General features: G+C 38.7%; 1 non-coding gene and 1 pseudogene across 1 annotated transcript; one reads left to right on the forward strand and one right to left on the reverse strand.

Annotated features, from left to right (window-relative positions):
• Positions 1-224,449: 224,449 nt before the first annotated feature.
• LOC142433240 (large ribosomal subunit protein uL4 pseudogene) lies at positions 224,450-225,766 on the reverse strand (annotated as a pseudogene).
• A 14,502-nt stretch (positions 225,767-240,268) lies between these two features.
• LOC142435497 (small nucleolar RNA SNORA76) lies at positions 240,269-240,398 on the forward strand. The gene has a single exon (XR_012781543.1). It is a non-coding gene; the product is annotated as a small nucleolar RNA SNORA76 (small nucleolar RNA).
• The last annotated feature ends 47,960 nt before the right edge of the window (positions 240,399-288,358 follow it).

Raw genomic sequence — 288,358 nt, forward strand, 5'->3', positions numbered from 1 at the left:
TCCCTTTGTTTCCAGTTTCCATCTGTACCAGTGTACATCCTCTGGTCCAGCTGGATTTTTAAGGTAGAATTGGGATCATGATAGTTGAGGGGAGGAAGCATTTAAGAACTAGTGGAAAGGTCTATGCTTTGTTGTTGCTACACTGCCCTCTAACCAGCTCATCTCCTCTCTGCAAGCCTTCTATAAGGGGATGTCCAATTGACCACAAATGGCCTTTGGGTCCCGCCTCTGCACTCGCTGTCATTCACAATGATGGGATTTTTGTTCCTTGATGCTTGATACCTCATCCCTTTGACAGCTCGTGATCGCACAGGCTGGTGTGCTTCTTTCACGTGAGCTTGGTTGCTTCTCAGCTAAATGGCCACTTGTTCATCTTCAAGTCTTTCAAGAGGAAAGTAAAAGGAAATAGATGAAAGAACTAGGAGGTAAAGGGCATTTATAGAGGTCTAAATGCAGGCATGTACATATGTAAACACATTTATTTATTATGAGGAGGAAAAATTTATGTGCATATATTTATAGGTTTAGTATTAAGGTAGCAGATGGACATTGGGCCTCCACTGAAGTACTCCCTCAATGCAAGAACACTTTGTTCTATTAAACTGGCATTCCATGATGCTCACCTTCCCGACAAGATAACTGAAAACAAATGGGTGCATAAGACAGTGTGGTGAAGAAAGCTGGTGGTGCCCGGCTATAAAAAGATATAGTATCTGTTGACTATTTTGATGAAGTTTTTGTATGTGCATAAATGTAATGTTTTTATTAGGTCCAGTCCTTTATTTTGTCTTCTATAGTGCAGATATTTTTATTATGTTCAATAGTGTCTTTATGCCTTGTATTTGGACAAAAATATTTTGTCCCTATTTTTTTGTTGATGGTTGTATCAGTCTGGATGGACTAGAGGCACAAATCTAGGAAGATCCATATATGATACATGTATAAGAACAACTTTTATATGAAGAGTAATTTTACATTTAGAAAACATCCCAGCCCAATCCAGATCAAGTCCATAAGTCTGATAATGGCCCATATGTCCAATACCAATCTATAAAGTCCTCTTCAGACTGAAGAGCCACATGCAATGAAGCTGAATGCAGGAAGATCACAGGCCAATGGATGGGGAATCTTGTGGATACAGTGGTGTTTAAGCATCTCAGCGCTGCCACGGGTATCCACATGGCTCTTTTAGCTCACCGGCTCTAGTGTAGCTCCATGTGTCTTTTCCAGAGGAATGTCTCCCAGGGAGTGAGTGTGTCCCACTTACAGGAAATTATTTATCTCCTTAGCACTTCCAAATGAGGTCATCAAGCTGCAACCTGATTGACAGGCTAAACTCCACCCTTTCACTCTTAAATCTCAAACTGACAACAGATTATGCAATTACTACAATGGTCTTTATAATTGTATGGTCTATACGTAGGTCTTGATCCATCTTGAGTTCATTTTGAGTTTATTTTTGTACATTTTGTATATGGTGTGAAGTATGGGCCCTGTTTCATTTTTCAGGTGAAGATTCAATTTTTCAATATGGGTGTTTTTTTGTTTTGTTTTGGTTTTTACTGATTTTTAACAAAACACACAGAAATCTGATGTGTCTGGGGTCTCAATTATATACCATTAGTCTTCATATCTATCATTGCACCAGTGCCAGGATGTTTTGATTATGATAGCTATATAATATATTTCAAATGTTGTATTTCACTTTTATTTTTCAATAGTGTTTTATTTATCCTGGGTTTCTTTACTTTCCATATAAAGTTGGTGAGTGTTATTTTTCATATAATTGAAGAATTGTGGTGGGATGTGGATCAGAATTGCATTAAATTTATAAAATAATTTTGGTAATATTGACATTTTCACAATATTCAATCTGTCTATCCAGGAACATGGTAGCTTATTCCATTTATTTAAGTTTCTTTTGGTTTCTTGAAAGAGTGTTTCATAGTTTTATCAAGGATTTCATTTTGCTTGGATGCACAATCAATGCTCATGGAAGCAACAGTCAAGAAATCAAATGGCTTATTGCACTGGGAAAATTTGCTGTACAAGACACATTTAAAGTGTTGAAAAGCAAGAGTCTTACTTTGAGGATGAAAGTGTGTCTGACTCAGGCCATGGTATTTTCAAGATCCTCATATGCATATGAAAGCTGGACCCTGAAGGAAGACCAAAGAAGAAATGATGCATTTGAATTATGGTTTTGCCAAAGAATGTTGAAATCTCCATGGACTGCCAGAAAAACAAACAAATCTATCTTGGAAGAAGTACAGTTACAATGTTCCTTAGATGAAAGGATCATAAACCTTCATGTCACATATTTTTTACATGTTATCAGTAAAGGCCAGTCCTTGGAGAAGGAAATTATTCTTAGTAAAATAGAAAGGCAGCAAAAAAGAGGAAAACAGTCAAGGAGATGGATGCGTAGTGGCTGTAACAATGAGCTCAAACATAATTTTGAGGAGTTTGCATGTTTCATTGTGTTGTACAAAGAGTCTTCTAGCATAGGAATCAACTTTAAAGCACCTAAAAATAGTTGTAGAAATTATGATTGTCTGAATAGATGATACCAAGGAATCAAACACCAAACAAAATACTGAGTTAATAAGTGAGTTCACCAAGGTCACAGGATATAAGATGAACACTCAAAAATTAATCACAGTTCTGAATACTACAATGAGCATGTAGAAGTTGAAATTTAAAACACGGTGCCATTTATATTATTACCAAAGAAAATTAAATATTCAAGTATATAAACTTAAAAAAACAGAATTTTTTACTGTCAATTTAAAAAATGCTGGTCAAAGAAACCAAAGAAGACCTAAGTAAAACAATGCCTACTGTGTTTATGAGTTGTAAGACTCAACATAGTAATTCTTTGTAAATTGATAACGCAATATTTCTCCAAATCACAGCAGGGTGGTTTGTAGGAAAAATTGTTAGGTGCCACTGATTTGGTAATGACTCATAGTGACCCTACATAGACAAGTCTATTGCAAACTTTGTACAGGAAGTCATAGAATGGGCTATAGCAATCTTTCTAAAAGAAGAGTAATGATTTTATGCTTAAATATATAGCAATAATAATCAAATCAGTGTGATCTTGGAGAGATATAGTTAGAGATCCAGTGAAACGGAATAGAGAACCTATGAATTAGATTCACAGAAATATGCCCAAGTGATTTTTAACAAAGGTGCAAAAACCATTGTCCACAAATGATGCTGGAGCAATGGAGCAATTGGTAGCATAGTGGTAACCCATTGGGCTGTGATCTCTAAGGTCAGCAGTTTGAAACCACCAGCCACTCCATGGGAGAAAATAGGGGTTTTCTACTCCTACAAATAGGTATAGTCTTGAAAACTCACAGGGGGCATCGTATCCTCCCCTATAGAGTCACTACGAGTCGTATCAACAGGATGGTAATAAGTTTTGTTTTTTAGAGGCAAAACAAACAAACAAACACAACTTTGATTTAATATCCCACCTTACTAAAAGTAACTCTAAGTAGATTACAGACTTAAATGCAAAGTACAAAATTATAAAACTTTCAGGAAAAGAAAATATTCATGATCTAGTGTTAGAGAAAGAAATCCTATACTTGGCACAAAAAATATGATCTCTAAAAAATAAACTGATGTGAGCCTCATCAAAATTAAAGTATTTGCTCTGTGAAAGATTATGTGAAGAAGAAGAAGAGGCAGAGTAGAGACTAGAAGAAAATATTTGCAGCCCCCCTTTTTTTCTGCCAAGTGACTAGCATCTAGAATATATAAAGAGCTCTCAAAATTGAACAGTAAAAACAAACAAACAAACAATCCAATTAGAAAATAGGCAGGATATATAAAGAAACAGAAGAGGATGTACAGATGGCAAATAAACACACGCAAAGATGTTCAATCTCATTAGCCAGTAGGAAAATGCAAATTAAAACCACAGTGAGACAGCATGACACATAGATCAGAATAGCTAAAATTTAAAAGCATAGCTGCAATACCAAATGCTTGTGAGGACACAAAGAAACTGATTGCTCATACGTTGCTGGTGGGGTAGAAAATGGTACAGCCAATTTGCAAAGAGTTTAGCAATTTCTTCTGAAACAAAACACGTAGCAAACATATGACCAAGCCTTTGCACTCTTGAAGTTTTGAAACTAAAATGTGTATTCACACAAAACTTATACCTGAATATTCATAGTAGCTTTATTCACGTTAGCCAAAACTAGATATGAACTTCTGTGGGTGAACGTTTAAGAAAATTGTGGTACATCTAAACCATGGAATGCCACTCAACAATAAACAAACAAGCAAAACAACTATTGATAGCAATTTGGATGAATCTCCAGGGAATTTTGAGGAGTGAAAAAGAGCCATTTTCAAAAGGTTCTATTTTTATAATAACATTATTTTTTTCCTTTTTCTTGTTTTACATAAACTTGCTTGTTGCTAAAGACTCCATTTCAATTTCATTCTTTAAATGAAGAGATTATAGAAATGGAGAGCAGATTCGTTGTTGTTAATAGTTAGGGTACAGTGGACATTGGCAGTTGGGAAGGAAACAATGAAATTTCTGAGGCTGTTGATGTGTAAGGAAGAAGTTAGTCTAGTCTTTTTCCTGAGGAGTGAGTGACTAGTTGGGTTGAACAGCTGATCTTGTGGTTAGAAGCTCAAAGGGTAGCCCACTACAGCACCAGAGTAGTGACATATGTCACTCTGCTCATGTATCATTGGTAAATTTAAGTACATGTGATTTTAAGTAACCGGGGAAATAATACCCTATCAAATATTCAGAAACAGAACTAAAATATGTGCACCCATCCTAATAATTACCAGAGATTGGTACAAAATCGGTGGTCTCATAGATATATAATGCAAGCCATATATGTAATTTAGAATTTTCTGGTAGCCGCGCTGAAAAAGTAGAATCAAGAGAATTTACTTTAAATTTTAATAATTATTTAATTTAACTCAACAGCTAAATAGTATCATTCTAAGATTCAATCAATCTAAATATATCAATGGGATCTTTTACTTTTTTTAATACAAACTCTTCAAAATCCAGTGTGTATTTTAAACTGACAATATATCTTCATTTGAACTTGTCGCGTTTCAATGCTCAACAGTCATGTGACTACCAAACTGAAGAGCTTAGCAACAGAGTGGCCAAAACTCAAAACCATAATTGAAGTGGAGAATTGAAAAATTTAATCAAAAATAATTTGAATGCTCCATATTTTGTTTTTTTTTAAACAGAAATTCAGATAATGAACCCTTCCCTTCCTTTGCTGTGTGATAAAATAATAAAATACAGTACCAGTTTCCACGTCTTCCTCAGAGTAAACTTCTATAACTAGGGAATTTGGATTAGAATCTCTGCAGTGAAAATTACTCAAAACAATGCGCCCATTTCTGTGAAAAAATCTAAGAGGAGTTGACACACGTGAACTCTGGTATTGGATGCAGACTAGCATCATGGATTGCCTGGAGTACAAACAAATCTGTCTGAGATGAAGTACAGCCCAAAGCAAGGAAGTCAAGACTATAGTTCATGTACTTTGGATGTTATCAAGAGGGCCCAGTCCTGGAAAGAGATAAAATGTTTGGTATGACAGATTCTGGGAAAGAGAGAAAGTCTTCCAGCAAGACAGACTGACACAGTGGCAGCAAAAACGGGCTCAAACAAAGCAATGGTGGTAAGAATGCCACAGAATTGTATAGTGCTTCTTTCATTCATTCAGGACTAGGTGGGGTTTTGTTCTGTTGTAATGCATCTAAGAAAAAGAACTGTAGGAACTGATATCCTGCATCTACTCCAGTAGAGGAGTTGACTATTCTATCAGAGAATTTAAGCTAAAAGAAAGTAGCAGTTTACATGGTAATTTTCAAAGACATGCTAACTAATATTTTCTTGGATTTTTCAAGGCAGTGACCTTTTTCTGTGGAGTACTCAGTTATATCTGAAATAGCCTGGACTTGAACCAAGAAACCTGGATGATAACCCCTTACTAGCCATATGACCTTAAATAATACAGGTAAATGCTCCTATTTTCATTCTTCACTAAAATTAGGATATAAATTCACTGGGCTTCAATAGGATAATCTGTAACATTTGTGAAGGTGCCAGACATATCTAGTTTTATGTAAATCAAGAAATTTAATATTAGTATTTAATTTTATAAGACATAAATTCAATAATAGATATGAAATTTGCAACGGATCACAAAAATAAATGAAAAAATTCCTACCCTAACACTTGAAACCACCCTAACAATCTGATAAGTTTACCCAGTACTCACTTTAGTGGGTTTCTTGTTTATAAAAAAATTGACTTTTTTCCCATGCAAAATTGATCATAATGAGTCCCTTCTCTCAAAGCATGAGCAGTAGCAAATATCTAATGCGGGTGTTTAAAAGAGGCTACTTTATTTTTTAAAATTTCTTTTCTATGCTTAAAAAACCTCTTTTAAATATTCACATTAGATATTTGCTGCTGCTCATGCTTTGAGAGAAGGGACTCACTATGATCAATTGGAAACACAGGGAATCCAGGACAGATGACCCCTTCAGGACCAGTGATGAGAGTGGCAATACAGGGAGGGTGGAGGGAAGGTGGGGGATAGAAAAGGAGAACCAATCACAAGGATGTATATAACTTCCTCCTTGGGGGACGAACAACAGAAAAGTGGGTGAAGGGAGACGTCGAACAGTGTAAGATAAGACAAAATAATAATAATTTATGGGAAGGGGGGTAGAAAAGGAGAGCCAATCACAAGGATGTATATAACCTCCTCCTTGGGGGACGAACAACAGAAAAGTGGGTGAAGGGAGACGTCGAACAGTGTAAGATATGACAAAATAATAAAAATTTATAAATTATCAAGGATTCATGAGGGAGGGGCAGTGGGGAAGGAGGGGGAAAATGAGGAGCTGATGCCAAGGGTTCAAGTAGAAAGAAAATGTTTTGAGAATGATGATGACAACAAATGTGCAAATGTGCTTGACACAGTGGATGTATGTACGGATTGTGATAAGAATTGCATGAGTCCCTAATAAAATGATTTAAAAAAATAAAAGACCAACAAAAAACATCATCTTCTTTGTGACCATAAACACTTCACTTCATGCTTTGTCAAATGTTAGCATCTAATTGGATGGCTTCTTTGTTCACACTCAGGCAATGATGCCGACCACGAATGTATGTTGAATATGCATATCGATGAGAGATATTACAATGTTGCACAGCTAGTGAGTGGAAAAGATTTGATTCAGAAAGGTAATTCTAGAATCTTCAGTCTTAATCTCTGTGATATAACAGTTGAGGGATGCCTCTTGGTAACTTTTAATTTTCATAAAATAGGACATTAATCAGTTAATATGTTTATAACAAATGAAGTACTGTCGAATCTAGAATTTTCTAGCATTTTCTATTGTGGAAACTTTCAGCCCCTCTATCCCTCCCTGTTCTACTATGTAGTCACCATATCATTGATTCGAAGTGATCCCTTCTTCATCACTGCTCTGAACACCTCTTGGGCTAGCATCCTCAATTGGCTCCTCTCTCTCCTTTGTCCTCAAAACTCACCATTTTATCAATCATAATTTTGAATATTTATATTTTTTCTTTTTGCTCCTGGCCTGGCAAGTGTATCTAGGGGGAAATGCTAATCAGTACCATTAAATTCATGATTTATGTCTGTATGTCTCTCCTGACTCTTTAATACCACTTACCAATAATTTCATTTGACCCAAATCAATTGCCGTATTCTGTTCCAGTGTTGACTGTACCATATCTGGCTACTTTCCTTATGCCTACTTTCCTTTAAGTAGATGGTGTGCCACTTCAGAGAGATAATACAGCAATTATTTACAGGATATCTGACATCTTATCAGCTCCATCAGCAAAGCTATCCATAAGAATCCTTTCTCGTGTTTCCATATGTTCTCAAAGGAAGACATACCGTCTTTCCTCAGCAAAACCATACTCTCTAGAAGCATCTCATGCCTTCTACCATCCTGTTTGTCCCTTTTCTTTGAGGCATATTAAACATCTTTCTTGTCCAATCTGTCCTATGTTACCAAAGGTCCCAATATATCTTACAGGCACACACACAGTTTATGATCTGATGCCACCCTAAAAGTTGGTGGTCTGAACCCACTCAGTAATTTCACAGAAGAAAGGCTTAGCTGTTGTGTTCTCTAAAGCTTACAGCCAAGAAACTCCTGTGGGCCAGTTTTACTTTGTTACACATGGGGTCATCACAAATCAGAATGGATTAGAGAGCAAGGAATTTGTTTTTTTGTTGTTGTTGTTTGACTTGTAAGGACCAAAAGTTCAATGCATACATGACTAACTTGATTATTTTTATTCCTCATAGATTCTTCCATTTATTTTTTCACACCTTGTTTAGAGTTTTCTTTTGAACTTACACTCCCTGCACGGAAACCTTGCTGTAATGGATCAGGAATGTGAATAGCCATTTTTACGTGCAGAACGCATTGGAAAGTGGATTTTCACAGAGGCAGTTAGGTTAAAACTTAACAACCTGATATGTGTTCTTCTTTATGATCCAATTAAATTTGGGCTAGTCTTTTTAATATTTTATGCTTTCTTGTGATAGAGGTTTGATTTGTTGTTATTAGTTTTTTTTAAAATGTTTTATGTATATGAAATCCAAGATAGGTACATTTATAGAAGCAGTCACTGGGTGAATGGTTTCCTGAAGGGTATGGCAGGGGAGGTGGGAGGGAAATAGAGAGCTAATAATGATGAAGACAAGAAGGAAGAAAATGTTCTAAAACTGATTGTGGTGATGATTATACAACTCTTCTTGATGTGACTGGACTTTTGAGTTGTATAATATGTGAATTATACTCCAATAAAACTATTGAAAAACAAACAAATAAATAAATAATTTGTTTTTTGAAAAAAGAAAACTCGGTGTAATCTTGGACTTCTGCCTTCTTCATTTCCCTCAGTACATAATAAGGTTGAGGAAGGGATGTTTTCTGTTTTGCTGCTAGAGAATGAATTATGTCCCCCCCAAAAGGTATGTTGATTCCAAAACCTTGGTCACTGTGAATGTGACCTCATTTGGAAACAGGAACTTTGAAGATCTTTTCAGTTAAAGATAAAGAAGTAGGATGGGTTCTGTTTCAATTGACATGCTTTCCATATTAAAGAGAGAGAGAGAAACAGAGGAAGGATGGTTAGGTGAATAGGCATCTACAAGCCTTAAACTACCAGAAGGCTTGGTGAGACAAAAAACGATCACCCCTAGACATTTCTTGGTAGATTGGAGCAACTGATCTATTGATTTGGACTTCTAGCTCTGGACTTTGGATCCAATTAATTAATTTTCTTCGAAACCACCTAATTTGTGGTATTTTTGCTGCAGAAGTCCCAGGGAAGTCATACATGTTCTTACCATTGTATCCCCATCACCTTATTGAGTGGATCTAAACCTTTCTCCCCATATAGTCACTACATTAAATAAGTCAATCTTATTAACTCTATATTCATAATTTTTCCCTGTTTATCTCTTCACTATAAAACTAGTTCTGACCTTTTGTGAACAGGCCTCACATATTCTCTGGATTAGTCACTACTAACAAATAAGGCATCTATCTCAGGTCCTTTTGTGTTCAGCCTTCTCTCCAGTTAATTTCTGAAAAAATAAAGCCCACGTCCCTTAAATATAAGGATGCCTAATTGCAAAAATATATGAAGACAATCCATTTGTACATGATTTCTGTATCATCCAAAATGTGTCTGATGTGCCAATACAATTCTCATTCAAGGACTTTGGGCTAATTTTATGATTCTGCAATTCCTTTAGTGCTTTTATTTTGGTCTTTTTTTTTAATGTTCTGAATTTCTGTTCATTGTTTTTGTTGTTGAGTGCCATCAGGTTAATGCAGAATCAGAGATCCCATTTGAGCTGTCCTGTAAGGTTTTCTTGGCTGTAATCTTTACAACATTAGAGCTGTTGAGTGGGTTCGAACTGCCAATCTTTTTGTTAGCAATTGAGTGCTTCACATTTGTGCCCTGGGGCTCTTTGCATTCATTTTTATCCTTTAGTAATATGTGTAAGGCTATTACATAGTTTTAATTAATGTCATCAATACACTTTTGCTTTGAGATCCAGCTTGTGGACCTTTTTTAAAAAAACCATTTTATTAGGGACTCATACAACTCTTATCACAATCCATACATACATCAATTGTGTAAAGCGCATCTGTACATTCTTTGCCCTCATCATTTTCAAAGCATTTGCTCTCCACTTAAGCCCTTTGCATCAGGTCCTCTTTTTTCCCCTCCTTCCCCACTGCCCCCTCCCTCATGAGCCCTTGATAATTTATAAATTATCAATTTGTCATATCTTGCCCTGTCCAACGTCTCCCTTCACCCCCTTTTCTGTTGTCCATCTTCCAGGGAGGAGGTCACATGTAGATCCTTGTAATCAGTTCCCTCTTTCCAACCCACTCACCCTCTACCCTCCTAGTATCGCCCCTCACACTCCTGGGTGGACCTTTTGTTTTAATGTTATTTTAGATGCATTTGTGCATTATTAATATAGCTCACTAAGGGCTTAATGTTCTCTCAAAATAATTTTTCCAAAACTCTTTATAGATGGATAAAATCATTAAAGGAAAATAATATATTCATATTTCAAATGTATATTATAGATTAACAAGTAATTTTTTTATCAGTTGAGGAAATGGTATGGCGGCCATGTCTGACCTCCTCCAATACGTAAACCGGGCAGAGAAGCCAACCCCACACCAGCCCAAGGCTGATTTATTTGAGGCAGGGGTCAGACATGCGTCCATCTTCAAACCTCCTTTACCCTGTCTGACGTCAGTCAACCATCTCTCCCATTCACTACACTTTTCTCCTGGGTTTGAACACCCATTGCAATTGCCACACACAACTCACAGACTGTACTCAGGATCATAGGATTTATTAAGGAAGCTCACAGGTTACAAAATGGCAAGGGTATTGTTCATTTGTCAGCAGTGTCCCATCTCAGTCATACCAGCAGACATTTCTCTCTCTCTCTCTCACTCCTCACCCCCCTAAGCCTATCAGCCATATAGCCTCAAATGTGCCAGGCAACACTGTCTCATGGTCTCTGCTGCTGTGGTCACATTTCCACACAGAGGTGTTGCACATGTTCTATGTCTAGCTCTTCTTTCTTGGTGGTCATGGAATTTTCTCTTCTGGCTTCTGAAATGGCTCCCTTTCTACCCAATGGAATGATGAAACTGACCAATGACATATCCCTTATCTGTATGCTTCCACTCTGTGGGAATTATAATGTCTATGGGTAGAAGAGTCATGCCCAGTCATTTCACTTCATTGCACCATTGGAAGAGCTAATCCGGTATATCATCAGGAATGCAGCTATATACTTGAACAATAGAGTAGGTTAAAATAAAATGAATCCATTTTTGGCATTCTATCTGTGGAATTTAAATGTCATTTGGCTTAATTAATAATTTTTCAGCTGCATGTTTCTCTACTGTATAGATGCTACCTAATTCATTTACAGAAAGACTCTCATTTTAAAAAATGAGAAATGGAACAATAATTCTGTTTCTGTTTTCAATTACAACCAATAAATAACCCCTTTACTCTCTTGATGAATATGGTCTAACCTGTAGCAATACATTACATTTTTACTTGAAAAATTTTAAATTTAATAGAAAATATTACATTGTAAACAAGTCCATTAATCCATTAGATTAAAGCATTGTGAAATACATAGCTTTTTAAAAAGTTATTTTCTTAGTGGTTGCCTGGGGGATTACAATTAGTATCTTAATTTAAAATAATCGATTTAAGATTAATACTAATTTAATTTCAATAGTGCATACACAGAAACTTTGTTCCACTATAACTCTGTTACCTCCTTCCTCCCTTGCACTTTTATGGCCATATAAATTACATCCTTATTATCTATTCTATTGTTTATATATTATACTTTATAAGCCCATCAGCACAATTTTATAATCATTGCTTCATGTAGCTGTCATTTAAATCATAAAAGTGTTATAATAAAATATATTTATACTGATTTTCATATTTACTTATGTATGAGTATATCTTACTGGCATTTTTTTATGGGGATTTTAGGTATTTTCTAGTGTCCTTTCATTTCAGCCTTGCAGGACTCTTCTTAGTACTTCTTCTAGGGCAAGTCTAGTATGGACAGATTCCTTTATTTTCATTTTTCTGTTAAATTTTACATTTTTCCTTCACCTTTGGAGGGTTATTGTGCTGAATGTTGGATTCAAGACTGGATTTCATTTTCTGTCAGCACTTTTCATAGGCCAGCCCATTACCTCCGGCCTCTGTTCCAAGGCTTGACACTCACTTCTTCAAAGTGATTGAACTCGTCCAAAATCATTGCCCAAGAATGGAAAGGCAGCTTGAATTCTGGATAATATAGTCCAAGGGCTCTGTAACAATCTTCAAATGTGGCTCATGTAAACTGAAGTCTAATATCATGTAGATGAGTGCTCCTGTAGCTATTCAAAGCAACTGAAACACAGCAGGGCACATTTCCAGAGGATGAACAATTTTGAAAGGGGTTAACATTAACCAAGAAGACAAATCCTGGGTTAAAGACATACAGTGATGGGGAACACAAATGTAAATCAGAGTTCAGAAAGGGTGATATCCAATTAGGAAGTGGAAAGAGTTCAGCTACCACACAAGAGAACTCTAGGAATGAGAGAATATGCTGAGAAGTTGACAGTAACTATGAGGCCATTGAAACAATCCTGAGAAAGCTAGACATAGTCCTGAAGTATATAGTGAAAGATGAAATCATATTTTCTTCCCAGGTATAGGTTAAGTCAAGGGAATTAGGGTACCCATTTGGGTCCATTCATCAGTGTTATGGATTGAATCCCAAATCAGCCTAAGGGAAACCTGAGAGTAGGCCAGAGTAGATAAATCCTTTGGGAACAGAAATGGGAGTAGCGATACCAGGAAGGTAAAGGGAAGGTGGGGGGAGGAGGGGAGGAAGGGGGAACCAAATGCAATGATTGATGCATAACACACTCACACCCCCACCCCGTAGGAAGATGAACCATGGAAACGTGGGTGAAGGGAGACAGAGGTCGGTGTAAGATATAAAAAGAATAATAATTTTATAATTTATCAAGGGGTCATGAGGATGGGAGGTGGGGGAGGGAGGGAAAAAGGAGGAGCTGATACCAAGGGCTCAAGTAGAAAGTATATGTTTAGAAAATGATGATGACAACATATGTACAGATATGCTTGATACAATCGATGTATAGATTTTTATAAGAGCCCCCAATAAAATGATCTTTTAAAAAATAATAATTAGGTAATATATACGAAGAAATATTTATCCAAGAAATGGTAAAGAAATAGATCTCTTTATTGATTAGCATGAAGACTGTGAACCCATACAAAGAGGAAACTTAAAAGACTTTCCATGTGTGGTCTCATCATTAAACCTCTACAAGTTACCTGACCTGTAAAATAGAGCTGCATCAGACATTAGGGTGAGAACTCTGTAGATTATCAGACCAAGTCATGACCAGTTCTGATTCATGGTGACCTCATGTGTGTTAGAGTTGAACTTCTCTCCATAGGGGGTTCCATTGATGTTTTCTCAGCGTCGGATTGCCAGACTGTCCTTCTGAGTTACCCCAGGGACTCCAAATTTGGGGTTAGTAGAAAGGCACTTTAACTCTTTCGTAGTAGGGAAGGGAGAAACAAATTTTGGGGTCAGATTGAACTGTTTTTTTTTTTAAACCTAGCTCACCCACTTTGTTAGCTTCTTCATAAATGTATTCAATACCTTTTTAAACTTGCAAAGATCATTTAGCTTTGTGCTTGCTATTATAGACCTTTGATAAGTGATGATTGTTATTATTATTCAGTTATAGAATAATACCACATTGGATGGAGATATGAAGTAAATGTTGTCCTCAATCATATACATTTTTTCCTCTAGCAATCATTTCTAAAACCTATGAGAGACTTTGTGCTGGATGCTGAACAGAAATCCCTGCAAGCGTACTTGCTAGTGAGTCACTGCACAATTACATTCAGAATAATGATGGGAAAGGAGGTCAAAAGAAGACATAGGACAATGATTCAGTCTTAAAATTGAAGCACTTCTAAAAATTCAAGGGTTAGGAAAATGTTTAAGCCCATTTTGAAAAGTTGAATATATATGCCTTGAGAATCAAAACCACTAACCCTTCAAGATAGCTTCCTGGATTCTTCATCCATTTCTAAGTATATGCTAGTCTGAGCTCATCTTACTCTGAAAAAGAACTGTGTCAAAATAAACAAATCTGACTGTCTTCAGATACCCGCCCCCCAGCTCAATTTACCCATCACACTGGTGCACCCATCTTTCTATCCATCTGTCCATGCAGATATTCATTTGCTCACTAAGAAAAGTGTTCCATATTGGGCACATATAATTACAACCAGAAGTCTCTGCTCATAAGAAATATTCAGTCTGGTGAGGAAGACACATAATCAGAAAATGCAGTGCACTATGAAATGCAGTGCACTTCTAAGAATGGTTTGAATAAATCAGAGTTCACCTGTACATTGAATTACTATGCATCTACATGGATCAATATGTGAAAAAGGACTAAACAAATCAGTACATTTGGGGTTGAGGACATACAATGTTTATATCTAATATCTATAGGTATGAGTGATCTATACAAAAAAATCTTTCAGATAAACATTTTTATGTGTGAATATATGCATGAAAACAGTCTAATGCCAACTGTGATCTGCTGGACTGTCAGAGATAGAATTTTTGCCTATCTTGTCATTCTTTTATGCATTGTTTTACTTTTCACAATAAGCATGCATTATATGTATAATCAGACTTATAATTAAAAAATTGTGCAGCTAGGCAGCATCAGGTTCTGCTTGACTTGAAGTTTAAGTAAATCTCAGCCCTAGTTCTTCTTAGATATGCTACTTGACCTATCGCTGCCTCATCTGGGGGAAAACAAAAAACAAGAAACGAAGCAAATGCAGGGCATTTTTCATAGGGCTGCTGTCAGTGTGAGATAAGATAGTCTAGTTACAAGCATGTTCCGTGAATCCTAGCAAAGATGGAGTGCTCCATAGCTTTCAGTGATGAAGATGGTGATGGTGATGATGATAAACTAATCCATTAAAGGCCTTCCTTTCATGGACTTGTGTCAATAATGAGTCCCACCATCCAATAAGGAATAGAGCAGGAGAAAGCTGTTCAGGATTTACTACAGACTCTGGAGAAAGCGTCGACATTCATGCTAACCCCCTTTTTTTTGTTTGTGGCTATCAGGCCCAAGGTAGCTTTCTTAGGTGACACGGTCCAGATGCTGAATTAAAATTCTCTTTTTCCTTTCTCCTCTGCTCTCCCTAGACTCAGTACATTTGCCTCAACGTAGATCTGTCTCTGCTTTCTTCCTCATCTTGGTTTGATGTTTGTATTCTGTCCTAGGCATCAGTCTGAAAACGCTTCTGTTTCACACAGTGCTGAGTCATAGCGACCCCCTGTGGCTTGTCGAGGAGAGGAGAAAGCCTAGTCTTTCTCCCGCGGAGCTGCTGGTGGTTTCAAATTGCCAAGCGTGTGGCTCACAGCCTAACATGTGACCACTTCATCACCAGGGCTCCTTAAGAGCTCAGCTGCCACTGAAAAGTCAGCAGTTTGAACCCACAGCTTCTCTGTAGGAAAAAAGACCTGGCATTCTGCTATTCTTTCCGACTGGGTCGTTATGAGTTAGAACACAGCAGTGTTAACCTTTCTACTCCACTAGAGGCAGCACTCAAAAACCAAACTAATTTCCATCAAGTCTATTCTGACTCCCCGCGACCCTATCAGACAGGCGAACAGTGCTCCTGTGAGTTACGGCAATAAAAAGCTTACTCTTTCTCCTGTGGAGTGGCTCACGGTTTAAAATGACTGGCTGTGTGGTTAGCAGCCCAATCAGTCACCACTACACCACCAGGGCCCCTCAGAGCCAACACTACTACTGCTGGATGAGCCCAATCTTGTTAAATCCCCAGACATCAAAAGCAAACTAACCCAAATGAGTACATCCAACAGGAAATGCCCAAGGACACTGTCCGAGGAAGAACACGTACGTAGAGGAGACGACATTTCCTCTCATATTTGATGAAGACAAGTTGAGCAAGCAAATGGCCAGTGTAGGATTGGAAGAGTAGGGATGGCCTATTGGAGGAGCTATAATTAGTCTGGTATACGTGCAATTGGGGGGGGTGTACTCAAATTAGAGGGTGATTAATAAGGCTAATCAATATATGGATGGCTTTGCTAAACTATGTGAATTGTTATCTGGAAATAATGGAGAACCATTACAACATTTAGGCAGTGAGTAAGTGATAGGTTCAGACATGTGTTTTACAAAGATCACTTCTGTAAACATATAGAAGACTATTTGAAGAGGACAAACTGAAGTCAGAAATACTTCTTTCTTTAATGCCACTTTTTCTAGGCTTTCCAGGCTACTTTAAGAAGTATATTCACAGTGTAGTCCTTGGGTCATGTTTTAAATAACTACGGGGTACAATACTAGTGCATAGACTATATAATAATCCATTCCAGCTCACAGCGCCCTTACAGGACAGGGTAGAACTGCCCCTGTGGGTTTCTGAGACTGTCACTCGGGAGCAGACAGCCTCTCTACTGCAGGGTGGCTGGTAGTTCCAGACTGCCGACTTTGTCATTAGCAGCCCAGTGCTTGGGCCACGACACGCCCAGGGTTCTTTTTGGGCTTAGCAGGAGCATGTCAATGCTATTCCATGCATGATCTCATTGAATAACCCGGACTCAGAGAGGCTACGTGACGTGCTCAAGATCACAAAGGTCACACGGCAAGCCGACTAAAGGAGCCGGTATTGAAATAGCCGAGTCTTTCCTCCATACCTACACCTGGGCGGGGGTCAGGGGTTCTGCCACTATGCTTCCGGAGCCTCAGCAGACGTTCAGCCTCAGGTTCAGCAGCTGGCAAGTATTCCATTGTTTTTCAACCCTGGCTGCACTTTAAAATCCGCTGGACACCCCTTTGACAGTGCATGCTGTTGTCCTGGGTCAATGCCCTGCAGAGTTGCTGTTGGGCTGGGTGGTCTCCAACGAACTCTTCGTTTCCTTCTGGAAAGGCGAGGGAAAGGTAGGCGGCATGCCGCTCCTTTGAGATAAGTAGCTCTTTCCCACCTCACCTAGTGTCTCGTCTCCCAAGCCTCTGAATGCCCCCTGCATGGACACTGAGCCTGCAAGGCTGGTGGTTCCAGCCCATTCCCGGCTCCACAGTTGTGGGCTCCCACCACGATGTACAGTCTTGGAAACCTTATACAGCCGTTCCACTCTGTCCTCGAGGCTGGCCATGAGTCAGAGTCACCTTGATGGGTTTGGCGGCACAGTGGTTAAGCAGTAGGCATTCGGCTGGTCAGTGGTTCAAACGCAGCAGTAGGAGAGATAGTGGTGGCTCTCCCCCAAGAGGATGATGGTTTTGGAAACGCCATGGGGCTGGTTTTCTCTGTCCTGGAGGCTTCTCTATGAGTCAGAAGGGACTGGATCAACAACAATGAGTCTGGGAATGGTGGTATGTTTCACAACTAGTTCTTCCCACAGAAAGTCCTGGTTTGGAGTGTTTGCTTAGGTCTGTGCTGTAAATACTCCAACCATGGTTAATTTTAAGCTACCTACCTGACATCACTGAACATGGAGTTGGAAAGTGTTAGTTCAGTGGGGTCTGAGGGGCCGATGAAAGCTTGCTTTAGTATACCACTGTTACCAGATTTCAGAAACTGCTGTGAATTCAGTCTTCCAACAGTCTGAAGTTGAGGTATCAATTTAGATATGGGGAAAAGGAACCATCAAAAACAAATCTCTTTCTTGCCTATGAACACCAGGGTCTCTGTTTTCATAGCAAAAGTGCCTACTAAAATGTAAGGAATCACATCCTCTCTTATTCTTCTCCTTCAGTTACTGTCTAGCCCCCTACCCCATCGCAATATGCATATTTCTTCTCCAGAAGAATTAACGCAAAGTTGTCTCTTTGTATCTTGTATCTGAATTGGATATGCCAAAAACAAACCAAACCAACTGCCATTCAGGCCATTCTGAGGCATAGTGACCCTATAGGACAGAGTAGAACAATTGCCTGGCATTCCCAAGGCTGTAAAACCTCATCTTTCTTCCAAGGAGTTGCTGGTGGGTTCAAAATATTGACCTTGCTGTTGGCAGTCCAATGCATAGAACTAGGATATGTATCTTTCTCTAAATTAAGCCCCCTTTCCAGCACATTAGGACATGTTTCATGGAATAAGGTAATCAGAGCTCACACCTGGTGAAGATTCCCAAATAAACTCTGGATATGGTTCACATGAGAGAGAATAATGGATTGATTAAAACAAACTTAACTATTACAAATTTCCTAAATTGGACTTTAAGTGATGACTTTAATTTTGAACGGAACCCTGGTGGTGTGGTTTGTTACTCTCTGAGCTGTTTAACCACAAGGTCTTCAGTTTGACACCACCAGCTGCTTCTCAGGAGCAAGATGAGGAGTACTGCTCCAATTGATATTTATAATGACACCCAGGATTGATAAATTTATAGAGATAACAAGTAGAATAATTTGGTCCCTAGAGGGTACCGTGGTGGAGGGGAGGTAATAAGGAGCTGATATCAAGGAGTTCAAGAAGGAAGAACATCCTCTGAAATGGATCATGGCAGTAATGGTACAATACTGCTTTGCTTGATGTGACTAAACTATGGAATGAAATGATAGCTGTATTAGCTATCAATAATATTGATAGCTACAAAAAATATTATAGCCTCATAAACCCAGAGACACAATTGTGCTCTGTCTTCTAGGGTTGCTGTGGGGGAGAAACGATGTGAGAGCAGTGAGTTTGATGTTGAGGGTTGACAATCTTGAAGGAATTCGAAGACTCAGATTAGAACTATGGAAAGCCTCTCCCTTTTGCATTAGATTAAGATTTGATCAAATTTGCTAACCTGAAGGTTAGACTTACTAATAACTAGCAGGTGATAATTCTGATCACTTCAGGTGAATCAAAGACAAGCTTTGAACTGTGGAAAGACTAGTGTGATGGAATATGGGTATCAGGATTCACAGGTCACCATGGCAAAGATATTTCTTACCTCAGCAGATCCCATGGATCAAAATCTAACTGTATCTATAGAATGGAAATACATGTGCATTGAATACATCTCCCAATAATATATCATGCCCTGGCATCGGGCACCACTTGATGTTCCTTGTGTACTAGTTAATGCTCCCGGGGCCAATTATTAGCTCAAATCAAACTGCCGGTGTCTCGGGAGGCAACAGGACAATGGAGAAATGGAAATAATGGGGTGGGGGTAGTCAAAGCTGTGATAGAAGGGTGCCGTGAAAGTATGTATGCAGAAATATACAATAAGATGAAGGCTGGCACCAAATGATAGAGGCAAAGGGAGGCACTGAGAAGGGTGCAATGCATAAAATGAACAAAAATTAATACTGCCATACACACCATCCTGCAGTAACAGTGATCTATGGATCCATGTTTGGCTAAACCTAGAAGCTGAACAATTGTGAGAAGCAGAGTGTATATATACCCATGAACATGTATAGGTTCAACATAGGATATTTGTACAGATAATATGTGTACTTTTTCATATATCCTTACATGGGCTGGAGCATGCAGAGGGCAAAATTATGGAAGCTTTTGGACATAAACAAACACCTTGAGAGAATGAATTTCTGGGCCTGAGGGCCGTATCAGTATCATAACCTCAGGGGACCTTGAAGGTCAATTAGCCACAAAGACAATATTCTACATCCTACTGTAGTGGATAGTGACTGGGGTCTTAAAAACTCACAAGAAGCCATCTAAGGTGCAATGATTGGTGTCTCCCTATCTGAAATGAAGTCATGATGAAAATTGGAGACATACGGAAACAGTCCAATGGACTAATGGTCCACAGAAATATCAGTCTATACAACCCTGAGCCAAGAACTAGAACCAGTGCCTGACTGCTACTACTAACTATTCTGAAAGAGATCACATTAGCACATTAGAAGGTCTAATATAGAGTGGGACAAAAATATGGAACAAAACTCAAAACCATAAAAGATATCAGGCTTACTGGTCTAGGAGAGACTGGTGGAACCCCAAGGCTATGGTCCTTCGTCACCCTTCAGTTTGAGATCTCAACTCATCCTCATGGATAAATTTTCTGTTAAAAATTTTTTAAAAGATCTATATCCAAAAGTGACTGCTATTGAGTTGATGTCAACACATAGCCACCCTATTGGTCAGGGTAGAATTATCCTTATTTTCTGAGACTATAAATACTATGGGAGTAGAAAGTCCTGTTTTTCTCCCTCGGAGAGACTGATGCTTTAGAACTGTTGACCTTTCGGGTCAGAGCCCAATGCATACCTTCTCTGACAGCAGGGCTCCTAGAAAGGTCTTTAACAAAAAAACACTTGTGAGGTATGTACAGCTTAGAAGAATCAGCCTTTTGACATCAAAGGGGTAGCATTTTTTAAGAACAATATTCAGACAGGTTAGCAAAGAATAAGGAATCGATATAGAAAACACAGGGAGAAAGCGTGGATTTCAACACATGGGATGAAACAAAACGTGTATAAATTGTCAGATGTCCAACTGATGATCTGCTCTCTGTACCTTCACCCAATTCACAATATTAAAAAAATTAACAAGTAGAAGGCAAATGTTTTGAGAATGATGATGGCAACAAATGTACATATGTTCCTGACACAATGGCTGTTTGTATGGATTGTGATAAGAATTGTACGAGCCCCCAATAAAATGGTTAAAAAATTAAACTTATGAGGCGCTCTACTCCTGTGAAGATTTAATGTCTCAGAATCTCAAAGGGGGCAGTTCTACCATACCTAGAGGGTCTCTATGAGTCAGAATCGACATGATGACAGTGAGTTTGGTGTGGTTTGATGTGTGCAGACTCATTATACATTCTGCTATGAAGAGTCAAGGGGAACACTAATGCTATTGAAATCAAAATACCGTAATGCATTTTCTCAATCGAATTGATGTTTTTGTGATATTTGTCAAGAAAGATGAAACCTCTTCTTTAAATTTGAAATACAATCTCAGGAGAACATGTGTACCTGGTTGGCAGGAAAGCTGCAACATGGTTGAGCCTGAGGCAGCTTGTCAGGTAGGGATATGAACATCTCTGAGGGAGACTTTGTAAAGAGAGGAGACTGATTACCTATGCCTATGTAAGCCCCAAGGCTATTAAACATTTCTGTTTGAGAAAGGAGTTTAATAATGACTCAGATTGAATTTCCCCATCAGTAGTGATGAGAAGAAGGCTTAAATAGAAATTAGCATTCTGTTGATGCAACAGATATTAAGAAATGTTCTATGATTCTATATTCTCAAGATTGTGGGTTGAGAGTATTGGATATTACATACGCACATTCCATTCAGGATTGCTATGGAATCTTACATTGTACTTTTATGCACCTATGTCGACTTTTATAAACCTATCTTGACTGCCTAGAATAGGAACTGATTCATTTTGAGACAACAAGCATGATTATGTTTTCTTTTTAAATAGTGCACAGTTATAGCTGTGAGCTTTCAGATATCCTTTTAAATGTTCAGGATAAAATGGATTCTTGTAAGAATAAATTTACAAGAGTATTAAAGATTGCTTTAAAACCACTGATAACATAATATAGTTGTCAGAATGACAAGAGAAAGGGGAAGTCCATCTTTGTTTGAAAGTACTGAAGAGATTCATTTATCCCTGAGCGCCCAGAGGATACCTAGTGGTGGAAGCACATGAGTGATTAAGCTTCAGATTCTCAGTTCAAACTCAAAACAAAACAAAGAAAACAGCAATAACAAAACCCCCAAACCAATCAAATGTCTGTCAGGTTAACATACCATGGTAACTTCTACACACAAGTGTGATGCTAGAAGTTGGGCTATGCCACCATTATTTCAAATACCAGTACGGTACTCATGACCAAAAGGTTTCAGAAGAATTTCCCAACTAAGACTGATTAGAAGGAAGGGTCTGGTGGGCTACTTTACAAGAAGCAGCAAAAAAAAAGGCAGTGAAGCCTTATGGATAGCAGCAGAATATTATCTGATAAAGTGGTGAAAGATGAACCTCTCAAATTGGAAAGCAATCAAAATAAGACTGGAGAAGAGCTGCCTTCTCAAAGCAGAGCAGACCTTAAGGCTATAGATGGAGCAAAGCTTTGGGGATCTTCATCTGCTCATGTGACACTACTCCAAATTGGAAGATACAGCTGTAAACATCCTTTGTAATAGGAATTTGGAATGTAGTGAATATGAATCAAGGACATTTGGAAGTTGTCAAAATGAAATGGAATGCTTGAATGTCAATATCTTAGGCATTAGTAAGATGAAATTGACTAGCATTGACATATTGAAGAGGATCCGTGTCACACTGATTATTAAAAAGAACATTTTGAGATCCATGCTGAAGTAAAATTCTATCCACCCAACTAATAACCATACCCAAGTAGTAATATGATAGAAAAACAATTCTAATAAAACCAAGATATGGACTTAAATGATAAAAGAGAAGTTGATTGTGATGATGATTGCAGTCCTTCTTGATATGACTGAACCATTGAATTGTATGATATGTTGATTATAGCTCATTAAAAATGTATATAAGTAAATCTCCCCAAAAACAAAGTTAAATTTTGTTAGAAACACACTGTATTTGATTATGTCAAATGTCACTTACTTGTGATCTCTAGATATTCATAGGAAATTGACATTAATCATGTTGAAGTACACAATAATATAGGAATTCAACCATTTGTCTGTCACTTTGTTATACCGAGGAGGTTTGTGTGTTGCTGTGATGCTGGAAGCTATGCCACCAGTATTTCAAATAGGGTCATCCACAGTGAATAGGTTTCAGCAGAATTCTCAGGCTACGGATAAGCTGTTCAAGCCTGAGGGATTAATCACTGAAAACCATAAGAATAGTTGCATAACTTTGGCTGATATATTGCCAGAAGATGAGCCCTTCAGGTTACATGACACACAAAATAGAATGGGAAAAGCTTTCTCCCAAAGAAGAGTCAACCTGTTTCATGCTGGGATGTTGCCCTCAAGGCTTGGTGCACCAGGTTGAGGTCTGGTCCCTCTCTCCCTTTCCTGTGGTGAATTAGTTCCCTGTTTCCTGCAATATACCAACATGAAGCAGTAAACTAAAGGAGAGGTCTGCAGAGCCAGCCCCTATCCCAACTATGTTCACCACTCTCTCAAGAAGGATGTACTGCAGGGGATAGCACTGAAGATACAGCTCAGGGAGAGTGGCAGGTCTGCCTAGACCACAAGGGGCAAACTAAGAGGGAGGGAGGGAAGAAGGGAGGGAGGGAGGGCGGGAGGGAAAGACTGAGAGACAGAGATATAGAAACAGCATCCTTGCCACCAAGCTTCCAGGAGGACATTCCTGCTCAGAGCAGCCAATGCACAGAGAGGACCATAGGGTCAGCCTCACCAGGAGACAGCATGTCTCCTTACTGACCCACAGTGCTAAGGGCGGCAGCACCTGAGACACAGTGCAGCAATTGTGCCAGGTCTGACCCCCCACACCAGGGCCTAACATGAAGAGAGCACAACAGAGCAGCAAGGGGAGCAAAGCAATAAAGTCCCTGAGGAATTCTGAAAATATACTTTGCAATCAGGGAGCAAGGTTTGACAGTACATCATACCCAATCGGGAAGCATTCAGAAGGGTCAGCAGACAGACCTAGAACTATTCATTGGTGATTTTTTGTTTTGTTTTCCTCCCCACCCCCTATGTCTACCTATATAAGATAGGCAAGATAAACAATCCCGAGGAGAAAATAATGGGACTGATAGTGCCAGGGGACAGGGGAAAGGAGGGGGTGGGGGGAAAGAAGTAGGGAGTCAACAAACCCAGGGACAAGGGAACAACAAGAGATTTAAAATTGATGTAGAGGAAGGCATAGAATAGGTGGGGTTTGATCAAGTACAATGCAGCTGAGAGAAAGTACAGAGAGCTGAATGAAGGTTGAAGAGGACATAGGATGGTAGGAAAGTAAAAGGAAATAGAGGAAAGAGCTAGGAGGCAAAAGACATTTATAGAGGTATAAATATAGGCATGTACATATGTAAATACATTAATATGTAATGATAGTCATATAGGTTTATGTATATATATTTAAATGTTAAGTATTAAGATAACAGACAGACATTGGGACTCTACTCAAGTGCTCCCTTCGTGTAAGAACACTTTGTTCTAATAACCTGGCATTCTGTGATGCTCACCTTCCCAACACAATTGCTGAAGACATAAGCTAATGTGGTGAAGAAAGCTGATGATATCTGGCTATTACAAGCTATATAGCTTCTGGGGTCTTAAAGCCTTGAAGTTAAACCAGCGATCATCTAGCAAGGAAGCAACAAACCCCACATGGAAGTACACCATCCCATGTGATCAAGAGGTGTTGATGGGATCAGTTATCAGGCACCAAAAGACCCAAAGCAAACAACTGTTTCAATGTGATCAACAGGGGTCAGAATGGAGACCCAAGGCTCATCTGTAGATCATTGTATATCCCCTCAAAGAAGGGTCACAAGGAAGGGACGAGCCATCCAGGATGCAACGGAGCACACAACATTCCTATAGTTCTTTAATGCTCACCCCCACTCCCCACTATTATCAACCCAGTTTTACCTTACAAATCTAGCAAGACCAGAGCATGTATGCTGGTACAGATAAGAGCCCTTGACACACAAAATTCAGTACAGATAAACCCCTCTGGGCCAATAATGAGAGTAGCATTACCACGAAGGTAGGGGGAAAGTGTGGGGAGAAGGGGGAGAAAGGGAGAACCAAATGCAATGATCAATGTACAAGCCTCCCACACCAGGGGGATGAACAACAGAAACATGAGGGAAGGGAGACAGCATACAGTGTAAAATATGAAAAGAAAAATAATTTATAAATTATCAAGGGTTCACAAGGGTGGGATGTGAGGGAGGGAGGGACAAAAAGAGGAGCTGATACAAAGGGCTCAAGTACAAAGAAAATGTTTTGGAAAATATGATGGCAACATTTGTACAAATGTGCTAGATACAATGATTGTTATAAGGGCTGTAAGAGTCCCCAGTAAAATGATTTATTTAAAAAAAGAAGAAATAAAGAAGAGTCGACTTGAATGACTTGGTTGGAGTAAAAATTTCATTATCTTCATTGACTGAAAATGAGAGGAAACAGCTGCAAACATCCATTCATAATCAGAACATGAATGTAAGAAATATGAATCTAGGAAAATTGGAAGTATTCACTGATGATGTGGAACCTATGAAGGTCCCTATCCTTGATACTAGTGAACTGAAAAGAATTGGTATTGGCTTTGGGGGGTTCAGAAAATCATGTTGCTTACTATGCACCTCCCATATTTTGGACGTGTTATCAAGAGAGTGCAGTCCCTAGAGAAGGACACCATGCTTGGTACAATAGAGAGACAGTGAAAAAGAACAAGTTTCTCCAGCAGATGGATTAACATATGTATGGTAACAATGGGCTTAAGGCTAATAATAATAATTGTGAGGCTACAGGAGGACCCGACAGTATCTCATTCTGTTGTGTACAGGGTTGCTATGAGTTGGAGCTGACTCGAGGGCACTTCACAACCACAATAAGAAAGATGGCTCATACATGGGAAACTACCACAAAAAGATCATTGCACCTGACTGGAATCTAATGCGTACTTGAGTGGACGAGGAGAAATCAAAGAACGCCTGTTTATAAATGCATTTGTTCCGCACTCAGCAAACACTCCTCAGCCAAGAATGCTTACCTGGTCTTGGGACAGCTGATTTTGCAGACTAAGATTCAAACCTATTACATTGTAACAGGAGTCTCAGGGGAGTGCAAATGGTGACGCACTGAGTCACTAACTGAAATGTTGGCAGTTCAAGCCCATCCAGGAGCATCTCAGAATTAAGGACTAGTCATCTGCTTCCTAAAAGTCACAGCTTTGAATTCCCTATGGAGTAGTCATGCTCCAAAAACATACAAGATTGCCATGCATTGAAATCTACTGGGTAGCAACTAACAACAATAGTAACCACGACAGTGAAGAGTCTTTGAAGCAAGATTTCTAGGACAAGTACTGTATACTAGCTGTTTGCACTTTAACACACCACTTAAATTTTTCAGAAATCAATTTAAAAGCAGGATGTGATATGCATACCACTCACTTCGTTTTGAAGGCTAATGTGATTTGTGTAAAAATGTTTTATAAATGAGAAATAATGACATCAGCATAATGCAGTTGTATTGTTAACTTTAGTTTTATTCTTGTTGCCACATCCGGTATGTAACATTGAACCTGTGCATATTAAGGTGATTGAATAGTTGTATAAAATGACTTTAAAACGATTTTAATTGAAAATACTTCATTTTGGAGGGACATAGACTAAAAGAAGATACCGTGAAATCTTTAACATAATCATAATAATAATGTGACTTATAATATTTTTGATTTATAGACAGGGCTATGAACCAGTTCTTCCTATTGCAGTCATGGTGGATGAAGCAAACCAGGCTAAACTGGAATTTTGAGACATGTGGATGCCTGGAATGATAACTAGAGGGAGGAAATTTAAGGGTTGATGCTCTACTAGAAACTTAATCTCCCCCTTAGAAAACAATGGGTATAATTTTTCACGTATGAGTACATTGCATGGTAACTAAATTTCAACTGTCCAAGTCTGAAAGAGTGTTGTCATGCACAAAGAGGCCAAGTGTGCTGCTTTGAATATGTGTCTGTGGTGCAGTGAAATTATTTAGAATCTTCTATCTCTAGTCTAGTAATTCCTACCAAATGATTGATGGGACCATGACAATAAGGTGCAAAGGACTCTAACTTGCGGAACTGGTCAGTTTTGCCATTCCACTGAGTTAAAGTCATGTCGGAAACAGGAAGTGGAATCCTGAATGAAGAGCCGCTAGCAGAGGGTCTGACATGGGAGATGCAGTTGAAGTACCAGAGGACTGAACACTAAGATCATGGATGGGGCAGAGGTGTCATGCCGAGACCGTGAGACCAAGCAGAAGAGCTGAACTGAGACCAGGAGGCAGAGGTATGGTTTTTTCCATCCCATAGAATACGTACAACTGAGTGTCTTTGGGTAGGGGCTGAATTTCAGAGTACGTTGTCCTTTGGGCATTTCCCAGTGCTCAAGAAGCTTTGTCACACTTGCTTGGGAGTGGCAGAAGCCAAGGGATGGTAGGGCAGAGAGGCTGAAACCAGAGAGAAAAGTGGCAGCTGGCATGAGTCAGAAGAGGCACTGATATGAACAAAGAACTGTACATATTTTTAATAGTTCCTGATCATGACTTGTGGTAATATGTTAACTTTCCTAATAAACTCCCATAGTTGTGAGCCTTGTCTGTGATTTCTATGTGGCCATGGTAACAGACTGTGGAACCCAGCGGAGACGTAGAGTGCCGTGGGAGGGAAGGATGGTATGAGAAGAGGATAAAGAAGGATCAAGGATGGAGGCATGTCTGATTTCTGCCTCAGAGGAATCATCTGTGGGAAGATAAGGAATTGAATTCTCCTTCCCACCTATGAAGCCAGAGGAGGTCAAACATGACCTTCACAGCATGCCCTTGCTGTCATTCTCCACATTCCCCAAAAGACGCACTTCATTTCTTCCGAAGTCCCATTCCAGGGTTTGGGCCGAACAGCTTCCACTTTAGTTATAATTTGAAAAACTTCCTATCTATCACAGTTTCACTTCCTCAGCCATGACTTTCCGGTTTGAACTGGTTCAATCTGAATCCTACCTTGCAAGTCTGACTAGACCAGAGGATGTACACTGGTACAGATGGAAACTGGAAGCACAGGGAAGCCAGGGCGGATGATCCCCTCAGGACCAGTGGTTTGAGTGGCGATACTGGGAGGGTATAGGGAGGGTGTGTTGGAAACGGGGAACCTATTTCAAGGATCTACATGTGCTTTCCTCCCTGGGGGAACATACAACAGAAAAGTGGGGGAAGGGAGACGTTGGACAGAGCAAGATTTGACAAAACAATGATTTATAAATTATCAGGGGTTCATGAGGGAGGGTGGCGTGGGAAGGAAGGGGGAAGAATGAAGACCTGATGCCAGGGCCTTGGGTGGAGAGCAAAAGTTTGAGTATGATGAGGGCAACGAATGTACAAATGTGCTTTACACAATTAATGTATGTATGGATTTTCTTAGTTGTATGAGCCCCTAATATAATAAAATGATTTTAAAAATGAGGAGCTGATACAAGGGGCTCAAGTAGAAAGCAAATGTTTTGAGAATGATGCTGGCAACAAATGTACAAATGTGCTTGATACATGGATGTATATATAGATTGTGATAAGAGTTGTATGAGCCCCCAATAAAATGATTGGAAAATTAAATAAATACATAAATAAATATAGTAGAAAAATAATAGAGAGCGTTTGTTGAGGTAGGCCAGAGATAACTTGCATGCAACTGGAGAGAAAGCCTAATTCAAAGAGTTGACAAAACTTGATGAAATTTGCCAATCCTAGTGGATGTAAAAGTGAAAATGAAACATAAACTAATATGAGGTGCAACCAAACCCACTGACATTGAATAAGTTTCAACTCATAACATGTACTAGATATTTGGATATTTATATATCCGTATATACACACATATGTATAATTTTATTGTAGTGAAACATATAAGAAAGCTGTCATTTTGAAATTAATTTAAGCATACAATTTCCTGACATTAACTATATTCGCAATCTTTTGCAACCATCACCCATATTTCCAAATCTTCATCACCCTATACAGAAGAGCTTCTCATTCCTCTACATACCCAGCACCTAGAGACTCAATTTGCCTCTTTTAGGTATTTTATGTAAGTGGAATTGTATAATATTTACCCTATTGTGCTTGACTTATTTCACTTGAGATGGTGGTTCAAAGCTCATCCAAATTGTATAATGTATCCTATCTTCCTTATTATGGCTGGGTAATATTCCATTGAGTACTATGTCACTTTTTGTTTATCCATTCATCTTCTGATAGACACTTGAGTTTTTTCTACCTTTTGGATAGTGTGTATAATTGTCCTATGGACATTGGTATACAAGTGCTTGCTTGTGTCCTTGCTTTCAAATATTTTGGTATATAACTAGAAGTGAAATTGCTGGATCATAAAGTAATTTTTGTTTAATTTTTGAAGACCTCACCAAACTGTTCTCCACAGAAGCCGCACCATTTCATACTCCCACCAGCAATATTCCTAGATTCCAGTTTCTTCCCCCTCTTGCCAACAGCTGTCAGCTTGTTTTTCCCCCTGAACATTAAAAAAATGAACAGTTTTATTGTTATGTAGTTCATGTATTGTACAGTTGGTAACAAAAAATTATAAAAACCAGAACAAATTTAAAAAGGTCAAAAGGGAAAACAAATGATAAAGTGCTAACTTTTAGTCTAACTGCATATGCAGTAGTCCATTTTTCAGTACACTTAGTCTGATAGCAAGGTTAATCACATCCTTGTTCAATGGTCAGAGGGGATTCACCGGAGGTTTAATCCATGTGGGAATCCTCAAATGGATTTGCCATTCATAGCCTTCTGCAAACTGTGTGCTCAGATTTTAAGCTCTAATATCATTCCCTGCTCTGGTCTAGGGTTTTATTATTTACTTTTCTATATATTTTTATAATAGCTATCCTAGTGAGTATGAAATGGTCTCTCATGGTGGTTTTTATTTGAATTTCCCAAGTGACTCATTGGGCTGAGCTTTTTTTTTTATCATGTATGGACATATATTCCTTTTTTTGATGTGTGTGGTATATCATGTCTTTCCTTTTTAGCTTCTGATAGCAGTTTACAAAGCTAATTTTTTCATTCAATATTTCATACATATTTTTTTCATATAATTGGTTACAATTCCCATGATATAACTGCACTCTTCTAACTTCTTCCCTATTTCCATTTGTCCTTCTTTCCTGTCCCTTCCTGCATTCTGAGCTCTGTGTTTGAATAAATGCTGCTCTTTGCATCTCATATGGTTTCTTGTTCTGAAGCATATATATTCCTTCCTGGTATTATTGTTCATATTCTCAGCCTGCATAGTTTAATGTACATATTAATGAACTAAAATAACATCACGAAGGAAAACCATTGAATTCTATTTATTTTTCCTAGCACCTAAATTGAGAATATTTGATCATTATTAATCTCTTAATTTTTCATCCCTTTAAATAAAGATATACGAGACAATGTCTAGATCACTGTGTAGTCCAAATGGTTTGATATCAAATACTAACCTAAGGGTTGGAGGCCAAACCCACACAAAGGCACCTCAGAAGCAAAAGCTGCCAATATTCCTTTGTAGAAATTATAGCCAAGAAAATCATATAAAGCAGTCCTAATCTATAACACATGAGGTTATCAGGGGTCAAACGCAACTCAACAGCAGTTAGTTTCGGCAAAGCATATTTAGGCTCAGATATCAACACTAATTTGGCCTACACTGAACTTTAAGTAAAAGTAGATTTTTTGTCCTAAAAGAGCAAGGTATATGAGTATAATCACCAAAATTAGCAACTCAGAATTTGAATTTCAATCCAATTATAGTTGACACTTATAAATGATCACTAGTATTCAGCACCCTTACCATTCTCCATATTACCAAGACAGATTTCTTTCTTTCTTTAAAGAAAAGAAACTGAAGCTCAGAAAAGTTACCTGGTTCTCCCAATGACTGGAATGTGTGTTTTCTGATTCAGAGCCAAGTGCTCATTTCTCCAAAACTGATAAATGGGTATTACCACCCAGTTGAGCAGTAATTACATTCTGCCTTCAGTAGTTTTTATTTGGGTCTGTTTTTCTCCTCTCAGACCCCTCACTTGTCTAGAATAAACACTCCGCATTCGTTACTGGATGCTGCAGTGCTCTTCCCAAGTCCATAACATTTTCCCCTCTAGCACTGAAAAACTCATTTCCTCCGCCCTTGGAACAGTTGAGTCCCTCTCCAAGGAGTTACCTAGCTGAGGAGGGCCACATGTCTAGAGTCACACCCTGCCACAGAAACAACTCTCCTCTAGTGGCTAGTGGACCCATGAGAGGCAGCCCACTTGCATTTGTCCTGGGAGAATTGGCTGAGGCTCTTGTTTAACATTTCAGCTAAATGTCTCCATTGTCCACTTACTCTAGATATTTATTTTAAGAATACTTTCTAAGAAACTTAATGCATGGAAAGCTCTAGCTCAGAGACTGGTTCCCTGGAATTCAACCTTTAACAATTCCTTACAACAGGAATGAGTACAATATGTGTTGTTGTTGACAGGTGCCGTTAACTATCCTCACAATTGTTCTTATATTTGAGCCCGTCTATGGAATCACTGTGTCAACCCATCTTGCCACAAGTCTTTCTCTTCTTCACTGCCCCTCCACTTTCCCAATCTTGTTGTTCTTCCCCCAGCACTGATGTCTCCTGACAACATGCCCAAAGTACATAAGACTACAGCTCATCCATCCTCACCTCTAAGGACCATTCTGGTTATACTTCAAAAACAGATTTGTTTGTTCTTTTGGCAGTCCATGGTACTTTAAATACTTTTGGCCAGTACCATAATTTAAATACAAGTATTCTTCGGAGCCTTGGTGACTGTTGGGCTGATAACAGAAAAGGTTTGAAATTTCCAGCCTCTTGGAGGGAGAAAGATGAGGATTTCTACTCCCATAAAGAGTTACAGTTTTGGAGACCCACGGGAACAGTTCTCTCCTGTCCTATAGGGTCACTATAGAATGAATCAACTTGATGGCAGAGAGTGTTTTTCTCTGGCCTGGGACCAAAGACAGACAAACCAGAGTCCTCCTTAGAGACCTTTTTCAAATTTGAGCATGGTAAAAGTTTGACACTCGCAAGTATTTAATCTTACTTGGATACATAATACATTCCCATGAAAACAGCAATCAAGAAAGCAAAGGATCTTTTGCATTGGGCATATTTGCTACAAAAGACCTCTTTAAAGTGTTAAAGGGCAAAGGTGTACCTGACCGAAGTCATGGTATTTTCAATCACCTCATATGCAGGCAAAAAGATGGACAGTGGATAAGAAAGACTAAAGAAGAATTGATGCATTTGAATTACACTTTTGACCAATAATCTAATAATATTGAATATATCATGGACTTCTTGAAGAAGAAACACAGCTGTCTTGGAAGAAGTATAGCCCGAAGGCTCCTCAGAAGCAAGGGTGTTGAAAATTCATCCAGTATGCTTTGGATGCATTACCAAGCCCAGAGAAGAACGTCATGCCTGGTACAGCGAGGAGCAGTGAAAAAGGAACATGCTCCCTATGATGGGCTGCTGCAATGATAGCCACAGTGGGCTCAAGCATAGCAACGATTGTGAGGCTAATGCAGCACTCTGTTCTGTTGTAGGTTGGGTCTGTTCTGTTTCATGTAGTCTCGATGTGTTAGAAGCAACTCAGTGACTCATAACGCAAAAAACAATATCAACAATACCCAAAGCATTTCCTTATTCCTAGAGCACAGCCTGTCAGAATTTGGGGCTCCAAGAGACGGGCATCATGTCCACCGCTGTGTAGTCTGAGAAAATAAAAGCAGCCTAGGGACAAATCGAATTTTGCATCCTACCTTTTCCCACATATTGGATAACTGAGCCTGTGCATTAGTTTGGGTTTTTATATTTTGCTCAAGTTATTTCCAGTTGAATTTCTATACATAAAACCAATGAGATTATGATCAATGAATACTGCATCTTAAAGGGTTATAAAAATTAACTTAAATAACTCTCATTTATTAATAGGTTTGAAAAACTATCTTTCTTCATAGAGACAAACTACTCAGAGGCAGGAAATGAGCTATTCTTCTCTAGAAACCATTATTAAAAAGAGGCCAGAATTATCTTAATTGATTTCAGAATTCAGAATACTGTCATAATATGAGGAATGAATGTAAGTTGCAAGGAGATGAGATAATTAAGTCCTTTGTCTTCTGTTTAGGGCTTTATCTTTGTACACATTTGAGTAGTATCTGTTGCACAAATGTTTGTTAATGTCTTTGAAAATGTATGCAGATCTTGAAAGCAGAATCCATCAATGACTTTCATTCTATGATCTAATAGGAACATATGCCCTCAATGCATTGGTGGGTTTTGTGTACTGGAGGCAAAAGATATTTTAGGGTTTTAGGCATTGATATATTTTCATTTCTCTTTGTAAATCCCAAAGACATTTGCCCTGGCTAAAATGGAAATCACTGATGTAGCAAAAAGTGTATACCATTAACGAAAATCATATAGGGTTAGGGGACAAGATACAGAGGAGCCAACAAATATGAGGGACCTTTAATGTTCTTTGAAAATTTCCACTATTATTTTTTTATTTAAAAACTTTTATTGGGGGCTCTTACAGCTCTTATCACAATCCATTGTGTCAAGCACATTTGTATATATGTTGCCATTATCATTATCAAAAACTTTTGACACTTGAACCCTTGATATCAGTTCTTCATTTTTAAAAAAAATAAGAACACAATTTATTAATACCAAATCTCAGATCTTTGGAAACAGAAGCTTTGTTAAAATTTCAAGGAGCCCATCTTGAGTCTACTATGTGGTTCATTTTAAAAAAAATTTTGGTTTTCCTATTTATTTTATTCTTTATCTTCCCTTCTTTACTTTTTTTGACATTTTATTAGAGGCTCATACAACTCTTATCACAATCCATACATACACATACATCAATTGTATAAAGCACATCTGTACATTCTTTGCCCTAATCATTTTCATAGCATTTGCTCTCCACTTAAGCCTTTTGCATCAGGTCCTCTTTTTTCCCCTCCCTCCCAGCTGCCCCCTCCCTCATGAGCCCTTGTTAATTTATAAATTGTTATTTTGTCATCTCTCGCCCTATCCGGAGTCTCCCTTCATCCCCTTTTCTGTTGTCTGTCCCCCCGGGAGGAGGTCACATGTAGATCCTTGTAATCGGTTCCCCCTTTCCAACCCACTCACCATCTATCTCCCAGCATCGATCCTCACACCCCTGGTTCTGAAGGTATCATCAACCCTGGGTTCCCTGTGCCTTCAGCTCCTATATGCACCAGTGTACAACCTCTGCTCTATCCAGACTTGCAAGGTAGAATTCGGATCAGGGTAGTGGGAACTGGAGCATTTAGGAACTGGAGGAAAGCTGTATTCTTCATCAGTGCTATGTTGCACCCGCACCCTGACTGACTCACCTCCTCTCCTAGACCCCTCTGTGAGGAGATCTCCAGTGGCCAACAAACAGGCTTTGGGTCTCCACTCTGCACTTCCCCCTTCATTCACTATGGAAAGATTTTTTTTTATGATGCCTTATATCTGTTCCCTTTGACACCCCATGATTGCACAGGCTGGTGTGCTTCTTCCATGTGGGCTTTGTTGCTTCTGAGCTAGATGGCCACTTGTTCACCTTCAAGCCTTTAAGACCCCAGACACTATCTCTTTTGATAGCCGGGCATCATAAGCTTTCTTCACCACATTTGTTTATGCACCCGTTTGTCTTCAGTGATCGTATCATGGAGGTGTGCAGCCAATGATATGATTTTTTGTTTTTTGATGCCTGATAACTAATCCCTTCGGAACCACGTGATCACACAGGCTGGTGTATCCTTCCATGTGGGCTTTGTTGCTTCTGAGCTAGATGGCCGCTTGTTTATCTTCAAGTCTTTAAGACCCCAGACCCTATATCTTTTGATAGCCAGGCACCATCAGCTTTCTTCATCATTTGCTTGTTCACCGTTTTGGCTTCAGCGGTTCTGTCGGTAGGGTGAGCATCATAGAATGCCAATTTAATAGAAGAAAGTATTCATGCATTGAGGGAGTGCTTGAGTAGAGGCCCAATGTCCTTCTGCCACCTTAATGCTAAAGCTATAAATATAGGCACATAGATCCATTTCCCCATCCTCATATATATGTTTGCATGTACATGTCTTTGTCTAGCCCTTTGCCTCCTAGCTCTTTCCTCTATTTCCCTTGACTTTCCTCCTGCCCCACTATCATGCTCCATCCCCACCTGGGTTATAGCTATACCTCTTCTTTTCATTACCTTACCCTTGATAATTCCCTAAAAGGCCTGCCACTCTCCCCTCACCATCAATTTGGATCCCATATTGTTCCCTTGTCCCTGGGTTAGTTAACACCACTTCCTTGGTCCCTACCTCCCCCTTTCCCATGTCCCCCCAGAACTGTCAGTCCCGTTGTTTTTCCTCCAGATAGTGTATCCAGCCTATCTTATTGAGACAGACCTGTGGAGATAATAACATGCACAAAAACAAGACAGAGGAAAACAGGGCAACAGTATACAACAAAACAACAACAACAAACCACTGACAAAGAACAAAACAAAACACAACAAGGAAGAAAAGCTTGCAGTTATTTCAAGGATCATTTTTTGGCCTTTAGGAGTGGTTTCCAGTCCAGTCTGTTGGGGCATCCCGACCTGGCCCCAAAGTCCACTTTCCGCATTCCCTGGGGACATTGCTGCTCCATTCCCTTGCTGTTCCACTGCACTCCTCCAGTGCTCTGCCTCGGTGTGGTGTGATCAGGTCAGGCACAATTCCCAAACTGTGTCTCCGGTGCTGTCCCCTGTAGTGCCATGGGTCAGTGAGGGGCATCATGTCTCATAGTGGTGCAAGCCATGTTGTCCTCTCGGTGGACTGGCTGCTCTAATCAGGAACATCATCCACATGGCCTGGTGGGTCAGGCTGTGCTCCACTCTCTCCTCCTCCCCCTTCATCTGCTCCCGTGTGCTCTGACCCGATATGTCCCTCTCCTGAAACTTCAGAATCAATGTTGTCCTATGACACAAATTCTTCTGGGGGGAGGGTCAGGAATCCACTTAAATTTTGGTACAGGGGCCAGCCTCCCAGACCTCTCTGCTGGTTCCCTACTCCACGCCAGAATGTTGCATTCACACCTTGATGCACTGGGTTGAAGTCTGGTCCCTCTTTGCCTGTGGAGATATAAACAATACCCTCCCCTTGGGTGGGTTAGTGCCCCATGCCCCCGCTCCCCTTTTCTTCCTTATATTCATCCTTTTATTTTCCTTTCCCCACCTCCTCCCCAGTTGTCTACCATGCGCAACCCTGGATTCGATCTGGTCTCTGCCATACTACGCAGTCTTCACCCCAAAAATGTTTTTATACAGTAGCTTTTTCCCTATGCCCCTTTTGCATTTTTTAAGTATTTACCTCAGCAGGCTCATGTAGTACTTGTCCTTTTGTGCCTGACTTATTTCGCTTAACATGATTTCCTCTAGTTCTTCCCATGCCACTATGTGCTTCATACGTTCGTCACTGCTATTTAGTGATGTGTAGTACTGCAATGTATGTATATACCACAGTTTTTTTGAATCGTCAGTTGATGGAAATTTGGGTTGCTTCCAGCTCCTTGCAATTGTGAACTGTGCCGCAATGAACATTGGAGCACAGATGTCTGGCCTTGGTTGTTTCTGGCCTCTTCTGGGTATATGCCTAGTAGGGGGATTGCTGGGTCATATGGTAACTCTATTTCCATCTGTTTTAGGTATCAACAGATTTATTTCCATGGTGGCTTTACATACTTACAGGCCCACCAGCAGTGGATGAGAGTTCCTGTATCCCCATAGCCCCTCCAACACTTGTTGCTTTCTGATTTTTTTTAATTGGGCTACCTTTGAGGGTGTCAGGTGGTACCTCATTGCTGTTTTAATTTGCATTTCTCTTAAGGCTAAAGATCAGGAACATTTTCTCATATGTTTGTTGGTCATTCGGATTTCTGCCCCTGTGAAACTTCTGTTCAAGTCCTTTGCCCACCTCTCAAGTAGGCTATTAGTTTTTTTTTTCCTTTTTGGAAGTTAGTAGAGTATTGTAGATTTTAGTAATAAGGCCTTTGTCTGATGTGTCATTGCTAAAGATGTATTCCCAGTCTGTGGACTCTCTTATTACTCTCTTGGTGAATTCTTTAGATGTACACAGGTGTTTTATCTTCAGTATATCGCATTTGTCAATTTGTGCCTTCCCTGTATTTGTGTCCTTCCCTATTTCTGATAGCCTGTGTATTCCCTGTGCCAAAGTTCTCAAGTTGGCCCAATTCCCTTATTGAGGGCCCTAATAGTTTTGGGTTTAACTTCAAGGTCTGTGATCCACCTTAAGTTTATTCTTGTGCATGGAGTGAGATAAGGTTCTTGCTTCATTTTTCTGCATGTAAATATCCATTTTTTCCAGCACCACTTGTTAAAGAGGGCATCTGCTTCCCATTTCATATTTTTGGGATCCTTATCAAAGATCAACTCTCTGTACGCTAATGACTTTATTTCTGGGTTTTCAGTTCTTTTCCATTGGTCTGAGTATCTGTCATTGTACCATACCGTGCAGTTTTGAGAAATGTGGCTGTATAGTATGTGCCAAAGTCAGGTAAAGCAAGACCTCCCAAGCTATCCTTCTTGAGGAATTCTCTGCTAATTCTGGGCTTCTTCCCTCTCCATATGAAGTTGGTAATCATTTTTTTCCATTTATTTAAATAAAGGATGAGGGTAATTGTATCGGGATGGCATTAAACTTATATAGTGCTTTTGACAGAACTGACATCTTAACTATATTGAGTCTTCCAATCCAAGAGCATGGGATATTTTTTCCATTTGTTGAGATCGTTCTTGGATTCTTGTAATACTGTTCTATCGTTTTCCCTGTATAGATCTTTTGTTTTTTTCAGTCAGATATATCCCTAAATATTTCAATTTGTATTTGGCTATTCTGAAGGGTACCACTTTTTTGATCTCCTCTTCTGTGGTTTTATGTGATGTGTATAACACTCCGATAAACTTCTGTTGTTGATCTTGTATCCTTCCACTCTGCCGAATTGCTTCCAGTACTCCACTTGTGGAACTTTTGGGATTTTCCATATATAAAATCATATCATCTGCAAATAACGATAATTTCACCTCTTCCTTCCCTAGACGAATACCTTTGATGTCTCTTCTTTGCCTTATACTGTTAGCTAAAACCTCAAGCATGATATTAAATAGGAGTGGGGACAAGGGGCATCCTTGTCTGGTCCCCTTTTTCAGTGGGATTGTGCTAGTCTTATCTCCATTGACTACCACGTTTATTGTTGGTTTTTCATATATAGCTTGTATTTTCTTTAGAAACGTCCCTTCCATTCCTATCTTCACAAGTGTCTTAAATAGGAATTGGTGTTGGATTCTGTCGAATGCTTTTTCTACATCTATTGATATTATCATGTGGTTCTTATAGTTTTTCATGTCAACGTGGTGAATAATACCAATAGTCTTTCGTATGTTGAACCATTCCTGCATCCTTGGTATGAATCCCACTTGGTCATGGTGAATTATTTGTTTTATATACTTTGTATTCTGTTATCTAGTATTTTGTTAAAGATTTTTGCATCAATGTTCATTAGGGATATTGGTCTGTAGTTCACGATTCTTTTTTTTAATTTTTTTTTAATTTTTTTTTTTTTTTAGTTCACGATTCTTGTGGTATCCTTGCCCGGTTTGGGTATCAGAGTTATACTAGCTTCATAGAAGGAGTTCGCGAGTTTGCCGTCTTTTTCTATGTTCTGGAAGAGTTTGAATAGGATTGGCGTTAGTTCTTCCCTAAATGCTTGGTAGAATTCTCCAGTGTAGCCATCTGGTCCAGGGGATTTTTTGTTGGTAATCCCTTGAAAAACTTTTCTATTTCTTCTATTGCTATGGGTCTGTTGAGATTCTTGAAGTCCACCGAGGATAGTCTAGGGAGGGATTGTTTTTCCAGGAATTTGTCCATGTCTTCCAAATTGTTGAATTCATTGGAGTACAATCCTTCATAGTACTGTGTAACTATCCTTTTGATTTCATTAGGGTCTGTTGTAATGACCCCTTTCATCCCTTATTCTTGCTATTGAGATTTGTTCTCTCCTTTCTTTGGTTAGGTTTGCCAATGGTCTATCGATCCTGTTTTTCCTTTCAAAAAACCAACTTTTAGCGATATTAATTTTTCCATAGTTTTCTTATTTTCCCTCTCCTGGATCTCAGCCCTGATTTTTATAATTTCTTTTCTTTTGATATTAGTAGGGTTGTCCTGCTGACTCTGCTCTAGTTTTTGTAAATTTTGTGCCAGCATATCTATTATGAGTCTCTCTTCCTTTCTCAGGTGTGCATGTATTGCTATGAAACTTCCTCTGATGACTGCCTTTGCTGTTTCCCATAAGTTTTGGTACGTCATGTGCTCATTTTCATTGGTTTCTATAAATTTCATAATTTCATCTCTGATCTGCTCCCATACACACTGCTTTTGCAGTAGAGAGTTATTCATCCTCCAGTTATTTGCTCTAATATTCTTTGTCTTCCTTTTGCTGATTTCCAGTCTTATGGCACAGTGGTCAGAGACAGAGGTCTGTATTATTTCAATGTGCTTAAATTTACGTAGTTTGTCTTATGCCCCAGCTTGTCATCTATCTTCAAATATGTGCCATGGGGACTTGAAAAGAATGTGAAATTTTTTTTATTTAGATGAAAAGCTCTGCAAATATCTATCAGGTCAAATTGTCTAATTGTGGAGTTTAGCTCTCTAGTCTCCTTGTTGAGTTTCTTTCCCTGTGATGTATCTTTCTCTGTGAGTGGTGTGCTGAAACCACCCACTATAATTGTCAAGTCTGTGATTTCTTTCTTAATCTTTTGGAGTGTTTCGTTGACGTATTTAGCGGGACTCTCATTCGGGATATATATGTTTACAGTGCTTAGTGGTTCTATGATTCCCTTGAGCATTATATAGCGACCCTCCTTATCTCTTTTTATGGTTTGCACTTTGAGGTCAATTTTATCCGAGATTAGGTTTGCAAGCCCTGCTTTTTTTGTATTGCTGTTTGCTTGGTAGGTCCTTCTCCAGCCTTTGATTCTCAGCCTATTTTTGTCTGTAGCCTTGAGATGTGTCCCCTGTAGGCAGCAGATTGATGTGTTGTATTTTCTAAGCCAGTCTGCTAGTCTCAGTCTTTTAATGCCTAAGTTCAGACCATTGATATTTAGGGTTATTATCTCCATCTACGGACTCTGTGATGTCATGTTATAGCTTTTGTGTTGGGAGTTTTCCTACTTTCCTTTCTCAATAGTGTGTGTATCATTCTTGACTTCTTTCCATGCTTACGCCATTGCTATCTTGGGGTCTGTTTTCTCTTTGTTGCCCTCTGGATGAGGTTGTTCTAGACTGTCTCTTATTTATGCTTGGTGAGTGTTGTTCTTCTGCCCATACTGAGTCAGCAAGGAAAATTTGTAAGGCTGGGTTTCTTCTAACGTATTTTTTGAGTTTTTCCGTGTCTGGGAAGACTCTTACTTCTCTATCTATCTTGATCGATAATTTGGCTGGGTAGAGTATTCTTGGATATGCGTTGTTTTCCTTCAATTTTTGGAATATGTTACTCCACTTTCTCTTCTTCTTCATAGTTTCTGCTGATAAGTCTGAGCATATTCTTATTTGGGAACCTTTATGTGTTATTGCTTGTTTTTCCCTAGCTGCTCTCATGATTTTCTCCTTTTCCTCAAAGTTGGACAGTTTAACTATTATGTGCCTTGGTGTCTTCTTCTTGGGGTTCAACCTTGCTGGTGTTCGCTCAACCTGAATGGTTGCCTGGCTTTCATTCATTAGGCTGGGGAAAATTTCCTCCAAGAATTCTCTCGCTATTGTTGCAGATGACTTCTTTGTTGTGTCTTCCTCCAGTAGGCCAATGATTCTAATGTTGTTCCGCTTCATAGCATCAGACATAGCTCTTAGGTTTTCCTCAGCTTCTCTGATGATCGTATTAGATTTTTGTTCATGTTTATTAAACTCTGCTTGGCTGTCTTCCAAGTCACTGATGCGGTTCACTGATTCCTTCAATCGATTCTCAAGGACCGTGATTCTGCTACTGTTTTTTGTTATCTCCTCCCTAAGTTCCTGTATTTCCCTTTGGTGTATAGCTTTTATCTCCTCTATAGTTTCATCCTTTTTCTGTATCGTTTCCCTCATATCCTGTATGGCTCCAAGCAGCATTCTGAGAATTTCTTTGTGTGGCATCTCAATGTCTGCTTCTTCTATGTGTATTGTTATGTTCAGGACATCTTCTGCCTTTGCCTTTTGTTTCTCCTGTTTTTTTTTATTGAGGTTGTTGGGGCTGATGGCTGTTTGTGTTGAGTTGTTTTAGAGGGACCAGGTGGCATTTTCCAGGCTATCTCTGGGAGATGTATAGGAATGCTTCTTCCAACTTCCTACAGCTGATTTTACTATGGGATTAACCTACTACTTTATCCTCCTGTGGCTTCCCTATCAGGGAAGTCCCCAAAAGGCTGGTCGGTTTCCTGCCTCAGTGTTGCAGAGGTTGGGCTGAAGTTCCTGCAACTGCTTGGAATGTTGATAAGTTTTGGCTGAGGTGCCTTATGCCCCCAGGTACACAGGCAGGAATTCCCTGGTGAGAAGTTCTGCCGAGAATCCCCTGGAGAGAAAGCAGACCTTTCCATAGCCTTGGGCTAGCTATGCAGGTTAGAGCTCACCTAGTTGGGTGTGGCTCAGGGGTAAGTGCTCTAGGGAAAAGGGAGTGTTCTGCAGGTCGGCAGTGGAGTATGAGAGAACAGGGCAGAGATAAGGAGGAGGAGAAAAATTAAAAAGTAAGACCGTTTAGACTGTGCAGGCCTATAGGGAAGTGAGGGAAGCAAAAGCAACTATGTAGCTGAGTCCCACTCCCTGCCTGTGGAGCTGCAAGGGTTTATTCCTTGCCCCAAGCCCCAGCGGCAGGCCGCAGCTGAGCCGAAAGAAGAGTCGCAAGAAAGCTGCTGAGCAGCCCTTAGAGAAGTGGTGGGACAGAGAGCAGATATGTTAACAGATGCAGCAATATAGCTGAACCCTGATCCCTACCTGTGGAGCTGTGAGGGTTTGGGTTTAATCCCTGCTCAGATGCGGCGTGGCAAACTGTGGCTGTGCTGTGAAAAAGCCCCTGCACAGCCTTCCAAGGCTCTGTGGGAATAGAGAGCAGAGATGTAAACAGAAGCAACAATGTAGCTGAACCCCAATCCCTGCCGTTGAAGCTGCAAGGGTCCTGTCCCTGCCCAGAGGCAGGCAGGGGGAAACTGTGGCTGTGTTGAGACCAAGTCCCGCTACAGGCTCCAAATTGTCCCGGCTCTGGCAGATACAGTAGCTAGGCTCCAAATTGTCCCGGCTCCAGCAGATACAGTGGCTGGGCTAAGGTCAAGCCCCAGCCGGCTTCAACTGAGGTAAGTCAAAAGCCCCCAGCCCTTCAAAATCCCTTGGGTCTGTGCCTACTTTTCTTTATGATGCACCTCCTGTGATTCAGCAACATTGAATTTCCCTCTAAGCAACTCTCCTGGACTGGATTCTGCGGAGTCCCACTGGTATGTGTCACTCAGTCGCCATCTTCCCGTAAGACTCTCCACTATCTTTTAATTCCATTTTTTCACAGATGATAATTTTAATTTTGTCCCAGTTTATAGTCCCCTATATTCCAGTTCTTCAGGACTCTTTCTCCACCAACAATTACCAACTCTGTTTGGATTAGCTCTCTAAATATTTTCAGAGAGCCTATTTTATGTTGAGTATGATATTGCATTTTGCTTGTGGTGAAAACATACTTAACAAAACATATGTCAATTCAAGAATTTCTACATGTCACTGCAGTGACACCGATTATATTCTTCAAGGTTTGCAATCATTCTTGCTATCATTCTCCAAATTATTCCACCACTAGGGTTGCTATGAATTGGAGTTTTTTGTTTTGTTTTTGTTGTGAGTTTTTTTGTTTTGTTTTGTGGGCTAACATAAACTCAAAAGGTTTTCTAAGCAAAGAACACATTTCCCTTTTTCTCTTCCCTCTGCTAACTGCTAATAATCTTTTGTTTTTATATATTTACCTACTATTTCATATAAGTGAAATCGTACACTATTTGTCCTTTTGTGACTGGCCCATTCACTCAAGTTTCGTTTGTGTTGTGGCCTGCATTAAGACTTCACTTCTACTCAAGGCTCAGTAATATTCCATTGCATGTATGTATCACCTTTTGTTTATCCATTCATCATTTTATGGACATTCCGCTGTTCCCACCTTTTGGCTAGTGTGAAAGGAGCCACGATGAACATTGCTGTACAAGTTTCTCTTTGTGCCCCTACTTCACTTCATGTATACATCTCCAGGATTGGAATTTTTGAATCATGTAGTAGTTCCATGTTCAATTTCTTTAGGAACCACTGTGAGTTCGGATAGACTAGATAAACAAATCCAGAGACAGTCATCTGTGTATAAGAAAGAGCTTTATATAAAAAGTAATTGTACATTAAGAAAACATTCCAGCTCAGTCTATAAGTCCAATATTACCCCATATGTTGACACTAGTCCATAAATTCCTCTTTAGACTCATGCAGCCAGGCAATGATGCTGAATACAGGAAGATCACACTCTGGTGGGTGGAAAGTCTTGTGGATCCAGTGGTTGTCGAAGCATCTCAGTGCTAGCGTGGGCCTCCATGTGGCTCCTCCAGCTCCAGAACTCTGGCTTTATCAGTGTAGTTCCATGTGGCTTGTCAATAGGAATGTCAAGCAGAGCCGGAGCAGAATTTATCTGGCCTCCAGTGAGCTACTTACCTCCTTCGCTGTCTCCAAATGAGGCCATCAAGCTGCAAACTGATTGACAGAGTAGACTCCACCCCTTAACAAGTTGTCAGGAGATTATATAAGTAACAAAACCACTAAATTGTTTTCCATAGGGCTGTACCATTTTGTATTCTCACCAGCAATGGATGAGAGTTCCAATTTCTCCACAACCTTTCCCATACTTGATTTTTTTGTTGTTCTTGTCATTAGCTTAACTTCTCATTGTGAATTTGGTGGTAAAGGTCTACAGAGAAGATCATCAGTTTTACATTCAACAATTTATACACCTTTTGTTTCATCCCATTCATTGCAATCTCCTCAAAGTAACATCACTGATCCCAATTATTTCCTGTTTCCTTTTTCCATTCCTCCTCCATTCCTAGATTGTCTGAATTTGTCCTGAGATAAATACTGCCCCTTTGATCCCATATGGTTGATCATTTTAACGTGTATATACCTCACTAGTGTTCTTGTTCCCATTATACACATGTCTCTGGTTTGACTGAAAGTTGAGCCACAAAGGGTGAGTTCAGTTACAGACCTAAAGGGTGAATAAAGGCCATAATCTCAGGGTTCCCCTAGGCTCAATTCAACCAGTAATCCTGGTGTTTTTTTTATGATTTTGAATGTGGTTGTTTTTGTAATCATTGTGCTCCTAATGAGAGTGAGGTGATATCTCATTGTAGTTTAGATTTGCTTTTCTCTAATGGCTAATGACAGAGCCCTAGTGGTGCTATTAGGTAATCTTTGGAATGCTAATGGCAAAGGTCAAACCCAACAGCCAGTCTATCTACTCTAGGAAAGATTTACAGCATTGAACATTCCACATAGGGTCACTATGAATTGGAATTAACTCAATAACAGTGACCACTACCCAATCCCCCAATGGCTTATAAAGAAGGCTTGGCGGTACATTGGTTAAGCACTCTGCTACTAATTCCAAGGTAGGCAATTTCAACTTACTAGTGGCCCCCAAAAAGAAAAATATGGCAATCTGTTTCCATAATTATTAAGCCATCAAAAGGCTGTCTGGGTTTCTGCACGTAGGAGTCAATAAGAATAGCACCCAAGAACAAGGATTAATGTCATTGAGCAGCTGTTCATGTGCTTGTTGGTCACTTGAATATCCTTTCTGCAGAAATGTCTGTTCAAGTCCTTGGCTCATTTGGGGGTGTTGGTTTTCATTTTTGTTAATTTGTAGTTCTACATTGCTTTTAGCACCTCTCAGAAGTTTTATCTCCTCTAATACGGATTTATTTGTAGCAAACCTATTTACTGCCACCACCCGCTATCATAGCAGTTCCAACTCATTGCATCTCCACAGGACAGATTAGAACTGCTCCCTAGGGGTTCCAAGACTTTGTGACAACATATAGCTTCATCTTTCTCCCACGGAGTGTTGGACATTTTTGAACTCTGAAACTTGTGGTTAGCAATCCAAAGCTTAACCCACGGGGCCAAGAAGGTCCCTTCTCTGCCTGGCAATACACTTAGTAGATTCTCACACATGAATGTTAATTTGACTGGTTAGAAATATCTAGATTATAATATACTTTCCTTCAACACTGAAAATAAAATCCTTTCTCTTCTTCCATCCAAAAGTGCTATGATGTCCATCTGATCTTTGCTTCTTTGAAAATTATCTGCATTCCCTTTCTTGAATTTTAGTGTACTTTCACTCACAGCTAAGTGAGGCTTTTATCTTTCTTTCTTTTTCATTTTATGTTGTATTTTCAATCTAAAGTATTTCACTTTTAATTTGGGCCTTATTCTCCTGTTTTTCTGTCGCTCAAAAATTTCCCTGCATTCTGCCTCTAAAGCACAGTATGGATTGCTACTATTCTTTTTTTGTATTTCTTGACTTTTCAGTAACATATGCTCCTTCTTGATTCCTTCTTGTTCCTTCAGGAAAAGTGATCCTATTTGATTTTTCTACCTCACAAGCACACCACACCTACTCACTCGCACTGCCACTGAGCTATGCCAGCTCACAGCAACCCTATAGGACAGGGAAAATCAGCCCCTAAGTCTGAAACTGTCTATGAGTAGAAAGCCCCGTCTTTATCTTGAAGAGTGGCTGGTGGTTTCAAACTGTGGATCTCGTGGAGTGCAGTCCAGAACATAACCAATAGACTATCAGGGTCCTTACAGTGTTCTTTATTTCAGTTATCATAAATGTTATACCCTGAGTTTTACTGTTTACTTGATTCCTCTTTTTTATGTAATTAATATCGTCAGTAGGTCCCTGTATGGTACAGGTGCTTTGTGTTCTGCTGCTAAGTTACAGATCCATGGTCATAACCCTGAACAAGAAAGTGATAGAGATCTGCTTTCTGAAGATTATATCCATGAAACCCTCTGAAATCTTTCTTTTTGTAACACATGGGTTCCCATGGGTTGGAATTTGCTCCATAGCCATAGGTTTTATTTTTTTTAATGGCTTTACTAATTTACAATTAATTTGCATGTAACCACACTTTCAAATGCTTAGTGTTTACACTTTTCCCTGGCATTCTGAATATTCCCAATGATTTAATCTGGTGAGGGTTCCTTTTATCCCTATCCCAGATTATTGGTGGGCATTTTAATCTGGAAAGTAATCATTCCATTTGGGAACTTTCACTCTTTGATCATTTACTTTCTTTTCTTTATTTCCCCCCTTTTGTTCTCTTTCTGGTAATTCAACAATGAAGATGTTTTCTACCTTCCTCCCACCCATCTCTTAATTTTATTATTAGACTTCTTTTGAAGTCTCCCCCCACCCCAAAACTTTTTTCAGCTCTTCTGATGAATTTGCTATTCTGAGGATTTTATTTTTGCTGTCAACAATTCTTTCACGTTTTCTCACATTTTTCCCATTTTAATAAACCTCTGTTGTGATTTTATGGAAGATACATCTTTTCTGGTTCCTCTCTCTTTTTTTTTTGAACTGAGAGTGAGCATGTATTTTCCAATGGGTATATGTAACGGGTACATATAACGGGTACATGTAACGGGTACATATAATGGGGCTTACAGAGCTTTCATAAGGCATGCATGTCATACAGCTAACATCAGTCACAATCAATAGGTAATATCATAAACAGATAACATAATAAACAGGCAATAAGATGAATCAGCATCTTGACCTAGTGCTAGTTGACCTTGACTCTCCCTGAGACCTCCCCAGGGGGAGTAATCTCTGATCAGTACCAGAAAGAGATGTCAAAACAGAGTTCGCTGCATTTGAAGGTGGGTTAGCTATAGAACCTGATTCCTATTGTCTACAGATAACCTTTAGGCACTGTGAAGTAGCCAGACACAGAACTGATTCATCTTATGTGGTAGCTCTTCTATGACAGTTCCTTTGGCAGAGGGTGGGGGTGGGCGGGATGTTATTGGAGGAAGGGTTCCAGTCATGAGAATGTATATTAAGATTTATGTATATTTCATCACCGTAAGAGTCTTCCCCCACCAGAGTCGGTGTTCCAGACCCATCATGATGGGAATGATTTAGCCTGTATCACACTCCCATCCAGTCCCTCAGTGTACCACTAGGCTATTCAACTTAAATAATCTGTTGTCTCATGGGAGGAACATCGGGAACTTGTTCCATCTTGGCAAGTCAGTGGAAATGGGCTCCATTACATAATAGATAATAATCCTATCTAATACAAAAACTTACTCACACACACCCACTTCCCATCAAGCCAGCTCCTACTCATGGCTTCCCATAGATGCCAGAGCAACACGGGCCCCACTAGGCTTTCAGTGGCTTATTGTTAGCAGCAGGTTACAGAAGGGCAAGGAGGACAGTGAAAGTCCTAAATCCATTTGCAGGGTTCCCACATGGATTCAGCCTCCATTAAATTCCCCCAGGCCACTGACCAGGGATATGAATAGTCTGGTCCACGGACAGAGTGGATTGGAAAGTGGATTACTACAGATACGGTGGTTTAAATCTAATATCTTAACATTAGTTTTCTTTTTTTGATCCGTGTTTAACTTGCACTAGTTTTTATTACTTTGTGCTTTTTTTCAATTTTAGAACATTTTATTTCTTATTTTATAGTTTTTTATTAACATTTTATTAGGGACTCATACAGCTCTTATCACAATCCATACATATACATACATCAATTTTATGAAGCATATCTGTAAATTCTTTGCCCTAATCATCCTCAAAGCATTTGCTCTCCACTTAAGCCCTTGGCATCAAGTCCTCTTTTTCCCCTCCGTCCCCGCTCCTGCCTCCCTCCCTGCTCCCCTCTCCTTCATGAGCAGATTATGGCAGAGGTAGTTGGTCAACGTGCACTCTTATCATTTTACCTCCCTTTTGATGAATTTCATTTACTTACTACATAACAGGTCATGTGGTATATGTTTATTTTTATTCTTCTTTCATTTTTCTATATTTAATAATTTCTGTTCCCAATTTTCATTAATTTTTTTAAAATTCTGAGGCTAGTGTAGCAATGTGTTTGACAATGCTTATTCAGATTTTTTGTGTAAAGCACATTTGGACCTTCATTGCCCTCATCATTCTCAAAACATTTGCTCTCCACCTAATCCCCTGGCATCAGCTCCTCATTTTCCCCTCCCTCTCCACTCCACCTTCCCTCATGAACCCTTGATAATTTAGAAATTATTTTTTGTCATATCCCCACTGTCCGACGCCTGTCTTCACCCACATTTCTGTTGTCCGTTCCCAGGTAGGAGGTTATATGTAGATCCTTGTAATCAGTTCCCCCTTTCCAACCCATCCTCCCTTCACCCTCCCAGTAGCACCACTCACACCACTGGTCCTGAAGGGATCATTCACCCTGAACTCCCTGTGTTTCCAGTTCCTATCTGTACCAGTGTACATCCTGTGGCATAGCCAGATTTATAAGGTAGAATTGGGATTATGATAGTGGGGGGGGGAAGCATTTAGGAACTAGAGGAAAGTTGTATGTTTCATCGTTGCTACATCGCACCCTGCCCTTCTGTAAGGGGTGTCCAGTGGCCCACAAATGGGCTTTGGGTCTCTACTCTGCACTACCTCCCTCATTCACCATGATAAGGTGTTTTGTTCTGTTGATGCCTGATACCTGATACCTTCAACAACCTCATAACTGAACAGGCTGGTGTGCTTCTTCCATGTGGGCTTTGTTGCTTCTGAGCTAGATGGCCGCTTGTTTACTTTCAAGCCTTGAAGACCACAGACACTACATCTTTTGATAGCCAGGAACCATCAGCTTTCTTCACCACATTTGCTTATGCATCCATTTGTCTTCAGTGATCGTATCAGGGAAGTCAGCACACAATGACATGATTTTTTTGGTTCTCTGATGCCTGATAACCGATCCCTTCGGCACCTCGTGATCACATAGGCTGGTGTGCTTCTTCCATGTGGAGTTTGTTGCTTCTGAGCTCATTGAGGACCTTCCTCTTCTTTTGCTGCTCTTTCACTTTACCAAACATAATATCCTTCTCCAGGGACTGGGCTCTCCTGACAGTATGTAAGACAGAGTCTTGCTAGCCTTGCCACTAAGGATCCCTCAGATCTTACTTCTCCCAACACAGATAGGTTTGTACTATCAGTCCATGGTATGTTCAATATTCCTCTCCAGCAGCACAAGCCGTCTACAGTCTTCTTTATTTGATGTCCAACTTTCACATATATATAATGCAATCGAAAATGCCATGGCTTGGGTCAGGTGCTCCTTTGTCTTTGAAGAGACATCCTTGCTTTTCAAAACTCTAAAGAGGTTTTGTATAGCAGATTTACTCAAGGCAATGTCTTTTGATCTCTTGGCTGCTGCTTCTATGAGTATTGATTATGGATCGTCAATCATCATTATGTTGCCTATGGGTCCTGTTGTGAGGATTTGGTCTTCCTTACATTGGGTTGTAATCCATACTGAAGGCTACAATCCTTGATCTTCATCAGCAAGTGCTTTATTTCTTTCTCACTTTCGGCAAACAAGGTTGTGTCACCTGCATATTGCAGGTAATTAATCAACCCTCCTCTGATAAGCTAGCTTCTCTGGTGATTTGATCAGTCTACAGAGTGAACAAGTATGGTCAGTGGGTACAACGTTGTTGCACACCTTTTCTGATTTTAAATCATGCAGTATTCCCTTGTTTTCTTCACACAACTGTCTCTTGATCTACACAAGTTCCTTATGAGCACAATGAAGTGTTCTGTAACTTCCATTCTTCTCAAGGTTATCCACAGTTTATTATGGTCCACACAGTCGAATGCCTTTACATTGTCAATGAAATGCAAATAAACATCTTTCTGGTATACTCTGCTTTGAGCCAAGTTCCATCTGACATCAGCAATGATATACTTTGTTCCACATCCTCTTCTGAATCTGACCTGCACTTCTGGAAGTTCCTTGCCAGTGTACTGCTGCAACCATTGTTGGATGATCTTAAGCAATATTTTACTTGCGTGTTATATGAGGGATATTGTATAGTTTCAGCCCTCTGTTGGGGTACCTTTCCTTGAAATGAGCACAAATATGGATCTCTTCCAGTCAGTTGACCAAGTAGCTGTCTTTCAAATTTCCTGCCATAGACTAGTGAGTGCTTCCAGTGCTTCATCAGCTTTCTAAAACACTTCAATTTGTAGTCCATCAGTTCCTGGAGTCTTGTTTTGCGTGGTTTGAACTTCTTCCTTCAGCACCATTGGTTTTTGCTCATATGTTACCTCCTGAAATGGTGGGATGTCTAGTAGTTCTTTTTGGTACAGTGACTCTCTGTATTCTTTACATCTTATTTTGATGCTTCCTGCAGCATTCAACATTTTCCCCATAGAATCTTTCAAGATTTCAATTCAAGTCTTAATTTTTTTTCTTGAGTTCTTTCCATTTCAGATGTACTGAGCATGTTCTTTCCATCTGGCTTTCTAATACTAGGTCCTTGCACATTTCTTTATAATATTTGGCTCTGTCTTCTCAAGCTTGTCCTTGAAAAGTTCTATTCAGCTCCTTGCCTTCATCATTTCTTCCATTTGTTTAGCTACACTACAGTTAAGAGCAAGTTTCAGAGTCTCTTCTGAAATCAACTTTGTTCATTTCTTTCTTTCCTGTCTTTTTAATGACCTTTTGCTTTCTTCATGAATGATACTCTTGATGTCTCCTTCCATGTCTTCTGTCAATAGTGTTCAATGCATCAAACTTATTCTTGAAATCCAGGTGGGATAGACTCAAAGTTGTATCCGGCCTTTTGTGAATTTGTTTTAATTTTCTTCAGCTTTATCCTGAACATATGTCAACCCCTGATCTGGTTTTCACTGCTGATATTGAGCTTCTCCATGGTGTCTTCCCACAGGTGTAGCCTATTTGAATTTTGTGTATTCCATCTGGATAAGCATTTTGTGTTGTCAAAAAAGGTGTATGTTATGAACAAGTCGTTGGTTTTGCAATATTCTATCACGTGATCTCCAGCTTCATCTCTATCACCCAGTCCATATTTCCCAACTACTGCCACTTCTTTGTTTTCAGTGTTTACATTCCAATTCCCAATAACTATCTATCAAAGCATCTTGATTACATTTTTGATCAATTTTCAACTGAAATAATTGGTAGAATTCTTCAGTTTCTTCATCACTAGCTTTTGTCAGTGGTGCATACATTTGAATACTAGCTGTATTCATTGGTTTTCCTTGAAGGTGGATAGATATAATCCTATCACAGACAACATTGAACGTCATAATGGATTTAGCAAGATTCTTTCTGACAACGAATGCCATGGCATTTCCCTTGGTTTCATTATTCCCAGCATAAAAAAATCATATGTTTTTCTCAATCAAAATGACCAATACCAGGTCATTTCAACTCACTAATGCCAGGACATCGATCTTAATGCATTACATCTATTTTGACCACTTTTCCTAAATTTTCCTAAATTCATATTTCACACATTTCAAGTTCCAAACATTCGAAGACTTTTTTCTTTAGCTGAAAGCCTATACAAAGGGAGCAGAGTATAGTCAAAGATGCTGCCAAAGGAAGGGCCCCTCAGGTCTGAGGGTACTCAAAATATGACCAAAGAGAAGCTGCTTTCTTGGAGAGGAATCAATTATGGTTACATGAGTGGAGTCAAGACTGTGGGAGTGGAGCCTTCAGGATTCCAAGCTCTGCATACGGTTTTCAGTGTCTATTTCCTCCAAAGTGGGGAGCCAAGTCCTTCTTCCTTGTCTGTTCCTAATCTGAAAACTATGCTGAAACCTGTTCACATTGGGGGACCCTGCTGGCATTTGAAATACCAGTGACACAGCTCCCAGCATCACAGCCACACACAGGTCATCACAATACAGTAAACTGACAGACACATGGTGTCAAAGTCCAAAATTGTAATACATAACATAAGGAATTATGGCTGGAAAAGCCATAGTAATGGATAATATCACGACTCTCTGCAGCAATCAGTCCAATAAGCCAAGCAACAGCCCTGGTAGCAGTCAGACCAAAATCACCAGGATGTAATGTGATAGCATCCTTACTTTTTCTTATCCCTCCATTTTGAGATAAAGCCAAATATACTCCTCTAATCAAGCATATGGGTGTCCATGGGTGGCGCGAATAATTACTGTATATACTTGTGTATAAGCCAAGTTTTTCAGCACAAAAAATGTGCTGAAAACTGGGGTTCAGTTTATACACGGGTCAGTGGTACCCCAGTGAGGTGTAACATCTCATAGGTGATTGCTGTTCCTCTGCTGTTCATTCAAAGCCCTGCTGACACTGCAGGGCTTTGAATGTTTGTTTACTCACATCTAACCAGTCAGAGTCATCTCATGAGGTGGACGGCTCCAATTCGCAGAAGCACCCGTAGCGATTCACTTAAGCCGGCAGCTGAACTGACTGAACTGATAAGGATGTGTCTGTGGCTGCGCTCTGTCTCTCCCCACTGGTCTCTGTGTTAATTCACATCCTTCATTTCCCACCCTAGGCTTATACTCGAGTCAATCAGTTTTTCTGGTTTCCCAGGTAATAATTAGGTACCTCGGCTTATACTTAGGTCGGTTTATATTCATGTATATACGGTATATGCATCATAACTAGCTGGAAGGTTAATCTTTGAACTCATTCAGAGATTCTTCCAAAGACAAGCCTGGCAATCAGCTTCTTAAATATTGAAGCCTTTAAAACCATCTCCACTCTGCACACTTAAGTCACTGGGAGTCTGAATCGACTTGATAGAACCCAATAGCAAAAATCAACCACAAATGGTGTCTTGTTTCTTTCTAATCAGCCAGCCTTCAGTTTTCCCAGGTGACCCTCAAGTCGGGGCATATGTGGAGCTTTCCCTTTCCCCCACTATAAAACGTTCTCCTACCTATGCCTGCCCTTGAATCTCTGCCAAGTGCAAGTGATGGTTGCTGGCTCTCTCGCTATAGCAAGCTCTGAATAAATAACCTTTGTTTTTTTCCCACTTGAATGGTCATTGCTTATTTCCACGAAGCTATGTAGTAGTTCCGATTGCTGAGCTACTCTTGGGATTGGCAAATATGGCTTCCTCTTCCCTTTGTAGTCAGGTCTGTTGTCATTTCCTTTGCTCTATTTAAATCAAGGACTGATCCTCCATCTGCTTTCTGCCTTGCAGCATTTAAAAAATGTTGGCTGTGCTGTACAGTTAGTTTACATTGAGTCTGTCGGTTAATAATAGCTTTTTAAGGACAGAGATTTACCGTTGGTTTAGTATCACTTTTAGAGGGAGAGGACAAATACACATGCACTGAGACCAACCAGACTAACTAGAATCTTAACGTTTGTCAGATGGTCTTGTGTTTCATGATTAGTAGCTTCTTGTATATGTTTTTGTTTTCTCTTTCCTCTACTCTTTCACACACACACACACACACCCCAAATATTCCTCTCTATGAAGTTCTGGAAATCATAATTATGTTTCATTCTGCTTGTGGTTATATTTAAATTAAAAATAAACCTTTTTGCAATGCATATTTTCTCCCAAGGTCTTTAATGTAGCCATATTCTAATTCTCTATAGAATGAGGTAGGGCAAAATTTTAATACATACAATCCCTTCATGTGTTTGAAATAATCTTTTAAAAAATAGGCATCATCTCTGTTTGCATTAATTTATTCCTTAAAAACCTAGCCCACTATTGCTTCTTGGCCTTTTGGTTAATATCAAGTGTATTAAAAACTGAGCCCAATGCTTTTCAGTCAATTTCGATGCAGAGTGTCATAGGGTTTCTGAAACTGTCAATCCTCACAGAAGCAGACAGTCTCATCTTTCTCCTGAGGAGATGCTGGTGGGTTTGAACTGCTGACCTTGCAGTTATCAGCCCAACACATAGCCCAGAGTGCCACCAGGAATTCTTGTTCCTTACAGAAGATGTTTTCATTATATTTCTGAACCTTTTAATACACTACATATTTACAGATTCATTTAAAAAAAAATCTTAACAGGAGAATAGTTACTACCATGTATTCTATGTTATCATGCTTGAGATAATTTGCTGTAGCAAATCCTCAACTGGTTGGGTTTCTTCTTTTCAGAAAAGGTGCATGGATGGGTTAATTCTGGAGACTATATCTGGGCTACTCTCAAGTCTGAAATGCCATCTCCTATTCCAGTTTAAATAAATATTTAGAGAACTGATTAGACATATAGTATACTACTTAAAAATTTGACTTGAAAGAACTTGAAAGTCTTTTTCATTTGATTGACAGTGCAAACTTGGATGTAATTTTGGAGGCTACCATAATAAATAAAAGAAATGATCATTTCCTAAAGCTCTCAATAAATATCGCGAACACAGAAGACTATCAATGTATGGGGAACTCTGGAGTTAAAATGATGAAGCCATAGACTTCTAACTGAAAGGTAGGCCATTCAAACTTATGTAGCAGCTCCCGTGGCTGGGGCGGGGAGTAGGGGGTAGGAGACTTAGCTATCTGCTACCACAAATACTGCAGTCTAGTACGCTCGATGGAACAGCTCTACTAGGTCACATGGGATCGCTTTGCATCAAATCAAAGTCCCCTAGCAACAACATAGCAATACATAGAAGTCCCTGAGTATTACAAAAAGTTAAATCCTTGGCTGCTAACAGAAAGGCTTATGCTTTGAATCCACTCAGAGGTGCCTTGAAAAAAAGACCTGACAATTTATTATTATTTTAAATCAGCCATTGAAAACCCTACAGAGCAGTTCAACTCTGATACACATAAGGTCTCCATAATTCAGGATCATCTCTGCCCCAATTGTTTTGACCTTTGTTTATTTTTTTAAGACACAACCCCTAGAAAGTTGATCTGTATTAATGTAAACTGATATAAATGTTAGTATCTGTCTGATTACAGGGATAGCCAAATAAACACCCCAAACCAAAAGTATTTTAGCCAAACTTCCAGAAGGTTAGACAACAACACTCCACTAGCTACAGTTCATTGTATTTACACAACTCAGAAAATTGACACTTTATTTTTTATCACATTTACTTCAAAGCAAACCAGAACAACAAAAATATTTTAAGAGGCTTTATTAAGTCAAGTGCTAATCGAAGCATCATCAATTGATTATTCTTTCCTTCTAGAAAACTTCCATGCTATCTATGTAAGTTCTTCTGCGTTCCTTACTGATAAAACTCTGATGGGATATGGTGCCAAAGTGACACATGGGAAGTCCACTACATCATAATTTATCAAACCTGCAGCACCACTAATTTTAATGATATTAAAAGAAGAAAATAGATATGGCAATGATAAGATGATGTTTATTGTTCTGATATGTTGCAACATGAACAAAATTGATTATTTTTGGGAATTAGTGAATTAGTGGGAAATCAGGGTGTCCTAATTGTCACCAAAGACCCCTCTGGTATGAGAGTGGTCAGAACTTACATTATCCTCAATTCCTTACCATGTGCTCGTTAAAGTGAAACCTCAATTGATATTCCTGTTATCAATCCAAGTTTTAGCCAGCAGTTTGGCTTTTCTAATCACTTGAGTATGACCTATTTTGGGCTAAATTGGAGTTTAATTGTTTGTGGGATACAAAAGATTTTTACCTAGCTTTGTCTCCCCCAGAGATATGCCAAATATTAGAGGCTGTTTGCAAGAACTTGGTGGGAAGTCAGATGCTTAGATATATTCACCCTGAAGACTTTCAGACATCAATATGATCCATGGTGGTGGGGTTCACACCCAACTGATAATGGTTTCAATGGAGACATCTAAAGTTAGTCTGCCTCCTGAATCAAGGTTCCACCCATCTTGTCACATGTGTACCCCCAATCCCTCCCCTTCCTATTGCATGTATACCCCTAAATCATCCCCCTCCCATTACTGTATTAACTATAGCACAACCCCTTCCCGTGACAACAATGACTTTACCTGTACGTAGGGGGCTTGCATGTCCACAAAAGAGGAATATAAGTCTTGGTTTGCAATAAGTCTCTCTCTCTCTCTCTCTCTCTCTCTCTCTCTCTCTCTCTTTTTCTCTCTCTCTCTCTCTCTCTCCTGCTGCCTGCCCTGTACGACCAAGAGGAGCTGCAGTCAGCATGCTACCATGAAATATGTCTGACTCCATTATTTCAATCTCTCTTCTATTTATCCTTATTCTCTATGACTTTATTATAATCTCTCTCTATATATTTAACGGCACAATTGTGCCTATTGAGTCCATGATTAGTTGTGGGGGCTGGCCTTTTCCCCACAAACATTATATCAGATAATATTAAAATTAGATAAACAAGTTAGAATGTCTTTCCAAAAAGAATGTGGGTATGGCTACAACTGCTATTTGAGACAAAAAGAAAAAAAAGTAAAACTTGTTTTATATATATTTTTGCAATTTCTATCAAAAGAAAAGCATCAGTAATCATATTTAAAATGTCTCTGATATTAGAAAAGAACTATTATGACAATTGTGCTAATTAGCACATTCAACAGAGAATGTAAATAAAATCCAAAGTAATAAATTTGGGGAAAGCAAATTATGGTATGAAATAATGTTTGTTGTGCTGTGGTGTCAGAGAGATGCTTTTAAAAAATTACCTTTCATTAACTGGCTTTTGTTTTTGATGTGGTACACTGGCTTTATTTTTGATCTACAAAAGAAACACATGATGTTAACAAATATTTTAATCGAAAATTAATGAATAGAGACAAAGCTAAATTTCATTGTAAAATAATGGCATATAAATTCTTAAAAAGAATAAATTAGAAAAAATGGCAAAATAAAATCTGCTATGCTGTAAATTGTTTTAAGTCAATGGTTAGAAAGATAATAAATTGGTACTAATAGGAATTGAAGAATTCATAGCAAAATCAAAATCACTATGAAATGATTCATTTTAATTTGAGTGACTTCAAATATAATATTCAGGTTTGGAACCTTAGGTGTCATATGGAAATTGTTTCTGCCATTTTAAATAAGCTGCTTCTCAAAACATGTAGGAAAAATGGAGAATTAGTCTTTGCCCTGAAATGTCAGTAAACTTAAGTCTAATTGTATTGTATTGCTCCTGAGAGAAAATTATCTATCCTATCTGTCAAATCATTTTTCGAATTTAACCTCCTGGCCTATCATTTATCTTCACTCCTCACTGAGCAGTCAGTTATTATAACCCTTCACCATAATCTTCAGTTAACTTGATATAATTTGCATTGTGGTCGGGATTTTTACCCTAGCTTTCATTTTACTTTCTTCCTTTTAAATTTTATTTTCCTCTCATGTGAAACGTATATTAAAAGAAAGTCTCTAAATATTACCATATCTTCAAACAAAACAGTGCCACAGACACTTTGTAGAACAGAAATAACCATAGTCTAACAATATAATTTGAGACCTGGTGGCAGATGGGGACAGTGGTTTTTTCCTCTGGGAGAAAGATAACGTTGTTTTCTCTTGTAGAGATTGATTTTGTTGTTAGGCACCATTGAGTCGGATCCGACTCATAGTGATCCTATGCACAACCAAAATGAAACATTGCCTGGTCATCCTCACAATTATCATTGTGTTTGAGCCCATTATTGTAGGCATGGTGCTAATCCATCTCATGAAGGGTCTTATTTTTGCTGACCTCTATTTTACCAATCACGCTGTCCATTTTTGGTCCTTTCTAATAATGACTTCACAAACTCTATGGTGGAGTTCTATTCTGTCCTATAGTGTTACTATGTGTGGGAAACAACTTGATGGCAGTGGATTTGGCTGTTGTTGTTGAAGACTGCCATTTATTACTCTATTCTCCCAGAACAATAAGTATATAATTCTAGGCATCAATTTTTAGCCATTGGCTAACTTTCTGTATAACATTTCCTACATGTAGTGCTAGTATAGTGCTACTATATATGCTTGAAAATTTACTTCTTTATAACAGTAGACTAAAATACAAGTATAAAATAGATTGTAAAATGAGATTAAAATATGATTTATTAATTTCCTCCTGCTGCTGTAGCAAATCATCACAAACCTAGTAGTTTAAAACAACTCAAATTTATTCTATTACAGTCTGAAAGTCAGAAAATCCAAAGTAAGTCTCACTGTGTTAAAAATCAAGGTGTCAACAGGCCTGACTTCCTTGTGGAGACTCTACAGGAAACTCAATTTCATTGCTCTTTTCCAGCAGATGCTGCTCAGATCCCTTGGCTTCTGGCCCTGAATCATTCTAACATTTGCTTCAGTCATGACATCTTCTCTTACTCTGACTTGTGTGTCTTCCTTTATCTTCTGAGGGCTCTTGTGATTATCTCGGGGGTCCTTTACTCTGCCTACCTCAGTGGCCCAATATGTGCCTTCTTGATTTCTGCAAAACCAGATCATACTGATGATATGTGAAAAGTCAGAAGTAATATCACCTAGGTGAAATAAATGTGTCAGAATTAATAAAGGTGTGATCATAATAAAGTGATCACAATCTGATCAAACACAGGAAAATTTGAAGTTGGGATAAAACAAAACAAGACAAAAAAACCCCTGAGTTTGAAGTAGGTCTTTAGCATCATTAAGAGTAGTACACATATTTTCAATCGACTTTTAAGGCTACTCCTTACATAGAATTTTGAAATACCTGTTGATTCCATTTCCCATTCATTGCCCTCAACTTCAGAGCCTCATATATATACTGGAACAACAACAAATTCTTAATTTCTCATATTTGCTTTCTCCCTAAATTAGAATACAGACTGCATGTTACCTTCCTTGGACTTCCTTGTTTATTCAGATTGGTTATGGTTCATTGACTAAATGTCACAGATAATAAAATGTTGGGAAATTAGAAATCATTAGCTTTATTGTTAGGCTAAAACATATTAAATACTTTTTATTTTCTGAGGAATATCAAAATGGCATACCTATTTTTAAATGAATATATATTTTCTTGAACTAATTTTATAATATAAGTTTATGCCCCAATTAAATGACAGGTTCTCTCTGCACTTGATCATTCATAGCAAAAATAAGGTGAATAGGACAATTTAAGTGACTTATCTTTGTATTAGGTGTCCTGGTGGTGTCGTGTTTATGCCTTGGCCTGTGATCTTCAAAAGGTCAGCAGTTTGAAACCACCAGCCAATTTTCAGGAGAAAGTCGAGGCACTTAACAACAACAATTTCTTATGTAATATTTATCTTCTGGCAACATTTCTTAAAGTTTTGACTCTGAGATGATTATTTTGAAATAATTTGAAGAGGAAGTGCAGATAGGTCCCATATACCTTTCACCCAGTTTATACCAATATTAACATCATAAATAATTAAAGTACATATCCAAACCAGGAAGTTGGCTTTGATATAATGTATGTACACACTGTACTTTCACAAAAATATCACACACTTTCTAAGTTTTTCAACTGATTTTTCTCCCAGAGAGGTATTTCTTAGACAACAATGCCAATCTTTTGTCCACAGTACTGTAAAATATTTAGCATAGCACACGCTCAGAGGAGGGAGGAGTGGGCAAACAAACTTAAAAGGTGTGTGCTATTTGCATAAATTCCATAACTCTATGCCATTTTATCACTTTTATAGATTTGTACAATCACCACCACACGTTAGAGAATTATTAAAAAGCCATGAAGACCTTTCTTATGGCTGTATCCTTATACTAACATAAATGCCTCCCCTTCTATCAGTCCTAAGCTCTGGCATGCACAAATCTGTATTTATATACTCTGTCATTTAAAGTATTACAGAAATGAAACCATAGAATATGTGAAATTTTGAGATTGGGACTTTTTTAAACTCAGCATAATGCCATTGAGATTCATCCAGTTCTTTTTGTGTAATAATAGTCTTTTAAATATTTAATGCTGAATAATATGACATGATATAGATTATCACAATTTTTATACTATTCACCCATTTAGGCACATTTTGATTGTTTTTGGGGGGGTATTAGAAATAAGGCTGTGATAAACATACACGAACAGGTTTTTCTTTAGACATAATTTCATTTTTCTGTGATAAATACCCAAAAGTACAATTGTTGAGTTATATAGTGGTTACATGTTTACTTTTTAAAGAAAATGACAAGCAATATTGAAGAAGGTCTGTACCAGATTATACTCTCACAGGCAATCTAATATTCATCCACATTTTCTGTGTACTTGGTGACTTTTATTATAATGTAGCTATTCTAGTAGGTGTGTACGGAAATGACATTTTAGTTTAATTTTCATGTCCCTGTGTGATAATGATGTTGAATATTTTGTCAAGTGCTTTTTTGGCCATTTATATATATATATATTCTGGTAAACATTCTCTTCAAAGATTCTATTTGAAAATTGGATTTTTTTGCTGTTGAGCTTTGAGAATTCTTTCTATATTTTAGACATGAAATTTTAAAAATCATTTTATTGGGGGCTCTGAAAACTCTTATCATAATCTATACATCCGTTCATTGTGTTGAGCACATTTGTACATATGTTGCCATCATCATTTTATCTATCAATCTATCTATCTATCTATCTATCTATCTATCTATTTATTTATTTATTTATTTATTTTCCACTCAGACTGCACTCTCTCCCCCTCACCCCGCCCGGAGGGCCATCATCATTTTTAAAACATTTTCTTTCTACTTGAACCCTTGGTATCAGCTCATTTCCCTCCCTCTCCCACCCTTCCTCCCCCATGATCCCTTGTAACTTATAAATTATTTTTTCATGTCTTACACCGACCACTGTCTCCCTTCACCCACTTTTCTGTTGTCCGTTTTCCTGGGGGGGCAGTTATATGTTAATCATTTTGATGAGTTCCCCCTTTGTCGCCACAACCTTCCCTTTCCCCTCCTGGTATGACTACTCATTATTGGTTCTGAGGGCTTTATCTGTCCTGGATTCCCTGTGTTGTGAGCTCTTATCTGTACCAGTGTATATGCTCTGATCTAGCCTGGTTTGTAAGGTAGAATTGGGGTCATGTCAGTGGGGTGGGTGGAGAAAGCACTAAAGAACTAGAGGAAAGTTGTGTTTCATCGGTGCTATACAGCACCATGACTGGCTCATCTCTTCCCTGTGACCCTTCTATAAGGGGATATCCAATTTTCTACAGATGGGTTTTGGGTCTCCATTCCATGCCCTCTCCCCCATTCACATTGGGTATGATTTTGTTCTGGATCTTAGATGCCTAATACCTGATCTCCTTGACATCTCATGATTACACAGGCTGGTGTGCTTCTTCCATGTGGGCTTTGTTGCTTCTCAGCTAGATGGCCGCTTGTTTATCTTCAAGCCTTTAAGACCCCAGATGCTATATCTTTTGATAGCCAGGCACCATCAGCTTTATTCCTCACATTTACTTATGCACCCATTTTGTCTTCAGTGACCTTGCCAGAATGGTGAGCATCACAGAATTCCAGCTAATTGGAACAATGTGTTCTTGTGTTCAGGGAGTACTTGAGTGAAGGTCCAATGTCCATCTGCTGCCTTAATACTTAACAAATAAATATATGTACATAGATCTATTTCCCTATTGTTTTACATGTAAATATATTTATCTATATCCATGCCTGTATTTAGACCTCTATAAATATCCTTTGTCCCTTAGTTCTTTCCTCTATTTCCTTTTACTTTCCTATGGTCCCACTATCATGTTGGCTTCCATTCAGGTTTCAGTAACTCCTCTTGGCTACATTGCCCTAGTACATGTGAATTTTTTGTGTTGTTGTATAGGTTGTTTATAAGTATTTTCTGGCATCCAGTGTATATAATACTCTTAACAGGCTCTGTTGCAGAGAAAAATTTAAGGAATTTTAGTGATTATTTTATGAATCCTGCTTTTGGTGTTAAGCCTAGGAATTCTCATCAAGACTTAAGTCCTAAAATTTTTCTTCTCAATAAATGTTTGTTTATTAATGAATCAGTTAATGTAACTATTCTATAACAGATGCAAATAAATCTTCACTTTTTCTGTTCCATTGTCCTGAAAACTCTTCTTCCTTTTCTCCATTTATCCAAATTCCCCCTCAGCTTCAAAACGCAGAAAAATGACAATGACAATACTGATGATATTGTCATAGCCCAAAAGAAGTGGATCTTAGCAAAATTCAGCCATTATGATAAACAGAACAACCAGAATGGAAACTATAAGAATGCTGATATATTGTAAATATATATAACCAATGTTACCACAAAATATGTATAGAACCACTCCCCATCAAGTTGATCCAGACTCTTTTTTTTTCTCTTAAGCTTTCTTTTTTTTTTTTACATAATATATATTTTTTTATTTTAACAATTTATTGGGGCTGATACAATTCTTTTCACAGTTCATACATATACAAACATTTATTGAGCAAAAAAATTTTTTTTCTTCTCAAAGGTTTTTAGGTTTGCATTTTATATTTGAATCATAATACATGTTATTCATTATACTATGGATAATGATATGGTCAACAGGAATGCCAGAATATTTAATTATGCTCTTGCTGAACTTGTACACACATCAAGAGGCTGAATGGTTTAAAATCAGGAAAGGTGTATGTTTGAGTTGAATCCTTTCACCAAACTTATTCAATATGCATACTGAGCAAATAATTTGAGATACTGGATTTTATGAAGAAGAATAAAAATCAGGATTGGAGGAGACTCAATAACACCTGTAATATGCAAATGGCACACCTTACATGCCAAAATCAAAGAGGGCTTGACACACTTTCTGATGGCTCTCAAAGAATACAACTTTCTGTATGAATTACAATTCAATGTGAAGAAAAGGAACAGTCTCACAACTGGCCCAAAAAGCAACAAATGGAGAAAATACTTGAAGTTGTCAAAGATTGTTTGGAAGGAGTCAAAAACTGAAAGATGTTTTTTCATATTGCAAAAGACTTCTTTCAGGTGTTAGGCGTAAAGACATCACTTTGAGAACTAAGGTGCACCTGACTCAAACTGTGGTATTTTCAATTGCCACAGAAGCCCGTGAAAGCTGGACAATGAATAAGGAAAACCAAAAAAGAATTGATAAACTTTAATTATAATATTGGCAAAGAATCTTGAGAGTACTGTGGACTTCCAGAACAAACAATGGTGTCTTATGGCTGCAACAATGAGCACAAACAAAACCATTGTAAGACTAGCACAGGACTAGGCAGTGTTCCTTCTGTCACACATTGACAGGGTTACTGCGAGTTGGAACCAACTAACAGTGCAACAACATCAGTTTGTGAGCACTTGTAAATGGAATTGTACTTTTTTCAATTTGGATTCAACATTTTCATTGATCTGATATAGAAACAAAAATTATGTTTACATTATCTGTTATTCTGTGACCGTGTTGAAATTGCTCACTAATTTTTTCCTTATTGCAGACTAATAAAGCCCTTAGAATAAATTATGCACACAATAGAAAATTTTAAAAGAATATATTTATTGAAAGAAGACACTGAAGACAAGCTTCTAAAACAACTATATCTTTGATGGCCACTTGTAAATTATCACTGATAGCACTGATGGGGATCACAAAAAGGATCATGGACAGAGGGGGAGAAGAATGCAAAATAAAATTCAAAATAATGAAAAACGACCATCATTACTGGTCTGATAGAGAATGGTGGAACACCCAAAACACCCTTAAGCACTCTTCAACCTGGAACTAAACCTGCTCCCAGATATCACCTTTCGTCCCTCAAAATAGGTAGACCTATAAAGTGAACAATAATACCATGACATGTTATCAAGAGAGACCAGCCCTGAAAATGACATTATACTTGCCAAAGTAGAATGGTAGTAAAAAAGAGGAAGACTATCAAGGGTGGCACAGTGGCTGCAACAACACTCTCAAATACAATGACAATTGTGAGGATGGCACAGGACCAGCAGTGTTTTATTCTGTTGTGCAGAAGGTCACTATGAACGGCAAATGGACTCAAGAGCATCTAACACCACCACCACAACCCTGAAGAACACACCCCTCAGACCAATCACCATAGGGACCAAAAGTGCAACATTTGCCACCACCCCCCAAAAAAGTTCTGTTGGAAAGAATGGGACAGGATAAAAGCTCATATTGAAATGGGGCACCCCAAGGAGGAAGTGGGAATAGTGCTGTTACATTGAGGAGATTGTAACTAATATCATAAAGCAAAATGTACATAAGTTGTTGAATAGGAAGCTAATTGTTTCTGCAAATTTTCACTCAAACCACAGCATAAGGTTCCAACACACACACACACACACACACACACACACACAATGTCTCTTCTTGGGAATTCTGTGAGGTTGCCTTGTTCCACATGTAGGAACACTGCTTTCTTTGTCTCAAGATCGGCATACTCTTCGAGGCCTTTTCCCTGGGCCCCATATCTCCCCGAATTTGCTATTTTCATTCAGTTGTTTCACCATATTGGTGTTTAATCTAATTCTCACCCCTTTTTTATGCTCAGTGTTCTAGGATTGTCACCTGTAGCTGTTTCCCTTGTTTTTTGAGTCATTGGTGTAGAGTAGGGGTGGGGAATCTTCTCTCTGTCAAGGGCCATTATGGGCTTTACAAAGTTATCAACTCAAAAATGAGCCTCCGAGATTTGGTCAGACATTTAATTAACTCACCCCTAATGGGATAGCTGGAACGGCTTCTCTCAGTTGAGTCCGGTGATATGAACTGGTATTGATGATCTTGTGGGCCTGTTATGACTTACAAGACAGATGTTCCCCACCTCCTGATGTAGCAGGATAGCATGGTGTGTCTAACTAAGCTGCCATCTTGCCCTCTCCAACTTAGATTTTGACTTTTCATTGTGTTAAAATGATTAACTTGTCTTAGAGCTCTTTATAAGGGGCAATAAAATATTATTTTTTATTTTTACCTCTGCAATTAATTTTCAATCTCACTGATTTAATATTCTTTTCTTTGCTTTTTAAAGAAATGCCAAATCATTCCAGGTTCCTCAATTTTTAAAAGGTAAGAATTCCTACGATTGTTATCTACTTACAGAATTACTTTAGAATACTTTTTAATGAATTACTTTGCCAGTTTTACTGACATACAATTCACACATCACACATTTTAATAGTTCAAGCACATTCATGAGAGTTGTGAAACCATCACCACAATCACTTCCATGATATTTCTTCTTCCTTGTGCATGTTGTTAGCTCTTTCACACCCACTTCCCCTGCCCTGTCCCTTTGAAACTATTAATCCAGGTGTCTCTATAGGCTTACCTATCCTGGGTTTCATAAACAGAAAAGCATACAAAATCAAAACAAAGCACAAACAAAAGCCCAACAATGACTGATTGAAACATTGTGACTTTGATGCAACAAGTTACCAAGTATTTTCCTCACAAGGCACCCATTATCACATCAGTTGTCCATCTCTGACAGTTCTATGGATTTTGCCTTCTAAAGCCAGGATCCTACACTATATAAAAAATTAAAATGTCAGGCTTCATATCATATTTGAGGAGATCATTTAGATTCTCCAGTTAGCCTTAGGAAAATGACAGATTTTTTATTTTACTTCATAAAAAAAGACATTCTAGAAACACTTGTTTGATTTCTTAATTAGCTCAATGTCATTACATAAATTGTGTTGGAAGAAGGAAAAAAACATGTCAAATAAGAAAAGTTGCTCTACCTAAGACTAAATATGTGTAGGCTAGTGCTATTCATATAAATATTTCCAACAGTATACCCTCCATGGGACTCCCCTGGCAATTTGTGAATCCCTGCATTACCATAATACAATCTTATGCCATCACTGCCGTTATGCATCAACCCCTTATGAAGTAGTTATCTGCTGTACCCCAACAGAAAATTCGAATAGTATTGGCACTGTAATAAATTAACCATAACTTCTCAGTCTCATTATCAAACAATTTTATTTCTATTTCTCATATTTGCCTCAAGCCTGTGGTATAAGCTAAAGGCTAAAATCAGCGTCCACAACAAAGAAGGTGAGTTTCATAGCTTAATGGAAAGGACGGCAAACAGTCAAAAAATAGGCATTTGACGACATGCTTCCCAACTGACAGCACTTAAATTTCTTTCACTGTGAATGATAAACATCTGCAGAATGTCCAGGGTAGACAAACCTTTGTAAAGGCAGATTGCTGATTCAAAACTAAGTGGAACAATATTAACCACATATGGCTGATGAAAAAAATCTTATCCAATTATCATTTTGGAACATTATTGGAATTATTTTATAAGGGTTGATTTTCAGTGGAAACACTGCTTCTTGTTCCTTAAACTATTCAGAATGCTCCATTGTGTAGACTATGCTTCTGTAAACCAAATGAAATGTTCTAATGGTATCTCATTCTCTATGGCCTTAGACATCAGGAAAAATACTTTCACTCAAATGCCTTTGCCTTTCATGGCACTGTTACTCATTTGCATAGGATCAATAGCAGTCACCTTCCTCTTTACCCAGTGGACATTGGAAAAATTGATGGCACAATCAAGGTCTTACATAGAATATTTGCAAGTGGTTCTCATGGACTCAAGTATGATGAGCCCATTCTTAAAGAATAAATATTAACATTTTATGTGACCTAAATGTCAAAACAGCTCTCCTAACAAAGTTGGCTTGTTATGTTACTTACAGGGTCTCAATGTCACAGTTGGGGACCATGGCATTGTCACAGAAAATCTGTTTTTCTTTAGTCTCCATGAAATGTTCTTAAATATAATTCCAAAAGGATTTGATTATTTACAATTTTTATGCTTTATTTCACCAGGTTTTTTAGAGATTGTGTCTCATAGACAAGTCTAAGTGAGTGAGGCTGGGTTCTCTAGAGAAATAAAAGCAGCAAAAGTCAAATTTTATGTGTGTCAAAAATGGCTCACATAGTTACAGAAATGGGCAAGTTTAGTCTGGTTCAAGTTTGTGGGTCAGATGTTAAGCTGTGTAGCTGCTGGGACTAATGAACCAGGAAGCAGGAAGGCAAAGTAGGAAGAGCACAGGAAAGGCGGATGATTCTGAGATCAGCAGGTAAGATGGCAGGCTCTGATGGCTCCCAGGCTCAGCAGGCAATAGGAAAGCCTCTGGCTTAAATCCAAAGAACCAGAGCTTGATGAGCCAGAGAGAGGATCTGGAGCAGTTAGAAGCCAAGAAATACACTGTCTGCATATATATGAAATAGGCCACAACCCTCAGGGAAAATGACCAGGATTGCGACATGGGTAAGAGATTGCACTCCACCCTAATTTTCCTACAACTGCTTGACTGCTCACAGCAGATCACATTGTGGGGTTGATTACATTATGTTTGATCACATCATGGGGGGGGGGCTCAACCTCCAAACTACTGAGGGTCTCAGCCTAGCCATGCTGATGTAAAACATGCCATGTAAACTTAGACATCAGAAACAAATACTTTGAGGCAAATACCTTTACTTTTCATGGCATTATAGCTTATTTGCATAGGTTCAAGGAGTCTGACTAAAAACTAGCTCACAAATTTTCCATAAGAGTTCATTTTCATATTATAATTCTTTTTCCTTAAATAATAATAATCAGAGATGCATCATTTTATAAAGTGATTTAGTCTTGAAATAATTCTTTCATCAATTTGGTACTTCTATGAAATTAGGATCAGAAGTCTGTTAACTACTTTAATTTCTTTCCTTTCTTGTTTTTGAAACAATGAAAGCTGGGTTTATCATAGTACAATGATATATATATGTGTGTGTGTGTGTGTGTGTGTGTGTGTGTGTGTGTGTGTGTATGTATCCATGGTATAGTGGTTATGCATTTGTCTGCTAACATAATATCAGCAGTGAGAAACCACCAATCACTTCAGGGGGAAAGTCAAGACTTTCTACTCCAGTAAATAAAGTCTCATAAGCCACAGGGACAGTTCTACCTTGTCTTATAGGGTCACTGTGAGCTGGAAACAACTCGATGGCAGTGAGTTGAGCTTATTTCTTTAAATTCTACCATACAAATCTGCCTAGACCAGAGCATGTACCTGGGTACAGATAAGAGCTGGAACACAAGAAATACAGGACAGATAAAATCCAATATTGATCGTAGCCATACCAGGAGGGGAAGGAGAAGGTGCGGGGAGAGAAGGGGAACCGATTACAATGACCTACCTATAACCCCCTCCGAGGTAGATGGACAACAGACAAGGGGGTAAAAGGACACATTGGACAGTGCAAGACATGAAAAATTATAATAATTTATAAATTATCAAGTGTTTCTGAAGGAGGGAGAGGGAGGGGGTAAGGGGAAATATGAGGAGCTTATACCAAGGCCTCAAGTAGAAAGAAAATGATTTGAAACAATGATGGCAACATGTGTACAAATGTGCTTGACACAATGGATGTATGTATGGATTATGATAAGAGTTGTACCAGCTCCCAATAAAATGATTTTTAAGAAAAGCAAAATAAATAAACCCCACCCCTAAAATCTGTTGGTGAATTGCAAGGGAGGGTAAACTGTGTCTAGTTTTACTCATATTCCATGACCTTATATTTCATTTATATTTATTTAATTTACCAATATTTCTTTTTGTGATTAATTATGTGAACAGCATAAGTTTGGTATTAATCAAAATGAACTAATCAATATGACAACTATGCTGTAATAATGTTTTTGGAGACTCTGGGTTATTCACCAAACCTACTGCTAGTAAGAGTTGATTCCAACTCATGGTGAGCAAAACTACTGCATAGAATTGAACTGCCTAGAGTTTATAAGGCTAGAATATTTACAGAAGCACACTGTCATATCTTTCTTCCACAGAGTAGTGAGTGGGTTTGAACTGGTGACCTTTCAGTTAGTAGCCATGGGCCTAACCTTTGTGCCAGAAAGAATCCTTGAAGCCTGGCTTAAGTAAAGTGAAATCTCATTCTTTAGTACAATATTTTTCCAAGTTTTTACTCTGATAACTGAACTCTAAGAAACAGGTACCGTTTGAAGCACTTTCTACACATATGACGATGGAGTCTTGTTTTCTGGAAAGTTTGGTAAGGCTGATTTGAACAATCAATTTTCTAGTCTAGTTTTAGCACAATTTTCCATTTGGCCACATATTTCAGTAACTCAATGCACCTTGATTATCTATACTTGTCTTCTTTTATTTTGCCAGTAGTTTCCATTCTACTGCAATATCTTCTTACCCTGGGGTATTTTTGATTCCTTGACATTGAACTTGCCAAACCCAAGAGAAAATTTTCCAGAATAAACAGACTAGTTTTATTTAACTTTATAGCCCTCACACTTAAATTTCTCTGTCTTGTTTTTTTGTTTCTTTTTGTTTTGTTTTTGTTATGACAGCTACTTTGCTTTGGGTCAGAAGCAGAAAGAAGGCAGGTTTTCCTGGAATGGCATCGGCATTCCATGCCCTTTCAGGAGGTGGCAACTCGAGTCCCATCTCAAGTGACCTTGGGTTTTGTATCTATGGAGTAAGAAGCCTTTATTAAATGCCTTCAGCACCTTCAGCAATTACCCCTCTGCCACTATATTCAAGTGCTAATCATAATGCTACTTAGAATGGCTTGGGAGTAGGGGGTGGGGTGAGGAAAATAGAAACCCAACCTATTAGCGGCCTCTTCTCTTCTTATAGGAATATTCCATTGAACTTGGACTATCACTGATTGTACTTACGCTGTAAGAGAAGGCCCTCAACCAGGGAGCTACTGTCTACAGTGAGAGTCCCAGCAGGTAGCTGATCAACTCACATACCTGGAAGCCTTTATCATCTCATTAGTTTCCAATTGTGTGCTCCACAGTGCTCTCACACATCATTTAGCTGAAGCCTCAGCTGGTCTTTGTCAGCTCTCATCAGGGGATCATGCAGCATCCCAGTGATATCAAATCGATTTTGTTTCACACTGTAAGTCAAATTATAAGTTTGCTTGGCCAGCACCTATGAACTACATAATGATAACTGAAATTCAGCATTTCCAAAACCCGTGTTTTGAAAATGCTGCCCAGCGAAGGCCCATAATGGACTCAGGAAGACCAATTAATTAGGGTGCTGTTTCACCTGTCAGGGTTGTTTAGCAGCAGCCAAGTTAACCACCCTGTGTTGTTTCCAGGTATATTGCTCAACTTCCAAAGTTTCTCATTGGTCTTTTTAGAAGAGTTTAAAGTGTCTTCCTCAACCTTGGATTCAAATTAGAATCATCTGGAGGGGCTTTGCAAATATTGATGGCTAAACCTCCAGAGATACTGCTTTGATTCATATGAGGTGCGTGCTGAGCATTAGCATTTCTTATTTTATTTTAAGCTATCGAGTGATTACAGTGTGAAGCCAGGAGTGGAAACCACTGAATTATAGTAATAGCAGTTACATGAACTTTTCTCTGTGTCATAATAAGCTTGTGTCAGGCCAATTAGAAATATGTTCTATCAAGAAATAAACTAATTAATAGTTAATTGAGCGCTTCAGTCTTTCTATTAATTTTTAACCATTAGGTATCTATGTTGCCTCTAGAAAATTCAAACTGTAAACCCTCCTTTGTACCTGGACTGCCTTTTATGATAGGAGTCCTCATGTCACAGTGCGTTGGTTATGTGTTGGGCTGCTAATCTCAAGGTCAGCAATTCAAAACCACCAGTCTCTCAGTGAGAGAAAGATGAGGCCTTCTATTACTGTGAAGATTTAGAGCCTCAAAACCCCACAGAGATAATTCTACTGTCTTACCGTGTCACTACAAGTCTTTGTTGCCTCAGAAATGACAGACACATTATTTATTGAGCATTATGAAGTAGATGCCCTAGGTGGATGAACAAGTTTTGCTCAACACTAAGCAAAAAGTTGGGTTTTTGAACTTACCTTGTGATGCCTCTTCTGTAAAGATTACAGTCTAGAAACCTCCTTGGGCAGGTCCACTCGGTGACACATGTGGTTGCTGTTGAATGAACTTGAAAAGAATGTGTTTTAGTTTGTTTGATGAGTAATTTACATATTATAAGCAAAATTAAGATACTTAAAAAATAGTCCTTGACCTCAAGACATGGCATTTTTATTTGAAATCATCATTATTTGAAATAATGATTCATAAAACAAGAATTAAGTGATACTTGTATAAGGCTAAACATAAATGGTGGTGGGGTGGGTGGGAAACTGGTCTACAAAGTGAAAGAAATCTCCCACTCCTTTTTTTCCCAAAGAGCATTTATTTAGAAAACTCATAATCATAAATTCTGTCTCTGCCCCCTTTGAGATGCATGTAAATCTTTTCAAAATTGAAATCAGCTTCTTGTCAGTTTTACAAACCCAGGATCATTGTTCTAAAAACCCTAGGAGCCATCTTCCTGAAATGTAATAATCAAGAAATATAGTGTCCTATGTCCGATTTTCCTTAGGAGGATAGGAGCTTTTTTTTAGAGAATCCTTGCTCCAAGTTACATAACTATTTCCCATCATAAAGAGATGAGAAATTTAGTTACCTTTGAATAAAGGTCATTAGCAAACATAAGCGGCTACTCCAACTATCGGATGAATTTACATTGGACTTTGTGTGACAAATAGTGCTGTCAAGCCCATAATTCGGAAATAGTTACCATTTATCTTGAGAATATGTGTGAAATGGGTTCATCTGCCTGGTTACTTAAAAGGGTTACATTTCTTAATGTCACTGCAATCTCTTTAGCAGTCTGTCTGTGATGTGCACCACATACTAGTTCAATGCGTATTCAAAAATAAAACTGAACACCCAAGCCAGTCTTCCTGGAGTTTATTCACACAGAACTGGGGAATACTACCTGGTTTAAAATTAAGAAAGGTGTATATCACAGTTGTATATGTTTGCCATACTGATTTAATCTCTTTGCTGAGCAAAAAATCCCAAAAGCTGGATATTAAAAGAATGAGGCATCAGAAAATGCAGATGACACAACCTTGCTTGCTGAAAGGGAAGAGGACTTCAAGTTATTACCAATGAAGTTAAAAACTCCAGGCTTCAGTATGGATTATATTTCAACATAATAACAAAGTGCTCACAACTGGACCAATAAACCATGTCATGATAGATATTGCAGTTGACAAGGATTTCATTTTATTTGGATGGCTAGTCAATGCTCATGGAAGTGGCAGTTAAGACATCAAGCAACATATTGCACCAGGAAAATATGTAACAGAACCGTGAAAACACTAAAGTGTAAAGATGTCTCTCTGAAAGCTCAGGTGCATCCAACCCAATCCACGGAATTTTCAATGGCCTCATATATGAGTAAAACCTGGACACTGAATAAGGAAGATGGAAGAAAAGTTGATGCATTGGAGCTATAGTATTGGTGAGAATATTGAATATGCCACAGACTGCCAGAAAAAAGCAACAATTCTGTATTGGTAGATGGAGATTCAGTGTGCTTCTTATGATGGCTCACCTTCCTTGGATATGTTATCAAGAGGGACCAGTGTCTGTAGAAGGACACCATGCTTGAAAAAGTAAAATGTCAGTGAAAAGGAGAAAGGCCTTCACTAAGATGGATTGACATATTTCCTGGAACAATTGGCTCAAAGATAGAAAGTATTTTCAAGATGGATCACAAGTCCGAACAACAGGTGCCATCTAACAGCACCAATTAACCAATCTAGCAAGCTAACAAACTACTGGAATTATTCCCCTTACACTTTGATAGGAAAAAACAAAACAAAAGGAGACAAAGTGAGTGAGGCCCCAGTTTAAACCACTATAGATAAAGGTGGAAATGTATAGGAGGTAAGAAAGTTGGACTTACTAACTCTAAGACCAATGATTGATCAGCACACACAATGTAAGTACCATCAACAGATTAATATGTTCCTCCTTTAACACTGGATTTGATCATGTGTCTTACCAGCTTGTTGGCGTGTGAGGTACTTATTGTGCCAACCTGGCCGACAAACACATGTGGGGTTCATTGAAGGGCGGAGGGATAAATGGTTCAGTAGCCTCGCCTTTCTAGTTCTCAAGTCTCTTGCTTTCTGATGGTCCGACCAGGTTGCAGCTGCCTTAGCCAGTTCCCTGCTTCAGCCGGCAAGGCTCACTTCCTGCAAGACATCCCTGAGGAGAAGCCACATGGACCTACCCTGATGCAGCCTTGGGTGCTGGAGCAGCTGTGTGGGGACCCCTGCCAGCGCTGAGAGGCTTACACATTCACTGTCTCAGCTTACCTTCTTAAGTTGGCATCATTGCCTGTGTTTTATGAGATGGAGGAGGACTTTGTGGATTGGTGTTGGACATATGGGTTAATGTTCAACTTGTGGGCTTGGGCAGCACTGGGTTGGGATGTTTTGTTGATGTGCTCTTACCCTTTATATAAAACTCTCTCTTATATGTGATTTTCTGTGGATTTGTTTCTCTAATATAATCAGACTAACACATATGAATCTTCCTTGCTTCTGCCTCTGTTATCACAATGAGGACATATGCTCGCTAGATTACTGAAGGATGAGAAGTGTGTAGATCAAAACAGTCATCAGTGAACAGCCAGCTGACATCAGACATGTAAGTAGAATTATGATCAACAGAGCCACCTAGCCAGCCCCTAGGTGACCCAGACAAAGGAGCAATACACTAAACACACAAATAAAAATGCATAATCTGATAGTCATAGTGGAGGGAATTATTATTTTATCCATCCTTTTGTTTTAAATGTTCGCAATCGCAGACTTGGAAACAGCCTAAGTTTCCATTGATAGACGAGTGGATTAGTAAACTTTGGCACATAAACACAATGGAGTACTATGCAGCACTGAAAAGCAAGGATGAGCACATGAAACACGTTATTTCATGGGAAGAGCTGGAAAGAATTATGTTAAGCGAGGTAAGCCAGACTCAAAGGGACAGGTAGAACATGAGTCCCCTGAGGTAAGTACAATCATCATGACAGAAATAGAAGAATAAACATCCATCTCACAATAAACAGGGGGAAGCAGAGATAGTTGGAGGGAGGGCAGGCCTCACTTAGGGAGGTACACGAGAGTCCAGCATAAAGAAGGAGAAGTGGGGCAGGGGGAGGGAGAATCCGGATGGGGAGAATCCGAGTGGATGGTACGGGGGGAAACAGGGTACTAACCCACCCGGGGGAGAGTATTGGTTGTGTCCCCACAGAACTGGAACATGCATACGGACCCCACCATGACACACCAAACAAGGAGGGCAATGTAAAGTACTGAGGGCTACACAAAGAGGCTGGACCACACACTGGCCCAATCCAGAATTAGTCCGACCCCCACATTCAAAGGGAATACCACAGAAAATGAAAATAGATCAGCTGGTGTGGGAAAGGAACTGACCCACCACACCACATCCAGAAAGAAGCTGAAAGAAAGGAAGGAGAAAGGACATAGTGGAGTACACCTGCGCCCACCAAGCCCACAGAACGATAGCCCAGCTTGAAGGGCCCATCGTACAGAGAGGACCAAAGAGCTGGCCACACTGCGAGATGCGACATCCTGCACCAACTCATGGCCCTACACAGGACAGCACTTGAGACACAGTGGGGGATGTGCGACTGAGCTGACCCCACCACACTGAGGCAAATACTGGGGGCGTGCAATGGAGCAGTGGGGGAAGCAGAACTAAGAGATCCCGAGGGAGTATAAAGGATGGACCTTGGGGCCAGGACGTGGCACCACACAAGTTTCATCTGGAAAACACTCCTAAAGGCCAACAAACAGACCTTGAACTACTAGCAATTTTTCTTTTTTTTTTTTTGCTGTCTTTTTGTTTTGTCTTTTTTTAACCTTGTAAATTTTGTATGTTAGTGGCTTTTCTGCTTATCAGCGTGTCAGTGTTGCTGCTGTTGAAGCCATGTTCATATGTGCCACTTGGGCGCTGTCAAAGTCATCTGCATTTGTATGGACATATTACTATATCAGCAGGTCCACCTAGACAAGATAGGCTGGACAAACAATAAGAGAAGAAAATAACGGGACCAACGATCCTGGAGAGACATGAGAACATGGGAGGTAGGGGAAGGGAGGAGGGACAAGGGAACAACGAGTGGTTCAAAACCAGAGGAGGGAGGGGATGGGAGGACTAGTAGGGAGTGACCAAGGCTAAGGTAACTGAGAGGAATTGATGAAACCAAAATGAAGGTTGAACATGGTAGTGGGATGGGAGGAAAGCGTAAGGAAATAGAGGAAAGGAGTAGGAGGCAAAGTGCATACAGAGAAGCCTAAATACAGACATGTACATATGTAAATATATTTATGATTATGGGGGAAATAGACTTATGTGCATATATTTATAAGTTCAGTAGTAGGGTAGCATATGGACATTGAGCCTCCTCACGCACACTCCTTCAATAAAATAGCACCTCGCCCAGCTAAACGGTCATAGCATGATACCCACCTTCCTGACATGATCACTGAAGACAGACTTGTGTGTAAGCAAACGTGGTGAAGAAAGCTGATGGTGCCTGGCTATCAAAAAGATATAGCGTCTGGAGTCTTAAAGGCTTGAAGACAAACAAGCGGCCATCTAGCTCAGAAACACGAAAGCCCACAGAGAAGAAGCACACAGCCTAAGTGAATACAAGGTGTTGAATGGGCCAGGTAGCAGACACCAAGGAACAAAAACAATCATTGTCTGATCACCTTCCTCACATAAACGCTGAAGACGAAGGTGTGCATAAGAAAGTGTGGTGAAGAAGGCTGATGGTGCCTGGCTACTGAGAGATATAGCGTCTGGGGACTTAAAGGCTTGAAAGCAAACAAGCGGCCATCTAGCCCAGAAGCAACAAAGCCAACACGGAAGCAGCACACCAACATGGGTGACCGTGAAGGACACAGAGGAGACCAGGTCTCAAACAACAAAGGTGGGGGGCGGAATCACATCACCGTGAATGAGGGGGAGTGCGTGATGGGGGCCGAATGCCCATCTGTAGACAGCTGAACATCACTTGCAGAGGGGTAGTGGGGAGGAGATGTGTCACTCAGGGTTCAGTGTAGCAACAATGAAACTCAAAACCTTCCTCTAGTTCTTGAACGCTTCCACCCCTTCCAATTATCATGACCCCAATTCTAGCTAGCGGAGCTGGTTATACCTGAGGATGTACAGCGGTGCAGTAGGGATCTGGAAACACAGGGAATCTAGGATGGATGAACCCCTCAGGACCAGCGGTGAGAGTGATCACACCAGGAGGGAAGGGGGTGTAGAAAGGGAGAACCTATCTTGGAGATCTATGTGTAACCTCCTCTCTGGTGGATGGGCGATGGGAGGTGGCTGAGGGGAGACGCCAGGCAATGTATGATAAGATAAAATAATTATTTATAAACTATTAGGGGAGCAGGGGGAAGGGAAGAGCAGGGAGGGAGGGGGAGGGGAACAAAGGAAACCAAGCTGATTCTAGGAACCCAAGTGGAGGGCGAATTTTGAGAATGACGAGGGAAACGAATGTATAAGGGTGCTTTGCTCAATTGATGTATGTATGGATTGTGATGGGAGTTGTATGATTCCCAATAAAAAGATTTATTAATTAAAAATAAAAATTCTCCCAAATCAAATGACCTTTTTGCTTGTGACTAATGCTGATATTTATTTCACAAACTGTTTCAAGAGAGTCCCTGAGTATTCTGTGGAATATATCTACCTTTATGTTAGCTTCCAGAGAAATACCAAAACCTTCTTAAAAGGGAAAACCTTATGTTCAGGCACACTAAATTTACCTCATCACCCTAGAAAATGGGAGGAAAGGTGAACAATCTGACTCTTTCATAGTCTAGAGATTGTATTTGGAGGAAAAAAAGCAAGAATGAAAGGTAATAATACCTTCTAAACTTTATTTGCTCTTTCTTGCTCCAGGGTTTCCAATCCATGCCCAATTGCTCTTACAAATAGCTCAAAACATCCAGGTTTATTAGAGTGTTGATACTCACAGGAATAGATCCACCCACACAGCCACTAGATTTTTGCAGAGATTTTAAAGTTAAATGTGATATTCAGCGAAATTTATGGAATTAATAAGGAGGAAAGTATTAATAAAGAATTTAAGGAGGTACACAGTAAAACAAAACTGCTTAGTTCTCTCGTGGTGTTAGTACCTTGCCATCCAAGTTATTCTGTATTCTCAGTGCTTATTGCCAATAGCAATTCATATGAGCAAATTGTTAGAATGTCTTTTGATCACAATCTTTATCCTTGGTTCATAATACATTTTTGTCTTGTGTCCAGTCATGACCTTCTTTTATTAGTTACCTAAATATGTATATATTCTCCTGCCTTCTGCTCACCAAATAGCGCTGTTATCTGAATATTGAGCTCAAAATTTCTCAGGTTTAGTTTTTATACAGAGTTTAATTGTTTATATATATATTATCAAAGTTTTATGCAAAGATTCATAGATATCAAATCAAACTCTAGGGTTCCCGAAACTGTACATCTTTATGGGAGCAGAAAGCCTCACATTTCTCCTTAGTAGAAGCTGATGGGTTATGAACTATCAACCTTTGGGTTAGCAGCCTAATGGATAACCCACTGCACCAGCACAGTGATGTCCCTTTTGCCCTCTCTAGTTACATATACAGTTATAGGAATATAGTTATTGGGCTGTAAATTATTGTTGAATTTTTCACTTAGAATAAGCATGCTATTTCATACATATTGGTGTACTTACTATAATTTGTTCCTTTTAATTGCTGTGTAACATCCCATTGTGTAAACTTATCACAATTAATGCATCCATTCTCCTATTGATGGATAATAGAACTTCTCCGTTATTTTTTTCACTTATGAAGAGTGTTTCTTTACACATTTTTATGTACATCTTTGAAGTAAATGTAAAAGAGTTTTGGATGGGGATATACCTAGGAGTAGAAATTTTGACTAATAAGTAATGTGTAAGTATAGTATTAGATGATAATGTCAAAATGATTTCCAAAGTAATTGTACAAATCCAAACTCCTGAATACAACCTGTCAACAATTCTATGTATCTACATGAACTCCAATAATTTTCACTAATCTGTTATTTTTCATGTCACTGTTCAGAAAGGTGGTCGCAAATTTATTGACCAAAATTATTTTTGTCATCTGTCAAATGCTATCCTTTTAATTTCATTTTTCTCTTGAAGTTTGGTTTTGTTCTTAGTGGTTTGTCAAATATTTTAATATTTTCTGAATTTATCTTCTGTCATTTGGGTGATTACATGTGCATTACTGAGATTATAATTTTACATCTCACTTTCTTTAATTCACTGCCATCTACTCAGTGCCAACTCATATTGAGTCGATACAACAACCTCTTTGGGTTATCAACAGAGCAAATAGTGGTGCTGAACTTGAGGTTAGCAAGTGGTGCTAACCTTGCAGTTCGCAGCTCAATGAGTAACCCACTATACCACCAGGTCTCCGTCCCTTTCTTTAAATTATCTCTCAATTAACAAAAGCTATTATTCCCTAAGATTTTATTTTGAGTAATTTTTCAGCTACAAAACAGCATGGCTTCAAACCAAATCAAAATGGTTCAAATTGCCATGGTTGTAAATAAGGGCTCTCTATGTGTTGCATTGCAACCAAGTTTGTTGCCTGTGGTGGTTTTGACCTGTACAGGAAGCAAGCAACTATGCCCAGCTCCACGATGGGGTCCAACTCTGTTGCTTTGAATGTTTCCTGCTCTCCAGAATCATGCCAATCTTCCACATGAACCCTGTGGAACTTTCAGAAACATGGACGGTGGCACGACTTTTGTAAAGCATTATTGGTAGGACTTTGTGGCCACCATCATAGGGTGGACACAGCTCTTTGTTTCCTATTCAATTTAAAATCCCAGGGGTTATCCGTTTGGTTGATATGCAGTGCACAAGTGGCCTTGTTTACAATGATAACTACTGAAGTGTTTTGATCTGGTTCAAAGTCCTGCTAAGAAAAGTTATAAAAACAGTATAATGAACCCCCATGTGTTTCATCTCTATTCCCCAATGAAGGAGTTCTGGTGGTGTACTGCATAGGGATGAAGGTGAGACCATCTGCCCCCACTTTTACAGTCACAGAAAATCCAGTGAACAGTTTTGCTCTATATTTCAGGCTCACTACAATTATGAATCAACTGCATGGCAGTAGATTTAAGTTTTATATTCACCAAGTGTCAACGTTTTGCAATGCTCAATATTTAAGAAATTTAATCTGCTGCACAAGGCTTCCTTAAAATGTTGAAGAGCAAGGATGTCTCTCTGACAATGAAGGTACACCTTACTCAAGTCATGGTATTTTCAACTGCTTCATACGCATATGAAAGTTGGACAATGGATAAAGAAGATTGAAGGAGAATTGATGGATTTGAATTATGATTTTGGCAAAGGCTTTCAAAAGTATTGTGGACTGCCAAAAGAGCAAATAAATTTATCTTTGAAGAAGTCTTGATAACAGCTCCTTAGTAGAAAGGATGGAAAGACTGTCTTATGTAATTTGCACATGTGTTCAGGAGCCATCACACTGCAAACTCACTGCCATCAGGTTGACCTTATAGGACAGGTGAGCACTGCTCTTCTTCTGAGACTGTAACTATTTATTTTCCTCCCTGGAAACGAACATCATGCTTGGTAATGAAAAAGAGATAGATTGGCATAGTTTAAAGAGATAGATTGGCATAGTTTCTGTAACAAAGCGCTCAAAACATAACACGCACTATGTAGATGGCACAGGAAAGGGTAGTGGGTTTTTGTTTTATTGCACACAGAGTTGCAATGAGTTGGAACCAGCACAACAACAGTTACCAAGGAAAATATATGTGCATGTTATTGTTCTGACCTGCTTGAAGGAAAGTCATTATCATCTTTGCCAGATATCTTCTAAGTAGGACATCTTTATTTAAAAAACTAGATTACAAATACTTATACTTTAAAAATCTTTAATTTCATATACTATAATGTAAGTATCACAATTTTCTCAAATATAATCTTGGATTGCTTTTCAAATACAATCAAAATTTACACATTTCTCCTGTGTTTATGTCATTTTAAAGCTAGAAGAATTATCCTGCCTTTTTGCGATAGTTGTTGTTTGCTTTTATACTGGTTTGTTTTAAATGACATTAAATTTTTGAAGAATCTATTGTCCTTTAGAATGTTTATTGTGAATTTTACTACGTTTCCTCCCATAATTAGATTCAGGTTAAGAATCTTTGGCCCATATGGTTGTATGTAAAAGCAAACTCAGTTCCATTGAGTTGATTCAGACTCATAATGATCCTATAGGACAGAACAGAACTGCCCCTATGGTTTCCCAAGACTAAATCTTTACTGAAGCAAGAAGCCTCATCTTTCTCCCACACAGCAGTTTTTAGTTTTGAACTACTATCCTTAAATTTAGCAACACAACATATATTATCTATTGCATCACAGCAGAAGCCCATACTTTGGTAGTCCTTAAAATATTGGAGACACTGAATTTAATTAATTAGCGTAAATAGTGGTGACTAGATATCCCCATTGTAAAGTTATGTTTCTCTCTTCACAAATATTAAGGTGTCTGTGGAGGTAATAAAAAGTACCACAGCACATTAATGATTTTAGCAACAACTATTTAAAACAATTATTATACTAGTCCATTTCTGTTGAGTTTATTACAATGTATGGTGACTTTGTTTGAATTATTGTATTAGTGATCACAAAATGCTGACTTCCAAATTTTTAAATCATTTTATTAGGGGCTCATACAACATTTATCACAATCTATACATACATCAATTGTGTAAAGCACATTTGTGCATTCATTGCCCTGTTCATTCTCAAACATTTGCTCTCCACTTAAGCCCCTGGCATCAGCTCCTCATTTTCCCCTCCCTCCACACTCCCCCATCCCTCATGAACCCTTGATATTTTATAAATTATTATTTTGTCATATCATGCGCTGTCCAATGTCTCCTTTCACCCACTTTTCTGTTGTCCATCCCCCTGGGAGGAGGTCACATGTAGATCCTTGTAATTGGTTCCCTGTTTCCAACCCACCCTCCCTCTACCTTCCCAGTATCACCATTCACACCACTGGTCCCAAAGGGATCATCCACTCTGGATTCCCTGTGTTTCCAGTTCCTATCTGTACCAGTGTACATCCTCTGGTCTAGCCAGACTTGCAAGGAAGAATTGGGATCATGATGGGGGCTGGGGCGGGAGGGGAGGAAGCATTTAGGAACTAGAGGAAATTTGTATTTCTCATCGTTGCTACATCACACCCTGACACATCTCCTCCCGGTTACCCTTCTGTAAGGGGATGTCTAGTGGCCTAAAAATGGGCTTTGGGTCTCCACCATGCACTCCCCACCTCATACTATGATCAGATATTTTGTTCTCATGATGCCTCATACCTGATCCCTTTGACACCCGTGATCGCACAGGCTGGTGTGCTTCTTCCATGTGGACTCTGTTTCTTCTGAGCTAGATAGCCGCCTGTTTATTTTCAAGTCTTTAAAACCCCAGATGCTATATCTTTTGATAGCCGGGCACCATCAGCTTTCTTTGCCATATTTGCTTATGCACCCATTTGTCCTCAGTGATGGTAACATGGAGGTGAGCACACAATGATATGATTTTTTTGTTCTTTGATGCCTGATAACCGATCCATTCGGCATCTCATGATCACACAGGCTGGTGTGCTTCTTCCATGTGGGCTTTGTTACTTCTGAGCAAGGTAGCCGCTTGTTCACTTTCAAGCATTTAATACCCCAGACGCTATATCTTTTGATAGCCGGGCACCATCAGCTTTCCTCACCACATTTGTTTATTCATCTGCTTTATCTTCAGTGGTTGTGTCAGGAAGGTGAGCATCCTAGACTGCCAATTTAATAGAAGAAAGTTTTCTTGCATTGAGGGAGTATTTGAGTGGAGGCCCAATGTCTTTCTGCTACCTTAATACTAAACCTATAAATATGTGCACATAGATCTATTTCCCCATCCTCATATGATCCTGACCTACCAGGCCTCTCACACCGTCCTCACCACCGATTAGGGTCACTTGTTTTTGCCTTCTCCCTGGGTTTGTTAACACCACTACCTCTCCCCACCTCCACCTCTCCCATGTCGCCCCGGAACTGTCGGTCCAGTTGTTTTCTCCTTCAGATTGTTCATCTAGCCTATCTTATTTAGGTAGACCTGCGGAGATAATGCACAAAAACGAGGCAGAACAAAACCAAGCAACAATATACAAGAAAACAACAACAACAAACCAATGGCAAACAAAACAAAAGAAAGAAAAGCTTGTAGTTAGTTCAAGGATTTTTTGTTGGCCTTTAGGATCATTTTCCAGTCCAGTCTGTTGGGGCAGCACACCCTGGCCCCAAAGTCCACCTTCCGCATTCCCTGGGGACCTCACTGCTCTGTTCCCTTGGTGTTCTGTTGGACCCCCCTTAGTGTTTTGCCTCAGTGTGGGGGGATTCGATTGGGTGAAATTCCCACACTGTGTCTCTGGTTTTGTCCCCTGTAGGGCAATGGGTCTCTGAGCAGCGTCATGCCTCATAGTGGGGCAGGCCATATAGTTCTCTCTGTGCACTGGCTGCTCTCATTGGGAACGTCATCCTTACGGTCTGGTGGGCCAAGATGTGCTCCACTCTCTCCTCCACCCCCTTCATCTTCTCCTGTGTGCTCTGATCAGATATATCCCTCTCCTGGAGCTGCAGATTCAGTGCCGTCGTTTGAAATAAATACTTCTGGGGCGGGGGTGGGGGAGCAGGTGTCCACATAGTGCCGTAGTTGGAATTGGGGCCAGCCTCCCAGACCTCTCAACTGGTTCCCTACGCCATGCTGGCTTGTTACATTCACATCTTGGAGCACTGGGTTGAAGTCTGGTCCCTCTTTCACTGTGAAGATATAAACAATACCCTCCCCTTGGGAGGGCTAGTGCCCTGTGTTCCCACTACCTATATCTTTTTTATTATTTTTTTTCCCTTTCGCCACCTCCTTTTTAGTTGTCTACCATGTGTATCACTGTATTTGTTCTGGTCCCTGCCATATTACCTGGTCCTCACCCTAGGAATGTTTGTATACAGTAGAATTTTCTCTATGCCCCTTTTGCTTTTTTTTTTTTAAGCTTACCAAAGCGGACTCATGTTGTACTTGTCCTTTTGTGTTTGATTTACGTCACTTAGCATGATTTCCTTCTGTTCTTCCCATGCAATGATGTGCTTCATATGTTCATCACTGCTTTTTAGCGATGCATATTACTCCATTGTATGTATATACCACAGCTTTTTAATCCAATCGTCAGTTAATGGAAATTTGGGCTGTTTCCCAATCCATGCAATTGTAAACTGTGCTGCAATGAACATTGGGGCACAGATGTCTGGCGTTGGTTTGTTTCTTGCCTCTTCTGGGTATGTGCCCCGTAGGGGGATTGCTTGGTCATATGGTAACTTGATTTGCATCTCTTTTAGGTATCGCCAGATTTACTTCTATAGTGGCTGTACATACTAACAGGTTCACCAGCAGTGGATGAGAGTTCCTGTTTCCCCACAGCCCGTCCAAAACTTTTGTTACTTTCTGATTTATTGAATTGGGCTATCTTTGAGGGTGTTAGGTGGTATCTCATTGTTGTTTTAATTTGAATTTCTCTTATGGCTAAAGATCGGGAACATTTTCTCATATGTTTGTTGGCCATTCGGATTTCTGCCACTGTGAAACTTCTGTTCAAGTCCTTTGCCCACCTCTCAAGGGGGATATTAGGTTGTTTTTTTTTTCTTTTTGGAAGCTAGTAGAGTATTGTAGATTTTAGTAATAAGGCCTTTGTCTGATGTGTCATTGCTAAAGATGTTTTCCCAGTCCGTGGACTCTCTTATTACTCCCTTAGTGTATTCTTTCAATGTACACAGGTGTTTTATCTTCAGTATATCCCATTTGTCAACTTGTGCCTCCTCCGTGTTTGTGTCATTCCCTATTTCTGATAGCATATGTATTCCTTGTGCCGAAATTCTCAAGTTGGTCCCAATTTCCTCATTGATGGCCCTAATAGTGGGGATTAACTTCAAGGTCTGTGATCCACCTTGAGTTTATTCTTGTGCATGGAGTGAGATAAGGTTTTTGCTTCATTTTTTCTGCAGGTAAATATCCAATGTTTCCAGCACCACTTGTTAAAGAGGGCATATGCCTCCCATTGGATATTGGGGGGGCCCTTATCAAAGATCAGTTGTCTGTGTGCTAATGATTTTATTTCTGAGTGTTCAGTTCTTTTCTATTGGTCTGAGTATCTGTTATTGTACAAATACCATGCAGTTTTGAGAACTGTGGCTGTATAGTATGTGCTAAAGTCAGGTAATGCAAGCCCTCCCACTGTGTCTTTCTTCTTGAGGAGTTCTCTGCTAATTTTGGGTTTCTTCCGTCTCCAAATGAAGTTGGTAATCAGTTTTTCCATTTCCTTGGAGAAAGATGAGAGTAATTGTATCAGGATTGCATTAAGTATATATAGTGCCTTTGGCAGCCCTGACATCTTGACTATATTGAGTCTTCCAATCCATGAGCATGGGATCTTCTTCCAATTGTTGAGGTCACTTGTGGTTTCTTGTAATAGTGTTCTGTAGTTTCCCCCATATAAATCTTTTGTTCTTTTAGTCAGGTATATCACTACATATTTCAACTTGTGTTTGGCTATGATGAATGGTACCACCTTTTTGATCTCCTCTTCTGTGGTCTTATCCGATGTGCATAACTTTCCAATGGACTTCTGTTTGTTGATCTTGTATCTTGCCACTGTTCCAAACTCCTCTATTGTTTCCAGTACTCCCCTTGTGGACCTTTTGGGATTTTCCATATATAAAATCGTATCATCTGCAAATGATGATAGTTTCACCTCTTACTTCCCTAGATCAATACCTTTGATGTCTTTTCTTTGCCTTATGCTGTTAGCTAAAACCTCCAGCATGATATGAAATGAGAATGTGGACAAGGGGAATCCTCGTTTGGTTCCCTTTTTCAGTGGGATTGTGTTAGTCTTTTCTCCATTGTCTGTTGGTTTTTCATATATAGCTTGTATTGTCTTGAGAAATTTTCCTTCCATTCCAATCTTTTCCAATGTCTTACAGGAATTGTTCAATGTTGTTGAATGCTTTCTCTGCATCTATCGATATTATAATGTGGTTTTTATAGTTTTTCATGTCAATGTTATGAATAATACTAAAGGTCTTTCGTATGTTAAACCATCTCTCCATCCCTGGTATGAATCCCACTTGGTCATAGTGAATTATTTGTTAGATATATTTTTGTATTCTGTTGGCTAATATTTTGTTAAGGATTTTTGCATCGATGTTCTGTAAGGATAACGGTCTGTAGCTCTCGATTTTTGTGGGATCATTGCCCGGTTTGGGTATCAGAGTTATACTAGCTTCATATAAGGAGTTCAGGAGTTTATTGTTTTTGTCTATGTTTTGGTAGAGTTTGTGCAGGATTGGTGTTAGTTCTTCCCTAAATGCTTGGTAGAATTCTCCAGTGTAGCCATCTTGTCCAGGAGCTTTTTTGTTGGTAATCCCTTGATCACCCTGTCTGTTTCTTCTGTTGCTATGTGTCTGTTGAGATTCTTGACGTCATTCAGGGATAGTCTAGAGAGGGATTGTTTTTCCAAGAAATGTCCCATGTATTCCAAATTGTTCAATTCAGTGGAGTACAATCCTTGGTAATATTGAGTAACTATCCTTCTGATTTCATTAAGGTCTGTTGTGATGTCCCCTCTGTCATTCCTTATTCTTGCAATTGAAATTTGTTCCCTCCTTTCTTTCATTAGGTTTGCCAGGGGTCTGTTGATTCTGTTTATCCTTTCAAAGAACCAACTTTTACCAACATTATTTTTCCATAGTTTTCTTAATTTCCCTCTCCTGAATCTCAGCCCTGATTTTTATAATTTATTTTCTTTTGATATCAGTAGCATTGTCCTGCTGACTCTACTCTAGTTGTTGTAAACTTTGTGCCAGTATATCATTCATGTGCCTCTCTTCCATTCTCAGTTGTGCATGTATGGCTATGAAACTTCCTCTGATAACTGCTTTTGCTTTGTCGCATAAATTTTGGTATGTCATGTGCTCGTTCTTGTTGGTGTCTAGAAAATTACTAATTTCATCTCTCATCTGACCTGGTACGTACTCCTTTTGCAGTAGACAGTTATTCATCCTCTAATTGTTTGTTCTTGTTACTTCATCTTCCTTTTGTTGATTTCCCTCCTTATGGCACAATGGTCAGAGAGAAAGAGGTCTGTATGATATCAATGTGTTAAATTTATGTATTTTCGCCTTATTCCCTAGCATGTGATCTATCTTCGAATATGTTCCATGTGGGCTTGAAAAGAATGTGATTTGTTTGCATTTGGATGAAAAACTCTCTAAATATCTATCAGGTCAAATTGTCTAATCGTGGTGATAAGATCTCTAACCTCCTTGTTGAGTTTCTTTCCCTGTGATCTATCTTTCTCAGAGAGTGGTGTGTTGAAGTCACCCACTATAATTGTTGAAGCTGTGATTTCTTTTTTAATCTTTTGCAGTGTTTGGTTGACGTATTTAGCATGTCTCTCATTTGAGGAATATACGTTTACAATGTTTCTTGGTTCTTTGTCTACCATTCCCATCAGCATTATATAGTGTCTCTCCTTAGCTCTTTTTATGGTTTGCACTTTGAGGTCAATTTTATCTGAGATGAGGATTGCAACCCATGCTTTTAATGAATTGTTCTTTGCTTTGTATGACTTTCTCCATCCTTTGATTCTCAGCCTATTTTTTGTGTTTAGCCTTGAGATGTGTCCCCAGTGGGCAGCAGATTGATGGGTTGTGTTTTCTAAGCCAGTCTGCTAGCCTCAGTCTTTTAATGCCCGAGTTCACCATTAGTGTTCATGGTTTTTATCTCCATCTACGGACTCTGTGATGTCATCTTATACCATTTGTGTTGGGTGTTTTCCTACTATCCTTTCTAATTAGTATGTTGTGCATGTGTGTGTGTATCATTCTTGACTTGTTTCTATCCTCAAGCCAATGCTATCTCTGGGATTTTTTCTCTTTGCTTCCCTCTGGTTGAGGTTGTTCTATGTGGCAGTATCTTATTTATGCTTGGTGAGTGTTGTTCTTCTGCCCATACTGGGTCAGCAATGATCTTTTGTAGGGTTGGGTTTCTTCTAACATAGTCTTTGTGTTTTTCCTTTTTGGGAAGACTCTTACTTCTCCGACTATCTTGATTGATAATTTGGCTGGGTAGAGTATTCTTAGGTTTGTGTTGTTTTCCTTCCATTTTTGGAATATGTTACTCCACTCTCTCCTCTTCTTCATTGTTCCTGCTGATAGGTCTTAGCATATTCTTATTTGGAAACCTTTATATGTGATTGCTTGTTTTCCCCTAGCTGCTCTCATGATTTTCTCCTTTTCCTCATAGTTGTGTAGTTTAACTATTATGTGTCTTGGCGACTTCTTCTTGGGATCCATTCTAGTGGCCTTTTTCAGCCTCCTGAATGGTTGCCTGGTTTTCATTCATTAAGCTGGGGAAGTTGTCCTCCATGAACTCACTCACTATTTTTGCAGATGACTTCTTTGTTGTGTCTTCCTCCGGTAAGCCATTAATTCTAATGTTGTTCCACTTCATAGCATCAGACATAGCTCTTAAGTTTTCTTCAGCTTCTCTGATGATCTTATTAGATTTTTGCTCACGGTTTTTAAAGTCTGCTTGGCTGTCCTCCCAGTCACTGATGCGGTTCTCTGCTTCCCCCAGGTGATTCTCGAGGTCCGTGTTTCTGTTACTGATTTTTGTTATCTCCTCCCTAAGCTTTTGTATTTCCCAGTGGTGTATGGCCTTTATCTCCTCTATCATTTCATCCTTTGTCTTTATTGTTTTCCTCATATCCTGTATGACTCCAAGCAGCATCCTGAAAATTTCTTTCTGTGACACCTCAATGATTGCTTCTTCTATGCATGTTATTATGTTCGGGGCATCTTCTGCCATTGACTTTTGTTTCTCCTGTTTTTTTTGTTGAGGTTTTTGGAGCTGATGGGTGTTTGCGTTGCATTGTTTTAGAGGAGCTAGGCGCCATTTTCCAGAGAGTTGAAGATCACTTGCTCTCTCTGGGAATCTTGTAGGAATGCTTCTTTGAACTGCCTATAGCTAATTTCACTTTGGAATTAACCTACCATTTTATCCTCCTATGGCTTCCCTCTCAGGGGAGTACCCCAGATGCCTGGTGGGTTGCCTGTTTTGTGTTGTGGAGGTTGGGCAGGGGTTCCTGCAGCAGCTTGGAATGTTGATGAGTGTTGGCCGAGTTGCCTTAGGCCCCCCAGGCACACATGCAGGAATTTCCCAGTAAGAAGCTGGGCAGAGCATCCCCTGGTGGAGGTCGGCAGGGATTTCCCCAGGCTCGGACTAGCTGCACTGGGTTGAGCTCACCTAGCTCTGTGTGACACAGGCATAAATGCCCTAGCCTAAGAATAGTGGTCTGGAAGTCAGCAGTGGAGTTTGAGAGAACAGAAAAGAGACAAAGAGGAGAAACAAATTTCAAAGTAAGCCTGCTTAGACTATGTGGGGATACAGAGAAGATAGGGAAACAAAAGCAACACTGTAGCTGAGTCCCGATCCCTGCCTGTGGAGCTGCAAGGGTTTAATCCCTGCCCAAGCAAGCGGCAACAGCAAGCTGTGGCTGTGTTTTGAGAAATCTCCTGTGCATTCCTCTAAGACTGTGGGGGGATAGAGAGAAGAGATTAAAACAAAAGTAGCAATGCAGCTGAAACCCGATCCCTGCCCCTGGAGCTGCAAGGGTCTGCAAGGGTCCAGGCCCTGACCCAAGGCAGGTAGTGGCAAACTGTGGCTGTGCTGAGAACAAGCCCCCCTATGGGCTCCATATGTTCCCAGCTCCAGCAGAGACAGTGACAAGCCCAAGGTCAAGCCCCAGCTGGCCTCCACTGAGGTAAGTTAAAAGCCCCAGCCCCTCAAAACCCCGTGGGTCTGTGCCTACTTATCTTTTTGATGCTCCTCCTGCATTCCAGCAGCGTTGAATTTCCCTCTAAGCAACTCTCCTGGGCTGAATTCTGCGGAGTCCCTCTGGTATGTGTCACTCCGTTGCGTGCTGACTTCCAAATTCAATTATTCCTTCCATAACTATTAACTAGTGATCTTTTGTAAAAAAGAGCTCTACCTCCACTTTAAAATATCATTATTAACTTATTTTTAAACTTAATATGATGTCACTGATTGCCTTTACTCTTATAAATGTAGAATTCTAAAATAATGTTCAATATTTAAATTTTCTAGTTGCTTCACACTAGGCAAGTAGAAACACATTCGACCATTGTCTTTCTTTTGACGTGACCCCATTATGATTTATATATTTACTTGACAATTTTTACTAAAAAGAAGTCCCAGAATTACTGTACACTTTTTCTACCCAAGACAATAAGTGGCTTTATCTAATACTATATTTTAATTGAGCATATGCTTAAATTTCAAAAAATTAATTTGTAATTTGCATATTTTATGGTCATATATGTACTTTATTTCTTTTTTTATAAAAAGCTTTTTATCAGTGGCTCCTACAACTCTTATCACAATACATACACACACCCATTGTGTTAAGCACATTTGTACATTTATTGCCCTCATCATTCTCAAAAGATTTGCTTTCAACTTGAGAAGTGAAAATCAGCTCACATATTGCATAGGCCAAATTTGCTGCACAAGGTATCTTTAAACTGTGGAAGGGCAAGAATTTCACTTCCAGGACTAATGTGTGTCTAGTCTAAGCCATGTCAATTTTAATCACCTCATATGTATAGATGAGCATTAGCGTCTTAGATTATGCACGTAATAGTTCAAACCAACCAGCTGCTCCAGGGCAAAAAGATGAGGCTTATTTTTTTTTGTTTGTTAAGATTTATAGCTTCAGAAACCCAGAGGGGCAATTCTACTTTGTCTTCTGGATTCACAATGAGTCAGAATTGACCTAATGGTAGTGATTTTTTTTTATTTCGTATGTACGTGAAAGTTGGACAATAAATAATGAAGACCTAATATGAATTAATGTATGGGAGTTAGAGTGCTGGCAACAATACTATAACTACCGTGGACTGCCAGAAAACCAAATAAATCTGTCTTGGAAGAAGTGCAAACAGAATGCTGCTTAGAATAGAGGATGATGAGATTTCGTCTCACGTACTTTGGGCATGTTATCAGTAGAGACCAGTCCCTGGAAAAGACGTCATACTTGGTAAAGTAGAAGGGCAGCGAAAAAGAGGAAGAGAGTCAAGAGATAGATTGACACAGTGGCTGCAACAATGGCCTCAAACACACAAGAATGGTGAGGGTGATGCATGACCAGGCACTATTTCCTTCGGTTATACATATGGTTGTTATGAGTGCAAACCAACTTGAAGGGAACTAACAATAGTAGTTAGTAGTTATTGATATAGGTATGTCAGTTTTAGTAGTTGTTAGTTTTTACTTAAAATACCTTTGCTTTTCTAATGCTTTACCTTTCATTCTTGTTAATAGAATGTGTGTGTGTGTGTGTACTTTTAAACGGTCATAAAATCTACTTTATCAAGTTAATTCTATCTAATTCTATAATTTTTTCTATGCAAGCAATACATTTTATTTTTCCATATTTCTTTAAAATAGGTTCTCTTTCCCAGATGTCCATCTCCTAAAATTCACCAGTATTTACCAGTTAAATATGAGGCGGTGGTAATGCTTTAGGGAATATCACATGCCATAATGCACAGTTACTTTCTTGAGAAGTTGATGTTCCAATAGAAATATGCATTTTAGATCAATATTTAAATAAATAATAAAATTATCTTACAAAAACTACAGAATATTTTACCTTTAGGATATATATGGTTTATTAAAAATAAAATGTGCATCGAGTACTTATTAGGGTCTTGAGGCTGAGATGTGCAGCAAAGAAATATTTAATCATGGTATGGGTTATAATTAGCTCTTGCACACAGGATATTCTTTGGAAGTTTGCATATAGTCATTTTTATTTGAATGCCGAAAACCTAAATATTTCTTTTTAAATAATATTATTGGGGGGCTCTTACAAATATTATGACAATTCATTATTCAATTGTATTAAGCACTCTTGGACACATGTGGTCATCATTTCCAAAACATTTTATTTCCACGTGAACCCTTGGTATTAGCACCCCTTTATATACCCTCCCTACCCACCCACATACTTTTTACTGACCATTGTCACCCTTCACCCATATTTCTCTTATCCATCCCCCTGGAGGATGGGTTATATATGCAACCTTGTGATGGGTTCCCCTTTTCTCCCCGTTCCCCACTCCAATCCCCACCAAACCCCTACCCTCATGATATTGCTACTCCCACTACTGTTCTGAGGTTTGCATCTGTCCTGAATTCCATGTGGCAAGAGTTCTTATCTGTATCAATGTGTGTACTCCAGTCTAGCTGGATTTTTAAGGTAGAACTGGGTCATGGTAGTGGAGGCGAAGAAGCATTCAGGAATTGGAGGAATGATGTGTGTTTCGTCAGTGCTATACGGCCCCCTCATTGAATTGTCCCTTCCTTGTAACCCTTCTGTGGGGGGATATCCAATTTTCTACAGATGGGCTTTGGGTCTCCATTCCGCCTCCTCTCCCTCCCTTCATTCACATCGATATAATTGTTTGTTTTGGATAATTTGATACCAGATACCTGATCCTGTCGACACCTCATGATCACACAAGCTAGTGTGCTTCTTCCAAGTGGGCTTATTTGCTTCCCTGCTAGATGGTTGCTTGTTTAACTTCAAGCCTTTAAGGTCCCTGACACTATCTCTTTTGATAACCAGGCACCATCCACTTTCTTCACTACATTTGCGTATGCATCCATAAGGAAGGAGAGTATCAAAGAGTGCCAGGTTATTAGAGCAAAGTGTTTTTCTGTTTAGAAAGGTTTTGAGTAGAGGCCCAAAGTCTGTCTGCTATCTGAACACTTAACATATGTACATTGGCTTCTATCCCTTTCATTACAAATTAATATATTTCCATGTATGCATGCCTATAACTATACCTCTATAAACAGCTTTTGCCTCCTATTTCTGTCCTCCATTTCATTTCACCTTCCTCCTGTACCACTAACATGATCACCCTCTACTTGGCTCTCAATGATTCCTCTTGGATATATTGCATTTGATCAAACCCTAGCAGGCCTCCTCGCCATCATTATTAGATTTTTTGTTGTTTCCTCATTCCTGAGTTTTTGGTTCCCTGCTGTCCCTTTCTGACCCATTCTATACTCTCCTATGTCCCCCACAGGACTTCCAGTCCCACTGTTTTCTCCTCAGGATTATTTGTACTGCCTATCTTATATGGACAGACATAGGGTGAAAGAAAGAAAAGAAAACAAAACTGATTGTTCGAGGTGTCAAACCCTCAATATTTCAATATACATTTGTTTAAATGATTTGAAATTAATATATGATGACCCCACATCTGTTGTTTTTGTTCGGTCTAAATCAATATTATCCTATATGCAATAGAACTAAACATCACTCAATTGTGCATAAGCCTCAAAATAGTTAAATTGAGCCAATTTTTAGACAAATGTGGTAATCTATCTCCTGAGGGCTTAACTCTTTTTCAGTTACCATCTTCTTTAGCAAGCATGATGTTCTTTTCCAGGGTCTGGTCTCTCCTGATAATATGTCCAAAGTACATGAGACAAAGTCTCACTATCCTCACTTCCAGGGGGCATCCTGGCTGCACTTCCTCCAAGGCATATTTGTTGGTTCTTTTGGCAGTCTATACCAATATCCTTTGCCAGCAACATAATGGAAATGCATCCATTCTTCTCTCGTCTTTCTATTTCAATGCCCAACTTTCATAGGTATATGAGGCAAATGAAAGTGCCATGGCTGAGCCAGCGACAACTTACTGCCCAAAGTGACACTCTTCCTCTTCAACACTATAGAGAAGTCTTGTGTAGCAGATTTGCCCAATGCAATCTGTGGTTTGATTTCTTGAATGCTCCCTTCATGACTATTGACTATGGATCAAAAAAAGATATAATCCTTAACAATTTCAACCTCTTCTCCATGTTGTTACCTATGGATTCAGTTGTGAGGATATTGGATTTGCTTATATTGCACGGAAGGTTTTAGCGCTTGATGCTCATCAACAAGTGTCTCGAGTTCTCCTGGCTTTAGCAAACATATTTGTGTCATCTGCGTATTGAAAATTAATCAGCTTTCTCCAACCCTAATTTGCTGTATTCTTCTTTATATATTTCAGCTTCTCAAATAATTTGCTCATCATACAGATTGAATAAATATGGTGAAAGGATGAAAATTTTACTCATACCTTCTTGATGTTAAACCATGCAGCAATCTTACTCCCAACCCCCTTCTCCAAGAACTGTCTCGATCCAGGTACATGACCAAGATTCCACATGCACACAATAAAGTGTTCTAGAATTCCCATTCTTTTCAATATTGTCAATAGTTTGCTATGATACACACAGTATAATGCCTTTGCATAGTCAGTAAATATTTTCTGGTCCTCTTGCTTTCAGCTGAGGTCCATCTACTATCAGCAATGCTATCCTTCGTTCCGTGTCTTCTTTTGCACCTGACTTTAATTTCTGGCAGCTTCTTCTCTATGCAACCATTGTTGAATGATCTCCAGCAATAATTATTTGCATGCTGTATTAATAATATTGTTCAATGTTGTCTGCATTCTGTGGGATCACTTTAATTTGTAATGGATCCAAATTTGAATCTATTCCAGTCAGGTGCCAAGGTAACTGCTTTCCAATATTCTTGGTATATAGAGAGTAAGTGCTTCCACTGTTTCATTAGCAAGTTAAAACATTTCAACTGATATTGTGTCAATTCCTGGACCCTTGTTTTTTTCTAATGTCTTCAGTGCAGTTTGGACTTCTTCATTTCGTTATCATATGCTTCCTGGTGAAATATTTAGATGTAAGAAGTTGTTTTTTTTATTTTTTGTGTATTCTTTCTGCACGTATTATTATAATACTTTGCTTTAGCTAGTCTACCACCCAAAGAAACTTTCAGAGTGTTTTCTGACGTGCACTTTCTTGTCTTTTCATGACCTTATGCTTTTTTTTAATGTATGGTGCTCTTTAGCTCATCAATGCTAAAAATCTGTTCTAAAAATTCAAGGTTGTATTTCAACCTTCACTGACTTGTTTTAATTTTTTCAAACTCAACTTGAGCTTACATATGAGCAATTAGTGGCCTATTCCAATCGCCAATTTCTTCATCACTAGTTTTAGTGGTTGGTGCATACATATGAGTGATAGTTTTATTAACTGATAGCACTGTAGTTCAAGATAGATTTTTTTTACTTCAAGATAGACTTTGAGGGTATTCATCTTGAATTTGTCATTCCTGAAACAGTAAAGTATATGATTTTCTGATTCAACATGATAAATACTAGTTTGTTTCAGTTCATTGATACCAAGGATCTCAATCTTTATGCATCCTATTTAAATTTTGACGACTTCTAATGTTCCTAGATTCATACTTTATACACCCCAAGTTCCAATTATTAATAGATATTTGAAGCTGTTGCTTCTCATGTTGAGTTGAACCCCATCAACAAATGAGGGTCTCAAAGGCTTTGCTCCATCATTACAGTTGACTTTACTTGAGTAGGCAGCTCTTCTTTTGTCATATTTTGAGCAACTTCTGACCTGATGAGCTGTTCTTCAAGTACTATATCCACCTTTGCTGTCTAAAAATAAATTTGATTTTTAGTTCTTTGGCTTCTTCAAAAGCATTTTTAAAAATTTCTTTGCAAAGGTCCTAAAATTATTTTGAGTTCACATTTTAGTTATATCAAATTTAAATATATTTAGAAAAATAATTTTATTTTGAGATAATTTCTTAGGATCAAGTTGTATCTTTAAATAGCAGTGGGGGTAGGGAAATGAGGAGCTGGTATCAAGGGCTCACGTAGAAAGAAAATGTTTTGAAAATGATGATGGCATTAGATGTACAAATGTACTTGACACAGTGGATGGATGTATGGATTGTGATAAGAGTTGTACTAGCCCCAATAAATGATTTTTAAAAGGGAAAGCACAAAAAAATTAAATGACAATGGGTATGATAAAGAGTCTACAAAGCTTTTTGCCATAATATGGTCTTTCCTCTATTCTTTGTATCCTAATATCGTGTCCAAAAGGACTCACATAAACAAATAGAAGCTAAGAAAATTCTGAGCTCAAAGTTTCAGTAGAAATGCAAGAAAAGGAACAAGAGAAATGGAAATAAGATTGAAAAATAAATCAACTATAAACTGAGATGGTCTTTACATTTTAATTTCTAAAAGAAGCACATACAAGTGTTCAATTAACACACATTTGATTATTAATTAATTCATTAACTAATGTAAGTATATAGAAATCACAATGAAAAATAACTCTTAGTGACATGATTAGTCAGTTTGTTAGTATTATTAAATTTATACAAGGTACTTTAAAGGTAGAGGCAAGAAAAACACCAATATGTTAAAAATAGAACAATGAAATATATAGAGCAAGTGATCTAAAAGTCTTTCTTTTTTTTTAGCAAAATAAGTAAGATGAGACAATGAATAGCTGTCATTTCTGCTCAGTTTATTCAATATGTTCACATAATTGTCAGGTTCTAAATTTGGCATATCTATTATTTTGCCGATTTCCTAGATAAAGGACAACACAGCACAAGTAAGTGGAATGTAAGGTACGGTAAAATGAAAATCATTCACAGTAATTATATGTAACCAAGAACTCCTTTGGGGTATTCCTTTTGCAATAGAAGGGTCATTTTATCTTAAGGTCATGCCTATCTAAATTTCTCCATTCCCTGATGTTAACATCAATAACCTATGCTGGGATTAATACAGCGTGCCTTCCTAAAATAACCTTCTATTACAAGGTTGAATAGTTCTCAAAACTGCCTTCAATATCAATCTTATGTAATGATGAATACACAAGGTTAGGAAGTTTAGTTTTAATATGATACTCTGAAATTCTTCTAAATAATATATGATAATGATTTAAGGCAACTGGAGTATCTATAGCTTTCTATTGATTACCTCAAGTTACAGAAAATCTAAAACTCCCCAATTGGACAAACTCAATATGGGTGAGTAGAATACAAGTCAATTTTGTTATGACGCTGGGAGTATAAATGAAAAGCTTGCCTCATGTTGGCTATTGCCTTAAATTTTTATTTGTCAGTAATTTAAAAATGGTTTATTGTGTCTGATCTGGATAAATGTTTCTGTTGTGCCTATTTTAGGAAAAGTGCACTCTTAGCCATTCTTCATGTATGAAGATATAGTTTACATAAACTACTGTATGATAACAATATAATAATACTGCAGAATGAATAACATTTGAGTTAATTCCACCTGAGTCCAAGTTCTGGCAAGACCTATCAAAAGGTAATTATTTAAGCATCTATCACCTCTTTGTAAAGAGTTATAGTGATATGTCTCTCATGCTGTTGAAGTGAGAATTCAGTGAGATTACATACATACATCAACCAGCAGGAAATTGATGTCCAAATATTCTGTTCTACCTCTGGTTCTCTCTATCTATAACTAATTTCACATAGAAAATAAAAAATTAAGGCAAACCCAATTCCATAGAGTTGCTTCTGACTCATAGTGACCCTGTATAGGGTTTCCAAGACTGTAAACCTTGAAGGCAGCAGACAGCATCATCTTTCTCCTGTGGAGTGGATTTGAAGTTCTGACTTTGTGGTTAGCAGCTCAATGCACATGCCAAAGCATCTCATTTTGCATATGGATTTTATATATCATGAATATACATCACATAGAATAGATTATATATTATTTAGCATTATACTTTATATGATTAATTATCCTATATGTATATATTATATGAATAGAAATTAAAAAGATGAAAAATTTACATGATCTTTTAATTACATTTTTCTGTAAGCTTTTTGAAGCCTCTTCATATATTTTGTATTATATAGTATATGAACTCATTTATGACTATAAATCACACACCATAAATTATAATCATAAAATAAAAAAATAATAGTTTTTTAAATTTGATCTTAAGTGGCTTTTATACAAGTTAATAAAATTTAACCATATAAATTATTGACCAAAACTGCCATAATAGTGACTTGTTTTTCAAACCCCAAACTATTTTGCAGCATTATAAAATTATATTTTCAGTTGCAAAGAACAAGCCAACTGCTTCATGGTTTATTAATTTAAAAAAATCACTCCCTAAATTTAATTTTGAGAGATTTCATAGCTACAAATGGGCCCAGGCCAAATCATCAGTTGTTGTTTTTGTTAGGTGCCATTGAGTTTGTTTGACTCATAGTGACCCTATGTGCAACAGAACGAACACTGCCCATTCATGCACCATTCTCACCATTGTTCTTATATTTGAATCCATTGTTGTAGCCACTGTGTCAACCCATCTTATTGAGGGATTATCTCTCTTTTTTTTTGCTGCCCCTCTCCTTTATTAAGCAGAATTTCCTTCTCTAGGAACTAATTCCATGATATGTCCAAAGTACATGAGAGTAAGTCTTGCCACCCTTTACCCAAAGAGAATTCTGGCTGTACTTCTATCAAAACAGATTTGGTTCTTTTGGCAGCCCATGGTACTTTCAGTAGTCTTCTCCAGCACTGTAATTCAAATTCACCAATATTCTTCAGTCTTCCTTATTTAATGCCAACTTTCACATGCATATGAGGTAAGTGAAAATACCATGGCTTGGGTCAAGCACACCTTATTCCTCAAAGGAAAATATTTGCTTTTCAATACTTTAAAGAGGTCTTGTGCAGCTGATTTGCCCATTGCAATGTTGTTTGTTCTCCTGACTTCTGCTTCCATGTCCTTTGATTGTGAATCAAAGTAAGACAAAATTCTTGAAAACTTCAATTTTTTCTCCATCTGTCATGATGTTACCTACTGTTCCAGTTCTGAGGATTTGGATCTTCTTTACATTGAGTTATAATCCATTCTGAAGGCTACAATCCTGAATCTTTACCAGAAAGTGCTTCAAGTCCTCCTCAATTACCAATAGTTGATTTTTAATGCTAACCAATTATTTAGTATGAATATGTATTCACTAAGGAAAAAAATTTGTGAAATCTCCAATAGTTAGGAGCCTCTAACACCACCCTACCTTACCTTCATTCAGAAAACCTCTGTTCCTCCAATTTGAAAATTGATTATTAAATCATTAAATAATCAATTATTGCTTTGAGATAATTCAAAGGTGGTTTTGTTTTTTTATATTGTTACTAGTTTACTTTAATCCACTTACTTAAAAAATAATCTCCCTGTAAGAATACAGGATGACAATAGAAAATATAAAAATCATAGAAATGTACTTTGATGATGAGGAAGTTCTGCAGCATTGGCATTTTGTCAGTTGCAATAGTAACTCCACTTGTGGAAGGTTCTTTATCATCTGAAGTTTCCATGGCCATGAGATTGGCATTTCTAGGCAGATAATTAATGAAAGTTGTCTGTATGGCCCTTTTCTTTTATTCTTCATACATCTGTTGGTAACAATTCATTGCTTCCCAAATCTGTCTAGCCACATTAGCAAAGTGATCAACATTTGAGACCATGTTCTTAAACAACTGTACCCTTGATTTGGTTTAGAAAAGTTCTAGCTAATCCTTTCTCTGAAAAAAATGGTCGACAACTTCTCCTCTTCCTTTTCCTTTCTTTCTTCATTAGTTTTTTTTCCTCTTCAAGATCAAGTAAGCCTCAACAGTTAGTTCCCCCTTTTTAAGTTCCACATTGGTGATATCAAGTTCTTGCCATGTGAACCATTTTCTCACCAATCTCTTTCATTATATTTTCCTGATCATATAATTCAGCAAAATTTTCTAAGCCCCCTGCATGCATTTTCATGTAACTTCTTCTAAGTGTTATAGGGTAACAAGAGACCCAAAATTCAAGTAAATTTTGTGGAAATCCCTGTATTAAGGCTTCCACAAGACAAAGACCAGACAATGACTAAATAATCTGGGTGCAGGAGACCATAATGACATCAAAATACTTCATAAGCAATGGTATCTTCCATAGGCCATGTAAATAAACAAGGAAATTTTTCCCAAATCCTGATTGGCAACAGATTATATCATCACAGTTGCCGTCGAGGCGACAGAAATGGCAAAGGCACCATGCTTGAGCTATATACACTATTGCATGCCTCATAACCATACAATCCTAGTACCTCAATTTTCATCAAGCACTCACCCAGACAAATTCCCGAGGCTGAGGGGATGGCCCTGAACCCCTCTCCAGGGGAAACTAAGCAAACAACTTTGTCTGAGGGCAAAGCTTTTTACATTGCTAATCCAAGTTCAAAAATAACTCACTGCAAACTGATTCTTCCTGGAGACTCAAAATGGGTTTTGGGCTCCCACTGTAGACTCTAGCCTTCCACCACATCTTGGGCTCACTGCCATCGAGTGGACTCTGATGCATAACATCCCTATAGGACAGAGCAGAACTGCCCATGTGGGTATCCAAAACTGTAACTATTTACAGGAATAGACAGCCTCACCTTTCTCCCATGGGGAGCCTGGTGGTTTCAATCTGCTGACTATGCCCAACACACTGGGCCACCATGGCTCCTTTCAAACACAGGTACATTTTATTGTTCATACACCTTCCTCATCTATTAAAGCTTAAATTCTTTTTTTTTAAACAGTTTATTGGGGCTCATACAACTCTTATCACAGTTCATACATATACATACATCAATTATATAAAGCACATCTGTACAGTCTTTTCCCTAATCATTTTTTCTCCTCTTTTCTTTTTTTACATTTTATTAGGGACTCATATAACTCTTATCACAATCCATACATATACATACATCAATTTTATAAAGCACATCCATACATTCCCTGCCCCAATCATTCTCAAAGCATTTGCTCTCCACTTAAGCCCCTTGCATCAGGTGTTTCCACACCGTGAAAAAAAATTAAGTTCTAATGTATCAGGAAGATATACTTAGGATAAAATGTACAACACAGAAGGTATGATCATAAGCCTGCTGCCTGATAACTTGAATATCTCATAAATCAGGAATTACTTAGTTTTTGATAAATTCATGTGGTGCTACATTATGTCTTATATTGTACAGTCTATTTAACATGCATTTATATATATACATACATAGGCACTCTGGTGGCATAGTAAATTATATGTATAGCTGCTAACTCCAAGGTGAGTAGTTGGAAAACCCCAGCTTATCCATGAACGCTGAGGCTTTGGACTCCAGTAAAGTGTTACAGTTTCAGAAACACACAGGGAGAGTTCGACCTTGTCATATAGGATAACATGGGTCAGAATCAACACAATGGGCTTTGGTTTTATATATACATATGTATAATTCATGGTGATAATTCCTGGCCATTGAGTTGATGGCAACACATGAGTGTGGAGTAGAACTGTTTCTAAAAGTTTTCAAGGTGATGACCCTCTGAAAGCATATTTAGTAACCACTAAAGTAACAGCATTGAAGAAAATGACAAGAAAATCCATAAACACAGTGAACTCAGCACAGAAAATTCTGTGGAAGAAAGAAACCATAAATGCCAGAAAAATCTCTCTCTTCTCTCTCTCTCTCTCTCTCTCTCTCTCTCTCTCTCTCTCTCTCTCTCTCTCTCTCTCTCTCTCTCTCTCACACACACACACACACACACACACCAGAATGACAACAGTAAACTTATACCTATTAATAAGAACCTCGAATATAAATGGATCAACTATGCTAGTCAAGAGATAAAAGAGTAGCAGAATAGATAAGAAAATAGGACAAATCAATATGCTGTCTACTAGAGACACACCTTAGACACCAAGACAAAAATAGACTGAAACTCAAAGGGTGGAAAAATATATCAAACTAATGGTGGTCAACAAATAACTTGAGTGGTAAAATGCTACTAAAGATGAAATGGGATTTAAACATTAACAGAATTTTCTTTTTTTGAATCATTTTATTGGGGGTTCATACAATTAATCACAATCCATATATCCATCTATTGTGTCAAGCACATTTGTACATTTGTTCCCATCATCATTCTCAAAACATTTGCTTTCTACTTGAGCCCTTGGTATCCGCTCCGTATTTTCCCTCTTCCTCCCCCTCCTCCCCCCTCACGAACCGTTGATAATTTATAAATTATTATTATTTTGTCATGTCTTACACTGTCCGATGTCTCCCTGTACTCACTTTTCTGTTGTTCATCCCCAGGGAGGGGGTTATATGTAGATCATTGTGATTGGTTCCCCCTTTCTCCCGTTACCTTCCCTTTGCCCTCCTGGTATCGCTACTCCCATTATTGGGCCTGAGGGGTTTATCTGTCCTGGATTCCCTGTTTTTCTAGCTCTTATCTGTACTAGTGTACATCCTCTGGTCTAGCCAGATTTGTAAGGTAGAATTGGAATCATGATAGTTAGGGTGGGAGGGGGAGGAATCATTAAAGAACTAGAGGAAAATTGTGTTTCATCGGTGCTATACTGCACCTTGGCTGGCTAGTCTCCTCCCCGTGACCCTTCCATAAGGGGATGTCCAGTTGCCAACAGATTGGCTTTAGGTCTCCACTCTGTACTCCCCCCGCCCCCAACATTTACAATGATAGGATTTTTTGTTCTTTGATGCCTGATACCTGATTCCATCGACATCTTGTGATCACACAAGCTGATGTGCTGCTTCCATGTGGGCTTTGTTGCTTCTCTGCAAGATGGCTGCTTGCTTAAGACCCCAGACACTATATATTTTGATAGCCGGGAACCATGAGCTTTCTTTACCACATTTGCTTATGTACCCACTTTGTCTTCAGTGATCATGCCAGGAAGTTGAACATCATGGAATGCCAGTTTAATAGAACAAAGTGTTCTTGCATTGAGGGAGCACTTGAATATAGGCCCAATATTCATCTGCTATCTTAATACTAAACCTATAAATATGTGCACATAGATCTCTTTTCCCATCATCATATAAAAATATATTTACATATGTACATGCCTCTATTTAGACCTCTATAAATACCCTTTGTGTCCTAGTTCTGTCCTCTATTACCTTTTACTTTCCTCTTGTCTCACTATCATGTTCATCTTTCATTTGGGTTTCAGTAATTCCTCTTGGTTACATTTCCCTTGATCAAGCCCTACCAGGCCTCCTACACCCTCCTCGCAGTAGATCTTGGATCACTTGTTGTTCCCTTGTCCCTGGGTTTGTTAACACCCAATTCCTTTCTCCAGCCTCCCCATCATCCATGCCCTTCCCGGAACCGTAGGTCCCACTGTTTTCTCCTGTAGATTGTTTATCCTGCCTATCTTATCTAGTAGACCTGCAGAGATAATAAAATGTACAAAAACAAGACAGAGCAAAACAACAAAAGAAAACAAAATAGCAACAGTGACAACAAAACCAACGACAAAATAATTAGAAGAGCCTGTAAATAGTTCCAGGTCTCTTTGTGTTTTATGGTTGAGTCTGATGGGGTGCCAGGCACTGGCCCTAAAGTCTATTTTTGGAATTCGCTGGGGACTTCGTTGCTCCAAAAGAATTTTTCCACAATATTTTTGAAACCCCTTGTATGTGTCCCAATCATGACCCTTTTCCCACTTCTGTAGTCTTACCTAGGACAGTTAGGAATGAACTTAAGACCTATCATAATCTTATGAAGATTTCATTTTATTCATCTATTGTGTATAATAATTATACTGTGTGTCAGCAGACCCATTTGGCCTCTGTGTTTTGAACCTGCTCCTGATTTTGTAATTATCCTCATCTAGGATAATTATATTTGCTCCATCTTTATCTGTGTAAGTCTTAACAAAAGTGTCTCAATGGAACACATTTGTATCTGTGGTTGCTTTCCCCCCAGCACATTTCCATGTACTAATATGTATTCAGGTAAAACGTACATGATTATGGAACACTCCATATTAATTATCGGTATGCTTTTTCTAATAACCTCCTGGCTATCTAGAAATCTGGCACAACCTGGGAGTAACAAGCAATTTTGTCATGATATTCTACAGTGCATTAGTAAATTTTCAAATCATTTTCCTATACAAGTAGCTGTCATATGTTAGGAAAAGCAGTTTGAGTGCTTTATGAATATATTACAATAATTAAGATCAATAAAAGTAAGAAAATAAGTATATATTATAGAAATACAGTAATATAAAAGGTTTTTTGATAACAAGAGTTGTCCTTCATATCTCTTACTTCTTTAATCTTTTGTCTCTAATTCCAAATTATATACTGGCTTTTCAAGAAGAGTGGTAATGTAACCTATTCTGTCCACTGATCACCAAAAATCTACCTGGGTGATCTAAAAATCCTCTCATTTGTACATCAAAAGTGAAAAATCTGTGAGCATCTCATCAATTTGAATCACTTTAACATTACCCAGTACTTTTTATGATTACAGAACTGTGAACTATATTTAATATTATGAACACAGACCTTGTTTTCCTAAACTTCTTTGTAGTGATAAAACACTCTTATTAGTGCCTTAGTCTTACTTTATTGAGTCACTGAAATCACACATTTTTGTTATTATAATGTACAAATTTTATTTTATTGTACTTTTCCATTGCTGCTTCACCAGTGTATTTTCCAAATGGCTCTGACTCTAGAAAGGGCCAAATGTTAGCTTTCTGTATGAAAGAAAGACACGAAATAGTGAATCTAACCAAGAAAAAAAAAATTTTTAAGCGTATCTTCCAAATGACTATAATTGCTAGCTCAAAAGATCTCCACAAACCTACAGTACAGGTGAGGGAGCAGAGTAAGGTGTAAAAGTTCAACTACAGAAGTCATATGGACAGGTGTTCAAATCTAACTTAGGACACTTATGAGTTGGCTGATATTGACCAGATATATCACCTTTCTAAGCATTGATTTATATTTGTTGTTTGTTTCCTTTAAAATATGAGATAATGATGATGACCTGAAACACATCACAGAGTTCTAACAAAGAGGGAAGCCTCTCTGCAATATATACATTACTGTTTACATACAGCTTATTTGGCAATAGTCCCTCAACTGGTCTCTGTGCCAACAGTTTTCCTCAACAATCCAGGATATGGTGGGGGGTTTTCTTGTGCTTTCTTTATTATTATTATTTTTCAATGTATTATAAATTTGGAGTTAATACACACATCATTCCATATCATTCAACCATATGGAGCAGTAGTATACAATTGCTACCACAAACCATTTCCAAACATTCTTTTCTTTCCTGGAATCCTTGACATCGTCTCCCTTTTATGCCCCTTCACCACCACCACTGTACACGTCCCCCCCCCCCAAAAAAAAACAAAACCTTATTTTATTTGCTGTCATTATTAGGTTCATCAATCCTGGGTTTCATTTACCGAAAAGACAGGACAACATATAACACAATGTCAAGAGAGTGGCACCCACCCCCCCAATAACATAACACCTCTGAGATACCCCCTAGTATGAACAACCCGAAAACAAAGCAAAAGAAAATTACAGAAGACATTGAAAATCAGATCAGGCACAGCGTGCATCGATGTGGGGATAATCACCTGACAAATTTTTAATTGTTTAAGTCAGGTTTATCCCTGTGATCCTCTGTACTCATCCCTCCATTGCACTTTGCTTAGTAACCACTTTTCTCCCATCCCTCAATTATGGATAGAGGGAGATTATCGGAGGCTTATTTTGTACGTAGTTTCCACAAATATATATTAGGCTCCGACTGTCATCTATAGCCTTCTGCAAACTGGATTCTCCCAATTTAGACTCTGATACTGATCCCTCCTTCAACTTCAGATTATATGATTTACCATCCTTCAGTGCCTGATGATGGTGTGCTTCTTCCGTGTGGACTTAGTTGACATCTCACTTAGATGGCTGCTTGTTTGGAGACAAGCCTTTTAAATTTAGTTTTCAATACAGATACATCATTCCATAGTTCAATCACATTGAGAAATGTTGTACATTTGGCACCACAATCGGTTTCAAAACATTCTCTTCTTGAACTCCTTGACATTGACTCCCTTTTACCCCCATCCTTACCCGCTGTACTACCAAGGAATCCTTACTCTACTTAGTATCTCTATCAGTTCATCAATCCTGGGTTTCATATACCAAAACACCCAGAAAAAACATATAACCAAAATTCAAGTGGACTGCTCCCAATGACAAAATGCATCAGAGATAAACCCTGATATGAAGAAAAAACAACAACACAGAAAATATTGAAAACCAGACCAGGCCCAAGGTGTATGGTGGGGTGGTGGTGGTGGTGTGTGTGTGTGTGTGTGTGTGTGTGTGTATCAACAGGCAAGATTTTGACTCTTAACGTCAGGTTTATCATTTTGATCTCCTACAGTCATCTCTTCAATGTTCTCAGTTTTGTAACAAGTTTGTTCATATGCTTTCATTATATATGCAGGGAAATCAGCAGAGGGTTACTTACTGACTAGATCTCATAGATATTACTTGGGCTCCCACTGTCATCCATAGTCTTCCACAAGTCTGTTTTTTTTTGTCTGTTTGTTTTCCATATTGTTGTTGTTAGAGGGTCTTGCTTTACTTCTAACACGTGGCATTGGAATTGTGGTTTTCAAAGATGCGAGCTTTCAGATGGACATCACGAAGGCTGTCTTTGAATATGCCTCTAGATGGGTTTGAATCACTAATCTTTCAACTAGTAGTCAGCTTTTATAAACTACTATTAATCAAAAACCATATTTCTAGCTTTGTCCTCAACTTTCTTCTCCCACAACAAACTTATGAACATTAGCCTACACGTTTCTCTTTGGTTCAAGTAGGCAATCAAGGCTCATGTAGTTAAATATAAATAGTATGAAATTCACAAAAAGGAATTAATAAAAATGAGCTCTTTCCACCTAAAACTATGGTAGATATTGTAGAAGATTATAAAGATTCATAAGGAAGCAACCTTATGTTCAGAGACAAGGAACTCTCTAGCTGTGGAAGATAATTTTTTTACACTTAGTTTTTTAAAAACTTAAATTATTTGAGATCAGAAACCAAATGTCGCTCAATTTTTTCAAAGTGTTGGTAATATTGAAATTGTCCAGCTCTCTTATTTTATAAATCTTAATTTTATGAATAGAAGAATATCTGAAGAGTTTAACTTGATATTTCTTTTAGTCTTCAAGCCAAAAAGCACACAGGGTTTAAACATTTATCTCACAGCAACAACCCTTGTAAAGCAGTAGCAGTAAAGAGCTTTCAGTGCACAGCAATGTAAACAATATGTGCGTGAAACTATATGGGTTCATAAAGATGCTGTTAAAAGAGATTAAGCTCTCTCTTTATTAAGCCATTTGCTCCATGTAGATAACAAAACAAAACAAACCCAGGGAAAAACAAAACAATATGAAGAAACTGTCACAAAGTTAAAGCTTCTCAACCCTGAGATCCTCATACAATCTGGAACACTGAAAAGGGAGAGATTGCTTGTAAGCAAGTACTGCTTCAAAACGTGTTTCCAAAAACTCCTATGTGTGTGACAATGCTGGGCTTTCCATGGAAACAATAAATGCCTTCATTAAAAGGCCAGGTTCTTTATTTACAATATAGATAAGCATTACAGGGAGAAGTTGGAAACTAGATTCCAAATCCTCAGCCCAAACATTGTAACATGTGTCCAGATTTCTCCAAATAATCAAGAAGAGATATGATACAGCTATTTAATTATGCTTTTCTTTCTACTCAATCTCTTGTCCTCTGAAGTCAATTAAAGACTCATTGCCTTCTTTCCTAATTATGTCTTCTCTCCTGGATCGTATAAATGCATTCTTATAGTATCTTGGGAATTCCCAAATACAGTTTGGCTTTTACTACCTGTGGCCTCCAAAGCTCTGGTAACTAGGAAGGCTGTGGTTTTTAGGTGCTATCCAGTTGGTTTTGACTCATAGCGACCTTATGTACAAGAGAATGAAACATTGCCTGGCTCTCCACTATTCTCAAAACTTATATTTCAGTCCATTTCTGCAGCCATTGTGTCAGTCCATGTCATTGAGTTAGCTTCCTTAAAATGTACAAAAGAATTGGGCCTCTGTTCCAAGGAATTTTATAATTTACAAGGATTATCAATTCAAATATTTCTGACTTAGAAATTACATGTCAGAAAAATTTTAAGAACTCATTTAGTGTAACCACCCAACAAAACTAACATCTCATTTTACAGATCTCAGGAAGATAATAAAACAACTAGTGATCATATCTTTCCAGAGAAATTCACTTCAGTTCCACTAGACAATATCTCATTTCATTATTGTTTTTGTTGGTTTTACTTGCCTTCAAGTTGATTCCAATGCATGTTGTTGTTAGGTGATATGGTAGTTACATAATTGCATGTCACCTTGAGGATATTAGGAGGGAAGGGTGGAGTTTAGTCTGTTAATCAGGTCACAGCCTGATAATGCCTTCTTGTGGGCATGGCCTTCTCATGAGACTTCTATGAACTTTCTCTCTCTCTCTCTCTCTCTCTCTCTCTCTCTCTCTCTCTCTCTCTCTCTCTCTCTCTCTCTCTCTCTCTCTCTGCTTCACCTTCCTGCTAAGGATACACACCCTGGAGATGGAGGACCCATGTGGAGATGATTGCACTGTCACTGGAATCATAAGACTGTCCACCAACCAGCCTCTGATCTTCCTGTATTTGACATCATTACATGTGCTGTGTGAGTCTGAGAGGAATTTATGAACTAGTATCTGACATATGGGCTAATACTGTTTCAGGGACTTGAACTAGACTGAGCTATAATATTTTCTCAATATTCAATTTCTATTTGATAAAGCTCTCTCTTACACAAGTATGAGTGCCTCTAGATTTGTTTCTTGAGTCAACTTGGACTAACTCAGGTGCCATCGAGTCAGTTCTGACCCACAGCAATCCTATGCTCAACAGGAAGAAACACTACATGGCCCTGAGCCATCCTCACAATTGTTCCTATGCCTGAGCCCATTGATGTAGCCACTGTGTCAATACATCTCATCTCATTGAAGGCCTTCCCCTTTTCCACCCCCTCTCCCTCCATTTTACCAAACAGAATGTCCTTCTCCAGGGATTGTTCTCTCCTGACAATATGCCCAAAGAATGTAAGATGAAGTCTTGCCATTCTTGCCTCTAAGGAGCACTCTGGTATTAATTCTTTCAAGGCAGATCTGTTTGTCTTTTTAGCACTTACAATATTCTTCTCCATCACCACATTTCAAATCCATTCATTCGTCTTTCTTCAATGTCCAGCTTTCACAAGCATATGATGAAATGGCTTGCTTCAGGCACACGATTGTCCTCAAATAACATCCTTGTTCTTCAATACTCTAAAGAGGTCGTGGGCAGCAGATTTTACTTAATGCAATAAGTGTCTTTATATCTTGAGTGCTGCTGCCATAGCCTTGACTGTGGATTCCAATGCTTGATGACTTTATTTACAACAGAAGAAAGCACTGCTAGGCCCAGTGCCATCATCAAAATCATTGTTGTGTTTGAGTCCATTGTTGCAGAAACTGTGCTAATCCATATTCTTGAGAATTTTTCTCATTTTATCTGACCTTCTACTTTACAAAGTATGATGTCCTTTTCCAGGAACTGCCTTCCCTGACAACATGTCCAAAGAATGCCAGACAAACTCTTGCTGTCTTTGATTCCTAGAAACATTTTGGCTGTACTAATTCCAAGATAGATTTGCTGTTTTTATGATTTTTCCTGGCAGACCACAGTATATTAAACATTCTTTGCCAACACCATAATTAAATTGATCAATTTTCTTTTTAAAATCATTTTATTGGAGACCCGTACAACTCATCACAATCCATCCATCCATCCATTGTGTCAAGCACATTTGTATATTTGTTGCTATTATCATTCTCAAAACATTTTCTTTCTACTTGAGCCCTTAGTATTAGCTCCTCATTTTCCCCCTCCCTTCCCTCTCCTCCCCTCCCCTCCTTCGCTTCCTTCCCTCCCTTCCTCCTTTCCTCCACCCTCCCTCCCCTTGATATTTTATAAATTATTATTATTTTTTCATGTCTTACACTATCTGATGTCTCCCTTCACCCACTTTTCTGTTGTCCGTGCTCCGGGAAGGGGGTTGTATGTAGCTCATTGTGATTGGTACCCCTTTCTCTCCCACCTTCCCCTTCCACTCCTGGTATCACTACTCTCATTATTGGTCCTGAGGAGTTTATCTGTTCTGGATTCCCTGTGTTTCTAGCTCTTATCTATACCAGTGTACATCCTCTGGTCTAGCCAGATTTTTTTTTCTTAAAAATTTTTTTTTCTAGCCAGATTTTTTAAGGTAGAATTGGGATTATGATAATTGGGGGGAGGAAGCATTATAGAACTCGAGGAAAGTTGTATCTTTCATCGGTGCTATACTGAACTCTGACTGACTCGTATTCTCCCCGCAACCCTCGTGTAAAGGGGATGTCCAGTTGCCTACAGATGGGCTTTGGGTCTCCACTCTGCACTCCCCCTCATTCACAATGATATGATTTTTTTGTTATTTGATGTCTGATACCTGGTCTTATCGACACCTCATGATCACACAGGCTGGTGTGCTTTTTCCATGTGGGTTTTGTTGATTCTCAGCTAGATGGCTGCTTGTTTATCTTCAAGCCTTTAAGACCCCAGACGCTATATCTTTTGATAGCCAGTCAACATCAGCTTTCTTCACCAGATTTTCTTATGCACCTGCTTTGTCTTCAGCTATCATATCGAGAAGGAGAGTATCATGGAAAGCCAGTTTAATAGAACAAAGTGTACTTGCATTGAGGGAGTACTTGAGTAGAGGCCCAGTGTCTATCTGCTACCTTAATACTAAACCTCCATAAGAATTGATGCAATTTATATATTTTGATGCACACTTAACCTTTATATAAAACTCTCTCTTATACATGAGTTTCTGTGGATTTGTTTCTCTTAAGTACCCAGCCTAACACAGCTTGTGATCTTCATCAGTAAGTACCTCGAGTTCTCTTCCCTTTCAGCAAGCAAGGTTATGCCATGTGCACATTGCAAATTGTTGACAAGCCTTTCTCCACACTTGATGCCATGGTTTTCTTTAGATGAGCTTTTCAAATCCTTAGCTCAGCATAAAGGTTCAACAAATATTGGGAAAGTCTGCAAACTTGACATACACATTTCCAGATTTTAGACCATGCAGTGCGCCCTTGATTTGGTTCAATGGCTGGCTACCTTTTATACTATGGACAGATTCTACTGGGAACAATGAAATGTTCAGCGATTCTTCTTCTCAATATTATCCAGTGTTTGTTGTAATTCGCACACTCCAATGACTTTACATAGTCAGTAAAATACAAATATATGTCTTTCTGATATTCTTTGCTTTGACCCATGATCCATCTGATATCAGTAATTATATCCCTTGTTACCTGCCCTCTTTTGAACTATTTACTTTGTCTTTGTAGACTATATTAAGCCAGTTGAAATTGTTTTCTCCCAAGACTATGCCATAATATCTCAAGGAAGACAAAAGAAGTATAGATGCCTTTGAATGATGGTGTTGATGTAGAATAGTAAATGCATTGTGGACTGCCAGAAAATGAACAAATATGCCTTGAAAGAAGTACAATCAGGATGCTACTAAGAAGTAAATATAGCAAGATTTCACTTACCCATCTCTGGAGAAGGAAAGGGCCTCATGCCTAATAAAGTAAAATGTGAATAAAAAAGCAGAAGCCCCTCGATGAGATGGGTTGACACAGTTGCTAGACCAATGGACTTAAACATAGCAAAGATTGTGAGGATGATGCAGGACCAGACAATGTTTTGGTCTGTTGTATATAGGGTCACTATATGTCAGAACTGACTCAACAGCATTTAACAACAACAGCAACAACTTGCATTTCTATAACCCTTGTCCAAGCTGCCTATAGTAGTTACTTAACCTGCTACAAAAGCCACGCCCAGTCAAGGTATCGCAGAGGACTGGTTTATGACAAAGCTATGTGCTATGTGCTATGTGACCACAGATTATCTTCCAAGTTGTTCCCTTCTTGCTTTGGTCCACTTCAATAGCATCTCTCCCTAGGTTCAAGATACCTGTTGTAGTATAATATAAGGAAAAGCAACCAGTGCTATTGCTTAATACTAATGAGTGTGCCACTACATGTGATCCAAAATTGGCACTGTGTCCAATTGCTGAAGACAAAGAGGTTGAAAACGCAAATGTTGTGAAGAAAGCTGATGATGCCCTGCTATCAAAAGATATAGCATCTGGGGTCTTAAAGGCTTGAGGGTAAACAAGCAGCCATGTAGCTCAGAAGCAACAAAAAGTCCACATGGAAGAAGCACACCAGCCTGTGTGATCACAAGGTGGCAAAGGGATCCGTTAACAGGCATGAAAGAACAAAAAAATCATATCATTGTGTGCTCACCTCCATGATATGATTGCTGAAAACAAGTGGGTCCATAAGCAAATGTGTCGAAGGAAGCTGATGGTGCCCAGCTATCAAAAGATGTAGCGTCTGGGGTCTTAAAGGCTTGAAGGCAAACAAGCAGCCACCTAGCTCAGAAGCAACAAAACCCACATGGAAGGAGCACACCAGCCTGTGTGATCACAAGATGTCAAAGGGATCAGGTATCAGTCATCATCAGTGCAAAAAATCTTATAGTGAATGAGAGGGTGGATTGCGGGTGGAGACCCAAATCCCATTTGTAGGCCACTGGACATCCCCTTACAGAAGGGTATCAGGGAGGAGATGAGCCAGTCAGGGTGCGATGTAGCAATGATGAAAAAATACAACTTTCCTCTAGTTCCTAAATGCTCCCCCCTCCCACTATCATGATCTCATATCTATCTTGCAAGTCTGGCTAGACCAGAGGATGTACACTGGTACTGATAGGAGCTGGAAACACAGGGAATCCAGGGGGGATGATCCCTACAGGAGCAGTGGTGTGAGTGGTGATACTGGGAAGGTAGAGGGATGTTGGGTTGGAAATGGGGAACTGATTACAAGGATCTGCATGTGACCTCCTTTCTGGGGGATGGACAGCAGAAAAGTGGGTGAAGGGAGACATCGGACAGGGAAAGATATGACAAAATAATAATTTATAAATTGTCAAGGGTTGATGAGGGAGTGGTGAGCGGGGAGGGAGGAGAAAAATGAGGATCTGATGCCAGGGGCTTAAGTAGAGAGCAGATATTTTGAGAATGATGAGGGCAATGATTGTATAAATGTGCTTTACACAATTGATGTATGTATAGATTGTGATAAGAGTTGTATGAGCCTCTTATAAAATGATTGAAAAATAAAATTGGCACTGTGTCAATGACACAGTAAATTGCAAGTAGCTTGAGGTATTATCTGACATAGTGCTCCCTAAAGAGTTTGTCTGTCTGTTCATTTGTTTAAATTTTCTCTTTTACCTTAGTGCACATTACTAATAGTATTTCACACTCCTCAATTTCTGTTGCACAAAGGTTGGATAAAGCTTCACCCTCATCAGTATCAGAAGCACCTGGGAGATTGTTAGAAAAGCAGTATCTCAGGTCACATTCTGTACCTGTAAGATCAGAAATTGGAGTTTAACAGTGAATTGTATGCATGTTAAATTTAAGAATCATTGGGACAAAGAACCAATCCTTAAGAAGGGGAGAAAGGGGTATATTTGTGTTCTCTAAATTTAACTATCATGAAGAGATAAGCTTCCACACACACTAAATAGAAATGGAGATTCTCCCTCCTTCTTGAGAGCATCCCAGTCTTTTCAAAATGTTACACCAGCATTTTGAAAACAAAATTCATATTTCATTTTGCACCACACAAAACTATAATAGTAGCTGTTGGTATTTCACTGGAAACTGCCCATTGCATTTTGTATAAAGTTGGACATATCACCTTCCCCTAAAATTGTGAAACCACTTTTTATCTCACTTTAAGTCCCCATTTAGAAGATTTAAAGTGTGCATACCTTTTAATCCAGCAATTACACTTTAAAGAATTTATTCCAAAGATATACTCACAGAAGTGAAAAAGGATATATGTTCTAGGATGCTCGGTAGAGCACACTGCTAATAGCACTGGCATTGATATATATAAATGTTCATTAGAAACGGGTTAAGGGAATAATCATATATCTATATAATGTAATACCACACAGCCTTTACAAAAGTATAAAGAAAATCTGCATGAGGTTTAAATATATATTTGAAGGGTAAAATTAAGACAATAAAACTGTCTCGTATGACACCATTTGCATGAATAAGTTATATATTTATGCATGCCTATGCATATATATAGTGTTTTATATATATAGAAAGCGTATAGTTGTCTTTGTATAGTGGCTAATACAATTGCTATTTCTAACTCTCTTTGCCGGTACCTATTTCTACTATAGAATCTATAGAAAACAAACACTGAATTTCTTAGACTTCCTTGAAACAAGTGTTGATCATGTGACATCATTTGGCTAGTGAGGTATATTCAGAAGTCTATAGGTCTTGCTTATTCTTTATATATTTTACCTGGAATGTCAATGTGAAGTCTGGAGATACAGCAGCCATTTGATCACCATGAGGTAACCATAATGAAGACTAGTTTATAAAGTTAAAAAAAAAGTGCGCGAGTCTCTCATGAAATCTTTGAACAACAGCACCAGCACTGGGATATTGATGTCTAAGTATTTTGCTACAAAATATGATGAAATCTATTGGGGGTGTTTCTTGTTGTGATTATGAGGATGTAGTTGAAACATATTCTTAATTAATCCACATCTTAACTCTAAAAAGCGGATTGAGAGCTAGAGAAGGTACTTTTTAAGTTTTTATATTTTCTGATGTTTGGCATTTTAGTCAAATAAATGACTCTTTCACAAAAGAAACCTCTAAGTTTATAATATGATTAAATAACAACAAAAACAAAGGCACCATTTTAAAAGATACTATTAAAGTCAGTAACTTGTATGCATAGCTATTAAAAGGCTTAGTTTGGAAGTGAATTTTTCTTTCACAGAATTGTTTTTGTAATTTCCACAAAAGGGAAAAGAATGCAATTTAGTATGATATCCCACATTAGAGAGGTTGTTAAGAGGATAAATATATTCAAATTAGTGATTATACAACTTAGTTTGCAAATATTTACTCTTCTCTGAAAGGGGAGGTCATTTATCTTTGTTATTCTTAAATCATTTTATTGGGGGCTCTTACAGCTATTATCACAATCCGTACATACATCCATTGTGCAAGCACATTTGTGCATTTGTTGCCCTCATCATTTTCAAAGCCTTTTCTTTCTTCTTGAACCCTTGATATCATTTCCCCCACCCTTCTCCACCCTCCCTCCCTCATGAATCCTTGATAAATAATAAATTATTATTATTTTTATATCTCACATTGCTGTCTCCCTTCACACACTTTTCTTTTAAATTATATCAGTTATTTATACTTTTCTAAAAAATATTTTTATTATGAATTAGGTGAAGGATTACAGAGCAGATAATCATATATATATCTTTCCCAACCAACCATTGCCATTGCAATCCTCTCATTGTACCATCACTTATCTCATCACTGCCCATGTTTCCTGTTGCCATGCCTCCTTCTTCCCTAACCCTCTTAAATTTGTCCTTGGGTAAATACTGTTCTTTTCATCTTAAATGATTCATTATTCTAATATGGAGGTGAATTCTGTTCCACACTTGAAAGGTAAATGTCATAGCCCTGAGGTTCCACCTGTCCTTATCCAACTAGTAAACCTGGTCTCTTTTATGATTTTGAGTTCTGTTTCACATTTCCCCCCTACTTTATAAAACTATGGACAGCCTTGAGAAAAATGGGAATTCCTGAACACCTAATTGTGCTCATGCAGAACCAGCTCATGGATCAAGAGAAAGTTGTGCAAAAAGAACAAGAGCATGCTACATGGTTTAAAATCAGGCAAGGTGCACATCAAGGTTTCCTTTTGACATATTTATTCCATCTGTATATTTAGTAAATCATCAGAGAAGCTTATCATATGACTATATGAAGAAGAACGTGGCATCAGGATTGGAGAAAGGCTTCTTAACAACCTGCCATATAATAAAAGTCAAGAGGAATTGAAGCACCTGTTGATGAAGATCAAGGATTGCAGACTTCAGTATGGATTGCAACTCAGTGTAAAGAAAACCCAAATCCTCACAACTGGACTAATAGGTAATAGCATGATTTAAAAAAAAAAGGATGGAAACTGTCTGGCATTTTGTCTTGTTTAGATCCACAATCAATAATCATAGAAGGCATACTAAAGAGATAAAAAGATGCACTGCCTTGGGTAAACTTGCTGTACAAAACCTCTTAAGAGTAGTGAAGAGCAAGGATGTTACTTTGAGAACTAAGGTACACCTCACCAAGTTGTGGTGTTTTCAATTGCCCCATATACAAGTCAAGGTTGGAAATTGAATAAGGAAGACAGAATAAGAATGGATGCATTTGAATCATGGTGCTAGTGAAAATATTGAAAGTACCATGAAGTACCAAAAGTACAAACAAATCTGTCTTGGAAAAGGTTCAGCCAGAATTCTCCTCAGAGGCAAGTTATGCCAAGACTTTATGCCCCCTCCTTTGGTCATTTTGTCAGGAAAGACCAATCCCTGAGAAAGACTTTGTAAAGGAGAGGGGCAGCAAAGGAGAAGAAGGGCCTCAAGGAGAAAGATTGACACTGTGTCTTCAACTATGGGCTCAGACATAAGAATAATTGTGAAGATGGCTCAGGACCAGGCACATAGATAGGGTTGCTGTGAGTCAGAACAGACATCAGAGCATCTAACAAGAACAACCACTTCTTCTAATGTGATCCTTTTCTGGGAAGTTGCCAGTGGTAGCTGGGTACCATTTTTCTGGTGTCAGGGTAGTGGAGACCGATGTTTGTGTGGTCCATTGGTCTATCCAGTCTCAGTTATAGAAAAATAAAAGTGGTGGGGCTTATACAGTTGAATGATACTCCCCCCCTTTCTCATCTTATTGCTTTTAGAGAAAGTTAAAAGCGGGTCAAAAGAATAAATGTACTAAACATTTAGGAGATTATCATGATCAAGTAGATTTTGAAAGCATTACCTGGGTTAGAGTGTTCTCTAAAACGAAATAGCCAAAGCTACAAATAACCAAAATGTTACTTGATGCTAAACAATTGTGAAGCTACAAATACTGCCACAAATATCTTTTAATTCCAGACAACAGGTGTAGGTATAAAGGCACATTCTAATAAAATATATACATAAATGTGAGGTAGAAAATGAATAATAGCAATTAATAATTAGCAAAATTGATATTAAATTTTATGTGATTGTGTCTTTCAGTAATTTTGCCATGGAGACCTTTTAGCTGCTAACCCAGAAGTTAGGGGTTTAAATCCACACAGTAGCCTCAAGGGAGAATGACCTAGCAATCTACTTCCATAAAAATTACAGCCAAAAAAAACCTGAGAAGCCGCTTTACTCTGTTCTACATTGTCAATATGAATTGGAATGAATTTGGTACACAGCGTTCTACTTTACCCCTTTTAATAAAATATTGCATTTTAAGTTAGAGAAAATCATTGTGTGAGGAAATAAAAGTGTTTTATTCCTTTTGTCAGCTATGTCAATGAAAATAGATATCTATAAACCCACTGCCCTGGGTCATAGTAACCCTGTAGGAGAGATTGAAAATTTCCCAATAAAGTTGCCAAGGTTGAGAATCTTTTCTTCTGTGAAGACTCTAGCGGGTGTGCACTACTGATGCAGCAGCCAAGCGCCTAAAAGTTCGTATGCAGTTCATGTTATGAAGACAATGAGGTGAAAATGTTCAGGGGGAAATAATCTCAAGATGTTAAATGTTGTAACTAAAAGCAAAATAACTTCATAAATATTAATCTGTGCATCTCCCATACGAATAAATAGGCTGAGAATTCTCTGAATTTTTGGAAATTTTCCCCTGTTGATAGTACTTCATTGCTTTCAAATAATATATCAGCACATTATTGTATATAATTGTAATAGAAATATTTTAAACATATGTGTAGAACCATGCCTAAGCATAATCTTAAAAATGGAATACTTTGAATTTTCAATATATCTCCTCCTTATCCTTAATAAAATTTAGTTATTTACTTATTATTTTGTTTGTGGATTATTTATATTTCTACCTGACCTTGTTCCAGAGACTTAGCAGTCAGCTAAAGGATTTGCAAAAGGAAAAATTATAGTCTCATTTTGAAAATAGGGGGATATCTTAATTAAAAATATTAAAATTCCTGGAAAGAACTTTAACATTGTTGACTGTATGACTAAAGAGATAACATTTTCTTAGGATAATCTCAGAGGCTGGTGTAAACTGGCCAAGCATTAATTTAGTCAATATGTACAAGATCCTACTCTAACATTAAAGATAACCAAGAAAAATATTTGCCTTTAGATTTTGCAACCTATTGGAGGAAGCAGCTGATGAATAACTACATAGGTAAAACGTTTTAGAAATTATACTTGTAGATGAGTTTCAAATAAAGTTGAAATTAAGATAAAGAGGAGTACGTGTTTCATCATGGATCAGATCAAGTTTGGCATAATTTGATTCACTAGCAAAATCTGAATGAGAGAATGAAATAGAAGAAACATACTTGTTGGAATAAAAAAATAGTATCATTTCTGTTAGAATGATAAACTTGACCCTTTACTGAGACAGCTGTACTTAAATATAAAAAATCATAAAACAAATGATAGTAATGCTGATACATATACTTTAAAACACATTAGCAACTGGGGTCCAACGGAATTATCTGAAATGGACATAGTCGCATTGTTGTGTGTGTGTGTGTTTGTCTATATGTCTTGGCAGGCTGGATTATATGATGTCTCCAGTAATTCCTTCTCCTTGGTGCTTACTGGACCTGATGAATTATGCAAAAGTGATGTTCTGTTATTCCTATTCACACGAGCAATAGCAAAATGGGGAGGAGGCCAAAAAGATGATACCCAGCTATTAGAAATAATAGCATATAAAGCTTTCTCTTAAACTAAGACAAGACATCAGCTAAGTCTACGTGGAAGAACACCAGCCTGTGTGATCCATGGATTGTAAATGATAAAATCCAAAATTAATGGAGGGAATGATATCAGAGCTTAATTGTGAACTCTGCTTGCAGAACGCCATGCATACTAGTGGAAACCCAAATCCATTTGCAGAGTCTCCATGTTACCAGAGCTTCCAGTTCTTGCCTTTCCCGAAGAGATATTTTATTAGGATTCCAGGGAGAGAGGGAGGGAAGAAGAAAAAGGGAGAGGGAGGGAGGAAGAGAGGGAGAGGGAGAACTAGAGCTAGAGCTAGAGCTAGATAGAGATCGCCACAGAGCCTCCATGACTGACTCTGGAACGTCCCTGTGCCTGCCTACAGGTTCTTAAATATTCACAGGAAAGGGGTAATTTTTGCTGGGGATAACAAGGATTTCTTGGAAATATAGTCCCAATATATTGCAGGGAGTTTGCATATGCTCAGTCCAAATTTCCACTTTCACCTCCATGCCCTACCTCACCCACATGGATGAAGCCTCTGGCAATTAACCTCTGACCACAGTCGAGGGATGTGGAGAGCTTTGCTATTGGACAGAGATCACTATAAAACCCATGATGGCAGATGTAGTTAGGTTACAATGTAACACACCTTATTATTTGGTTTCCCTTTAGACTCATTTTAAAGTTGTTTCAATTTTTAATATTTTCTGCTGTCTTTTCAAATGAGTTTTCCCCTCTGTTTTGTTGTTGTTTTTGTTTGTTCATTTCTTGTTTGTGTTTTTTATGATTCTTTGTTTATGAAATCCAGGACAGGTAATCTCTATAGATATTGAATGATTTAATCATTACTTAGGGGCATGGGAGATTTGGTAGGGATTGGGAACTAACACCAAGGAGTACAAGAAACAATAAAATGTTCTAAAATTGATTTTGGTGATGATTGCACAACTCTTTTTAATATGAGTGAGCTATTAAATTGTGTGATATGTGAATTATGTGCCAATAAATTAAGTGACTCCATGTCCATGTTGGGATTAGATCGCAGAACCATGACTTCCAACTTGCTGGAAACTCTCTATCTTTCCCATGAAGCAGCTCTTGTGTCTCTCGTGTTGTGACCTGCCCGGCAGAAAGATCCCATGACAAGGAATTGAGGGTAGCCCCTAGGCAACAACTAGTGAGAAGACAGATACCTTCAATATACCAGCCTACAAACCAATGAATGCTGCCAACAGCTATTGAGCCAACGTGGTAGCAAATTATCCTTCAAACTTACACAAGACTACAGCCTCATGTGACACCCTATTGGCAGCCAGTAAAAGATGTTATGCTGGAAGATCCCGGGAAGGTATTCCTCGATTTGTGACTCACTGCAACAGATACCAAGTAGTGTTTTTAAAATCTTTTTAACAGTTATCATAATACATAAATACATCAATTGTATAAAGCACATTTGTACATTCATTCTCAAAACATTTGCTCTCCACTTAAGTTCCTGCAAGTAGTGTTGTTTTAATCCACTAAGTGTTGGGCCAAATTTTCAGATAACAATATACAGCTAAGAAGGTACTAGTCTCTTAGATTTATAAGGCAATATTTACGTCTTTAACCTCTGGAAATTTACTATTGTACGTGTGCTGGCTTTTACAAAATGGTTCACAAAATTATATAATTTGCACTTGGTCAATATTCTGATATTCTGAAATGATTAATTTGAGTCTTTTCCTCCCATTAAAGAATTCAATGAATAATGGAATATTAAACATTGGAAAGTTTAAAATATTCAAATGTGAGATTTTTGTCATCAACTTACATTTAATATCACCATTACTTTAGTAAAGAAGGGGAGATAAGCAGAGGAATAGAGATTAATTGACTGGAACCTTTCACTTTGTCAAGTAAAAGAGCTAGCTGAACCAATTGCTGTCATTTCAAACTCATGACGATCCAAGTGTCTCAGAGTAGAATTGTGCTCTACTGTAAAACAAAACCCAAATCCACTACTGTTGAGTGGATTCAAATTCACAGTAACTCCACATGTTACAGAATGGAACTGCCCCATAGGGTTTTCATGGCTGTGATCTTTATGGAAGCAGATGATCACCAAGCTTTAATTTTGGTTTGTCTTTGGCCAGAACCACCAGCCATTATATCAACAGGCTATTGCAAACCCCTTGTATTACCTCAGGACCTTGTGCTCTATAATAAACCAGAACCACACACAGTGCCATTAAGTCAATACTGACTCATAGCAACCCTATAGGACTGTAGTTTTTAACCTGTGGGTCGCAACCCATTTGGGGGTCTAACGACCCTTTCAAAGACCATCAGAAAACACATACTTCCGATGGTTTTAGGAACCGAGACACTGATCCTCTATCTGTCTCCAGGTGAGACTGCCCACATGCAAACACGCCCACAGATGTGTACCCAGTGTGAAGACTGTTACCTATGGTACACCATGCTTCAAGACGAAATTTCATTTCTTTGTCATTAGAAATCAATATTTTACAATATTTAATTACATATTGTTTTTATGATGAATGACTATACTTTCATTATGTTCAATTTGTAACAATGAAAGTACATCCTGCATATCAGATAGTTACATGATGATTCATAGCAATAGCAAAATGACAGTTATGAAGTAGCAATGAAAATAATTTTGTGGTTGGGGGTCACCACCACATGAGGATCTTATGAAAGGGTTTCGGCATGAGGAAGGTTGAGAACTGGTGCTATAGGACAATGTAGTTTCTGAAACTAATTCTTTACAGGAGTAGAAAGCCCTGTCTTTCTCCTAGGGAGAAGATTAGTAGTTACGAACTGCTGACCTTGAAGAACACACATGCCCAAGGAGAACTCCTGTTCTACAAGAATGCTAAATATCTAATGATTGCTTAACATATTCAATAAACCTACAAAATTGCATAAATGCAATCACTTAGAAGTGGATACACACTAAAGAATTTTTCAATTATGATGGAAAGAGGAAATAAGACATAAAATTATGTATATGCTGCAGGCTCTGAAGGTAGAGAAGTTGGAAAGGTTTTTTTCTATAGACCACAAAAGTAACTAATGTAAGCTATGGTACTGTTGACTAATATCTATAGAGTGCCAAATATTTTTTTAAGATAGCCTTGCTTCCTTGGATTTTTATATCTAATATTTCTACTTTCCTTGTTCCTTAAGCTTGTATCAAGGGAAATAAGTTAGATGTTTACACAAACATATGAAAAGATAACTTGTAAAAGATGAGCCTGAGGATTTGCCAGTCACACTGTGATAGATTCATAGACTACATCTAATCTTACCTTCTCCTTCCCACCAGTGGTACTTCCATCTGCTACTTTCACCCAACTACTAGTTACTTCTTACCCTTCCTCCCACTTCATCAAGATTGGAACAATCAATAGTAATGGGTTTTAGTGATACCAGCTCATTTTATTGTATCAAGAACAAAAGTTATAGCCATACTAATTCTTGGATGAAGAATTCATGGAACCCTCATGAAATGGACTTTTAATCATTGAGTCATACCGGTGGTATAGTGGGCTATGCCTTGGAGCTGGTAACCACAAGGTCTGCAGATTGAAACCACCAGCCATTCTGTAGGAGCAAGAAGGGATTTTCTACTTCCCCAAAGATACGCAGGTTTGGAAACCCATGGGGGCAATTCTACCCTGTCCTATAGGGTTGCTTTGAGTTGGAATAAACTCGATGGCCATGAGTTTGGTGTTTTTATTGGAAGCAATAATCAGAAAGTCATCTAATTAAACAAAGAAACTTCTCTGCATATTCTAAGAGGTAGATTTTTCGACTCAGTTAAACTAAGTAAATTCGAAGCAAATTTACAAGAAAAAGAGATCCATTCCTGAATATCTGCTTTGTGAAGCATAGACTTATTCTTTATATCCTTCTTCTCTTAAACAATTGAACATTATTTTCCCTCAGAAAATATTTAGGGTTTTAGTGATTGCCCATCTAGTCCACAGAGAAAGAGTAAGCCATACGGCACGTTAAACAACAACTCCAAAAATAAGCTAAATAAAAATGTATTGCCCCTTTCAAAAAGAAAATTCTGTATTTTTAAGGAGTTCTCTTATATTAGAATTTACATTTATTTTATTATCTCTTGTTATCTGTAATAAATTACCTTATTAATATCCTATAATAAATTGAAATGCTTCAACAGGCTGAGTAAGCAGTGAAAGCAGTTACTCCACTATGCCAGGAAATGTGGAAGAGGGATACCCGGCCAACTGACAGGAAGCGAGCCATATTTGTACTCATTCCAAAGAAAGATGACCCATGAGAATGTTCTAATTATCGAACAACACCATTGATATCATATACAAGTAAAATTTTGCTGAAGATCTTTCGACGTGGTTGCAGCAGTCCATTGATAGGGAGCTGCTAGAGATTTCCACTAGATACAGAAGAGGATGTAGAACAAGGGATATCTTTGCTGACATCAGGTAAATCTTGGCTAAAAGCAGAAAATACCAGAAAGATCTTTGTGTTTCATTGACTGTGCAAAAAAGCCTTTGACTGTGTGGATCATAAAAAAAACTATGGGCAGCCTTGAGAAGAATCACAACTCCAGAACACTTCGTTGTGCTCATGAGGAACTTGCACATAGATCAAGAGGCAGTTGTGAAGGTTTAACATCAGGAAAGGTATGTGTCAGTTGTATCGCTTTTCTCATACTTATTCAATCCATATGCTGAGGAAATCATCAGAGAAACTGGCTTATATCAAGAAGAATATGGCATCAGGAATGGAAAAAGGTGTATTGACAACATGCAACATGCAAATGACACAGCCATACTTGCTGAAAGGGAAGAGGATTTGAAGCACTTGCTAATGAAAATCAAGGATAGTTGTATGGAGTACAATTCAATGCCAAGAAGCCCCAAGTCCTCACAATGGAACCAATAGGTCACATGATGATAAATGGAGAAAATACTGAACTTGTCAAGGGTTTTGTCTTGCTTAGATCTACAAGGAATACACATGGAAGCAGAAGTCAAGAAATCAAAAGATGCATTGCCTTGGGTAAACCTACTGCACAAATCCTCCCTAGAGTAATAAAAAGCATGGATGTTACTTTGTGGACTAAGGTGCGCCTGACCCAAGCTCTGGTATTTTCATTTTCCTCACGTGCATGTGAAAGTTGGACAATGAGTGAGGAGAACTGAAGAATTGGTGCTTCTCAATTGTGGGACTGGTGACAAATATTGAAAGTACCATGGACTGTCAAAAGAACCAACACATTTGCCTTGTCAGAAGTAAAGCTAGAGTGCTCCTTAGAGACAAGAGTGGCGAGACTTGTCTCACATTCTTTGTACATGTTATCAGTAGAGACCAGTCCCTGGAGAAGGAAATCATACTTGGTAACGTACAGGGACAGCAAAAGAGAGAAAGGTCCTCTAGAGAAGGGATTGGCACAGTGGTTGCAACAATGGGTTCAAGCATAGGAACGACTGGGAGGATGGTGCAGCACTTGGTAGTGCTTCTTTCGGTTGTGTATAGGGTTGCTATAGGTCAGAAAAGACTTGATGGCATCTAACAACAACAACAGCAGCATAATAATAATAATAATAATAATAATAATAATAATAATAATAATAATAAATGTATCTCCTGAACCTCTGTAAAGATACCTGAAAAAATATAACATGAACTATATCACTGTGGTCTGGCTGCTGTAACAAAATGATCACAAAATTGATAGCTTCAAACAACAAAAACATGTTCTTTCACAGTTCTGGAGGCAGAAGTCTAAAATCAGTAAGTACTGATAGACTAATATCATAGTGTCAATAGGGCCACACTCTCTTTGGAAACTCTAGGCTACAGAATGTTGCTTGCCCCTTCCAATTTCCGGTGGCTTCCATGGCTGTGGCCATATTGCTCCAACCTCTGTCTTCTGTGATTGCATTATATCTCACCTGAATAATACCCATCTCAAATCCCTAATTTATTCATGTCTACAAAAGGTATTTATTTTGCATGTAAGGTTACATGTACCAGTTACAGGCATTATAATCTTATATATATTTTTTAACAACCGTATATCTTCTGAGGCTGTTATTTAACCTACCATATCAACCAACTTTAAAAAAAAACATTTTATTAGGGGCTCATACAACTCTTATCACAATCCATACATATACATACATCAATTGTATAAAGCACATCTGTACATTCCTTGCCCTAATCATTTTCTTTTTTCCCTTTTCTTTTTTTTACATTTTATTAGGGGCTCATACAACTCTTATCACAATCCACACATATACATACATCAATTGTATAAAGCACATCCGTACATTCTTTGCCCTAATCGCTCTCAAAGTATTTGCTCTCCACTTCAGCCCTCTGCATCAGGTCCTCTTTTTTTTCCCTCTCCCTCCCCGCTCCCCCCTCCCTCATGAGCCTTTGATAATCCACAGATTGTTATTTTGTCATATCTTGCCCTATCCGGAGTCTCCCTTCCCCCCCTTCTCTGCCATCCATCTCCCAGGGAGGAGGTCACATGTGGCTCCTTTTAATCAGTTCCCCCTTTCCAACCAACTTTTAATTATAGAATAGTTCTACCAATCATAGCACACCCATATTACTGATTAGTTGAAAGGATTTGGGTATTCAAACTTTACAAAAGGTTTCGCTTTCAACAATTTAAGGGAAAAACTGAATGCCACAAATGGAAACACTTTATGAGAAACACCTGATATTGAAGGTCAACTAATTATCAACTTAAATACTACAATTCTTTCCTGGGCTGAGTCACTGCCCAGGAAACAAATGATCTGGAATGGAACCAAGATCATACGCTTCTGAATAACTCAATTAAGAGTATCAAATTTTATGAGAATTCAGAAGCAAACAAGTATCAAACCCACAGAAACCAAATGAACAAAACAGGGATTACATGCAATTATTTCTATTTTAAAAGGTGGCTGTTTACATTCACATTTTAGTGAGTCACATTATGATTCGTCACTTTCTTTAAGTGATAGATTATATTATTGATGCCATTTACACTTTTTTGATGCATACATAAAATTTTAGGAAGGATGCTATTCTACTTCACTTAGGCACTTATGTTTATGTATGTATGTGACTAGTAAATTGCCTCTTTCATTGTGCCTCTCCATCTATCTAATGTTAAATTATACATAAAGTTTGATAGCATTCAATGTTGTCATTACATGCTGTTGAATTCGTTCTAAGTCATAGGGACTCTTTGTACAACAAAATGATCACTAACTGGCCCTGTACTATGCTCACATTTGTTGCTATTCTTGAGCCCATATAGCTCTGTAACTCTTAAAATCACTTAGAAATATACAATAGACATAAATAAAAGTTTATTCTTGTGATTAGCATGTAGTATTGAATTTATGTGTTAAAAGGGTCTTCACCCCACTTGTTTTTGCTCTTAAGAACAATGCTCCACTGAATGCCTTTTGGGAAAATTTACAAATGTGAGGGAGCTTCAAGAAGTTCATAAATAAATAGAAGTAAATAATAATGTAATTTTTCCACAAACATTTTAAGACCCCTCATATTCTTCTGTCATTTTGCGGTTTACTTTTATCTTTCTTAAGAATATTTTTTAAAAACCATTTTATTGGCAGCTCATACAACTCTTATCACAATCCATACAAACATCAATCATGTAAAGCACATTTGTACATTCATTGCCCTCATCATTCTCAAAAACATTTGCTTTCCACTTAAGCCCTTGGCATTAGCTCCTTATTTTCCCCACTTCCCTCTCCCTCATGAACCCATGATAATTGATATGTTGTCCATCTCCCAGGGAGGAGGTTATATGTAGATTATTTTAATTGGTTCACCCCCCCCTTCATAACACCCTCTTTCCACCCTCCCGGAATTGCCACTCTCAGCACTGGTCCTGAAGGAATAATCTGTCCTGGATTCACTGTGTTTCCAGTTCCTATCTGTACCAGTGTACATCGTCTAGTCTAGTCAGGGTTGTAAAGTAAAATCGTGGTAATGAAAGTGGGGGTGTGGGGTGTGGGGAGGAAGCATTTAGGAACCAGAGGAAAGTTGTATGTGTCATTGTTGGTACACTGCACCCTGACTGTCTTGTCTCCTCCCCGAGACCCTTCTGTAAGGGGATGCCCAGTTGCCTACAGATGGGTCTTCTGCACTCCCTCTCATTCACAATGATTTGAATTTTTGTTCTTTGATGCCTGATAACTGATCCCTTCTTCACCACATTTTCTTATGCACCCACTGGTCTTCAGTGATCATATTAGGGAGAATAGCACACAATGATATGATTTCTTGTTCTTTGATGCCTGATAACTTATTCCTTCAGCATCTAGTAATCAAACAGGTTGGTGTGCTTTTTCCATGTGGGCTTTGTTGCTTCTGAGCTAGATGGCCACTTGTTTACCTTCAAGCCTTTAAGACACCAGATGCTATATCTTTTGATATCCAGGCACCATCAACTTTCTCCACCACATTTGCTTATGCACCCGCTTTGTCTTCAGCGATCATGTTGGGAAGGTTAGCATCAAGGAATGCCAGCTTAATAGAACAAAGTAATCTTGAGTGGAGGCCCAATGTCCATCTACTACCTTAATACTAAACCTATAAATATATGCACATAGACCTATTTCCCATCCTCTTATATACATATATTTACATATGCAAATGCATTTATTTAGACCTCTATAAATGCCCTTGGCCTCCTAGCTCTTTCCTCTATTTCCTTTTACTTTCCTCTTGTCCACTATCATACCCAGCCTTCATCTGGGTTTCAGTAATACCTCTGGGTTACATTACCCTTGATCACGCCCTACCAGGCCTCCTATACCCTCCTTATCACTGATTTAGATCACTTGTTTTTCCCTTGTCCCTGGGTTTGTTAACACCACTTCCTTTCCCCCACCTCCCCTTCTCCCATGACTCTGGAACCATCGGTCCCACTGTTTTCTCTTCCAAAGCGTTCATCCAGTATATCTTATTTGGCAGACCTGCGGAGATAATAACATGCACAAAAACAAGACAGAGCAAAACAAAGCAACAAAAGAAAACAAAGCAACAACAAACCAATGACAAAAACAAAACAAAATAAACAAAACAAAAAGGAACGGCCTGTAGTTAGTTCAAGGACTGTTTGTTGACATTTAGGAGTGTTTTCCAGTGTAGTCTGATGGGGTGCCAAGCTCTGGCCCCAAAGTTTATTTTTGGTATTCCCTGGGGACTTCGTTTCTCTGTTCCCCTTGCTCTTCTGTTGCAAGCCCTTAGTGTTTGCCTCGGTGTGGTGGGATCAGATCAGGTGCAATTCCCACACTGTGTCTCCAATGTTGTCCCCTGTAGGGCTATGGGTCAGTGAAGGATGTAGTGTCTCATAGTGGGGCCGACCATATGGTCTTCTCTGTGGATTGGCTGCTCAGAGCAGGAATCTCTTTGTCAAGGCTTGGTGGGCCAGGATGTGCTCCACTCTCTCTTCCTCCCCCTTCATTTGCTCCCATACGCTGTGATTAGACATGTCCCCGTCCCTGAGCTACAGCTTCAGAGCTGTCTTCTGAAATAAATTCTTCTGGGAGGAGGGGAAGGTGTCCATGTAGTTGGGATTGGGGCTGGCCCCTCAGACTTCTCCACTGGTTCCCTACTTCATGCCAGCATGTTGCATTCACATCTTGGAGCACAGGGTTGAAGTCTGGTTCCTCTTTCCCATGCCACGAGGGCCCCCATCTAAGAGTAAAGGACCACCTTCTCTGTGACAAGCACACCTCTCCCTCTTTGAAGAGCCAACAGTATTTTTTTGTTTTAAAAATTTTGCTCAAATTTAAGTAGTAAAAGTTCTGAAACTCCTCCTGTATGGTTTATGAAAACATTTTTTCTACACTTTGAATATTTTGTCTCAATCAAATGAGAAAGAAATTCACTCCTTTAATTCTCTAGTAATTTTAAGCTTTGCTTTCACATTTAGACATTAATGTACAAAGTGAATTATATGATAAGTAGAAATCTAATACCATTTGCAAAATATACATATAGTCTGACAGTCTCAAACATGTGCACTTTATCTGCCCAAATAAAAGTCCTTCTCTCTTCCAGTGAATTATTTGTCACCCATTCTCCGATAACTCCACTATGTAGATTGGCCTTTCAGTTCAGCTCCATCACCTTCACTAGAAAGCCCATCTTGTTGCTGCTGTTAGGTGCTGTCCAGTCAGTTCCAACTCATAGCAAACCTATGTACAACAGAATGAAACACTGCCTGGTTCTGTGACATTCTCATAATTGGTCCTATGCTTGAGTCCACTGATGGAGTTATCTTGTAGAAGATCTTCCTCTTTTTCACTGCTTCCCTCTTTTACCAAGTGTGGTAGTTACATCATTTCATGTCAACTTGAAGATACATAAAAGTGTAGGGGTGGAATTCAACCAGTCAATCAGGCCACAGCCTGATGGGGCCTCCTTGTGGGAATGGACTTCTCATAACAAGGGCCCTGGCAACAACCCTCCCTCTGCCTTCACATTCCTGCTGGCTGACCCTGGTTGCCAAGGACCTGTGATGTTTCCACTGCCATTAGATCTACACAAATTTGCATCCACTGGCCTGTGGTCTTACTGCATTCTGCATCATTGCATGGGGCTACATGAGTCTGAAGAGGGACTTATGAGCTCGTATCAGACTTAAGGACTTGAGTTGGTGTGGGCTGGGATGTTTTCTCTATATATAATTGCTTCTTGATATAAAGTTCTTTCTTATACATATGTGTCACTGAATTTGTTTCTCTATTCAACTTGGCCTAACACACCAAGCATGAAAACCTCTTCCAGGGACTGATATTTCGTGATAGCATGTTCAAGGTGCATGATCATCCCTGCCTCTAAGGAGTATTTTTGGCTGTACTTCTTCCAAGACAGGTTTGTTGGTTCTTTTGACAGTCCAGGGTACTTTCAATATTCTTCACCAGCACTATAATTCAAGCGCATTGACTCTTCTTTATTCAATATTCAACTTCCACATGAAATTAGGCAATTGAAAATACCATGACTTGGGTTGGGCACCCATTGTTCTTAGTAACATCTTTGCTTTACAATGCTCTAAAGAGGTCCTGTGCAGCAGATTCACCCAATGCAATGGATATTTTTATCTCTTGACTGCTGCTTCCATGAGCATTGATAGTGGATGAAGCGATATGAAATTATGGGCAATTTCAATCACTTCTCCTTCTGCCAGGATGTCAACTACTTTCCACTTGTGAACAATTTTGTTTTCTTTACATTGAGTTGTAATCCATATTGAAGACTGCAAACCTTGATCTTCTTTAGCTAGTGCTTCAAGTCCTCCTCACTTTCAGTAGGAAAGCCTGTATCATCTACATACAGAGGTTGTTAACAAGCCTTCCCCCAATCCTGATGTCACCTTCTCTGATGATTTGCGCAGCATACAGATGAAGTAAGTAGGGTGAGAGGATACAATCTGACACCCACTTTCCCTGATTTTAAACCATGCCACATTTCCTTGACCTGAGCATAATGTAGTGATCTGAGATTCTCATTTTATCTCAGGCAATTCATAGTTTGTGACGGTCTACACAGTCAAATACCTTGGCATAGTCAATAAAACACAAGGATACATCTTTCTAGTATTCTCTGCTTTGAACCAAGACCCATCTGACATCAACAATGATATCCTTTGTTCTATGTCTTCTTTTCAATATGGTCTGAATTTCTGGAGGGTATTCAGCAAAACTTTACTTGCATGTGATATTAATGATATTGTTTTATAATTTGAGCATTCTGTTGGGTCATCTTTCTTTGGAATGAGTGCACATTCAGTTGGCCAAGTATTCAGTCAGTTGGCCAACTGTCTGTCTTGCAAATTTCTTGGCATACGTGAGTAAATATTTCTAGCTTAGTGGTCATCAGCTTATTGAAACATTTCAATTGGAATTCCATCGATTCCTAGAAACTCATTTCTGACTAATGCTTTTAGTGTAACTTGATCTTCTCCCTTCCGTATCATTGGTTCTTTATCATATGAAAGGGTTGAATGCCATCTATTTCATCATTTCTTCCATTTGCCTTAATTACTGTATGATTAAGAGCAAGTTTCAGAGTCTCTTCTGCCATCTAATTTGATATTTTCTTTATTTAACTATCTTTTAAATGACATTTTGCTTTCTTCATGTATGGTGTTCTTGATGTCAGCCCATAGCTCCTCAGCTCTTCTGTCATTAGTGTTCAAGCATCCAACTTATTCTTGAAAGTTGGGTTGTATGTATTCAAGGTTATAATTTGGCTTTTGCAGACTTGTTTACTTTTCTTCAGCTACAGCCTGAACTTTCGTATGAGCAATGCCCCCTGGCCATGTTCCATCTGCTGATATTTAGCTTCTCTACCATCTCTTCCCAAAGGTGCAGTCAATTTGATTTCTGTGTATTCTATCTGGGGAAGTCCATGTGTATAATCTTGTGTGTTTTGGAAAAAAGGCATTTGTGATGAAGAAGTCACTGATTTTGAAAAATTCTATCATATGATCTCTTGCTTTGTTTTTATCAACAGGCCTCATTTTGCAACAACTACTCCTTCCTCCTTGTCTCCAACTTTTGAATTCCAGTCATCAGTGACTATCAATGCATTTTGATTACAAGTTTGACCAATTTCAGACTGAAGCCCATGGTAAAAGTCTTCAATTTCTGCCTCGCTGGTCCTATTGGTTATGAGTTGGGCTGCTAACTGCAAGATCAGCAGTTCAAAACCACCAGTTGCTCCAAGGGAGATAAGACTGGTCTTTCTACTCTCAGAAAGAGTTACAGTCTCAGAAACTCACAGGAGCAGTTTTACTCTCCCCTAAAAGGTCACTGTGAATCTGCATTGGGTTGATGGCCTGGTGTTTGGGTTCTTTGGAATCAGCTCTGGTGGTTGAATGAAATTGTATTGACTGGATTTCATTGGATGCAGATAGATATTATCCTATCACAGATGACATTGGGCTTCAAGATAGATCTTGAAATATCCTTTTTGACAGTGAATGATATGCCATTCCTCTTACTCTGTCATGCCTGGTACAGTAAATCACATGCTTTTCTGATTCAAATTGACAACACCAGTCTCTTTTAGTCTACTAATGCCTAGTAAACAGGGTATTTTGTTTTTTGCATTTCATTTAAGTTTTGAAGATTTCTAATTTTCCAAGATTCACACTTCATATATGCTAATTTCTAATTAATAATAGATTTTTGGCTGTTTCTTATCTTTTTGAGTTGGGCCTCATCAGCAAATGAAAGTCCTAAAGTTTTGTCCCCAAAGGTCTTACTTCATCCATGCCATTTCTGATTGCTTTACTTGGAGATAGCAGCTCTTCCTCAGTCACATTTTGAGCGAAGAGCCCTGGTGGTGTAACAGCTTCATGGGCTTTCTATTTCCTTAAATAGTTACAGACTTAGAAAGCCACAGGGGCTGCTATTAATCAGTACTGACTCAATGGCAGTGAGTTTGCTTTTGGTTTGACCTGAGGGGCTCATCTTCTGGCATGTTTCTGACTAGGTTTTCCTTCTACTCATTAGATTTTCAGTATCTGACATCATTCCTTTGTTATCCGTATGGTTTTTATTGGCTAATTCCTCTCATATGGACAACCTATGTCTTCTTCACAATCTGTGCTTAGTTTGGAAGCTATGCTGAAAAATGTTCATTTTGAGTGACCCTGATTATATTTGAAATCCCAGTAACATAGCTCCCATGATCACAGCAGCACACAAGTCAACTCAGTACAACAAAGTGACAGAGAAATGGTGGTGCAAGCTCACATATCTAGTTTATTCTTTCAAGAACAGATAACTTTCTGTTTTGAATATTCTGTTGAAACCATTTGTTTTCAGTAATAGAAGCCATTTTAAATGAAATAAAAATATTTTGGTAATGTAGCATCAAAAGCCACATAAATACCCTGAGTAGATCTCTGCTTTGATTTGCATGTCTCTATGGCTAGTGATCATGTGCATTTCTTCATATATTTGCTGGTCGTTTAGTTGTCATCTTTGGTGAACTCTTGGTTCATGTCCTTCGACCATTTTTAATGGAATCATTTGTCTTTTCCTGATTTATGTGTTGTTGCAGTTTTTGATAGCTTTAGAAGATTAGGTGCTTGCACCTTGTGTCATTGCAAATTATTTTTGGCCCACTCAATGGGTTCTCTTTTCAATTTGTGATGAAGTCTTTCAATGCACGTGTCATATTTTAGGAGGTCCAATTCATCTATTTTGTCACCTACTGTGTGTGCTTCCTTCATTATATTTAATATGATGTTTATATCTTGCGATAAGACCCTTAAGCTGGTCCCTACATTTTCATTTTATAAAATCATTTTATTGGGGGCTCATACAACTCTTATCACAATCCATACATACATCAATTGTAACGCACACTTATAAATTCTTTGTCTTCATCATTCTCAGAACATTTGCTTTCTGCTTGGGCTTGTAGAATCAGCTCCTCATTTTTCTTTTTCCCCCTCCCTCCCCATTCACCCCTCCCTCATGAATCCTTGATAATTTATAAATTATTATTTTATCATATCTTACCCTGGCCATCTCCCTTCACCCACTCTTCTCTTGTCCATCCCTCAGGGAGGAGGTTATATGTAGATCCTTATAATTGTTTCCCCCTTTCTACTCCCCTTCCCTCCTCCCTCCTAGTATCACCATTCTCACCACTGGTCCCTAGGGGTTCATCTGTCCTGGCTTTCCTGTGTATCCAGTTCCTATCTGCACCACTGTACATCCTTTGGTCTAATCAGGTTTGTAAGGTAGATTTGGGATCATGACGGGGGGGGTGGTATTTAAGAACTAGAGGAAAGTTGGTCCCTATATTTTCATTCATGGTAATAATAGCTCTGGGATTCGTATTTAACTCTTTGTTCCTTCTTGTGTTCCTTTTTTTATATGAGTCTTGTTTCATTCTTCTTCAGATGGCAATCCAACTTTACCAGCACCATTAAAGATTTTTGGCCTTTTGTAGAAAACCAGTTGTTTGTAGGTAAGACTCATAGCACAAACAGATATTTGCACACCCATGTTCATTGAAGCACTGTTCACATCAACAAGAAGATGGAAATTACTTAAATGCCAATCATTATAAGAAAGGATAGAGAGAGGGGGAAGATGGCCGACAGGGACACCCGCATACTCTGAGAGCTCCTCCAAACAAAGCGGGATTGGCGACCAGGTAGCTGAATAGTAAGAGTCTGGTGAGTGAAATATCCCCCTGGGTCAGCACCCCAGTCCTACCCCACGTATTTGTCCGGAGCAGGGGTCTAGGTGAAAGAGGACCGGACTAGTGGGACATCTCTGGCCACTAAGCTGCCGTGAGCTCACTGGCGACCGGCTTAGGCTCCATCCCCAAACCCGGCGCCTACCCCAGAGCCACTTGCCTGCCCTGCCTACTCCAGCGGCCCACTCCCCACTCCCTATCGCGGATCCCCACTGGGAGAGAAGCTTTCCTCTCCCGCAGTTCCCCTCTCCCCACAGGGCAGTGATCTGCCCTCGGGCCCACGTCCCTCCCTCCATTCATCCAAGCTCAGGGGAGCGGACCCGCGGGTTGTCTGGCGACCCCCACGGGGGACCATCCACCCGCACCGCTGCCGCGGACCTCTCCACCTGCCCTCCGTGCGCTGGCCTCCCACCCCCGCCCGCCCCCGCCAGCCCCTGGCAGCCTAGCGCCAGCTCCACTCCTGGCGGGGACCCTGCGCTGAGCACTTCCCGCCAACAGGAGCCATAGCCCAACCCGCGCCTGTCCCGGACCCTGAGCTTCCGCGGAGTGCTGCGCCCCGCGCTGCTGAGTCTGCCCACCAAGGGCCCCCCCTGCGCAAGGCACAAGAGTAGGTGCCCTCCCCAGGGTGCTGCGGGGACCCCGGCGGCCGCGACTCTGAGCCTGAGCAGAGGAAGGGCGCCATTGCCCCCTGCGGTTTCGCGCCCAGCCTCCTTTGCCGGCGCCATTACCCCCTGCGGTTTCGCGCCAAAAGGGCGGAGAGCGAACACCATTGTTCCCTGCAGTGTCCCGCAGCTGCCTGCACAGCTATCCAAGGGGCCCGCTCACAGCCCCGGCAGATCAAACACTCCACCTGCAGTCTCGGCTTTGCAGTCCCTGAGGAGCCCTCAGTGAGCTCCAGCCAGCTCTCACCACCTGGGGCCCTGTTGGGTCCCCAGTGCCAGCCCTAAGCCTGCTGCAGCCCGCCCCAGCCACCCCAGGAGACGGCACAGTGGCCTGAGCCTCCACACAATAAGGTTACTCCTGTCTCCCAGAAGCATGGGGCCTATTAAAGGATCAAGGAAAAATCAACAGACCACATCACTCCCAACAAAAAAATCAGAAAAACGAGGCACTTTAACAGACCTAACGTCACTCATAGAAGAAACAGATATAGATCAGCCACAAAAGGAAATCTTCAGAACTCTGCTTGCAGTAATACAGGAGCTAAGAGAAGAAAACCAAAATAAGGATGCAACGATAGAAGGGATGAAATGCACAATAGAGGGGATGAAGTCCACAATAGAGGGGATGAATACTATCCACCAAAAGGAACTGCAGAAACTAACAGAGGAGGTAGCAGAGGCCACACAAAAGGTCACAGAAGCTATATCTAGGCTTGAGGAGGCTGAGAACCGTATCAGTGAACTCGAGGACGCTCAAAACAAACGAAGCAAGCGAGAAAAACAATCAGATAGGAAAATTAAAGAAACAGAAGACAGCCTGAGATCAATGACAGATGCTATGAAGAGGAATAATATTCGAATAATTGGTCTACCGGAACACAACATAACACACAAATCGACCGCCAAGATAGCAAAGGAATTCCTGGAAGAAAATTTCCCCAACCTAACAAAGGAGAATCCGACTCTCATACAGGAAGCAGAGAGGACGCCGGCTAAGCTAAACACCAAGAAGAACACGCCAAGGCATATAATTGTAAAATTATCCAACTTAGAGGAAAAAGAGAAAATTCTACGAGCATCAAGAGAAAGGAAGACAGTCACATACAAAGGAGCGCAGGTAAGGGTATGCTCAGACTTATCAGCTGAAACCATGAAGAGGAGGAGAGAATGGAGCAGCATCTTCCAAATTCTGAAAGATAAAAATGCCTCCCCCAGAATCCTATACCCTGCCAAGTTATCCATTAAGATAGAGGGTAAGATAAGGGTCTTCCAGGACAAGGAAGAACTCAAAAAATATACTGCAAGTCACCCGACCCTGCAGAACATACTGGCTGACTCACTATGGCCAGAAGATCAAGCTCCAACTAGAACCTCCAGGAGACCACCATATATCCCATCTCCATCTAGAAGCCAACATGCCAGCAACACGTACCAGGACAACACGGTCTCAGATGGAAAAGAGGACAGGATAGAAACCCTCCACTCAAACGCAGTACACTGATATGAAGGAAGATAGGCAAAGACCCAAAACACAAAACAGAATATGGCAACCATGAAGCCAGAGATTGTAATAATCACTTTGAATACAAATGGGCTCAATTCATATGTTAAAAGAAAGAGGCTGGAGGATTGGATTAGAAAACATAACCCATCAATCTGCTGCCTGCAAGAGACACACCTTAAGCAAGCAGACAAGCATATGCTGAGAATAAAGGGCTGGCAGAAAGTTTACCAAGCAAATGGTAACTCCAAGAAGGCAGGAGTGGCTATCTTAATCTCCGACAAAATGGATCTCAAGATCCAAAACATAAAAAGAGACAAAGAGGGACATTACATAATGCTCAAAGGCTCAGTAAACCAGGAAGCAATAAGCATACTGAATATTTACGCACCTAATAATGGTGCGGCAAATTTCGTCAAACAAACTATTAAAAAAATGACAGAAGAAATCACGGAAACAACAATAATAGTGGGGGACTTCAACACTCCACTATCAGAGAAAGACAGGTCACAGGGAAAGAAGCTCAGCAAAGAGGCCAGAGAGCTAAACAATGTAATTAGGCAACAGGGCCTGATAGACATCTATAGAGCCTTTCATCCAAAAGCAAAAGGTTTCACATTCTTCTCCAATCCACACGGATCTTTCTCAAGAATAGATCACATGCTGGGGCACAAGGCCAGCCTGAGTAAATTCAAACACATAGATATTATCCAGACGTCTTTCTCAGACCACCATGCCATAAAGCTGGAGATTAATAGAAGGGCACCCAGAAAAGCAAGGGCCACCAATTGGAGAATAAACAACGATCTCCTGCGACATGAATGGGTTAAGGTCCAGATCAGAGAGGATATCAGGAAATTTCTAGAAACTAATGAGAACGAGCATACAACATATCAAAACTTATGGGACACTGCAAAGGCAGTTATCAGAGGTAGCTTGATATCACTGAATGCATACATGAAAAAAGAAGAAAGGCGTATGACAGATATGTTAACACAAAACCTCCAACAACTAGAACAGAGTCAACAGAACTACCCCTCCAATAGCAAGAGAAAAGAAATAATAAAAATCAGGGCGGAGTTAAACCAGTGGGAAGACAAAAGAACAATGCAAAGGATTAACGCAACTAAAAGCTGGTTTTATGAACGAATTAATAAAATTGACACTCCCCTGGCAAAGCTTACCAAAGATAGAAAGGAACAATCATCAATAGCCAGGATGAGGGATGAATCGGGGGCAATAACAACAGACCCCAATGAGATAAAAAGGATAATCACAAAGTACTATGAAGGTTTGTATTCTAATGAATTCAGAAACCTGGAAGACATGGATAAATATTTAGAAAAACAATCTATCCCTAGATTATCTGAGACAGAGATCAAGAACCTCAACAAACCCATAGCGAAGGAAGAAATAGAGAGTGTCATCAAAAACCTACCAAGGAAAAAGGCCCCAGGGCCAGATGGCTACACAGCAGAATTTTACCAAACATTCAGGGAAGAGCTGACACCGATCCTCCACAAAGTATTCCATAACATAGAAAAGAACGGCAAGCTCCCAAACTCATTTTACGAAGCCAGCATTACTTTGATACCCAAACAGGGAAAAGACCCCACAAGCGTAGAGAATTATAGACCAATATCTCTAATGAACATAGATGCAAAAATCCTTAACAAAATATTGGCCAATAGAATACAAAGGAACATCAAACATATCATTCACCACGACCAAGTAGGATTCATCCCAGCGATGCAGGGATGGTTTAACATCCGAAAATCCATCAATATCATTCACCACATCGAGAAGAAAAAGGATAAAAACCATATGATAATATCCATAGATGCAGAAAAAGCATTTGACAACATTCAGCATCCATTCCTAATCAAAACACTCATGAAGATAGGATTGGAAGGTAAGTTCCTCAAGCTCATACAAGCTATCTATGAAAGACCAACAGCCAACATCATAGTCAATGGAGAAAAGACAAGAACAATACCATTGAAAAAGGGTACAAGACAAGGATGCCCCTTGTCCCCTCTTCTATTCAATATCGTTTTGGAGGTTCTGGCTAACAACATAAGACAGCGGAAGGACATCAAAGGGATCCAGTTGGGAGAGGAGGAGGTGAAACTATCGTTATTTGCAGATGACATGATCCTATACATTGAAGACCCCCAAAACTCCACAGTGGGAATACTTACAGCAATAGAGGAATACGGAAGAGTAGCAGGATACAAGATCAATAAACAGAAGTCGGTAGGGTTTCTATACACATCGGACAGGGCCATGGAAGAGGCGATTAAGAGGGAAGTACCCTTCACAGTAGCCAAGAACAAACTGAAATACCTAGGAATATACTTAACAAAAAATACTAAAGACCTATATAAGCATAATTATAAAACCCTATTACAGGAAACCAAAAGTGACCTTCACAAATGGATGAAGCTCCCCTGCTCATGGTTAGGTAGGCTGAACATAGTAAAGATGACAGTTCTTCCTAAAGCACTCTACAAGTTCAATGCTATACCAATCCAATTACCATCAACCTTCTTCAAAGAATTGGAAAAACTGACCACCAACTTCATATGGAGAGGGAAGAAACCCAGAATTAGCAGAGAACTCCTCAAGAAGAAGGACACAATTGGAGGACTCGCCCTACCTGATTTTAATGCCTACTACACAGCTACAGTGGTCAAAACAGCATGGTACTGGCACAATGATAGACACTCAGACCAGTGGAAAAGAATAGAAAGCCCAGGAGTAAAATCATCAGCATATAGACAACTGATCTTCGACAAGGGTCCCAAAAACGTCAAGTGGGAAGCAAATGCCCTCTTTAATAAGTGGTGCTGGAAACAATGGATATCCACATGTAGAAAGTTGAAACAAGACGTCTACCTCACCCCATGCACAAGAATACACTCAAGGTGGATCACAGATCTAGAAGTCAAACCCCAAACCATCAGGACCATTAAGGAGGGAATCGGGACTAACCTCAGAGCACTGGCCCAGGGAGCACATAGGCTCACTGCAACAGGGAAGGGGACACACACAGGTGATCTGGAAATCGACAAATGGGATCTAATAAGAATAAAACACCTGTGCACCTCGAAAGACTTTGCCAAGAGGGTGACAAGGCAACCCACAGACTGGGAGAAGATTTTTAGTAATGACACGTCAGACAAAGGGCTCATAACTAAAATCTACAACACCATCATGACCTGCAAAAAGAGGAAAACAGTTAACCCCCTAAGGAAGTGGGCAAAAGAAATGAGAAGAACTTTCACTAGAGAGGAGATCAATATGGCCAATAAATATATGAGAAAGTGCTCGAAGTCCCTTGCCATAAGAGAAATGCAAATCAAAACAACCATGAGATACCACCTAACACCCCTCAGGATAGCTCAGATCAGTAAATCAGAGAGCAACAAGTGTTGGAGGGGCTGTGGTGAAATAGGAACCCTCCTCCACTGCTGGTGGTCGTGCAGATTTGTACAGACACTGTGGAAAGCAATCTGGCGATACCTAAAGAAAATGGAAATTGATCTACCTTACGACCCAGCCATCCCTCTACTGGGCATATACCCGGTTGAAGCAGCAAATAAAACACGACCAGTCATATGCGCTCCAATGTTTATTGCGGCACAATTCACAATAGCAAAGACTTGGAAACAGCCTAAGTTTCCATCGATAGACGAGTGGATTAGCAAACTTTGGCACATACACACAATGGAGTATTATGCAGCACTAAAAAGCACCGATGAGCACATGAAACACGTTATTTCATGGGAAGAGCTGGAAGGAATTATGTTAAGCGAGGTAAGCCACTCCCAAAGGGACAGGTACAACATGAGTCCCCTGAGGTAAGTACAATCAGCATGACAGAAATGGGGCATTAATCCACCCAAGGGGAGGGTATGGTTTATATCTCCACAGGGAAAGTGGGACCAGACTTCAACCCAGTGTCGCAAGGTGTGAATGCAATATCCCAGCGTGGAGGACGGAACCGGTGGAGAGGTCTGGGAGGCTGGCCCCAGCACCATAAATTAAGTGGATTCCTGCCCCTCCCCCGAAAAGAACTTGTTCCAAAGGACGACATTGACCCTGCAGCTATGGGAGATGGACATATTTGATCAGAGCACACGGGAGCAGATGAAGGGGCAGGAGGAGAGAGTGGAGCACAGCCTGGCCCACCAGGCCGTGATGATGATGTTCCTGAGTAGAGCAGTCAGTCCACAGAGAGAACAACATGGCTGGCCCTACTATGAGACATGATGCCCCTCAGTGACTAAGGGCGATACAGGGGACAGCACCGGAGACACAGTGTGGGAATTGCACCTGACCTGATCCCACCACACCGAGGCAATGCACTGGGGGAGTGCAGCGGAACAGCAAGGGAATGGAGTGGCAAGGTCCCCAGGGAATGCTGAAAGCGGACTTTGGGGCCAGGGCGTGGTGCCCCAACAGACTGGACTGGAAAACGCTCCTAAGGGCCAGCAAAGATCCCTGAACTAACTACAAGCTTTTCTCTTGTGAACTGTTTTGGTTCTGTTCTTTTTCAGTGGTTTGTTTTGGTTGTATTGTTGTCTGGTTGTATACTGTCGCTTTGTGTTCCTCTGTCTAGTTTTCGTGCATGTTAGTGACCCCACAGGTCTGTCTGAATAGGACAGGCTGGATGAACTATCTGGATGAAAAACAACGGGACCGACAGTTCCGGGGGGACTTGGGGTGGGGGGTAGGGGGGGTAAGGAAGTGGTGTTAACAAACCCAGGGACAAGGGAAAAACATGGGACCCCAAAGGGTAGAGAAGGGGGAGTGGCAGGCCTGATGGGAAATGATCAAGGGTAAGGTTGCTTAGAGAAGAGGTATACTCTAGCCCAGGGGGCGATGAAGCATGGTAGTAGGGCAGGAGGAAGGTCAAGGGAGATGGAGGAAAGAGCTAGGAGTCAAAGGGCATTCATGGAGGTCTAGACAAAGACATGTACATGCATATATATATAGGAGGTTGGGGAAATAGATCTTTGTGTCGATATTTATAGGTCAAGTATTAAGGTGGCGGAAGGACCTTGGGCCTCTACTCAAACACTCCCTCTATGCATGAATACCTTCTTTTATTAAATTGGAACTCTATGATGCTCACTCTCCCGACACAACGGCTGGAGCCAAAGTGTGTGAACAAGTAAATGTGGTGAAGAAAGCTGATGGTGCCCGGCTATCAAAAGAGATAGTGACAGGGGTCTTAAAGGCTTGAAGATAAACAAGCGGCCATCTAGCTCAGAAGCAACAAAGTCCACATGGAAGAACACACCAGCCTGTGTGATCGAGTGGTCCCAAAGGGATCAGTTACCAGGCATCAAAGAACAAAAAATCATATCATTGACTGCACACCTCCATGATAGGATCGCTGAAGACAAATGGGTGCACAAGCAAATGTGGTGAAGAAAGCTGATGGTGCCCGGCTATCAAAAGAGATAGTGTCTGGGGTCTTAAAGGCTTGAAGGTGAACAAGCGGCCATCTCGCTCAGAAACAAATAAGCCCACATGGAAGAAGCACACCGGCCAGTGCGATCACGAGGTGCCCAAGGGACCAGATATAAGGCATCATGCAAAAAAAAAAAAAAAAAAGATATGTGTGTGTATGTATGTGTATATATGTGTATATGTATATATGTATGTGTATATATATATTATATTAAATGAAGGGGGAAGTGCAGAGTGGAGACCCAAGGCCCAAGTGTCGGCCAATGGAGATCCCCTCATAGAGGGGCTTAGGAGAGGAGGTGGGTTAACTAGGGTATGAGGTAGTATTGATGAAGAACACAGCTTTCCCCCAGATCCTGGATGCTTCCTCCCCCCAACTACCATGATCCGAATTCTACCTTGCAGGGCTGGATAGGACAGAGGCTGTACACTGGTACATATGAGGGTTGGAGGTACAGGGAATCCAGGGTGGATGATACCTTCAGGACCAAGGGTGTGAGGGACGATGCTGGGAGAGTGGAGGGTGAGTGGGTTGGAAAGGGGGAACTGATTACAAGGATCCACATGTGACCTCTTCCCTGGGAGAGGGACAGCAGAGAAGGGGGGAAGGGAGACCCCGAATAGGGCAATATATGACAAAATAACGAGGTATGAATTACCAAGGGCATATGAGGGAGGGGGGAATGGGGAGGAAGGGGAAAAAAAGAGGACCTGATGCAAGGGGCTTAAGTGGAGAGCAAATGCCTTGAGAATGATTGGGGCAGGGAATGTATGGATGTGCTTTATACAATTGATGTACGTATATGTATGGATTGTGGTAAGAGTTGTTGGAGTCCCTAATAAAATGTAAAAGAAGAAAAGAGAAAAAAAAATGATTAGGGCAAAGACTGTACAGATGTGCTTTATACAATTGATGTATGTATATGTATGAACTGTGTAAAGAATTGTATCAGCCCCAATAAATTGTTAAAAAAAAAAAAAAAGAAAGGATAACAAAACTTGGGTGCAAATACATAATGGAATATTGTGTATCACTACAGAACAACCATGAAGCCACGAAGCATCTCATGGCATGAATCAACTTGAAGATGACTATGGTAAGGGAATAGTCAATTAAAATGGGACAAATGCTGTAGGAGACCATTGTTATAAAGAAATAAAACCATACAAAGACTGTCATACACCAAGGATGAGGATGGGCCACTTTTACTGTTGAAATGCTGTAGAATTGTGTGAGAAAAAATTTATTTCCAAAGCCTGACACACACACACACCTGCAGAAAAAAAATGATGATGTGATACACGTGCTCATGAAGGAAAGATAGTGGATATGGGTGCTACAGCAAAGTGTAATAAAGAAATTAGATGGACTCTTCTCTCAGAGTATCATCTGGGGTCTTAAAGGCTTGTTTCCAAATACGTAGCCATCTAAGTGAGAAATCAACCAAATCCACATGGAAGAAATTTCACAATATCTGTTACTCAAGGACTGTAAATTTTGTAATCCAAATTAGAAGGATGGAATGGTATCAGAGCTTAAATTGTGAGATTCTTGTGTGCAGAAGGCTATGGATGACATTGGAAGCCCCATATACAATTTCAGGATCTACCCAGGGAATAAGCCTCCAGTGATTTCCCTCTGACCATGATTGAAGGATGGGAATAACCTGGTGATGAGACAGAGCGTATTGGAGATACGAGTATAGTTGAAATGATAAATCTGACTTGAATGATTAAAACCCAGTCACGTGATATCTCCTCTCACTTACTTTGGACTTGATCTGGTTTTTAATATTTTCTGTGTTTTTTTCAAATTGGAGTTTATCTCTGATATATTTTGTCATTGTAGGTAGCCTTTTTGAATCTTTGTTATGTTGTTTTCTGTTCTTCAGTATATTGAGCCCAGGGTTGATGAGGGACAACAATTAGAAGGAGGGTTCCTGGAGAGTAGAGGGTACATTGGGGGGCATAAAGGGGAGCTGATAACAAGGAGGTAAAGAAGGGAGAAATGTTTTAAAATTGATTTTGGTATCAATTGCTCAATAATGCTAGATGGGATTGAACTATGGAATGGTAGGCTATCTGGATTAGCTCCTCATAAAATGGTTTGGAAGGGAAAAAATGATCTGAAATGTAAATCCCCTTCTAATTCTGAAATGCAAACTCCTACCTAATTCACAATAAAAATGTTAAAAAATAAAACAAACTACATCCACAGGTGATCTAGATATTAATTTTCAGACACAGACTTCAAATAACAGTGATTAATATATATGAAAATCTAGATACTTTCCCTAGATAGCCATACCCTATAAAATAAGATCAAATACAAATTGTCAAAATAAGAAAGGATAAAAATAAGTTACTTAGGAATGTAGTGAATTGATTTAACAGCATATTAGACAGAGTAAGGGAAGGGTTTCTTAAATGAAGACAAATTGGCAGGACATGTCTAGACAGAGGCAGTAAGAGGAAACATTTCCATTTGATTCCCATTGACTATAAGTTGGTCACATACACATATTTGGCTGCAAAGCAAGCTGGGAAATAAAGGCTTTCTGTGGAACAAGCAGACTCCTCATTAAGTATCAAGGGAACTATTATTAAATGAAAAATTGAGAATGACTTGATTTGTGAGAAAAGGCAGCAATCTATCAACTCAAATATCCATGAATCACTTTTGCCATATTGAATAATATTTTCTTATTCCTAGAGAAATGCACCGCCAAAGCTCCATGTAATTACTACATCTCAAATTCCAGGCTCTGATTGGTTTACACACAAGTGGGTTACATATTGGGTAATGATGCGTCTGATGGGTAACAGACCATCTCATCTACCCTGGATTTATATATACCACTTGTTTCCCAAACATCTTTAAATTAAAAGGTATGTTACTTGACCTCTTAGTGTTCAACGTGAAATAGTGGAGTAGTATTCTGGAAAAAAATAGTTTCTATTTTAAAACAAAGCGGAGGAATAGAAAACATTACATTACCGTCACTGAATCTTAACAAGATTCCATGTGCTGGCAGTGGAGTAAGTTGATCAGAAGTCCCTCTGGTTCTGTGTTCTGAGAGGAATTTCCCCTGTGTTTTCCTCTGTGGCACTTGTCTTTGTCTTTTGGGAGTTTCATTCTTATTCATAATCCTCCCTAGCCACATTTGAAATAAACTAGCAGAACTTTTGCAGCTGGCTTCATGCTAGAGCCACTTCATAGTTTTGTGGATTGCTTTATGAATCAAGTAGCTATAGTCTTTTAAAGTCCTGGCTTCTATTTTGTTTTTATTTATTTTCTTTTTTAATGGAAAATATTTACTTCAAAAACGTTATTCGCTGTTAGTCTATTGTATATTTCTAGGTCCCTATCTAGATATGTATTTGAGCCTTAAGATTCTTGTCTTTTATTTACTGATGGGGTGGCACAAATCATTTAAGACTTGTCTATTAAAAGTATTGGAGTGAAAGCCACAAGATTAGCGGTTCAAATTTGCCAACTTCTCAGAAGAGAAAAATGAGGCTACCTGCTCCCATAAAAATCCACAGCCTCACAAACGGGTACATAAGCAAATGTGGCAAAGAAAGCTGATGGTGCCTGGCTATCAAAAGAGATAGTGTCTGGGGTCCTAAAGGCTTGAAGGTGAACAAGCGGTCATCTAGCTCAGAAGCAACAAAGCCCACGTGGAAGAATCACACCAGCCTGTATGATCACGAGGTGTCGAAGGGATCAGGTATAAGGCATCATTAAAAAAAAATCTTACCATAGTGAATGAAGGGAAAAGTGCAGACCCAAAGCCCATTTGTCAACCAATAGAGATCCCCTTCAAGAGGGGTCTAGAGGAGGAGATGAGTCAGTCAGGGTGCAACGTAGCACCGATGAAGAATACAGCTTTCCTCCAGTTCCTAAATGCTCCCCCCACCCCCAGTACCATGATCCGAATTCTACCTTGCAAGTCTGGATAGAGCAGAGGTTGTACACTGGTGCATATAGGAGCTGGAGGCACAGGGAATCCAGGGTGGATGATACTTTCAGGACCAGGGGTGTGAGGGGTGATACTGGGAGTGTAGAGGATGAGTGGTTTGGAAAGGGGGAACCCATTACAAGGATCTACATGTGACCTCCTCCCTGGGGGACGGACACAGAAAAGGGGGTAAAGGGAGACACCGTATAGAGCAAGATATGACAAAATAATAATTTATAAATTATCAAGGGCTCATGAGGGAGGGGGGAGAGGGGAGGGAGGGGAAAAAGTGGACTTGATACAAAGAGCTTAAGTGGAGAGCAAATGCTTTGAAAATGATTAGGGCAAACAATGTACAGATGTGCTATATATATATATATATATATATATATATATATATATATATATATATATAGAGAGAGAGAGAGAGAGAGAGAGAGAGAGAGAGATTGTGATAAGAATTGTATGAGTCCCTAATAAAATGTTAAAAAAAATAGAAAAGATAAAAAGCAAAGTACAGGTATTTTATTTCTTTTTTTAATTGACTTCCCAAGTGCTCTAGGTAAACAAAGAATTGTATACTAAAACAATGAGGATTGTCAAAGAAAAAAAAGAAAGAAATATTTCACGATCTATAATTGAAAGAAAATTCACAGCCTCACATACCATATGTAGGGTCACTCTGTGCTGGGATCAACTCAATGTCAGTGGGTTTGGTTGATTTTTAGTGGCTTGAACTCAACCAGAGGCCACTCAGAAGGCATGAAGAGCTACTTCTGAAAGGTCACAGCCTTTAAAATCTTATGGGATATACTTTCTACTGTGGGAGGGACTCAATGGGTAACTGCTTTTTTGGTTCAAGATCTACCCATCCCTCTGTCTCTGAGCTTATTAGCAACTCCTGTGGGCAGCTGAAGGATTCCTTGTAGCACTGTTGGGGAATCATTGGACAGCTAACTGCAAGACCAGAAATTCAAACCAACCAGAGGATCGCTGGAGAAAGTTGAGGCTGTTAGCTCCTGTAAAGATTTATAGTCCCAAAGACCCTATATAGGGTTTCTATGAATCTGAATTATCTGATGGCAATAGAGATGGAGGGTGGCTTCTGAGGAACCCTGGTAGGTCAGTGGGTAATGTATTATGCTGTTAACCACAGGTTTGAACTCACCAGTCACTCGGTAGGAGAGAGATGGGGTTGTCTGCTCCCATAAAGATTTAAAAGTATTGGAAACCCAAAGGGACAGTCCTAGTCTGTCTTATAGGGTCACTATGAATTAGAATTAATTTGATGACAGTGGATTTTGGGTGGCCTTCTGAACGAGTATATTTTGTTGAGAAGGAAATACCCTAATCTGCTACTTCATGAGAGGTTCTCAGTCTCTTTTGTAAGAATTGTCAATTCTATATGTGGATAAAGTGACCCCTTACATAATGAAGGTTATTTTTCATTTTTACAACCAAATTCTGGAAATTAAATATTTAAGACTCAAGAATCTTCAGATATTCTAGAACCTTCTATCTTCCATTAAACTCAATATGTGGTTTCTTACTTATGGTCCTTACTTACTGCTGAGCTATATCCATCACATTTGAATCCCAGTCAGAATAATGGTAGACTTTCAATAATTACCTAGAAGGTGGGTGGGGAGGAAGAGATTACAAAGGATCAGGTCAAAACATTACGGGTGATGGCTGTGTCCATTATCTTGATTGGGTGCTGGTTTTATGAGTGTATGCATATGTCATACACTCATAAAATGAGCACCAATCAAATTGTACACTTTAAACATGTGAAGTTTGTTGTATGTTGACAATACATCAATAAAAATTTTATGAAAAATAATATAGGACTTTATACAAATTCCTTGGCAGGATCTTAGTTACAGCTGTTTGCAAAGGAGGTCAATGGGCATTGGAGGAAATTAGCAATCTTTTTCATACTTAACCTTTAGGCTGTCTTTTTATTTTTGAAAAAAGAAAATTCTGCATCTTTTTTCCTACTTACCACTGGTAAAACCCTGGTCAATATAATTTGTGTTTGATATACAATCAAAGCTTATTATTCAATTACTCGGTGTCCAGGACTCACCTATTCACTAAAAATACTTGATGCTCTTTTGTTGGCATTCATAGGCATTTGCATGTGCAGAGTAGTGAAACCATTCCAACTAAGGTTCTTTCCTATTCCTCTGAACCCCTATCTTGTTGCCACAATATTTTTATGACTTTTTATTTGGAACTAGGTGGTATATATGTTTAAGTATCCTTACACTGTCCAATAGACGTGCTCCTCAAGGTCAAGGGTCTTGTCATGATTTACCTTTATATATTCAGGGTCTATTCAGTGCTTGATACAAATTTAAGGACTCAAAATCTAAGGTATTAATTAGTCAATGTATTGTCTCAGTCATCATTATGAATAACAATCTCTCATGTAAAACATCCATATATGACTGAAAGGTGTAGCAAATGGAATTGAATCTCTATTGCCTAAACATATTTCTTTTCAGTTGGGGATGATAAATGATGTTAGAGTTTTGCAACCTCTGTCTAGCAGTGCTCTTTACAATGCAGTTGAATTTCACCAGAGCTTGAGGGGGAGATGAGCAGTATACTGTTTACTTTGTTAAGTTTTAATGGTATGGAGAATGTGGGTTTGCTTTTTCCACCACCAGTCTCATTTCCTTATATTTTTGCTATCAATTTCTTCCATGTAATACCTACTTTTTTATGGAAGTAGAATGGAAGGGACAAGAGCATAGGTAGAAGTATGACTAACATTTTCTGACCATAGGCTTCTCTTTAAACAGAGTTTGCTAATGTGTGGACTCTTCATTTATTGCAAAACAAACATAAAAAGCTTTTGATAAACAAATTCCAGCTATCCCATAGTCATTTCTGTTCTTCTTATGTGATTCATTTCTTGAAGAGTTTAAAGAAACATTCCACATGATTTGTTACCTCATGACAGTCTGTGAAAACAGATTCAGGATATTAAAATAATAAATTCTTATGTTCTTAATTTTCAAAAGGTAAAAGTGGCAAAAGGAACTCAAGTTGGAAACCAGGAAATGGACATGAAGAGAAAAAGCATGACATACCCATAGATCAATAATTTTCTATAGTTATTTAAATTCCATAAGGAATAAATGAATTATTTATAAATACTACAAATCCCTTATTTGTAGGCCTTTCCATTTACACTCTCTTGATTTGGGGCCTAAAGGGAGTTTGATAGCAAGAGAGGTATATTACTGCATCTACAGTCATAAAATATTTCACACAGATAACCTGCTTACTCCTATGGGCAATGTGGGCATCAAGAGAAATCTCCAAACACTACCTGTTATTAGTGCATTTTTATTTGCATGTACTTGCCTCATAATTCAAGTAGACAACAAAATGCTATAACATCACAAATATGTAGAATATGTCTTTCTATCTAATATGTGTCTTTCTTGCTCTTTTAATATACAGCTATAGAAAACTGGAGACAATATATATTTAATCGTTTTATTGGGGGCTCATACAGCTCTTATCACAACTCATACATACATCAATTGTGTAAAGCATATTTGTACATTCGTTGTCCTCATCATTCTCAAAACATTTGCTCTCCACTTAAGCCCCGGCATCAGCTCCTCATTTTCCCCCTCCCTCCCCACTCCACCTTCCCTCATGAATCCTTGATAATTTATATATTATTTTTGTGATATCTTACACTGTCCAATGTCTGCCTCCACCCACTTTTCTGTTGTCCACCCCCCAGGGAGGAGTTATGTAGATCCTTGTAATCGGTTCCCCCTTTTTACCCCACCCTCCCAGTATCACCACTCTCACCACTGGTCCTGAAGTGATCATCTGTCCTGAACTCCCCGTGTTTCTAATTCCTATCTGTACCAGTGTACATCCTCTGGTATAGCCAGATTTGTAAGGTAAAATTGGGATCATGATAGTGGGGGGTGGGAAGGAAGCATTTAGGAACTAGAGGAAAGTTGTATGTTTCATCGTTGCTACACTGCACCCTGACTAGCTCGTCTCCTCCCCGTGTAAGGGGATGGTGGAAACAATATTTTAAAACCATATTTATAGATATGAAAAAAATGCCAAAAAGGATATTTTACAACATTCATAAGTTTTGGACTTCTTACTAAAAGACTATGCTTTCAAAGTATGGTGATATCAGTAATGGAAAGATTAAATTAAACTCCTCTTTCATTTTCTTCAAGTAAGATATTAATTTTAAATACATTCCAATTCTCATTTATGCAGTATGCATTAACCATTTAGTCAGCAAACATATTATGCATAAAACTATCATAGATAGTTAATAGACTTTTCAATATGTTGAAGATATATTTTGCTGTAGATGCCATTGAGTTGACTGAAACTCATAGCATCTGTATGTACAACAGAAAAGGATACTGCCCTATCATATGCCATACAATCATTGCTATGTTTAAACCATTGCTGTAGTTGCTGTTGTCAGTCCATCACATCCTGTTTTGTGCTAACCATTTACCAGAAATGGTGTAATTCTTCATGGATTGGTTCTTCCTGATAACATGTTTAAAGTCTCTGGAATGAAGTATTGTCATCTTTGCTTCTAAAGAGCATTCTGGCTGTACTTAGTCCAAAACATATTTGCCCATTCTCTTGGAAATTCATGATATATTTAATATTCTTTGCCAATATCATAATTTAAAAGAATCAGTTATTCTTCCTGCTTATCCCTGAAGTCTGCGAATCTCACCTCATTGTGCCTTAGTTTGATATTCCAGTTATTAAATTCTTTGTTTCTGATGAAATAGCACTTACAGGGATACTGCATTTTATTACATCTAAATATTTTAGAATAATATAATAAATTGAATCTGGATATAATTCACCTTCCATAAGCACATTAAAATAATTTCATGGATTATTTAATTTTGTTACTCAGTCATCACCTTGGAAATTTGAGAAATGGCCCCAAATTGATCATACCTAAGGAGGATGAAGCATTGAGTTTTGGTTTTGAAAACCATTCAAAATAGTACTATGTAAAGGCAAGGCCTTGCCTAGTCCTATTTTTAGTTATATTACATGAAGTATTGAAGAAGAAAATATCCATTATCTTCAAATTTTGCAAAATATTGCCTATATATCCCCTCATAAACATTTAAAAACAGTTTTATTGGCAATTAATTCATACATTCATAGCCCTCATCTAAAAATATTTTCTATGAATGTAAAAATGTGCTTTATATAATTGATGTATGTATGGATGGTGATAGTTATATGAGCTCCTTAAAACGATTTAAGTAAAAGACATTTCTAGAAAGCATTTATTCTCCCCCCACACCAAAATTATTGTGTAAACATTGTGTATTGAATGTAATATTAGGCATTGAATATTAAATGCTGTGTATGAAATTGTTTATGCCTTAGCAATATTCACAATATTAGATCTGAGATTGATTTAAAAATTATTGTGTTTGGGTCAGGGCGGAAGGTGTAAAAAGAGGAACTGATACCAGGGGCTAAAGTAGAAGAAAATGTTTGGAAATGACGATGGCAACGAATGTCCAAATGTGCATGATATAATGGATGGCTGGATGGATGGCTGGATGGATTGCTATAACAGCTGTAAGGGCCCACAATAAAATGACTTATTAAGATAGAAAAATAAAAAATAACATTCTTCTGAAAAAAAAAAAAAGCTTATAACCCAGGGGGATGGTTGACAATTTTTTTTTTGCTTCTTTTTGTTTTTTGCTGGCTTGCCCTTGTTATTTTTATTCTTGTTTATTTGGGGTTTTGTCATAATATGACCACCAAAGTAAACCTGAGTTGTTCATAACCTGTGGACATGCAGATGAATTCTTGGCTCCCATTTAATTCTAGCCCCAATCCAAGAACATTTTTTTTGTAACATGGCCCTGCTCAATATTCACCTTCAGGAAGAGATCACTGAGGATAAGGGTGCAACAACCTGATATCAGGTCCTACATTTTCTACTCCTTCCTGGCTGCCCCCTCCCTCATCAACCCTTAATAGTTTATAAATTATTATATTGTCATATCTTGCCCTGTCTGACATCTCCACCAACTTTTCTGTAGACAATTCCCCAGGGAGGAGGTCACATATAAATCCTTGTAAATGGTTCCCCTTTTCCAAGCCACCCACCCTGTACCCTTCCAGTATCGTCACTCACACCACTGGCCCTGAAGGGATCATCTGCCCTGGATTCCCTGTGTTTCCAGTTCCTATCTTTGCCAGTGAACATACTCTGGTCTAGCCAGATTTGCAAGGTAGGAAGCATTTAGGAATGAGAGGAAAGTTGTATGTACCATCGTTGCCACAAATTTACCCTGACTGACTCATCTCCCTGATACCGTTCTGGTAAGGGGATGTCCAGTGGCCTACAAATTGGCTTTGGGTCTCCACCCCGCACTCTCCGCCACATTCACTATAAGAGTTTTTGTTCTGATGATGCCTGATACCTGATCCCTTTGACACCTCATGATCTCACAGGCTGGTGTGCTTCTTCCATGTGGGCTTTATTCCTTCTGAGTTAGATGGCTGCTTGTTTACCTTCAAGCCTTTAAGACCCCAGATGGGTCTTTTGATTGCCGGGAACCATCAGCTTTCTTCGCCACATTTGCTTATGTGCCCATTTGTCTTCAGCAATCTTATCATGGAGGTGAGCACACAATGATATGTTTTTTTTGTTGTTCTTTGAGGCCTGATAACTGAACCCTTCGGCACTTGGATCACACAGGCTTGTGTGCTTCTTCCATGCGGGCTTTGTTGTTTCTGAGCAAGATGGTTGCCTGTTTACCTTCAAGCCTTTATGACCCCAGACACTGTATCTTTTGATAGCCAGGCACCATCAACTTTCTTCACCACATTTGCTTGAAGGTATTCTTGCATTAAGGGTGTACTTAGTGGAGGCCCAATGTCGTGCTGCTACCTTAATACTAAACCTATAAACCTATACACATAGATCTATTTCCCCATGCTCATATATAAATATACTTGCATATGTACATGTGTTTATACCTCTATAAATGCCCTTTGCCTCCCCGCTCTTTGTTCTATTTCCTTTGATTTTCCTCCCGTCCCATTATCATGCTCAGTCCCCAACTGAGTTTCAGCAATTCATCTTGGTTACATTACCCTTGACCATGCCCTACCATGTCTCCAACACCCTCCTCACCACCAATTTGGATCACTTGTTTTTCCTTGTCCCTGGGTTTGTTAACACCACGACCTTTTCCCCACCTGCCTCTCTCCCAATTCCCCCCGGAAATATCTGTCCCGCTGTTTTATCCTCCCAATTGTTCATCCAGTCTATCTTATTTAGACAGACCTGCAGAGGTACTAATATACACAAAAACAAGGCAGAGCAAAACCAAGCAACAGTATACAACAAAGCAACAACAACAATGCACCAATGAAAAAAAAACACAATAAGAAAGAAAAGTTTATAGTTAGTTTAAGGATTGTTTTTTTGGCATTTACGAGTGTTTTCCAGTCCAGTCTGTTGGGGCACCACGCTCTGGCCCCAAACTCCACCTTCAGCATTCCCTGGGGACCTTGCTGCTCCATTCCCTTGCTGTTCTGTTGCACCCCTTTAGTGTTTTGCCTCAGTGTAGAAGGATCAGATTGGGTGTCATTCCCACACTGTGTCTCTGGTGTTGTCCCCTGTAGGGCTATGGATCAGTGAGGGCGTCATGCCTCATAGTTGGGCCAGCCATGCGATCCTTTCTGTGGACTGGATGCTCTAACTGGGATCATAGTCCTCAAGGCATGGAGTTCCCAGATGTGCTCCACTCTCTCCTCTTCCCACTTCATCTGCTCCCGTGTGCTCCGATCAGATATGTCCCATTCCTGGAGCTGCAGATTCAATGCCATCCTTTGAAATAAATTCTTCTGGGGGTGGGACAGGTGACCACGTAGTACTGTAGTTCATATTGGGGCTGTACCCTCAGACCTCTCCACTGGTTCCCTACTCCACGCTGGCATGTTGCATTCACATCTTGGAGCACTGAGTTGAAGTCTGTTCTCTCTTTTCCTGTGGAGATACAAACAATATCCTTCCCTTGAGTGGGATACCCTGTGCCCCCACTACCCGTTTTTTTTAATTGTTATTATTTTCCTTTCCCCAATTCCTTTTTAGTTGTCTACCATGTGTATCCCTGTATTTGTTCTTGTCCCTGCCATATTACATGGTCCTCACCCTAGGAAAGTTTGTATACAGTAGCTTTTTCCCTATGCCCCTTTTGCATTTTTTTAACTTTACATTGGCAGACCACGTTGTAATTGTCCATTTGTGCTTGGCTTATTTCACTTAGCATGATTTCTTCCAGTTCTTCCAATGCAGCGATGTGCTTTATAAGTTAATCACTGCTTTTTAGCGATGCTTAGTACTCCATTGTATGTATATACCACAGTTTTTAAATCCAATTGTCATTTGACGGAAATATGGGTTGTTTCCAAATCCTTACAGTTGTGAACTGTGCTGCAATAAACATTGGAGCACAGATGTCTAGCCTTGGTTTGTTTCTTGGATCTTCTGGGTATATGCCCAGTAGGGAGAAAAGCTGGGTCATAGGGTAACTCGATTTCCATCTGTTTTAGATATTGCCAGGTTGATAGTGGCGGTACATACTTACAGGTCCACCATCAGTGAATGAGAGGTCCTGTCTCCCGACAGCACCTCCAACATTTGTTGTTTCTGATTTTTTGAATTGGGCTACCTTTGAGGGTGTTAGGTGGTAACTATTTATTGTTTTAATTTGCATTTCTCTTATGTCTAAAGATCGGGAATATTATCTAATATGTTTGTTGCCCATTCAGATTTCTGCCCCTGTGAAACTTCTGTTCAGGTCCTTTGCCCACCTCTCAAGTGGGCAATTAGTTTTTTTTCTTTTTCTTTTTCTTTTTGAAAGCTAGCAGAGTATTGTAGATTTTAGTAATAAGACCTTTGTCTGATGTGTCATTGGTAAAGATGTTTTCCAAGTCTGTGGACTCTCATATTACTCCCTTGGTGAATTCTTTTAATGTACACAGGTGTTTTATCTTCAGTATATCCCATTTGGTAATTTGTGCCTCCTCTGTGTTTGTGTCATCCCCTATTTCTGTTAGCCTATGTGATCCCTGTGCCAAAGTTCTCAAGTTGGTCCCAATTCATTCATTGATGGCCCGAATACTTTGGGGTTTAACTTCAAGTTCTGTTATCTACGTTGAATTTATTTTTGTGCATGGAGTGGGATAAGAGTCTTGCTTCATTTTTCTGCAGGCAAATATCCATTTTATCCAGCACCACTGATTAAAGAGAGCATCTGCTTCCCATTGGATATTTTTGGGGCCTTTTTCAAAGATAAGTTGTCTGTAGGCTGATGATTTTATTTCTGGGTGTTCAGTTCTTTTCCATTGGTCTGAGTATCTGTCATTGTACAAATTCCATGCGTTTTTGACAACTGTGGTTGTATAATATGTGCTAAAATCAGGTAAAAGAAGACCTCCCACTGTGTCCTTCTTCTTGAGGAGTTCTCTGCTAATTCTGAGCTTTTCCCCTCTCCATATGAAGTTGGTAATCAGTTTTTCCATTTCTTTGAAGAAAGAAGAGGGTAATTGTATCGGGATTACTTAAACTTTATATAGCGCCTTTGGCAGAACTGACATCTTAACAATATTGAGTCTTCTAATCCACGAGCATGTGATATTCTTCCATTTGTTGAGGTGGCTCTTGGTTTCTTGTAATAGTGTTCTGTAGTTTTCCCCATATAGATATTTTGTTCTTTTAGTCAGGTATATATAGCCCTAGGTATTTCACTTTCTGTTTGGCTTGTGAACGGTACCACCTTTTTGATCTCCTCTTCTGTGGTCTTATCCGATGTGTATAACTGTCTGATGGACTTCTGTTTGTTGCTCTTGTATCCTGCCACTCTTCCAAACTCCGCTATTCATTCCAGTACTCCCCTTGTGGAACTTTTTGGAATTTCCATATATAAAATCATATCATCTTCAAATAACAATAGTTTCACCTCTTCCTTCCCTAGCCAAATACATTTGATGTCTTTTCTTTGCCTTATGCGTTTAGCTAAAAGCTCCAGCACGATATGAAATAAGAGTGGGGAGAAGGGGCATCCTTGACTGGTTCCCTTTTTTTAGTAGGATTGTGTTAGTCTTTTGTCTATTGACTACCACGTCGGCTGTTGGTTTTTCATATTTAGCTAGTATTGTCTTGAAGAATTTTCCTTCCATTCCTCTCTTCTCAAGTGTCTTAAACAGGAATTGCTGTTGGATGTTGTTGAAAGCTTTTTCTGCATCTATCAATATTATCATGTCATTCTTATATTTTTTCATGTCAATTTGGCAAATGATACTAATGGTTTTTCCTATATTGAAACATTCCTCCATCCCTGGTACGAATCCCACTTGGTCACGGTGAATTATTTGTTTAAAATATTTTTGTATTCTGTCGGCTATTATGTTATTAAGGATTTTTGCATCAATGCTCATTGTAGTTCTTGATTCTTGTGGGAATCTTGCCTGGTTTGGGTATCAGAGTTATTTATACTAGCTACATAGAAGGAGTTTGGGAGTTTGCCTTTTTTTTTTTTTCTATGTCCCGGAAGAGTTTGTTTAGGATTGTTGTTAATTCTTCCTTAAGTGTTTGGTAGAATTATCCAGTGAAACCATCTTGTCCAGGGGAACATTTTGTTGGTAATCCTTTGATAACCTTGTCTATTTCTTCTATTGCTATGGGTCTGTTGAGATTCTTGACATCCATCGAGGATAGTATACGGAGGGATGGTTTGTCCAAGAATTTTTACATGTCTTCCAAATTGTTGAATTCATCAGGGTACAGTCTTTTGTAGTACTGTGTAAGTATTCTGTTGATTTTATTAGGGTTTGTTGTAATGTCCCCTCTTTCATCCCTTATTCTTGCTATTGAAATTTGTTCCCTCCTTTCTTTGATTAGCTTTGACAGTGGTCTGTCAATTCTGTTTATCCTTTCAAAGAACCAACTTTTACTAGCATTAATTTTCCCCATAGTTTTCTTATTTTCCCTCTCCTGAATCTCAGCCCAGATTTTTATAATTTCTTTTCTTTTGCTATTAGTAGGATTGTCCCTCTGTTTCTGCTCTACTTGTAAATTTTTGGCAGCATATTAAACATGATTCTCTATTTCTTTCTCAAGTGTGCATGTATTGCTATGGAACTTCCTCTAATAACTGCCTTTGCTGTGTCCCATAAGTTTTGGTACGACCTGTGGTCATTCTCATTGGTTTCTAGAAATTTCCTAATTTTATCTCTGATCTGTGCCAGTACTCACTCCTTTTGCAGTACAAAGTTATTCATCCTCCAATGGTTTGCTCTTATTTTCCTTCTCTTCCTTTTGTTGATTTCCAGCTTTAGGGCACAGTGGTCAGAGAGAGGTCTATATGATATCAATGTGCTTAAATTTATGTAGATTCGCTTTATGACCCAGCATGTGGTCTATCTTTGAATATGCCATGTGGGCTTGAGAAGAATATGAATTTTTTGTATTTGGATGAAAAGCTCTGTAAATATCTGTCAGATCAAATTGTCTATGTGTATTGTTTAGATCTCTTGCCTCCTTGCTGAGTTTCTTTTCCTGTGATCTATCTTTCAAGTCACCCACTATAATTGTTGACGGTGTGATTGCTTTTTTCATCTTTGTGGTGTTTGCTTGACATCTTCAGGGGGTCTCTGATTCAGGGAATATATGTTTACAATGCTTTGTGGTTCTTTGTCTACCATTTCCTTGAGCAATATATAGTGTCCTCCTTATCTCTTTTTACCTATTGCACTTTGAATTAATTTTTATCCAAGGTTAGGATTGCAACCCTTGCTTTTTTGCTTGGTATGCCTTTCTACAGCCTTTGATTCTCAGCCTATTTTTGTCTGCAGCCTTGAGATGTGTCTCCTGTAGGCAGCAGATTGATGGGTTTTGTTTTCTAAGCCAGTCTGCTCGTCTCCGTCTTTTAATGCCTGAGTTCACCATTGGTATTCATGATTTTTATCTCCATCTACGGAATCTGTGAGGTCATCTTATACCTTTTGTGTTGGGTGTTTTCCTACTATTCTTTATAATTAGTGTGTTGTGCATGTGTGTGTGTATCATTCTTAACTTCTTTCCATTGTTAAGCCAATGTTATCTTTGAGTTTTTTCCTCTTTGTTTCCCTCTGGTTGAGGTTGTTCTATGTGTTGGTCTCTTATTTATGCTTGGTGAGTGTTGTTCTTCTGCCCATACTGAGTCGGCAAGGATCTTTTGTAGGGCTGGATTTCTTCTAACATAGTCTTTGTGTTTTTCCTTTGGGGGAAGACTCTTACTTCTCCATCTATCTTGATAAAAAATTTGGCTGGATAGAGTATTCTTGGGTTTGCGTTGTTTTCCTTCGATTTTTGGAATATGTTACTCCATTCTCTCCTCTTCTTCATAGTTCTGCTGATAGGTCTGAGCATATTCTTATTTAGGAACCTGTATATGTGATTGCTTGTTTTTGCCTAGCTGCTCTCATATTTGCTCCTTTTCCTCAAAGTTGGATTGTGTAACTATTATGTGCCTTGGTGTCTTCTTCTTGGGCTTTAGTCTAGCTCGTGTTCTTTCAGCCTCCTGAATGTTTGCCTGGTTTTCATTCATTAAGCTGGGGAAGCTTTCCTCCAAGAATTATCTCACTATTGTTGCAGATGACTTCTTTGTTGTGTCTTCCTCTGGAAAACCAATATATCTAATGTTCCACTTCATAGCATCAGACATTGCTCTTAGGTTTTCTTCAGCTTCTCTGATGATCTTATTAGATATTTTGTGCATGTTTGTTAATGTCTGCTTGTCACTGATGTGGTTGCCTGCTTCCTTCAGTCAATTGTCGAGGTCCGTGTTTCTGTTACTGTTTTTTGTTATCTCCTCCCTAAGCTCCTGTATTTCCCTTTGGTGTATGGTCTTTATCTCTTATATCATTTCATCCCTTTTTTGTATTGTTTTCCTCATATCCTGTATGACTCCAAGCAGCATTCTGAAAACTTCTTTCTGTAACAGCTCAATGTCTGCTTCGTCTATGCATGTCATCATGTTTGGGACATCTGCCATTGCCTTTTGTTTCTTCTGTTTGTTCGTTGAGGTCGTTGGGGCTCATGGCTTTTTGCATTGCGTTGATTTCGAGAAGCCAGGTGCCATTTTTCAGGGAGTTGAAGAGCACTGCCTACAACTAATTCCACTATGGAATTAATCTAATACTTTATCCTCCTGTATTTTCCCTCTCAGGGGAGTCCCCCAGAAGCCTGTTGGGTTGCCTTTTTGATGTTCCAGAGGTTCCTGCTGCAGCTTCGAATGTTGACAAATGCTGATGGAGTTGCCTTAGTCTCCCAGGCACAGAGGCAGGAATTTCCCGGTAAGAAGTTTGGCTGAGTTTCCCCAGGTGGAGGTCACCAGGGCTTTCCCCCGGTTTGGGCTAACTACACAGGGTTGAGCTCACCTAGTTGGGAGTGGCACAGGTGTAAATGCTCTAGGCTAAGGGCAGTGGTCTGGAGGTCAGCAGTGGTGTGTGAGAGAACAGGAAAGAACAAAGAAGAGAAAAAAATTAAAAGGTAAGCCCCCTTAGACTTTGCGGGGATATAGTGAATAGAAGGCATCAAAAACAGCAATGTAGTTGAGTCCCAATCCCCGCCCGTGGAGCTGCAAGGGTCCAGTCCCTGCCCGGTGCAGGCATCGACAAACTGGCTGTGTTGAGACCAAGCGCCCCTACGGGCTCTAATTGGTCTCAGTTCCAGCAGAGACAGTGGCGGGGCCCAGGTCCAGCCCCAGCAACCTACACTGATGTAAGCCAAAAGCCTCCAGCCCCTGAAAGCCCCGTGGGTCTGTGCCTACTTAACTTTATGATGTTCCTCCTGCGTTCCAGTAGTGTTCAATTTCCCTCTAATCAACTCTCCTGGGCTGAATTCTGCAGAGTCCCACTTGTATATGTCACTCCGTTGCCATCTTCCCAGAAATCTCTCAGACTCTTATAGCTCTTATAACAATCCATACATCAATTGTGTCAAACACACTTGTGCATATGCCATCATCATCATCATTTCAAAATATTTTCTATCTGCTTGATCCCTGGGTATAAACTCCTCTAATTTTCCCTCCCTCCCCCTCTGTCCCATCTTCATAGACTCCTGATAAATTAAAAATTATTCTTATTTTCATATCTTACACCATCCACTGTCTCTCACCAAATTTCCATTGTTCATCCACCTGGGGTGGGGGATGGTTATACTTTAATCATTATAGTCGGTCCCCCATATCTCCCCCTTAATAGTATTGTGTTATTATTCTTTTTCATTCATTTGGATCTATTTTAATGTCACCCTCTTCATCTCTTATTCTGGGCATTTGCATTATTTCTTTATTTGTTTCTTCATTTTAAAAATTTTCCTATAATCTATTTTGTTACTCCTGTCAGAGTATTAGCTTCTTGACTTATTGAGTTATTCCTTTTCTCTTTTTTTGTGTTTTCCACATTATTTATTTCTGCTTTGATCCCTATGATATCTTTCCTTCTTTTGTTGGAGGATTTGTGTTGCTGTCCTTGTTGCAGTTCTTGAAGGTGTAGTATGAGAGTGTGATGTTGAATTTCTCTTCTTTTTTTATGTCTGTGTGCATTGCTATAAATTGGCTTCTGATCACTGCATTTTCTGTGTCCAAAGGTTTTATCATTATTACTTAACTCAAGGAATTTTAAAAATTTCTTCCTAGATTTGCTTTACTGCCTAATCATTTTTGAGTATTATATTGTTCAACCTCCATGTGTTTGTTTTTATTTCTTTTCATTTTATTGTTTCAAAAAATAGGTTGTAGGTTCAAATTTTTTTTATTTTTTTGAGGCATGCTTTATGGCCTTGTTTGTGGTCTATTCTTTTAAAAAAATCATTTTAGTGAGGGCTCATACAGTTCTTACCACAATCCATTCAGCTATGCATTGTGTCAATCACATTTGGTGCCATCATCATTTTCAAACATTTTCTTTCTGCTTTAGACCTTGGTATCAGCTCCTCATTTTTCACTACCACCCCTACTAACCCTTAATAATTTATAAATAGTTATTATTTTTTTCAGGTCTTATACTGACCAATGTCTCCATCCACTTTTCTGTTCTTTATCCCCCAGGGATGGGGGTATCTGTTGATCATTGTAATTGGTTTCCTCATTCTCCCCCCTCACACCCTCTCCTTCCCCTCCAGGTATTGCTACTCTCATTATTGGTCTTGAGGGTTTAACTGTCCTGGATTGCCTATATTTCCAGCTCTTATCTGTACCCATGTACATAATCTGGTTTAGTCAGATTTGTAAAGTAGAATTACGATCATGATAGAGGGGTGAAGGAAGCACCAAAGAATTAGAGAAAAGTTGTGTGTTTCATTGGTTCTATACTGCACCACGACTAGCTTATCTCTTCCCTGTGGCTCCTATCTGAGAGGATGTCCAATCATCTACAGATGAGTATTGGCTCTCTGCTCCATGCCCCACCCCCATTCACATTGGTTATGATTTTGTTCTGGGTCTTAGATGCCTGATACCTGATCCCATCGACACCTCATCATCACACAGGCTCGTTTACTTCTTCCATGTGGGCTTTGTTGCTTCTGAGCTAGATGGCAGCTTAATTATCTTCAAGCCCTCAAGACACCAGATGCTATATCTTTTGATAGTCAGGCATCATCAGTTTTCTTCACTTATGTGTTCTATTCTTAAGAATATTCTGTGTGTGTTGGATAGGAACATGTACTGTGGTTTTGTTGGATGGAGAGTTCTATATATATCCATGAGGTCTATTGTGTTGGTTCTATTGTTGAGTTTGATGTGTCTTTATTGAGTTTTTTTCTTGATGACCTGTCTTTCTTAAGAGAATGGCATATTGAAACCTGCCATTATTTTCAAGGTGTCTATATCCCTTTTCAATTCTGTGAAGATTTGTATTGATGCATTTTGAGGGTTTTATATTGGGTGCATATATGTTTATTACAGTTGTGTCGTCTTGGGCCATTGTTCCATTGATCATTATGTGGTGTCTGTTCTTGTCTCTTATTACATTGTTTGCCTTGAAGTCTATTTTCTTGGACATTAATATTGATATACCGGCTGTCTTTTGTTTGTTTGCTTGTGTTAATTGTTAGGTTAAAATTGAGGAATTTAGACCAAAAATACTTTGTTTTTTCATGTACAGAGGAATTAGAAATAATATTTGAGAGAGAAAAAAGAAAAAAATTGTAAGAGTAGTGTCAGCTTTTGGTTTTATGAAGATGAGAAATTAAGAGAAGGGTTAATGAGAATAAAAGGATAGGTAAAAAGGGCTCTGAAATAAAGGCTTAGACATTAAAATTAAAGAAGGAACAGGCAAGAGACAAATATATTTAAAATAAAAATAGAAAAAATAATACTAGAGTAAGAAGTGAATTTTTTTTTAATGTTTGTCTGTTTGGGTTCTAGGCTCTGTCCAGGAACTTTGTCTCTGATGTGGGTGATAACTTGATTGATGATATGTTGTGGACTAGTAAACAAACAAAATAAATTGAAAGCAAAATAGGAAAGCAGTATTTTTTCTGTCCTTGCGTTTACCAAGAAATGGGGAAGTCTTGATAAAGGATGAATAACAAGAGTGGTGTAAAATTTTGGTTTAAGAGGGGAGGGTATAGTAATGATAAAACATAAAGCAACAATAATACCAACAAAAACCAGCTGGGTTGTAGACTTTGTCTTGGGGAAATCAGAATTTTGTTGAGCAGGGTTGTTTTGAGTAGTTGGGGAACAATGTCTTGTAGTATGTTGTTTTACCATCTTGTAGTTTATTAGGATGTCAAGAAGGCATTGCTGTGCTTTTGTTTAATAAATGTGTGTGTCTACTTATATTTATGCTGAGAATATTGCAGTCTAGAAATGTAAGATATTCCTTTTCGTGGTCCCTCTGTCTTGGTCTCTGTGGAATCCTTCCTATATGTGCTACTTGATCTACATCTTGCTTCAACTGCATAAAATTTTCTATGAAAAAAGGTGATCATATTAGCACTACAATTTGGAAAGTTAAAAGTTATTTAATTTAAACAATTTAATTAAAGTAATTACTTCATTTGAAATCAAAGCTCAAAGATACTTATGTTTCTAGAAAATATTTCTTCTTATTTTATCAAACACTCTCAATAAATAGGGAAATCATTTCAACATTACTATTATCACTAGAGTTGGACATTATAGTAGTTTTAGACATCCATTAGCAGATACAAAATATGAAAGAGGAATAAAGTAAATGGTAAGAGATATTTAGTCTATATTAATCACTGAATAAATTAATGTTTTTGTTATGGATTGAATTTTGTCTCCCCAAAATATGTGTTGTAAAACCTAACCTCTCTGTGATTATGGTCTCATTTTAGAATGAGTTGTATTCATGTATAGCAATCATGTGGGATAGGTTTAAAATAAATATTTTGAGATATGAAAGAGATGAAATAAGCAAATGAGAGCACCAAGAGATATGCCATGCCACATGAAAGCAGCAGAAGTTCAAGTGACAAAAAAGTTTTCCCTAAGTCAACAGATATAGAAAGACTTCTCTCAATATAACCAACACTCTGAATTTGGACTTCTAGTGTCCTAGACTGTAAAGAAATATTTTTCTCATTTTTTAATGTTATTCACTTGTGCTATTTCTATTACAGCAGCATTAAATAACAGCCAGTTTAAGAAAATATCTCATTAGAAGTACTTCTCACTTATTGTCACTTAAATCTGCCTTGGAATCAAATTTTACTATTTTCCAAACACATGCTAAATACCAAAGACTTCAGGTGAATAAATTAGAGGGTTTGTTCTCCATTACTGAACTCAGAATTTAGAAGTAATAATATATATATGTATTCATCTATGATTTATTTTAAGTGTTATGAGATTACGTGAGTTATGAGTTGGCACACTTAATACAATAAGTGTATCTAGTAACCTTGTATTCCTTCATCATTTGAAGAATGCCGTCACATACATACATGCATGTTCATAAAATTGTCACAACTTTGTGAGTTGGTACTATTTTTGTTACAAGACTGGTAATTATAACACAACCAATAATATTATTTGAGAACACAAACACATGTAGTAAAGAAAACAAACGTGTTGTCAAGAAGATAATACACAAGAAACAGAAAAAGAGGTATTTAATTTCTAAAATAGGCTTGTATAATTAAAAGGTTTACCATATGAATTATGCCATAATTTCAGAAGTCTAATTCCTGTTTTTTTAAATAAAAATGCTAGTTTCAAAAATTATCAAGCCATTGCTATTTCATTCTAGGCAATAGTTAAGGAATCCAGTGTTTAGTTAAACTGAATTTATTGGTTAGCTAAGAAACAACCTATGTGTTAAATGGAACTGCCTAGGGCAAGGGCACTAATGCACAAGCTAGGGGCACAAGTGGCACAGAAACATCTCATGAGTGGACAATTATATTGTTTGCGCTCAAAGCTATTTATTTTTAGAAATATAGCACTTACCAGTCACAAATCTTTAATATATTGAACACAGCATCAACCACAAAGTTGAAAGAGAGGTCAGAAATCATAAAGTTTAAGTTATTGCTTCTGGCATCTTACCACAAAAAGTAAACTGAACGGCCCTCTCAAAGAAAAAAATCCAAGAGCAGCAGCAAAATGTTGGCTAACGTATTAGCAGTATTTGAACTGAATCTAAGAATGACAAATTTGTGAAAAGTAAAAGTAACAAAAAGAAAATGCTCAGAGGCCAATAAAACTGAATTTAATGTGGAATCTAGAAGAAAAATCACTTGAGGAATGACTTCCAACTTGATAACATTTGACAAGTAGAGATTTGGTATTCAGACTACTGCAGACCTAGTCAAGAATATAAAAATCACAGGGGTCAATCAAGTTGGGATATCAAATAGAACACTCTCCCCATACAGTTGGGACCCTCAAAACTTATTATCTTTCAAGTAAGAATATGCTAGAATTGAATCTGCTCCCTCATTCTTGCACACTAAGGCAAGGAAAAATGGTTGAATTAAACTTCACTTGACAGCCCCCTTGAAAACTTGTATTCAAAATATAATTCTTACATGATTTTACAAACTGAATTCTTATTTGTTCTCACAAGTAGAATCAAAAACTCCTAACCAAGAATTTAAGTTTTAGTTAAAAGTGTCTAAAGTCGGTAAATTCTTCTAATAGCTTGCAGAAAAGAATGATAGATCTCTCTGGAGAGACCAATGTAAAATGCAAGTTTCAAATGATTCCCACCAGTACAATTTCCAGAATTATGAGCCAAAACACAAAACATGCAGAACACAAAATGAAATTTTATGTAACAGTAAAAGCCAGCATGATAAGTCAAGAAAAATAAATTGTTGGAAAAAGGGAAACAAAATTGTCATTTTTTCTCTTAAAGTATGACTGTGTTGGAAGAAATCATAAGTTACAGGTTATTTGTTGCATTTTATAGGACAATTCCCCAAATTTGCTTGTTAAAAAAAATCAATGCATTGGGAATGGTTAAAAAATATGGTGGAACAAGATGATGGAAATTTGTAATGTCACTGAGCTGTGCATACGAAGATTGATGAAATGATATGTGTTTTGTTACCTATGCATTCAGCAGACTTATAAATTTAGGGGGAACAGAATATATAAAAATCTATTTCACAGTATCAGAGCTTCAATTATGAGACTCTGGTTTTCAGAAGGCTATGGATGAGAGTGTAAACACAAAATACACGGGCAAGATCTACACCGGAGTTTAACTTCTGATGCTTTCCCTTGAACCATAATTGAGGGTTGGGAATAAACTGGTTACTAAACAGAGAGTGTTGGAGAGATGATTATAATTGGTTAAAATGATCAAACTTACTTGAATGGTTACAACCTTGTCACTTGATCTCTCCTCTGATACACTTTGAGCATCATCTGGTTTTCAATATTTTCTGGTATTTTTTCATATTAAGGCTTATCTTTGGTGTATTTTGTCATTGTAGGTAACCTTCTTGAATCTTTGTTATGTGCTTTCTGTTTTTCAGTATATGAAGTCCAGGGTTGATGAGTGAAAACAGTTTGAATAAGGATTCCTGAGGAGTACGGTGGGGTTGATATCTAGGAGTTCAAGAAGGAAGAAAATGTTTTAAAACTGATTTTGGTAATTGTACAATACTGTTCGAAGGGATTGAACTATGGAATGGTGTAAGGTCTGGATTAGCTCCTAATAAAATGGTTTGGGGGAAAAATCTATTACATTTCTAATTGATACTAACAAGTAGATAGATGGAAATTTTGTTTTTCAATGGTCAATTTTCTATGAAGAATATAGCCTAAAACTAAATCCACAGTTCAAGAAATAATAATAGTAGAATGGGAGCTATATAACCCGTGTATTAGTTACATACTAGAGTATTGCCAGCAACAGAACACACCTCCTATTATAAACCAACCCTGAACGTAACTACTCTCTTCTCCCTAGAGATGCCTACTCTTTTGATTTAGGGGGATAATAATTTCATTACCTAAACTCTTGGCTTTAGCACATATGTAGGCATGCCTAGATAATATTAATTAAATTTTGCTTGGCTTTGGTTGTTATATAAATATAATCATACATATGAATTATTTTGTGTTTTGCCTCTTTTATGAAGATATCTAAAGTAAAAGATTAATCATTAGAACAAAGAAGGTATAACTCAAGTAATGAACATACATAATCAGATAAGCAGCATCATTACTAATCCTCTCTCCACCAAAAAACAAACAAAACTAAACTAAAGCCATAATGAACATTTTGAGAAAAAAGTCAAGTATTGGTTTAGTTATCCAGTGTTATAACAGAAGGTAAGCAAGTGGATGTCTTTAATAAACAGAAATTCATTCTGTCACAATTTAGTAAGCTAGAAATCTAACTCTAGAGCACCAGCTCTCAAGGAAGGCTTTCTCTGCTGGTTCAGAGTGAAGAGTCTGGTCACCAATCTTCCCCTGGGGCTAGGAATTTCTCAGGGAAAGGATGCGCTCCTCTCTTGGCTCTTCTTTTTGGTGGTAGGAAGTTTCTCTTATCTCTGTTAGTTTCTTTTAACTCTTTTGTCTCTAAGAAATACCGACTCACGATAAAACCTAATCCTGTAAATTGTATCCTGTTTCATTAATATAATTGCTACTAATCCTGCATTCACATCTTGTTGCTGTTTTTGTTGTTAGGTGCTATTTAATCAGCTCCAGAGTCATATTGACCCTAGAATAATAGAACGAAACACTGCCCGGTCCTGCACCTTCCTCACAATTTTTATGTTTGAGCCTATTGTTGAACCCACTGTATCAACCCAACTCCTTGAGGTTCTTCATCTTTTTCATTGTCATTCCACTTCATCAAGTATGAAATCCTTTATGTCGCTCCTAATACCAGGTCTAATGTATGTAAGCCTAAGTTTCACCATACTCACTTCCAAGGACCCTTTGACTTACTTTAAACATAGATTCCTTTGCTCTTCTGGCAGTCCAGAGTATATTCAACATGCTTTGCCATCACCATAATTTAAAGGCATCAATTCTTCTTTGGGCTTCTTTATTTAATGGTCAACTTTAATATGCATATGAGCCAATAGAATTTAGTATCACTTGGGTTAGGCATACTTTAATCCTCACATACCATGTGGAGTGAGTTTGTGCACGAGACAAGGGGTATAAACTTCAGGAATCAGATGGCTCTCCTGGCTGAGGTACTGATTAGACTGAAAAATTCACCAGCTATCTCAAAACCCCAGCCCTTGGTCAGCACCCCAATAGACCATGGCAGGCCACTGAAAGCAACAATCTGCTCCCTGTGTAGGCTCTTGCTTTCACCCCTCCTTGTAGGTCACTGAGGGAGGTGGCAGATACAACTCCCATCCCCTCTTGATGACCCTCGTCATCTGAAAAGAGTGAACATCATCCTCTCAGACTTGATCCATCTTTTAAGTCAATTAATTTAAATCTAAAAGAATCCTGGGCTTTGAAACCTATGAGACATGAAAACCAATCTCCTAGCCTAAACCTCAACCCCGCCCTGCCATTATAAAAGACCACAAGGTAAAGCAATTTCCTACCATACACTGCCCCAAACTGCTCAAAAGATTTCTGCCCCACACCGTCCTGTTCTCCTGCAGGACAAGGTTTAGAATACAGCTTTTTGTTGTTGTGCGTTCTTGCCTTTCTATATACTCCCTTCTTTACAATAGACTGAGCACTATTCCTATAAATCATTCTAATCAGTACTTCCCCCATCTGTTGGTCTATGTAAAAAGAAAAATATATATGTATTCACATCATATTTTTGGTTTCTCACCATATCCACACGTGAGCAATACACCCATCTCTCAATTAAGATCTCATTTAGATCATACTAGACCAACTCAGACAGTTCAAAAGCAGTTTCATGGAACTAGCTTAGGTGAGTAAGGTGCACGGGGCAAGAAAGTCATGTTTTTTTTGCCAATAACTAGAACACTGAGATGGCTGTGTGAGCAGGTGCATTTTCATGGTGGCAAAACAGAACCAGTCACCTGTCTGCCACAAATCAAGCCTTTTTTGTCACACATTGTTAACACAAACTTTTCACTATCTCTAAATAGAGAGCTTGATTAACAGTCTGAACTGTTAATTTTGTTGAACTCTAAATGTACTATGAGTTGACATTTTCATCTGTTTGGGAAGTTGACAGATGACGTGAATGAAGTTTGTCATCTATCAACATTTCATCTTTTATGAAACAAGAAACTTCTCATACACTTGAATTTCCCCCATAGCACTGTCCCTGTCTTCTTCATCACAACAGTTTCTGTGGCACTTTTGCTGGGCAGGAAAAATAAGTTTCAAAGCTACACTCTGTTCTCTGAAATCGGCCATCACAAAAAATGAGGTTTGAGTGAAAATGGTTTTATGAAAAAATTCACTGTGACCAGAGAAAACCTTCCCAGGTGACAACACTGGGTGTACTAACTCAAACTAAGTCACTCAATGCTCAATTACTGGGAAAAATGTGCAATACAAAAGCTCTTCTCCACCCATGCAGTTCTGTTTTGGGGTGGTTTTCTTTTTGGTACCCCCATGTATATATCCATTCAAGGGGGAAAGAAACCCAGAAACTTTCAACCAAGAAACTTGTACCAGCAAAATATCATTCAAGTATTATAGAGAAATAAAAGAATTCTCAGACAAGAAGTAATTAAAGGAAGTCAAATAAAGAAGGCCACCTCTACAAACATTATTCACTCATATACCAAGGCCAAAAAGTCAACAGGAGCACACAAACATGATACCAGTAAACAAGATAATTCCTCACAAAAACCAACACACACAGAGCAGCATGCAAAACACAGAATAAAGATAGAAAGAACAAAGAAACTAATGAAACCACACATACATACTTAACTACAACACACACAAGTACAAAGCAAAATGACAGTGAAGAACCCTATGTACCAATAATCTTACTGGATGCTAATGGGTAAATACACCAGGAAAGAAGCAGAGAGTTTCAGAATGAATAAGAATACAAAATCCAACAATTAGCTACCTAAAGAAACACACCTCATAAAGACAGACAAAAAGAGACTAAAAATGAGAAGCTGGGCAAGAGAACTCCAACCAAACAGCAACCAAAAGAAAGGGCGTGTAGCAATCTTAATCTCACAAAAAAAGATTAGAGGCAAATAAGCTAATGAGACACAAGAACAGACACTAAATAATGATCAAGGGAACAAAGGTCCAAGAACACATATTATATTAAACATATATTCACCCATCAATCAAATCCTCATGGAAATGAAGAAGGATATAGACAGTTCAACAATAATTACAGGAGAATTTAAATACCCCGAAACAGGTCTAACATTGAGAAAGAAATTAAATCAAGACATAAAAGAGCTCAACAACACAATCAGCAAACTCAAGCTCATAAACGTATACAGAACACTCATTGCAACAAAGGCACATTATAAGTTCTTCTCCAAGGTACATGAAATATTCTCAAGAAGAGACTACATCCCAAACTACAAAGCATGCCTTAATAAATTGAAAAACATTGACATTATACAACCTATTTTCTCCAACCACAATGCTATAAACCTAGAAATCAACAGAAACAAAGACAAGCTCATGGACATTAAATAACAGAATACTAAAACTGATTCGGTAATAAATCAAATAAAGGATGAATTTTTTTTTTAATTTCTTGAAACAGAACACACGAAACCTTCTGGCACACAATAAAGCACTTTTCAGAGGCCAATTTATAGCAATCAACACATACATGAAAAAAGTGGAGAAATCTAAAATGAACAGCTTAACACAATACCTTCAAGAATTTGAACAAGAAGAACAACATAAATCCCCCCCAAAAGTAGAAAAGAAATCAAACATCAGAAAAGGGATAAATGATCTAGAAAACAAATCAATAAAATAAAAAGTTGGTTCTTTGAAAGAATTAACAAAATAGAGAGACTCTTGGCAAACTTAACAAAGGGAAAAGGAAAAAGATGCAAATACCTAGAAGAACAGGTGTAAAAGGGTGACATTGCATCAGATCCAAATGAAATAAAAGGAACAATAAAACATTATTATGAAAAATTATACTCCAACAAAATTGATAACCTAGACGAAATAAACAGGGACGTAGAAATACAATATCCATTCAAATTAATGCAGACAGATGTTAAAAAACTCAACAGATTCACAACAAAATAAGAAATAGAGAAAGTCATTAAGTATTCCCTCAAAGCAAGGACACATTGCACTAATATTCTGGCATCCCGTGATGCTCACCTTCCCCACACAAACGCTAAAGACAAAATGGGTACATAAGCAAATGTGATTAAGAAAGTTGATGGTGCCCGACTAGCAAAAGATATAGTGCTTGGGTTCTAAAAGGCTTGAGGATAAACAAGCGGCTATCTAATTGAGAAGCAATAAAGTCCACATGGAAGAAGCACACCAGCCTGTGTGATTATGAGGTCCAGTGGGAGTAGGTATCAGGCATCAAAGGTCCAGATCAAAAAATTCATATCAGTGTGGATGAGGGGGAGTACAGAGTGAAGACACAAAGCTCATCAGTAGTCAATTGGACATCCCCACACAGAAGGTTCACAAGGAAGAGTTGAGCCTGCCAGGGTGCAGTATAGCACCGATGAAAGATACAACTTTCCTCTAGTTCTTTAATACTACTCCCCCACTATCATCCCAATTATACTTTACAAATCCAGATTAAATAATCAAAATATCTCTGGCTAGACCAGAGCATGTACAATGGTATAGATAAGAGCTGGGGACACGGGGAATCCAGGACAGATAAACACCCTCAGGACCAATAATGAGAGTAGCATACCAGAAAGGGAAGAGGAATGTTGGGGGGGGGGAGAGAAAGGGGAAACTGAGCACAATGATCTACATATAACCCTCTCTCAGGGGGCGGACAACAGAAAAGTGGGTAAAGGGAGACATCAGTCAGTGTAAGACATGAAAAGATAACAATAATTTATAAATTATCAAGGGTTTATGAGGGCGGGGAGTGGGAGGGAAAAATGAGGAGCTGATACCAAGGTCTTAAGTAGAAAGAAATTTTTTTGTAAACGATGATGGCAACAAATGTACAAATGTGCTTGACACAATGGATGGATGTATGGATTGTGATAAGAGCTGTATGAGCCTCCAAAAATGATTAAAAAGAAGTAAAGCATTATGGTAACATATGCACACATGTGCTTGACACAATGGATTATTATAAGATCCCCCAATAAAGTGATTTATTAAAATACACACAAAAAAAGAAACTTCCAACCAAGGAAAGCCAAGAACCGGATGGCTTCACAAAGGAATTCTACTGGGTATTCACAGAAGGCCTGTCACCAATACTACACAAACTATTCCAAAATATAGAAAAAGACAACAAACCCCCTAAACTCATTTTATGAAATGAGCATAACCCTGGTACCAAAACCAGGCAAAGACACCTAAAAGATAGACAATCATAAACAACATCCTTCATGAACATAGATGAAATATCCTCAATATATTCTGCACTATAGAATCCAACATTACACACAAAAAAATAATAATGACCAAGTGGTATTGATTTAAGGTTGCAGGGATAGTTCAGCATTCTGAAAACAATCAATGCAAATCATTGCCTAAACAAGACAACGGAAAAAAAAACACCCCATGATCATATCAATAGAGATAGAAAAGGTGTTTAACCAGGGGACAATATCAGAGACACTGTGGGAATTGTGCCAGAACTGATCTCTCCACACCGAGGCAAAACACCAAGGGGATACAACAGAACAGCAAGGGAACAAAGCAGTGAGGTCGCCAGGGAATGCTGAAGGTGGATTTTGGGGCCAGGGCTTAGTGCCACAAAAGACTGGACTCCTAAAGGTCAACAAACAATTTTTGAACAAACAACCAGCTTTTCTTTAGTGTTATGTTTTGTTTTTGTCATTGGTTTGTTGTTGTTGTTGTTGTTGTTTTGTTGTATATTGTTGCTTGGTTTTGCTCCGTCTTGTTTTTGTGCATGTTATTATCTCCTCAGGTCTGTCTACATAAGATAGGCTGGATGAACAATCTGAAAAAGAAAACAACGGGGCTGACAGTTCCTGGGGGACATGGAGGAGGAAGTTGGGGGAAAGATAGTGGTGTTAACAAACCCAGGGGCAAGGGAACAACAAGTGATCCAAATCAGTGGTGAATAGGGTGTAGGAGGCCTGGTAGGGCATGATCAAGGGTAATGTAAACAATAGGAATTGAACCCCAAATGAAGACTGAGCATGATAGTGGGACAAGAGGAAAATCAAAGGAAAAGGAGGAAAGAACTAGGAGGAAAAGGGCATTTATAGAGGTCTAAATAAAGGAATGTATATATGAAAATATATTTATATATGAGGATGGGGAAATAGATCTATTAGCATATATTTATAGGTTTAGTATTAAGGTAGCAGAAGGACATTGGGAATTCACTCAAGTACTCCCTCAATGCAAGAATACTTTCTTCTATTATATTGGCATTCAATGATGCTCACCTTCCCAACACAACCACTGAAGACAAAGCGGGTGAATAGGTAAATGTAGTGAAGAAAGCTGATGGTGCCTGGCTATCAAAAGATATAGCATCTGGGGTCTTAAAGGCTTGAAGGTAAACAAACGGCCATCCTGCTCAGAAGCAACATAGCCCACATGGAAGAAACCTTTGCGATCACGAGATGTGGAAGGGATCAGGTATCAGGCATCATCAGAACAAAAAATCTTATCATAGTGAATGAGGAGGGGAGTGTGGAGTGGAGACCCTAAGCCCATTTGTAGGCCACTGGACATCCCCTTACAGAAGGGTCTCTGGGAGGAGACATGCCAGTCGGGGTGCAATGTAGCAACGATGATACATACAACTTTCCTCTCATTCCTAAATGTTTCCTCTTCCCCCACTATCATGATCCCAATTCTACCTTACAAATATGGATAGACCAGAGCATGTACACTGGTACAGAGAGGAAGTGGAAACACAGGGAATCCAGGGCGGATAATCTCTTCAGGAGCAGTGGTGTGAGTGGCGATATGGGGAGGGTAGAGGGAGGGTGGGTTGGAAAGGAGGAATTGATTACAAGGATCTACATGTGACCTCCTCCCTGTGGGATGGACAACAGAAAAGTGGGTGAAGGGAGACGTCAGACAGGGCAAAATATGACAAAATAATAATTTATAAATTATCAAGGGTTGATGAGGGAGGGGACAGCGGGGAGGGAGGGGATAAATGAGGAGCTGATGCCAGTGACTTAGGTCGAGAGCAAATGTTTTGAGCATGATGATGGCAATGCATATACAAATGTGCTTTACACAATTGATGTCTATATATTGTGATAAGAGTTGTATGAGCCCCTAATAAAATGATTTTAAAAAGAAAGAAATAAATATTTAACAATATACAATACCCATGTTTTTAAATAAAAATTCTCAATTAAACAGGAATAGCAGGGTAATTCCTCAATATAAGTAAAAACATACCATAAAATCCATAGCCAGCATCATGCTCAATTAGGAAACACTAGAGGCATTTTCCCTGAAAATGAGGATCAAACAAGGATCCCCTCTCCCACCACTCTTATTCAACATCATGTTAGAAAGTTTAGCAAATCAGACAACAAAAAGAAATCAAGGGAATACAAATAGTCAAAGAAGTGAGAGTCTCACTATTTTCAGACGATATGATTCTATTTAGATAGAATCCAAAAGCCTACTGGAAACAATCGAGGGGCTCAGCTAAGTAGCAGGACTCAAAATTAACAACCAGAAAACAATTGGATTCCTGTATACCAATGAAAAGAGCTATGAAAAATGCATTAAGAAAACAATACCACTAACAATAACCACACAAAAGATTAATTACTTACCAAAGAAACTAGGTACACTACCTCAAGAAACCAAAAAGACTCATGTAAATGGAAGAATAGCTTGTGTCCTTGGAGAGGCAGACTTAATACTGTGAAAATGTCAATACTACCTAAAGCAATTTACAGTAAAACACAATTCCAATCCAAATCCAGATACAGTATTTAAAGAAATGAAAAGACTAATTTCCAACTTCATATGGAAAGGGAAAAGACCTAGGATAAGCAAAGAACGTCTTAAAAATATGAGCCACATCGGAGGTCTCACATTATCTGACCTAAAAATCTACTACATATCCACATAGATGTGAGAGCTACATAGACGACTGACACAAAACAGAAAAACCCAGGCATAAATGCATCCACCTAAAGGTAACTGATCTTTGACAAAGGACCAAAAACTATTAAATGGCATCAGGACAGCAACGATGACTTTGTATAAATTGAATCTCCAGATGCATAAGAATGAAGTAAGACCATGTCTTTCCCCCTGCACAAAAACGAACTCAAGATGGGTTAAATCTAAATGTAAACTGCAGAACTAATAGGATCATCAGTGATAAAATTGGCAAAAGGCCCTATTGCAAGGCATACATAGACTACCAAGTATAATAAAGGAAGCACACATAGTGGAATAGATGACTGGGACAGATTGAAAAAAAATCACTTGTGCATATCAAAAGACTTTAGGGTGTGTAAGTACTGAAAGTGCAAAAAAGTTGTCAAACCCAGTGTTACCACAGGCAGAGATATCTATGTAATATTTAAATTATTGTGGTCATTTTGGAGGATAACTTGTTAGTACCTATTAAAAATTTAAATGTACTCACCTTCAAACTCATAATCTTCTGGATATCTAGCTTGAAGAAATGCATCTGTTTTCAAGCAACTGGCTAAATGCACTGCCATGGAGTTGATGCTGACTCATAGCAACTCTACAAGACAGGGTAGAACTGCCCTTGTGAGTTTCTGAGGCTATAAATCTCTTTGCTTTGTTTCAATAAACATATTTTATGTAAAAAATCCTCTAGTAGGGGAAAAAAGACTTCATCAAAAGAGTTAAAGGAGAACCCACAGTTTGGGAAATTTTTTTTTACCAATGATACAACATACAAGAGCTTAATTACCAAAATCTACACAATTCTACAACAACAAGAAAGTAAAAAATTACCTGATTAAGAAGGGAGAAAAAGATATGAACAGACAGCTCACCCAAAATTACACTCAAATGGCTAGCAAACACTTGAAAGAGTGCTTAGGATCATTAGCGACCCATGAGATGCAAATTAAAACTACAGTAAACCTTATGCTCACAATGATAGCCCAATTTAAGATAACAGGAAATAACAAATGTTGGAGAGGATGTGGATATAATGGATCTCCTAGACACTGTTGGTGGACGTGTAAATACAGAAGGCAGGCGACATGACACTACCCAAAACATCTGGGAATGGAAATCCTATGTGATTCAGCAATACTGCTATTGTGCATATCCTCCAAAGAAATAAGACACAACCTGAGTGGATGTATGCTTTCCCATATTTAATGCAGCACAGTTAATAATAGCAAGAACCTGGAAGCAGTTCAAGTGTCCAATAGTAGAAGAATAGCTAAAGAAACTATGGTACATGCACACAATGGAATACTATGGGTCCCTAAAAAACAATGATGAAATCATTAAATACTGCATGACATGGAAGCAGCTGGAAATCATTATGCTGCATAAAGTTTGTCGTTCACAAAAGGACAAATAATGCATAAGCCCAATACCATAAGGAAAAAACATCAAGCACATTTTAGAGACCAATTCCCAAACAAAAAGGCAGAGAGCCTACTTAGTGTCCAAGAACTGTACATCATCCCCTTTATTTGCACATATTAAGAACCACCTCTAAGAGAAGACCTCACATCAGCTGGGGTCACTCTTTCAAGAAGAGGGAAAAGAGAGAATGCCATCCAATCAGGCCATGTAGCACTTAGATAAGGTCTTGTCAAATCAACAGACACTCCAGAGAAATGAGAAGGGAACCTTACTGCAAAGCCAAATCAAGATCAGGGGAAGGGAGCATCTAGATTTCAGAGGAGGCATTTATACTTCAGCTGTTGATTAAATGTGGAGGAGCAACCTCACATCAGAAAGGGACACTCAACAATAATTATAGCGAACCCAAGGGGAGAATAAGCCCAGAAGTTCGTTCCTGTTTAGACACATTTAAATTAGTTTCTTACCCATCCCTTGATGAACCACGCCATGTACTATGTACTGTGATGACTTTAGACTGTCCTTTCAGGGAACATGGCATCCCCCATAGGGCACACCAGAATAGCTTATCATGGAAATCCCATTGAGTGAACTGAGCACTACCTCAAAATTCCATGGGATGAGAAGAGAGAAATGATGGCCACCCTAAGACTGCGGGTTTGGCGGTCTTTGGAATTGGAGGTCTTTGGACCTTGGTTAGTATTCTCAGTTTAGTAGGTATCCAATGAAACTTGAAGATGGCCCAGAAAAAAACACACATATTTTTACAATGTTAATGGTCCGCTTGCTTTAATACAACATGCACTCATGTGACATACAAGGATCTGCTCCTGTAAATAACTGTTAGTGGAAATTTCCCCCTAGAGCACCATGGTCAATGTAAACAAAACTCAATTATTTATGAATTCATGAAAATAAACTTAGCAACGGTCTCAGCTGAAACCAGGCTGAAGCTCAGACGTCTTTCCTTCCCCGTTCCGCTTCGATATGGACTTAAACACTGGTCCCAGTCAGTCGGTCAGACACAGACTCACGCAACAGCCCCAGCCCTAGGCCAACCTGGCCGCAGGCTTACTGCTCCTCACCAAGATGCGCCAGGTCTAAAGGCAGACTGAGCTCCTCATTTCCTGACCAGGCCTTCAGGTCGCCTTTGTAATCTTGTCTGTATATAATTTAACACTCCCCCTCCAGCTGCTTCTGATCAGATATAGGAAATGCATGCCTTATTCACTTGCTTGTGTGCCCAGAGCAAAGCTTGTTACTGGTCCAGTTCCTCTCAAACAAAACCAAACTCACAGCCATCTAGTAATGCAGACTCATAGCGACTATGTAATAGGACTGATTAGAACTGGCCCTGTGGGTTCTCAAGGCTGACCTTTCATGGATTAGAAAGGCCACATCTTCCCCTCCCCCCTCAAAGCAACTAAAAATGCCTCTTCCATAAGGAATGGCATCAGGCATTTAGGGATAGTAAAGATAATTAACTCAGCACCAGAATGGCACCAGGCATTTAGGGATAGTAAAGATAATTACGCCAGCACTTATAAAGGCATTGCGTAGTTATATCAATTGTATGGTCTTTCATCATAGCCTAAGTAGTTTTATTATTTTAAGGAGCATTCATAACAAATCTGAAATAGGTCAGAAAATAGAGTACCCATTTTACAGAAGGTAAAATTGAGCATTAGAAAAGTTGGACATTTGGGGTCACAGTAAGTAGGATAGAAACAAGGTATTTTCCCTTTTTTAAAAATTAAGCATTCCTGTGGTTTAGGTGAAAGTTTACTGAGCAGATTGGTTTCCCATTCAGCAATTTATACACCGATTGTTCCCTGGCATTTGTTGCAATCCCACCAATCTGTGATCATTGCCACAAGAGAAGTGTAAACACAGGGAGAGCCAATTCTTCTGGAAGAATAGGCAGCAAAGGCTTCCTGAACTGGGAAGCGTTTCTGCTGCAGTGCAAAGGGCTGGTAGGATTGGTCAAAATGGAGCGGGGAGGGAGAGAGAATGCCAGGAGGAAACATGTCAAAGCACGAAAGTAACCAAGTGTGAAGTGTGGATCATCTCTGGAAAAGAAATAAATCAGAACATAAACATGTAAGCGAAGAAACTGATTACTCAGCAATACACTTGGTAGATGTCTTAGTCTCATTAGGATGCCTTCATTTTTTAAAAAAAGATATACATAAAAAGTATTATGTAAAAAAGTATTATGCAAATGTCAACTAGCTCAAAGACATGATCTTTTTTTTCACCAGTCTTTTAAGCAAGATGAAACCCAATGAGGAGAATTTTGTGGAAGAAATTCTAATAGGGGACGAGTTTTTGAATTACCAATATGATCCAACGAGCAATGTCCAATCAAAACAGTGGCTTCCAAGGGGATCCCCCTGTGTCAGTTAAACACAAGACAAATCAGCTCAGAAAGTTATGACAAGTGTTTGGGGATTCCAAAGTTGCATTGATGAAATAAAAGCCAGGGAAATTGTGCTAAGGAAAATTTTTCTATCATGACAGTATACCTGCTCCTCATTTTTTCAAGGGTATTCTTGGAAATTTAACAAAATCCACCCTACAGCCTATTCTTGCCATTTTAGACTTCTTTTTGTTACTAAACACAACATTTAAAGATAATACAATTGTAGTCTCTCAAGGTTGGTAAAACTATTGTTAAGACCATGGTGTAAATTGAAGCGAATTTATCAGGAAGGGCTAGAGAAATGGAAACACTGCCTTAAGAAATGTATAGACCATCAGGGGTAGGGAACCAAGAGCCATTTGGGTATTTACATCATTTGGGGGCCACCTATCCTGTTTACACATTTAATTAGCTCATTGCCAGTGTGATGGCTGGAACAGCTTCTCTTTGGTGAGGTGTGTGATGTTAACAGTGTTGATTTCTGCTTACAGGCTGGACGTTCCCCAGCCCTGTATAGAGGATGACATGTCGAGAAACAATAACTTGAAATGTTGATATTTTGTTTAATAATGATTTCTGTGGTTTTTATAGCAAAAAAAGAGAAAAGAATTCAATTTTTACAAAGTACCAACTCATGAATTTTGGTTTGGAGATAGGCTATACTTGCATAACCTCTTTTTCTCAGCAATATGTTGAATTCTGTGCCATTGGATAAACTAATGATGCTATTAGTGGAATTTCCTTATGCCCCAGGAGGATGATTGATAATGTTCCTTGTCATAAAATAATAATGCGACCTCTAAAGTGATCCAGAGTTGTACATAATCTGTGGATAAGTGAATTAATTCTGGGGGCCCACTTAATTCTAGCCCCAATCCAAGAACCTTTTGTTCTTATGACTTGGCCTGCTCAATACTGGTCTTCTTAAAGGAATCATTGAAAACATGGTTGTTACAGCAAAGTGTGATGAAAAAAGCAGATGATGCTTGGCTATACAAAAGAATAGTCTGGGATCTTAAAGGCTTGGATTCAAACAAACAGCCATCTAAGTGACATGTTAACCAAGTCCACATGGAAGAAGCACACCAGCAGTGTGATCCAAAGATGACAAAAACCAGAATCCAAATACAAAGGAAGGAAAGATACCAGAACTTTAATGTTGAACACCCAATTTGCAGAAGGCAATGAAGGACAGTGGGAGCCCAAAATCAATGTACAGAGTAGCTACTCAAATTAAGCTTCTGGAAGATGGCCTCTGCCACAGTTGATGGATGTGAATAGCCTGGCTGTCAGGTAGAGTTTATTGTAAACTTGATTATGGGTATAATGTGATACCTGGTAATTTGATACCCCCCTTTACCTGTCCTGGATTTGTTTGAAGTTTAAATATTTCTTGCTTGTTTCTTAACAAAAGTTTTCTTGCTGGCTTATTTTAATAATACTAGTAGTTTTTCTTTCTTCTTTTTTATTTCTCTTTTAAATACTTATATTGTGGGTTCTTACATCTCTTATCACAATCCATACATTCATACAGTGTGTCAAGCACATTTGCACATAAGTTGCCATCATCATTTTCAAAGCATTCCCTTCCCACTTGAGTCCCTGATATCAGCAATCCATTTCTTCCCCCTTCCTTCCCCACCCTCCTTCCCTCATGAACCCTTGATAAGTTATAGGTTAAGAATTAAGGTTGAAGATGGACATTAGCTCTCGACTCAAGCACCCCCTCAACACAAGAACACTTTGTTCTAACAATCTGGCATTCTGTGATGCTCACCTTCCTGACACAATTGCTGAAGACAAAATAGGTACATAAGCAAACATGGTGAAGAAAGCTGATGGTGCCCTGCTAACAAAAAATATAGCATCTGGGGTCTTAACGGTTTGAAGATAAACAAATGGCCATTGAGTGAGTTAGTTTATTGTGCCAACCTGGCTGATAAACACATGTGAGGTTAATTGAAGGGCGGAGGGATAAATGGCTCAGTGAGCCTCGCCTTTCTAGTTCTTGGGTCTCGTGCTTTCTGATGGGTTGTGCTTTCTGATGCTTCAGCTGGCAGGGCTCACTTCCTGCAAGACATCCCTGAGGAGAAGCCACATGGACCTATCCCGATGCAGCCCTGGGTGCTGGAGCAGCTGTGTGGAGATGCTTACACATTCATTGACTCAACTTTCCTCCTTCAGTTTTCATCATTGTGTCTGTTTTGTGAGATGGAGGAGGAATTTGTGTATTAGTGTTGGATATATGGGTTAATGTTGGACTTGTGGGCTTGGACAGCACTGGGTTGGGATGTTTTCTTGAGGAGCATTTAACCTTTATATAAAACTCTCTCTTACACATGAATTTCTGTGGATTCATTTCTCTAAACTACCCAGACTGACACAGTCATCTAGCTCAGAAGCAACAAAGCCCACATAGAAAAAGCACACCAGCCTGTGTGATCATGTGGTGTCAATGGGATCAGGTATCAGGCATCCAAGACCCAGAACAAAATCATACCCAATGTGAATGGGGACGGGGTGCATGTAGTGGCGATCCAATGCCCATTTGTATACAATTGGACATTCCCTCACAGAGGGGTCACAGGGAAGAGATGAGCCAGTCAGGGTGCAGTATAGCACCGATGAAACATATAACCTTCCTCTAGTTTTTCGGTGCTTCCTTCACTCCACTACCATGACCTCAATTCGACCTTACAAATTGTATTAGACCAGAGCATGCACACTACTACAGCTATGAGCTGGAAACTCAGGGAATCCAGGATATATAAACCACTCAGGGCCAACAATGAGAGTAGAGATATCAGGAGGCTTGGGGGAGGGTGGGAGGAGAAAGGGGGAATCCATCTCAAGGATCAAACTATAACCCCCACCCAGGGGGATGAAGAACTCTCTTCTTCTTTTTTCAACATACACTATTTTCACTCTTTTTTGTATATGTCTGAGTTTATGAACACAGAAGAGGCAGATATATAGAAACAATAATTGATATATCTTATCAGGAATAGTGGGTGTAGTTGAGGAGACCATATAATGAATATGGGATGGAGAAGTGTGCACTAGAACTGACTGTGGTGATGTACATACAACTTTTTAAAGAATACCATAAAACTATAAAATATGTATGATGTGCGAATTATATCTCAATAAAACTATTGGAAAAATCCAATTATTCAATGCAGGATAACATATGATACACTGTATAGAACTTAGAATATTTCACTTACATACTTTTTAACTTAATTCTTATTTTATAAGATCTTTTGTCTGCAGGAAGAGTCTGTGATCAAGGTGAGTTAGAGATGTGGCTTTTCTCAACATTCTACCAAGAAATGTTGATCATCAGGAAAGCAGGTTGAGAAAATGCCCCACTAAAGGAAAATACACAAGTTCAACACAACGCAGAGCAAGATTGCTAAGAGCAGAGAAGGGTAGTTGATGAGTTACTTCTGAAGAAGGAAAACTGATGGCACAGTGTATATCAAATGATATCAGAAGAGTGGATCCAACTCTGAATCGGTGCTCCTGTTGTTTGTTAGAAGGGTTTTCTTTTTGGCAGAACAAAACTGAATATCTCAAATAGCCCTAAAAGGTAAAACTAACCAAATCCATTCTAGAGGCTAGCAGTCTCTCTGTGTGTGATTTTACCAGCATTACAAATTGAAAACTAATTTATAATCACTTTTATATTTTTGCAAAACTTACCGCATACTCAATAATGTAGAGGGGAAACATGAGTAACCGGGACATTATATCTAAACATGGGAATTGGGTCATTGTAGTAAGATGCAGTCTATTTTATGACCTATTTAAAATATATATATATATATATATATTCAAGTATAAGCTGACCAGAATATCAGCCGAGGCACATAATTTTACCGCAAAAGCTGCATTAAAAATGCGCTGAAAAACTTGGCTTAAATAGGAGTGTATATGGTAATAGAAATTTGAATCAATTTATCTCTAAGAGGAGAAAGATATTTTTGTAATCTCATACTCTAGAAGAATTCCAAATTGTATTTCTCAACTGCTAGCTTCAGTTAAACACTGGACTGCTAACAAGAAAATCAGCAGTTCAAACCCACCCAGACACTTAGCAGGAGACAGACTTCTACAATCTACTCCAGTATGGACTACAGCCTAGAAAACCCCTTGCAAGTACTATTGTGTCAAATGTGTTTGCTAGGAGTTAAAATTGACTCAAAGGCAATGAGTTAACAACAACTCACCTCTCAGCGTTTCCATCACAGTTTTCCCCTCTACATCCCTTAGTGCCCTCTCTTTCCTGAATCAAGATCAAGGAAGAAGTCCTTAAGCTCACCACTCTGGGCTACTTAGGGGGTACATTTATGATGTTGAAAACCCTTCACAGGATCATATGTTGCATCAATCCTAATTTATCCTTATCCTAGGGAGGCAGTAAGGTATAGTTATTGGCTATCTTCATCTTTGCAATAAAATATTAGAAGATAAAAGTAGACCTTAACTCAAATAATTTAATATCTGATTGCAAGATTAGTGAGCCAGTTTTCCTAGATGCATAGACTGAGATGGGTATTTTTGAGCAAGTTGATTATTGAGGGAGTGCTCTCAAGCAAAAAGAAGCAGAAAAAGAAAGAAATAAAGAAAGAAAGAAAGAAAATGAACAAGAATGTGGCCTATGGAGGCAAGAACAGTATTAGAGCTTAAATTCTGAGCCCACAGTTTGCAGAATGCTTAGAATGACAGTGAAAAACCAAAACCGTTTTGTAGGGTTCCCACATGGTTTAAACCTTCAGTGAATCCTTTCTGACCATTGAATAGCCTTGACCTCAGGCAGAATGCATTGTAAAGTGGACTAATAGTAGTTGTAGGTAAGTTCAAATATTTAACAGCTTATCATTTCTTCTCCCTTTGGAATTCCATTTTAAATTTCTTCTAGTTATTATTTTCTACTTTCTTTTCATTTGAATTTTTACCCCTCTCTTTTCTTTTGATATTGTTGCTGGAATTTTTATTTTCCTATGTGTTTCTTTATATGAAAGCCAGGAAAGGTAAATCTATGGAGACAGTAACTGGATTATTAGTCTCTTGGGGTTACAGCAAGGGAGGTTGTAGTGGGAAAATGGGGAACTAAAAATAATAACTACAAGAATGAAAATGTTCTATGCTTGTTTGTGGCAATTATTGCAGAACTCTAATATGTTTAAACTATTGAATTGTATGATATATGAATTATATGTCAATATAATTGCTAATATAATGTCAATATGATTCTTATTTAAAAGAATGGGGTTAGTCTGAAGGCTAGATGGAACCTGAGAGCTTAGACACATGAATGTAATCACAGTGTACATACTTCCTTGAAGTAAGGGCTTATATGACCTTTTGTATGCTCAAAGCAATCAAGCAGGCCTCAATGATTGTCCCTGGAGATGGGATGTGATCTCCAAGGCAAGGCTATCTCTAGAGAAGGGGCAACTATCAGTGTTGGTATCCTACATACACAGCTGCAAAGAGGTAAGAGCATTGGACAAGGTTAAAAGCATATTGACGTGGCATAAAGAAAGTCTACAACCAGAAAAAAGAAATTTCTAGAAACGTATTCAATATTCCTTAGACTATTAAACAAACAAGCAAATGGGTACAACACAAAACCACTGCCATCCAGTCTATTAAAACTCATAGCAACCATATAAGGCAGAGGAGACTCATCCCTCAGTATCCGAGGCTGTAGATCTTTACAGAACAACAGCATCATATTTCTCCCTCACGTTATGCTATGGTAACATAAAATGGTATTATGAAAATGCCCTCATTTGAGTTCTGTACAATATATTGCTTGATATTTTGCAAGTGTATTTCAATTTAATACAACAAAAGAGGCTTGGCTTTCAGACTTCAATTCTACAACTTCAGTTTAAATTGAGACACGATCTACACTTTTAGGGAATCACTTCTAATAAGATTTCACTGAGCAACAATACTTATAAACTGAATCACTGATGACTGTCAACTAGGAGAAACTATATCAATACGAATTGCCACATTTTGAAATATTTGACAGAATAATGAGGATTTGGGGCATTGCATGATTTTCATATAATCTTTGAAATATTATACTTACAAAATGAAAGTAAATCACATTTATCTAACAAAAAATTCTTTAAAGGAAGGTTATTTTCTTCAAACAGAACTCTGTGCAGAAACATATAATTTTTTTCCTTCAAAAACCAAACATACACACATACACAAAATCAAAACCAGTACTTATGATCATTTATCCCTGAAATAGATAAAGAAAATTAAATATATATTGTTAATCGACTGTCTGCTCTTTATGAGTAGAAGGAAGGACTGCGGTTCATCATTGGTACCCATCTGATAAAGCTAAAGGAGGCTGCATGGAAAAATGGTTAAACACTTGACTGCTAACAGAAGGTCCCCAGGGGCTCCAATGGAGAAAAGACCACATGATCTGCTATCATATAGATTATAGCCTAGGAAACCCTATGGGCCAGTCCTACTCTGTCCTAGTCTACTTGACAGTACATCACAACAGTCTGAAATCAGTTAAGATCTTAAGCAGTTACTTCGTGTTTCATGTTTTAAAACACTCAAGAACCTTAACACTGAACAACTTATTCATTCTCCATGTAAAGGAGACTAGCAGCCATCTTCTATAGCATCTAATATAGGATCTGGGTGTCTCATGCTTTTCAACTGAACACTACTGCACTCCACTGATCTCATTTACACTCATAATCACTCTATTGAAACCAGGAGTAATTTCATTTCAAGGGGAAAATGGAGGGTATCGATAGCTGTTGAATATCTTCTGGAAAATAGGAAATTTACATATATTTTAATGAAACAGTACATTTTCATACCCAGGATTTTGAAAAATATTCCTATGAAATATTTTGCTCATACTAAAAGAAACTACTAGCTCACCACAAATAAATAGCTGAATAGGTATTTTAGCCCAAACGTTAAAAATATCTGTGCACTATTTACTATACAGGTTCTTTACAAAATATGAACCACGTACCATCAGCTGCAGTACAGCATCACCTGGCAACATTTTAGAGACACTAAATTGTGTGTCTTATTCCAGAGGCACTCTATTAGAAGATCCCAGGGTGGATCCCAGTGTCAGGGTAGACCAGCCCCTAACACATCATCACAGGTCCGGTAGGTACAATTGTACAGCGATAATAAGTAAAGAGTATAGTAAAGTCATAGAGAGCATGAGAGATAGAAGAGAGAATGAAATGATGGAGTCAGACACATTTCATTGTAGCATGCTCACCTCAGCCTCACTTGGTGGTTCACGTGAAGAAGAGAGAGAGAGAGAGAGAGAGAGAGAGAGAGAGAGAGAGAGAGAGAGAGAGAGAGAGAGAGAGAGAGAGAGAGATTTACTGCTAAGCATGGCTTTTATATTCTCTGGGGAAGTGCAAACCCCCTAATTACAGGTGAAGACATAAGTCACAGGAAAGGGTTGTGCTATAGGTAATACAGTAATGGAAGGGGGTGATGTAAAGGTATCCACACAATAGGAAGGGAAGGTATTGGGGGTACACATGTGACACGATGGGTGGATCCTAGATTCAGGGAGGGAGCTTAATTTTGGTTATCACTGGGTTTCACCTGTTTTCTGGCTCACTATAGAAACCATTATCAGTAGGGTGTAAACCCCACCTACAGGAACCAAAGTGATGGCTGAGATCCTTTAGGGAGAAGTAGCCCATTGTGCTTAACAGCAGGGAGTGGTCTCCACCTGTGGTGGACCGAGACAGTTGTCTAGCAACTGACTGCCTACAGTGAGGTAACTTGACAGTCATTTACCATTAGTTGCAAGCATTGTCCTAAATATGATGTATATTTGGGGGAGACAACTTGGAAGAAATCTTTCTGCTTCCCACATCCCAGAAAGTGGTATTTTAACAAGCCTTTCAGATGATTGTAGTGTATGTTTATATATGAGGTTCTGTGTGTTCGTACTATATTAAAATCTTTTTCCCCAATTGGAAAAACACAAGAAAACCAGATAATGTCTTTGATATCGCTTTAGATATTTTGTCCTATTGGGAATTACAACTCCTGTGTACACCTCCCCCCCAAATACTTGAACTTTTTCTTTACTCCTGTTTCTGCTAACGGGGGTATTCGAGGTTTAGCATCCTTTGCTTTTTTCAGAGGCTGGAAAAATATTTCTGAGAAAGATGTGTTCAGTCTTCTGGCAGGCTATGGTATATTCAACATTCTTCTTAAACATTATAATTCAAATATGTTAATTCTTTCTTCTTCTGTATTCATTTTCCAGCATACACATGCATATGAGACAACTGAAAATATTAGGTGCATGGTAATGGAGAATTAAGGTCACAGATGGAAGTCAGGTTGGTATGGTAGTTACATAATCTGGTGTCAACTTCTGAAGGGATGGAGTCTAGTCTGTCAATCAGGTCGCAGCTTGATTATATCATTTGGAGGTGCCACAGAGATAAATAGCTGACTGGAGGCCAGATATACACAGGCTCTCTCTGATTCCTCTTCTTGATGACAAGCCACATGGAAGGATGCTAGAGCCCCGGAACTTGAAGAGCCATGTGGAGACCCCTGCCAATGCTGAGATGCTTCCACTGCCACTGGATCCACAAGACTTTCCAGCTACTGGCCTGTGATCTTCCTGCATTCAGAATCATTGCATGTGTTGCATGAGTCTGAATAGGAATTTATAGACTGTGGGACATATGGACTAATATCGGACTTAGGGATTTGAAATGGTCTGGGCTGGGATGCTTTCTTAATGTACAATTACTCTTTGATATGCACAAATGAGTGTCTATGAACTTGTTTCTCTAGTCCACCAGGTATAACACAGTTGGTAATCACATGACCTTAATATAGGGAAGTTATCCTGATGAATGGAGTTGGGGTTGGGGGTGAGAAAGGGGGTGTCCAGTGTAGTCACAAAGGTTCTTATAAGTAGAAGAAGAAGTTGTCACTATAGTATATAGAACCAGAGACATGGTAATATAGGGAAGATGGGACTAATGTTGTTGCCTCTGGAGATGGAAGAATTGGGCCATAACCAGGGAATTCAACCCTACTCTCTAATTTACAAAAAAAGCAAGGACCTGGGTTTTCACTAGAAACTTTTGGAAGCAAAGTGACCATGAGAAATTTTGATTTTATTGATACCCATGAGATTCTTGTCAGATTTCTGTTCTAAAAAGTCTGAGATCCTTTTTTTATGTTGTTTTAAGCTACTAAATCTGTGGCAATTGATCATTGCAATGAGAAGAAAGCAATATAGATTCACTCCTGATCACTGGGTATGCACTAATGACTGAAAGAGGGATGGTCCTAGCCATCAAGTAAGGGAGATGCAGTAAACAATGACCTATATTATAGTAGGTGTTAGGTTTGGAAGTATTTATCTGAAAGAGAGGACCTTAAGCATGGAAGTGAAGCATGGATTGGAATAAGCATACATAGAGGAGATGGGGGGAAGTGTGCAGACAAAGAATGTTTTAAATGTCTTTGTAGACATGTGAAATGATGTTTACTGCCTCAGAATCTCTAAGATAGCTGTGGAGGGAAGTCCCTATCATAACCTTTGAGAGAATAACCAAACAGTAAAGAAATTCATAAATTAGATTTCTGCACCATTAACTCAATAATCCAAGTAGTAAATTATTCAGCAGGTCTAAATTTTCTCCCCCCAAGTCATTCCTAACCTCATCATTTATTCATTTTTTTCTATTTGATATCATCTTTGTAAAATTCTATGCAAGAGACAGGAGGAGAGAGAAAACAAAAGAAACTGTTTTTGATTTTAACTAGTCAGAGTAGTTAGAGGTTTTTGGGTAGAAAAGACAAAAATTAATGAAAGCTGAGATTGATAGGTTCTCCATTCTCATTTCAATTAGCAAATTACAGAGAAAGTAATTTTCAATTTGATTCTAGCAACAATTCTAGTCCATGAGATTATTGTACTGTTCCAGAGTATTTATATTTATATATATCGCATATACTCATGTATAAGCCAAGTGTTCAGCACATTTTAATGCAGTTTTGTGGTAAAATCTGCATATATATGCAGATACTAATGAATTGGATAAGAATGACAAGTATAATTTGGCTTGTTTGGTGAAAGGGGTTCTAGTGGCATAGGAGGCTATGCATAGATTGGGCTGTTAACCACACAGTAGTTCACACCCACTAGTCCTTATGTGGGAGAACGTTGAGGCTTTCTTCTCCCATTAAGGTTTACAGTTTTAGAAATACAAAAGGGGTAGAACAGCCCTACTCTGTCCCATAGGCTTGTCATAAGTCAAAATAGACTGGGGGCAGTGCATTTTTTCCATAGAACATCATTCAAGGAAGAACATGGCATTCCTTGGTCAGTCAAAATTAGTAGACCTTATGGTGCTCAAAGCAAATGCACCTTGGGTTTGACTTAAAACACAGAAGACCAGAAAGATGTTTACTTGTGTTCTCTTGACTATGCAAAGGCATTCGACTGTGTGGATTGTAACAAAGTGTGGATAACCTTGAGAATAATGGGAATTCCAGGACACTTCATTGTACTCTGGTGGAACTTGTACACGGATAAAGAAGCAGTTGCAGGAATAGAACAAGAGAATACTGCCTGGTTTAAAATCAGGAAAAGTGTGTGTTAGGGTTGTATCCTCTCAGCACACTTATTTAATCTTTATGTTGAGCAAATCATAAGGGAAACTGCCTTATATGAAGAAGAATGTGGCATCAGGATTGGAGGAAGGCTCATTAACAATCTGTGATATGCAGGTGGCACAACCTTGCTTCCTGAAAGTAAGGAGGACTTGAAGCACTTGCTGATAAATTTCAAGGATTGCAGCCTTTGGTATGGATTACAACTCATTGTCAAGACGACCAAAATCCTCACAACTGGAGCACTAGGTAACATCATGACAAATAGAGAAAAGTTTGAAATTGCCTGGATCCACAGGTTCTCCATTTTAATTCCAATTAGCTCATAGATGAAGCAAGCAATGCTCTTGAAAACAGCAGTCAATACATCAAAAGATGTCTTGAATTGGGTAAATCTGCTGTATAAAAGCTCTTGAGAGTATTGAAAAGCAAGGATGTTACTTTGATGACTGAGGTGCACCCAACAAAACCATGGTATTTTCCATTGTCATACATATGTAAAAGTTGGACACTGAATAAAGAAGAATGGATGGGGCTATTCATAAGGATACACAAAATCATGAGATATGCCACACTTTGCTGACATTTTGATGTTTTATATCCTGTAAAATGTTGCTAAGAAAAGAAACGCAAAGTTTACCATAGATTGCTAAAAGGAAAAACCGATCTGTCATGGAAGAAATGTGTCCAGTGTGCTTCTTAAAGGTAAAAATGGTGAGACATTGTCTTACATACTTTGTGCATGTTGTATGAAGAGACCGGTCTCTGGAGAAGGACATCATGTTTGGTATAAAGTAAAGGGATTGCGAAAAGGGGAAAGCCCTCAAAGACATGGATTGACACATGCATAGCTGCAACAATGGGCTCAAGCAAAGGAAAACTTGTAAGGATGGGTCAGGACCAGACCCATAATTTCGTTCTGTTGTGCATAAGGTTGCTATGGGCTAGCATCACCTCAATGGCACTACAACAAAAACATCAATAGGTACCTTTAAAATATCATAGCCATCAAGTCAATTCTGCCTCATGTCAACTCAATAGGGCAAGCTATAAATACCTTTGTAAATTTTGGGAGTAGAAAGCCTCATCTTCTTCCATCACAGCAGCTGGTGGTTTTGAATTGCTGACCTTGAGGTTAGCAGCCCGGCACATTAACCCTGGTAACATAGTGGGTTATGTGCTGTGTTTGGTTATTGGTATTTGGCTTACTTTATGTAAGATTTTTTTAAAGAAATGATTGTTCAGAATGAACCCTGCTATTAAGCATGGGATGATAGTCTCTTATTTGGACGAACATTTTCTGTAAGAGATCAGGTGTAAATATTTTTGGCTTTGTAGGTCATATAGTCTTTTGTTGAAACTGCAAACTCTGTGACTGAAATGCAATAGTAGTGTGTTAATCCATGTTGAGTAGAGAACCAAATTCATGGACACTCATATGTGTATATTATAAGAGGAATTGAATATTGAGAAAATATCCCAGTCCAATCAAGACCATAAATCCAGTATTAGCCCATATGTCTGATACCAATCTATAAATTCTTCTTCAGACACATGAAACACATACAATGACACCAACAGATCATAGGTCAGTGGTTGGAAAATCTTGTGGATCCAGTGGCATTGTAAGCATCTCAGTGCTGACAGAGGTCTCCACGTGGATCCTTAAACTCAGGGCACTAGCATAGTTCCATGTGTCTTATCAGCTTCAATGTTTCCCAGGAAGTGAGCCTGCCTCCTGCCTCCAGCAAGTTATTCTCCTTAGCGCCTCCAAATGAGGTCATCAAGCTGCGACGTGAATGACAGGCTAAATTCCGCCCCTTCACTCTTAATCCTCTCAAATTGACGACAGATTACATAACTATCCCAAGTAGCCCACAAGCAATAGGTAAATGCATGAGTGTGGAAGTGTTTTAATTAAACTTCATTTACAAAAATAAGGTACTGGCCAAATAGTTTGTCAACATTTGTTCAAGGATTGGTTTCCTCCTTCCTTCCTTCTTTTACTCCCATGTTATTTTTCTTCCCTTCTTCCCTTTTGTCTCACAATTCCATTCTATGACAACCTATCTTTCCTTTAAGAGAAGTAGAGAAACAATCTCCTGCAATGTAAAGCTACCAAGTCATATCAGATAGGATTACACACACACAAAAATAGGAAAGGGTCCAGACTTTCTTTTTTATTGAAAACTAAATGTTATATTTTAAAAGCAACATTGAAACACTTAAAAAACACTTTTCCTAAGCATTTCTGTCAACATTGTGAGTCTATGAGAAGAGAACTGTGGAGTACAACAATATTCTCAAGGATTCTAGAATTGCTGTAGCTAGAATCAAATGGATATATTATATGAAATTTCCCTTCTAAAATTCCTGTAAATTATAATTTTCTTCTAGCTACAGATTTTGAAATGCATTTAAATGTCATAGTGTATTCTCCTGGATAAAGAATCTTTTGTGAAAAAAAATTAAATATTTAAAAAATATTTGCTATCCCCTAAGCAAAGTTTTCCCATTCTAATCTATTTTAGCCCCTTTCCTTTCTTCATCCACCCTTATATTTCCAAGTCTTCATGTCTTTCGTCATTTCCGATACAATTTTCCAACATTTTATTAAGTGGGAAGAACCAAATGCAGTGTGTTATTCTATGTTGGCATCTATTCTGAAACCATAAAAGAAAAGTATTCTAGGTCATACAGTTTAGTTTTTTATCTAGGTTTAATTCCTACTACATGTTCTAATTAACCCAACCATTTCTGTCCATTTCCCCTTTCTTTTTAATAAAAGGTTACGAAAAGCTCAAATTCACATGGTAGAAAGGAGAGGCATAAAGGGTAAAAATTGGTTTGCTCTAAATGTTCAACAATTAAAAACACAGAAAAGGAAATGGTATCATGGAATTTTACTGCAATACCTACAATAGCAAGGGAGGAGGCTCATATTTACTATGATTATTCATGATATTTCACTAAAGTATATAATGTAATTTGAATTTTCAAGACCTTGTTAATAATGCAGAAACGTCATATTTGTATATAAACTTCCTTTCAGAGAGCTCAAATCTTTTTAATAACATTTTCTCTAACCATGTCAATATTCAACTTGGAAGGTTTAGCTATTTATTTTCTTCTCAATGATTCAAATAAAAAAAATGAAGCACAACGGCCCAGAATATTTGCCATGCATTCATAAGGCTGAGAAGCAGTTGAATCAAAACAGCAATGAATCCCTTAAGTTTCAAATTACTAATCAATAAAGTTTTGATTCTTCCAAAGGTTAAAAACTATCATTTTTTTCTTAAGGTGGGAAATTTTCTCTTATATCTAGGATTTGCTTACTTTCCTTTTGGAAAGAATTAAAACACTGACACAAAACCATTTCTTATAAATGGGTTATATGACATTGTACATGAATTAAGACAGGGCAATGATCCCTAAGAAAAGGAAAACAAAAGGGGTCAGCCCTGATTGGCCCAGTTTACTGACCAGAGAAAATTCCCTGGCTTTGGAGGGGCACAAAGCCTAGAGGTCACCCTGAGTTGAGGAGATGGGAGCTAGCATAAGAATCAGGGAAGATCAAGGCAGGTAGAATTGTCAGAACAGTAGACTAGAGGAGTATGATCATCAGAAAGACCGAATTCCAGAAATCTGAAAGGTGCCTCAAATTTTCCATATGTGTGAAAAAAACTACCTGTAACCAGGGAAAGAACTATTCAGAGACAGTTTCCTACAAGTCTCTTTTATTTATGCATGTCTTGCAAGCAGATATACGAATTGCTTTGCTCCAATCTCGCTTTTCAAGAAAGCCTATGTAGCGAACTGCCTTAGAAGATGTCTTTTCCCCTTGAGGCTTCCTCACCTCCTCACCCACCCCCGCCCACACTATCATGACCCAGTCTTGTCTTTCACTGTGGGCTAAACCAGAGGATGGACACAGGTACAAATAAGTGATAATAGCTCACGACACAGGGAATCCAGTGACACAAATAGGAGCAGTGATACCAGGAGGGTAGGGTGAAGGTGGGGACAAGAGGAGAGGATGGGGGAATAGGTCCAATGATCAACACATAACCACACACACCCCTCCCAGGGGGACGAACAACAGAAACCATGGTGGAAGGAAAACAGAAGTAGGTGTAAGATATGAAAATAATAATTTATCAAGGGGTTATGAAGTTGGGGAGAGGGAAAAAAGAGAAACTAATACTAAGGGCTCAAATGGAAAGTAAATTTTTAGAAAATAATGATGGCAAAATATGTACAGATATGCTTAGCACAATTTACTCATGGATTGTTATAAGACGTGTAAGAGCCCCCAATAAAATGATTTCTTAATAATAATAATAATAAGGTATTTTCCTTTGGAGCAAAGTGCATATTTCTGGTCAAAGTTCTGAATTAACTAAGTTTCTGTAATTCAGCCCATATGAAGGAGTCACCTGGCCATTTTCACATTGCTCTGTGAACCTGGGGACTCATTAAATGGGTGATAGAAAATATTGATAATTTAACTACTATTATAGGTCAGAGTATTAAAATCCTTTGTCTCTGCCTAGAGTCTCACAACTTTGTCAGCACCTATGAACTCATAACAAGAAGATTTTGTTAGCTTGAAAATAGGGCCAAATCTTAGACTTGTCAGAGATTTCCAGAAAACCATCTAAAAGAACTTGGGGGAATAACCACTGAGCATCCCATAGGAACAGGAATAGGTTATGTTCCCATCAGTCAAAGTAGAAAAAACTTGTAACACTAATATGGAAACATTATTCCAAAATCAAAGACTGCTCTGGTCTTATTTAGCAAAGCATAAAAAGACAAGTCTTCAAAAGAACAAATTGTTTCAACATAACCGCAATGAGAAGAAAGTTCAAGACTAAAATGGCCTAACATGGAACATATTCATGATTTTTGGAACACAAATTTTTAAAAATTCCAAAGAAGCAGAAAAGTAAAACTCATAATAAGGAGAAAATCAGGAATAGATTCAGATATTAGACTAAGGATAGAATTAGTAGATAGGCACTTGAAAACATATGTTGAAGAAGGTATAGGGAAGATTAAGCATTCTTAAGTGGATATGTGAAATATATATTATTAATTAGACACAAAACAAAATAAAAGTGCATGTTGGTATTAAGGAAGTGTAAGACACTGAGGATAAAACAGTAGTGAAATTGAAGAAATAGCAAGAGAAAATGTCCAAAGTAAACAGAAAAGAAAGAAAAAAACTTTAATAATTACACATCACGGTGAGTTATGAGTGAACATCAAGTTGCGTACTTGAGGTTCTCAGAGGCTAGGAGGGATATGGTGGGTAGAAAAAAATGTTTGAAGAAATAAAGCTTGGTTATTCCAAAGATTTGAGGAAAAAAAATCTGTAAGGTAAAAGGTCCACAAAACTTAACAACCTTCAAATACAAGAAATATCACGGCACAGCATAATTAAACTTGCTAATGCCAGCAATAAAACAAAAAAAAAGAGTTGAAGTGTCAAAAACCAAAAGGCACAAAGGGAACTAAAATAAAAATGACAACAGATTTCTTTTTGGATTCAAATGCAAGCAAGGAGCCTCTGTAGCAGAATCTTGAACGAATTAAAGAATTAATAACAATAGCAATAATAATAAACCTTGAATTTTATATCCAGTGAAAATGTCCTTCAAAATGAAATTGAACTTACATATAAAAAAGTTTAAATAATACACCAGAAGATTTGAAGTACAGATGAAGTATTTAAGGAAGAAATAATCCTGATGTAAATCTTGATTTTTCATAAGGGAATGAAGACTACCAAAAGTGGTAAATATCAGACCTTTTATTATTCTTTAAATCTCTCTAAAAGATCATGGATTGCTTAAAGTCAAAATTATAATGTGTTTTTGGTTTATGTAAAAGAGAGAAGTATGAAAACAAGAGCAGAAAATTTTGTGAAGGTGGTAAAACAGAGTTATATGTTTCTTATACCATGGGTGAAGTGATATAATATCACTTTAAAGACTGTGGTAAGTTAAAGAGGTATACCATAAACTCTAAAGTAACCACTTAAAATGAAAAATTGTAGACAAGTCAACAAAAATGATAACATAAAATAATAAAAAGTCAATCAAAAAGTCGAAAAAGGAGAACAAATGATGGATTTCCTAGAGAACAATAGATGGTAGATTTGAGTTCAACCCTATTGATTATCTCATTAATTTAGCTGGCCTAAATACCTACATTAAAAAAGCAGAGATAGAGACTTTCATAGTGACTTAAAAATAAGAAGAAAGGAAGCTCCAACTATAGGCTGCATACTGGAAGCCCACTTTGAATAAGAAGACAAAAATAGACTAGAACGAAAAGAATACGGAAATACACATCATACCAACTAAAATAAGTTTAGAGCAGCTATACTATCCAAAATAGTATATTTCAGAGTTAAAATATTCTTTAGATCACATGAAAGTCCACTTATAATAAATTCTGAAGAGCAGCAAGATGTGGTCATTGGATAACTCAGCAAACCTGAACTATGGCAGCTAGCCCTAGAGGGAGATGCGGAAAAACTGTTTTTGACATAGGGAACACACAGCAGGTAAAAGACTTTAGCCTATACCTTCAACAGGCAGGATAAATAGTGCTGATATATTTTAGCAGCTGCTAAAGCACATAAAGATACAGAAGAGAAAAAAAAAACCACAAACAAAATACTTTAAAAATGACCACGTGGAGACTAATTAAGGAATCGTGCAGTTTTAAAGCTGTGAATTTTTGTAAATTCCAGCTTTTCTTGGTACTAAGTTGCTCTCTTTGAACTTTTCACCCATCCGAAAACTATTATCCTCTGTCATGGTGCTCTGCCATTTTAAGGAACAAGCAAAAACGCCAAAGCGATCTCCTGGGGGAAACTGAAACTCTAGTTGACTGAGGCCAAGTCAATTTCTTGCTAGAGGACTAACTGTTTTCAACATTGAGAGACATATCCTAATTGACTCCTGGAATAGGCTTGGCAGGCTTTAAGGCTTGAATTCACACTGAACGACAGTGTGCTGTGCTAAGAAGAATAACCCAGGAAACAGGCCTTGGTTCTAGTAGTAACAGTTAGCGGGTCCCTGGTATGTCACTCGACATTTCATGGCTCAATTTCAGTATCGATACATAAGAGGGAAGTATCTCCCCTGATTATGATGAAGGCCTTTTACTAGAATTAAACATTAGAAAACATAAGTATTTGCTAATAGTGAAGAGAATAAAAAGAGGAAATGGACAATAATCAGAAAACCATAAATTATTCTAAAAAATAAAGTTTATGTAGTTTAAAATTTTATACAATTTAAATACATTTTATTATAAAAACTACCCTCTGAGTTATAAAAATTTTTTCCTAGTTTTCTATAAAGAAAACAGCAGTGTTGTCCAAGTTCTAAGCCTAATTAATTCACAATATATGCATCATTTTGCCTTCTGCATAAAGGAAGATCTTTCCCAGCAATTTTAACTAGTCAGAAATGAGCTACTCTGTGGGCTAAAGTAATGAACTCCACTTCTGTGGCTATTATAGAAAGGATTATTCCTGCACTGAAATAAGGAGATAAATGAATATTAAGTGAACTCCAAGCTGCCATAAGTGTCCCTGTCTGACACACACACATACACACACACACACACACACACACACACACACACAAAACGAAACGAAATCAAGCAATGGAGAACCTGAGAGACTAGTGCTTTCCATTCATTATAGCACTCAACTTTGAAGAATAGGCAAAGGCAAGACTTGAGAAAATTGTGAGAGACAGAAAAGCAAGAGGCTCCCATGAGCTGAATTTTTCTATTGTCTGGAGGAGGGTAGATATTGTATTGGACTGGCATATTGCATATCACTAAGTATATCACTAGCATATCACTATGCAATATGTGCCCAGAGTCGTCCTAAACTGAAAATGCAAATGGCCATTCTGGTGTTCACGTTGAGTAGATGAAATAATCTGTCATTCTCTATTAACAGTAACCTGATGAAATTCTGGATAGAAGTACTATCTGCAGGCTTAAGGACAAGATAACACATGCTCATAATTCTCAGATATTTTTCCAAAGTAATAATGATTCCTAATTCAGCACTTCTAATATATTGAATTGTGTACAATATCAATGCCAACATGTAGATATATTTCATAATAAATTTTAAATTTCTACATTTTTGGATAATCCAAACAATGAGAGAGATGTGTAGTTACCTATTTAATACATTGAGAAATAAAATCTTTCAGTAATTATATTTTGGAAGAAAAGCAAATACTCCCTAATGAGCTTATAATTTTTTTCGGTTTTAAATACCACTTCAAATTTTACACATTGTTACCGAAATCCTCCACCACTTATTTGTCAGTTTGTTGTACTGGGGTGGCTTGTTTGTTACTGTGATGCTGGAAGCTATGTCACTGGTATTTCAAATACCAGCAGGGACACAAATGGTTTACAATTCTCAGCAGAGCTTCCCGACTAAGATAGACTAAGAAGGAAGAAAAGGAGGTCCAATTCTGAAAAAATAGCAACTTAAAACCTTATTAAAAACAATGAAGTAACTGGCTGTGATCATTAGCTGTGATCATTAGTTGTGAACCCTCTGCACTCAGACCAGGGCTTAAGTGAATAGCAAATGCTTTGAGAGTGATTATGGCAAAGAATGTACGGATGTGCTTTATACAATTGATGTATGTATATGTGTGGATTGAGATAAGAGTTGTATGAGCCCCTGATAAAATGTAAAAAAAGAAAAGAAAAGAAAAAAGAAAGAAAATGATTAGGGCAAAGAATGTACAGATATGCTTTATACAATTGATGTATGTATATGCATGGATTAAGATAAGAGTTGTATGAGCCTCTAATAAAATGTTTTAAAAAAACCAAAAAAACCCCAATGAAGTATTGCCTAACATAATGCCAGGAGATGAATCCTTCAGATTAGAAGGCATTTAAAATGACTGAGTAAAGTTGTTTCCTCAATGTACTGTGAACTTTAATGGTGTGGATGGAGCAAATCTTTCAAGACCTTCATTTGCCGATTTAGCACAACTCAAAAATGAGGAAAAATCAGCTGCAAACACACATTAATAATCAGAATATGGAATATATGAAATAAAAATCTAGGGAAATTGAACTCATAAAAAAATTAAATGGAATGCATACAGACTTATATGCTAGACATTAGTGAGCTGAAATGGCCTGGAATCAGCCATTTTGAATCAGAGAAACATATAGTCTAACCTACAATGTACAAATTCAAGAATGGCATTACATTCATTTTAAGAAAGAACACTTCAATATCTACCTTCAAGGATAATGCTGTCAGTTATGGAATAACATCCATGCATCTACAATCAATATGACTATGATTCAAAATGTATGTATCAACCAGTAATGCCAAAGATGAGGACATTTAGCATTATTACCAACCTCTGCAGTATGAAATTAATTAAATGTGCAATCAAAATGCATTGAACATTACTGGTGACTGGAATGCACCAGTAATGTTAGAAGAAACCCAGACCTACAAAAGATCCTTGCTGACCCAGTATGAACAGAAAAACAACACTCACCAAGCATATTTAAGAGAAAGCCACATAGAACAACCTCACCCAGAGGGCAACAAAGAGAAAACAGACTCCAAGATACAATTGACTTAAGGATGGAAAGAAGTAAAGAATGATACACACATACATGCACAACACACTAATGAGAAAGGTAAGTAGGAAAACTCCCAACACAAAAGGGTAAGATGACATTACAGTGTCCGCAGATGGAGATATAACCCTGAATATCAATGGCCTTGACTCAGGCATTAAAAGACTGAGACTAACAGACTGGCTTAGAAAACACAAACCATCAATCTGCTGCCTACAGGAGACACATTTTAAGGCTACAGACAAAAATGGGCTGAGACACAAAGGCTGGAGAAGGTGCTACCAAACAAATAGAATTACATAAAAAGCTGGGGTTCCAATCCTAATCTCGGATAAAATAGACCTCAAAGTGCAAAACATAAGAAGAAACATGGAGGGACACTATATAATGCTCAAGGGAATGGTAGGCAAAGAACCACTAAGCATTGTAAACATATATTCCCCAATGAGAGACCCGCTGAATAAGTCAACCAAACACTCCAAAGGGTTAAAAAAGAAGTCACAGCCTCAACATTGATACTGGGTGACGTCAACACACCACTCTCTGAGAAAGGTAGATCACAGGGAAAGAAACTCAACAAGGAGGCTAGAGAGCTAAACACCACAATTAGACAACTTTCCCTGACTGATATTTACAGAGCTTTTCATCCAAATATAACAAAATTCACTTTCTTTACAAGCCTACATGGCACATATCCTATGATAGACCACATGCTGGGGCATAAAGCAAATCTACATAAATTTAAGCACATAGAAATCATACAGACTTCTCTCTCTGACCACTGTGCCACAAGGCTGGAAATCAACAAAAGGAAGACAAAGAAATTAAGAGCAAACAATTAGAGGATGTATAACTCTCTAATGCGAAAGGAGTGTGTACTGGCGCAGATCAGAAATGAAATTAGGAAATTTCTTGAAACCAAGGAGAATGAGCTTACGATCTATCAAAACTTATGGGACACAGCAAAGGCAATCATCAGAGGAAGTTGCATAGTAATACATACACACCTGACAAGGAAGTCTGAGACACTCATGATTAATATGTTGGCATAAAATTTACAAAAAATAGAGCAGAGTCAGAAGGACAATCCGACTAATAGCAAGAGAAGAGAAATTATAAAAATCAGGGCTGAGATTCAGGAGAGGGAAAATAAGAAAACTATGGAAAAATTAATACTGCTAAAATTTGTTTCTTTGAAAGGATAAACAGAATTGATAAATCACTGGCAAACCTAACCAAAGAAAGGAGGGAAAAAAATTCAATAGCAAGAATAAAGGATGAAAGAGGGGTCATTACAACAGACCCTAAAGAAATCAAAAGGATAGTTACACAGTACTATGAATGATTGTACTCCAATGACTTGAACAATTTGGAAGACATGGACAAATTCTTGGAAAAACAATATCTCCCTAGACTATCCTCGGTGGATGTCAAGAATCTCAACATACCCATAGCAATAGAAGAAATAGACAAGGCTATCAAGGGCTTACCAAAAAAAGCCCAAAAAAACCTGGGCCAGATGGCTTCACTGGAGAATTCTACAAAGCATTTAGGGAAGAACTAACACCAATCCTACACAAACTCTTCCGGAACATAGAAAAAGATGGTAAACTCCTTCTATGAAGCTAGTATAAATCTGATACCAAAACCGGGCAAGGATCCCACAAGAATTGAGAACTATAGACCAATATTCCTAATGAACCTTGATGCAAAAACTCCTTAACAAAATACTATTCAACGGAATACAAAAGTGTATCAAACAAATAATTCACAACGACCTAGTGGAATTCATATCAGGGATGCAGAGATGGTTCAACATATGAAAGGCCATTAGTATTATTCATCACATTGACATGAAAAACTATAAGAACCACATGATAATATTGATAGATGCAGAAAAAGCATTCAACAACATCCAACACCAATTCCTGTAAGACATTGGAGAATATTGGAATGGGAGGAAAATTCCTCAAGACAATACAAGCTATATATGAAAAACCAACAGCCAACGTGGTAGTCAATGGAGAAAAGACGAACACACTCCCACTGAAAAAGGGGACCAGACAAGGATGCCCTCACCTTCACTCTTATTTAATATCATGCTGGAAGTTTTAGCTAACAGCATATGGCAAAGGAGAGACATCAAAGGTATTCGTCGAGGGAAAGAAGAGGTGAAACTATCGTTATTTGCAGATGATATGATTTTACATATGGAAAATTCCAAAATTTCCACAAGGGGAGTATTGGAAATATTAGAGGAGGTTGGCACAGTGTCAGGATACAATATAAACAAACAGAAGTACATCGGACTGTTATACCCATCAGATAAGACCACAGAAGAGGAGATCAAAAAGTGGTACCCTTCAAAATAGCCAAACACAAATGGAAATATCCAGGGATATACCAGACAAAAAGAATAAAATATCTATGTGGTGAAAACTACAGAACACTATTACAAGAATACAAGAGCGACCTCAACAAAAGGAAGAGTATCCCATGCTCGTGCATTGGAAGACTCAATATAGTCAAGATCAAATACCCTCACCTTTCTTCACAGAAATGGAAAAACTGATTACCAACTTCATATGGAGAAGGAAGAACCCTAGATTTAACAGAGAACTCCTCAAGGAAAGGACACAGTGGGAGGGCTTGCTTTACCAGACTTTAACACATATTACATAGCCACAGTTGTCAAAATCGCATGGTATTGGTACAATGACAGATATTCAGACCAATGGAAAAGAACTGAAAACCCAGAAATAAAATCATCAGCATACAGACAACTGATATTTGATAAGGGCCCCCAAAATATCAAATGGGAAGCAGATGCCCTCTTTAACAAGTGGTGCTGGAAAAAAATGGATTTTTAACTGCAGAAAAATGAAGCAAGATCCTTATCTCACACCATGCACAAGAATAAACTCAAGGTCGATCACAGACCTTGAAGTTAAACCCCACACTATAAGGAACATCAATGAAGGAATTGGAACCAATTTGAGAACTTTGGCACAGGGAATACATTGGATATGAGAAATAGAGAAAGACATAAACACAGAGGAGGCACAAATTGACAAATGGGATATACTGAAGATAAAACACCTGTGTACATCTAAAGAATTCACCAAGAGAATAATGAAAGAGTACACAGACTGGGAAAAGATCTTTAGCAATGAAACATCAGACAGAGGCCTTATTACTAAAATCTATACTACTCTGCTAGCTTCCAAAAGGAAAAAAAAAAAACTAATTGCCCACTTGAGAGGTGGGCAAAGGACTTGAACAGAAGTTTCACAGGGGCAGAAATCTGAATGACCAACAAACATATGAGAAAATGTTCCCGATCTTTAGCCATAAGAGAAATGCAAATTAAAACAAAAATGAGGTACCAGCTAACACCCTCAAAGGTAGCCCAATTCAAAATATCAGAAAGTGATAAGTGTTGTAGGGGCTGTGGGGAGACAGGAACTCTCATCTACTGCTGGTGGATTCATAAGTATGTATGACCACTATGGAAATCGATCTGGTGATATGTAAAACAGATGCAAATTGAGTGACCATATGACCCAGCAATCCCCCTACTGGGCATATATCCAGAAGAGGCAAGAAACAAACCAAGGCCAGACATCTGTGCCCCAATGTTTACTCCGGCACAGTTCGGAATTGCAAGGAGTTGGAAGCAACCCAAATTTCAATCAACTAACGATTGGATTTAAAAACTGTGGAATATACATAAAATGGAGTACTATGCATCGCTGAAAAGCAGTGATGAACATATGAAGCACATCTCTGCATGGGAAGAACTGAAGGAAATCATGCTAAGTGAAGTAAGTCAGGCACAAAAGGACAAGTACAACATGAGCCCACTGAGGTAAGCATTAAAAAAATGCAAAAGGGGCATAGGGAAAAAGCTACTGTATGCAAACATTCTTGGGGTGAGGACCATGTAGTATGGCAGGGACCAGATCAAATCCAGGGATGAACATGGTAGACAACTGGGGAGGAGGTGGGGAAAGGGAAAAAAAAGGGATGAAAATGAGGAAGAAATGGGTAGTGGGGGCATGGGGCGCTAATCCACCCAAAGGGAGCGTATTGTTTATATCTCTACAGGGTACGAGGGAACAGACTTCGACTCAGTGCCCCAAGGTGTGAATGCCACATTCCGGTGTGGAGTAGGGAAGCAATGGAGAGGTCTGGGGGGCCTGACCCCAGTCCCAAATACTAAGTGGATGCCGGCCCCTCCCCCCAGAAGGATTTATTTCAAAGGACGGCATTGAATTTTCAGCTCCAGGAGAGGGACATATCTGATCAGAGCACACAGGAGCAGAAGAAGGAGGAGGAGGAGAGAGTGGAGCACATCCTGGCCCACCAGGCCTTGTGTACGATGACCCCAATTAGAGCAGCCAGGCCACAGAGAGGACTACATGGCAAGCCCCACTATGATACATGACGTCCCTCACTGACCCATGACCCTGCGGGGGACAGCACCGGACACAGAGTGTGGAAATTATGCCACACCTGATCCTACCACACCGAGGCAAAGCACTGGGGGAGTGCAGCGTAACAGCAAGGGAATAGAGCAGCAAGGTCCCCAGGGAATGATGAATGTGGCCTTTGGGGCCAGGGCGTGTTGCCCCAACAGACAGGACTGGAAACACTCCTAAAGGCCAACAAATGATCCTGAACTAACTACAAGCTTTTCTTTCTTGTTGAGTTTTGTTTTGTTCTTTGTCAGTGGTTTTTTTTTTAATTTTTGTATATTGTTACTTGGTTTTGCTCTGTCTTTTTTTGTGCCTGTTTTATCTCCACAGGTCTGTCTAAATAAGATAGGCTGGATGAACAATCTGGAGGTAAAACAATGGAACCGACAGTTCCGGGAATAAATGGGATGGGAGGGGGGAGGTGGGGGGTAAAAAAGTGGTGTTAACAAACCTAGGTACAGGGGAACAACAAGTGATCCAAATTGGTGGTGAGGTGGGTGTGGGAGGCCTGGTAGGGTATGATCAAGGGTAATGTAACGAAGAGGTATTGCTGAAGCCCAGGTGAGGACGAAGCATGATACTAGGACAGGAGGAATGTCAAGGGAAATAGAGGAAAGAGCTAGGAGTCAAAGGGCATTTATAGAGGTCTAGACAAAGACATGTACATATGTATATATATAGATGGATAAATAAATATATGTGCCTATATTTATAGGTTTAGTATTAAAGTGGCAGAGGGACTCTGGGCCTCCACTCAAGTACTCCCTAAATGCAAGAATACTTTCTTCTATTAAATTGGCATTCTATGATGCTCACCCTCCCAACAAAACTGCTGAAGACAAAGCAGATGAATAAGCAAATGTAGTGAAGAGAGCTAATGGTGCCCGGCTATCAAAAGATATAGTGTCTGGGATCTTAAAGGCTTGAAGATAAACAAGTGGCTATCTAGTTCAGAAGCAAAAAAGCCCATACAGAAGAACACACCAGCCTGGATGGTCACGAGGTCCCGCAGGGATCAGTTATCAGGAATAAAAGAACAAAAAATCATCATATCATTGGGTGTACACCTCCATGATACGATTGCTGAGGATAAATGGGTGCATAAGCAAATGTGGCAAAGGAAGCTGATGGTTCCCAGGTATCAAAAGGTATAGTGTCTGGGGTTTTAAAGGCTTGAAGGTGAGCAAGCGGCCATCTAGCTCAGAAGGAACAAAGCCCACATGGAAGAAGTACACCAGCCTGTGCGATCACGAGGTGTTCAAGGAATCAGGTATAAGGCATCTTCAGAACAAAAAATCTTAACATAATGAATGAAGGGGGAAGTGCAGAGTGGAGACCCATAGCCCATATTTTGGCCGCTGGAGATCCCCTTGCAGAGGATTCTAGGGGAGGAGATGAGTCAGTCAGGGTGTGATGTAGTACCAATGAAGAATACAGCTTTTCTCTTGTTCCTAAATGCTTTCTCCACCCCCCACCCCCACGCCCGCCCCAATCATGATCCGAATTCTACCTTGCAAGTCTGGCTAGACCAGAGGATGTACACTGATGCAGATGGGAGGTGAAGGCACAGGGAATCCAGGGCGGATAATACCTTCAGGACCAGGGGTATGAGTTCCGATACTTGGAGGGTAGAGGGAGAGTGGGTTGGAAAGAGGGAACTGATTACAGGGATCTGTATGTAACCTCCTCCCTGGGGGATGGACAACCGAAAAGGAGGTGAAGGGAGACATCGGACAGGGCAGGATGTAACAAAATAATAATTTATAAATTATCAAGGGCTCATGAGTGAAGGGGGAACAGGGAGGGAGGGGAAAAAAGAGAACCTGATGCCTGGTGTTCAAGTGGAGAGCAAATGCTTTGAAAATGATGAGGGTAATGAATGTACAAGGCTGCTTTACACAATTGACGTATGTATGGATTGTGATAAGAGTTGTATGAGCCCCTAATGAAACGTTTAAAAATAAAATGAAATAAACCTTAAAAATAGAACTATTCTATTCCATCTAGACGAAAAAGAATGATGAAATCGAAAGCCACCTGTAAATAATTAGTCTGGTGGACTGAAAGGTTGCAGAAATGTCAGTCTCCACAACACTGAGACCAGAAGAACTAGATCGTGGCCAGCCACCCTTACCATTGCTCTGAAAAGGATCACATTAGAAGAGCCTGTGTAGCATTGCAGAAAAATGTGGAACACAACTCAAAATCATTAATGAAACTGTATAGCCACTGGTGGGATTCTCAAGACCTTTAGTCACCCTTCAGGTCTGAAATAGAACTCACCTCATATTTGAACGATCAACAATTGGAGATCAAAAAGGGCTGCATTGTCCCAAGGACAAAGTTCCTAGGACTAGGAAAGGAGGAAGGAATCAGGAAGCACAGGGAGGAGGTGGGATAAACGATAGTACAGTGAGGACATTGTAATGGATGAGTTGAAACAAAATGTGAACAAATTATTGAATATAAAACTGATAATATGCTCTGTAAACCTCCACGTAATTAATAATTAAAGTTTAAACAAGGAAACAACACCAGTAAAATGGTTGTGGCAGTTGATTGGTCGAGTACTGCTAGAAGTTGTATCTGGATTCAGAAACGGACTTGGGATGAGGGGTGTCATTGTTGACTTCAGACAGATCTTGACTGAAAGCAGAGAATACCAGAAAGACATTTATCTGTGTTTTGTGGGCTGAAAATATATTTGGCTGTGTGGATGATAACAAATTATGGATAACATTGTAAAGCATGGGAACTCAAGAATACTCAATTGTGCTCAAGTAGAACCTGCATAGAGATCAAAAAGTGGTCATTTGAACAGGACAAGAGGCTACTGAATAGTTTAAAATCAGGAAAGGACTATGTCATGGTTGTACCCTTTCTGCATACTTATTTAATCTGTATGCCAAGCAATTAATTCTAAATATGGACTAAAAGAATATCATCAGAATTGAAGAAAGGCTCATTAACAACTTGTGCTATCAGATGATAGACACAGCCTTGCTTTCAGAAAGCAAAGAGCACATGATTTACTGATGGACATCAATGACTACAGCATTTTTTATGGATTATTCTGAAACATGAATCAACAATATTCACAACTGGAAAGATAGCAACATGGCAATAAATGAAAATCACCAAGGATCTCATTTTAATTGGATTCACAAGCTGCATAACCACTGTGCTACCAAGTTTCCTCTACATGGGAGTAGCAGACAGGCCATGAAAGGACATTGTGCACTGGACATATCTACTGCACCACCAACACCACCACCAAAACCTCTTTAATAGCTTAAAAAGCAAAGATGTCACTTTGAAGATGGAGGTGCACATATGGTATTTTCAACCACCTCATGTGCACATATGTCAATGAATAAGGAAAAGGGAATAATTGATGTACATGAAGCATGGTGTTTGTGAAGAGTATAACTGTGCCATGGCCTGTCAAAAGAAAGAACATTCTTTCTTGGGAGAAGTACAGCCAGAGTCCATCCACAAGAGAGAATAGCAAGATGTTGTCTCACATGCTTTGGATATAGTATCAGGAGAGACCAGTCCCTGCAGAACATCATGCCTGGTAAGATAGGGTCAGCAAAGAAAGAGAAAGAGCCTCAACAAAATGGATTGATACAGCGGCTGCCACAACGGAGTCAAATACTGAAGAAATTGTGAGGCCTGTGCAGGACTGAGCAGTGCTCTCGACTGCTGTCTATAGGGTCGCTACAGATCAGAACTGATGCCACCACCTATTAAGAGCCCAATAGAAACCCTCTGTTTTCAAGAGGGCTCCTTTGTCTGTATTAATATCTTTTCCTAAGATCCCATGTGATAGGTACTATTATTACTTTCATTTCAAAACAGGAGTTTGAGATAGACTAAAATATTTGCCTAAGCTTACAAAAGTGGAAAATCTTGGATTTGTACCAAATCATTCCGGTTATATTTTCATGGGTTGTAAGTCAAAATGCATGGTCAGGACTTTACTTATATATATTTTTAACAATTTATCCTTTTAATAACTCTATGAAACCAGTACTGTTTTATGACCCTCTTTACAGATGGACAAATTGAGATTTGAAAGATGCAAGGTCTCTCAATTAGGAAAATGCATATATAGAATTCTCCCCCATAGGTAAACCTGGCAGTATAGTGAGTTAGTTACTCATTAGGCCGATGACCACTAGGATCATGTCCTATATCCGAGGAAGGTCAGACATTTATAGGAAATATAAACTTAGATTTTGTTATGTGGACATAGGACTTAGCATTGTGTTACTCCATTTTAGGTCTAACATTCTCAAGCAAAAGAGCCCTGGTGGCATAGTGGGTTACGCAGTGAGCTGCTAACTGAAAGGTCAGTAGTTTGAAACTACCAGCCACCTCATTGGAGAACAATGAGGTTTCAATCCTGTACAGAGTTACAGTCTCAAAAACCCACTGGGGCAGTTCTACCCTGTCCTATGGGATTGCTATGAGTCAAATCACTGCAATGGAAGTGAGAATATAAAACTTTGGCAAAATAAAAGAGGGATTTAAAATGACAAGCATAGAAATACGATGATCATCCCACCCCATATCACAAAACTGGAGAATAAATTTTCCAATTCCTCAAACTTTTACCAATGATATTTAAAAGCATTTACTCTTTTGAAAAACATGTAAGGTTATGTAGACCTATGTTCTCTCAACGTGTGCTTTTAACAATAACCTTCCAAAATGTGTCATAAAAACAAAAAAAGCCCGAGGAACTTATCCAAATTAGAGAAGACTCAAGAAATATGAGAACTGAATGTAATGCGTGATCCTGAACTAGATCCTGACTGAGGGTTAAGAAATTTATTAACGTGGAAAATTGGGAAAACTAGTGAAATTTGAATCACATTTATGGATTGGTTATTATTATTATAGCCATGTTAATTTCTTGATTTTGATCACTATAGTATGGTGATGTATGAGGTGTTTTAGAGAGTAATTAGAAGTAATGGTCCATCATTTATGCAATTGAAATATTTCAGAAAAATTTGAGTACATGAATATCACTCAGTCGACTGCTTTTATGAGGCATATTGCATGTCTTAATGCCTTCTTAAATGGACTCATCAAATTCCAAAAGCCAATTTGTTTGCCTTTGAGGCAATGTCTAAGCATTAGTATTTTAGAAGACATGGAGACAATACACGTAATGGTGTTCCTTTTAATCACTTGATGAAAACTCTGACTTTGAAAGATTCCTTCTCTATAAACCTTGTATGTACTTTGTGATCCTGTTAAATCCTGGAAGTTGATTTGGCTTCCTGAAGTAGCAACATGAGAAAGGGGGGTTCTGATGATAGTTGATCAACACAATTAGTCTCCTAGTTCTCAACTCTGTCAATTTTAACACAATTGACTGGGCCATTTCTTAGGCAGTCCTGAGTATCCTAGAAACCCATGAGATACTGGACTCTATTCCTTGGATGACTGAGACTCCAATACACTTATTTTGGTAGGCTGCCTACCACTTTATGAATCAAAATTTCTTGAGAATCTCTAACTATGATCTCAAAGTAAGCCACGACACATCGTGTCCAGGAATATAAGGATTTGTATATTTTAAAGAGGAACACTCATACTGCCAATTCTCTATTCCTTTGTCTGATCAAAATAAAAATCCCCACCTTTACTATTCTGTTGATTTCTTAGACAGTAGATTCAGTTTATATTTGCTCATATTCTAAAAATAAATGAATATATTTTCATTGATTCTCTGTCCCTTGGAGATGAAAGTCCTTTGCTAAAGTGAACCTCAAATTGGGAGATTATGAATCTGACTCTCCATGTAATGTGTGTGAGTACAGATAAAACAGAATTTTAGATACTTCCATGCTGTCTCTTGTGAATAATATTTCATTTTGGAAAACTACCCTTACCTTGAAAAATCGAGATACAGTCTTCCTCACCCTTGGTTGATAAAGACCACTAAGAGAGAAACTAAGACAAACAATAAAAATCACCACAAAGAGAAATACTATTGAGGTATATCAAATATATCAAGATACTTCTTTAATTTTAATAATTTTATTAGGGCCTCATACACCTCTTATCACAATCCATACATGCATCATTTGTGTAAACCATATTTGACACTCATTGCCCTCATCATTCTCAAAACATTTGCTATCCACCGAAGCCCCTGGCATCAGCTCCTCATTTTCCCCCTCCCTACCCACTCCCCCTCCCTCATGAACCCTTGATAATTTTTAAATTATTTTTTGTTGTATCTTGCACTGTCTGACATCTCCCTTCACCTACTTTTCTGTTGTCCATCCCCCAGGGAGGAGGTCACATGTAGATCCTTGTAATCAGTTCCCCCTTTCCACCCCACCCTCCTGTTATCTCCACTCTCACCACTGATCCTGAAGGGATCATCCGCCCTGGATTCCCTGTGTTTCCAGTTCCTATCTGTACCAGTGTACATCCTCTGGTCTAGCCAGATTTGTAAGGTAGAATTGGGATCATTATAGTGGGGGGAGTATAATAATTCTTTACTGTAGTATAAACTTTGCTGATTCTGCAATTTTTAGCAGTTTTCTAAATCACAGATCAGAGGCAGCATGTTCTCTCAAGACCTTTCCAGCATCCATATGAGGATACTCCTTTTAGTAAGACTATTTTGTTCTTTTCTGCAGTCTGATATGCTTACCTTCATGGCACGATTGCTGAAGACAATGGTGCATAAGAAAATGTGGTGAAGAAAGCTGATTGTGCACGGCTATCAAAAGATATTATGTCTAGGGTCTTAAAGACTTGAAAGTAAACGAGCGGCCACCGATCTGAGAAACAATAAATTACACATGGAAGAAGCACACCAGCCTGTCCTGACTCGATCGCTGAGGACAAAGTGGGTGCATCAGCAAAGGTGGTGAAGTAAGATGATGGTGCCTGGCTGTCAAAAATATAGAATCTGGGGTCCTACAGGCTGGAAGGTAAACAAGGGGCTATCTAACTGAGAAACAACAAAACCCACATGTAAGAAGCATGCCAGCCTGTGGAATCACAAGGCGTCGAAGGGATCAGGTATCAGGCATCAAAGACAAAAAAAATGTTCATAGCATTGTGAATGAGGGGGAGTGCAGAATGGGGACCCAGGACCCATCTATGGGAAATTGGACATCCCCTTGCAGAAGGGCTGCAGGGAGGTGATGAGCCAATCAGGGTGCAGTGTAGCATTAAAGAAACATACAATTTTCCTCTAGTTCTTGAATGCTTCCTTCCCCCCACTATCATGATTCCAATTCTACCTTACAAATCCTGCTGGACCGGAGGATGTACACTGGTACAGATAGGAACTGGAAACACAGGGAATCCTGTCCAGACGATCCCTTCAGGACCAGTGGTGAGAGTAGTGATACCAGGAGGGTGGATGGAAGGTGAGCGAGAAAGGGGGAACAGATTACAAGGATCTACATATAACCTCCTCCCTGGGGGGCAGACAGTGGAGAAGTGAGTGAAGGGAGACATCGGATGGTGTAAGATATGAGAAAATAATAATATATATATAAATTATCAAGGGTTCATGGGGGAGGGGGAAGCGGGAATGGTGGGAAAAATGAGGAGCTGATACCAAGGACTCAAGTAGAAAGCAAATGTTTTGAGAATGATGATGGCAACATATGTACAAATGCGCTTGACACAATAGATGGATGTATGGATTGTAATAAGAGTTGTATGAGCCCCCACTAAAAATATTTTTAAAGAGCATTTTGTTCCATCTAGCCACCATGGCTATAAGCATCTTACATCTTTTTAAATGTCATACTGAGTATATTTTGCTTTTTCTGTTCCTTCATTCTAGAGTTCCCCCAATATTAAATCTTCTCATTTCTGCCAAACTGGCATCCACCCTTCAAGCATCAGGTAAAATATCACTTCCTTACTATCCTCTCACCCACTAGAATTTAGATATAAAATAAAAATACCATTTTTTCAAAACAATAATTCCCATTATAATGCACGACATCAACAGCTATGACCTTAGGTTTATTTTATTTATTATCCCATAAAGAACTTGAATTGCTTAGGTTAAATAAAAGGAAAAATCAAATCACATTATCCAACAACAACAAAATTTAAATCCCTTTAAGTTAATTTGTGTCTCTGTACGTTACAATGACTACTCATACACTGGGCTCTGAAGGCAGATGAAGAAACCCTTGAGATAAGCCATGCTGGAAGATCTGTAGGATACTGGTGATTTGGAGAATGCACATAAATGTCTGACTGGTCCCAGTGTTTTTTTAAACATTTTTAAAAGATATCAAACTTTTATTTTGCTTGAAATGAGGTCCACTTTTAAATTATGCAAGACAATTTACAAAAAGTAAACTTTGTGATTTTTAAACAAATTACTGAGGACTTGGTTCTATGGCCTCAGGTTGATGTGCTTTAAAAAACAATTTGAACTTTCCAGGAAGAAATGTATTGTAGCAGACCTCCCTGAAGCTGTCATCTTCAGAGCAGTACTACTACATATTGTCAACTAGGGTACAAATTGTACAGGTGGTATGAGCCCAAAACCAAACTCACCGCCATCAAGCCAATTCTGCCTCTTTGCAACGCTGCAGGGCAGAGTAGACTTGCCCTATGGGTTTCTGTAACTTCCCGTATAGTAGAATGGGTCCATGATCATCTGCATCCATCTTTCTTCAGTCAAGTCAAGGCATCCCTTGAGCTAAAAATTAGTCATTCACAAAGCCTAGGTAGATACCTATTTATTTATGTATTTTTAATGAAGAAATACTATGGACAGATCTCGGTGACAGTGTGTGAGGGGCACAACTTTGAGAGACTTGATCTCAATCATCTGTAGGGAATATTTTGCTTTGTCAAAATGGGAGGGTTTGTCACAAAGGGATGGGGTGGAAAGGTATTAGGATAAAGTAGTCAAAGTCCCAAAATATTCAGAATTATCCCACTCCCTCCCTCTAACATGACTTTCAAACATCCCCAGATGAGGCGCATGGACATGAAAACATTATCTGCGAAGACAGTCTTATTTCATTTTACATGGAAGTACAAAACTTTTTTGTAAAGTTATTAAATATGTTGAATTTTCTAGAAAGTCACCTTCCAAGCAGCTGGAGGAAAGTTGTGCATGGTTCTCTCTAAAACACATCCAAGGGTTGTTCACCCTTCTCCCCAAATATGCCTATGTAGGCAGTACTGCTCATAGTCGCCTTGTGAAGACCACACAACACTGTTGGTATAGCTGGTCTAGCCCCATGAGTCTATGGCGAGGTGCAAGGATGCAACTATCTCATTAGTTTTCATGGGTCGTCATGCTGGGTATTTGCATACAATGGTACAATTTTAACAATAAAATGCCTACATTTATGTCTCTTTTGTATGTTAAAAAGCTTTTGACATGGAATGTTATAGTGCTTTTAAAAATTTACATGAGTTTTATTATTTACAAATGTTATTTTAGGATATTAAAGGAGACCATAAAACACTTATTATTAGACAGTACTGTTTGTTTCAATGCAAGTGAGAAATACTATCTTGAGTGCTGAGCTGAGCCTAACTAGAGCCATACCTTTGAGGCTATAAATGCAGAATAGCTCTTTTATCTCCCAAATGAAATGTTTTATGACTGGAAAATTATGGACATTATCAGAGTGCAGTATCTCTTCCTAAAACCCTATTCACTGGTTCTTGCTCGAAAATTCCAGAACCTTATTTTCCATAAAATTTACTGTTAGAAAGCACACAGCAGGATTTAGGTAAACTTATTCCACCACCTTTTATTGCTACGGCTTACATTGCCTCAAAGAGAAGACATTTTGTGTATTCAAGAAGCATTTCGAAACTGTGATTTAAGTAGATACTTTAAGTCAGGAATCTCAGTTACTAATGATGGTGTGAAAACTTCATTACAATCTAGTGTGAACAGCTGAGTCCTTTGAGGTTCATTCCTTTCCTCTAATTTTTATATTGTGTTTAAATTACTTGGTATATCAATCTTAAGATGTTAGGCTCCCCTGGAGATTTTTCTAGTGATTCTACTCTGGGGAGGACTGGGGAGTCATTTTTTGTTATTAATGATTTAAGATGTTTTCAATTCTTCTATAAAATAACCTTGGGAACTTTTTGGAAGTTCTACAGGGGAAATCAGATTCAGTTATATGCTTATCAAAATCATTTAAGTAAATCATCTCCTTCAACGAAGCATGACATTTCAGAAAGAAAACACAGGGCAAGGTAAAGTTAGGGAGAAGCCACCCACCTGGCCAGCCAGATGAGCTGAATTAATTCTGGATGAATCAATAGATTCAGGCAGATGGAACCCAATATCATCTGCCCCAAATACCTTCCCACAAAGTCATGCTCATCCACCTGAGCTATTCAACTCAGTTACAGATACTCTCCTCTTTGTGCTCTTCTGAACATCTGGAAGCCTAATTGGAAAGCAACATAATAAATAAACAAATGAACACGTCTGTTAATTTAATAATTTTTCTCATCAAGCTCTCAGTGCTGCTAGTTATCACCACTGACTCCCCTATTCATTTGGGCACACCATATATAGCTTGAATTCCTTCTCTAACATTTCACAGAACATGCATCACATTCCTATTTTTCTTTCGTTATTCAAACAATAAAACAATATCCATATCTGCTCTTTAAATTTCTCCTCACATGTCTTCAATTACAACTAATGTTGGATAATTTATACAGCCCAAGCCTCTGAACCTCATGCTATGGAGCAAGTGGGGCCAGTGAGTGACATCCTGAAGTTGGCTTTATTTCACTCACATAGCTTGCTCCTTTTATAATATAACTTTATTTAGACATGATTCACACACTACACAATCTACCCACTCAAAGTAGAAACTTCAAAGGGCTCTTTTCAGCATATTTTCAAGAAGCACACTTTCCCCCACAATATCTTAGATTCATAACAACCCTTTTACTCCCTCGAAAAGAAACTTTGGACCCATGAAGAATCCCATTTCCTCCCTCTCAACCTCCAGCCATAAGCAACCACTAGGCAACTTCTGTCTCTGTAAAATTTCCTATTCTGGACATTTCGTATTAAATGAACTCATACAATATGCAGTCTTTTGTGAATGGTCCCTTTCAAATGGAATACAATCTTCAAGTCTGGAGGAGGAGATTAGTATGACAGGGAAAGCCCAGATGGAACTGGGACTAGAGTGAAAAACATCCCCAGCATGAGTTTGACCATTGGAGGATATGAACTCTCTCCTTGAGCCATTGCCGTAAGCAGAGAAAGAGAGGAGAAATAACCTGGTTTTTCCCTTACCTCTGTTCTCCAGTATCCTCCAATGCTACGCATTGCCCACACATGTAAGCAAGGTTGGTTGGCAAATATAGGATGTTGGATCAAGACCTTCAGGAAGAGAACAGAACAAGAAATTAGAATGGATTTGAATACAAACATGCAGATGATGGCACAGAGACTAAGAAGGTTTCAGAATTTTGTCTTACTTATACATCACTACCGAGTTAGGATTCTGCCTGTTAATGCTCTCTTTCTATCATAATATACAACTTCGCTAGACTCTTTAAGATACAAAGATAGATAGATAAATAATAGCAGGGAGCATCAATAAGTTCATGGAAAATTAAATTATAAGATAATAGAATTTTTCCCAAGAACTTTTTTAAGCTCCCTCATATAACTCAAGTATAGTGAGTTGAATTAATATTAAGACCCATTTTGTCTTTATTAAATGATCAAATACTTGATTATTTCTCCCTCATTTCTATATTTTCATTTCCCCCATTGCTTTAGGTGATAATTTACACTAAATATTTATATGAGTCCTTGAAAATGTGTGTTATTTTATATACATATATTTTTAATTCATGTTAAAGTCATATATACACTTTTATTCTGCTCCTTAACCGCTGTCAGTAAGATAAGATCTTCTTGCACTTTGTACATCTCGTCTGCTGCTTCTCATTGCTCATAATATTTCAAGTTGTGCAGCAATCACATCTTAACCTGAATACTCTCCCAGGGATAGACAAGCAGTGGGCCTCCCTTGCCCAGGTAGGCCATCAACACTACAATAAGCAGCCTTTTACATACACCCTTATGCACTTTTCTGAACAATTTTCTGGAATATATACTCAAGCACAAATTTGCTACATTTTATACTTAATTTTACTAAGTGGTGCAAATAGCTCTCCAGAAGGCAGCACTGGTCTACAGTTCTAAAGGCAACAATGAGGATGCCCATGTCCCAAATCTCTGACCACACCTGGCCCCATTCAGCTTTCTCATTCTTGACAGTCTAATAGTGATCTCATTTCTTTTCATATCTGTTCCTCTGATGAACAGACATTTAGAGAATCTCATCTCATTTCTTGCCTTCTTGGGTTTATTATCAGTAAATTGTTTATGTCTTTGGTTCATCATTATTAATATTTGAATTGGAGCATTATTTGTCCTTGTTTATCTGCAGATTATTGCATATAAAATTACATTCATTCTTGATTTAGATACTGAAAATATATAGTTTTCATTTTTGACAACTGTGATATAATCACATCCATAAAATATTTGTTTTATGCTTGGTAGTTTTGAACTTGTAAGAAATCCTTCACTACTTCTGAATTGTACTCTTCTGCAGTTTCTTCTATTGATGTTATAATGTTATCATTCAATTTTTAGCCTTTAATCTAGTTATAATCCACCTTTCCAAGGTGAAAAAACATAAAAAAATAAAATCCACTACTACTGACTCATAGAGACCCTCTAGGACAGAGTAAAACTGCTCCATAGGGTTTCCAAGGCTGTGAATATTTAGGGAAGCAAACAACTGCATCTTTCTCCCACAAATTAGTGGGTTCGAACTACTTACCTGTTGTGTAGCAGTGTTGCACATAACACTGCATCACGAGGGCTATTTTCTATAGTAGTACTTTTTTTTCAGTAGCATAGTTTTATTATTATTTTCAATCATTTTTATTGGGGGCTCATACAACTCTTTGCAATCCATACTTATATGTATGTAAGTATTGTGCTAAGCACATTTGTACATCTGTTGCCATCACCATTCTCAAAACATTTGCTTTCTGCTGGAGCCCTTGGTATCAGCTTCTCTCTTTTCCCCTCCCTCCCCATTCCCCTCTTTCTCATGGACCCTTGATAATTTATAAATTATTATTATTTTGTCCTATCTTACACTGTCCAACATCTCCATTCACTCACTTTTCTGTTCTCCATCCCCCAGGGAGGGGGTTATATGTAGATCCTTGTAATAGGTTCCACTCACATCACTGGTCCTGAAGGGATCATCTGTCCTGGGTCCCTGGGTTTCCAGTTCCTATCTGTACCAGTGTACATCCTCTGGTCGAGCCAGATTTGTAAGGTAGACTTGTGATCATGATAGTTGGGGGGGGGAGAGCATTTAGAAAGTCAAATAAAATTGTATGTTTCATCGTTGGGACACTGCCCCCATGACTGGCTCATCTTCTCCCTATGACCCTTATGTAAGGGGATGTCCAGTTACCTACAGATCGGTCTTGTGCCCCCAATCTGCTCTTCCCCTCATTCACAATGATTTGATTTTTTTCTTCTTCGATGCTTGATAACTGATTCCTTTGGCACATTGTCATTACACAGGCTAGTGTGTTTCTTCCATGTGGGCTTTGTTGCTTCTGACCTGGATGACTGTTTGTTTACCTTCAAGCCTTTAAGACCCCAGATGCAATATCTTCTGGTAGCCGGGCACCATCAGCTTTCTTCACCACATTTGATTATGCACATACTTTGTCTTCAGCGATTGTGTTGGAAAAGTGAGCATCATGGAATACACGTTTAATAGAACAAAGTATTCTTGCCTTGAGGGAGTACTTGAATGGAGGCCCAATGTCCATCTGCTACCAAATACTAAACCTAAAAATATATGTACATAGATCTGTTTCCCCATCTTCATATATAAATATATTTACATATGAACATGCCTTTATGTAGACCTCTATAAATGCCCTTTGCCTCCTAGCTCTTTCCTCTGTTTCCTTTGACTTTCCTCTTGTCCCACTATCATGCTAAGTCTTCATTTGAGTTTCAGTAATTCCTCTTGGTTACATTACCCTTGATCACACCCTACCAGGCCTCCTACACCCTCCTCACCACTGATTTGGATCATTTGTTGTTTCTGGGTTAACACCACTTCCTGCCCCCCCACCTCTCCCTCTCCCATGTCCCCCAGAAACCATCAGTCCCATTGTTTTCTCCTCCAGATTGTTCATCCACCCTATCTTTAGACAGACCTGCGGAGATAATAACATGCACAAAAACAAGACAGAACAAAACAAAGCAACTAAAGAAAACAAAACAACAACAAGAAACCAATGACAAAAACAAAACAACCACAACAACAACATAAAGAAAATCCTATAGTTAGTTCAAGGACTATTTGTTGGCTTTTAGGAGTGTTTTCCAGTCGAGTCGGATGGGGTGCCAAGCCCTGAACCCAAAGTCTATTTTTTGTATTCCCTGGGGACTTCATTGCTCTGTTCCGCTTGCTGTTCTGTTGCACACCCTTAGTGTTTTGCCTCAGTGTGTTGGGATCAGATCAGGTGCAATTCCCACACTGTCTCCAGTGTTGTCCCCTGTAAGACTATGGGTCAGTGAGGGATGTATTGTCTCATAGTGGGACTGGCCATATAGTCTTCTCTGTGGATATGCTGCACTGAGCAGGAATCTCTTCGTCAAGACTTGGTGGGCCAGGATGTGCTCCACTCTCTCTTCCTCCCCCTTAATTTGTTCCCGTGTGCTCTGATCAGACATGTTCCTCTCCCTCAGCTGCAGCTTCAGTGCTGTCCTCTGAAATAAATTCTTCTGGAGAGAGGGGTAGGTGTTCTATGGTAGTAGTTAATAATTCAGTTTTATTTTGCTCCGTGTAGTGATCCAATTTTGTCAATTCCACCTTTTACTATTATGCAAGCCACTGTTGCCATTTATGTGTGTGCTATTCCTGAGTGAAATTCCCATCTGACCCTGAACTAATTTTTCTGTCATTCCCTCATAGGCTTTCCTGCTTTGATAACATGCGTTTACAATTTATGTGCCATTGTTTTGTCTTAAAATCTAGTAAGATCCATCTATCTTTTAAAAACTCACTTTGCTTTTCCTGAATTTTTATTAATACAGACAATTTTTAGAGTAAGTTTTAAAAGTTTCTCAAACACTTCACTGTAATTTTGACAGAAATACTATTGAAATAATTAATGTAGATAGGATGAATAGCTTGATGCTATCCCAATAAAAAGCATGAACCATTTGGTGTCATATTGTTTTCTGAGTTTTTTAAAATGAAGATCTCATTTCTTATTTAGATTAATTCCTAGATTGTTAATGGAAAGCTATCATTTTATAATGTTTTCTAATTGAAAATCTCGTTATTTTTATAGGATGATTTTGTTTTCAGCAACACAGGTGTTGATCATTTTTATTCATTCTGATTTTTTTCTGGAGTCTGGTGGGTTTTCTAAGTGAATGATAATTTCATCTGCAAATTTTATTATCTTACTTTCTATCTCTTATTTCTTTCACCTTTCTTAAGTATTGGCTAGGTTCTCTTGAATTAGATTACATTATGGCAGTGATAATAGAATTTCCCCCCTTATTTTCCGTCATAAAGGGAATACATTTATCATACTCCAATAAGGAGCCTTGGGAGTTGTCAGGTAAGCATTGGACTGCTAACTGCAAGGTTGGTGGGTCAAACCCACTAGCCCTTTCTTGTGATAACATGAGGCTATCTGCTCCCTTAAAGACTTACAATTTTGAAATCCTCTATGTGGTCACTATGAGTTCGATTCGACTGATGGCAGTGATGTTCTCATTGTGCCCATTCATAGCTACTCTATAGGATAGTGTAAAATTTTATTGAAAGGCCATCCTCTTTTGGAATTTTTAAAGCAAATTATTATGATTACTGTGATTTAAATGAATGGGTCAGTATTTAAATAATTTGCAATTTAACAAATTTAGGAGAAAGTGAAAGATTTTTGTTAATCAAAGGCAGACCAATACCTATCAAATTTTGTTGCTATCTAAAATATTCTAGAACACTAAAAATATTTGTATATTATTATTCCATTGGACTGGGGAATGAAAGGTAAATAGATGTGTTACATTGGACTTATCTCTTTAGAATATATACATATATAATTGAAATGTAATAAAAAAAACCCACTGCCATAGAGTAGATTCAAATTCATGATGACTTTATTATATAGGATTTTGGAGGGTATAAATCCTTAGGGAAGCAGACAGATCCATCTTTCTACTGGGGAGTAACAGTGGGTTTGAACCACTGACTTTGCAATTAACATCTCAATGCCTAACCCACAGAGCCACCAAGACATTTAAGCATCAATGGGGCTGAAGAAATATATGAACCATCAAGGTAAGGACAAAGTACAATCTTTATATTTTAAACCTGGAAAATAAATCTAGATATTGCAAATGGAGAGAAGCAAGGAGAAAAATATTAAACAATATAAAAATTAAGAAATATATGAAATATACACAATAAATATAAGTTCTTTAAAGTCATTTATTCAAAGACTGGGGATATAGAAAAGAAATACTTAAAGCAAAAGGTGTTGAAAAAAGTGAAAACAATTTTAAATGGTTAAAAGGGTTAACCAAACAAACCCGAGTAAATGGTAGGAAAACAAGTTAAGAGCAATTACCTAACCAGCGGTTGGGGTGGGGGGATGCTTAACAATACTTATGTAAAACCCAAGGTATACCAGGTACTCTGTTCCTAATTGGACACTTCTGACCTAATTTCTATCCAGCCATTAATGATCCAGGCCTTGTGCTATAGACTACTGGGGCTTTAGGCTCTGTTCTTCTAAGGCACACAAAAGACTTCGTAGGTCACATTAGAAGGACTCTATATGGAAGTCTCACTAAGTCAACTGGGCTCTACTTCAAACTCACCTTCTACCCTTGGATTTAAGGCTGAAACTCCATAGTGTGAGAAGAAGCAGATGACTACTATCCCAAAGCTATAAAATTGATGGCTGTTAGACTTTGGTTTGAATCTCTTGCCTTGATGATGGCCAAAGAATGGTGGGCCAGGACTACCATATGCTTACAGTTTTAATGCCCTCCTTGATTTATTATAATATGTATTAATCTGGTAGGCATGGTTCTGAAACCGTCTATGAATATTACCAAAAGTTTGGCCTTATCATTGCCAATCCCCATTGTTTGTGTAAATGGTGTCACGTAAGAGTTTAATCTGTACAAGTCAGTAATGCATATATTGCAATTTGTAGTTGACCTATATTTGTATAATTTCCTATTTTCAACTGTGCTTTAAATTCAATACCATTGGATAAATTAATGGAAAAGGGAGATGATTGATCATCTTCTCTAACATAAAATGACAATGATTTCTCTAAGGTGAACAAGAGACATATTTAAACCATAAATATATGGATGGATTTGAGGCTCACACTAAATTTTAGCCACAGTCTAAAGCAATTAGTTCTTACATCATGGCTTTCATGAAGAGGTTGCTGAAGATATGAGTGCTAGAGCAAAGTGTAATGAAGAAACTAGATCATGCCCAGCTATCAGACAAAATAGCATCTGGGGTCTTAAAGGCTTTGCTTCAAACAAACAACCATCTAAGTGAAGTGTCAGCTAAGCTCACGGAAGAAGCACAACAGAATTTGATCCAAGAATTATAAATAATATAATACAAATCCAATAATATAAATCCAAATCCAAACAAGGGAATGGTATCACTTCTCAAATTGTGAACACCCGGTTTTCAGAAGGCTGTGAATGACAGTAGAGGCCCCAAATCCATTTTCGGGGCGCACATGTAGATTAAGCCTCCAGTAAAAACCCTCTGACCATAGTCAAGGGGTTTGAATAACTTTGTGATCATACAGAGAGCATTGTAAAGACAATCTTAGTAGATATAGTTACATTAGAATGCAATATCTAATTTGTTCTCATTTTGATCTATTTAAAAGTTGGTTCAGTTAACCAACAACAGCAATGTAAATAAATAAATGGGAAATATACTTGGATTAAGTCTCTGATGTATCCTCACTGACTATAGAGCAGTAATGTGAATAGCCTTGCTATCACAAAATGTGTTTTGGAAAATGGATTTTGGCAGATATACATGAGGGGATGGCTAAAAGGGACTGGATTTTTCCCCCAAAGCTATAAATTAATTAATTTTTTATAAAACAACTTTATCACTCATCTTCAAAATACTCTATTACACTTAATACATTTGTCAAATCTGATATTTCATTCTTGGAGACATTTTTCAAAGTCATCTGTTTGGATAGCTGACAGCACCTCTCTCAGTTTTTCTTCACTTCTTCTATGTAGTCAAATTGCTCTCCTTTCATGTCCCTCTTCATTCATGAAAACAAAAAATAAGTCACATGAAGCAAGGTCAGGTGAGTAAGGTGTTTGGGGCAAGAGAGGCATGCTGTTTTGTGCCAAAAACGGGTGCACTGAGATGGCTGTATGAGCAGGTACATTGTTGTGGTGGCAAACCTGTCCCCACCTTCCACACATGAGGTCTTTTTTGTTGCATACTGCTAACACAATCTTTTCAGAATCTCAAAATAGAAAACTTGATTAGCAGTCTGACCTAGTGGAATGAAATCCAAATGCATAATTAGTTGATATTCTCATCCATTTGGGTAGTTGATGGACATCCAGACGAAGCCTGTCATCAATCTACATTTGACCTTTTTATGAAACAAGAAAACCACTTGTACACTTGAGTTTTTTCCATAGGGTCGTCCTTGTAAGCTGCGTACAACCTCACTTGAGTTTCTGCAGAATTTTTGCCAAGCAGGAAACAGAATTTCACAGACACACACTGCACACTGTTCCCTTAAATTGGTCATCACAAAAAACGAGGTTTGTGGGAAACTGCTTTCACAAAGCAATTCACTGTGACCAGAGAGACTCTTCCCAGGCGAAGCTACTGGAGGCACTAACTCAGAGTGAGTTGCTTGATGCTTGCTTGGTGGGAAAAGTGTGTACTACGGAAGCTCTGCTCAGGGGATCTCTTTCTGTTGTTGGGTGTTTTTTTGTGAGTGGGGGGGTATCCCTTCATATAATAAAGAAGATAAAATAAAATCATTGTTCTATGCTTATAGATTTTTTTTATTATTCAAGGGAAGAGGCATCTTTGTATAGTAAATAAAAGTTTAAGCTCTGTCCCTTCCAAGATTGTATGCAAACATTTCAGATATTTTCTTTTCAGGAGATGACTTCAAGCCCCTTTGCCAATTAAAAAAAAACCTTATATTTAACAATAGTGGTAGATTTTTCAGCACAATATAAACTGGGATTCTGAAGTTTTATATAAAGGTATTGCATAATTCAATTTAACACAGGTTTTTATTTGAAGTAAATAGCTGAGGTGTCAACTAAATTTATAAATTATTATTTCCTTTAAAATTCAGAAATGCACAGAAATACAAAATTTGAGTAAGATGATATAATTATTCTTTTTCTAATTCATAATTCAGGACAAAGATTCTTTCTTTTGGTTTTCACAGGAAAAATTGCTAAATAAGAACTAACTTTGTCCTGGTGCTGCTGTTTGGGAAACGTTAAGCTGCTAACTCCAACGTTGATGTTGAAACCCCTAGCATCTCCTTGGGAGAAAGATGTAACTATCTGCTCTTGTAAAGATTTATAGCCTTGGAAAACCCTATGTATGGTCACTGTGAATCAGAATCAACTCAATGGCAGTGGATTTGGTTTGCATTAGGTCAAATGATCCCCCTTAATGATGGAATTATAAATAGCACTTAAAGAAATGGCATTATCCACTCCAGGGAAAAGAAGCAATAAGGAAAGAAACTCAATAATCCTTCAATTGATCTGTACACCAAAAGGAACTCATTTTTTTCTGAAACAGGATTACAAATGTTGAAATGAGTGCTCCTTTGCTTGTATATGCACAGAAAGCAATAAAATAGTTTCTATAATAGTAATGCTGAATTATTCTGGAGGACACTGGGAAAAACATTGATGGTCACTAAAGGTACTTGCAAACAGTTCAAACAGTGAGTAGAAATCTAGTGCAGAAACATTTATAGATATTTCCACATTTAATACCTCTCATGTAAAAATATGTTGTAATATTTCCACAGATTCTATTTTCCTCATATACAATAGCTTCCAATAATCTTAACACTACTATTCAAACCAAAATGCAATGTCATCCAAATCCAACCAAGTTTAAACACAGATGATTATATTTATTTTATTAATATAGACTCAACATTCATTAAATTAAGCACCTTAATTATTCTAAAAGTGACTTGCATAGTCTGGGGGGGTGGGGGACAGTGAATGGAGAAGGATTTAAATTCTACTTCTAAAATCTAGTGCCTAGCTTTTCCTCCATGGGAAATGCCAGGTTGTTGGCATCTGAAATCAGGTTTGCCTCAGTTGCAATCCTGGTCCAAGTTTTTATTTACAATGTTACCCAGGAAAAGGTACTTAGCCTCTCTAAGCTTCAATTTGACTTTCTATAAATAGTAGCTAACACTTAGATTGTTCTTTGTATGTGCCCAGAATTCTTCTAGATATAAATAATTTTATGTACACAACAAGCCCGTTATTTATATTCTATTTATATTCATTTTTTAAAACTAGTGGATACTGAAATACTAAGGAGTTAAGTATTTGACTACTAACTGAAAGGTCAGCAGTTTAGAACCCACCAGCTGCTCTGAGAGGAACTATATGGCAGCCTTGGTAACCCTATGGGGCAGTTCTACCTACTCTATTCTTTGGGGCCACTCTGCCTGCAAATCTACTCATGGCACCAAAAAACAACAAAAACATCAACCACACTGGAGTACTGTTAAGAAATGGCTTAGCCAAGATCACACTTTGTCAGTGACCAACACTGGTTTATCCTCTAAGGTGCACTGGACCCAAGCCCTGGAGCTTTCAATTGTCTCACATGCATGTGAAAGTTAGCCATTAAATACAGAAGACGGCAGATGAATTTCTGCTTTTGAATTGTGCTGGAAAAGAGTATTAAAAGTACCCCAAACTTCCGAAAGAGCAAGCAAATCTGTCTCGGAAGAAGTATAGCCAGAAGGGCCTTTGGAGGCAAGGATGGCAAGACTTCATCTCACATATTTGGACATGTTGTGAGGAGAGACCAATCCCTGGAGAAAGACATCATGCTTGGAAAGGAGAGGGGCGTTGCAAAAGAGGAAGGCTCTCAACAAGATGGAGGGACACAGTGGTGGCAACAATGGGCTCAAAGGGTAAGAACGGTTGTGAGGGCGGAGCAGTGTTTCGTTCTGTTGTGCACAGGGTTGCTATCAGTCAGAACTGACTCGAGGGTGCCTAACCACAATTCCATAAAATAATTCTGAAGATAAGTGTTATAACTGTGAAGGATTCATTAGGTTTCCGGTACTCCTTAATTCATTGCTCAATGCTAACTTTTCAGGGCTTAATAGTGTATACAAGGGGCCAGGAGGGGTTAGGCCTCAATGATAGATATTCAATGTAAAATAAAATGCAGTTGTTTATGTGGATACATAGTTGTAGTGTCTTTCTATGCTGAGATCTTAGTTACTTATTATAGATCATTAAATATGACCTGGTTTTAGTAATCATGTTTTGACAGTTGTTTTTATTAATGTCCACTTATATAACATGTCTGACTTTCAAAAACATTGTGCTATCTAAAAGAAGTCAGACTCAAAAAGCCACATAGTGCATGGTTGCTGTCATATGAAATATCTAGAAAAAGCAAATTTATAGAGGCAGAAAGTAGGCACTTCACAAGATCTTTTAAAATACATGAATAAAAGAAATTATTTTCTGATAGACAACTATTTAATCATCTAAATAAAAACCCTATATTAGATGGATTGATACAATAGCTACAATGGGCTCAAGGTAACATAGAACTTTATGACATGTCCTAACTGAACAATGGCCTCCTGAGTATTTCTCACCTGGATTGTAACCTGTTAACTTCCTTAGTAAACCCTTTATTCGTGAATAGTGTTTGTGAGTTCTTTGTAGTCACTGCAATGGATTGTTGAGCTCAGTAGCTGGAAAGGAGAGAGTGTTGTGAATGGCAGAACTATTAAATAACCAAAATGGAAGTGTTTCTGCAGCAGGCTTCTTTTCTTTTCTCATAGCTCTCTTTCCTGCTGGTTTCTTCTCGGTTGCTGGTTCCTTGCTAGCTGCAGCCTTCTTGACCCCCATGGGCACCTTTGGCTTCTTCACAACAGCTTTCCTTGCCCTTTCTTGCCCCACCACAGGTTTCTTGCTGGAACTCCCTTCTTGTTTGATCTGGCCTCTAATGCTGCTGCTTCCTTAGCCATCCTGAGTTTATGATGAATGGTGTTGATGAAGAATGGTACTTCAGTTCAAGGTATTTTGTGTATGACTTGAGCTTCAACGTGGTTCTCTGGTTTTTCAGTGGATTCTTCTTCAGGATTCTGCAATGCAATTTTATTGAATGACACTCAAAGGACTCAAGATTCTGCTAAGGTCTGTGATAATCATCTTGTGTATGGGAAGGTCATAGTTACTCTTGACGAGGGTAGCTTTGCCAGGTACCACACAGCTCATCCAACTTGCTGTGAAAAGTGCCATCAGTCCAAATGCAGAAACATTCCCAATGCCCACCAGAAACAAGTTTCAAAATGTTCAGCTTGTTTCCATGAAGCAGAGCAATTCCATAGATTTTCCTGAAGGCCCGGATGATACCACTGTCTTCATTGTAGCTGATGCATGGAGCTCTTCTGCTGGATACGATGACGGTTTTTCATTGAGCCTTTACCAGCCCTCATTTGGTGATATTTTTGATATTATTCCAGGTCTTACATTTCTTAAGAAGCAAAACTGCCTCCTTGGTCTTCTTGTAGCATTCAATTTTGTCTTCAATCACCAAAGGAAGTTCAGGAACCTCTTCAATCTGATGACCTATAGACATGGCAAGTGCTGGGGAGGAGGAAGCAACCATGGGAGAAGCACCAGAGCACTTCTGCGTTGTGCTCACTCTCTGGGGCCAAGGGCGCCAGGTTTCAGTTGGTATGAACCAGCGGTCTCCATGACGCATATTTCAAAAATCACCTTGACCAGAAAAGCGAGTCCCACTGCTTTGAACTCTGAGAATTCTAGCCATAGCTCTGCTAGACTCAGTACTGGTCTGATGACCTGCTAATCACTGACAGCACAGGGCTGCCTGTTGTTTTTGTGCAGGTTAGTGTGGACCGACTTCACAATATTAGGTCAAACAAGAGCCTTAAATAGAGCTCACAAAGTAAACTTGGTGTCAGATGATTTGCCCCTTTCAGAGTACGCAGATATCAGTGGGCATGCACATGCCATGGCAAGGAGAGAAGGCCATGCTCTTCTCAACTGGATGGCGCTCACAGAAAAAGTTAGCTAGTGTTTCTTGACATACCCTCCTTCTGGGTTGATAGACTTCTGGAACAGGAAGCAGAAGTAGGAATCTGTATAAGCAATTGTACATTGAGGTGATTGCTATGGATGAATTGAAACAATATGTGCATGAATTATTGATTTCATTGTTGAAACTGATTATCTGCTCTATAAGCCTAATTCGCAACAAAAAGTTTAATCCAAAAACAAAAAACAGCCCAGAGCATTATCCTGTATCCTTTGAGAAAATCTATGAAAGTTGCCCCTTTAGCATCCCCAAAGCCAGTCAACATAACCTTCTGACCTGACCACTCTGCCTTGAATGCAACTGGCCCAGCAGATCCACTTGGAAGCCATTGTTTGGATTGGGCCCTTTTTTGAAGCCCCCCTAAGGAAACTACGGCAAACGTATTACTGAGAGAACTTGTCTGCACCATGCATTGAGTGTACAGACATGTTTAAACACATTGGTTTGAGATAACCCTATTCATGTAGGAGCGGGAGCTTTAGCAGTGAAACTTCCTTACTTACCCTCGTAGATCCCTTGAGTCTAAATTTGTGACTGCTGTGTACTTCTGCTTCAATTTTGCCTACACAGCAGAAGACAAGCCACATCAGCGCTGTCATTTCCAAAGTCTGACAGAGGCTTTATTAGTTTATGTCTGAAAAGAGCCAGGACCATCACCTTTCAAAACCAAACTGAATGAAAAATGTGACATGACTTTTAAAATAACCCCCAATTTTAAAGCTTACAGTTCCTGGGAATATCGATGAAACACATTGTTCCGTGTTATCTTTCTAATCAAATGGTATGGATTAGTTTAGAGAATTTTATCTAAATTAGACTTAAATTACAGCAACATGTCTTTTTTTTCATGAATGTGTTTTATGAAAATTAAATATCTTAAATTATCTGTTCAGTGCCCCTGCTGAAATTAATAAAAGTAAAAGCATAAGGAAAACCCATATATAAGCAATTTTGTTTCTACTTTGGGGAATAGAGGATAAATATTTGGAATCAACAAAAAAAACCCACACTTCTCTACCTATGTAAAGCAAGACTTTCTGAACAAAACCTGTAGATTTGGGCTGTGAAAGAAAGTGAGAGTTAACCTACAATTTTGAATACACCCTTCTTTTAGATCCATGGGTAAAATGAAATCACATTGTAGCACCATGTCAATTTCTCCTCCTCGTGGAGTTCATGTCTAATGATGAGTTCATTTCAAATACTTTGGAAAAGCTAACACAAAAATAAAGAACAGAAGTCAATATCTTAAAATACTATTTTTAATAATTTAGCCATACGAACGAAGAGGCACAAAGAAATGAAACACGTTTCCCCTGTGTTTCACCTATCTGAAAATGAAGCGCAGTGACAGAATGACATACATTTAATGAATATTTTAGAATTTGACAAAATACGGAGTTTTCATACACATATTTATGACCAGATATGCTCATTTTAAATTAAATCCTTCTTTCTAGGAAGATAAATATGGTACACATGATTGTAAAAACTTCATGCTATAACTATTTGCCCAAGTGCTCCAAGATTGGAGGGTAGAAGAACATAGTGCATAACCAGTCATGAACGATGCTTCTCCTTCTTGGGGCTTTTAGAGTAACTATTCCCTACATAGTGTTTTGGGACATTCTGTATATTGCTGTCTGGTTTTATTACTCATTATTGCACAGTGATTTATTATTGTCATTACTTATATCCCAGTTTAGATGGACATTCCTATGGGAAGGAACTAGGTATTCTGTTTCTAAGTGTCCTCTGCAACTACAGAACCTGGTGTTGCCTGTGGGTCAGGCCAGCAAGACTGTTTGATGAAGAACTGCCTGGAAACGGCTCTGCAAAATATTCCTGATACATTGACTGAGAGAGGCGATAGTGATTGGCATCCCTTTTGTAACACATGAGAGTCCCCATTTGCAGTTGCATGGTCAATGGATAAAATGCAGACACAAATTCAACCAATTATATTCTGATGGTGCTTGTGTGTTAAAGGAAAGAGATGTAGTTTAAGTTTTGTTCATTTAAAAAAAACTTATAACTGGCATATGGAAATGAGAATAACTGGAAAATTCAAAATCATTTCATGTCAAATCCAGAACTGACCACTCTGTTTCCTTGAGACCTACTTTCAAAGTCTAGTGTACATTTCTAGAGTATTAAATAATTTTCATATGAAATGATCAAATCCAATATTATACCTAGAAAGAGACACCAATTTCAACCCATTAGGGCTTAGATTTCCAGATATATTTTTTTGAAATTTAGAATGTCCAGTTTTATAGTGTTCATTAATACGGTCTCTAGAAATTAATTGTACTTTCAACAATGTCTTCCTTACAGTTTCTTGTCTTCCAGAATTTAGATGGGGAGTTAATATTTTTATTTATAAATTCATAGACATGAGGACAGGGCAAGATATGACAAAATAATAATTTATAAATTATCAAGGGCTCATGAGGGAGAGGTGAGCTTGGAGGGAGGGGGAAAAAAGAGTACCTGATGCAAAGAGCTTAAGTGGAGAGCAAATGCTTTGAAAATGATGAGGGCAAAGAATGCATAGATGTGCTTTACACAATTGATGTATGTATGGATTGTGATAAGGGTTGCATGAGTCCCTAATAAAATGTTTTAAAAAATTCATAGACATGTAAATATATTTCACTTGAATTTATGACTATTTATTAGAAAATACATCTATCTTATAACTAATAGTATATTTTACAGAGTTTATAATAGCATGATATTTACTATATTATCACAAATTTTAATATATCATCCATAAATAACTATCTTAAAATGAGAAGAAATAGCTGCAAATATCTGTTAGTAACTGGAATGTGGAATACATGAAGTATGAAGGAAACACAGAAATTGTTAAAAATGAAATGGAACTCATACAGATAGATATTCTAGATATTAGTGAGCTGAAATGGACTGATATTGGCCATTTTGCATCAGACAATCATTTTGGATACTAGACTGAGAATGAGGACTTGAAATGGAATGGCGTAGCATTCATCATCAAAAAGAACATTTCAAAATCTATCCTGAAGTATGAGTCAGAACCGACTCAATGGCAGAACATGGATGGATGATTCTGAAATACAAAGCTGTCAGTGACAGCATAAAACCCATAAGCCTACAAGGAATACCAGTTAATATAACTTTTATTCAAATGTAGGCACCAACCACTAATGCCAAAGATGAGGAAAATGAAATTTTTTTAAACCAACTTTCACAGTCGGCAATTCATTAAACATGCAATCAAGGTACATTATTAATTACTGGTGATTGGAATATGAAATCAGTACTTGGGAAAATGTAGCCTTGGTAAAAGAACTAGCACATGAGGTTACATGAGAGAATTCTGCAAGGTCAATAACTTCTTTATTGCAAACACATTTTTTTCAACAACATAAATGGTGACTGTAACATGTGGACCTCACCAAATCTCAAACACAGCGATCAAATTTACATCTGTGAAAAAGAATAATAAGGTATCGGAACAAGTTCAGGGATCTACTGCAAGCTTTACAATAAATTGTTCATCTGCAAGTTCAGGTTGAAGTTGAAAAAAATTAAAACAAGTCCACAGGATCCACTGTGTATAACCTACCAGAATTTAAAGATCATCTCAAGAATAGATTTTACATAATAGAAATTAATGGCATCAAGGACATCGCATACATGAAGAAAGAAAAGAGTCATTATAAAGTCAGGAAAGGAAGTAAAGACCAAAATGTATGTCAAAAGAGACTGAAATGTGCTCTTGAACTTAGAGTAGCTAAAGTGTCTGTGCTTCCATAAAGTAATATTAGAATTCAGAAATCCCTATCAAACAATGGAATACAGCAGACATACAAAGTACAGAGACCTGATCTGTCTCTCACTAGCTCTCTAGGTCCTGTGTCCACCCGACTCCAAGAGGGGCTGCAGGATAGTGCCCTAAGGCCCATCTGCAGGTGCCAGTCCTACCATGCTTACCTTAGGCAGGGACTATACAGACACAGCTGAGGCTGCTGCCCCATGCAGCAGCCTTGTCTTATGAAAGAGGAGGAGCAGGAAATTTGGCCAGGGTTAGGGTAAGGGAAGAGATGAAGGAGAGATTGGTGGGATTGGGAGAGTTTAAAGGTTTAAAGCTCATGGGGGGGGGGGGTGTTAGATAAAGCAGGCTGAGAAGAAAATGAAAGGTGCCAGTGGGCATCAATCTAGGAGATGTGACTGCAACCATACAGGATCAGTGGAATCGGAACCAGGTTCCAGGCACAATTGGTGACCATCCTGCATGCTGTTTCTGCATAAAATAATTCCACAACATCCAAATCCCCTACTGTCCAACTTCAAAGAAGTTATTAGGGACATTAAGCAATGCATACCTGTATGTCCTTGTTCTGACAAAACTCATCCTCTCTCGATTCTGCCCTCTGACTTCCAACTCTTGGGATATTAGCCCACAGACTGCCATCTGACCTGTAGTGTTTTTAGGATATGCTAGCTCCTGCAACCATATATGCTAGGAGAAGCAGGCAGCCTTATGTCTAAACCATGGATCTGGGACTTGTCAACTTCCACAACTGCCTGAGCCATTTCCTTGAATCTCTTTATAGTTATACATAAGGATCCCTGGTGGAACTGTGGGTTAGGCAGGGGGCTTGTTAACTGAATGGTTGGCAGTTTAAACCCACCCGTTTAAACCCACATGAAAAAGATGAGACTGTGTGCTTCAGGAAGTAGTTATAATCTCAGAAATCACCCCTAGGGTTAAATTGAGTTGGAATCAACTCCATGGAAGTGGGCTTGGTTTGAGATTTTATGTAATGTATATATATCATATGTACGCAGACACTTCATTGGTTTTGTTCCTCTAGAAAACCCATTCTAAGACATGTTTAATTTTTCTCTTTCCCAAACTGAATCACAAACTCATTGAAGGCAAGCACTGTATCTTGTGTTTTCCCAGGCGTCCCACAAAATCTTACAAGAGTAAATGTTCAATATCTGTTCATATAATTTTGATAAGACATCCCAAAAGAATAATAATAAGAAAAAACTCTCTTGTTTTATAACAAGGAAGAGTAGTGAGTAGAAAATGTGTTTTTGCCTTCCTTTTAATTTGCTCAAGTATTCCTCTGAGCATTGTGACAAACTACTGAACAATGTAATTATTAGATGGATGTTTAAAATGAGGTGAAATCCTAAACTGAATAAGCATATTACTCTGAAAGCATGATGCTTAATTCTGAGTGTTGTACTATATGGAGGATGCCAGTCAGATTGACAATGACTCTCAAGTTTGTTATGAAAGCCAAGAAAAATAAAGAAATGAAGAATTCAACATGTTTGTGGCATAGTAGAAGACAGCAATACATCCAAGAATTCAGAGCAATCAAAACTTGGCACATGGGAAAACTTCTTTAAAGCAAAAATATTGATACCTCCACTAGATATGCACATTTCTTTCCCCTGAGGACTTTGGCTTTTCCTCATGAATTGATTACCATTTAACAGAAGAATGCTCGCATAATAAAGACAACTGTAGAATAATCAGAAACAAAGACCCATGCAGAGAACCAGGAATAAATCACAAGCTGGAAATACAGCTGAATCCTTATTCTGGGGAGGAAAAATATCACATCATTAGCCTGTAAACACTCTAAGTACAGCGCTTTTCATTACTGGACAGCGCATAAATATTCGTCCAAAGAATTGGACGTATTAATGGCTTCGTTCTTTTCTATTTGTTTCTCGTGTGAACCAAAATAAAATGATCCCTAACTTAGGACCCTTTAGATGCCCACCATTGACATTAAAAAAAATTACTAGGTTAAAATACGTAACTAAGTACATACTATGGACACACCTTTACACTAAATTTTATGATTGATATGTAAAACCAATAAATGCAAGAAAGAATCAACATTCATACATGATAGGTGTGAAATCTTGTCCTTTCCTGTGAGCAGCGATATTTATTAACTCACCCACTTACTTAAAAGCGCACATTTAATTCATGTGCATCATTTGACAGTTTGCACATCCATTAATTCTGAAGAGATTTACTAGGTGCAGATATTGCATGATGTACATTAACTTCTAATGGAAAGAAAGTTCCTGTGAAAAATTACCTTCCCAAACCACATCTTTCAAAGTCTATTTCAAGATATTAACATATTACAGGAAATTCACTTGAAGTATCACCATTTTTCCATGATGAAAAAGTTTATTTACATCTTTAAAGTCTTTATGATACCCAATTCTAAAATCACAGTTCAAAGGGGGAATTTAAAAGGCAATATCATGGTGTACTCTTTGCCAGAGACCAGTCATCTGGATGTGTGATATTAGATTTATGTTTAACCCCGGCGGGCCTCATTTTCTCATTTATAAATAAGGATGTTCATTACTTCTATGGCTTGTGTTCATGCTAAAGTTCTACTGGTATCGGCTAGTTCTGGAGACAGATTAAGCTTTCACTTGTGATAACTTTTCTTCATTTTTCATAGAAGTGAAGACATATTTTTTATTTGGCTTGCCTTTAAAAACTGAAACAAAACATTATAATGATAAATGTAACACAGATGGAAGAAAATGCACAAAAGCGGACAGCAGAATTATGTATTACAAAACAAAAGAGTATGAAATCACTATCCAGTCCAGATTTACAATTTAACCACTAACCAAATACTTCTCCGTGCTTGCATGACACTCTGTCTTGTTCAAAGGTAACCACTCGCCTGACTTTCCTAATAATTGTTTCTCTTTGCCCCTCTACCAAATAAAAAGATTTTTCCTGTTTCAAAATTTATATCCATGAAATTGAACACCATGTGATTTTTGTTTTTGTCTCTGTTCATTAATGTTGGATTTGTGAAGATATGTTTATATTGTTGCATACAGGATCTCCAACAACCAAAATTTAGACTCTTACAGTTCACGAGGTCAGAAGTGTGATGAGGCAGAATTTGTTCCTTCTGGAGGAGAAAATCTATTCTGCTTTCTACCTTCTATTGGTTGCTGGCTATCATGGATGGTCTTTGACTTGCAGATGCATCACTCCAATCCCTGCCCCTATTGTTATGGTTTCCTCCCCTCTGTGTATCTCATCTTCTTACAAGACCACCCCAAACCCCGTAAAAATCTCAAGATTGTTAACTAACCACATTTGCAAAGATCCTATTCCAAAATAAGGTCACATCCTGTGGTTCCAGGTCTAGATGGATTATTAATTTGCATCTTAGTCTATGTGGTTATTACACATTTGTATATCATCTTTTATCAAATTTTTAAAAAATTTATATTCTAGTTAAAGTTATTCTACTTGGCCTGAAACCCCAAAGGTTTATGTCTTTGGTCCTCCATCCTTCATTTCAAGCAGGTAATATTGGCCTTGAAGAAGATATTTTTTATTTTTTATTGTTTTCCATTGTCAATCTAATTTTAATTACCTAGTGCACTGTTTCTATTGCCTCATCTAGCATCAGAAAGAGAAATTGTATGACTATATATCTAAATTTTCTATTTTATGTTACACTAAACTTTCTTTAAGATAAAAGCCAATTCCTTTCTCTATTCACTCTCATGGTACTTCCATACTTCTGATTCCTCTTTAATTTTCATATTCTCCAAGATTAACAAAAAATTGAAAATAGGCTAAAAGTAGAAAACAGACCTGGAATCAAGGTCATATCATATGTCTACTTCATAGATCTATTGTTTTTTCTTTCTCTCTGATGGATTTTTTTTCTAATCCTTTTATTGGGGGCTCATACAACTCTTATCACAATCCATACATCCATCCATTGTAGCAAGTATATTTGTACATTTGTTGGCCTCATCATTCTGAAAACATTTGCTTTTTACTTGAACCCTTGGTATCAGCTCCTTATTTTTTCTCACCCCTTCTCGATCCCCCTCATAAAGCCTTGATAATTTCTAAATCATTATTATTTTGTTATATCTTACACTGTCCAATGTCTAGCTTCACCCACTTTTCTGTTATACATCCCCCAGGCAGGAGGTTATATGCAGATCCTTGTAATCGGTTTCCCCTTTCTACTCCAACTTCCCTCCACCCTCCTAGTACCTCCACTGTCTCACACTGATCCTGAGGGATTCATCTGTCCTTGATTCCCTGTGTTTCCAGTTCCTATCTGTACCAGTGTACATCCTCTGGTCTAGCTGGATTTGTATGGTAGAATTTGGATCATGATGGTGGGGGGGGGGGAAGCATTTAAGAACTAGAGGAAAGTTGCATATTTCATTTCTGACTGATTCTTGTTGTCTTAAAAAAGTCTTTTTTTGGTAAAATATAGATAACATAATCTTTGCCATTTTTACTATTTTCAAGTGTACAGATCAGTGATATTAATTACATTAACTATGTATGCAACCATCCCTACTGTTTCCAATTTTTTCATAGCCCCAAACAGAAATTCTCTACTTTTAAGCAGTAACTTCCCCTTCTCCCCTCCCCTAACCACTGATAACCACTAATAAATGTTACTCTCTGTATTTTGACCTATTCTAGATACATTATATAAGTGTAACCATATAATGTGTCCTTTTATGAGTGACTGACTCCCCTCCACATGATGCTTTCAAAGTGCATCTATATTATAGCATGCATCTCCTTTACCTTTGTGGCGGATAAATATCTCGTTGTATGGTTCTACCAGTTTATCTGTTCAGCTGTTGATGGACACTTAGGTTGTTTCCACCTTTGGGTTACTATGAATGAAACTATGAACATGGTGCACAAGTTTCTGTTTGAGCCCCTGCTTTCAAGACAGTTAGGTATATATCTTGGAGTAGAATTGTTCTGTTCACTTTTATTTGTTAAACAAATTCATCTTACTCTATCTTGAATGGGTTTCTCAGCTCAAATTTTCAGTTTGCTAGTAGCCTCAATGATCCACAACTCCTTGGAATCTACTTATCTTTACTTTTGAGCTGACTGGGACATTGCCATCAGCTCCTTTGATGCAATACAAATCCTGCCTTTCTGCCTTATTTAGTTCACTACATGTGCTGACAGGGCATTTGAGCATTCAGCAGGCAATAATAATAAGTGCCCTTATCTTCTACTTCCACCATCATGTTTTGTCCTTATTTTCTCCTACCTTTCAGAGTTTTCTCTTTCTTAATTGTTTTTCTTTCTTTTCTCATACCCTAAACACAAGTGTTTTTCTCAACGTATTAACACCTTTGAAAAGCAAAGAAGTCACGGTTCCAATACTTCTTCTTAGATGGATTACCTAAGGCTGTATCTAACGTGCAGATTTCCACCAGAATTACTGCTCTGAAATTGTAATTTCCAAAGGGACATACAATTCAAACCTTCCCTCCTAAAATAAGTGACATTAGTCATTTTTAATATTTAACCTGAATGATGTTTTTCTGAAACGCCAATCAAATTGTTCTTTTCCTTACTATGACCACTGCCTGTAGCTTAGTATAGAGCAGGTTTTGTTTTCTGTTTATTTCATTTTTATTTAAGAGCATACAACATTATAGAAAAGCAATAGATAGTCTTGAATCCACAGAAAGTGGGCAAAATTTTGTATAAATATATGTGAATTTATGAATAAAAACTGTTGGCTCTTGTCAGCTTCAGAAAATATCAGGAATACAACAACAACAGAAAGACTTGGAACCAATGGTCCATATTCTCATCACCTTATGCCTAGCATACTGTAATAACCTTAACTTTAAGAGACTCATCACTACTCTTGGCTCATCCAAGAGATGAATCTTTAAATCAGCATTGTTAAATACACATAATTCATTCACTAATTTCAATAATATTTACATATTAAATACATAAGCCCAAATCCATTGCTTTTGAGTTGATCCTAGAGGACATAGAAAAACATCTCCATTCAGTTTCCAAGACTTGTTTTTTAATTATTTATTTTCAGAAGTTTCATAAACATACAATTCACATATTATACACTTCAATAGTTCAATTACATTCATAACAAGGGTACAAACACCGAGATGAAACACTAAGGGCGTGCAACAGAGCAGCAAGTGGGGCAAAGCAATGTAGTCCCTGAGGAATACCAAAAGTAGGCTTTGGGGTCAGGGCATGGCACCCCATCAGACTCCACTGGAAAACACTCCTAAAGGTCAACAAACAGACCTGGAACTATTTATAGGTTTTTCTTTTTTCTTGTTGGATTTTGATTTATGGTGGTAGTTTTGTTTTGTTTTGTTTTTTCTTTTGTTGATTCATTTTGCTTTGATTTTTTTGGTGCTTATTGTTAGTTTTACATATTTAGCTAGATAAGATAGGTGGGATAAACAATCCATAGGAGAAAACAATGGGACCTATAATCTGGGGGGACATGGAAGAGGGTGAGGTGGGGGAAAGGAAAGGGGCTACCAAAAAACCCAGGGACAAAGGAAAACAAGTGAACTAGAATTGATGGCAAGGAGGGCTTAGGATGACTACTGAGGCTTTATCAAGGGCAATGTAACCGAGAGGAATTACTGAAACCTGAATGAAGGTCGAACATGATAGTGGGACAAGAGGAAAGTAAAAGGAAATAGAGGAAAAAACTAGGAGGCAAAGGATATTTGTAGAGGTCTAAATACAGGTATGTACATATGCAAATATATTCATATATAACAATAGGGAAATAGATCTATGTACATATATTTATATGTTAAGTATTAAGGTAGCAGATGGACATTGGGTCTCTATTCAAGTACTCCCTCAATGCAAGAACACTTTGTTCTAATAATCTGGCATTCTGTGATGCGCACCATCCTGACACAATCGCTGCAGACAAAATGGGTGCATAAGCAAATGTGGTGAAGAAAGTGGATGGTGGCAGGCTATCAAAAGATATAGCATCTGGGGTCTCAAAGGGTTGAAGAAAAACAAGCAGCTATCTAGCTGAGAAGCAACAAATTCTACATGGAAGAAACACACCAGCCTGTGTGATCATGAGATGTCAATGGGATCAGGTATCAGGCATCAAAGATCCAGAGCAAATAAAATATATATATCAAAGTAAATGATGGGGAGAGCAGAATGGAGACCCAAAGCCCATCTGTAGACAACTGGACAGCCCCTTACAGAAGGGTCACTAGGAGGAGATGAGCCAATCAGGGTATACTATAGAACAGTAGGAAACATAAAACTTTCCTCTAGTTCTTCAATGCTTCCTTCCCCAACCCCACAACTGTCATGACCCCAATTCTACCTTGCAAATCCGGCTAGACCAGAGCATGTACACAGGTACAGATAAGAGCTGGAAACACGGGGAATCCAGGACTGATAAACCCCTCAGAAGTAATGCGAATAGCAATACCAGAAGAGTAGGGGGATGGTGCAGGGGAGAAAGGGGAACCTATTACAATGATCGACACATAACCCCCTTCCAGTGGGAAGAACAACAGAGAAGGGAGACAGTGGTCGGTGTAAGATATGGAAAAAATGTATTAATTATTAAGGGTTCATGAGGGAGGGAGAGTGGGGGAGGGGGGAATGAGTTGATACCAAGGGCTCAAGTAGAAAGAAAATGTTTTGTAAAGAGTGATGGCAACATATGTATAAATGTCCTTGACACAATAGATGTATGTATGGATTGTGATAAGAGGTGTATGAGCCTCCAATAAAATGATTTTAAAAATAAAAAGGGTGTGCAACCATCACCACAAGAATACTTCTTCTTTGTATTTGGTAGCTCCCCATTTCCCAAAAACCTTCCCTGCCATGCCACTTTGAAACTAGTAATCCAGTTGCTGTCTCTATAAGTTTATCTACAGTGAGCTTCACATGCAGAAAGCATACAAAATCACATCACAAGCAAATGACCCAACAACAATGACAGAATGAAACAGTGAAAAATCTCATTAACAAACAAAACAGAAGGGAGGGAGGGTAAAATTAAAAAACAGAAAAACTGAAAAAATTATACATTGGTACAAGAGGGAGATTAAACAATAAGGTTTCACTTTTTGACCAAACTACAAGGGCAGTAATTCACCCTAAATTGTACTCTGTCTGACAACAAGGTCTTTCCCATACCTGGTCCTTAGTCAGAGGGGATTAACAAGAAACTTAATTCATATTCAGGACACTCTTAATGGGTTTTGGGATTTCAACGTCATCCATAGCAAACCAGGTGTTCAGAATTTAAGCTCTAATACCATTCCCTCTTCCAGGTTTGGATTTTATTATTTACAATTATTTAATCATAGAGACTGGTTGCTTCTTCTGTGTGGATTTAGTTGATGCCTGAATTAGATGGCTGCTTGTTTAATACAGTCTTTAAGACCCCGATACTATGTGATCTAATTTCTAGTCCATCTGTGTTCTATAGCACCCACTATCTTCAGTAATCACTTCATAAAGGTAGGTATTAAGCAGAATCATGCCAATAAGTACTTACTGTTCTTATATTAGAACTACAATTAGGTGGAATCACAAAGACCAGTTTTTAATATGTGTCCTTGGTTCTTAAAGACATCATAATTATTTTGATGAAGGATATTATAAATTATCCCAAGGAGCATATGTTAGTTCTATTGATAGTAACATTAATTTAATAGAATTTGAAACATTGTTCATAAAAGAAAGTGTACATGTATAGGACAGTTTGTTAGATCAAAAACTATGATTATTTATTTGTACATATTAAAAGTTTAGGCGACTGCACACTATTTAAACCACCAATGAGAGTGGGAGCTAGGGGAAAACTTTCAATAATGCTCATTCACAAAGGTAGACCTAGACTAAGCCTGCTTTAAAAATGCAATGAGTATGAAAATATCACATATATATGGTGGCCATAAGGCTCTATTTATTGGGAATCCTCAAAGGACGAATTTTTAACTGAACTCCAATGATTTCCGCATCCATAGCCTTGGGTTAATAGCCATATGTTTCTCACATTAGTGTATTTCAGCCTTAGGTTCATGAGAGTATTTCAGTTCCTTTAATCTGCTGCTGGTGTGTTTAAGGTAAAATCCAGTTCACTAAGTGGAACTACCAAATTGAATCCTTCTGCTGTAGCCTAGGAAGGATGTTCTGTCTCTCAAAAGAACAGAGTCTAGTATCCTGTTTTTCCATAGTGCACAGACTGGGTCACCAATGGCTGAATAAGAACTAGGTCAAAAGTGCTCAATTAGGGACATGATACCCAGCTAATTCTCCCATTGGTGCCCTATACACTGAATGTTGAGCATTTTTCTCAATAGCAGGCAGATTCACAGTTTACCCACTGACTGAAGTGTAGTCACAAGGCTGTAATATTTGATGAAATAGGCTGCCACATCTTTCTCCTCCAAAGAGTGGCAGGTGGGTTTAAACCACCTATCTTTCGATTAGTTGCCAAGCATGTAACCACTGCACCATTAAAAATCTACTATATGTCAAGTAATATTCTAGGTTTTAGGGTTATTACTGATGAACAAGATTTTTTCAAGTCTTTCTTCTCAATTAGGTTTTGTTTTAATGGATGAATACAAATATAATAATCTATCCATAAAAGATACTATTGATATCAAATTACCATTCATATTTTCAGTTCATGTTCACCACTTTTCTGTCAGTTTGTCATACTGGATGGTTATGTGTTACTGTGATATTATAAAATATTTCACTCATATTTCAAATAGCAGTAAGGTCACCTAACAGACTTCAGGAGAACTTCAAGACTAAGAACAGACTACAAACAAGAAAGATGTTCACCTTTGAGGAAGTAGCCACTGAAAACCTTATGGATCGCATCAAAATGTTGTCAGATACTGAAACCTAAATGTACCAGAAGTTGAGTCCATCAGGTCGAAATGAACTCAAAATATGAATGATGAAGAGCTGTCTTCTTAAAGGAAAGTAAACCATAATGGTGTGGATGGAGTACACCCTGCAGGAGTAAGGTCCTTGCACCCTTGATTTGCTTATGAGTCAAAAATTAAAATGAGATGGTGCTTGCTTTGGCAGCACATATACTAAAATGAGATGAAACAGCTGAAAACATCAATTAATAAGCAGAAGTTGGAATATATGATTCTAGGAAAATCAGAAGTTTTAAAAATGAAATGGAACACATAAAGATTGATATTATGGGTTTTAGTGAATTGAAATTGATCGGTATTGGCCATTTGGGATCTGAAAATCACATGGTTAACTATTTTGGGATGACAGAGTCAAGAGGAATGATGTTACATTCAACACCAAAGCGTACTTCAAGATCAATCTTGACGTACAATGCTGTTTATGATCGAATAATGTCTATCAGAATACAAGAAAACTCAGTCAATGTAACTATTATTCAAATTTATGCACCAACTACTAGAGCTAGTCATGAAGAAATTGATGAATCCTACCAATGTCTTCAGTCTGAAATTAATCAAACATGCAATCAAGAGGTGATGATAATTATCAGCTAATTGAAATAAAAAGTTGGGGGACACGGCCTGTGAACCCGCCACACCTGCCGGTGGCTCAGTGGGTTAAGCTGCAGCACCAGAGCAAGTGCTGGCGCATAACTGGGACCATCAAGCCTCTACAGGTGGCCCTTTTAACCGCAAGCGACATGGCAAAACAAAACAAAAAAAATCCGAAGTTGGAAACAAAGAAGAAAGAATGGAATCTAGAAAGTATGTCTTGGTGATAGAAATGAAGCTAGAGATCACATAATACATTTTTGAAAGAGCAATGACTTCTTCATCATAAATACCATTTATTAACAACACAAATGGTGACTATACGCATGAACTGCTCCAGATGGAATACATGGAAATCAAATTGACTCTATCTGTGGGAAGAGATGATGGAGAAACTCAAATGAGCAAAATCAGTTAAAATCAGTCCAGGAGGTGACTGTGGAACAGATAATCAATTGCTTGTATGTAAATTCATCATTAAGCTGAAGAAAATTAAAGCAAGTCCACAGGAGTCAAAATACCTTGAATCTATCCCACCTGAATGTTGAGAACATCTAAAAAGATTTGTTGCAATTAACACTGATGGCAAAATACCTGAAGAGCTCTGGGATGACAACAAAGAAAAAAGAATAAGGGTTCCTAGAGGGTGTGGTGGGGGAGGAAAGGGAAGCTGATATCAAGGAGTTGAAAAATAAAGAAAACGTTTTGAAACTGATTGTGGCACAATACTGCTTCATATGATTGAACTATGGAATGTTATGATATCTGTAAGAACTCCCAATGAAATAATTTGAAAAATAAAACAGTAAAAAATTATACATGAAGGAATCAAGCAGTCATAAAAATATAGGAAAGAAAGAAAACATCAAAGGAAATATCAAGAGAGGCTCTGAAACTTGCTATTAATCATAGAGTAGCTAAAGCACATGGAAGAAATAATGGAGTCAAGGAGCTGGACTGAAAATTTCAAAGGACAGCTCGAGAAGATAAAGTAAAATATTATAACAAAATGTATACACACCTAGAATTAGAAAACTGAAAAGGAAGACCATGCTCAGCATATCTTAAACTGAGGGAACTAAAATAAATAAATAAATAAATAAATAGGCAAATAAATAAATAAAATCCAAACCTTGAGTTACAATATTAAAGGATTCTATGGACAAACTATTGAGCGATGAAGGGTGCATCAGAAGAAAGTGGAAAGAATACACAGAATCACTATAACAAAAAGAACTGGCCAACATTCCAACATTTCAGGAGGTAGGATATGAGCAAGAAACAATGATACTGAAGGAAGAAGTTCAAGTTGTACTAAAAGCTTTAACCAAAAACAAGTCTCCAGGAATTGATGAAATACCAACTGAAATATGTCATCATACTCCAACAACATGGCTTGACACTGGCTGCATTGATGGGCTCATACATAAAAGCAATTGTGAGAATGTTCAGTTCTGTGGTGCATGGAGTTGCTATCTATGAGTAGGAATCTATTCGATGACACCAAACAACAGCAAGGAATTCATATAATTAAATGAAAATATTTTAGTGTTACCAGATAGCTACTTCAGACATGACCATGAGAGGTACACACATTAATTCAAAAGTCCCAAAGCAGGAATGAACGTGGGTTTTATAGAAACAAAACAAAAGATTTGCTTTGATAAAGCACAGTAAGTCACATTGCGGAATGCTAAAGGTGTATGCTGACCCAGATTATTTAGGAATTGAAAACTAGACTGAAGAGTGTGGATTAAGACAAAGCACATTGGACAAATTAAGCAGAAGGAGCAGAATGAAATTGATGCTTTGCGAAAAATAAATGTATCTTCACAAACAAGAAAATCAGAACAGGAGAAGGGGGGAAAATCAGTAATACAGGTGGGATACTCTGGAGGTCAAGTTGCTTGCCTTGGTAAACCTATGCTATTAATTTTTCAGTCCTTCATATAGTCATGCTAACCTGACCTTTGCTTTGGCTGTCTCACTTCACTTTTTCATATATTACCTTTGTTACTCTTCACCACTACCTCACAGTGTTCTACCCATTGTACAAATACTAAATGAGATGCTGAGACACTTAGCTGGAACTCATTCTAAAATGGTTAACAGCTTGCAAATTGCACTGGTTATTATTTCAAGGTTGTTTTCTTTAAACTACGGCCTCTGTCTTTCATATTGTTTATACACAATAGTGTTTATCCTAATAATGCATCTATTATGCATAAAATATAAAGTTCCGGGGGTTGGAATAATTTATTTGTTTAAAAATGTCAAAATACTGTTATTTAAAAAATGCCAATGTACACACTGAGAAACAACCAAATTTTTAGGCAGTGTTAATCAATGTCATTTTTCCAAAAAAGTAATTGTAAAACATGAGTCATGATTATAATTGTATAGAACTGCCTTTGGCTAATAAACAAGGAGGATTAAAATAAAGATGTTTTTAGTATCAACCTGATCTCTAATAACTAACTTGTGGTACTTCTTTCTCTAACTTCTTTCTTAAATGCCATTTTGCTTTCAACTTTTCTCTTCATAAGCCATCATACCTGTTTTCTTTTTCAAACACTGGTCCCAACTTTGTCTCCATGCATAACTTTTTAAAATTATTTTTGTTGTCAGCAAACTTTAAATGTTATGAGCCTTTTGAACAGTTAGATATTAACAACTTCTGGGGAAAGAAAGTAGCACCAAATTCTTATATTATGTTGATTCCTAGTAGATCAGTATGGCATAAGTGATCAAAGAAATGGAATCTAAGTTCGTCAAATGCATTTACATTTCCTTATCTAATTTCTAGTTAATATTTTTACAAAGAAACAAAACTGTTGAAAAGCCCTTGGCAAACATAAGCTTTAGAATCCCTGGAATGTTTTCAATAAGATGAGTTTGTTTTGTGTATATAAAATCCAAAATCATCCAGAATATATAGAGGAAAACACCAAATACCCCAAACAGACATCAGAACAGAACATGCCAGGCTCAAACACTCAAGCCAACTACTTTCGACAAAATTCCAATAGTCTTATTGAACATGTGGTTATGAAAAATAGCCAAGTTCTACCAATAAAACACCATTTCAGGATACTATCAGATATAATGCGCCAGATAAACCCTTCCGGTTCAGAGGCACTGAAGCGAAATAGAGTGGACCACAATGGCGCTGATGGAGTAAAGTTTTCTGGACCCACATTAGCTGATTCAGGCATGACTCAAAATGAGAAGAAAGAACTGAAAACCTCTATTAATAATGGCAACTTGGTGGGGGAGGGAAGGATAAATTGAGGAGCTGATACCAAGGGCACAAATAGAAAGAAAAAATTTTGAAAATGTTGATGACAACATATATATGAATGTGCTCGACACCATGGATGGATGGATGGATGGATTGTGATAAAAGCTGTAGGAATGCCCAATAAAATGATTTTTTAAAGAAAAAGGTAACTTGGGAGGTATGATGTGTGAAGCTAACAAAATTGGAAATCATAAAATTAAAATGGATCACATAAAGATCAATATTCTACGCATTAGAGAACTGAAATTAATTTGGAATCAGGAAATCATATGGTTTTCAGCACCAGGAATGACAAATTCAAGAGGAATTGAGTCATTCAAACAGAATAAGGGACCATCGGCATCATTTAAAATCAAGAGAGTTGTGTATCAGGGTTCTATCATTTCACCGTATGTATTCAATCTGTATATTAAATGAATAATCTGAGAAACTGGGCTAGATGAAAAAGAATGTGGCCTTAGGATTAGAGGAAATCTTATTAACAACGTTTAATATGCAGATGACACAACCCGGCTAGCTGAAAGTCAGGAAGACTTGAAGCACTTGCTGATGAAGATAAAAGATTTCAGTCTTCAGTATGAATGACAAGGCAATGAAAAGAAAACCATAACCCTCCCAAGCAGTCCTATGGGTAACATCATGAGGAGAGAAATGATTAAAGTTTCAAGGATTTTAACTTATTGGATCCACAATCAATGCTCATGGAAACAGCAGTCAAGAAATACTGTGATACGTTACATTGGATACATCTGTTGCAGAAGATCATTTTAAAATGCTGAAAAGTAAGGAGGTTACATTGAGGACTAATGTGTGCCTGACCCAAGCCATTGTGTTTTCAATCACCTCATAGGCAAGTGAAAGTTGGAATAAAGAAATCCATAGAAAAATTGATACATTTGAATTTTGGTGCTTGTGAAAAATATTGAAAGCACCATTGGAGGGTCCAAAGAATAACCAAACCTGTCAGAATGTTCCTTAGAAGCAAGGATGGTGTTATTTTACCTTACATACTTTGGATGCATGTTATCAGGAGATACCAGTCTCTGGAAAAGGACATTATCCTTGGTAAAGTAGAGAACAGTCCTTGGATTGATGGATTGACCCAGTGGCTGCAACACTGGACGTAAACATAACAATTGTGAGAATGGTGAAGGACAAGGAGGTGTCTTGCTCTGCTGTACATAGGTTTGCTATGAGTCGGCCAAAGCAGGATGGCACCTAACAACAACCTAAGTTGGAAAGGACTCAATGGCAGTGGGTTGGGCTTTATAAAGATTAACTGTTAAGATACTACTTTTGCATTAAAAAAATGCTAGTGCGTTGACTTATAAATATTTAAAACAGGTGATTCCTGGACAATATTAATCAATGTCATTTTTTAAAGAAAAGCAATTGGTGTGCATTATGAGTCATGATTATACATTTATGTAAACTGCCTTTGGCTAATAAAAAAGGAGAATTAAAATAAAAACGTACTGCTTGTCAACTGGATCAATGATAACTAATTTGTATAGTTTTAAATTATATCTATCTACCTCAGGCAATCACTGATTTCTTTAATAGCAGTTGGGAAATGCTTTTGAGCAATTAGAATGCAGTTGATACCAAATAGTTTCGATTTTTAAAATGGCATTTAAAAATTATATGCTTGAATATTTAGAAGAAATTAAAATCCTGTTTATTTTCTGATTGCTTAATACATAGGTCACTGAATGTCTTCTGAGTTCAGTTTCAATAATTGTATCTGATATTATCTGACATTCTCCAATTTCTATGCTTTAAGGGTGAAGGTTAAGATAAAACACATCTTTTTTTTAAAAAAAGATAAAGATAAAACATACTTTTGATAGTATTCATTGAGCTCAAAAAAGTAACCAACCCATGTATTTTACTCTTAACTTGAAAATCCCTGAGCTCAAATTAATGAATCTGTTTGACTGAGAAGGGTCCAGGTGAATGTTTTCTCAAAATTTTGGAGAAATCACAGAAGTCTGTCCTTGGAATCTGTGCATAGAGAAAGCGTCCTACTTGGATGCTCGATGTTCTTGGTTGTAATTAATGTCTTTTAAAAAATCACATAAATCTGTATCATCCATATCCAAGTTGACACCAGGAGCCAAACAGCGTAAGCTCTGATGTTCTATGTAAAATACTGTTTCTTCCCCTTTAATTCTCTTTCTGGGTGGGTATTTTTTTGCCTCAATTTGAAATTATGTTTAATGAAAACCACTTGTATTCCTTATAAATTTATGAGAAGATAATAAAGGCATCCCCCTGGCATATGGCCCACATACGGCCACAATGAGGCCTTTCCCTAAATTTCTGTTGTATGTCAAAGAAATATTATTGAAAAATTATACTAAAACAATCAACACTATTGGGTCTTTCCATTCTAAGACAACGAACTAAGTAATGAAGGTTAACTCTCTTCCTGGAAACTATTTTTTAAAGCTTTAAATGTCTTATTAGAACCATTAAAGGATAAATAAGATAGGGAAAAAAAAACGATTCCTGTGCTCCATGCAAACAGCTGAGATGTTACACAGGGAGATGAGAAAGATCATAATCCAGGACGAGACATACCAGAGAGACTCCACAGAATCCAGCCCAGGAGAGTTGCTTAGAGGGAACTTTAATACAGCTGAAAACACAGGAGGAACATCATAAAGATAAGTAGGCACAGACCCATGGGGTTTTGAGGGGCTGGGGGCTTTTGGCTTACCTCAGTGGAAGCCAGCTGGGGCTTGACCTTGGCCCTGCCACTGTCTCTGCTGGAGCCAGGACCATTTGGAGCCCGCAGGGGGCTTGGTCTCAACACAGCCACAGTTTGCCCCCGCCTGTCTCAAGGCAGAGACAGAACCCTTGCAGCTCCATGAGCAGGGATTGGGGTTCAGCTACATTGTCGCTTAGGTTTACAGTCCTGGAGGTCTGCACAGGGGCTTTTTCTCTGCACAGCCATTTTGCCATCGCCACTTCCAGGCAGGGACTAAACCCTCTCAGCTCAACGGGCAGCAATCTGGGTTAAGCTACCTTGTTGCTTTTGTTTACATCTCTGTTCTCTGTCCTGCCATGGGCTTTGAGAGCTGCGCAGGGTCTTTTTCTCCGCTCAGGGACAAACCCATGCAGCTCCACTTGTGGAAGTGGGACTCAACTACATAGTTGCTTTTATTTCCCTCTCTCCCCTATATTCCTGCACAGTCTAAACGGTCTTTAAAATTTTTTCTCCGCTTTGTCTTTTTCCTGTTCTCTCACACTCCACTTCTGACCTCCAGACCACTCCCCTTAGCCTAGGTCATTTATGCCTGCACCATGCGCAGCTAGGTGAGCTCTACCCGGTGTAGCTAGCCCCAGAGTAGTAAAACCCTGCTTTCCCTCCAGGGGATACTCTGCCCAACTTCTCACTGGGGAATTCCTGCCTGTGTACCAGGGGACATAAGGCATCTTGGCCAATATCCATCAACATTCCAAGCTGTTCCAGGAACCTCTGCCCAACCTTCGCAACACCAAATCAGGCAACCAACCAGCCTTCTGTGGCACTCCACTGAGAGGGAAGCCACAGGAGGATGAATCCCATAGTAAAATTAGTTGTAGAAAGTTCGAAGAAGCATTCCTATATGTCTCCCAGAGAGAGCCAGTGCTCTTAGACTCCCTGGAAAATGGCACTTAGCTCTTATAAAACAACGCAGCACAAACAGCCATCAGCCCCAACGACCTCAATGAAAAAACAGGAGAAACAAAAGGCAATGCCAGATGTTCCAAACATAACGACATGCATAGAAGACGCAGACATTAAACTGGCACAGAAAGAAGTTTTCAGAATATTGCTTGGAATCATACAAGATATGAGGGAAACAATACAGAAAAAGGATGAAATAATAGAAGAGATAAAGGCCATACACCAAAGGGAAATACAGGAGCTTAGGGAGGAGTTAACAAAAACAAGTAGCAGAAACACGGACCTCGAGAATTGACTGGAAGAATCACAGAACTGCATCAGTGACTTGGAGCACAGCCAAGCAGACTTCAATAAACGTGAACAAAAATCATATAAGCTCATCAGAGAAGCTGAAGAAAACCTAAGAGCTGTGTCTGATGCTATGAAAACGAACAACATTAGACTTATTGGCTTACCGGAGAAAGACACAACAAAGAAGTAATCAGCAACAATAGTGAGAGAATTCTTGGAGGGAAACGTCCCAAGCTTAAAGAATGAAAACCAGGCAATCATTCAGGAGGCTGAAAGAACAGAACTAGACTGAATTCTAAGACGAAGTCACTAAGGCACATAATAGCTAAATTATCCAACTTTGAGGAAAAGGAGAAAATCATGAAAGCAGCTAGGGAAAAACAAGCATTCCCATATAAAGTTTCCTAAATAAGAATATGCTCAGACATATCAGCAGAAACTATGAAGAAGACAGAGTGGAGTAACATATTCCAAAAATTGAAGGAAAACAACACAAACCCAAGAATACTGGAACCAACTAAATTATCAATCAAGATCGATGGAGAAGTAAGAGTCTTCCCAGACAAGGAAAAATTCAAAGAATACGTTAGAAGAAACCCAGCCCTACAAAAGATTCTTGCCAACCCATTATGGGCAGAAGAACAACACTCCCCAGGCATAAATAAGAGACTTGCACGTAGAACATCCTCACCCAGAGGGCAACAAAGAGAAAACAGACCCCAAGATAGCAATGGCTTAAGGATGGAAAGAAGTCAAGAATGATACACACACACACCCACAACACACAATAATGAGAAAGGAAAGTAGAAAAACTCCCAACACAAAAGGTATAAAGTGACATCACAGAGTCCTCAGATGGAGATAATAACCATAAATATCAATGGTCGAACTTAGGTATTAAAAGACTGAGACTAGCATACTGGCTTAGAAAATACAACACATCAATCTGCTGCCTACAGGAGACACATCTCAAGGTTACAGACAAAAATAGGCTGAGAATCAAAGGCTGTGGAAGGACCTACCAAGCAAACAGCAATACAAAAAAAGCAGGGCTTGCAAACCTAATCTCGGATAAAATTGACCTCAAAGTGCAAACCATAAAAAGAGATAAGGAGGGTCACTATATAATGCTCAAGGGAATCATAGAACCACTAAGCACTGTAAACATATATATCCTGAATGAGAGTCCCGCTAAATACGTCAACAAAACACTCCAAAAATTAAGAAAGATATCACAGACTCAACAATTATAGTGAGTGGTTTCAGCAAACCACTCACAGAGAAAGATAGATCACAGGGAAATAAATTTAACAAGGAGACTAGAGAGCTAAACTCCACAATTAGACAATTTGACCTGATAGATATTTACAGAGCTTTTCATCTAAATAAAAAATTTTTTCACATTCTTTTCAAGTCCCCATGGCACATATTCAAAGATAGATGACATGCTGGGGCATAAGGCAAATCTACATAAATTTAAGCACATTGAAATCATACAGACTTCTCTATCTCTGACCACTGTGCCATAAGGCTGGGAATCAAGAAAAGGAAGACAAAGAGAATAAGAGCAAACAATTGGAACATGAATAACTGTCTAATGCAAAAGGAGTGTGTACTGTTGCAGATCAGAGATGAAATTAGGAAATTTTAGAAACCATCGAGAATGAGCGAGCACACGACATACCAATATTTATGGGACACAGCAAAGGCAGTTATCAGAGGAAGCTTCATAGCAATACGTGCACACCTAGAAGAGAGACTCATGATCGATATGCTGGCACAAAATTTACAGCAAATAGAGCATAGTCAGCAGGACAGGCTTACTAACAGGATAGGAAAATAAATTATAAAAATCAGGACTGAGGCCCAGGAGAAGGAAAATATGAAATTTATGGTAAAAATTCATACTGCTAAAAGTTGGTTCTTTGAAAGGTTAAACAGAATCGATAGACTGCTGGCAAACCTAACCAAAGAAAGTAGGGAACAAATTTCAATAGTAAGAATAAGGGATGAAAGAGGGGACATTACAACAGACGCTAATGAAATCAAAAGGATAGTTACAGAGTACAATGAAGGATTGTACTCCAATGAAGTGAACAATTTGGAAGACATGGACAAATTCTTGGAAAAACAATTCCTCCCTAGACTGTCCTCGGGGGACGTCAAGAATCTCAACAGACCAATAGCAATAGAAGAAATAGATAAGGTTATCAAGGGATTACCAACAAAAAAATCCCCTGGACCACATGGCTTCACTGGGGAATTCTACCAAGCATTTAGGGAAGAACTAACACCAATCCTACAAAAACTCTTCTAGAACATAGAAAAAAAACGGTAAACTCCTGAACTCCTTCAATGAAGCTAGTATAACTGATACCAAAACCGGGCAAGGATCAGACAAGAATCGAGAACTATAGACCAATATCCCTAATGAACATTGATGCAAAAATCCTTAACAAAATCCTAGTCAACAGAATACAAAAGTATATAAAAAATAATTCACCATGACTAAGTGGGATTCATATCAGGGATACAGGGATAGTTCAACATATCAAATAAATTATTCATCACATGTACATGAAAAACTATAAGAACCACATGATAATATCAACAGATGCAGAAAAAGTATTCGACAACATCCAACACCAATTCGTGTAAGACATCGGAGAAGATTGGAATGGAAGGAAGATTCCTCAAGACAATATAAGCTATATATGAAAAACCAACAGCCAATGTTTTAGTCAATGAAAAAAAAAGACTAACACAATCCCACTGAAAAAGGGGAGTAGACAAGGATGCCCTTGTCTCCACTCTTATTTAATATCATGGTGGAGGTTTTAGTTAACAGCATAAGGCAAAGAAGAGACATGAAACATATTCATCTGGGGAAGGAAGAAGTGAAACTATTGTCATTTGCAGATGATGTGATTTTATATGTTGAAAATTCCAAAATTTCCACAAGGGGAGTACCGGAAGCAATAATGGAGTTTGGTACAGTAGCAGGATACAAGATAAACAAATAGAAGTTCATCGGACTGCTATACTCATCGGATAAGACCACAGAAGAGGAGATCAAAAAGGTGGTGCCCTTCACAATAGCCAAACACAAATTGAAATATTCAGGGATATACCAGATGAAAAGTACAAAAGATCTATACAGCGAAAATTACAGAACACTATTACAAAAAATCAAGAGCGACCTCAACAAATGGAAGAATATCCCATGCCCGTGCATTGAAAGACTCAATATAGTCAAGATGTCAGTTCTGTCAAAGGCACTATATAAGTTTAATGCAATCCCGATACTTTCTTCACAGAATTGGAAAAAACTGATTACCAACTTCATATGGAGAAGGAAGAATCCTCGAATTAGCAGAGAACTACTCAAGAAGAAGGACACAGTGGGCGGGCATGCTTTACCTGACTTTAGCATATATTACACAGCCACAGTTGTCAAAACCGCATGATATTAGTACAATGACAGATATGCTGATCCAATGGAAAGGAACTGAAAACCCAGAAATAAAATCATCAGAATACAGACAACTGATCTTTGATAAGGACACCCAAAATATCAAATGGGAAGCAGATGCCCTCTTTAACAAGTGGTGTTGGAAAAAAAATGGATATTTACCTTCAGAAAAATGAAGCAAGACCCTTATCTCCCTCCATGCACCAGAATGAACTCAAGGTGGATCACAGACCTTGAAGGTAAACCCCAAACTATTATGGACATCAATGAGGGAATTTGGACCAACTTGAGAACTTTGGCACAGGGAATACATAGACTATCAGAAATAAGGAAGGACACAAACACAGAAGAGGCACAAATTGACAAATGCGACATACTGAAGATAAAACACCTGTGTACATCGAAAGAATTCACCGAAAGAGTAATAAGAGAGTCCACGGACTGGGAAATCATCTTTAGCAATGACACATTACACAAAGACCTCATTGCTAAAATCTCTGCTATGTTTCAAAAAGAAAAAACTAATTGCCCACTTGAGACGTGGGCAAAGGACTTGAACAGAAATTTCACAGGGGCAGAAAACCGGATGGCCAACAAACATATGAGAAAATGTTCCCGGTCTTTAGCCATAAGAGAAATGCAAATTAAAACAACAATGAGGTGCCACCAAACACCCTCACAGGTAGCCCAATTCAAAAAATCAGAAAGCAGCAAGTGTTGGAGGGACTGTGGGGAGACAGGAACTCTCATCCACTGCTGGTGGACTTGTGAGTATGTATGATCACTATGGAAATCGATCTGGTGATATCGAAAACAGATGGTAAGGAAGTGGTGTTAACAAACCCAGGGACAAGGGAAAAACATGGGACCCCAAAGGGTAGAGAAGGGGGAGTGGCAGGCCTGGTGGGAAATGATCAAGGGTAAGGTTGCTTAGAGAAGAGGTATACTCTAGCCCAGGTGGCGATGAAGCATGGTAGTAGGGCAGGAGGAAGGTCAAGGGAGATGGAGGAAAGAGCTAGGAGTCAAAGGGCATTCATGGAGGTCTAGACAAAGACATGTACATGCAAATATATATAGGAGGATGGGGAAATAGATCTATGTGTCTATATTTATAGGTCAAGTATTAAGGTGGCGGAAGGACCTTGGGCCTCTACTCAAACACTCCCTCAATGCATGAATACCTTATTTTATTAAATTGGAACTCTATGATGCTCACTCTCCCAACACAACGGCTGGAGCCAAAGTGGGTGAACAAGTTAATGTGAAGAAAGCTGATGGTGCCCGGCTATCAAAAGAGATAGTGACTTGGGTCTTAAAGGCTTGAAGATAAACAAGCGGCCATCTAGCTCAGAAGCAACAAAGTCCACATGGAAGAACACACCAGCCTGTGTGATCGAGTGGTCCCAAAGGGATCAGTTACCAGGCATCAAAGAACAAAAAATCATATCATTGACTGCACACCTCCATGATAGGATCGCTGAAGACAAATGGGTGCATAAGCAAATGTGGTGAAGAAAGCTGATGGTGCCCGGCTATCAAAAGAGATAGTGTCTGGGGTCTTAAAGGCTTGAAGGTGAACAAGCGGCCATCTAGCTCAGAAGCAATTAAGCCCACATGGAAGAAGCACACCGGCCAGTGTGATCACGAGGTGCCCAAGGGGCCAGGTATAAGGCATCATGCAAAAAAAAAAAAAGATATGTGTGTGTATGTATGTGTATATATGTGTATATGTATATATGTATGTGTATATATGTATATATATATCATATTAAATGAAGGGGGAAGTGCAGAGTGGAGACCCAAGGCCCAAGTGTCGGCCAATGGAGATCCCCTCATAGAGGGGTTTAGGAGAGGAGATGGGTTAATTAGGGTGTGAGGTAGTATCGATGAAGAGCACAGCTTTCCCCCAGATCCTGGATGCTTCCTCCCCCCAACTACCATGATCCGAATTCTACCTTGCAGGGCTGGATAGGACAGAGGCTGTACACTGGTGCATATGAGGGTTGGAGGTACAGGGAGTCCAGGGTGGATGATACCTTCAGGACCAAGGGTGTGAGGGACGATGCTGGGAGAGTGGAGGGTGAGTGGGTTGGAAAGGGGGAACTGATTACAAGGATCCACATGTGACCTCTTCCCTGGGAGAGGGACAGCAGAGAAGGGGGGAAGGGAGACTCCAGATAGGGCAAGATATGACAAAATAACGATGTATAAATTACCAAGGGCATATGAGGGAGGGGGGAATGGGGAGGGAGGGGGGGAAAAAGAGGACCTGATGCAAGGGGCTTAAGTGGAGAGCAAATGCCTTGAGAATGATTGGGGCAGGGAATGTATGGATGTGCTTTATACAATTGATGTATGTATATGTGTGGATTGTGGTAAGAGTTGTTTGAGTCCCTAATAAAATGTAAAAGAAGAAAAGAGAAAAAAAAGATATAGCGTCTGTGGTCTTAAAGATTTGAAGATGAGTAAGTGGCCATCTAGCTGAAAAGCAACAAAGCCCACATGGAAGAAGCACACCAGATGATGAGGTGTTGATGGGATCAGGTATCAAGTATCAAAGACTCAGAACAAAAAATTATATCAATGTGAATGAGGGGGGCCACAGATTGAAGAACCAAAGCCCATCTGTAGAAAATTGGACATCCCTTACAGAAGGGTTACAAGGAAGAGATGAGCCAGTCAGGGTGTATTGTAGTATAGCACTGATGAAACATAAAACTTTCCCCCACACCCCCTCCCAACTATCATGACCTCAATTGTACCTTAAAAATCAAGCTATACCAGAGCATGTACACTGGTACAGATAATAGCTCACAACACAGGAAATCCAGGACAGATAAACCCCTCAGGACCAATCATGAGATGAGAGATACCAGGGGGGTAAGGTAAAGGTGGGGGGAGAAAGGAGGAACCAATCACAATGATCTACATATAACACCTTCCTAGGGGGATAGACAATTGAAAAGTAGGTGAAGGGAGACAGCAATTGGTGTAAGACATGGGGAAATTATCAAAAGTTCATGAGGGAAAATGGGAAGGGAGAAAATGAGGAGCTGATATCAAGGGCTCAAGTAGAAAGAAAATATTTTGAAAATGATTATGGCAACATATGTGCAAATGTGCTTGACACAATGAATGGATGTATGGATTGTGAGAAGAGCTGTAAGAGCCCGCAATAATATGATTAATTAAAATAATAAAAAGAACAATTCAAACGACTGCAAATGTAATAGATCTTTGCTCACCCAAGAGTGCACTGGCATAGGAGATAAAATTTAGCTCTCCTGTGAGGACAGCAATTCATCCAGTCATCCACCCATGTAGTCATCCATTCATCTGTCTGTCCAGCCATTCATCCTTTCACCCATCTGTCTGTCTTCATTACATTGCCTAATAGTATATACCATAATTAACTGTATTTATGAACATATGTACTACAAATTTCCAATAAGATCTTAGCCTAAGACATAACTTTTTATTGTTTTGAGAAGAAACAGTGGTTAACCCCTTCTTTGTCCTCCAATATCGCTTTCCTTTGATGTAAAAATGTAGCTTAATTTAATGATGAAACAAATTACTTTTCAGTCAGCATACCAAACTGTCAAAGAAAATATTTTTTAGAAGTTTCTCAACTTCCTTTAAAATTATATATTAGGCTACTTTGAATCCTTCCTGATTTACTCACTCAACAAACATTAAAAGTCATGAGAATCTAAGATTCAGAAAAAATCATTTGGAATAACACTTAAAGTTAGAATCTGTCTCAACTGATCATTCCAATCAGATATATTTTAGTTAAAGTCTTTTTTTACATAGTTTGTGATTTTCCGAATAATATGAATTAGATCTCTGATTATGAGAGAGAACTCGTTGTATTTAAGATCCTCTGTAAATTTAAAAATTAATTAGCATAATCCTAAATATGAAGTATGTGATATCACCAATTCCTTGATTAGCATTTTAAATTTTCTTCCCAATCCCTCCATACCCTTTCTCCTCATTTAAAATATCATCACCTCTGAAATAAAATCTCAGTTTGCAGATGACTTAAAATTTCAATTTGGTAATGTTTTTATTCTTGATTGTGAACTTCTTAGTCTGAATTTCACAAAAAGTCTGAATTTGCACCAACCCTGCAAAGATCAATCCTTAATAATTTAAATATATATCTTTTGAGGAAAAAGGCTTTTAAGGTATTATATTTAAGTTGTGCTCATGTTTTACTAGGCTATAAACAGAAGGTCATAAATAAAATAGAATGTTTTCATGAGTGAGGAACCCTAGTGGCTCTGGGTTAAGCATGGGGCTGATACCTGCAAGGCCAGTGAGTCAACTCCACCAACCATTCTATGGTAGAAAAATGAGGCTGTCTGCCCCATTGAATATTGATCGTCTCCTAAGTCCTACATAAGGTCACTATGAACCTAAATAAACTCAATGACAGTGAGTTTAGGGGGTTTATTTTCATAAAGGTGGGCAACTACTGCCCCTAAGCCTATTATTAACAATATGGGTCAGTTCTAGCATAATCTGATGTATATATTTATTAGGAGTATTTACTGGCCAGGATATTCATGGATATATAGGCCTTTAGGAATTATACCCTTCCCAGGGTACTCTTAAAATGTCCCTGGAACCTTACTTCCAGAAGTCAGCTATAGGTAGAGTTTTTCTTGTTGCTGTTTATGCTTTACTTTTTATTGTGAATTGGGTGAGGCTTTATAGAGTAGATCAGTCTATCAGTGCACAGTTCAGCAATGTATGCACACTTGGTCTCGTGTAATTGATTGCAATCCTCACAGTGCAACAATGTTTATCCCACTTAGCCTGTGTTTCCTGTATCCATTCTGATTCCTTCCTAACCCTTCTAACCTTTTTTCTGAACGTTGTCTTTAGGGAAATGCTCCCGTTTTGAACTCAAATGGCTATTCTTTCTAAGGAGTGGGTGTCACCCTAGTCTTATTGTTTCCCATATAGGACTGGCTAATTGCTTTGCTGTAAAATGAGCTGGGGAGTGAGTACAGGTGCAGGCCTGGAGGGTGACTAACAGCCATAGTCTGGCAGGTGGGAGGGGAAACAGGTGGGAGGGGAAAGGAGGGTAAATTACTAACTGGAGAGTAGGCACATACTAGCTTGGGTGAAGGGGAAGACAATATACAATGAGAGAGAGAGAGAGAGAGAGAGAGAGAGAGAGAGAGAGAGAGAGAGAGAGAGAGAGAGAGAGAGAGAGAGAGAGATCCTGAAAATGGTTAGGGCACAGGAAGACACTAAGAGGAATACAAGCATCAAAGGCAGCAGAGGTCAATACTATGATATGCACAATCCAGCGACAATAATCTCTGAGTAGATGCACACATGGACTGGTAAAGTGAACTAGTATGAAAAGGAGAATAGGACTATACATACATAGATCGAAAGAGACTTGACCGAGGGCATAGACATAGTATCTGAGAGAAGGATATGCCCAGTAAGTTGTCTTATTCAGAAACCTAGGCTTCTGAAACTGCCTCTCCAGTGGCTATTACAGACAAGCACACAATACCGAAAAGGTGGTGATACAATGTCCCGTATGTGGAGAATTTCCAGGGCTGCCTCATTTGCTCAGGCTATTTGGGGGGAGGGGGGGTGGACAGACTGAGCACTCTCTCACCAGGTGCCACAGTCATTTAAGGGTACATGCATAAAGCGTCCAAGGCAGACGTCTAAGAGCCTAGAATTTCATAGGTCACAGAGGCTCATGTGATTCATCAGTGCAGATTTAGGTTAGTCAAGGTTGACCTAAGATATTAGTGGGTATAAAAGAGCTCTTCAGATGTGTCATTTCTAGATTATACAACCCCCAGTCTTTGAAGAGGTTTGTGATACTAGAGGTATCCTACGTAAAAGAGCATGGGGATTCTAGTTAGCGGAGGAAGCCTCAATCAAGTTCTATGCAATGTACTGCCAGTGTGCTTGAGAGAGGTTGAGAAGAGCAAATGCACCAGCTGAATATGCTGCACCAGCTGAATATCCACCGTCCATTTCATTGTATAGTTGGAGAGAAAATGGCAGGGAGAAAGGAACACCTTCCCCAAATAATGTATTTAACATTCTGGAATCTGTACTAGCATTGTGATGTGATCTATTTGTCTGCCATTCATGAAAGCTTAAAGGCACCCTATACTGAATCTCCTGGGAAACTAAAGTTAGTGTATCCTGATTGATATCATTACATCTGTAGTGGAGGAAAGAGGATTGTGGACCCAGAGCAGCTTTTTCCCCCCAAGAGCAGTTTTTTTCTGCATCCATTTAAGGGAATTTCAGGATCTAGATTCTCAGACTGCTGAAGTTGATCAAATTTAGTTGGAGTCTATGTTACATGGGGTTGACTGGAGAAACATCCAGAGATACTCATATATGTATAAGAAAGCTCTTTGTATCAAGAAGTAATTTTATATTGAGAAAAGATCCCATCCCCAGTCCAGATCAAGTCCATAAGTCCTACACTAGTCCATCAGTCCCTCTTCATACTCACACAGCCACATGCAATGATGCAGAAGGCAGGAAAATCACTGGCCAGTGGGTAAAAGTTGTATGGATCCAAGGTCAGTGGAAACATGGCAAGGTTCTGGCTGTTTTCAGGGTCAGAAAGAAGGAAGGTGAAGGCAGCGAGAGAGGTAGGTTCCCAGGGCCATTCATAAGAGAAGGCTCCATCCTCAAAGAGGCACCATCAGACTGTGACCTGATTGACAGGCTGCATACCATCCCTACACTTTTATATATGTTCAAGTTGACATGAAATTATAGATTCCTTGCCATTGGGAGGCATTATTGGGCTATAGCGGTGCTTTAGGATTTACTTTTCAAGGATGTTGGAGTGTGAACCTAAGTAGTGTGGAGTTGGGAGTCCAGAAAACACCACGGTAAACTAAGCAAGCTGCACTCTGGGCTAAGTAACAATCAGCAACAGATAGAAGGCAAGTTGCCCTGGAATTCTTGTGCACTTAATCTTCTGTTGTTGCATTGTTTGCCATCAAGCTGTTTCTAACCCGTAGCAACTTATAGGATAGAGTAGAACGGACCCTTTGGGTTTTACAGGCTATAGGATTTATAGGATCAGATTGCAGATACTTAATGAGCACGCTACATATGGTGAACATTGTTCAATATGGAGGCATGTCTGAAGAAAATATATAAAAGTTCTTTCCTTTGAAGTTGGCCTGCATGAAAAATCCAAACTTATGTTGGAAGTAAGCATTGGGTCTCAAGGCTGGAGTTCCAAAATCAAGGTTTGGAAGTAGGTGTAGCTGGCCATAGTTGCAGGGTATAGAACAGTATCAAGGACATTGAACTTAGCCTATGAACCACCTACAATCTCTGAACCCTCAAGTACTAAGGAACTGACCAAGAGGTAAGAACCTGACAAAAACTGAGTAGCTACATAATGTAGACACACAAGATTGTATTAGTGGAGTTAAGAGACAGAACCAGGGTAAATCCTGAGGGAACATTGAGGAAAAGGTGTTTTACTCAAAATGTGTGCATTCTATTTACTGTGTGGCTTCACCAAGAACAGAGGACAGTGTATGAAGAGCATCTAGCCCACGTACCCTGAAAAATTTTTGTGATTAAATTGCATGCTAGTACTAAGAAGCTATATTCAAAATGAAATCTGGACTAGGAACCCACTTAAAACCTTCTCAAGATGAAGTATCACCTTGCCTGCCTACCTTTGCCCAAGCTTCTGTTTTAATTGAATATGTAGATAGATAGATAGATAGATAGATAGATAGATAGATAGATAGATAGATAGATAGATAGATAGACCTGGTATTTCCTTTGTTATAAGATTTGTGACAGGGTCCTTTAATTATCAGTCTGACCTACTAACAAGAAAAATTATTTCTATGTTATTCTTTTTAGTTGCATGCCTGGGTACCTATCACAGTACCTGAATCTATCCTAGCCAGGACTCTCCTCTGTAGTCTGCAGGCTGTGCACCACACAACCTCACAGGCCACCATACCTTCACCGTGATGTGAAGGACACTCCTGAAGTTGAGCTAAATATGACCTCACAAGCATTTGTGGTGACCCTGGAACTCATAAATGTACATGAAATTAATTAAAATGTTTACTGCTGATTATTAGTTGTCAGGTGTCAGCACAGAAGTCTGCAACATACAATGATTACATGGCAAGGACAGTGGTATTCTATAATAAATAAAGCGAGTTTCTATTTTAATCCCACACTAAAAGAAATGGCTTTGAAAAGTTGCATTGATTACGCAGTACAGTGACAACACATTAAAAATAAAAATTAAAAATAAAATCTTGGGCTGGAGAACAAGTGGATTCCAGTTGCCAAAGAAATATATCATTCCTAAATTAGAATTTTTAATATAGTTGAATTAGCAAACCAAAAGGTTTACTTACTTGAGTAAGTAGAACCCTGGGGGAACAGAATCTATATTTTAATAGAATTTGATCACCCAAAAACATTATCACAAAATTATCACAATATTTATATGATAAGTGTTATTTATATAACCACCCTTTTCCTACCTTACTCAAACAATAAAAGTTGTAAAATATTTTCCACTAAATGAACTTCAAATTTTCATATACAAAATAGCAAATGTAATAAAGTAAGTGTGTTAAATCTCTAAGTGGAGTGACCGGAGTATATGCTCGTCCATTTGAGCAAGAGGTGTTGCAATTTTTGTGTTTCTCTCTTAACATTTTGAGCTATGATACATTTTGTTCCTTGATAAGTTCCAAGTTTCTGTAAACTGCTAGCATGGTTGGATCATTAAAAAAACTTATTCCAAAGTAGGGCATTAGTTACTACCCAATAGTGCTTTCTATCAAAGTCTACATCTTCCCACGGTATCTTGTGCATTTATACACAACTGATTCTAAAATGTATTGTAAACCTTCACAATTAGAATAAATGGAGATAGGGTTAAATTATTATCACAACAGCACAGGACATGTAGACAGCTTGCCATAGGGAGTGCTTGGAATGTGGTATCATTGACTGGTTTGTTGAGTGTCAGTGAAACAAAACAAAACACAAACTCACTGTCATGGAATTGATTTTAATGAATAGCCACTCCATAGGACAGGCTAGGGCTGTAACTCATTATCGATGTAGAAAGCCTCTCTCCCAAGGCGTAGCTGGTGGTTTCAAGGTGCTGACCTTCTGTCAGTGAAGAATAGTCGAAATACGGCTTACTAGTTATGGGGCCACCACATTGGTAAACGAAGCACTGTCTTTAGAGAATAGAAACTGAATGAACTAATAGCTCCCCTGAACCTAGAGTTATATGTAGAACAAATGCTTTTTCAATCCAAAAAGAAATTTGATTACTTAAAGCACCAAAAGCAACCAGTAGTAAGAAACCCAAAACAAAACACAAGCAACTGAATCTCAAAGCAAAGGCCCATGTGGTTATTTCTCTGTGTGATTTAAAGACTACCTACAGAAGAATTGCTCAGGGCACTTGTTAAAAATGTAGCCTTTTTCAATCAAATCCAGAATAAAAGCTCGAGTGGGTGGAGCTAGAATGCCAATGGGATTATTAAACAAGCTCCCCAGGACATTCTCCTAAATGCTACATTTTGCCAACCACTGCTGCGAGAGACTAATTTTTTACTTTGCAGGGTTTAACCAGTTGGGCCTTCTTCCTTCTGAATGTGATAATATTAAAGAATCCCTTGATATTTGTTTCAATAAGGGATTCATTCTGTATTAATATATACATGCATAGGTTAAAGTTACTGAACTTCATTTCCAAAATAAGAATCATGGTATCAAGAACTATAAAGGGGCTGAGGTTATACCCTGTTTACAAGCTAATATGTTAGCCTGCCACGGTTTCAGAAATATTGGCTGAAGACACAAAATTTATGGCTCAGACATCTGGAGATGAGGGGAGTATCCTGGATTACCTAGGTGGATCTTGTCTAATCATCCCAATCTAAAGATCCTTAAAGGGCCCAATCTAAAGACCCTGAAAGAGCAATAACACTTCCTCACTGGACTCAGCGAAGGCTGTGAGGACAGAAGCATGGTCAGAGATATGCTATGTTCATAACTCTGAAGAAGGAGGAAGGGGTCATGAGTTAAAAAAAATGTGGCCATTCTCTGGAAGATGGAAAAATAAGGAAAGAGATTCTCCCCTACAGCCTCCAGAAGGCAATGCAACGCTGATGACACCTTGCCAGCCCAGCAAGAGTTCCAACTACCAAACTCACTGATATGGAGTCAACGCTGACTCTTAGCGACACCCACCCCCGCTTTTCCCACCTGCTCACCCCATGAGTTTCTAAGAAGATAACTGTGTATAAGGAAGAACCCTGGCGGTGTAGTAGTTAAGCACTGGGCTGTGATTCTCATGGTCAGTTCCAAACAATCAGCAGTTTCTTGGGAGATCACTCACCAGCAACTCCTTGGGAGATACTGGGCTTTCTAGTCCCACAAGTAGGTACCACTTTGGGAACCCACAGAGGGTGTCAATGGCAGCCCAATGTGCAACCACGGTACCACCAGGACTCCTTCATGTTAGACATACTACTTCTTAAATTGTAAGGGAATACATCTCTATTGATTTCAGTCACTAGACATGTGATAATTTGTTATAGCAACAGTAGAAAACTAAAACAAGCAGTAGTCCAAGTAACAGCATTTGTGTGTGTGGGAAAGTTGCCAGGCCCCGGCTTGCACATGAAACTGAAATGAAATGAAAGTGAAGCAAAATCTGTGTGCACATGCAGTGGTTCCTTCACAAAAGGAAGCCTCAGTTGGGGGAACTCAAATCTTTTTTTTAATGAGAAGGAAACCTGCCTGCCCTTGCTAGAGGATGACTGGTCTTCCAAGATTGTTTGCCCTACAGACATCTTGTTAAGATGTTGTTAGATGCCAACCATTCAGTTTAGACTCGTAGAGACCCAACGTACAACAGAAGGAAACACTGCCTGCTCCGGTGCTATGCTCACAATTGTTCTTGGGAAAATGCTGCTATTGTTTTTAGGCAGTATCGGATTGGTTCTGATGCCTAGGAACCTGATGCACAACAAAGAGGAACACTGAGCCAGCATCAGAATTGTTCCTTTGTTTGAGGCCATTCTTTCTATCCATCTTGTGAAGGCCTTCCTCTTTCGTTGCCCCCCCCTACTTTAACAAGTATGATGTCTTTCTGCAGCTACTGGTCTCTCCGGACAAAGTGGCTCCTACAGTACATGAGAGACGTCTTGCCATCTTTGCTTCTAAGGAACATTCTGGCCATATTTCTTCCAAGACAGTTAAGATAGTCTTGATAAGATAGTCTCCAACAAAGGGTCTCATTTTCAAGCTGAAACACAAGAGGCCAACCATTTGCAAATTATCTTCCAAAACAAGATACACTCAACTTTATTACTCCAGTGTTCCTGGCAACATCTTAAGAGTTTTCAAAGTCCAAGCTGAGTGATTGTGACTTGTAGCATAACAAGGGCTGATAGAACGTGATAAAAATTTATACAATTATGACCTGAATATCTAGTAATTAGATTTAAACAGCAAAACCAATTATTATGAGACAAAAATGAACCTGAACATACATAGTTTGAAATGATATTCCGATTTCAGAACTTTACATTTATAATGGTAATCACATGTACACATACACATATATAAATACACTGCGATTACTAGAATTTCTACAGGTATGGGAATTTCATTATGGTAAGTCTGGAACATTTTGGACTGTAAAACCATGTTTCCACTTGAAACAATTGTTATTATGAAATTTTTAATAATGTGAGGTTTCTTAGTACTATCACTATCACATTACTGCAAAAGCAGACTGTGATTCTTCAGATAATAAGATTTCCTTTTCTATAAAACTTAGAAAATAGATGCTTGCTGGGATTTTGTTTAAATTGACCAAAGTTACTGTAAGGTTTATTGGGGTGCGAAACAGAACCAAAGATCCAATTGGCAAAGTTTTAGAAGCAGGCTTTATTGGGAAGCTTGCGGGCAGGTTCAGCAACTCAGGGTATTGAGCTATTGAAGCCGCGCCCCATAGGTGCCGAGGTGCAATTTTTATATGCCAGAGAGAGGGCAGGGGGTGGGGGTTTCTATTGTTAGCAGGTGCAGCTGGCAGGCTGCCTGGGATACCTGGTGTTCTGAGCACGTTCCGTGCTGACCACGGTCATCCTGCCCTTTCTTTGTGGTTATTCTGAGAGGGGTGTTCACCGAGGGAGTGGAAGAGCAGCAAGGGGTGAGTTAAAAGGCAGCAAGGGGTGAGTTTGAGAGCTAAGATGGAGGTGTTGGATTCAAAATGGAGTCCCTCGTGCCAAGACCAGGCAATTACAAAGGAAGGAGTATGAATTGCATTTTCTAGTAAAGGTAGCTGAACATGCCCTAGTGTACCATAAACTTTCTTGTCCTTCTCAAGATGATAGGCTAAATTGGGCCTTAATTACTCATTTAAGAGAAAACTTTACATCTTCTAGATATATTAAGTGGAATCATATCTATAAATGAAACTATATTTTCACCAGCAGCAGAAAATATACTAGGTCATGCAATTTGCTTCACAAAATGTTATAGTTACCATGGTTACTATTCTAGTTCCTAAGTCAGAAGCCCCCCAGTTTAACCCAGTTTAAACAGTGTTCGGGAAATCCTGATTTTGTCTCCTTTGACCAAAATTTATTCCCTTTCCTATACCTTCTCCTGTTGAAGCCCTGCCAGAAATTAGGGAAAACTGTCCAAGTTTTCCATTCAGTTTCTCTTAAGACTCAAGAGAGAAGGATAAGGACACATTTTTAATTCCTTTAGAAGAGAGAAAAGGGATTCTGCTTCTGAAATTCTAGTTCAGATACCTCTCACCTCTGTCTCCACTGAATCATTGTTAAGCTGTAGATGCTCACCTTGAAACCCAGTCCTCTGCATTGAGGTGGTGGGACTGGGTCTCTAAATTTACATATTAAACTTTAAAAATCAGGGTGTTAGTGGAAACAATTTAGCTCCAAGGTGAAAGGAGAAGTAAGGTTGGAGGAGGAAGGGATGGTTCCCTGGAAACGAACCTTCAAGGCTTTAATTTTTAATATCACAGCCTCTTTCCTTTGTAGCCCTAAGGATAGTAGCTGCTTTCTCCAGTTACTACACCTGTTACCAAAGGGTGCCCCTTTTGACTACATTTTCAGTTCTATAATAATTGAAAGTTAATGATTCTTAGATTTAAATTATTTCTATTTAGAAATTGGTATAAATTACAACCTACACTGCTAATATAAAAAAAATCCTAGACTTAACTCTGGGCGAGCGTCCAAAAAATCTTGGAGGAAATGCAATCTAGACCGTGTGGTCCACACTTTGCCTGATGACTGATCCAAAGAATCACTCATTCAACAAATATGATTTGAATATGAACTATCCTTCGGGACCACAGTTCAATGAGTGGTGAACCTTTCCCTTAAATAATTTTTTTAATGTGGCCTCATTCAAGCTTGCCAAGGAGTCTGAAAATTTACCTTTAGAGTTTTTTAGATAATAAATAACTAATTTAATTCTTGATATGGTTGGATTTAAGTCTACCAAGTTGCTATTTGTTCAACTTGGCCTCTCAGTTTTTTATTCCTCCTTTCTGTTTTCTTTCTGCTTGACCAAAAATTGTTTAGTAACCTATTATTATTTCTTCCAATGATAAATGTATAATGCAGAAATAAATTACCTTATTACAGTCTGCCTGGAATTAATGTGATAAGAAACATTGTTGTTGTTATGTGCCCTTGTATCATAGAAACTGTATGTACAACAGATGCAAATATTGTCCTATTCTGCACCAGCCTAACTATTGTTATTGTGTTTGAGTCCATTGTTGCCGCCACTATGTCAATCCATCTCCTTGACAGTCTCTCTCTTTTTCTCTTGCTACTTTACTAAGCAGGATGTTCTTTTTCAAGGACTGGTCTAACCTGACAACATGTTGAAAATGTGTAAGACAATGTCTCATCATCCTTCTTCCTAAAGATCATTCTGGTTGTACTTCCAAGACAGATTTGTCTGTTCTTTTGGCAGTCCATAGTAGTTTCAATATTCTTTGTCATCACTATAATCCAAATGCATGGTTTCATCTTCTATCTTCTTTAGTCAATGTCCAACTTTTACTATACTTATGAGGTGGTTGAGGATACTGTGACTTAGGTCAGGCCCACCTTAGTCCTCAATGTGACATTCTTGCTCTTCAACACTTTAAAGTGGTCTTACGCGTCAGCTTTGTTCAATGAAATGTGTCACTTGATTTCTTCACTGCTGCTTCCAGAAGCATTGATTGTGAATCTAAGGAGGATGAAATCCTTGAAACTTCAATCTTCTCTACACTTATTAAGCTGTCTATTGGTCCAGTTGTGAGGATACTGGCTTTCTTCATGTTGAATTATAATCCATATTGAAGGATGCAGTCTTTGATCTCCAGTAGTTATTGCTTCAAGTTCTCCTCATTTTCAGCAAACAAGGTTGTTCCATCTGCATATCAAAGGTTTTTAATGAGCTTTCCTAGAATTCGGATGCCCCATTCTTCTTAATATAGCCTAGCAGCTCAGATTATAGCGTCTCAACTGGAATCACTATGGTGAGAGGGCACAACCTTGATGCACACCTTTCCTGCAGTATTAAAATATGCAGTATTCCCTTTTTCTGTTCACACAACTGTCTCTTCACTCATGTACACGTTTTGCTAGAGCACAATGAAGTATTCTAGAACTGCCATTCTTCTCAATGTTATTCATAGATTGCTATGATCCACACAATTAAATGCCTTTGCAAAATCAATAAAACAAAAGTAAACATAGATTGTACTGACTTTAGCGTAGTTTCTTTGCTAATTTTAATAAATCATTTTCTTGGGGGATTTTACAACTCTTATAACAATCCATACATCCATTGTGTTAAGCACATTGGTACATTGCCACCATACTTTTCAAAACATTTCTTTCAACTTGAGTCCTTGGTATTAGTTCCTCATTTTTTCCTTCCTTCCCCACCCTCCCACCCTCATGAATTTTTGATAAATTTTAAATTGTTATTATTTTCATATTTTACACCTCGGCTGTCCCCCTTTACCCATGTTTCTGTTGTTCCTCACGCTGGAGAGTGGGGGTAATATGTCAATCATTGCAACTGGTTCCTTCTTATTCCCCACACCTTTCGCCTAACTTCATGGTATCTCTACCCCAATTACTGTCCCTGAGTAGTATCAGTTTTTAAAACATCTTTCTGGTATTCTCTGCTTTCAGCCAGGATCCATCTGACATCAGCAGTGATATCCCTTGATTTATATCCTCTCTTAATCCAGCTTGAATTTTTGGAAGCTCTCTGTCAATGTTCTCCTGCAGCCATTGTTAAATGATCTTCGGGAAATGTTTCTTGCATGTGATATAGAGGATATTGTGTGATGATTTTTGCATTCTGTTGGGTCACTTCTCTTTGGAATGGGTACAAATATGGATCTCTTCCAGTTGGTTGGCCCAGTATCTGTCTTCAAAATTTCTTGCCATAGACTAGTGAGTGTTTCCAGTGATTCATTCGTGTGGTGAAATATTTTGATTGATATTGCCAATTACCAGAGCCTTTGCTAATGCCTTCTCTGAAACTTGCATTTGTCCCCTTCAATACCATTGGTTATTGATATGTTACCTCTTGAAATGGTTGAGTGTTGACCAGTTATTTTTGGCACAGTCACTATATATTTATTTTCATTTTTATGCTTCCTGCTTCTTTCAATATGTCCCCATAGAACCCTTCAATATTTCAATCCAAGCCTTGATTTTCTTCTTTAGTTTGTTCATCTTTGCTGAGTGTGTTCTTTTTGCATGCTTCATTATGATACTTTGTTTTCTCAAGCTGCACTTTGATATTTTCTGTTTAGCACTTTTACATCACCCCTTCCTTTCATTGGCTTTAGTTGCTCTACATTCAAGAGCAAGTTCCAGTATCTTCTAACAACCATTTTGATCTTTTCTTTCTCTCTTGCTTTTTAATGACTTCTTGCTTTCTTCATCGGTTTTTGGTCATTACTGTTCATTGTGACAGATCTGTTTTCAAGTGGGATAAAACCAAGGTCATGTTTTGACTCCTGTACACTTATTTTAATTTTCTTCAACTTCAACTTACAACAGTGTAATTCTGATACAACCCTCCTCAAAATTTTGGCCTGATCATTTTTTCTTTATACTGGACACTTCATATAAAAAATTGCAAAGGCTCTAGGAAGATGTCGTTATTTCCCCTGGATATTTAAGGTATTTAACTGTATTTTCAGGGAGGAAGAAAGCTAAAAGGCAGATCATCCTAATCCAGTCATACATTGAACTAACTATAAGCAGGTTTGCAATATTTCTGAAGTTCTAGCTCTAGGTACCAATAATTTTCAGTGTGTAGCCCAGTAGAGATTACAATTCAGAGGTTAGTGGATATTTGTTGGGGTATTAATTTGAGTTCTTTCTCCACACCACTATGAGAGTGTTAAAATGTCTGCTCTGTTTTTCTACAAAGAGGCAGATTGCCTTTTCCAAAGTTGACTACACCAATATATTCCATATGTTCTTACAGTTTAACACTCACGTTTAGAAATAGGAGCCCTGGTGGCAGTTCCCTGTTGAGTTGCTAGCTGCAAGGTCAGCAATTTAAAACTACTAGCTACTCCAAGGGAGAAAACTAGGCTTTATGCTCCCATGAAGAGTTAGTCTCAGAAACCCACATGAGCAGTTCTACCCTGTCCTATAGGGTCTCTGTAAGTCAGAACCAACTAGATGACAAAGAGTTTGTTTTGGGTTTAACTAGGGAAGCAGTTCTCAACCTGTAGGTCGTGACCCCTCTGGGGGTCGAACGATCATTTCACAGGGGTCGCCTAAGACCATCAGAAAACACATACTGTATATACTCGTGTATAAGCCAAGTTTTTCAGCACGAAAAAATGTGCTGAAAAACGGGTTCGGCTTATACATGGGTCAGTGGTAACCCAGCGAGGTGTAACCACTCCCTTGGGCCCCCCTGAGGTAACAGGACAAGCGCCTGATATCTCGCGGGTGATTGCCATTTCTCCACTGTTCATTCAAAGTCCCACTGACACTGCAGAGCTTTGAATGTTTGTTTATTCACATCTAACCAATCAGAGCCGTCCTATGATGTGGACGGCTCCAATTCGCAGAAGCACCCTTAGTGATTCACTTACTTCGGCAGCTGAACTGGTAAGGATGTGTCTGTGGCTGCGCTCCTCTCTCCCCTCTGATCTCTGTGTTACTTCACATCCTGTATCCCCCACCCGCATGGACTCCACCCCCTCCTCACGGCTAACATGTCACGTCGGGGGGGGGGGGGGAGGGAACCATGAAAGCTCTTTTTTCAAAGTCTTATTTTTTATCCTATTAGAAATGGATACTCTTCAACCAAAACAAAAACGTCGGTCATATGAGGCTGGTTTCAAAATGAAGGTTGTGTCAAGAGCAGAAGAGAGTAATAACTATTGCAAGTAGGGAATTCTGTGTTAACGAAAAGCACGTGAGGGAGTGGCGGAAAATGAAGGCTGATTTGGAACAGATTCCAAAATATAAAAAAGCTTGTCATGGTTTAACGTCCTTTTATGGGGCTCTAGAGAGTGAGTTGCATAAATGGGTTATGGAGTGTCGTAAAAATGGTTATTGTGTAACATGCATGGGAATCTGCATACGTGCTCTACAAATGACTAAAGATTACAAATATAAAGCATAAGGCATTAAAAATTTGCTGCGTCAACTGGATGGTGTACCCGCTTCATGAATAGGTTTGGCCTACTATGCTTGAGATAAAGAACAAAGATTTCCCAGAAATTGCCACAAGACCTTGAAGAAAAAGTTATGTCATTCCAGTCATTTATTATAAAACAAAGAAGGATTTATAATTATGACCTGGCAGATATTGGGAATATGGATGAAACTGCCATGACTTTAGATCTTCCAAGGAACTATGGCAAGTTTAGGAGAAAAAAACATTTTTATCAAAACCACAGGAAATGAAAAAAACAAAACAAAGCACTTTACACTTGTTCTATCATGTTTGGTTAATGGAACTAAGCTGCGTCCTGTCATTATTTTTAAAAGAATGACATTGCCTAAAAAGATCAATTCCCCACCAAGAATTACTGTGTGTGCACATGTTAAAGGCTGGATGGATGAAGACGCAACAAAAAAAATGGCTGGAAGAAATTTGGAACTGATGACCAGGAGCAGCCTTAAAGAAAGAGCCATCGTTACTTGTTTGGGATATGTTCAGAGCCCACCTATCGGATGACATAAAAAAATTGGCAAAATCTAGTTTACTTTAGCTGTTATTCCAGGTGGGCTTACATCTGTACTGCAGCCTCTGGATGTATCTTTGAATAAGCCGTTTAAAGACCATGTGCGAAGGATGTGGCATGAATGGATGTCATCTGGTCAAGCCTGACTAACAAAAGGAGGAAATATCATGAAGCCTGACATAGAGTTAATAGCAAAGTGGGTTCGAGATGCATGGGAAGACATTCCAGAAGACATGGTGTAACATACCTTCCAGAAATGTAGTATTAGCAATGCTATGGATGGCAGTGAAGACTGCGCTTTGTATGAAAATGACAGCAGTGATTGTGATGACGGTGATCTCAGTGAGGACAGCGTCTATGATGACCTCACACCAGCTGAAGCTCTGCATTGGGATATGGATGATGAGGAGGAATCCAGTTTTGAAGCATTTTAACTCTTTACATTTTAGCTTGGTTGCTGATTGAGCTCAGGGCATAGTACTCTTAAGGTATCATTGTTGATACCTTATTGTTTTTGTTGAACCTATTTTCCACTTACTGTGCTGTTTACTAATGTTAAATGACTTGTCGTTTTATTTATGTTTTTTATTTGAAATAAACATTTAAGTACTTTACCCCCCCCCACTGATGTCTCAATTTTTGTTAACTTTATTTTCATTTGTTTTGATTATTAAAACTCAGCAATAGCTTCTGCATTTTCCACCCTAGGATTATACTTGAGTCAATCAGTTTTTCTGGTTTCCCAGGTAATAATTGGGTACCTCGGCTTATACTCGGGTTGGCTTATATTAGAATATATGCGGTATTTCTGATGGTCTTAGGATCCGAGATACTGCTCCTCTATCCGTCTCCAGGCTTGTACACCCACATGCAGATATGCCCACATAGGAGTACCCGGCGTGAACACTGTTACCCATGCTACACCATTCTTCAAGACAAAATTTAATTTATTTGTAATTAGAAATAAATATATCACAATATATAATTACATATTGTTTTTGATTAATCATTATGATGCTTTAATTATGTTCAATTTGTAACAATGGAAAATACATCCTGCCTATCAGATATTTACATTACAATTCATAACAGTAGCAAACTTACAGTAATGAAGTAGCAAAGAAAATAATTTTATGGTTAGGGTCACCACAACATGAGGAACTGTATTAAAGGGTCGCAGCATTAGGAAGCTTGAGAACCACTTATCTAGAAGTAAGCCTGCTTCTATGAATCTCAGAAGGCCTGTGTCTATGGTATAAGTGATGATATGTTGCTTCTGAAACCAGATAGTAAATATATGGCTTCCATCAGGCTCCTTCTTGGCAAGTTAAGATAAGTTCTTTAGAGAAGCAAAGCAATGACACCTGTATGTGTGTATACACAGAAAGTGATTCTTATCAAGAAATGACTCACACTGTAAGATAAGTGGGTAAGTGTAAACTAGTTCAAGTCCACGCATCATTTGTAAGCTAGAGGTTTCTCCTGAAACACATAGCTTCAGGAGCTGATGAATAAGAAGCAAAAGAGGAAGACCACAGGCTGGAGGCTGAAAGAATCCAAGGTTAGCTGAATGAAGTCACAATCTACAGCTCACTAATGTCTACTGGAATTGGTAGTCACTATAACTGGAGTTTGGCAAATCAGATACCGGATTGAGATCCAACAGTAGAGGTGAGCTAATAGCAAGCTATGCTAAGAGTAAACACCCCCCTGAATGAAACCTCCCTCAATTGTGTAAAGGCAGTGATTAGATTAAGGAAGTTGTACTGTTTCCTGTCCTTCTCACAACTGCTTGACTGCTTCACAGAAGGTCCCTATGTGGAGTTGACCACACTATGTGAGATCATAGCATAGAAGAATCCTGGTCCAATCAAGTTGACATTAAAGTTAATTATCATAGCCACCATGCTGTACACCAAGGCAAAACACTAAGGGGCAGAACAGCAAAGGAATGGAGTGGCGAGGTCCCCAGGGAATGCTGAAGGTGGGCTTTGGGGCCAGGGCATGGCGCTCCAACAGACTGGACTGGAAAACACACCTAAAGACCAATAAATGATCCTTGAACTAACTACAAACTTTTCTTTCTCGTTTTGAAAAAAAAAAAAGCCACCATGCTGTTAAGCAGGCAAACAGTCACATAGAGAGGCCCTCAGAATGTGTTTGGTCACATCTCCCACAGAAACCCTAGCCCATAGCAAAGAGCAAATGAGCCTTCAGTGGATTCCAGTCCCCAAGCTTCAAGAATCCTTCAGCTTACAATAAGTATAACAGAGGCATCTATCCCTTTCAAACCCTACCCAAAGAGGAGAAGTGTGAGTAAAATAATGTTCCTGTCAGTTGAATCTCAACTTTGAGGCTGGTTTGTTACTCAGTAATAGCTAATTCTTTTTAAAAAAATCATTTTATTGGGGGCTCATACAATTCTTATCACAATCCATCTATACATCCATAGTGTCAAGCACATTTGTATAATAATTGCCCTCATCATTCTCAAAACATTTGCTCTCCACTTAAGCCCCTGGCATCAGGTCCTCATTTTTCCCCTCCGCCCCCCTTTCCCCCTCCCTCATATATGTAGATCTTTGCAATCAGCTCCCCCTTTCTACCCCACCTTCCCTCCACCCTCCCGGTATCGCCACCTTCACCACTGATCCTGAAGGGATCATCCACCCTGGATTCCCTGTGTTTCCGGTTCCTATCTGTACAAGTGTACATCTTCTGGTCTAGCCAGATTTGTAAGGTAGAATTGGAATCATGATAGTGATGGGGGGGGGGGGACGAGGAAGCATTTTAAGAACTAGAGGAAAGTTGTGTGTTTCATGATGAGTAATAGCTAATTCTTACTCAGTAATAGCTAATTCTAACATATGCCTTCCTGCTTGTTTTCTTTTACAGGCTTATAAAATTTGCTCAAATACTTGGAGAACATTGCCAAGTGTTGGCTTTATTGGTTAGCCTCCCTCTCACCAGGAACTCAGTCCTGTAATTCTTTGTTACTCCGTCAATCTCAAACTCTACTCTTTGTTTCTCAATCCCCAGGAGAATTTCAAATTCTATGTTGGAGTCTCGGCTTTTTGATTACAGCCCTCTGCAAGGATTTTCAGCCCCATTTCCCAGGGCCAAGAAGTAGCAGATGCCAGAAGGAAAGCAGCTTGTAGACTGTTATTCGCCTCTCTGCATTTCCCTTCACTCTGGGGGCTTGGCCTCTAGGTGGATATTTTATTATTTATTTTCATTTTTCCCCGGTTGTTATCCATAGCAACATTGGTCTGCCACAATTTCTCAGTCACAACTGAATGTGGAAATTTGAATTGTATTTTAAATAATGACCCTAGTCCTAATATAGAGAATGGATTTTGGGAAAGACTAATTAAGAGTACTAGAAAATAGCATTAGTGAGAATTGATGGAGAGAGCAGAGCTATAGTAAAAAGCAGCAGGGCTAGACAGATGGGAATATACTTAATGAATGATCACATCATGTAACATACAGGATTTGAAGTGGATATAAGGGAGAAGTCAGTGTCTAAGAGCATTAACTTATTAGATAAACACTGGGCTTTGAGTAAGGTCTTTCACTGAGATAAAAGGATATTTCAAATCAGTGGATGATGTATACACTGTTAAACATAGGGCTTGTTAATTTGGGCTTTTTCTTTAGACTATTTAGGTGGAGATGGTCGATTGCCAGTAGATTTGGAATTCAGAAAAGAAATCTAGACTTAGAAATGGAAAGAACTTTGAGACCCCTCAGTATTATCAGAGGCAGTTTAACACATGGAAGTACATTAAAATTACTCAAGAGCTCATGCAGAGAGAAAGAGAGAAGGAAAAGGATAGAACTAACCTTCTGTGGTATCCATTCAATGGAAATGAAATGAAATAAAACCGCAAACATCAATCTCACAGTTTTACTCTCTTAATTTTCTCATATTGCTTTGCTTCTCCGACACAGATTTAGATGAATGTCTCCCAATGTGTAGAACACCCTTTTTTAAATGAAAAGAGGAAAACGTTCTGAAAAGTGATATAAGTCAAAGAAAAACTGAACAGTTGCCTGTGGTTCTCAATTTTAAACAATATAACCTGCCTGAAATAACTTGGATAAACCATTACATGGCAATATTACAAGCCATGCTTATGATCTTGACTGACAGACAAAATCAAACACTCCAGAAAACACACAACCAAAATTTCCGTGGATCCATTTCAAAAAAGCAAAAATACGTTGATGGAAATTTCATGAACTATAGATAAAGCAACAGTGGCAAAAAATAAAAGGAGAATGTATGTTATTATAAAAAAACTTTTCCAGTTACAACTAAAATGTCTTTTATTTGAGAAGTAGTAACACGAAGTGCATGCCTCATTTTATTCCACAAATTCCAGCATGAGCTTAAATAATTAAAAATACAACTCCATTTTAATTCTAATCACAATGGGGCGTTGTGATTCAACACATAACAAAAAGTACCTCATTCTATTATTGAGTCAATTCTGAATCACAGCCACCCTGGAGGACATAATAGAACTGCCCTTTGGATTTTCTGAGATATTAAATCTAACCTTGTGGTTAGCAGCTCAGTTGAGTAGCCCACGACACCACCGGGGTTCCACAAAAACTAAAGACATACCTGAAAATATGAAAAGAATTTAATCAAATTAGTATATGGTAGATGAAATAACATGAAAATATATTCTGTAGATATCTTTATATTATTACTCATTCTCTCTTTCTGTTAATAGATTTGTCATCTTCCTTTAGACATTAAAATCTGGCAACATATATTTCTGAATTTGCTAGATTTACAACTGTTCCAAAGGCAAGCAAATGTTCTAAGCTGACCTATAAGTTCACCATCTCAGCTGCAGGGTTTAGTCAAATAAGCCTAAGTGAGAGCCAACTCCAAGGCTTGCTGATGGAAACCTTAGGAAAGGGAAATTTTCAGCATGGCTGCGAAGTGATAATATGTAAGCTTGGAGTTGCTTGTGTTCATCTCATTATGACTCCTATACATCCCATTTGCCTAATTTATTTCTAGCATGCTTAGTAACAATATTGTCATGGCTTGGATGACAAATTATACATATGCTTTATTTTTAGGAAAAACAACTTGAGACTGAAGTTAGCCTTGAGGAAAGTCAATCTCAGAATTGGAAAGCGACTAAAGGGTTTTTAATAATATCATTTGGCCACTGTGAGTCCCGTGTGTCTAAAACCAGATCTACCCTTAATTCTTTCTTTCATAGGAGTGAAAATAATTAAATAAATCTCGTATTCCATAATTGAGTCTAAACAGTTTTCTCTTAGTTGCAATTGAAAAAGTAATGATGTGGTTAGGAGTTGGGCTGCTAACCGGAAGGTTAGTAGTTTGAAACCACAATCGGCTCCTCAGGAAAAAGACGAGGCTTTCTACTCTTGTAAATATTTAAAGTTTTGGTAACTCCCAGGGACAGTTCTATTCTGCTCTATATGGTCACCATGACTCTGAATGGACTCAATGCTAGTGAATCGTTCTTGAACTATGTTAAAAGCTTGCTTAGTGACCAGAAAAGGGGTATATATTTATACAGAGATTGACTTAATGTAAGATCAAACTCCTAGAAAATGAGGCTGAGGGCCTCCTGTGTTCTAGCCAGAGTCTAGATACACTGACCATTTTTTCCCTTCTTTTTTAAATCGTTTTATTAAGGGCTCATACCTTATCAAAATCCATACATACATCAATTGTGTAAATTACATTTGTACATTCATTGCCTTCATCATACTCAAAACATTTGTTCTCCACTTCAGTCCCTGGCATCAGTTTCTCATTTTTTCTCCTCTCTCCCCGCTACCCCCTATCTCATGAGCCCTTGATAATTTATAAATTATTATTTTGTCATATCTTACCCTGTCCGATGTCTCCCTTCACCCACATTTCTCTTGTCCGTCCCCCAGGGAGGAGGTCACATGTAGATCCTTGAAATCAGTTCCCCCTTTCCAATCCACCCTCCCTATGTCCTCCCAGTATCGCCACTCACACCACTGGTCCTGAGGGGATCATCCACCCTGGATTCCCTGTGTTTCCAGTTCCTATCTGTTCCAGTGTACATCCTCTGGTTTAGCCAGACTTGCAAGGTAGGATTGGGATCATGATAGTGGGGTGGGGGCGGGGCGGGGAAGCATTTAGGAACTAGAGGAAAGTTGTATTTTTCATCGTTGCTACATCGCACCCTGACTGGCTCGTCTCCTCCCTGAGACCCTTCTGTAAGGGGATGTCCAGTGGCCTACAAATGGGCTTTGGGTCTCCACTCAATACTTCCCCCATTTTCTGATACAAAACTAACTATATCCAATATGTGTCTGTTATTTTTAGTGAGTTATAAGGATCTTCTGTCTGAAGTACCATTCTGGCTTTTACTATTAACAATCCATACTCATCTTTCAAAAGAGACCTGGTAGCACAATGGATACGTGTCTGGTTGACAGTTAGAACCCACCATCTGCTCTGGAGATTTGCTCCCGTAAAGACTTCTGCTTAGAAATCCCTTCAGGATAGTTCTATTCTGTCATATAGGTTCTCTATCGAGTGGTAATGATTCGCTAGCACACAAAACAAGAATACTATAACTTTCAAGGCTTATTTTAGGCTCAGTCACCCCAAAGATCCCTAGTCAAGCAGTGAGGTGAAGGTCATGCAGTTTTCTGTGTCTCCATGACACTGAGTACTATGACTGCGAACGTGACAACTACCATGTGATATTTTAAAATTATCTTTGTTGAGATACAACTATATATATATAAATGGTCACCCTTTTTAAGTGTACAGTCCTATGGGTTTTATCAAACTCACACTCATGTAACTGTTATCCGAATCAAGATATAGAACACATCTTTCCCCTTCAGTATTTCCTCAGGCTCATTTACATTAAAGCTCCTGTCTCCATCCCTGGAAATTGACTTATCTGTTACTATAGCTTTTCCTTTATTGAATTTCATATACACGGAATGATAAAATAGGTAGGCTTTTGTGCCTAGCTTCTTTTACTTAGCAGAATTCTTTTGAGATTCATTTATGATATTAAGTGTATTAATGCTTTATTTTGTTTTCTGATGATTTCCTTCTATGGAGTTATCACCATTTGTTTGTCCCTTCACATTTTGATGGACAATGGATGTTTTCCATTTTGGGAGTATTTTAAATAAAATAGCCTGGACATTTGAGTACAAATTTTAGTTTTCATTTTGCATGCGTTAATAGTTCAAAGTGGGATTACTGGGTCCTTTTGATAGCTATATTTTCAATTGTGTTGATGAAAATATCACATTCTCTTCCAACATGGCTGTACTATTTTCAATTTCTACTAGAGAGGGTTGATAGTTTCAGTTGCTCCATGAACTCATAAATGATTGGCTTAATCAATTTTGTAAGCTCAGCACTTCTAATGAGGGTGCAATATTTTCTAATTGGAGTTTTAATTTGCACTTTGTTGCTGATTAACGATGTGGGACATTGTTTGTGTGGACTTACATGAAAGTTCCAATTGTTCCATTATTCTAACCAACACTTATTATGTCAGCTTTTGTCAGTTTTAGCCTTTCTAGTGGGCGTGCAGTGTTATGTCATTGTGCTTTTAATTTAAATTTATTTAGTGACTAATAATACTGAGCATCTTTTGTGTCCTTTATACTAGTTTTCTTGGTTAAAAATGATAAAAGAAAAATTTTGTGAGGCAGTGATTTCTTAGAGCTATAAAAGCATGACTCAATAAAAAATAATGGTAGTAATTAAGTTAATTAAATGATGGTCATCAAAATACAAAATGGTTGCTGTTTTAAAGACAATTAATAATATGAAGCAAACCACAGAATGTAAACAAATATTTGCAGACCATGAATCTGAGAGCTCTTATATTCAGATTATATAAACAAGAAATCTGATTTTTCAAACATGGATGCAGTAAGGTGAATAGAGCATACATAACAGAGTAACCATGGACAACAAAATGGCCACCAAGAATACAGAAGTAAACACAAAAATGGCTGACACTTAGGAAACTAGAACTGACCAGAATCCAAGACTACAGAACTGAATACTTTGGGTTGCACCCCTTATTGGACTGAACCCCCACAACCACACTTATTGTTACACCCACAGAAATTGCACACACAGAAATCTAGCAAAAAAGCCAGAGGGGTGGAGAATCTTGACCACTGAAATGGAACGTAACTCTCTCTCTCTTGCTCTTACTGGTCTTACCCATTTTTCTTGACTTACTATTGATACGTGTGAATGCCCATTGGAATCAGTTGGTTAAAAGACTATTTGGCTCATAGCATGTGTTGTGGTCATGAAAGAACCAAGACTAGTCACTGTGCCAAGCTTAGAGACTGGAAGGTGGCTGCTCTGTTGCAGAAATTGACTGATTCCTAAGCTCTGTCTTTGAAACTGTCTTAAAGATCTCAAGACACTAGGTTTTTCCATATTAAAGTGAGAGGTTACAGAGAAGTAAGGGGAATGATCCAAGCATCAGTATGACTCTCGTTTGGCTCAATATATATCCATTATTGCTGGCAATTCTTACTCTAGCACCCTATAGGACAGCGCAGAGCTGTTTCATAAGGCTGCAAACATTAGGGAAGCAAATTGCTTCTTCTTTTGCCCACAGAGAGGCTGGTGTATTTGAAGCATTTCTCTTTCCGCCCAGGGCTTAACCCACGGTGCCCCCATAATTGCACACATATAGAAATATTTAGGTATTTATAAGTATTTATAAGTATGTGGATATGAGGGGGTAACACCTCCCCCAAAAACAAAACAACTGCTTCACTGGGTGGAGCTTTCACAGCACTCACCCCCATTTTCCCATGCCAGGCAAGCTTTGAGCAACTTACTTTGAGTTAGTGCACCCAGTTGCATCACCTGGGAAGTTTCTCTCTGGTCACAGTGAATTTTTTCATAAAAGCAGTTTCACTCAAACCTTGTTTTTTTTTTTTTGTGAGGGCTGATTTAAGAGAACAGCATTGACCTGTGAAATATTGTTTCATGCTCGGGAGAAATGCTGCGGAAACTGTTGTGATGTTGAACAGAGTTTACAAGGACAACAGTATGGGAAACACTCAAGTATACAAATGGTTTTCTTATTTCAAAAAAGGTGACATATTGGTTGATGTGAAACCTTGCTATGGACACCTGTCAACTCCCCAAGTAGACAAAAGCATCAACAAAATTTGTGCACTTTTCCTCAAAGACCAATGACAGACCATTGAAGACAGGGGGAAATAATCTGGGCTATTTTGGAGCTTAATTCAGCAAATTTTAGCAGAAATTTTGGGAATGAGAACAATTGCTGTGAAATTTGTGTCTTGGGTTCTGACTAACCAGGGAAAAGAATGTCGAGTGGAAACATGCTGGGTTTTGGAAAAACAGCTCCAAAGTGACCTAGACATTTTTCCCAAGGTCATCACTGGTGATGAGAAATGGTGATATTATTTTTTTTCCTCTCATAGCAACTTAAAAAAATAAATACTTATTTTGGGTGCTGTTACATCTCTTATCACAATCCATACATTCATTCAGTGTGTAAAGCACATTTGCACATATGCCACCATCATTTTCAAAGCATTCTCTTCCCACTGGAGCCCCTGATATAAGCTCCCCAATTATTCCCCCTCCCTCCCTTGAGCACCCGCCCTCACGAACCCTTAAGTTATAGATTATTATTTTCATTTCTTACATCATCCTCAGTTTGCCCTGCACCCACTTTTCCATTGCTCATCCCCCTGGGAGGGGATTATATGTTAATCCTTGTGATGGATTCCCCCTTTCTCCTCCTGACCTCCCCTAATCCTCCTGGTATCCCTACTCTCATTGTTGGCCTTGAGGGGGATTCTTGTGTTTTGGGCTCTTGTCTGTAGCAGTGTGCATGTTCTGGTCTAATCCAATTTATGAGGTAGAATTGAGGTCATGACAGTGGGGGAAAGAAGTACCAAAAAACTAGAGGGAAGTTGTGTCTTTCATCAGTGCTATTCTGCACCCTGATTGGCTCATCTCTTCCCTGTGACCCCTCTGTGAGGGGATGTCCAACTGTCTACAGATGGGAATTGGCTCTCCACTCCATCCCCTCACTCCCCCATTCACATTGGGTTTGATTTTGTTCTGGGTCTTAGATGCTTAGATGCCTGATACTTGATCCCATTGACACTTCATGATCACACAGGCTAGTGTGCTTTTCCTTTGTGGGCTTTGTTGCTTCTTAGCTAGATGGCTGCTTGTTTATCCTCATGCCTTTAAGACTCCAGACATTGTATCTTTTGATGGCCGGGTACCATCAACTTTCTTCACCATATTTGCTTATGCACCTATTTTGTCTTCAGTGATTGTGTCAGGAAGGTGAGCATCACAAACTGCTGATTTTTAGAACAAAGGGTTCATGTGTTGATGGAGTACTTGAGTCGAGGCCCAGTGTCCATCTGCAACCTTAATTCTTAACATATAGATATGAATATATAATTCTATTCCCCTCTCATTATATATACTTACATATGTACATACCTGTATTTAGACCTCTATAAATGTCCTTTGCTTTCTGGTTACTTCCTCTATTTCCCTTTACTTTCATCTTGTCTCACCATCATGTTCAGCCTTTATTTGGGTTTAGCAATTCCTCGCTGCTACATTGCCCTTGATTAAGCCCCACTAGGTATCCTACACCTTTTTCTTCATTGATTTCAGTTCACTTGTTGTACCCTTGTCCCTGGGTTGGTTCCCCCATTCTTCCTTTCTCCTACCTCCCCTTCTCCTGTATCCCCCCAGAACCATTGGTCCCATTCTTTTCATCTCCAAATAATTTATCCCACCTATCTCATCTAGATAGACATGAAGATACATTAATAAGTGCAAAAACCAGGCAAAGCCAAAGAAAGCAACAAAGGAAGTCAAGACCAACAAAAAGAAACTCACTGACAAAAATGGAATAGTCTATAAATAATTCAAGGTCTGTTTGTTGACCTTTATGAGTGTTTTCCAGTTGAATCTGATGGGTTGTCACACTGTCTCCAAAGTCTATTTTTTGTATTCCCCTGGGATTTCATCACTTTGCTCCTCATGCTGCTCTGTTGTATACCCTTAGTGTTTTGCCCCAGCATGATGGTGTCAGATTGTGCGCAATTCCCGCACTGAATGTCCAGTATTGTCCTCCGCAGTGTTATGGTTTCGTGAAGGACGTCAAGTCTTGTGGTGGGGCCGGCCCTATGGACCTCTCTGTGCATTGTCTGCTCTGAGCAGTAATATTGTCCTTGGAGCTTGGTGGACCAGAATGTCCTTGCCTCCCTTTCCATCCCTTTTTGTTTCTTTTGTGTGCTTTAATCAGATGTGCTCCTCTCCCCAAGCTGTATCCCCAGTGATGTCCTCTGAAGTGCTTTCTTATGGGGGAGGGCGTGTTCACATAGTTGAGTTTGGGGCCAGGCCCAGAGAACTCTATTGGTTCTCTGGTACATGCCGATATGTTATATTCACATCTTGGTGCATCAGGCTGAAGTCTGGACTCTCTCTCCCTCTCCTGTGGAGATATAAACAATATATTCCCCTTGGGTGGGTGAGTGCCCTTCTCCCTCCCTACCCGTCTTTTTTCTCTCTCTTTCTTTCCCCCTCTTATTTAGTTGGCTTCCGTATGTATCCCTTGATTGGGTTTGGCCCCTGCCATAGTTGCTGGACCTCACCCCAGGGATGTATGTATATAGTAGCTTTTCTTCTATGCCCCGCCCGCATTTTTTTACACTTACCTCGGTGGAATCATGTTGTACTTCTCCTTTTGTGCATGCCTTACTTCACTTAGCATGATTTCCTCCAGTTCTTCCCATGCAACAATGTGCTTCATGCATTCATCACTGTTTTTTTAAATCATTTTACTGGGGCTCATAAAACTCTTACCACAAGCCACACATACATCAGTTTTGTAAAGCACACTTATACATTTGTTGCCCTCATCATTCGCCAAACTCACTCTCCACTTGGGTTCCTGGGATCAGCTCCTCATTTCCCTTTTCCCCCTCCCAATCCCTTCCTGGTGCCTGCTCCCTCAAGAACCCTTGATAATTTATAAATTATTATTTTATATTAGCTTACATTACCCGGTGTTCCCCTTCACCCACTTTTCTGTTCCCCATCTCCCGGGAGGAGGTTATATGTAGAGCCTTGTGATCAGTTCCCCCTTTCTATCCCCCTTCCCTCCCGGTATCGACACTCTCACCACTGGTGTGAGGGATTCATCTCTCCTGGATTCCCTGTGTTTCCAGTTCCCATCTGTACCGCTATGAATCATCTGGTTTAACCAGGTGTGCAAAGTAGAATGGGGATCATGATAGTGGGGGGAATAAAGCGTTTAAGAACTAGAGGAAGGTTAAGAGTTTCATTGTTGCTACACTGCACCCTGAGTGACTCATCTCCCCACTACCCCTCTGCAAGGGATGTCCAGGTGTCTATAGATGGACATTGGGTCCCCATCATGTGCTCCCCTCATTCACGATGATATGATTCCCCCCCACCCCACCCCACTTTGGTGCTTGAAACCTGGTCCCCTCGGCCCTTCATAAACCCACATGTTGATGTGCTGCTTCCATGTGGGCTTTGTTGCTTCTGGGCTGGATGGCCGCTTGTTTACTTTCAAGCCTTTAAGATTCCAGACCCTATATCTCTTGATAGCCGGGCACCATCAGCCTTCTTCACCACAGTTACTTATGCACACATTCATCTTCAGCATTTATGTGGGGGAGGTGATCACCCAATGATGGTTTTTGTTCTTTGGGGTCTGCTACCTGATCCCTTCAACACCTCGTGATCACACAGGCTTGTGTGCTTCTTCTCTGTGGGCTTTGTTGCTTCTGAGCTAGATGGCCACTTGTTTGCCTTCAAACCTTTAAGACCCCAGACACTATATCTTTTGATAGCCAAACACCATCAGCTTTCTTCACCACGTTTGCTTATGCACATATTTGTCTTCAGCAATCTTGTCGGGAAGATGGGTATCATGGAATGATCATTTAGCTGAGCAAGGTGCATTTCTATTAAGGGAATGTGCACGAGGAGCCCCAATGTTCATCTGCTACCCTACTACTAAACCTATAAATATATGCACATCAGTTTATTAACCCAATAATCATAAATATATTTACATATGTACATGTCTGTATTTAGGCCTCTATGTATGCCCTTTGACTCCTACTCCTTTCCTCTATTTCCTTATGCTTTCCTCCTGTCCCACTACCATGTTCAGCCTTCATTCTGGTTTCAGTAATTCCTCTCAGTTACCTTGCCCTACCAGTCCTCCAATCCCCTCCCTACCACTGGTTTTGAACGACTCGTTGTTCCCTTGTCCCTGGGTTAGAAAACACCACTTCCCTTCCCCTACCTACCACACTCTCATGCTCCTCCAGGAACGTTGGTCCTGATATTTTCCTCTCTCGTTGTTTATCCAGCCTATATCATCTAGGTGGACCTGCAGAGATAATAATATGTGCATAAAATTGTGGATGGCTTCGACAGCACCAAGGTGGCACATAAGAACATGGCAACAACAGCAGCAACACTGACAAGCTAACCAACAAAAAGCCACTGATATACAAAATTAAAAAGAAGAGAAAAAAAGAAAAAGAAAAGAAAAGAATAGCCTGTTAATACTTCAAGGTTTGTTTGTTGACCTTGGGGAGTGTTTTCCGGCCGAGGCTGTTGGGGTGCCACGTCTTGGCCCCAAAGTCCATCTTTTATATTCCCTTGGGACCTCCTTGCTCTGCTTCCCCTGCCGCTCAATTGCACACCCCCAGGGTTTTGCCTCAGTGTAATGGGGTCAGCTTAGTCACACATCCCACACTGTGTCTCCAGTGCTGTCCCGTGTAGGGCCATGGGTCACTGTAGGATGTCGCATCTTGCAGTGGGGCCAGCTATATGGTCCTCTCTGTACCTTGGGCCCTCCAATCCGGGTTATTGTCCTCTGAGCTTGGTGGGCTCAGGTGTGCTCCGCTCTGTTCCTCCTTCCTTTGCTTCAGCTTCCTTCTGGGTATGTTAGGTCATTTCCTTTCCCACACCAGACAATCTATTTTCATTTTCTGTGGCACTCCCTTCCATGGTGGGGCTCAGGCTGATTCTGGTTAGGGCTGGCGTATGGTACAGTCTCTTTGTGGATTCCTCTGTGCATTACGTTGCCCTCCTGGTTTGGCATGTCATGGTGGGGTCTATATGCATGTTCTAGTTCTGTGGGGACACAACCAATACTCTCCCCCTGGGGGGGGTGTTAGTGCCCTGTTCCCCCTGTGACATTAACTCAGTTTCTCCCCACCCCGCTTCTTCCTCCACCTTCCCACCTTCCCCTTCTTTATGTTGGACTCTCATGTACCTCCCTAGGTATGACCTGCCCTCCCTCCAACTATCTATGCTTCCACCTGTTTATTGTGAGATAGGTGTTTATTCTTCTATTCCTGGCATGCTGATTGTACTTCCCTCAGGGGACTCATGTTATACCTGTCCTTTTGAGTTTTGCTTATCCATGTCTTCCATATTTCTGAATTCATAAGCATACAGACCTTCATAGTGTTTTGTGATTATCCTTTAATCTCATTCGGGTCTGTTGTTATTGCCCCTGTTTCATCCCTCATCCTGCCTATTGATGTTTGCTTCTTTGTAACCTTGGTAATCTTTGCCAGCGGACTGTCAATCTTTTTAATCCTTTCGTAGAATCAGCTTTTAGCTGCATTTATCTTTTACATTGTTCTCTTGTCTTCCCACTGGTTTAACTCTGCCCTGATTTTTATTATTTCTTTTCTCTTGCCATTGGAGGGGTTGTTCTCTGACTCTGTTCTAGTGGTTGGAGGTTTTGTATTAATGTATCTCTCATAAGCCTCTCTTCTTTTTTCACATATACATTTAATGATATCAAGCTACCTCTGATAACTGCCTTAGCAGTGTCCCATAAGTTTTGATACGTTGTATTCTCGTTCTCCTTAGTTTCTAGAAACTTCCTAATATTCTCTCTAATCTGGGCCTGTACCCATTCATGTCGCAGGGGATAGTTGTTCATCCTCCAGTTGGTTGCCCTGGCTTTTCTGGATGTCCTCTTATCAATCTCCAGCTTTATGCATGATAATCTGATAATGACATCTGGATAATAACTATGTGTTTAAATTTACTCAGGCTTGCCTTGTATCCCCGCATGTGGTCTATTCTTGAAAAAGATCCATGTGGACTTGAGAAGAATGTGAATTCATTTTCATTTGGATGGAAACCTCTATAAATAGACAGGCCCTGTTACCTAATTACATTGATTAGCTCTCTGGCCTCTTTGCTGAGCTTCTTTTCCAATGATCTGTTTTTCTCTGATAGTGGAGTGTTAAAGTCACCTACTATGATTGTTGAGTCTGTGGCTTCTTTTTTCATCTTTTTAATAGTTTGTTTGACAAAATTTGCTGCAGCATTATTATGAGTGTAAATATTCACTATGCTAACTGCTTCTTGGTTTACTGAAACTTTGAGCATCATGTAGTGTCCCTCTTTGTCTCTTTTTATGGTTTGGATCTTGAGGTTCAGTTTTTTTGGAGATTAAGATAGCCACCCTTGCTTTTTTTGAGTTACCATTTGATTGGTAAACTTTCTGTCAGCCTTTTATTCTTAGCATATTCTTGTCTGTGTGCTAAGATGTGTCTCTTGCAGGCAACAGATTGATGGATTATGTTTTCTGAGCCAGTCCTCAAGCCTTTTTCTTTTAATGTATGAATCGATTGCACTGGTATTCAGAGTTATTATCACTATCTGTGGATTCATAGTTGTCATACCCTGTTTTGTGTATTGAGTGTTTTCCTATCTCTCTTCATATCAGTGTGCTGTGTTTGAGTGAGAGTTTCTATCTTGTCTTCTTTTTCCTCTGAGACCCTGTTGTCATGGTAATTGTTGCTGGCATGTTGGCTTCTCAATGTAGATGGGGTATATAGTGGTCTCTTTTTTGTTTTTGGTGGAGATGGATCCTCTGGCCATAGTGGGTCAGCCAGTATCTTCCGCAGGTTCGGGTGTCTTGCAACATATTCTTTGAGTCTTTCCTTGTCCTGGAAGACCCTTATCCCACCGTCTATCTTAATGGATAACTTGGCAGGGTACAGGATTCTGGGAGAGGTGTTTTTTTTCTTACAGCTTTTGGAAGATGTTGCTCCATTCTCTCCTCCTCTTCATAGCATCTGCTGATAAGTCTGAGGATATTCTTACCTGTGCTCCTTTGTATGCGACTGTCTTCCTTTCTCTTGCTGCTCATAAAATTTTCTCTTTTTCCTCTAAGATGGACATTTTTACTATTATATATCTTGGCGTGTTCTTCCTGGGGTCTAGTCTAGCTGGCATCCTTTCTGCTTCCTGTATGAGTGCCTGGTTCTCCCTTGTTAGGGTGGGAAAGTTTTCTTCCAGAAATTCCTTTGCTATCTTGGCTGTCAAATTGTGTGTTGTGTTGTGCTCCAGTAGACCGATTATTCGAATATTATTCCTCTTCATAGCATCTGTCATTGATCTCAGACTATCTTCTACTTCTTTAATGTTCATATCTGACTGTATTTCTCACTTGCTTAGGTCTGTTTGAGTGTCCATGAGATCACTGAAACAGTTCTCTGCCTCCTCAAGCCTAATCATAAATTCTGTGTGTGGCTTCTGCTATCTCCTCTGTTAGCTCCTGAAGTTCCCTTTGGTGGGTGGATTTCATCCCCTCTATTGTGGACTTCATCCCCTCTATTGTGGACTTCATCTCCTCTATCATTGCATCCTTATTCTGGGTTGCTTCCTTCAGCTCCTGTATTACTGTGAGCAGACTTCTGAAGATTTCCTTCTGTGGCAGATCTGTATCTGTATTTTCTATGAGAGATGTTAGCTCTGCTACTATGTTTTGTCTCTCTGATATTTTGGGGGAAAGTGATGTGGTCGATTGATTTTTCCTCGATTCTTTTGTAGGCCCCATATTTCTGAGAGGCCAGGGGGCCCTTATCTGTGTTACTGTTAAGGATTCTTTCAGGCGGCTGCCTAGGTCCTACTATAAGAATAGATCAGACTGCTGTGTTGGCAGAGTTCCCCGAAGGTTTAGTGACCAGCAGTGGTGAGATTTTTCAGCATCTGGAGTGGGGGCGGGAGCCTCAGTGAGTGCCCCAAGGCTGCTTTGACCTGGTCTGTCAGGGAACCCTTAGGAACCCTTTTTTTCTTTAATAATAAAATGATTTTAATTAAAAAATAATTTTTAAAATTTGGGGAGGAAAAAGAAAAACGTGGAGCAAGAGAAAGAAAGAGAAGCTATAAAAGAGGAAGGAAAGGAAGTGATAATAGTAAAAGTGGAAAAAGAAAAAGAGATAGGAAAGCCTATAGAAAAAGGACAGGAGAGAAGTAATATTAATAACGAACAAGGAGGAAGAAAGAAGAGAGAAGAAAAAACATAAAGTAAAAGAAAAAAAAGTAAAACCAGCACAAGATATATATATATATATATTTTACATTTCCCCCCCCTTCTTTTCCCTCAAAGTTCTAGTGATGCCTAATAGAAGGCAGAGGTGGGTGAGGCCTCGCTGCCAAGGGACTTAGTACTGATCTGGGCTCCGGAGCCGGGCTATGTGAGGGGAAAATGCTCTTCAGATCAGCAAGCACTCCCAGGTCCCTGCAGGCCTGTGAGGAGAGGCTACACAGGCAGAAGCAGCACCACAGTGATGAACCTCCTGCACCTGCCGGAAAAGGCTGGGGTCGCAAGGAGTGCTCAGGGAAGCACCAGTTCCAGTGCCCGCATCCTATGGCGGCTGGAAAGGTCTCGGGCAGGCTTAGAAGCTGGCGCTGGGGACCCCGCAGGGCACCGCAGTAGTGAGAGCCGACTGGAGTGCACGGGTGGCTCTGGCTGGTACCACAAAGCTGTGTCGTAGGCTCCCTAGGAGGCGGGGCCCTTATCCCTTGAGCCGCGGGGCCCTGTGAGTGGAGCAGGCTCCACAGTGGCGTGGCCAGTGCCGGATCAGACAGCGGTGGCTCTGGCAGGAAACAGCGGGCATTGGAGCCTGCCCTCAGGGTTGCCGGGCGCTGGAGACCCCGCATTGCTCCGGGTTGGGCAAAGTCGCTCCGGCAGAAGCTCAAATACCTGTCCCTCACCCTCTGTCCTGGGAGGCGCTGCGGCTGGCTCAGAGCTGAGAGTTGCAGGTCGCTGGAAACCCTGCAGTGCACTGGGGCAGGCAGAGCTGCTCCGGCGGGAGCGCAAAGCATGGTCGCTCTCAATCCCAATAGCCAGGAGCGCCCTGTGTTACGACTGGCGCTGTCAGCGCTGGAAGGAGCGCCCCCGATAGGCAGGTTTAGTGCTCTGGGCTGCGGGCACAGGGCTCCAAGGTGATACAGGCCAGGCTGAAGTGGCTTGGAGGAAACACAGTGCAGTGGGATCCGGCTGCAGGCTCGCGTCGTTGGGAAGTGCACATCTTCCTGGGTCAGGAGTGGAGCAGGAACTAAGCTGACATGGGCATATGGAGGGAGAGACACGGGCCCAAGGGCAGATCACTGCCACGTGGGGAGAGAGGAACCGTGGGAAAGGGAAGCTTCTCTCCTAGTGGGGTCCCACAAGTGGGCAGCTGATGTAGGATGTCCTGTCACTGCTGTGCGTGTCTTGGCAGAGAAGGCAAGCGACTCCAGGCACAGGGTCCCAGTCTGAGGATGGAGTGGGGCTATAACTAGTCGCAGCCGAGGTGGCAGCGGCTCTAATGACCTGAGATTTTCCAAGTTTTGGATCATGGATCATCAAGGCCCCGGCTCAGGACAAATGTGTGGGGTAGGGGTGGGACGCTCTCCCAGGGGATATTTCACTCACCAGACTCCTTCCACTTGGTTACTTGGACACCAAACCTGCCTTGTTTGAAAGAGCTCTCAGAGTATGCGGCTCCCCTGATCCGCCATCTTCCCGGCAACATCATCGCTGCTTTTTAGGGATGCATAGTACTCCATTGTATGTATGTACCAGTTTTTTTTATCCATTTGTCTGTTGATGGAAATTTGGCCTGTTTCCAACCCCTTGCAATTGTGAACTGTGCTGCCATGAACATTGGAGCACCA

The sequence above is a fragment of the Tenrec ecaudatus genome, chromosome X (assembly GCF_050624435.1).
Source record: "Tenrec ecaudatus isolate mTenEca1 chromosome X, mTenEca1.hap1, whole genome shotgun sequence".
Lineage (NCBI taxonomy): Eukaryota > Metazoa > Chordata > Mammalia > Afrosoricida > Tenrecidae > Tenrec > Tenrec ecaudatus.